This window comes from Lynx canadensis, chromosome D2, assembly GCF_007474595.2.
Source record: "Lynx canadensis isolate LIC74 chromosome D2, mLynCan4.pri.v2, whole genome shotgun sequence".
Classification (NCBI taxonomy): Eukaryota; Metazoa; Chordata; class Mammalia; order Carnivora; family Felidae; genus Lynx; species Lynx canadensis.
Genome location: NC_044313.2, coordinates 7,282,120 through 7,515,850, shown reverse-complemented (window position 1 = coordinate 7,515,850; position 233,731 = coordinate 7,282,120). Strand labels below are relative to the sequence as shown.

At 51.0% G+C, this 233,731-nt stretch overlaps 3 protein-coding genes and 1 pseudogene across 6 annotated transcripts; 2 read left to right on the top strand and 2 right to left on the bottom strand.

Annotated features, from left to right (window-relative positions):
* Positions 1-3,159: 3,159 nt before the first annotated feature.
* On the bottom strand, positions 3,160-77,758 carry FAM53B (family with sequence similarity 53 member B). Its single transcript, XM_030334167.1, has 4 exons — positions 77,658-77,758; positions 70,096-70,150; positions 56,381-57,159; positions 3,160-6,643 (listed from the first exon to the last, which is right to left on the bottom strand). The coding sequence occupies exons 1-4, from the start codon at positions 77,733-77,735 to the stop codon at positions 6,275-6,277; spliced, it is 1,281 nt and encodes a 426-aa protein (XP_030190027.1). The 5' UTR covers positions 77,736-77,758; the 3' UTR covers positions 3,160-6,274.
* An 82-nt stretch (positions 77,759-77,840) lies between these two features.
* Positions 77,841-148,310, bottom strand: EEF1AKMT2 (EEF1A lysine methyltransferase 2). Of its 4 annotated transcripts, XR_003972776.1 has the most exons (7): positions 148,171-148,310; positions 147,037-147,102; positions 145,679-145,793; positions 135,866-135,973; positions 133,198-133,414; positions 129,061-129,248; positions 77,841-77,923 (listed from the first exon to the last, which is right to left on the bottom strand). XR_003972776.1 is itself a non-coding variant. In XM_030334174.1 (6 exons), exons 1-6 carry the CDS (start codon positions 148,287-148,289, stop codon positions 77,916-77,918), a joined length of 633 nt encoding a protein of 210 aa, XP_030190034.1. In that variant the 5' UTR covers positions 148,290-148,310; the 3' UTR covers positions 77,841-77,915. The 4 variants fall into 4 exon arrangements, 3 of the variants coding, with proteins under 3 accessions (XP_030190034.1, XP_030190033.1, XP_030190032.1); XM_030334174.1 differs by lacking the exon at positions 129,061-129,248; XM_030334173.1 differs by lacking the exons at positions 77,841-77,923; positions 129,061-129,248 and adding an exon at positions 118,391-119,352.
* Positions 142,934-143,289, top strand: LOC115526846 (annotated as a pseudogene).
* Positions 148,311-156,730: 8,420 nt separating the features above from the next.
* Positions 156,731-187,888, top strand: ABRAXAS2 (abraxas 2, BRISC complex subunit). Its single transcript, XM_030334511.1, is given in 12 exon segments — positions 156,731-156,829; positions 161,724-161,814; positions 166,545-166,581; positions 169,295-169,361; positions 178,190-178,312; positions 178,314-178,381; positions 179,888-179,948; positions 179,951-180,020; positions 180,529-180,614; positions 182,171-182,283; positions 182,442-182,443; positions 185,684-187,888. Coding segments are annotated over 12 exon segments (1,287 nt in total). The 3' UTR covers positions 186,154-187,888.
* The last annotated feature ends 45,843 nt before the right edge of the window (positions 187,889-233,731 follow it).

Below are 233,731 nucleotides of genomic sequence, written 5' to 3'. Positions count from 1 at the left end.
TGAGGTGCATTCAGCCCTACGCCAGGGGGACCATTCAGAGCCTCGGCTGCCCGATCTGTAAAGGGGTGGCTTCCTTTCCTTAACGGGCACCCCGAGCCTGCGGGGGACCAGGCCCCTCCAGGACGCCCTGTCACCCGGCTGGGGGTGATGGCCCCTGTCCTGCTGCCACTCAGGGCGATGGTCCTCACCCCCGGGGCCTCCCGGCTGCCCACTGTAGCCCCTCCTTCCCAGCAGGGTTGGGGGACAGTTCTCAAGCCATAGACTGACAAAGCCATCGGCTATGGGGCGGGGCTGGGGTTCAGGGCCGGCAGTGGCCTAAAAACCCTTCGGTCAGGAGTCCACCCCAGAGCTGCCGAGAAATGGACCCCCCAAACCCAAGGAACGCGCCAGGCTGGCCCCCCGTGCCCTTCCGGCCGAGCCCCGGAGTGAGGCAGTGGTCTGGGCCCCACCACACTGCCCGGCAGGACGTTCCAGGTTCTGGGGGCGACCAGAACCCCTTCCGGGAGGGGGAGGGGCGGACGGGGCGGAGAGGAGGACAGTCTGTGCAGTATCACCTCTTCGGGGGCAAAGGGCTTCACCCGCCCCCAGACCTTCCAACACGCGCGCCACGTGGGACCGGCCCTGGCTGCACCTGGCGCCTGGGAAAACCGGATTCAGACGGGGTTCATCACCTAGCAGGAGGGTTTCTGTCTCACATCGTCTCCAAGTCCAGGGCCGGCTGGACCCGGACGCCAGAAATTCCCAGGCGACGCTGAGGTGGGGCAAGGGTGCCCCCCCCCCACCCCAAGCTCCCCCAGGAGAGAAAGGAGGCCGCGTGGCAGCGGGAGGGCCAAGGAGGATGTGACCTGAGCTGGGAACTGGGCCAGGAGTCTGAGGCCTCAGCACGAGGCCTGGGCCTCCTGTGGGGCCAGCGCTGCCCCTCTCGGGCAGACAGGGGCACAGAGGTGGGGACGCGGGGAGGAACACGCGTGCGCCTCCTGGAGGCTCACGGTGCCAGCTCCCGCCTCAGCATGACTATCCGGTGGGCTTACCTTTTCTCTCCCTCAGGAACATCCCGTTTAGACGACATACTGGTCTAAAAAGAAACCAGAGTCGCTCAGAGTCTGACCACAGTGACCGTCGAGGGGTGTTTCCTTTCGGCCGTCCTCCATGAGAAGAAGGTTTCTGATACGCCCTGGATCGTCCTGCACGTCTGCTTTGGTGCTGGGGAGCTTGGGGCTCTGATCCTCTCCGTTGCCTGACATCAGAGGCAAGGGGTGAGCTGGCCCGGTGCGAGGGAGGGCACCGTAGGGGGCCCTCAGCCTGGACCTGACGGCAGGGCGGAGGAGGGCAGAGTGCCACCCGGCGAGCCCAGCGCCCTGCCACCGGGGGCGGCACAGGGTGAGCAGCGGGGTGGCCATCGCCGGGCAAGCCGAGCTGGAGAGCGGGTGCCCCCGGAGCGAGGCCGGCGTGAGGCGGGGCCCAGCCAGGGACACATAAGGGGACGCGAGGGGCTGGGGTCTGTCTAGGGCCGCTCTGTGCCCTCCTGCGGGGGTGGGGGGACGCACACGAGGCAGGGTCCCTGGGCCTTCCCCCTTCCCCCAGCTGCAGCCACAGCAGCCATGCCTCCCCTGACGCGGAGGGCGAGGCGCAGGGACTGTGTGCCCCGGAGCCCGCTGTGGCTCAAGCCGCGCAGCGCGCTGGCCTCTCCCTGGCTGGCGGGGTGCTGCCCTCGGACCGGCCACGGAGGAGGCGCCCCTGCACCACCGCCTGGCCTAGCTGGGAGGCAGCTGAGCCGCGGGGCTGCGGGCCAGGCCTCCCACAGCAGCGTGACCCGGAGCAAACCACTGGGCTGCTGAGGGCAAAGCCGACTCAACGACGCAGGCTCCGTGACGGGCAGGTCCCTCTACCAGCCCGGGCTTGGAGGTCGCACAGGGGGGGCGTCTCCGCTCGGCCGTCCTAGGGCCCCTGGCTCCCGGCTGCAGTGAGGGGCCGGGCCCCTCTACCTCCAAACACGTGCGCATACACATCACCCGGGCTGCCTGCACGTTGCCTCTAGGAGGGCTCCCTCGTGCCCGCAGCCGCGACCGTGGCCAGCCCTCCTGCTCCCAGGAGCTTACTCGACCCTTTGCATCGGAGCCTCCCGACAGCTCAGAGATGTCTGCTGTCCCCATCATACAGACCCGGCCCCGAGACCCAGAGGAGACAGAAGGGTCCAGGCTCTGCCCCTGCCAACCTGGACCTAACGCTCCCGTGGACCGAGGGGGGACCCACCGAGTTCCCCAGAGCTGACAAACCACACAGCAGGCTCCCAGCAGCTGGGGACTGAACCAGGAAGCTTTATTTACACAGTAAGAGTAACAAGCAGATTCCTGAGAGACTAGAGCGGTGCTAGTGCAAGACGGTCGCGGCCTGCGTGGGAGGATGGGCGGCCGGGGCGGAGGGCGGCACACAGACGGCTCTGTCCCGGGCAGGGCCCGGCCCGGTGCCACCCGCTCCGGCCGCCACACTTCCTGAAGCTCTGCGGCCCCGACGACGGTCGGTTCGGGGAAGCACGGTACAGCCCCCGAGTCGGCCCGCGAGCCGTCACCGAGCCCCCGGGACATCCCCCCCACGCGCTGAACACACAATTTATTTGCCAAAGAGACTATGCTAGAAGATCAGACTATCCTACCTAGGCTACGAGATCTCTGCTGTGGTCTGGGTTCTTTTTCTCTTTTATCATTACCGTCTTTTTCTCTTCTTTTCTCTTTAACAATTAGGCAGTGTTTTCTCGGGCTGGAGCCAACGGGAGGGGTTTGACCAACTACGTGGACGTGGCAAGGTGCGGTGTCACGGCCCGTACGGGGAGCACAGCGCCCTGGACCGCCCCAGCCTCGGCCCTGGCCGAGCCCCGGTGCCTGGGGCACTGCTCAAGCCCAGGCCCGAAGCGGTCATTGGTCAGGGGACAGCCCTGAGGCCACAGAGTGCACGTGACTTGAGCCTCCTGGGCAGACACGGAGGCGCGGCCCACACCGTGGCAGAGCCTCCGGGGCTGTGATTTAAATCCCATGGAAGCTCGCTCAGACACGCAGCGCCCCCCCCCCCCGAATACCCCCCACCCCCCACCCCTGCCCGGCAGCATCAGCCAGAGCAGGGAAATCGCACACCGCCCCCTGCACTAGGAGACCCATTTGAGCATTTGGGTTCGTTTTCTTTTTAATGCGGACTTTTCCTTTATTTAAATTTTCTTCCAGCGTACAAATTCACAAAACTTTCCTGCTACAAAAATTTTGATGAGAAGTAAGGCTTTCTGAGAACGAAGATCTACGTATGATCAGAACAAGCACCCCTGTGGCCTGGATGTTGTGTTTGCCCGCGGGCCCGGGGCCAGGCCCCGGCCTCCGCCGCGAGTAAGGCAAGAGGGTCTGCGGTCATGTAAACGGTGAGGCTTCGGCCCTAACCCCGGCCCGGGCCTGCGAGCAGCCGGCAGCTCCTGTCGGTCGGGCGGCTGTAGAAGATGCTCCTTCTGGAACAGGTGGGGATGCCTCTCCTCTCCTCCCAGCCCTCCCGGAGCCACCACCCTGCTTTTGTCCTTTCGGGCCCCCGAGCGGGCAGGCGGACAGGCACAGCCCTCCCTCCTGGCTCTGAACTTCCCCCATCTCCCTGCAGGGGCAGGAGGTCGCGGCACCCACCAGGAGGGGCAGGGCCTGGACAACAGCGGGGAGCCTGTCAGCACACCCGCTGCCCCATGGGGACGGCCACACGCAGAGGGAGCCTCCCGGGCAAGCCTCCCTCCAAGCGCCTCAAGACCGAAGTCCTGGGGTCGGCAGGGTGGGCATACACTTGGCTCCCTGCACGGTGGGGCTGCGCCTCCTGCAGGGGGCCAGCTCTCTCCCAACACGAAATAACTGACGGGCCTTTCTTTCTCTGGGCAGAGGGGACAGTGGCCATTGTCTCCCCCCCCCCCCCCCCCCCCCGCCCACTGCACCGCCGCTGTTGGAGGCTTGGGGCTAGGAGCTTCGGTGGGAGTGGGACAGCAAAGAGGAGCCGGTGGAGGCCGGAGGGCCAGATCTTGCCTGGGCTGCGGTACCTTCTGCCCAAAAGCGCCCTGGGACTGGATCTATGGGTCGACGGGACCAGCCTGGGAGGAGGCGGGAAGGATGGGGCCGTTTCGCAAGCTCACAGCTCCTTCCTCGCCACCAGGCCCGAGAAGGGAGGAGGGGGCCGGCAGGCTCTGAAGGCAGGTCACCCACCCCACGGCGCTGTGACACCCCCACTGCCATGTGCTCCCCGCCTGAGCCTGAGGAAAGGCAGCTGGGGGTCACCACTCAGGCCTACCCGGCTCAGTTCTCGGTCCCTCACCGTGGTGTAGACCAGGGGTCGGGCCCTGCCTCTCCTTCCACAGGAAGGACAGCTCCCCCCGCGGCCACTCGGTGGGGGCAGGGTGCCAGTGCCACCCCCCCCCAGGCTCTCCGAGGACACGAGACACCAGCGTGTGCTCTCTAAATTCACAGGCTGCCAGGCTCCTCCGGGTTTGCTCTAAGACGTGGCCTCCGGGACCCACTGGGTGGGCATCAGGGGAGACGGCGTGTGCACCCAGAGCCACCGGCTCCCGGCTTTGGCTCTCCAGGGTCCCCGGGGGACGGGGCTTTGGTGGGGGCCACCGAAGCGTAGCCGGCTCTGGCCCCGGGGCCTGCCCGGAGCCCGCACAACCACCATGCCGTCCACCCTGAGGCCTTTCAACACAACCTCGGAGGGCCACTGAGGGGGGGTTTTCTCTACGAGCACCTTAGGGCCGGTTTTTAAGAAACACCACCTAGAAACCAGAACCTGAGCGCCAAGCTTCTGATCTAGCGAAGGAGTGAGTCAAGCTGCCCGAAGAAGGCCTTTCGCGAGAACCGTGTGCACTCACGCCGTGGAAGCGAGGCGCTCGCTGTCCACAAGAGACTACGGACGTGCCTTTGTCACATGTCCGCAAACCCAAGAGAACGCGCCAGTTGTCTTCAGCCCTACGGGGAAAGGAGCCACTTGCCACTGGCTGCGGAAGATGCCAGGTTGGCTACGAGCCAGACTCCGAGAGAGCAGGGCCCACGTGGGGCGTCTGACGGCCAGGCTGCCCGAGAGCAAAACCTCAGGGGGTCGGGGTTCCCCGGGAGCGGGGAGTCCGCGGGGGTGCGGGGAGCTGGGGACAGCGCTCTGGGCCTGCGGCAGGGCGGGCGGCAGGGGACGCTCCGCGCACTGCTCCCCCCGCTGGCCAGCAGGGGCGCTCGCCGCGGAGGTGGCTGGCGTGCCTGACTGAAGCCGGCAGCAGTCCCCACCAGACAGCGACAGTGTGCTTAGAATTCCGCGGAGGGCCTTGCAGGCCCCCAGCCCAGGCCCCCCCCCCCACCCCCCGAGCAGCCAACAGGCATCCTCCACCCCCGAAACGTGCACAGGGCCTGGCTCCTGCCTCCTGAGGACGTTTTCGAGAGGTTTCCCGTTACCGGTGACCTCTCTGCACTCACCTGAATCAGCTAAGCTAATCACGCAGTGGCCATTTCGCCACAGAGAATGGCTGCCGCGTGCCAACCTGCCCAAGCGGCCCCCGGAGTGGCACAGAGCCACGGGGTCAGGCTCTCCGCGCCGCGGGAGAGGCAAGGAGGTCTATCTTCTCGGCCAACGTAGCCACCCATGTCCACCCGACGCAGACGCCTCGGACGAGCAGCCCGAGCCGTCCCCCAGGCCCCCAGGGTTCCGGCGTGGAGAGCCCCCTCCCGGCACCCCAGGGGCCTCCGTCTCCACCCTTGGAATTAAGGCCAAACGGTTCCGGTGTTACTACAGAGGGAAGCGTCTCCCGAACCTTCCCAAGTCGGGAGCAGGGATACCTGGGGGAGAAGGCACGGAATAAACGGAGTGAAAAGAAGCTGTGGGGCCGACCCCCCCCAAAATGAACCTGAGCAGGAGGCCGGGAAGGGCCTGACGCCACCGTATGGCCCTGAGCACAAGCCCCGCAACCAGCCCCCCTGGGAGTCGCACGTGCAGAGCGTCCAGCCCTGCGGGAGATGCGCGAGGCGCCCGGTGGGGTGGCCGGCGAGGAACGGGGGTGGGGAGGGAAGGGGCCCAGACCAAGAAGCTGCTCTCGGGCTCCGGTGGCCCGGTGGACGCGGCCGCCGTGCTGGGAGGAGCCGGGGCGGTCGGCCGCGCGGCGGGGCCGGGCCCACGGGCAGGACAGCCTCTCCGGAGCCAGAGCGCACGCTCCCCGGGACCCGACGCCCCTGGGGAGCTCCCCGGGTGGGGCTCCCCGCTTCAAGTGCCGCCCGGTGCCCGCTGCCCCTCAGTTGTTCTCTATCTGTTCGATGTCCAACTCGCCGTCCAGGGAGCAGGGGCTGTTCCCGGCCACCCCGCGGTCCCGCCAGGCCGTGGCCGGCCCCCAGCCCCTGCCACAGCCCTCACCCGGGGCACAGCCGCCTGACTCCTCGCAGCACTGCTCCTCCTTGCAGGCGAGCTGGTCGTCCAAGGCCGGGGGCAGAGGCTCAGGGACCGGGGTCCCGGCGGGGGTCCTGCCCCCCAGGCTGGAGGCCGAGGCCGAGAGCAAGGCGGTCCAGGACCTGGTGCTGCTGACGTGGAGGGCGAAGGGGCTGTGCGGGCCGCAGTCGTCCATCCCCGCACTCAGGCAGCTGAGGCTGCTGAAGGTCTGACAGTTCTGTGGGGAGACAGACACACAGGTCACTAAGGATCACGTGCCTGTCCCATAACCCAAGGACCGCACGCCCCAGACAGCCAGGCCGCAGCTCCCAGCGCTACCTGGCGATGGATCCTCCGGGCGGGGGGAGCCCACCAAAACCTAGACGCCCCCATCACCTGGACAAGGAAGACGGGCCATCGGCAGGTCGGTACGAACACTCGTTAACAGAGACACCGAATCCGGTCATTCGCCCACAAATTAGGAAAGAGTCTGAGCTTGGACCACCCAGTCCTAGGGCAGGCCGAGACCCCTGCGAGGACCACCTTTCTGAAAGGTGGTCTGATAAAAGTGTACCCCATTCCTCAGCAGGCAATTTCGCTTCTGGGATTTCTATCTTCAGAAAACAATTTAGGATGCATGCAAAATTTACCAAAATGATTTTCCTTGTCACACTGTTGGGTTGAAAAGAAGAGAGTACCTCAAATACCCCACGATAAAACGTTCCGTAAAGCATGTCTCTGCAGACAAGGGGAGGCTAAGGCTCTTCGGCCTTAGAAGGAACGCCTCCAGAGTGAATTTCCAGACCGAGTAAGAACCTCGTCAGGCTGCAGGACCACACAGAGGGCTCTACTGCTCACCCCCCGACTCAACCATGATCGGGAGTGGGAGACGGGGCCAGGAAGGTGGAGCCGAGGTCCCAGCCCGGTGCACATCCCAGCCATCCGGGGACCTGGTTTCCACGGGAGCCTGAGCCCTGTCTGGAGATGTAGATTCTCCAGCGGGGGTTGGGCCCCCGTGCCCTTGACAAGCACTCGATGGCAGATGCCACAGCTCTTCTGGAGGGGAGGCTGGGGGGCCTCAAGCAGACCCTTCAGCCTCCCTGGCCTCACCTGTTAAGAGGCACTGGTCCATACCTGTCCTACAGGGCTCTTGGAAGGGCCCAGAAAGCGTGGCTGCCAAGAGCTCCCTCTGTGTGGGGCCAGCCTGGCGCCTCCCCGAGTGGCAGGTGCAGCTTAAACAGGATCCAAGGTGCTTGGGGACACTTGTTCTCCAGACGGGGCAGGCCCAGCCCTGTGCACAAGTGGGTTAGGCTAACTGCCCGCTTTCACGACAGAGCAAAAATCAGGGCAGAGGGCTGTGATGGATAGAGGTGCCCACAGTCTAGCCCTGGGGACCCCCCCCCCCCACAGGACCAGCAGCAATGCGGTCTCTTTTCAGAGGGGACTCGAGAGAAGAGATGTGCTGGAGGGCGGGAGAGAGGGCCCTGCATGCTTCGGGGCACAGGGGAATGAGGGCAGGGTTCTGGAACACCAAGATCACAGGGTGCAGTGTTCGTAGGTCACTCTGAAATACAGATGACCACCGGCTGTCACGGTGCACAAGCTACTGAAACGGGCTCAGCAAAAGGAAAAGAAAAGCTCTCTCTGGAGGAAGGTGGCTGTGCCTGTCGCGTGCACACTCATTGTTCCTGAACGCTCCAGAGCAAACCATTCTGATGGGTTTGCTTTTCTTGGAATCTTTTGATTAACTGAGAAAGGTGAAGGCTGGGGTGCTGGGGGTAGGGGAGGCCTCCGGGTAAGAGGGCTAGGATTGAGGAGAGAGGGGCCGGGCCACCGATCAGACCCGTGATGCTGGCCCAGGCCGTGGTGGAAACACCCTTCACCCCATCCGCCCCAGTCACGACCCCGCCCCAGACTGGCCCCGGGCCTGGGCCGCCATGGGGTTCAACGAGGCCTCAGTCTGCACAGTGCACATTCCCTATCCCGTCACAGTGCAGGGCTGGAGACACATGCTCCCAGATCACAACACAGCCTGACTCTTGGCGGGTGGGGGCCCCAAATGCCTGCAACGGGAGGGTCTCTGGGGCCCGTGCTGCCTCCCAGCCACTCTCCTGTCCTGTCTGGACCTGAGCCAGGACAAGAGAACTGGGTAGGGGGCATGAGACAGAAGGCAGATGGCCTTGCCCGGACAGGGGTGTCCACCTTCCCCCTCAGCCTGTGTCCCCAGCTGCCCTGGGCAAAGGAGGCACAGGAACACAGTGAGGACAGGTCAGGGAGCCCTGGCACCTGGGGAGCCAGACCCAGCGCCCCACCCCACTGAGCAGTCTGTTTCTTTATCCTACAGGAGGTGCAGCACATAAGAATCGGGACACCTGGGTGGCTCAGTCGGTTGAGCATCCGACTTCGGCTCAGGTCGTGATCTCACGGTTTGTGGGTTCAAGCCCCACGTCGGGCTCTGTGCTGACAGCTCGGAGCCTGGAGCCTGCTTCCGATTCTGTGTCTCCCTCTCTCTCTGCCCCTCCCCCGTTCATGCTCTGTCTCTCTCTCTCAAAATAAGTAATGTTGGGGGCGCCTGGATGGCGCAGTCGGTTAAGCGTCCGACTTCAGCCAGGTCACGATCTCGCGGTCCGTGAGTTCGAGCCCCGCGTCGGGCTCTGGGCTGATGGCTCAGAGCCTGGAGCCTGTTTCCGATTCTGTGTCTCCCTCTCTCTCTGCCCTCCCCCGTTCATGCTCTGTCTCTCTCTGTCCCAAAAATAAATAAACGTTGAAAAAAAAAAAATTTAAAAAAAAAAAAAAATAAGTAAATGTTAAAAAAAAAAAATTAAAAAAAAAAAGTACCCCGTGCACAGCGACGGGACTCCTGTTACAAAATAACAATGTCTGCTCACCCCAGTGTGCGGAACACCTGAACAGGTGGTGCTGTCTCCTGGGAGCTGTAACCTGGAAACGGTGGGAAGCGCTGGCATAAACCTGGACAGGAAACGTTCACCTTCCCAAGCTGCTCGGCCACCCCGCCTGACCCGGTGGATTAAAGGTGCAGGCGGGGAAGGGTGCAGGGCTCTGCACCTGACTTTACGGCAAATGTCTCGGGGTGTGTCTGGGCACTAATCATGTTAAACATTAGCCACATCGCCAGCAGGGTGCTGGGGACCCCGGTTTGCTGGGACCTTTCAGCTTTTGCCTCAAGTATTCCCTAGAGAGAGCTGAGGTCAGACAGACTGCGAGAGTCCTGGGCTCTGCCCCGAATCCCAAGACTTCAGACAAGACGCTCCAACCCGTGGACCTCGGCGCGCCTGCTCTGTCAAGGGCGGCCAAGGGCACCTGGGTCTACCCTGCTCCAGTGTCTGGAATAACTGGGCCCCTTCTGCTTTGAAACAGGGCAAGAAGCCGCCAGGTTTGATTGGTGAATATCATCCCAAGCAAAGCCCAGGTTGTCACTGAACCCCACCGAATAGTCCCCAAAGGCACCTGCCCCTTGGCTGCAAAGCCAGTGTCACCTTGAAAGCTTTGTTGACTCAAACTCAGCCATCTGAGCCACAGTAAAAGCCAAGACCAGCCCGCTGAATGCCACAGCTGGTGGCACGCCCCACCCGCCAAGGAAGAATGTGACCGACACAACGAGGCAGTGTGTGTCCTGCCCAGACTCCCTCCCTGGGTGAGCCGACCCAATGCCTGCAGACACCCAGGGCGTACGGCTCCCTTGTGCCCACCATGCCCTGGGGGCGGAGTCCCGCCCAGCCTCTCTCCTGGCAGCTCACGCGACAGGACGCTGCACGGGCCTGTTGGAGGCCTGGAGGCCTGTGTGCCCTCAAAAATGTCTGCCCCAAACTCTGTTCTCTTCAGGCCCAGCCCTGGCCCAGGAACTGGCCACCGACTTGGGCACAAGCCTGCTCAGGTCGCAAAGATCAGGAAGAGTGATCAGTGTGGCCTCAGGCCAGTGGCCGGGAACAGTGCTCAGCACCCCAGTGCTAGAGTCTGGGGCGACTTCAGAAAGGAGCCCCTAAATGTCAAGATGTTCCCATCAGACCTGCCAGACCTCAGCTCTAGCCAGCCACATTCCAGCCTGCCCCCGCCCGTCTTCCCAGGGCTTCCCAGCCAGGAACAGTGCCCCCCACCCCCACCCCCATGCCCTTTCTGTGCAGATACTCACTCCTACACCCTCCTGTGTGGGAGCCCCCCGGCCCAGCTCTGGGGACAGAGACAAAGGTCCTCGCCCTCTGCGGTGCACCCCTGGCACAACTCTGCGTGATCCTCACAGACGGAGACCCATCAGACCCCGGGCGGCGGCAGCCTCTCCACGCCCAGGCCCCTACCCCCAACCCACGCTGTGACGAGTCCGGCGAAGGCACAGCCCCTCCAGCTGACAGCATCTCAGGCTGGAGCTCCAAGCTGAAGCCCACATCCCCACACTTTATTAAGAACAGCCCAGGGCATAAGGCTGGTGGCGGGACAACAGACTTCTCCTGAGAACGGGAGGAGGCTGGAGGTTGCGGACGAGGACGGGGCCCAGGTAGGCTGTCGGAGTGCCGTGTCCCCATTCTCCTGTCTCACCCCGAGGGGGCCAGGTGGGCTTTCTCATTCCCGCCTCCCTGGGCCCCTGAACGTAGAAGGCCTGACGGAGGAGCTCGGACAGAGCTGCTGGACCTGGAAGAACCGGGCCCAAGTCTAGGTCCCCCACTGCTGACCCTCCAGGACAGGAACCCGGGTCCCGCTCAGAGGCTGACCCCAGAGTCCCGACAGTGGAGCTGGCCTCCCGGGCGTTTGCTGGGGAGGAGCAGTTGCCGGGGCCCCTCTCCTCGGACGTTCGGTGTCCTGAGCACAGCGCCCACGGGAAGCCGCCCTGAGCATCGAGCCGGGGCAAACCCGCCTCCCGGAGGCGCACCCCTGTCCAGAGGGAAGGAGGCAGAGCCCCTCCGCTCCTACCGCTGCCCGTGTCCTTCCAGATGGACTTCTGCTTCTCCTCCCGCTAATTCTGCCTTCCTCTTTTGAATCCAATTTTACAGACCTCTTTGTGTGACACATTTTTAGGGCGCCACCTCAAATCCCTCCAGAAAGAGGGACATAAACAGCTCCAACCAACGAGTCAGGATGATCAGACCCGGTCCCCGTCCTGGCCCGAGTTTCCAGGAGCCCGGCGGCCGTTCTGAAGTTCTGGGCTCAAGGCTCTGCCTAAGCAGAGGCATTTCCTCCCCCAGAGAGACATTTTCATGGGAACAGAACTCTCTGAGTATCAAGAAAACACCAGGCCACGAGAATGGCGAGCGGCCTAGAAATTTTCTAAGTCTCATTTATGCTGGAAGTTGGCACAGAAACAACCAAGAAGGCAAGACGTGAGGTTTCCTGGGGTGTTTGGGTTTTCGGTCATCGTCGTTTTTAACTATCTCACAGAAGAGAAAAAGGTACCAGCATCCGTCGGGCCCAACTTGAAGCCATGTTTGACAAATCTGAATCTTGCACGTACACGTACAAGAAGCCCCGGGGCCCGAGGAAGCAGGTTGGGTCTGGCGACAGGGACTGGAGATGGCTGAGCACGGGGGGCGCGAGCCGGCCCGCGCTGAAGGCGGCCGCACGGGACCCCGGGAAGTCCAGCCGTTCGCTCCGGACACCTCATCGTCATGCCCCCGCCACGGCCCAGCCCCGCTTCCTGCGGAGGGCGGGCCAGCTGCTCGCCCAGGCCTGTGTCAAGGCCCAGCCCAATTCTGTGAAATGCTTCTCTTTGGACTCCACAAGAGGCAGCCTTTTTGAGCCTGGACTGCTTCTCTACCCACAGGAATCAGGGAAACCCAGATAAGCCTGGGTTGCTGAAGCCTGAAAATAGGAAATAAAGTTGCCCCCAAGGGGAGCCTCTGGGGCCCCGGAGCGCTGCTGACTTGGCTGGCACTGGCTCCTCGGGGCTCTTCCCAGACCACAGGTTCTAGAACCAAACAGCCCAGCGGGCCAGGGAGTATCTGTGGGACAGAAGGATGGCCCTGGGCACTTACTAGGAAGTCCCTGCCTTCCTGTGCCTCGGTTTCCCCAACTCACTTCTGTAGAGGCCGCGAATGTTGACTGAACACCTCTTCGCCGGCCAGGCTCCCATTTACCCACCGAAGCTCAGCCTTGCGTTGTCCCTTCTGGAAGCCAGCCGCGAGCCTGTGTGTGCTCCGCCTGGTCCCACACAGCCTGGACCCTACACCCCACTGCCTGGCTGAGCGGCTGCCTCACGGTAGGTGCTCAGTGCAGCCTGGGGGGACGAGAAGGAGGGACCCAGCTGGTTAGCCCCACCTGGCTTGGCTTGTAGGTATCTGCGCAGCCCTGAGGTCCCCAGGGTGCTGTGGGCAAGGACAGGACTTGGTGGCCCAGAGCCCTGCGAGCCCGCTGAATGGCGCCCCTCCTCCCCCAGGCCACACTGGCAGACATTGTTTCTGCACCAGGCCCCCAGGGGGCAGATGGCCTGCCCGGACACAGAAGGTGTAGAAGCCCATGCCAAAGAGCCTTCCAGCACTCTGGCAATCGGAAAATAAACATTTTGTTTCTGCGGCACACAGCCCAGCCAGCCACTCAGGACGGGACTTGCGAAGCCACCTCGATCTCGGCTTTTGGCGTGAGAATTCCTTGCCTAACAAAAGTCGAGGGACCTTTCCAAAGCACACAGGGCTCTGGCGGGCGGCCAAGGCTAACGTGCTGCCAGGATGCACATAGTATGTGTGTGTGGGGGGTGGGGGGGCCATACAGCTTCTACAGCAGCAAGACTGGGGGCACAGAAGGCGGGTCCTCAGAGGGCATGGTGGGCACTGGTTTCTGCACAGCTACCTGGAGCTGGGTGCTCTGAGGGCCATGTCAGGGCACAGGGAGCCAAGACTACAGAGTAGGGGGCCCTCGCAGCTCTAGGTCTCAGTTCCAGAAAAAGAGGATCCTTTCTGCAAAAGTGAGCAACTATCAACCAGTCTACCACGTGCACTTTGCAGACCGGCAGACTGAGGTCCAGACCCAGGATGAGACCCACCCCAAGCGGCACAGCTAGCTGATGGGCAACCAGACCTCTGACTTCCGGGCTGTGCTCAGGAGAACGTCTGATCATCAGGTAGGACGGGCAGCCCAGAAAAGACTGGACAAGCCCGGGCTGGAATCCCAGCTCCCACATGCCCTCTGTGGGACCTTGGCCAATCATTACACTTCTGAGCCTCAGTTTCTCATTTGGACCATGGGGCTAATTAAGAGCCCCCCAAAAAAGTCACAGCATTGTTTGGAGAATTAACTGCAGTGACAGCACCAAAGAGGCCAACGAAGGTGGCTTGGCAAGCTTGAGCTCCTCCTGCCCACACTCTGCCCCCCTCTGCACTGTGCTCAGGGGCACAGGGTGTGCCCCGGGGCACTCTGGAGACACAGCACTGCCCGGCGAAGGGGTCATGGGGCTCGGCTTTTGGAACAAAATCTATAGACTACTGGTGGTCAAATCCAACTGCCCTTTTTACCCAAACCTGCTCGCAAGAGCAGACACCGTAGCAACACAGAAGGTAGAATCTCTAGGAATAAAAACATAAGAACTGGGAAAAATGATCTGAAGAAAACTGTAAAGAACACAAACGCAGGCCTGCACAGACAGAGAATAACATGGTATGTTGCAGACTTAACCTCAGAAAAAGTATAAATTCTCCCCAAGTTAATTCCTAGAATATCAATAGCACCTCCCCCACCATCTGAAAACAAAAATGATTCTCAAGTGTTTACTGGAAAGATAAACAGGAGAGAGCAATCAGGAAAACTGTACAGAACACTGAGGAGAGACTCTCCCTATCAGATGCTAAAACATCTAACAAAGCCTGAACAACTAAGAGTATACGGGCCGTGTGAGGACACACAGAGACTAAGGGGATGTTACGAAACAGATCCAGTGCTCATAAAGGGGGAATCTCAAAGTAGAGAGGAAAAAGATGGAATTTTCAATGGAAAATTCAGCGAATTTTCAATTTCAATTTTTATGACAATACTTTGTCACCAATGGAGAGCCATTAACAACAACAACAACATAGAGGGCTCCACCTTTATGCCACATACACACACTCCACCCACACTGACCAAAGATTGTGATATAAATCATAGAAACACAGAATTCCTCTAGAATCTTGGGATAAAGGGACCTTTCTAAAACTCAAAATCTAAAGCCATAAAATAATGAATAAATGTGATTAAGAACTTATATGTGTCAAAAAAAATGCCAAAAGCACTGGTGGGAATGTAATACCGTACAGTCGCTTTGGAAAACAATCTGGCAGTTTCTCAAAGGGTTACCATGTGACCCAGCAACTCCACCCCTAGGTACACACCCAGCAGAGATGAAGACACGTCTACACAAAAATGTGCACACGAGATCTCACAGCAGTATCCTTCCTCCTGCCCCCAAAGCGGAAACAACTCCACTGTCCATCAACCAGCGAATGGGTAAGTGAAATGTGGTCTGGGAACGACGGAATATTATCTGGCCACGAAAAGGAGAATCACGGACACCTGTTACAACAGAGGTGAACTTGGGAAACATGATGCTGAGTGGAAGCAGCCACGTGACAGACCACGTGCTGCAGGATCCCACCTACGTGAAAAGTCCAGAACAGACAAATCCATACGCAAAGTCATTATAGGTTACCTGGGGCTGGGGGCGGCTGAGGGCACTGGGAAGTGACTGCCAGGGGCCCGGGGCTTCTTTCTGGGGCAATGAAAGGTTTTCAAATGGACTGTGGTGATCCACAGGCACACCAATAGGAACATACAGACTGGGGAATGTAAGAAAACCACTAAACTAAACCTTTTATTTTGTTTTAAAGATTTTAATTTTTTTAATGCATTAAGATTTTATTTTTAAGTAATCTCTGCACCCAACGTGTGACTGTAACTATCAAAAAAGAAAATACATATACGTGTGTGTGTGTGTGTGTGTGTGTGTGTGTGTGTGTGTAAGAGGAGGATATATACCAAGTTAGAAATGAAGTAAAAGGATGACCCTCGGGCAAAACCTTATTCAAATGGTCACTGACATTTTCACAAAAAGAAGACCCCCCGTTTCCATATTAAGTCACGTTGATATTTGGGGGCGCCTGAGTGGCTCGGTTGGTTGAGTGCCCGACTCTTGATTTCAGCTCAGGTCGTGATCTCAGGGTTCGAGGGATTGAGCCCCACATCGGGCTCTGTGCTGACAGCGTGGAGTCTGTCTGGGATTCTCTCTCTGCCCCTCCCCCGACCCTCTTCATCTATCTATAAATAATACTTGTAACTAATTATTTATAAATAATATCTATAATATTTGTATGACTTATGAAAAAATAAACTTAAAAACTTTTTAAAATCATTTTGTTGTTTCTTCATCAAAGTTCTTTTTGATTTTCTTTCTTCCCTTATTGGCAGGAGCGAGGCTTATGCATTTTTTTAAAACGGCACTTTGCAAAACCGTGTAGCCCTCCCAGCCCTGAGTTCCTGCACTTAATAATCACCAAATTAAATGTGAGGTTCTTACAAGCACAGGATGTGAAAACATCAGGAAGTGCCAACCCCGAACCGGCAAATGGGCCACACATGCGCCAGACGTGTGTGTGTGGGCGGCCAGCGTGCGGGCCTGCCCACGCGGCCGGTGGGCGCTTTCACAGAACACGGTTGGGGGGAAATCCCTGGGAAACATCTCGCCGCGGCAGAGGTTCGCGTGGCTCCCCGCCCACCCACCCGGCAGAAGCTGGTGAGGGGCTTCGGGCTCCGTGACAGAATACTGCCAGGCTCTGCGGGCGCCCAAGGTGGGGCCGGGGGCCGCTCTGTGCCCAAACCCCGGCTCTCCCAGAACGAGGCCCCTCGCTCGGATGGTGCGCCAGCCTTGTCCACACGGGCCCGTGTCAGCCATTCGGAGCAGCTGTCCAGCCCTGCCTGACGGTGGCACCATCACGAGGGGCCTTTAGGACACACGCCAAAGACGGACCTCAGGGCCAGTCTTCCACGACCACCGTGGGTGGGTCGGAGCCCCCTGTCTACCTGCCATCGTATTTCTACATCTGGCAAAGAGATGAGAAGCAGAGATTAAGTTCCAAGTGTCAGACTCGGCTGTACTTCCTTTCAGTTTGGCACGTGGCGGGTAGGACCTCTTCTCTCTTCCCCAACACCAAAATCTAAATCAGGAAGAAAGGTAGGTAAATGCTGCAGGAACACACCTGCCTGATTTATCTGCTCGAACAGGCCTCAGCACGGAGAAGGGCAGAAGTCCAGAAGCCCCTCACAGGCCGCCCCTTTCAGATGACAACGTGCCCCCCACCTTAGGATGAGCCTGGCTCCCCGGTGGGTACACACACCCGTCGTCACTCCTGGGGGCCAGCGTCCTGCGTGGTTACAGACAGTGCTGGCTCTCCTCAGTGCTCGGCACCTGTCGACGTGGTCAGAGTGGGAGGGCAGTCTCGGGGAGCAGGGATGTGCCAGGCCCCCACCACACACGGGGTACCCTGTTCTGTCAAGGTCCTCTGAGAAGAGGCCCCAGAGGACCAGTACAAAACGTCCAACTGCCCTCACCCCTGCAGCGTCAAGGTAGGCTCCCTCCCCACACCTGGAGAGGCTCCTCATTGGCTAGGAAGCTGGCCAGGCAGGTGACATCGGCCCCTGCCCTGCTCTGTGACTTGGTCAAGGACAGGAGTCCGAGGATGACGGCTCCCCTGGGAAGGTGCTGCAGGTAGGAGAATGGTCCCTGGCGGGGGCATCAGAAGCAAGGTCTCGGCGCCATTTAGGAGGGCCTCGGGCAAACCCTGCTCCCCTCTGGGCCTCCATCTGTCCTCTGTTCTGAGAAGAGGTGGTTCCCAAGGGTCACCCTTGCTGGCTCTGGGCCTCACGGCAGGCTGTAGGAGGTAAGAGATGACGAATATGCTCCAAGGGCAGTGTTATCCAGGATGTGCCTGATGGGGATGTGGGCACCTGGCTTCTGGCCCCAGCCTGCCACACAACGGGCGTGTCCTGGGAAAGTCCTGCCGGCTCCGGGCCCATCTGCACAATGAGACAGTCGTCCTGCATGAGCCCAGCGTGTCCCCACCCTGCCCTGAGAGGCTGCTGTGCCTCACCAGCTTTGACTCGACTTGAGGCCTGGCACCAAATCCAAATCAGAACTATTCCTCTGCCCCGTGGTCCCAAACGGCCCCCTTGAGGCCAGACCCTGTTCCAACCTCCAGACGTAGCGGGCCCCATGAATGTCTCGAGGGTCTCTCAGCTCAACGTGGCTCAAACCTGACCCAGCGTTTTCCTCCTTGAGGCTTCACGAAGAGCAAACGTCTCACTCCAGGGCCACAGGCCTGGCTGGCCGCTCATAGCGGCCCCAGCAGCTCTGCTCATTCCGGCCTCGCCCGCGGCCTCCCTGCCCACTCAGCTCCTCCAGGGGGTGCTCTCCCCCAGCCAGGATCACCCCTTTCCAAAACCTCTTTCTCCGTAGCCCAACTACAACGCCATCCCCTGCCCCCACATCCATGGGTGGGCTGGCGGGCTCTGGAGGGCCCAGCCAGGGAACGGGTCTGCTCACCGCACCCCTGAGGTCTAGAGGAATGGGGTCGGGTACTGAGTAACAGGTTGAAATGGGACCCGTCTGGGGCAGAACCCCCCCACCCCACCTCCGCTACCAGGACGGTGCCTCCTCGAGCCCCTTAGGCAACTTCGGTTTCTCTTTCCCCCTCTGTAAAATGGGGAAATAAAACCACTCTCGTGGGGGCTCTGGCGGCGACGAGATGAGACCACACACAGGGCCCGACTCAGCGGGATTTCAACACCGCTTTATGGCGCCCAGCTGCGCCAAGATGGAGGCAGAGAGGCCTGAGCGGCAGCAGGAGAGCCGTTCACCCATCCGTGTCTCACCGCGAGGGCAGAATTCCAGGCATGCTGGGGAAAGGTGCGGGCCCGCACTGGCCACCAGAGCCCCGTGGGGGCGAGGAGTGGCAGCGGCCCGGCCGGGCCATGCCCCAGCTTGCCCGAGCAGGGCAGGTGGCCATGGACAGGCTTGCCGGCACCGGGCGTGGCAGGACATTCCTGGGCACATTCCGCTTCTCTGGGCAGGGCCGAGGTGAGTGGCAGTGACGGGGTGCATGGGGTCCCGGTGCCCCTAAGCCCCGGGGGCCCCATCAGAGGACCGCCTCACCTGGGGGCTTCGGTTCCCCTGGAGGCAGGCGGGACACTTGCTCAGCCATGGGGTGGGGCTGGGGGACTCGCCCTGGGCTCTTGCCCACCAGGCACCCTTCCTGGGATGACCCACCTTCTCGTCCATCTCCCCAACCAGATCCAAAGCTGTGGCAGGGCGCGGACCTCAGGGCGTCTGGATCAGGAGACGTGGCTCGGAGTCCCAGCTCTGCCCAGCGCAGCCACAGGGAGGAACGATGGGGGGCAACCGGACAACCATGGACAAGGAGTGCCCCGATCTGCGAGGCTGGGCTGTGCTCACTCGACTTCCAGACACTCGTGGCCCCCAGCCCAAGGCACTCCTCGGTCCCTGCTACCCAGGAGCACCCGGGCAGGGAACCCCTAGTGCAGGGGCTCCTGGGCTCCACGGACGGGGCAGCATGGCAGGGGGTTCAGTGCTCTCCACCAGGACCGGCAGGAAACCCAGGTTGTGGGCCAGGAGCAGGCAGCCAGGAGACGTTTCTATAAGGGGCCCTGGAGGTGCCAGGAGGTCCACAAGGGGCTGTGAAAGAGCCCTATCTTCAGTAGAATAGGTGTGGCCCTGAACACGCGACCGAACAGATAGGGGTGTCTGTGCTCTCTAGCCCGGCAACCCTGACGGGTCCTTTCCACTCCCGTGATGGGAATCGCCACACTGACCTCGGGTGGAAGGGAGCGTGTGGCTGGATGGCCCGGCTCGAGGCATCAGCCTGCTGACAGAGTGTGGCTCCCACTTGAGGCCTGACCGCGGGCTCCGGAAGGGTTGGCCAGGGCGGGTCTCTGTTTCTTTGACTTTCCCAGGGACACACCTCAACGTAACTGTTAATTTCCTGATAGGCTTATTTTTTCCCTTTCTATTTTTTCTCCTTTGTTCGCTGCTGTTTAAATTGTTTGGCAGGATATGCGAACACAGCACCCGCCACTCGAGAGGCACCTAGAAGGCCCCAGAAGCCCTCACGGTCCGAGTTAATACACCTGAGACGGATGCGCAGGACCAGCACCGGGGGAACCTCCAGGCTCCACCACATGAGCCTCCGATGCCAAGAGACAGGCTCTGTCAGCACCCCACGCACATGCAGACAGCTGAAGGTTGACTCGGCCAACTCCCAGAGGGCAGCGGTGGGGCCAGGCTCGACCCTGGCTCTGTCTGTTCAAAGCCCGTGCCCTCACCCATCAACACTGCCGAAATTCAGAACGGAAACCCAACCTAATTTCCACCACCAAGCCACCAGCGCAATCCTCACCTGCTACTTGGTAAAAATCCCAAGAGCCAAAGGCTCTGGGGACAACGAAGGCTCCGAGATGGCCCCCAAGACGGCCCCCGAGGAATGTGCAAGGCTTGTAGCAGCCCTAAATCACGCTTAAATCCAGACATTTCTTCACGTATAGAAAACTGACTCACAGGGTCGAGCTACTGTAAATTCCACCCGTCATCCCCTGGAATCTTGTCTCGTTTGGGAACAAAGTCGGCATTTCTGGGGGTTCGTTCTCGTGTCCTAGCAGCTGTGGGGCCTCTGACGACAGCAGAGCTAACGTTTACTGGGCACTCACAGCGAGCTTCACAGGGACCATCCCGCTGAACGCTCACGACAAGCCCAGGAAGGGGTAGTACGGCACCATCAGCAGACGGTCAGGAACGTGCCAAGGCCACATGGGGGGAAAGCGGGGACGATCTGAACCCCAGCAGTCTGTCTGCGGGACCAAGTGTCACAGTGTAGGAAGGAGAGAAAGAGGGAAAGGACGGGGCCCCCCTGATCTGGGACACCAGCAAGGCAACAGCCAGGCAAGAGGCCGGGCGGGAGGGTGTGCTCAGGCTGACCCCACGCAGGGCCAGGCCCCTGGCCAGATAGAAGGAAGGGGCAAAGGCCGTGAGTATATGACTTTCCCCTGGAGCCCACCCCCAGGTGATGAATGATGTGTCAGGGGGAAAAGGCTAAAAGCACCGAGGAGGAGGCAAACCAACAAGACAAAACAAAGGAACCCAGCAGGGTGGCATTTACAACACCCTCGATGTGCAGAGAATCCCAGGCATCTTCCTGAGGGTCCCAGGTTGGCCCCTGCTCCTTCTTCCTGTTGGACGTAAATGTATGCATATGCACGTGCACATGCACATTTCTCTCACCCTCTCTCTCTCTCTCTCTCTCTCTCTCACACACACACACACACACACACACACACAACACACACACACACAGCTCTGCCATATTGTAATTGCTTCAAGATGCTGTAATTCCCACAGTGACTGATGACACGGTCAATTTGACTCTGACCCCCTCAGTGGTTCTCCTGGTCCAGAAGGGTAAGGCGAGCTGTAGTGGGGCCAAAGGAGGTGCCCGCCACCAGGAGACCAGCTTCCAGGCCTGCAGCCTCAGCCTCTGGCCTCAGACCATCACTGGCTGGGCCCGAGTCAGGAAATGAGCCCACTTCTCTCTTGCAAAAATAAAAATGTATGACAGTTTGGAAAAAGCACAGAACCCATGGGGAAGTCCCTCATTTCCCATCTGCAAGCAGCTACCACAAAAAGGAGCCGCCAGGCACCGTGTGTCATTGGCAGAGGCCTGGGTTCCCTTGGAATGGGGAGCCAGAGCCACAGCGGCCTCGAGGGATAAGGCTCTCAAACCCCTGTGGGAGCTGCCGCCATAGCCTTAGAAAACAAGCAGACCGAGAGGCCGGCCCACCCCCAAGAGAGGTCCCTGCCCCTCGGCCCCTCCTCTACCCTCTCTTCCAAGCAGAGAGGCGGGCCTTAAGACACTGAGAGCCTCGGACACTCGTGCTCCCTTGAAACGGGTGTCTACTAAGTGCAGGCAAGAATCTCGGTGCCCGTGGCCTCGCCCATCCCTCTGGGACCCCTAGGAGGCAAATGTCAGTCTCCTACTTTACAGATGAGGCAGCTGAGGCCTACAGCGGCTGAGGAGCCTGTGAGGTCACCCAGCGAGAACAGCCCGTCTCCATCTGAGCAAAATGGCATATGCACATATCACCCTGCAGACCTCGAGGGAGAATGAGTCACGGGGGCCCTAACCGGCAGGTCACTGCAGCCGCATGCAGCCAGTCGTGGGGCTGCAGCACTTGGGACACACAGCCCTTGGCTAGTTTGTCCCTCTCCAGGACGCTGGCTGTGTCGAGGCTTATCAGCAATCTGCCCAGCAAGCAGGTCAGGGATCTTAACGAGGCTGGGGCCCCAGGCAAGAGGGGGGGAAAGCCAGAGCCACGCACATGGACAGACCCGTAGCGACAGGCCTCTCTCTCACACCACAAGCTCTCCTGGAGCAAAGCAGGAGAGGCCGGCTTCAAGGTCGAGGCAGAGGGGGCCAGAGTGATTCTGCTGTGACAGACGGGCCTGGCAGAGCCCAGACAGCCCCAGATGCCACTTCTCAAGCCTGGCACCTCCCCTGCCTAGGAGGACTGGCCTGGGGCGGGCTGGGGGGAAGGGTGAGCCCTGCCCTGGCGGCCCTGACAGACAGACGGCGCTCAGGCTGGCTTGCAGGCATCCCGCTCGGCCACAACAGCAGCCAGGCTGACGTCCTGGCAGCAATGTCCCCGAGTGAACAAGGAACCTGAGACCCCGTGGGTCAGTACCCGACACAGACACACATACACATACACGCACAGTTTATGTTCGCAGAAACGCCATGACTGACTCCTGAGACGAAGGGGGGCCTTCTCTCTCTTCTGCGCTTAAAACTGGTTCTCATTGCAAAATTAGGTATAAACCAAGAGGTTTCAGCCAATCCTTCCGGCAGGGCGGGGGCGAGTCCAGGATAAACCCCTTTAAATGGCAGCATAAAGCTCCCGGGCGGTCGGGTTGAACTGCCTTCCTACTTCCCGCTTTCTCTCGTGCTCCCTCCCTCTTTAATCTCGCCATTGTCCCCGGCAAGAGAGACCTCATAGTGTTTCCATGAAAGCAAGAAAAATGGACGTTCCTGAAGGTATTGTGGGACCTGCCCAGGCGGAATGGCTCACATGCCTTTTTTCTCACTATTAGCTTGAGATGATCTTAAGAGAAAGAAAAAGAGAAAGGCAGAGAGACCCACACACAAAACACAAACAAAAAAGTCCCGTCCTCGGTGGCTGGTGAGAACTAAAGCCGCGCTCCGTCTCTCGAGAGGAACATCAATTGCCAGAGCGCCCAGGTTAGCGGAGACGCACAGAATCAAGCGTCCCACTCACCCGGCTGAAAACAAGAAAGCAACCTCCCGATTGATTGGGGGAAAAAAATTAATTGCGGCTTTAGAAAGATCTTTTCTCTCCGGCAGGGCCTGGGGCCCATTGAAGGCCAGGCTGCTCGGCGGGGCTCTCAGCGGTTATCACCATTCACCACGCGCAGGTGGCTGATAAATTTCCCAGGGTTCAACGGCACGGAGACCGCGCCGGGCCTTTCAGCGGGGGCTGCCGGGATCTATACAGGGCCACTTAAATCAGTCTGAGGCCGTGAAAGGCTCCGCCGCTCGCAGCCTGGGCCCGGCCGCCCCAAACAGAGCCCCGGGAGGGCCGGCAGGCGGGCGCAGGGCCGGGAGGACAGTGCCAATTAAAAACCCCAGCCTGGGGGTCTTTCTCTTCTTCATTTTCATTCCTACAGCTACATTGTGTCCACTGGCAGCCGATTCCAAAAGCGAGGCGGCCGCATTCACCTCCAGGGGCTTTGGAGCCCGCCGTCCCCAAACCAGGCTAATTAAAAGTGTGATCCCGCCCAGGGCGCTCCTGGGGAGGGGCCCAGACCGAAGGTTCAGGCGCAGCTGTGAATGTTGGGCTCTTCCGGGGGCGACTGGCAGGCGAGGAGCAGGGGCCTCTGGAAGGAGTAGGGCCCGCCTGGGCATCGGCCGCTGGGGTCTGCGGAACATTTTCGAGCCTGGGTGGGAGTGGGCCCTGCTCCAGGGCTGACACGCCTCGGGGGCGAATCCACCACCCCCCGCCGGCCCCCGAGACGCCCGGAGGACAGCAGGCCAGCAAGCTGCAAGCCAGCAAGCGACTGTTGAGACAGTCATGGTTGGCAAGAAGGAAGGACCCAGGCCTGGCCACATTCTAGCTGTTTCCCCAATGCCCAGCCACTCTGGCCCTCTGGGCCTGTTTCAACTGGAAAGCGGCAGTGAGGACGCTACCTTGCGGAATGGCCGGGCCAGCACGTGTGGGGCACACACGGCCTCGCCCGGTGACGGCCAACGCCATGACCGCTGAGCACCGCACGGCCCAGCGGCCACCACGCTCAGAAGCTCTGCTAGCAAACCAAAGAGCTTGGGCTCCACCAGGGCCAATCACACCCCCCAGAAACGGACGAGGGGCTCTTGCTGCCCTGCCGCCTCCCTTCCTGGCGCCCTTTAGAATTCCGGGACAGCGCCTAGCCCGGCAATGGACGAAGATGTGGGGGGCGACTCTGTTTTTCAGCAAAATGCACGTTAATTCCGGCTGACCTGCGCGGCATCGGCAGCTCTGCTCCAAATTACCAGGGTATCTGAGCAGCATGAGGTCCTCCCCCAGGCACGTCTCAGAAGCGCACTGCTCAAAACTTTCTGCCACAGGAGGAAGCCAGAGGACACTTCCCTGGGTTGCTCGCAAAGGCTGGGGATGTCTGTTTCCGAGATGGCGCCTGGAGGGGGCCTCTAGAGAGAGGAGCAAAGCCCGAAAGCTTGACCAGGGAAGGCGGGCGGGTCCTGGGGGTGGCGGTGACAATGCAAATGGGGGAAGGACGCAGAGGCGGATAGCAGAGCCTCCTCTGGTCAGGAGACTGGGAGACAGAAGGGATGGGGTCTCTCGGGTCTCGACTATGGGCCCAGCACTGCTGGAGCACCTGCCCCCGAGCGGGAATCTGAGGGGGCCTGCGTCCTCCCCCGAATAAGATGAAATGCAGGGGAGAAACCAGACCCTCAAGGCGAAGACCCCAGCAGTGGTCACCTCTCTCGGGGGTGGCAGCAGCAGAGCCGTGACTAAGCTCAGGCTCGATGGGGGAGTCCGAGGGTGCCCTGGTGGCCCCGCAAAGAGGTGGATGGGCCCTCAGCACAGGAAGGGGCAGCCAGGGCCCCCCCAGAGGCTTTGCCATCACGGTGCTCTCTGAGCAGAGCCGGCCCCTGCCCCCTCCTCCTCGTCCTCAAAAGAAGGCCTGGGACCATGGGTCCGGCTTCGCTTTTCTAAGCTTTTACGCTGAAAACAGAGAGCCCTAACAAAAACAACACTGGTCCTAACGGAGCGCTTTCTGGGGCCCCGCTGAGAGGCGCAGTCTCGGCCCCTGAAACAGGCTCTGGGGACGGGCCCGGTTGGTGGCGGCACCCTCCCTCCTCCGGTCTCCCAGGAGAGGCCCGCTCTCACGGCAGACAGGTGACGGCAAATCGAGTAGGGCTGGTGCCAAGCAGTTGCTAAGACGGCCCCAAGAATCCTGAAGTCCTGATTAATGAGCAAGATGGCTCTCTGCCGTGGCAGTGGGACTCCGGCGCCTTTTCTCATGAGAAGCCGTGGTGCACACCGCCGGCAGCGGTCTGGCAAACGCCTGCTGGCCTGCTCCCCCTGGAGAGGGTCGGGGCCACCCCAGCATCGCCTGGGAAGCCATCAGACAGCGTCCCCATCCTTCCCAGCTCTGGGGACATGAACTCAGAGATGGAGAGAACAGAAAACGTGGGGCTGGCAAAGCCAACACACCCATCGGAGGGGCAGCAGGCCCTGTACTGCCCGTGTCCGCAGGTAACGGGACGCCCCACCGCCCAGCTCCACCCACCCTGCATGGCACTCGAGCCGAGCGGGCACGGAGAAGGCACCTGTCCTTTGCCACTGCCCGGTTCAGAAGGATCAGGTTTCTTGTCTGAGACCAAACACGTAACAGAGCCCCAGAGTCAGTGGCCACCAGGGAGGCCAAGGTCTTTCACTCCACCTGTGGTTCTCCATCGCACAATGTCACTGCAGGGACTGTCGTGACGTGGGGAGGCGCAGGGACCGTGGGCATCTGGTGGGGAGAGGCAGGGGTCCCACGACATGGGACAGTGGGACAGCCCCTCCCCCTCCAACGAAGAGTCATCGAGCCGGAGACGCCAATGGTGCCGAGGCTAAGAAACTCTGGTCTTAAGATGGCAGCATTCCGTCTCCCCCCCTCCCCCCACCCACGTCCCCGATCTGCACCTGCAGCTTGCTTGCTCGCAGGCATTTGCTGGGTGCAGTAAAATGTTCCCCCTGCAGCTTTGATGCAGACTATGTTTGCTCCGGACCCTGGGCGGGCTCAAACACCTTCCCTGAGCCTGTTTTTTTGGGTTTTTTTTAATGTTTATTTATTTATTTTGAGAGAGCGAGCGAGAACAAGTGGGGGAGGGGCAGAGAGAGGCGAGAGAGAATCCCAAGCAGGCTGCAGTGCCGGCTGGGAGAGGGAGGGGAAACGCGCCCACTGTCATGGTTCCACCTGCCATTTCCTCCCTCGGTCCTTTCGCTCTCAGCTCTGGGCCTTTGGGATGTTAAGCCATGGGCTGAAGACACAAGGTCAGACTCTCAGTGGACGTGACTCAGTGTCCCTGCCCTCCCGGCGCAAGCGGCAAAGGTCGCTCTCTGTGGCTCTTCCCCCACCCCCCCTTACGTGAGCCCTGCCTTCCCTTGTTAGACTGCAAAACTGGGATTGTTACTTTAGGGGAGGCTAGAAGCAGGCATGACACATGCCCAGGAGTTCTGGGAGAGCTGCTGACACCCCTCTCCCCCTGCAGAAGTGCCTATGGCAAGCCGAGGCAGTCTGAACGCATGGCCACTGTTCCCTCCAGGTCTAAAGTGAGGTTCCATCCATCCGAGGTGTCCAGGGATCGCCACGGCGGGGTGACGTAGTCAACCGCCCGGCAGGGCCATCGCTTGGCACGAAGCCCTAGCCGGGAACCCCGAGCAGGGGATGCATGGCCACCTCTGAGGAGTTCACAGTCTGAGAAGGGATGAGGTCAGCAAGGGGTGCTCAGAGTGAGGTTATCAGGGCCAGTGTTTTCTGACCACTTGGACTGTACTGAAATATCATCTCATTTAATTTCCACCACTCTCCTGAGAGCCTCTACTTTATTATCAGTCCCATCTCATAGACGGGGGATTTGAGCCTCGGGAACTTGAGTGAATGGCTGGCAGAAAGCCCTGGAAGCCTCCCCACATCCATGGAGATGCCCAAGCCCCCCGCCCTCAGCTCACTCCCCTGCTCCTAAGCCCCACACGGTGACAATCAGATGCTTCGGGGCCTCAGACTGGATAATGATTTGTGTATTGCGAGGCCCCAAATGAACTGTAGGCATCGTTCAGACGGTCAGGCAAGAGCAGGAAAGGAAGGCAGCCTGCTGAGGACCCACTGTGGGCTGGATCCTTCAGAGCAGCGTGATTAAGTCTGCACAACGGCCGTCGGGGGAGAGGAGAGATGAATGTCACCGACACACTGATGTGGAAGCCGAGAGTTCATGCCCAATGTCACAGCTAGGGCGCAGCAGAGCGCGAGGAAGTCCTGTGCTCTTTCCGCCTCACCTGTGGTGGGACCCAGATCTCCTCTGGGGTCGCCCCCGCTAGCACCTGGCTGGAGGTGTTGAGGGCGGACCCAAGACGAGCCGAGGAAACATCTCTGGCTCCACGAGGCCCACAGAGGAGGACCTTCGGGACTCACGTGACGGCACGGGACTGGGGTCGTGCTTCCCGGCAGCGCCCAGGACAGCAGGAGGGGCACGGGGTGCACGCTGGCGGCTGCGTGGAGCTAAGGTGGCAGGGCCACCAGGGTGGGGCGAGGGATGGGAAAGGAAGTGGGTGTGGGTGAGGAGGGAGTCAACAGGAAATGCGCGCGGAACGTGCCCGTGAAGCAGGTCGAGGCCGAGCTGCCCCCACCCCCAGACTTCTGCTTTCTCAGTTCTCCCTCGGATGTTGCAAGTCGGCTTGTTTCTGCAGGGCAAAATGGCACGCTCTTCCCCCTTGAGAAAGCCCTCTTTCAGGGAGCGCTGGGGATGCCCAAGCTTCTGGGAGGAAACGGAGATCCTAAGGTGCCCCAGCTCTGAGAACATCTGTGAGAAACCCCAAGTGTGCAACCACAGGCCAGGGCACAGCAAAGGGCCAAGCCTGGGGCGGGAAGCCTCCAAAAAGGAGAGAAAGGGTGCACGGGCAGTGGCTGCCTCCACACCAGTGAGCCCAGCACCCACGAGCCCCGTGTCCGTGCAGGGAAAAGCCCGGCGAGGCGCAGGGGTACAGGGATGAGCTCCTGCCTGCCGCGTCCCCGCCTGCCTCGACACCACCTCTCCTTCCGCCTCGGGGCCTCCACCTCCCCTCTGGCCAGCTCAGCTCAGAGGACTGCTGGGAGACCTCAAGAACAGTGTCGTGAGGCTTCAGAAGGGAGAACCCCCTACCACAGTAGCATCAGAGCCCTGGAGACTGTGCTCCCACCAACCGCCCCCGAGAGGCGCTCTTATCTTCACCGTGCAGAAGAGCACATGGGCTGGCGGAGACTGAGTAACTTGCCCGAGGCCCCGTAGCTGAAGGTCGCAGCACGGCGGGAACCTGGGGGAACCTGGGCGCAGCCCCCTGCCCCTCCTGCTCGGGGCTCCTCCTCCCACGGAGAGGCCAGGCTGGGATTAGCCATGGCGCAAAGCTGCCCGGGGAAGACGAAGCACCAGCCCAGCCCAGGGCAGTGCCACTGGAGAGACCGGCGGAAAGTGCTCGCCACACCAAGAGAGGCGCTTGGAGGCTCAGGGCAAGGGCCCAGAGGACAGCCGCATCCCACCAGCTCGCAGGAACAGCTGCGGGCCCGCGGGGCAGGGTGTCCAGGTGGGAAGGGCAGGCCACAACGGCGACGGAAGACCGGAGACAGGTCGCCGTCCCGTCATCAGCTGCTTCACTACGTGACCCTGGGCAGAGGGCCTCTCTTCACTTTCCCCAGATGCACACTGACAGGACAGGATTAAGGTCCCTTAGAGCTCTGAGACTTCCAGCTTCCAGCTAGAACCTTCTGTACCTCACTCACCCTCAAAACTGGGAGCATGGAAACCATCCTCGATTACTGAAGTTTTCACCTGGTCTTCCCAGGGGACGATACCGTTGTCTCAGGAGACACCAGCACACCAACGTTGGTGGAGGCCCCCGTGTTGTTCTGGGACTAACGTGTCAACCTCCGACCAGCCTCCTGGCCGACCGGGATTGCAGGGGGAGGGTGGAGAGGGTGCCGCCTGGCATGCTGGCCCAGGCGTCAGAGGCTGTCCACGCGAGCCAGCCGCTGCTTCTCCCAACATATTTCTCCTCCACCGCGTACCACAGGGTATTGCAACCTCCCAACTACTGCACAGGTTCGAACAATGCCGGTTCTGACAAACCTCCAGATGAGCCCGAGTCCGCATTCGCTTCACCGTATGAAGGATCCGTGCCACGAACGGTATCCAATCGGAAGACGGCAAAATTCACGACCCGACAGCTGCCCTCCCCGCAACTCGGTCTGATGGCACCAGGGTCCCCCTGGCATGCACTGGGAAGGGTCACTTCATTCTCTCTCTTCCCCCACCGGCTCCCAAAGCACTAATATCCACCGGACGCACGTTTGTCCTGGGAACCACGCCACCCCATCCGCCAGTGCTCACAGCGCCTCTACAAGGCAAGTACTGTCAACCCTGTTTTTCAGAACAAAACAGGCTGAGGCCCAGAGAAGTCGCTTGCCCAGGATCCTTTAGCAAGTGAACAGAGGCGGGAGCCACCCCCAGGGGCCTGCTCGCCCCCAGGCGAGCTCCTGTTCCACGGTGCACTCAGACCTCTAGTTACCTACCGAGACATTTACAGCAATAAGAGCTAAAGTCATAAAAAGATGACTTTGTGACATATACAGACAACATAATTATCTACTAGACAACTTTTCTCCCTAATGGAAGCCAGAATATTTTATTCTTAGTATTCATAATTGAGTAGAGGGTAATTTTAAGATCCTGTAGGCTCTGCTTCTACTCTGAGCACTAAGGAGACAGCGGCTAACGCTGGGACCTCTTCCGAGAAGGAAAACTCGCTACCAGTCGGAAGAGGCCAACGGAAAAGCCCTCTTACGGGGGCAGAAGCCCGGGTCACTGAGTACCTGTGAGGTGACCGCTATCTTCCACTGTGATTCAGAGAGTCGGGCACGAGGCCAAGTCTTCAAGGGGTTCTGGTTGCACGCTCTACAGTAGAGGATGGCGAATGGTGATCACGGTAGCAGTAATGGCGATGGCGACGAGGAAGGTGGTGACGATGGCGAAGGTGACGATGGCGAAGGTGACGGTGGTCGGGACTGTGACGACAGCAGCTACCCTCTGCTGAGCACCCGCGGTGTGGCCAGGGGTGACTGGTGCTTTACGCCCTTTGGCTTATGTGATCATCAGACCAACTCTCTGAGGTAAGCTATTATTGTCCCCATTTTCCAAACGAGAAAACTGAGGCTCGGAGTGGTTACCTGGGTAGAGAGTGAGGAGGCTGAGACTCAAACCCTGGCTGACTGGACTCTGAGGCGCTGCTCCTCCTCTACCTCATGCTCCCCATGACCCACCACAGATGGCAGACAACTCCCGCTGAGGGTCAATCTCCCGTCTCTGCTTCCCCAGTGCAAATGTATCAAGCCAACCTCCCGCGGCCATTGGCCTTTGTTTTAAGAGGTGCAGACTCATCTGAAAGGAAAAGGGTTCGTCCTACAGCAGACCTTGCGTCTTCCAGCCTCTGACTTCTCTCCTGCCTTCATCAGCGACAGTAAAACCCAACTTCTTCACACAACGAACGAGGAACGGTAGGGGCTGACGGGCGCTGGGAGGACGAGGGGCGCAGCTGGGTTCCACGCACCTCCCTTTACCGACAGCTCCCCAGCCTCCCTTCAGGGGCTGCTTCCTGCCCAAACCACTCCAAAACCAAAGGCACAGCAGCAAGGGTGCCAGTGAGGCAGGGCGGCAGAGAGGGCCAGAGCAAACCTTCCGTCCCTGTATTCCTTGGTTTCTGCCTCGGCACTGTGGGGAAGGGGGACACGGTCACCCCTCCCCCCCCCCGGGGCCCGTGATGGCCCCGCCGCCAGGCTCCTACCGGCAGTCGAGGCCTCAAGGACCCTAATTCAGCTCCCCACGTTCCATTTCCACCTGGTGCAGAAGGGCAGAAGGCGGGGAGGGACACAGCGGGGTGGAAGGTGCTGCCTGCTGTCTGCCCGGGCCTGCTCTGGCCCCTAAGCTGCACAGAACAGGCAAAGACAGAGCTGAGGAGGGCCACGAAGGAGGGAAGTACAAGGGCGTGGCCGTGGCCAGTCTCACTCCTGACCCACAGGCACCACAACCGGAAGCGGAGCTTCTGGACACAAATTCAAGCCAACAGATGCCAGGGGCCCAGGCTGAGCACCCCACTCTCCCGCCTCCTCCTCTGCCCTGCCTCCCCAGCGATGGCTAATCCCAATCCAGTGGCCTCCCTGCTTCCTCCAGTGCCGTGCAGACAGTCACCTGACGTCCTGCCCTGGGGCCTGACCACTCTGTGGGAGGACAGGACACAAAGAAGGCTGGTGAACCCTCCCCGCAGACACCTGGCCCCCGCCCCGGGTTGGCAGACCTGAGCACCGATGCACGACACGGACTGCCATGTCCCTCAGGCAGCCCCTGCTGACAGAGCCCAGAATGTTCAAGCAGACCTGAGGCTGAGGGCCCAGAGGGCCTGCACTCTCAGGTTCCTTTACTCAACCCCACCTGCAAAGCCCCCACTGTGCAGCAGGTGCTGCCCTGAACTCCAAGGAATCAGGGGTGGGGAAGACAGGCCCCTGCCTTCTAGCAGCCCCCTCCCAAAGGACGTGCCCGGAGAACGTCAAATCCAGCCCGATTCCAACTCATCCAAGTGCGGTAAGAGTTCTTCTGAGGTTCAAGTGATCTCCCAAGGTTCTTCATTTCCAGCCCTCTTTTCCACTTGGGCCCCAAGACCTGCCCAAGTGTGTCCCTGCAGAGTGGAAAATTACCCATTCTCCAAATGGTTCCACTCAGTCGGTCAGAACCACAAGTGTGCTCGGGCTTCCTGGGGTTCGATCACGTGCACGGCACATCCACACCCAGTCCTGGGCGCAAGAAGAGCAAGCGACTCTGGCCCAAAGCACAGATCAGGAAACGGGCCCTGGGCAGCACCAGGATATGCCAGGGCACACTGCCGCCACGTGGCCGAGGAGGCTGTGGCCGTGGCCTCTCTGGTGTGGGCTCTGGGGAATTCTGAGAAGGAGCCTGGCCTGAAGCCGCCCTAGAATCTGGTCCCAGCCTGCGATCCCTGGTGACAAGCTCCGGAGTGACTGCAGCACAGCCACCTTCCCTCCTCCGGGCCTCAGAGGCTTCACCTACAGAGTCAAGGAGTTGAAGGAGGCGAGTGACGTTAGGTATTTCTGGGTCACCAGGAACACCGTGCCAGGACAAGGGTGGCGTGCAGTCACACGGTTACAGCGAAGCATCGTGGCCAAGAGCCTGACACCGCAGTGTCCCCTGCCCCACCTGGCTCCCAGCTCGGGGCCCCAGTCCCTTCAGTCTGGGGAACAGCAGGAGCCCCGCTGCAAGGAGACACGCGCTCTCCAGCAGAAACCCTCAGGTGCATCCCCAGGACACAGGGGATACACCCGGGCTCCAAGCCCTCTCTGCAGCCCCTTCCGCGCTACGGACCTTGGGCGGGTCCCTCCACCTGAGCCTTGCTTTCCCCGTCTACGAGCTGGATAAGCACAACCCGTGTCAGAGGGGCCCCACAAGGACGGAAGGAAAGAAGGCACACAAACGTACTTCGTGAATCTAACGCACTGGATGGACGGGAGGGGGGGTGGGGGGGGTGGTCCATGCCACACCAAGCCTAAAAGACCCGTCATCCGGATCAGGGCTGGATTCTCTACTTTCTGTTTGCTTGTTTTTAATGTTTATTTATTTATTTTGAGAGAGAAAGAGAGAGCAGGCGCAGGGAAGGGGCAGAGGGGGAGAGAGGGGAATCCCAAGCAGGCTCTGTGCTGTTAGCGCAGAGCCCGACGTGGAGCTCAATCCCAAGAACCGTGAGATCATGGCCTGAGGCGAAATCAAGGGACTCCTAACCGACTGAGCCCCCCAGGCGCCCCTCCAGCTTATGTTTCTGACACTGACCGGCACTGGTCCACCACAGGTGCCCGGTGGCACTTGGCCGACTTCTGGTGGCTCCAGTTAGCTTCTTCCCAGGTCAGCCTGGACACGGGAAAACTGGACACTCAGAGCCATTAAGGAACCCACAGCAGCCATGAGCTAAGCTGCCACCATCTACCCTCGTTTGGAAAGAGTATGGTTCTCCAGACGTTTGGGTATATTCTTTAAAAAAGGCTCATACAGGGGCACCTGGGTGGCGCAGTCGGTTAAGCGTCCGACTTCAGCCAGGTCACGACCTCGCGGTCCGTGAGTTCGAGCCCCGCGTCGGGCTCTGGGCTGATGGCTCAGAGCCTGGAGCCTGTTTCCGATTCTGTGTCTCCCTCTCTCTCTGCCCCTCCCCCGTTCATGCTCTGTCTCTCTCTGTCCCAAAAATAAATAAACGTTGAAAAAAAAATTAAAAAAAAAAAAAAGGCTCATACATAACATTACCAAAGGAAATAATGACAGCATTAAATGAGAAAAACACGTCATGCTGTGGTTGGCACATGCTAAGTATGACTGTCATCTTCATCCAGCATTAAGGTGCTCAGAGAAAGCCCTTAGGACAAAGGACCCAAAGCCCTGAACCTGGCTGGCCCTCCCCACCCCTGGGTGTGAGTGGTGATGTCCTCTCCACACGGGGACTCAAAGGGGACCGTGCTGGAACACGACCTCTCAGAAAGGGGCACTTCCGGTCGGTTGTCATGCAGGGGCCCATGGGAAAGAAGGGGGGCTCCCAGGGACGGGACTCGTGGTCCCGAGGTCTGCAGGCGTGAGGATGGCAGTGGGGGGTGGCGGGACAGGGGGGCTTAGCTTCCACTCGTAGCAGAACAAGCAGAAGGGAGGGACTGGAGGACAGAACGTGCCTCTGACTCCACCACGGCCCTCCCTTCCGGGACCGGCCGTGGGCACACAGTGGGTGGCCGGGGGTGGCAAGCCCGAGTTCCGCGATGCAGGGAAGCCATTTCCTTCCCAGCCCCGCACAGGGGCAGCGGCAGGAACGCGCTCCCTTCCACGACCAGAACGGCCAGGGCCGTTTTGGTTCGGGCCGCAGGTAGCCCAGCCTTCCTGAGGCCGCTGACTTGACCCTCTGTGGCTCGAGTCTGCAAGCCAGTCGCTTTTGAGAAGGAGCCCTCCCGTGACAGTTCAAGGAGCCCCGAGGGCAGGTTCACGCCAGGCCATCGTGGCTTCCTCGAAAAGCAACAGACGCAGGAAGGGCACGGAGGTCACCTGCCAACACTGTGAAGACTCAAATGAGCCACAGGTCCCCAAACGGGGCCCAGGTTATGTGAGCCCAGGCGCACATGTCACAGGCTTCTGGGAAGTCCCATTTTCACTGACGGTGACACAGAATACGAGTTCTGGCGGCCGACACCCCCCCCACCCCCCCGCCCCGAGGCCCGCAGGCTCTCAGCTCACTCATAACTTCATGGCCATACCAGACGCCCTCAGCCAGAGAGAGCGGACTGTCCACGATGACGTGCCATGTTCAGGTGACAAGGCTGCTAAGGATCTCCAGGGCAGGCATCCCCCGTGTCATGCTCACAGCCCAGGAACGCCCCTTTGCCGACGCGACGCCCCCTCTTGTGGGGCAGGCAGCCCATTCTGAGGCTTACAGTTTCCACGTAGGTTAGGAGTTTGTGCCAGGACCCACTGGGCTGGTAAGGGGCCCAAAAGCCACAGCCCTCGTGGGCGTCGGTAGGAAAACAAGGGGCTCCGTGAACTTGACACCTCCTCGCCTTTCCCCACAGACTTGTTTGGGCTAATACGAGACACCTCCGATGCTAAGGAGAGGGGAATGGGAAGACCCACCCAGCACTGGGACTCTGGACGACGGTCCCTCCGTGAAGAGGGCTTTACCCTCCGGGTGATGCACCGTCACCATTCGGGGCACTGCTCAGTGGGAACGCCGGGGCTGGGCCGGGTGCAGTCCCAGCCTCTGGGGCCGCTCAGGCCAACCCTCCCCGTGGAAGGTCACTCTGCTTCTCTACCCGCCATCTTTCCTGGTCGCCCATACTCCAGGTCTTCATAGCACTGACTCTGTCCGACGCGATCCTCTTTGCTCCCGCTTATCGTCTACGGACCCACCCAAGGGGGAGGCTTCTGGAGACCAGTGCCTGTGGCCATCCTACTCCACACTGTCTCCTCGGCAGTGACAGCAGCGTCTGCAACACAGCAGGGACACCCCCGACAGCACCAGCCCCAGAATGCACAGAATCCGTCCAGAGGGAGGGAACGGGATCTTGCTTCTAGTTTTCCCGCCTTGCAGTGCTCAGCACACCGTAGGAACCCAGAGAGAGGTTCTGGACGGAAGGTAAGAGAGACAGACCGGACACGGGTCCTACACGGGTATGGAAAGAACTAGACGGTAGCCCAGATTCTGCCCCTGGCGTGGAACAAGGCCCGAGAGTCTGGGAAGCAGACACTACGTAGGCGCATTCTGGGTTTCTGCACGCAAAACGCACGCCCCGGCCACGCACGGGCACTGTGGACACGCAGCAGGCCCCATGACTAAGCGTGTCTTGAATGAGCACGGGGGCTTTGGGCTCCGGGAGCATGTGGTGGCAGGCAGGCAGGCCCTCTGGGCACCGCTGCCCTGAAACAGAATGGTCTGCTTAGAGAAAACTACAGTCAAGCGAGCTCCTCAAACTCACAGGCAAACTCCTCAGAAAGAACAAAACCAAGGCACAGGCAGGGCCGTGCCCAGTCGCCGCCCCTGCTCCAATCTGTGGGACGGGGCTGACGCTGGGAAAGGCGCCTGTGCTCACACCGTCTGGAAACATCCGGTCAAGCCGTGTTGGGTGCGGCCGCCGGGCCAGCGAGCCTCTGGATGGGAAGCGGGTTGAAAGAGTCACGTGAGGCCTGTCGTCGGGCCAGCAGAGCGTGTTCTGTGATGCCGAGGGGAACCGCATTAGTAGAGACTCAGGGTACGAGAGAATCGACACGTCTCTACAGAGCTTGCACCGAACAGCCTAAAAGAATTCAATTCTATTTTGCGCTGGGCCAAGAATTTTGTGGTGACTTTTTTTTTTTTCTTTGAAACTATGTGTCTGCTTTTTTTTTTTTTTTTATTGGATACAGTGAGAAATTGGTGCTAAGCTCATGTATTTTAATAAGGACTGGTTTTTGGTTTTTTTTTTTTCATTTCTGTTAAAGGAATAAATTCTAGGCGCACCTGGGTGGCTCAGTTGGTTGAGTGTCCAACAACTTTTTTTTTTTTTTTAATGTTTATTTATTTTTGAGAGAGAGACAAGGCGCAAACCGGGGAGGGGCAGAGAGAGAGGGAGACACACAATCCGAAGCAGGCTCCAGGTTCCGAGCTGTCAGCACAGAGCCCGACGCGGGGCTCGAGCTCACCAACTGTGAGATCGTGACCTGAGGTGAAGTCGGGATGCCCAACAGACTGAGCCATCCAGGCGTCCCTGTCCAACTCTTGATTTTGGCTCAGGTCATGATCCCAGGGTTGTGGGATCGAGCCCCTCGTGGGGCTCCACACTGAGCGTGGGGCCTGCTTGACGTTCTCTCTCTCTCTTCCTCTGCCCTTCTCCCCGACTCGTGCGTGCTCACTTTCTCTCTCTCTCTCATAAAAAGAAATAAAAGACAAGGGAAGACGTTCTTATTTCTTGTCATAGCACTCTACTCACAGTATATTTGAACCTGCAGAATCAGCAGGCTCAGGGGGCTGAGTCTCCACTGAGGGTCATAGCTATTTAGAGAAAGGACTGAGGACCACACCACTTAGTGATGGCTACTTCTGGGCTGGATTCCAGAAGGATTTCACTTTCTGTGTTTTTACGTTTCTGAACCGTAACGTCCTTTACCTTCTAAACTCTGAATTTTTTACATGTACGCACGGACGCTGTAAGCAGAAGAAACGACACGTAAATGGATTGAGAAATCATTTAAGTTCTTACATAAGTGTTTGCCCCTATTCGACAAGAACATTGTTATGTGCCAAGAACTAAGCCTTCTGTGCCATTACGCTCTCCGTGGGAGAGACACATCGCCTCTTTTTAACTCCCTATTACCATACCCATTTTACAGATGCAGCAACGGAGGCTTGGGCTCCCACGGCTAGATCTGCTCCCAGCTCTGTCTGCTTCCAAAGGCCTTTTGCTCACAGCCACCTGGCTCCAAGCCTCCCAGCAGACTTGAGGGCTCCTTTCTATCTGTCCCTTTCCCTACCCGGCAACTGAAAGTAGCTGTCGTACTAACCACAAACAGCACAGAGGCCGTGAATTTGGGGGTGTCTGGGTCGTGACCGGTGACTTGTCTCCCACAAAGACCCAGGTCAGGTCCTGGCCTCCCCCGGCGGGCTGTCCAGTGCGGGGGAAGGGGCAGGCCAGCAGGAGCCTGGGGACAGGGCTCGGCGAGCGGTTAAACTGAAGAAGTCCCTGGAGTGTCTGGGACCGGGGGCCCTACCAGGCAAACGTGGGGGCCTGGCCGTCTCCGGCCCTGCTCTATGCGGTGCCACCCGGGAGGTTTCAGGACCAGAAGTTCCCGGCCACCTCTGAGGGGGCCCCAGCCCACGGACCCCAGCACAGCCGTCAAGCAGGTCTCCCCCTCCCCCCCGACTTGCTGCCACATGCCCGGTCCCGGTAGCATGTTAACAGTGTGTCTCAGGCTGCTGGGCGAGCGGGATCGGCCCCCATACGTGCACGCGAGACGCCATGCTCCCCACTCCGCTCAGAGACACAGCATGTTCCGGCTCAGAGAAGCGTCGCCTGACTGAGACCCGTTCGTTGGGTCAGACCTTTGAGAACCTTCTGTACGAGCCCAGCAGGGTGAGAGCCCACAAAGCTCACGTCAGGAGAGGGGCACACGGGTGCACACGAGTTCCTGGCAACGGGCAGGCACTCTGCGCAACTTACCTTCACCTCGCCCAGCACCCGGGGGTGGAGCTGAGGCACGGGTGGGGAGGGGAGGGCACGGGCCGCCGGTGGCAGGGCCCCCGGGCTGCGCTCCTCCCCTACACCTACGCTTCCAGTCTCCGCCTGTGAGATCTCCTCCAGCCTTCCTTCCTGGGACCCGGCCTCCCGGGCCTCCTGAGCCTGTGCCGGGCACCGGCTTGGCTTCAAGTCCCGCACCTGCCGGGGACTGGTTTTGTGGCTGCGGGCAACTTACTCACCAAGTCTCTGCTGCCGGGTCCTCAGTGGTCACCAGCGTGACGCAGACAGGATCTGTCTCCCGGGGCTGAGGGAGCATTAAGAGAGCTCACGCCGACGGGCGGCAGTGAGGGTTGGAGAAGTGCCCACAGGCTCGCGACGGGGCTTTCTCGGGGTCCCGGGATGCTGCTGGGAGGGGCTCAGTGTCGTGCGGGCCTCACTCGCCCTCATTCCGGCTAACCGCTCACACGACTCGCTCTCTCAGGCAGAGACTAGGGCTGGTGCACACTCGCCCCGGCATCAAGTACACAGTAGGCGCTTAGCTCGGCTGATAGCACTTGCCAGAACTTGGATAGCCTGGTGAATATGAAGCTAAAGGCCCCCTGGGAGGACCGTGACCCTAACCCGGTCTTCCTGCTGCTCTGCTTACAGATACCCTTGAAGTCTGTGCGGATTTGCCCACCGCGTGGCCGCCCCACAGCCCGAGGCGGGGAGGAGAGGGCGCACAGGGGGCAGCCTCGTCTGGCAGGGAGATGGCACCCACGTCCCTGCAGCCTCTCCTCCCCACCCGTCTTTCCTCATCATCCACCCCGCAGCGGGGCCTGAGCCAGCAGCGATGCCAGAAGTGGTTCTTGGTTGCTCTGAGAACTTTCCAGCCACATTCCTGGGTCCCCAAAGAGGCTCCGGCCCAGGCCACAGCCTCCTGGCTCTGTGCTGGCCGCTGCGGGTTTCCCAGGCGCAGGGCGGCGGCGGCCCTGGAACAGGCCAGCCTCTGTTGACTGAGTCTGAGGTGGAGCACAGGATAAAACCTCGGCCAACTGACGCCTTTAAATGTCAGAGCGGCCATCCCTCCCTTATTTCACAATGCTGCTCCAAAACCAGCTCGCTGGGCCAAGTTCTGTTACCGCAAAGCTAATATCCTCTAGCAACTTCCGAGCTGGTTGTCTGCCTCTGGGGCCAGAACACATCTGGCCGGCAGAGAGACTTCTGGATTCCCCAGCCAGGGTGAACTTTCTAGGGGTTTGCCTTGAATGACGAGAACCCCAGGGCCACCCCCACTATTTGCGTCTGAGTTTTGTTCCACCGGACGGAGAGGAACGGCCTCACCAAAATTCTTCGAGGCACGGGAGAAAATCGAGGCAGTGAGTGAAAGCAGAAGGAAATGAATAATCCTCACTTTGGCCCACGCGTCGCAAGCGTGGCAGCAAGAGCAGCCTGCAAGAGACGTTAGCGTCGGGACTGGACAGGCAACCCAGCAAGCGGTTCCAGAGCAACGCCGCTGTGGGAACGCGGTTTTCATTAAAAAAAAAAAAAAAAAAAAAAAAAAATCACACTTTTGTGCACTGAGATACGCCGAACCACTTGTCCTGACGCCAGGAGCCCCCTTCGCCAAAACTCACAGGCTCCGGCAGCTCCTTTTCCGCTGCCCCCTCTCCAGCGCCGTGTTCTCATTTGCCACTTGAGGAGCACAGGAAAAGGCCGCGCAGGGGCCAAGTTTCGGCTCGGCACAGCTTTAGACAATCGGGTGGGCCGCGTTACATCACCCCCACATTCCTGACCGCCAGGGTAACGGTCCTGAGGCCCTTTCTACGATGAGCTTCCACGGAGAAATTAACAAACAAATTCCAGTGGTTTTCCAAAGGGGGAAACTAAGGCACGGGGCCATCCAGATCAGGAGCTGGTGTGATTCTCTTAAAGGGCCGGACGGTAAATATTTTAGGCTTTGTGGCCCATCTGGTTTCTGTTTTAACAGGAGAGCAGCCATGGGCAGTTTTATACACAAGCAGGCATGGCTACGTGCCAATAAAACTTTATTTGCAAAAACAGGCAACAGCTTCTGGGCTGCGGTGTGCCAATCCCTGATCTAGATGGTCTGAGGTGACAACTGTCACACCTTTCCTGGAAGACGCTGGCCGTAAGCATAGGGTACCACTGAACCCTCCCCCCGACACACTTGGGAGGCCCCAGGGGTCCAGCTGGCAGAGCTCTAACGAGAACAGCGGATCTATCATAAAATATTAAGTCACGCCCCATATAGAACTCAGCAGACACTGGACCTTGGTCCTCCGAGGTCCTGCTCTGTGACGAGGGCTGTCCCCAGGCCTCTCCCAGCACAGGCTCGAGGGCTGAGGGGCTCGTGGTCCCCCTCCGCTCCACCTAAAACCCCACAGGGAGAAGAGAAGGCACCGGCGACTGAAACAAAGGCAAGGCCAGCTTCCTGGGCGCCCGGCCTCCGGAGAGCCCCACCGGGGTCCCAGAACGTGGGATGAGGACCGTCCTCTGCCCTGCCTTCTTCCTTCTCCGGGCTGCCAGGCTCTGCAGCCAGCCTCACGGCCACCACCCTGCACTGCGGTTCCCCCTGGGGCCTGGGGCTGAGGCCGCAGGGAAGGTCCACGGAGGGGAGAGGCCCTACGTCTCCACATCCCATCTCGTGCGGAAGCCTCAGGCATCGCCTCGGAAGCGCGGGACTCCTCACGCAGCTTCCTGAGCGCCATGGAGGCCACCGCTCGTGCCCCTATTTGGGCAATGCTCATTGTCACTGCTTCGAAACGGTCTCCAATTTCAGTAATAATCCAGGTTTGGCCTGCTTCATCCCCAACGGTGACAACTGTCACCTCAGATTGTCTAGACGGTTCCAGCAGCTGGTGGAGCAGGGGCCAGATCAGGCTCCCCTGGCGACGTCATGTGACATCCCGGCGGCGCGCCAGAACAGGGCGCTGCCCTCTGGCCGAGCCACTTCACGGTCCGCAAACCAGAGAGCCCTACACGTCCAGGGCCGACCTGTCCCATCAAGGGCCCGCCACAGCGGAGGAGGGAAGGCCTGCTCTGCTCCCAGCCGATCCTCAGCCTCCCTGTGTGCAGACACACGAGATGGGAAGGCCTAGGGCCCCGAATGGGGATGGCAACCGGAACAAGCATGGACTCTGCGGGCACGCCAGGCCGGGTGAGCTCGAGTGCCACTCCGAACCCCTGTACGATGAGGTCAGCACTCGCCACTTCCCGGGGCCGTCACGAAGACCACGTGGCCCAACACAAATGTGAATCTTGTCCCGGGCCCACGAGCACAGCGGGGACGGGGACACGCAGGCACCACGGGCACGCTTCCTCACGTGCGAGCACCGCCAGTGCAGCGTCTGTGTGTTCGCCAGACTTTCGTGGGCTGGGGCCCCGGCCACCGGGGGTGCGGGTCTCCGGCTAAAAGTTCCCGACACGAACTACGCTGTCCTCATTCCCAGGGACAAGGGACAGTGTGGGCAGCGGGCGGACCAGGCAGGCGGCCCAAACCAATGCAGAAGGCCCCAGGGTCTCATTGCTCTGGCTTTCTTGGTTCCCGAGAGGAAAAGGAAGCCATTTCGGACTTAGCTCGTCTCCCCAGGGACAAACTTGGTCATCCTCTTTGCCCTGACGAACTTCCCTGTCTGGTGAGGAAGAGGAAGAGCGGACCCGAGCAGCCTCGCAGAAGTCAACTCAGCCAGCAGGCACCCCATCCGGTCTGCACCCTCGGGCCTGTAGGAACCGGGCGAGGGACCCCCGAAGGCTCTGGGCCCATGCAAGGTGAACTGCCAGAGCTCCCACTGCCCCCTTCTCCGCTGACAGGCCCCAAATTCACGGGCACAGCCTTCTCTCTCTCTGCCCTGGGATGCTCAAACCTGCCCACAGCCAGAACGAAGCCCGGTCTCCCTGCTCAAAGTTGTCCCTGGCTTCCCGCTACACTCAGAATCAGCCTCCAGCTCATTCTCCCGGCCCTCCGTTCTCCATCCCAAGCACAGGGGCAGCCAGGTGGGTTAGTTCCTGGACTTGGGGACATCCCTGTGCCCTGTCTCTCCTCTCCACCCTGGCTGAGACGCAGTCTGGACTGCGGCTGGGGAGCTCTGCCTGGGCCACCAGAGAGCCGCTGTGCTCCCCTGCACGGGAAATGAGCCCTGCGTATGACAGCAAGAACCCAGCAAGTGCCCCTGTCCCTACTGCCGGATTCCTGGAACGCTCTGGCAAGTGTGCTAAGCGCCAAATGAGCGCCCGGCATTCGTCATCTTCTTTAATCCTACCGATGGCCACTACAGACCCTGCTGAACAGGGGAGGAGACCGAGGCTCAGAGGGCAGAGCTGTGAGCGGTGCTCACCCTCTCCGAGTTCCCCAGGGATGACGTGTCAGAGCCGTGGCCTCCAGGAGGTGGCGGCGGACCATCCTGTCTACTGGAGCCCACAGAGGGACCTGACACAGCGGGAGCTTGGGGAACGGTGGCTGAGCAAAGAGAGGAGTCCAGAATTGGAGTCGAGATCACTGGAGGACGCAACTACCTCTTCTGGCTCCACCCCAGCCTGCGGCTGCCACACAGACACGGCTGCCCCCGCCCACCCTCGGCGGCCTGCACGCTCCCTGAAGGTAAGGACAGCATGTCATGTGTGCTGATCTCCCCTCAGCCCCTGCGCGGGCACTGGCACACAGCCAGTCTCAGGGAACGCGTGCCGATGGGAACCCGCTCACAGGGTCGCCGCTGCCTGGGGTCTAGGGGCCCAGAAGGTCCCCGTGGCGGGCAGGGCTGTGTTTGAAGCTACAGGCTGCACATTCCTACAAGGCTGTCCTGACAGGGGGCACAAATGGAGTTTTCCTGCAAAACCGGTCAGGAGGCTGCTAAGCCCCGAGGACAGGCCTGCTCTGGGACCTTCTGCTCGGTCCCGAGCTTCCCCGGCCACATTCCACACCAGCCCCTGCGCCCCTCCATGCTCACACTTTCCAGAGTGCTGGTGGGTGTGGGGCCCAGAGCCCAGAACAGCTGTGTGGAGTCTGGCTCAGACCGCCTGCTCAGGGGTGGGTGGAGACAAATGCACAACCTCGTCGTTAGAGACCAAGACCACAGCCTAGAGAAGTGGCCCAGCGCTCGTGAGGCCGCAAAGCGCATCTCGGCATCCCCACCTGGCGGGCCCCGTGAGGTGCGCGAGCCTCCCTGTCTTCCGTGGCTCTCCTCTCCTCTCCTCTCCCCTGCCCTGGCCGCACACCAGGGACATCACACTGAGCGGGGCCGCACAGCCCCAGTCGCTTCACCCGAAATGAGCCCAGATGTGAAGGCAGGGTCTCAGAACGATGGCACCGCCCAACCACCCCCGCCCCCACCTCGGCCTCCCACGGCGGGAGGGGACCCGGGACACGATGGAGCAGTCCCGCCAGCTGCTCAGGCTCCCAGGGCTCACTCTCCCCTGACGTTGGTCCCCCTGGTAGACACAGTGCAGCCCAGAGAACCCAGCACGTCTGCACAGGCGCCTGTGGCCAGCCCCTCCCTCGGTGGCCGGCACGGGGGCCACCGAAGGAAAGGGTCCGAGTGCGGGGCCAAGTCGCTTAACCCAAGGCTGATTCCCAGCACCCTCTCTCACGCCCACACCCCAAGGCCTCCTCCCCACCTGCTTGTGCCGTGAGCTCCAGGGTCTGACGGTGGCTCGGCCCCTTAGAGCAGTGTGACCTTGGCTAAATGATCTGACCCCGCATCGTCCGCTGCGGGAGCCACCGGCCACGTGTGGCCATCAAGCACTGGAAATGTGTGGCCAGTCCAACTGCGATGGGCAATCAGTGTCATACACACCCCGGATCTTGGTACCAAATCCCACCATCCGAGACTATTCCAGACGAAAGTGACATAGGATTTCTCTAGGTGGGTTATGCCCATTTAAAGCTGGTCCCGACTGCCAAGGGGCTAGTGGTCACTGGGCCATGGCACAGAGTCCCAGGCAGGCTCTGTCCTTCCACAGGGGCCAGGATGGCATGACAAGATAAAAAGGCCAGGGCCACCCGGCCTCACTATCTCCTCAGGGTTCCCACATGAGAAAGAGGAAGACCAGAAGTGGGGCCACAGGGTGAGAAGAGAAACCCTCGGGGAGGCAGGGCTGTGAGGGCTATGCCTGCTGTGAGTGTCAGCACAGCCCAGGGCAAAGCCTCAAGGCCACCGTTCACTGTGTCAAGTCAGCTCGGCTTGCTAGAAATTTCCTTCTGGGACACAAAGCCCATTGCTCCCACCTCTTGTCCCCACACCCCCCAGTGCCAGTCACTTCACAGGCACCCCTTGGGGAGAAAGAGCAGGGCCTGGGAGGGAAGGGAGAGCAGTGCCCAGGTGCTAGGTCAGAACAGCCTGGCTGGGGGTCAGAGGGGAGGCCAGCCAGGCCCAGGGCTTGGGCAAGTGCAGGACTGGCTGGGACCCCTTCCTCCATCTGTCAGGACGAGCCACTCCGGGGACGAGGGGGGATGGCAGTGATCAAGGGCTCAGAGATCTCCCAGAAAGGCACAAAGATGGGTGGCCAAGGTTCTGCTTTGGGCACTACGAGGGTTACTCCAGATTGTGGCTATTCCATCAGAGGACATCACCAGCATTTTCTGGGGTCCTCTCCTCAGCAGAGCACAGCCAGACTGCCAGCCATTCTCCCTCGGGCCCTGGCCTGGTACAGTGAAAGGACCTGGAACAGAGCAGCCGAACTGCATTGCCTGGGCGGAGCTGAAGGGCCCCCCAGAGGGGCCCGGAGGGGCCATACCACCGGGGCCTCTCTAAGCCCCCAGCACCCCGACTTTACCAACTCGAAGGCTCACAGATCAAGAGTTGCAAAGTCCGCCCAAGGGCTGGGAGGATGGGAATGGGTGACGGGGTCCGGACGGTCTGATCCCAGAATGCTGAGAACACTTACGGCCTGGCAGAGACACTTCCTGAATGTCCTACAACAGCAGGCCTCGAGCCACAGGCTGCGAGCGGCTCCGTGGTGAGGATGTGACACCATCTCCACCCCACCATCAGGGACCCCGGAGCATAGAGTAGGTACCAGACTCGCCTGAGCCTGTGGTTCTCGAGTGGTGGCAGCACTCTACTCAGGAAGGGGCCCTTCGGTAAGGTGAGAGCGCACGGGCCATGGGGGCCAAAGAGTGAGGGGGGCTCCAGTCACCACTCTGCCCCTTGGCACGTGAGCAGACAGCGAATATTCAATCTTCTTCCCTAATCAGGGAGGAGAGGTGCCCTTCCCAGGGTCAGGAGAAGACCACAACCCCAGGGCAACAAGAGGGCCCCCAGGGCCACAGGGCAACCCAGCTGCCTGCAAATGCAGGCCAGCGTTGTTAGAAGTTAGGACCCTGCTTCCCGGAGCCAGACTGGTGTGTGCAGATACGGACAGGGGATGAGCCAAGGGCCACTCACTGCCACTGACCAGCAGCAGGGCTGGGAGGTGGTACCGTGAGAGGTACATGGCAGGAAGCACCAGACTTAACCCTCTGCAGCCCCCCACCAGCCTCCCAAAGCTAGGGCACCTGCCTGAGAGCTTCTGTCAGGTGGTTTCCCCCTTACCCGCCTTCTCGCCCTGACCTGTCTGCACTATGGTCTCCCGGGTGCACTCTGAGACCAAATCCCCAAGGCAGCTGATTCAGAGGGTCCCAGACCCAGCAAATCACATCGGATCCCTTGTGGGAAACCTGATGGCGTTCCCCGGGGCCCAGCACAAAGACCCACTCCTTACCACAGCCCACAAGGCCCACCCGAGCCAGCCCTGCTGCTGCCTTGCAGCCCCTCCTGCCCAGCCCCCTCGCACAGGACCCCCATCACACCAGCTTGCTCTGCCCTGAACTTGCTGAGCCCTCCCACCTCCCAACGTTTGTGCTTCCTCTTCCCTCCACTCAGTATGCTCTCCCTCCCCACCCGTGCGTGGCCGAGGGCGTCTCGGCATCTCGTCACCTCCCGACGGCTGCCCTGCCACTCTAACCTGAAGCTAACCTAACATCCGTCTCCCCTCTACCCACCTGACATCCGAATCGCACCAGCCTTTGTTTTCTTTATAGCACCCATCGCCGCCCGAAATCATCCTGCCTGGGGTTTGCTTATTATCTACTCCTCTTCCTAGAAGTAGCTTCTATGAAAATGGTAATCATGTGTGGCTTACAGAGGTATCCTCAGGGCCCAGCTAAGTGCCAAACACTCAACGACACCAGGTAAGACACGGAGGGAAGGAGCGGAAAAGAGGGAAAACAACCCCCCGCCCCGCAGCGTGGGATGCTAGATGGCACTGAGAGGACACGCTTGCCCAGAGCCGCGTGGTGGGCAGAGGGCAGACGTTCCCACAGCAGCAGCGTCAGATCCCAGAGCCCGGGGCTCAGCTCCAGGCCCCGCTGCACCCCTGAGCCCGGCGCCCAGTGGCCCTGCCATCTGCCCCCTCGAGGCTCTGCGCACGGGAGCGCCGGAGGAGGGAGGAGGGCCGTGCATCTTCCTGCCTGTTTCCCGCGGCTGTCACTGTCACCCGGTCTGATTTCTGACCCGGCAGCGCACTGTGTCCTGTTCACGGCGGCTGCTGCGCAGGACCGGCTCCTTCGCGTTTCCTGTCCTCAGCTCGGGCGGGCCCCGGGGCTGTGGCCGCCCAGCTCCGAAGCCCGCAGAACCGCAGCCTCCTCCCTCTGACGCCCTCGCCGGGGCGGGAGCGGCTTCCTGCAGTTGCTTCCTCCATGAGACCTGCTGCTCATGTCTTGGCTTCTCAGGCCTCCAGAAACCCAATTAACAAGTGCTCCCAGTGACCTCTCGGTGGACATACGGGTGGTTTCTGTCCCCCGATTGGGCCCTGGCTGCTGCAGGCAAGGCTTCCGCACGCTCTCCGTGCTCCGAGCTCTGGGAGGAAACAGCTGCAGCCCCCACCACCGCTGCCGCCCGCCCCGCGAAGATTAACTGCATTATAGGACCCTGCACTATCTCAGGGAAAGGGCTGGCGCCTGGTGGCCTTCAGTGACATATTACTGATGTGAGCTCAGTGCTACTGCTCACAAATGGAACTTTTGGCGGTTGCGTTATTATTTTGGAACCAAGCGTTTCTTTTGTTTTCCAAGACAGAAAAAAAAAAAAAAGCAAGCCCAAGCTCCCCCCCCCTCCCCCCACCAAAAGGAATTATCCGAGAGTCCTACTGTGTCCAACTTTCAAAGGAGGCCTTGCTAATCACTTGGCCGTGAACAGGCAATCGCCACCCATTCCAACCGAGTCCGCTCAGACCAAGTTCCCACCGACGCGGGGGCTGCAGCAAAGGGTCTGCCCTCCGATGCGGCGTTTGCTTTCCTTACTTCTCAAACTGTGGCCTTGAAGCTGGGAGAAGGAGCAGTCGTTCAGGGCACCGATACTGCAGAAACGTCATAAATAAACAAACGGCCCGCGTCCACAGGGGAGGGTCTACGTCGCTGGAGTGCTTGGGACAACGGAGGGGTGTGTTGCAAAAGACAAAAGGGGCGAACGTAAGCTTCCGTCCTGGGCCAACCCCACAAAGCCAGTGGCGTGCACCAGGCAAAAGCACAGGCAGGTGTCAGATGTGTTAGCTCTGGGCCTGGCTCCTCATGAAGCACACGTCCATCTCAGTGACACCTCGTCGCGCCTCGGTCACCAGCCCTCCCCGGGGCTCTCTCAGCCGCCCAGGCTCGCTGAGGGCTTGGAGCCCCTTCCCAGGAGGTGTTACCGCAACGTCCCCAATAAGGAAGCAGGAATAGGGCAGGGAATGTCAAAATCCCTCCAGGTCCGTCAAGCGCCCCCTTCCGCCGCATCCTTCTGGGCTGGGCTGGGACTACAGGCTCTGTTGATAGATTCTCAGAGGCCATGGCAGGCCCCACATTTTCCAAAGCTGCTGCCCCAGCCGCTGTAAACAGTGCAGATGTGGCCCAGTTGAGCGAGATCCAGCGTGACAGGCACTCGAGACTGTACGAGAACCCTCCCGTGGCCCCGAGCTGCCCCCGGCCTTCTCCAGCCCAAGTCCAGACGGCACCCGCTGTCAAGTGGACAAGGACTGAGAAACTTTGGCACAGGAGTCAGGGGTCTGGGGACAGGGGTAGCTGGAAAGGGGTGGGACTGAATTTCCATAGCAGGGAAGGACGGTCTGGGCTGGCAAAGCACTGATACGCAGGATTTGGGGGTGGGATGGTTCCAAGGATGCTTGTGAAAACTAAATGAATCACGGTGATCGACCAGACTTCACTTTTACTGAGAACAGGTGATGCCGGCTAAGTGAGGGCTGAAGGTTAGATAATAGGAAGGACTTAGAACCAGCACCCACTGAACACAGTAGTTTAAAGGAAGCAGTCTTTGAGCGTTGAGGCAATGGATTCTCTACCTGGTGAGGTCTCGGACTTGGGACTTGGACGCTAATGACAAGATTAACCCATTGGCCAGTCCTGTTGTACCATCTCCAAAACATTTTGAGCCTCTGACATAAATCAGTACGTCCACTGCCCCCGCCCACGGCCTCTTATCTCCCCATAGCTCTCAGTTTTTGCTGCCCACCCCAGCCAGAAGGAGCTTTCCCCGGGGTACTGTCTCCCCTGCTTAAAACTCTCTGATGCTCCCCCTGCACTCAGAATAAAAGCCAGATGACTTCAGAGTTGGGGCCCCCTATGCTGGGCCTCCTCCCTGTCCCTTCCTAACTCCGACCTTTGCACCCGTGCTTCTCCCGGGGGCCTCCCAACCCCATGTCACTCCTGAGCTCTTCCAGGGCTGCCTTGTGGCTTATTTCTGCCAGGAGGCTGATTCTGATGGGCTGTGAGAACACTCTGGAAGCCCAGCCTCTTTCAAGGGCTACCATGGTCCAGAGACACCAGACACATGCGGCATCTGGACAAGGCATAAACAGTCACACTTGGTTCCTGGTCATTCACTCTGGAATGGTGAGCAGGGACTCAGAACCCACCTTTAAGAATCCACACGTAAGGATCTGCTTACAAATGTCCAGTGCTAGGGGCACCCGGGTGGCTTGGTCGGTTGAGCTTCCGACTTCGGCTCAGGTCATGATCTCACACAGGGTTCGTGGGTTTGAACCCCGTGGCGGGCTCTGTGCTGACAGCTCAGAGCCTGGAGCCTGCTTCAGATTCTGGGTCTCCCTCTCTCTCTGACCCTCCCCCGTTCATGCTCTGTCTGTCTCAAAAATAAACATTAAAAAACAATTTTTTTTAAACACAAAAACAAAACAAAACAAAAAACAAATGTCCGGTGCTACACGTTAGATGTTTTTCCCATCAGTTCCAAGGCAGCTATGTCCCCAGCTTAGCATAAGTCAACCCCAAGCCCTCTTTGGTGCTCAGGAAGGTCGACTGTCAGGTAGGGATGCCACTCTTCTGCTGGCACAGGGACTCAGCAGGGGCCCAGCCGATGACTTGGAAGTCAGAAAACCAGGCTCTCGAATCCCTTCTCCAGGTCACCCCTTTCCCAACCCAGGCCAACCCAGTATCTCCTGACTGAGGGGCCTTGACTCCCAGTGCTGTCTCCACCTGAGATGAGCCCACTCCTGGCCTCTGCAGAGACTGCAGAGACTGCACCAGGCTGGACCTGAGCCCACCTCCACTGCTCCCAAACCCCACTTACTTGGGGAGCTTCTGAAACACTCTGGCACCGGGGCCCTGGCCCGGACCCACCATTCAGACTCTGGGGAGAGGCCCAGGAAGCTGCAGTCCATGCAGACCATGCTTGGGCAGAGGTGAACGTGGTCTGAAACCCGGGGCTCAGAGAAGCAGGACAGCTGGCTCCCGGCCACAACATAGCCAGGTGCAGGACTGGGTCTCAACTCACGTCTTCTGACCCCAAACGCAGCTACGTTCCAATGACAGGGCACACTCGGTCGCCCCTGTGATATGGGAAGCATCTACCATGTGGCAGCAGGGCGAAACCCTGGCACTGGAGTCACAGAACCCTAGGTCCAAACCCCAACGAGGCAACTCAACAACTCAACTCAGGCCCTCAGACAAGCCACATGAGCCTCCGGGCTCCAGGCCCTCTTCTGGGGAGCAGAGATACGGCTGAGGACCTCAGAACTGCAGAAACAAAGAATCTCCCCAGAGACGACAGCTCACGTTCAATGAACGGGGCAGTTCCTTCCTTCTGACCAATCTCTCTCTCTCCTCCTAAAATGTGACCACCAATAGCAGCGATGACGACCGACTCTTACTAAGGGCTGACCCCGGGCACACAGGAGCATTTCATGCTAACGAACTCATTCAGTGCTGCCAGTGCACAATGACCGAAGGGGCTGCTACCCCAACCTTGACGATGGGGACCAGGTGTCAAGGGGTCAAGTAAATTTAAGTTGCCAGGATGAGGCTTGAGCCCACCTCACAGGAAAGGCCAAGGCTCTGCTCTCCACCAGCCCTCTGTCTCCCCATGTCTCGGCCCACGGTCTGCGTCTTCTTCAGCAGGCTGGGGCAACACGAGGTTTCTCTAAACCCTCCTCTGTGGGCCCTTGGAGTTGAACCAGAGAGGCAAGGGTCACCCAGCCCGCAGACCCTTCCCACTCTGGCTTCCACGAAGCGGGACTCAGGCATGCTGGCCTCCGGCGGGCCGGGCCCCCAGCTCACAGGTCCCTGAGCCCGGGACCAGAGCAGGGCCTGGCACCTGAGGGTGCTCTGAGCACATCGGGGGGGGCTCGAAGGGCTCAGAGGCCCAACTGGCTTCCAAAGCAGAGGCCTTCCAGAACACCCTGGGCACCCCAGAACTGTGTTGCCTCACATCTTCTAAGACACCTCCCGGCTCAGAGAGGCTCACAATGAAAGCATGGAAAATCACCAAGTGCCACTAAAAGCTGCCTCCCTGGCATGTCCCCAGCTGAACTCCTTCTATTTTTCTTTTCCCGGGAGATCAAAGCTATTGTGTCAACACTCGGCCCCGATCCGAGTGACCTTAAGCGGGTTGCTTATGCAACCTGGTGGTGGCAGCCGGGGACGGCAAGGAGCGATCCGAGAGTCTGAACGGGGGTTTCCTTGAAGCATGAGAACCCCCGTCAGGGGTGCTGCGCTATTGCTGACGTGCCCGTTTTTGACAGGGAAGAAACCCCAGAGAGAGCTCCAACTAGCCTCTGGCTCGGCCCTCCCTGCTCTCCCGCTGGCAGGACCCTGGCCTCCCGTTGACGCCCTCCCCCGGGAGCGGCTGACTGCCCAGAACCAGAGCGGCAGGAGATGGGCCGCAGGGTGCGGCTCTGACGTTCCTCCGAGGGCCAGCCGCTGGCGGGACCCACGCCACGGGACGCCGCCCCACCCCGGGGAGAAACAGGAAGTGCTGTTCCCATTTTACAGACAAGGAAATGGAGGCTACGGAGGGGTGACCTGCCCAAGGGCGCACAGCTCAAAAGTGGCAGCGAGGGAAACTGAGCCCCTTTCTGACTCTGTCCGCGCCCTCTAGGTCTCACCAGGGTCGGCTACCTGGAAAGGCCAGCCGGGCTGTCCGTGTGTCGGATGAATCTCAGCAGCAGGAAGAGCACAGAACACAGAGTCAGGAGGCCCCGGTTCCAGCCTTCCCAGTGTCCTAAGGAACCACGCGGCTCTGGGCAAGTGGCTGACTCTCCCCGGACTCTGGAGGCCTCGCCCTCAGGTGAGGGGATGGACAGAGGGCAGTCAATTAGCAGCGGCTGCCAGGATCCCGGAGGGGAGGAGTCTAAGACCTCCTCAAAGTTCAAACAGAAAAAATGCTACTGCTTAGCAGTGTCCATCAAGAGCACAGAATCGACGTGCTGGATCCGTGCCCCCTGCCGCCACCCCGTGCCATCCACCCCTCTGATGGTCCAAGTCTTAAAGACTCTCTTCCTTTGTTCGAGCCCGTCCTGACTGGTTCCTCATCACAGGCAAGTACTCCCATGCACCCACAGTGTGTTTTGCCTTTACTTTTATTTAGCATTTATTTCATGCCAATTAGAAATCCCGGGCTTTCTGTTGACTGCCCTTCATCAGATCCTCATGCCTGTCTGCGTTCTGTGTTGTAAAGGGCGATGCATCTCTGAATTCCCCTATTTGCCATCCGCACGGTTCCCCACGCCAGCAGGAGAGGTCTAAGGGTGCAAGACTGCAGGCAACTAAACCCAGCAGAGTGGCCAGCCGGGGGCAGTGCAGGCAGGAGGCGGCCACAAAGGCTCGGACGAGCCAGGCCTGAGCCCAGGGACTTTGCCAAGGAAAAGCACGGCTGGCTGTGGCTGCCAGGGCTGCCTGAGCGGGAAGGTCACGTAGCCAGTAGTGCGAAGGGCCACCCCACACAGGGGCTGAGGAGGGCCGCTCCCCTGCTAAAGGCAACCCCTGCTGGTAAGCGGCGTGGACCGTGGAAGGCTGACCCAGGGACACCGTGCCAACAAAGAGCCAAGAGTTACTGATGAGCATCTGTGATACCCCTCCGGCGGCTTCGGGCCACAGCCCCCTGCCCTTCGGAGCCCCCAGGGCCCCAGCCAACCCCGCTCTCCTGGACTCGACTCCCAGACTTGTCCTGGATCAGTGCTCGGCACAGTTGCTACGTCGTGCTTCTCCCCTGCCCCACGCTGCCCCCGGCCAGCTTTCTGGGCCCCTCAAACATCTGCTGACACAACAGTTGCTGCCTGTTCTGGGGCTTGCTCCAGGAGGTTTGAGGACTCAGTGTGTGGGCAGCTGCGATCAATCAAACCTCTGTTTCAGCATCCCGACCCCTCCTCACAAATGCCTCGCTTCTGTTTGAAGCACTGTTGAGAAATACAATTTGTTGCTCCTGCAGGCTGACCAGCTTGGAGTCAAAAATACAGCAAGGACTGGGACACCCAGGGGCACGGCATTCGGCGGGTACCTCTTTTTAATTGTTGCTTTTTTTTTTTTTCCCCCGAAACCTTGGCTCCCACGCATGCGATCTGGGCCTAAATGGCCACGCACGGCGCAGGTCTCGCTGGGAGTCAACCGACGCTTGCTAGTCACGCCAAGTCTCCAAGAAGCAATAACTAATAAACACGTCAGCAAAAGTCCCGCTGATAAACAACTCCGATGCTCAGGCCGGGCCCTGCTCTCAATGGCACATATTCACACAAAACACCGGGCAGAAGGGGTCACGTGGGGAAAGCCGAGCGGGAGGTCAGCACCATGTGACCCGGGCAGGGGCGGGCGCGACTGACCCTCCGGGCCGCCTTCGGGCAGCTGCTCTGGGAGCTGCGTGGCTACGATGCCAATTCCGGGGCGGGGCCTCCCTGGGCTGGGTCCTCAAGCCAGTTCTCCCAGCGGGGACCCTCCTCGCTGCAGCCTCCCCCCTCCCGCTGCAGGAGCCGCCTGCAGCCTCGCTCGGCATCCCCGTCCGTGCGCTGGGCGCTGAGGTTTTACCAAGACGTGAGCAAAGGCGGACAGGTCTGAAGGCAATTGCTGACCCCCCGACCCACCGCGGTCCGGCCTCACTGCCCAAGAGGCATCGGCCACTGCCGGCCAGCTGTGCCCAGGGGTGCTGGCCAGGGGCAGGGCGGGGCATCCGGTGAGCTCCCAAGACCACGTCTACCTAGTCCCACGGGCTGCGGACGTGACACAAAACGCTCACACGTGGCCAACCTCCTCTGGCAGAGGTGGTTCCGAATCCGACACCGCTTCACGACCCTCGGCTCTGAGCATGGAGCTCACCGCAGGCCGAGCTAAGTGGCAGGGCAGGCCTCCTCCCCGTTCTCAAAAGGAAAGGACGAGGCAGGAAGAGGAACAAAGAAGGAGAAGTAAATGGCAAGGGCAGAAAAGGGAAGGGAAACACAGAAGGAAAGAGATGGGCAAATAGAGAAAAAAGGGAGTCCTCACAAGGGACTGAGTGTGCCTCCTGGGACCATCACCCCCCTCCCAGTTCTGCCTCTGGAGTCGCCCAGAACGAGCCCACACCTTCCCTCTCAACATGTGCAACAGCAACGCCAGGGGCACCCATCTGCACTCCCTGTGCGCCAGCCAGGGCGCTAGGTGGTGTGTGTACACACAGGCAAGGATACAGACACACACGTACGTTCACACGTACATATATCTGCATGTCACAGACACACACGTACAGGTTGACACATTATACGCAAGCGCACACGTGCATTATTTCCCTTATTCTTCCGGCAGAAGCCACAGCAGCTGTGGGGACGATGTGCTTTGCTGCACAGAGATGTCAAGTAATTTGCCCAAGGCTGCTAGCCTTCTGCCCCTCATCTAGACGCCTTCTGATTTGTCGCTGTGCCCCCAGGCCCCAACTGCAGATCCAAAAGTGGACACCATGTTCTAGAAGGACAGCAGCGTCCGCAGGAGGGGCTGGATGGACAAGGCTTCAGGGGCTCTGGGTACCCCCCACCCTTGCTCCGGGCACCCTGACTGATGGCCAGAGAAAAGCTCCTGCATGCTCACCCACACCCCAGGAGGTGTGCCCTGGGCCCCGAAGGCTCCAGCCCCAGTCAGCGCCTCAGGAAGCCGGGGTTTCTCACAACTCCCCGTACTCCGAGGGTCTAACCGGAAAGGCACTCTGCACCTTTGATGTGACAATCTCATACACCTGGTCCCAGATCTACGCACACAAAGGGGCTCCTTCACAAAAATGCTCAGTTAGAACCCCCTGCCCCCAGAAAAGTGAGTATTTACAAACCAAGATCACAAGACCTACAAAAAAGGTCCAAGATCTAGGTTGGAGAAACAGAGCAGTGCCGACCCTGGCTACAGGCCTGTCTTTCCATAGATGCGCAGCCCCTGCTCCTGCCCCAGCAGTTACAAATGCTGAGAAAGCCACAGCCCACGGGGGCTGGTATCTGGGCGGTCCTGTGTCAGCTGTCACCTGGCCATGGGCAGGTGTCTGTATACCAGTGACATGCTCAGCTCCTGGGCTTCCTAGGCAGAGGACCCTACACGTTCCAGGCTGGATTCAGGGCTCTCTGCAAAGGCACTGGAGTTGCCCTAGGCCTGGCTTTTAAAAAGGCTCCTGGAAAAGCAAGGCCCACCTGGCGAGGCCATAAATTATACAATGGGGGAGCCAAAGCAGGCAGAGCTCCGTGGAGACAGGACTGGCCGGGGCTCTAGAGGCTTGGTCGGGGTGGCTCAGGGTCCAACCCCAGGGCTCCAGTCGCCCCCTTCTGGCACATACACTTCCCAGGGGCCCCTTCTGCACTTGCCCCGGACTCTGCCCTACCCAGGCCTTGGCTAGAGAAAGGCGAGAGGAATCAGGGCGGCCTCACCGGGATCTTGGAGGCCTGCCTGGAGCCAATGAAGCAATCTACACATCTGGGCACAGTCCCACTGAGCAATAGATTTTCAAACAGTTTCTACCCGAGTGAGGACGGGAAACGTCTCCAGTGACGCCAGTGGTGTTACTCCGACTTGTGGCTAGTAAAATATAATAACACGTGTAAGTTGTTTTTATTACCTATCTAGCTTATTAGGTAATAAAATAAGCTCAACATTAAAAATTTAACTGAAGCCATTTATCGCACCCAGAACTCAGGGCTCCGGGTTTCCTTCAGAAGTCACCCAAATCTGTCACCTTTCCAGCCTCTTTACCTATTTAAATTTCTCCAGAGAAGGAAAATTCCACTCGTGTGTCCAACACAAATGAATGTGTTCGGCCGTTGTCTAGCTAGTAAAGCAAAACATGTCCACAACTTAGGAAAAAGAAAGGGACACACCTGGGGAGAGCGATGGAAGAAATGGAAACTGGAAAATGAGGGCAGAGGATGGAGGTTTCTTCCCCAACATGGGGGAGGCAGAGTCTGTCACGAGCCCGTCCTCCAGCTGCCCCGGGCCATGGCCCGGCTCTGGAGCAAACAGCCAGACAGTCTGGACTCTGGGGCAAGGTGCCTGCTCAAGACTTGAGACACCTGCCCCTCTTCTTTCTGTGGGCCGGGGGAGGGGAGGGCAGGTACCTCTAGGCTGGGAGGGGGTCTAGAGAAGAAAAGGAAATGCCACCGACAGAAGCGGCATTTTCACTCTAAAGCAAAAGGAGGTCCGGCTGAAAAAGCAGCCCTGGGCACTGAAGGAAGGCCGTCAGGTCCAAGAGGAGTCGACACGAGGCTGCCTGCCCAGAAGTGGCCACGGGCTGCATGAGCGAGGCCAGCCGGTCTTGGTCCCCTCACACCCAGCGGTGACCGATGCTTCCACAACAACACAAGAGGAAGGGGAAACCATGGCACGGAGCGCAGGACCTCCCGGACACAGGACACAGACTGCATCCCACCCCCCACCCATCCTTCCCTGGGCCTCACTGTCAAACTCACAACCTCAGGCTTCCTCGGGAAGAACCAAACGCAGGGGGCACTCAGGCTCAGAGACTGCCCTAAAGACAGAATATTAACTCCCAAGTTCATCTCGTTCGAATCAACACCCGCGATCAGTGTTAGCACGAGGCAGGGCTCCAAGACACAGAGGATAAAGTGCGCGGGAGGGCGCGTGTGGCCGGAGGCCTCGCCTACGGTGAACGGCGAGGCGGACGGAGGTGGCACAGAGGACAGCAATCACAGCGTCTTGGTGGTCTCACGTTGTTGACAGTTTAATCCAATGGCTAAGTGCTGCTCCGATCCCTCACCCTCTAAAACCATTACCCACAGTCCTGATCTCAGGACCAGCCTAATCCGAAGGACAAGGAGTCCTGGCCTGTGCCACAGGGACGGGGTTTCAGGCACAGAGGCTCCAGCGAGGTGCCGGAAGGGGATCACCAGTGCTGGGTGACAACGGCCTGCCCCCGTAACGCCTCGCCTCCCGCCATCTGCCTGCCCCTGTACCGCCAGCACTGTGTTCACAGGGAAAGAGCATTTCTGACTTTTCTGATTTTAAAGACACTAAAATTAAAAAACGAACTTGGTACCATCTTTCTTCGAAGAGGATTTTAAAAAACGGGGGAAGAACCCACTGCTGGGCCCCACGCATCTGCCTGGGATGGGCCAGGACCAGCAGAGGCTCCCACGAGCACCCAGGTGCTCCCGCGGGGCCTCCCGTGTGGCCGGGGCTCTTACCTGTGCCATCTTAGCAAGGTCTAGGGAAGGCCTCTGCTCCTGCACCTCTTCTGGGCGCCGCCGCTTAATGCCGACCTTCTTGTCGTTAAGGACACACGGCTGGGAGCGGCTTCGGGACAGCCCGCTGGAGCGCCTGGCCAGCTCTGGTGTTGAGGCAGGTGTGCTGTTGGCTGAGGGTGGACAGTACTCCGCAAAGGAAAACTGCTCGTGCGAGCAGGAGAAGGACCGCTGCATGTCGAGCCGGCCGCCTCCCACGGGGGTCGGGTCAGGGCTCCAGATGTCGCCTGCCTGTCCACAGGTGGCCGAGCCTGGCGCCCCTTGGCAGGGCTGACCTCCAAAGCGGTGGTGGAACCCTGCCTGGTCATAGGGCGAGGAGAGCGCATTGGCCCGGGAGGGGAGGCTGAAACTAGAGCTTCTCTGCATGGTGCTGAAGCCGTTGGAATAGCGCTGGACGCTGCCCCCGCTGTAACAGCGTCTCTTCTCCACCGGAGTCCAGACTTTGGAGCCCAAGGGCCTCCACGATGTCCGGCAGCTGGACATTTCATCGGAGAAGGACAGTGACCGGCACTGGCGTTTGCTGGGGGGTGCTGAGGGGTTCCCGTTGTGGTCGCTGAGGCTGAGGTCTTTGATCAGGTTGGTCACCGCGCAGGCGGTCGCTGCCTCCCGGTGCCACAGAGCGCCGTCCTGACACTTCTCGGGCAAGCACTCCCAGATGCTGGCGCTCGGCTGCTCGATCTGAAGAGGGCATTTCCTGTCCAGGTCTCGCCATCTGTCATTTTCTGGTTCAGAAATGACAAAGAGAAAACAGGATTTGAGAAGGCCTCCATGCCAGCCCTCTGCCTCCTCACCAAGAGTTCACCTTAAACAGGATTCTAGAGCCAGGAAGGCTCTAACTGTGTAGACGAGAAACTGAGGCTCAGAGAGGGGACGGGAATCCCAGAGTTTTGCATCAGGAGCAGAGCAAGCCTGAGATGCATGTACCACACTCCCCACCGCCCGCCGGCCTCCTGGTATAGCTTCCTTCCCAAAAGTCTGTACTGCCTCCCAGGAAAGTCCAAAACAACAGTTTTCACCCAAACGCTTTCCCATTTTATAGATGGGAAATCGACCTGCCCCACCCCTCCCCTGGCCTGCAGCGTCAGGGCAGTATGTTTGTTACGGTCTCTCTCAGTGCTTGGCTGCTCTGGGGCTGGGACTCAATGCCCTGGCAGAAGACCAAAGAGGAGTCTTTTGGTATGCGGGAGGGTCAAGGTCGAATTGGAGGGCGGGGGGGGGGGTACTGCCAGGTTAGTTCATCTGAATTCCATCTTGAGAATACTTGCTGACGACAGAAACTGGAAATTGATTTATGCCTCCACCACCACACTCTTCAACATCAATGTCATCACCAATAGCCGCCAACCATAGAGCACTCTTCTTGTGTTCACCTGATTTCTCACGGCATCGAGGACACTTAAATCCGTTAAAATCTGGGGGCACCTGGGTGGCTCAGTTGGTTAAGCACTGACTTCAGCTCGGGTCATGATCTCACGGTTCATGAGTTCCAGCCCCGCGTCAGGCTCTGTGGTGACAGCTCAGAGCCTGGAACCTGCTTCGGATTCTGTCTCTCTCTGTCTCTTAGCCCCTCCCCCACTCATGCTCTGTCTCTCAAAAATAAATAAACGTTAAAAAATTTTTTTTTTAAACCGTCAAAATCTGTAGCAGCATGTCTTGGGCTGCACAGACTTAAGGGTACAATTGAAACTTACATATTCAGGCCTCTGCTTGAACACATGAATAAAGAAGCTACCTCCCCGCCCCCCCCCCCCACTAGGAAATGCTGACTTTGCACTTGAACCTTTATTTTAGTGAAATATTCAGGACCTATTTGTTGTTTTTCTACTACAGAATCAGGCACTGTGCTGAGAATTTTAGGAGGGCAGGCACAAATACACCTGATACAGTTCTGGTGTTCAAGTTTATGACACAAAAGCAGAGTTAAGAAATACGTTGTGCTTCCAGGGATCAACATATTGGCAAGGTTCTGGCTTTCTTAAGTGACACACATTTATAAACTGTACACACAGGAATATACAGAAAACTACGGCTTGAGTCATTCAGCCTGTAGAAGGACGGACGTAAAGCCTGAAATGACATTCAGCTAGGGGTTCGATGCACACCGATTCTCACAGCACTGCAGTCAGTTACTCCCACGGGGGAGCAGATATCCCCCTGGCCGCTGTAACCCACAAGGCTCCCTGTGCACCATCACTGCCCAAGTGGGGAGACAGAGGCTGGAGGAAGTTGAGTGAGTGGCCCGGGCCACACAAATGACCGCAGCCTGGCCCAACCCAGAGCCCTGTTCTTTTCACTACACTGCAGCGCTGAGGGGAAGGAACCACAGGGAGCCCGACATCGGCCCTGCCCTCCACGAGTTTAGGAGTCGTACAGGGCGGACCATCCACTCAGAAAACCATGGTGAAACCCACAAGAGTGCACCAGTCTGCAAGGACCACACAGGGTCCAACTCCTAGGCCCAGATCCCCACCACTTAGGCCACTTCTCAAAGGACACAGAGAGACATCAAAGGATAGACCCTGGGCTGAGTGTCAGCAGCTACTGGACAGGCTCAAAGGGAATTGACCAGTGAGGCCCAAAAGGAGGCTCATGAGCCAAAGATAAGCCAAATTAGGGCTAAATGTGACACTGTCATCTAGGGTGCCCTGCCACAGTTATGAGACACGTCTAAGGGGTTGGGACCCTGTGCAGGGGACGTGGGAGGAACCGGCCAGAGGCTATTCCCACAAGGGGGCCTCAGAAGCTGGAGATGCGGGGGAGAGATTTTCCAGAAGCCCAGACCAGTTGGGACCAAACCAGGCCAGTCACCAAATGTTCAATTCCCGTCCCTCTCCGAATCCTCCTGGGCCCTGGTGCACGACAAGTCTCCATACGTGGCCCGTTCACTAAATTTGACAAATTATCACCATGAATCAATCGCCTTTGTGCAAGTAGCATTTATGTTGTTTGAAATAAGTCCTCACTGCCCATTGTCCCTGGAGCAGCCACTATTCTTTTTTTTTTTTTTTTTTTTTTTTTTTTTTTTGGGACAGAGAGAGACAGAGCATGAATTGGGGAGGGGCAGAGAGAGAGGGAGACACAGAATCGGAAACAGGCTCCAGGCTCCAAGCCATCAGCCCAGAGCCTGACGCGGGGCTCGAACTCACAGACCGCAAGATCGTGACCTGGCTGAAGTCGGACGCTTAACCGACTGCGCCACCCGGGCGCCCCCAGCCACTATTCTTTTAAACCAGTTTCGATTTGACATTTGTTAGCAGTTGAAAGATCAGTAAAATAATAAAGTAAAATTATCTGTTATCTGCTTTGCAAAAAGAAGAGTTATCCTCAGAACCAAGTGAAGATTTGCGTGTCATGATGTTCTGCAAAGTGACACGAGTGACAGCGGAATGGGAGCCACAACTGAAATGCCCTCCAGGCGGGGCTGGTGACATAAATGACCAGGGAGGAAGACAGAGCATGAAAACAGGACCGTTCCAGAGAACGTTAATGATGTAATTCCAAACCTGAAACAACAGGGCAGAAAAACCGTATGGATATAGCAGGATTCCTATTTTGTCAAATATGTATGTTATCTGTGAAGATGAAGAGAAAATAAACCAAAATGTTCACAGTCGAATGAGAGACAGCTGGCTGATTTATATGTTTTCCTTTTTGTTCTCCTGTGGTTTCTACATTCTCTATAAGGACAAATCTATTTCCAAACGTGTGGGGGATGTGGCCACCAAGCCCACTGGTGCAGGCCCGGGGTCACGGCCAGGGCCGATGATCCCAGCCTCCTCTGGGTTTGCTCCTTCGGTCTTTTAGGGAGTTCTCTTACGATAACACTGGCCACCAACTTCTCTTTGGAGACAGGGCCCTGAGGCATCAGGTGGGTCAGGAATGCGACCAACTGAGGAAGGACCCAGGGAGCCCAGCCACAGAGCAGCAGGGGCCCCAACATGGAGCCACAGTAGCCCTGCTTAAGGAACCCAAGGCTCAACACAGACTGCCTCTGTTCGAGGCCTTGGGAAACCCGTGAAATTAAAAAGAATTGATCCCATTCTCAGAGGAAACTGCTTTCTATTCCATTTTAATTTCACTGCGCTGGAACTTTCCCATCTCCAGGGAAGTCATGAGAAGTAAGTGGACTTGGGAGTCAATTAAGCAGAACATTCGGTCCCTCTCATCTGACAGCACCATCCCTCCCCCATGGCCACCTCGTGATCTTGGTGCATCCTGACAGGATGCGCAGGCCTCCCCATTCCAGGCTCACCTCCTCACTGCCTCCAGAGAACTTCTCGGGGCCCATGCCTAGCATGGTCTGACCCCAGGCAGTTGCCCATGGCCTTGCAGAAAGGAGGCAAACGTTTTAGCCTGGCATCCTGACCCCATCTCCCCAGTTCACCCTGCTCTAGACACCCTGAACTTCCTGTGACATCAGACATCAGACAAGAAGCAGGCAGAGTCGAAACCATCTTCAAGGACCCCTGAAAGAGCCCGTAAAGCACCCTCCCCCTGGTTTGTGGACACAGCCCAGAGAGTAGTTCTTACGTACCAGCTACCCTTAATAAAGCGGGAGTTTAGTGAAGCAGCCTCAGGAATGGGCACAGGGAACTTCTGTGAGAGGAGGTAGGTGCCCCAACTGCGTTCAGGGTCCCTCTCGAATCCCCGGCGGGGACCGGGTTGGATGGCTAGCGCTGGCGTGCTCCTGTTTGCCTGGGGGAACCACTCCGCTCCATTTCAAGAGTAACCCTCTGTGACCCTAACGGTAAGATTTCCTCGTTGAAATGATTAAGACTCGGTTCTTAACTGGGTCCACCGGTCAAACGTGAGCACGATGTGTCTGCAATGAATCTACCGTTTCCCCCCCAAACATCAGCTCTTTCACGCCCTTGCGCCTTGGCAAAGGCCTGGACTCTTCTCCTCCTGCCTTCACCCTTCCAGCAAGGGGCTCTTTCTAGTCCAGAAGAGCCAACTCCACATCACCTTCTCTGTAGATATGCCTTCTCCGTATTAGCCACTAGGCGCCCACAGCTCTCTGTCTGACTTTCGATCTTCCGGCCCAGACGTTGACTGAACCCTAATTATCTGTTTACGTGTCTGCTTCCACTGAGCCACAAGCTGTCAAGCACAGACCCAGCATGGCCACCCAGTGCCCGGCACGGAGCCCGGCACACCGCAGACCTCAGCCGGTGGCGGCGGGCGGAGGAAGGAACGGACAGTGTGCCGGAAAGCGGCAGAGCCGGCTGTGGGGGTTCGCTTGGCCTCAGTGGTCTTTCATCCTTGGTCAGGGAGGTACAGGCTGGGCTCCGCGTTCAACTTCCCACTTTACCGAGGCCGCGGATAGCTGCATGGGAAGCGGCCGGGAGTCTGGTTAGCGCTACGATGTCTGGGATTCTCTGGAAACACCACGCACTGCCCAACGTGGAGCGCTGCTTCTGTGTCTCAACAGCAGCCAGGGGGCCACCTGGCCTGTCTGAGGGACAGATAGTATTTTAACGGTTGCTATCTTTATCGCTTGAAGAAGTACAACATAAGAAAAGTAAAGACAATGGAGGCTATGTTTAGCCTTGGTGTTTTCCCCCTTCACTCAAGGAACATAAAGCGATTTGCTGGGTCAGGTCATCAGACAAAAGAAACAGGAATAGAAGCCACTTTTTAATGGCAAACCGCCCTGAGCTTCTGGCCCTGACGTCACACTGTACAAAAAGGACCTCAGGAGGGCTCTGAGGAGAGGACGCCGGATGCCCCCGCCCCTCCATTCAATATCACTCTGCACAAACAATTGTAACTCTTTCAAAAGTGACCAGGGCCACGGACCTGGGGAGTCCACTGAGCAGGGGTCACTTGGGAGGGTGGGAAGGGTACGGACACGGGTTTGAGTCTCAGCTCTGCAGAGTACTTAATCTCTCAGGGCCTCAGTTTCCTCATGTGTAAAATGAGAGTGACAGACAGTGATGCCCTCGCAGAGCTATTTTGAGAACCAAACAGTTGCTTGGAACAAGGCCCGCGAGGGCACTGCGGGCTCTGCTCCTACCGCTGAGGCTCAGCTCTCCGGCAACTGGGCACCAAGCACTGCTGGGAGTGCTGGAGTGGCAACCCGTAGGCTCTATGGCAGGATTTCCTCCGTGTGGCTTGGGACCCCCTGCAGGAGCATCCCTTGGGGTGTTACAATGCAATTCCTAGGCCCAGTCCCTTTCTCAGGAAACAATCTCTAGAGGGGAGGAGTCTGCATTTAAGCAAGCTCCTCTACGTCCGGCTTCGGCTCAGGTCATGATCTCACGGTTGGTGGGCTCGAGCCCCGCGTCGGGCTCTGTGCTGACAGCTCAGAGCCTGGAGCCGCTTCGGATTCTGTGTCTCCCTCTCTCTTGGCCCATCCCCTGCTCGCTCTGTCTGTCTCTGTCTCTCTCTCTCTCTCAAAAATACATAAACATTAAAAAAATTTTAAATAAGTTCCTCAGGTTATTTTGTGGCAAAATTGCTGAGAACTGCTCCTACAGGCTACTCGGGGACCTGGGTTCTCAAACACCTTTGTCAGAGTGGCAGCCACACCCAGGAAGCTTCTAGAGGGTTGACCAGTCCAGCCTCTACAAATCTGAATTCAGAACACCATTAAAAGTTGGTGTTCTGCTGTTTGTTTTCAGACAGGAAGTCGAACTACAGACAAGGAAAACTTTTACCCTTCAAGTACTTAGAGGGCCCTTTCCCGCAGGAGGGGGTGGGGGCCCCAAGTTGCACAGCAGGTCCTGGATGGAGATGGAGAGCCGCTGGAAGAGGCCTGGGAAACCAGGGGAAGAGTCTGAGGCCTCTCACCTTCTCCCTGGGACACGCTGACGCCAGGCCTCTGGTGGATGTGGGCACAGCACAAAGGCACCAGCCACATACGCTCTATGCAGTCCTCATTACGTCAACCTTCAGCAGCATCTAAAGCTCCTCTGTGCCCTGGTGAGCCATCTTCACAAGTTGGGGATGACTCACAGGGGAGTGTGTGTGTGTAAGGTAAATGCACACCAGGCTCTACCTCGAGACGGGAGGACAAACCACACAAACTTACACAAAAGCATACAAACCATCTGGTTCTCTCACTGCGACCTCCACGGGGTCTTTCAGAGCCGAGGCTTGATGCCCGAGCCTGAGGTTTCTGGAAGACTACCACCACCTCAGCCGATGCTCACACACATGGGAACAAAACCCCAGGTCCCCCAGCCCCACTCACAAGGCCCCAGTCCAACCACGCCCGGACTAAGGAGGGCAGAAGGCTGCTGGGTACGCAGATCTAGAGCTCAAAGAAAGAAAACACTTGGAGGAACACAAATAGCATTTGACCTCAAATGTTCTTGTTTCCATTTCTACCCTTGAACTTGAAGGGAAATTCCCAAGGGCCCAGATTCTTAGGGGCCTATGGCCTTCTTAGGTTCAAGAGATAGAGGAGATTTACGGCCCTGGGTATCTGTGTGCTGTGTTTTATAGGCTGCCTTAAGGTGACATAACCACAGCAGAATGTGGTTTCTAGAAAAGGTTAAGCACCTGAAGCAGAGACCCAAGATATAAGATTCTTGTAGCCTCCCAGGCCTGGGTAACAGGCCTCCAGCCAGATCAAGACTGGCTGACTCATTCTTGGATTTCACACCTATCTGCTTGTGCTGACGATGTGCTGATGTGCTGTCTCCCCAGCCCTGTGGGTTGGGTTGTGCTAACTTAGCCTCGGGGCTGCAAGGACTCTACCCTTGATTTCGGGGTAGAAGCTCTCACCGACCCTTTCAATGGGAAACTGGAGAGGTGTCCTTCCGAAGGCAGCGTTACTAAGTCCGTCCCACAAAAAGAACACAGGGGGAAGACATGCCCCAATGAGACGTGCACGGTCCCACAATGGGATCGCTGATTTTCAAACGAACTTGTAGAGCCCCCTGCCAACTGGAGTGCCTCTTTCTCCGTGTCATCAGGATGGAGACAGATTTAATTCAAGGCTGTGTCAGGAAGAAAACGTTCTTGGGCTTTGCCTGACTGGGCCCCATCCTCTGGATGTGCCCTCTTGAGTGCGATGAATCATAAAATGTCAGCTGTATCTTGGGTTCAGGCACACTGACACAGGACACCAAGCTCCTCGGCCAAGGCATGAGGACAGGGATTAGGACAGCTGGAGAGAACACTCCAGCAGCTCCATCAAGGGAAGCAAGAAGGCTGGCCTGAGGGGCTCTAGGAGAAGCGAGGCAGCTGGTAACCTTCAGAGTGGCAACCAGGGCCCTGCCCTCCCCAGCTGGGTAGGACGGCCCATGGCGGCCACCGCAGCTTCTGGGAAGCCTCTGCTCTTACAAAAAGAGGCTTGGTGGGATCCCCAAACAAGACAGTGTAGAGAGGTAAAAACCATACCAGACTGAGCACCCGTCTGTATGGGGCAGGGAGAACTGAGGCCCTGTAATGGCCCGTTCAGCTCTGACCCAGACCTCCAGCCCCCACCCCTGGCCTCCAGGGGCATTCAGAAATGTGCACGGAGCCAGGATTCCCAATGGCAACAAAAACTGTGAAGGGACAGAAAGGTCACTTTTAACCATCATCTCCTTTAGATCCCCATCCTGGTTGTGGGTACATAAACAGCCTGGGACATGGGCACCTGCTTGCGATTCATCTCTAAATTGATGCGCCGGCAAAGCTGAGAGCCACTACACAGGGGAGAACTATTCGGAGAACTCAACAAATTGCATATTAATTGTTAACTAACATCCCCCTGGGACCTTTGCTGAGGCAGAGAGAGCGCGTAAGCATACATCCCAAGCACACAGCTCAACCATGAGGCACCACGGCATTCCCAGGCTTGCGGGTGGAGAAACGGAGCTTCAGAAGAGCGTCACGCCTCAACCACGGACGCACAGCGAGCCAACGGCAGGGTCTGCAATCCCAAGGCCGTGCTCTTGCAGTTGGGCCAGGCTGCCCCAAACTTGACCACCTTCCTACCTGGCAATGCACCGTGGTGGGTGGTGCCCAGTGAGCCTGGCAGTTGTCTTCCCCTGTCCTCTGGCACCACTGTGGGCCCCCTCCCGGCCCCAAGGCAGGCCAGCCTGGGCGAGAAGGCAGCCCGGGAGGCTCCCTTCTCACTGGTCACCGTGAACAGCTGTCATGTGCCAACCACACTTTGCACCCACTTCCAGTCTGTACTTTATTCCGGAAACACCGTCTGAAACCAATAAATGGTGCGAGGAAACATTCAAAGCACTCTGCACGGACAAACCTGAAGCTATTTGAGGGAGTGAAAACTCACACATGTACCGATGATAAATAAAAACGAATAACAAAGAAAAAGCAAACTTCAGAAAAACCATACGTCTGCATAGTCATATATGGATGTGCTTTTAAAAATGAAAACGAAGCTCTCTCTAGCTGATTTTGGTTGATCATCTGTTTCTTATGGGAGGCTCTGGTCCAATGATCGGATTCCAAATGGCTACCTCTGAGAGAGACAGAAGCAGCGGCAGAGACCAGAAACGGGCCTGAGCCACTCAGGTGCCATTACCGTTGTCCATTTCGTCTCAGTCCTCTGCCGGTTCTAGGAAATCTAAAATGCCCCACCTCCGAGTGCCGGCTTTTGCACCCGAGGTGCAATCCCACTCCACTTCCAGCAATGAACAGTGGTGGAGTGAAAAGACCAAAAGCTATCAAATCTCAACGTGGAATCTTCCAGTCCCACGCGGCTCAGCACAGCCAACTGGTTTACCCCGTAGAAATTAACACGGAGAGTGCCCCCGGGAACAACCCTTTCATGTACAGAGTAGACTTTAACAGCCAAGTAATTAAACACAGAAAGTAAGGGCTTATAATTAAAATGCTGACAAACCTGAACCAGAGTGGCACAAGTAAGGGCTGCTATCATATTTTTACAATTCCCTTTTATACATAATGCATGATCCTTCTGCTCGTTTCTCTATGTTCTCTGCCTGTGAAATAATTTACATTAATAAATAATTTATTACCATAACTCCTAAAGTAATTATGGGTTTCCTTGCAATTTTTTTTTTTTTTTAAGCATACGAATTGTTTTGTTCTCTGTTCGTTGACTTGTATTTACACGACTTTTCCTAGTGGCCTTTTTGCAATAATTGGTATTGCGTTCGCTTTCTCACCTATTATTTGATTTCCAGGCCTCTCCTCGCCTGAGTGGTGAGGAAAAGGGAATATGCAGTGTCCATTGTCCCTGCAATACAGGATTCAGTTAATGGGTGCAATTAGCCAAGGGTGGTGAATGGAGGCTGCTCTCACCCCACTTGCCCTGTTTCACCAAAAGATTAAACTGATACACGCGTGCCCCTGGGTCAGCGTGAAGAAGCATCTCCCACGGCGAACGACAGAGGACCTGGGGGGGAGCCGTGTTGGAAGGATTCGCGTAGAGTCCCTGCCTCTCCAAGCACACGGCGATCCTCTCAGGGGCGGCCGAGCCCCTTTCTCCACCCGCTGGAAGTCATGGCCGGCAGCAAGGGCTGGCCCGCCTGCCAGGCCAGCTGACCAGCAGGCGGCCCACACCCACGAAGCTGCCACCTGACCAAGGTTTCCTGTGTTGAGAACACAATAACTGGGCACGTACACAGCTCTTCCCCACAGAAGCCGCCTGCAGAGGAAATTCCAGTTCAGCAAAGAAAGTGTCCTCGGGACGGTACGGGAGGTGAGAAGGGAAGCCACGGGGCAAAACACAGTCTCTGCTAGGAGGAGCCCTTCCGGGACCAGGCGGGGCTCACAACCTAGTAAGGAGCACGGGGCCCTGGTGCAGAGCAGGCCGGGCGGTGGCCTGGCTCCACTCTGCCCTGCTCTTCTCTCTCCCCCGCTTTGGACAAGCACAAAACCACTTCTTTGTACCAAGGTCCCAAACTTGGTGTGGGGGGGTGGGGGTGGGGGGAGCGAAAGCTGGGGAGGGGCCCATAAGCCAGCTCACAACAACATAAAGTACTTAAAAAAGAACACATACTGTTGCGAGCACTTGATCATATTAGTGAGGCATTTTATCTAAGTGGGTGCAGAGGAGGCTGAGCAACTTGAAAGGGTGGTTTTTTAAGAGGAAGCAAAAAGGCCACTGCACTCCCCACCCTAATGCCCTTGCCTGGGTTTTCTTAAGAATGCTTAGGAAACTCAAACTCGCACTGGCTTCCAGCTAGGACCCTTGCATGGCTCAGGAGGAGGGAAATGCCCTGAGTCACAGGGCCAAGCTGTCCCCAGCAATCACAGGAGAAGTCCACCGATCAGGGCCAGACAGGGGGTTCGGTGATTAGAGTAACAGGACATTTTGTCTTGGCTGAGTATTGTCCAGCCCTGGAAAGGCTCAAAACCCTCTTGAGAAGTCCGGCTGGACCCAGAGTGCTATTAAAAAGCAGGCAGGCCTAAAGTGAAATCTCACTCCCTGGGATGCTCCCCTGCCACCAAGTTCACGTCGCAGGGTGAGGCCACGCCTCGATTCGCCGGTTAAAGCGGGCAGGAGCGGTCACCTGAGCTTGCAGCTGCACACAGGCATGGGAGGCCTCAGACTGCTGACACTCCACCTGCACGAGTGCCCGGAAATGGGATGAGGGCGGGAGGGACTGAGCCGGCACCTCCTGTGTGCCGCTGTCCCTTTAAATCTCACCAAGAACTGCAATCTGCAAGATGAGGGGACCGAGGCTCAGGAAGATGGGCTGAATTCCCTGTTCCTCCAGACTGCACTGGACAGAACCCCCCTTCCCCCGCCCAGGGCAGGGGCAGACTTACTGTATCTCTGTGCCAAGTGCCTGACACTTAGTAGGTACTCGATAAACATCTAACAGAACACGTCCCTGAAATGTACCGTGAATGCACGCTTCAGATGGGTCAGGGTCTCCCCAAATCGAGGAGGAGTGGTCAACAGAAAGATGGGCACGCGGGAGAGAGAGGAGCCGAGGAGAAGGCCAGGAGGACTCTGGAGACCCCCGCGCCTGGCTGTTCCTCTGCTGCCTGGCAGTGCCCTGGAACCAGCCTAGGTCAGGTACGAGTGGCCTCGAAATAAAGACCCACGTCTGCACAGCCCCGTGTACTAGCCTGGCCCAGTTGACAGCTGAAATCCAGGCGGGGCTGAGCGCCCAGGTGCCTCTCTCTCCTTCCTGGCAGGACAAAGGCAGGCAGTTCAACCACAGCACAACTGAGTCCAGCCCACGAAGCAGGCGGTGAGGCAAGCTTCCGAGCCACGTGGCTAAGTGACTGAGGGTTTGTTGAAAGCCGTTAACCACCAACGAGGTGCTCAATCAAGCCCCATGTGGGGGACAGGTTTCAGAAGTGTGTCACATGGGTACACCGAGGCCAGGTGATCTCCCTGTTTCCATTTCCTCCGGGTGGCAGCATGAAGAGGGCCACCTGGGCTCTCCCACAGGGCTGTGGCTTATGACTGAGGGAAAAAAAAAAACAAAAACAATCTTCCTTCTCCCCCAGCCTGGGTCCAGCTCTGCCAAGGGAGCTTGGTCACCTCACTAGGCCTTGGTTTCCCCAGGTGTGAACTGAGCATCCCCACCCACCCCACACCGAGGCTGCTGCAGAATCCCGGAGACCCTGCAAAGTCAGGAGCCTGGGGCTCCCTGTGACTCTCCAGCCTCGTCACCCCACCTACGGGACGGAGCCTAAAGAAGAAAAAGAAAACCCTGTGCACAGAGTCAAAGGCTGAAGGCCTGAAGTGGTCGCCTATCTCGGAGGCTTGGTTTCTGCCTCAATGCAAACCTCACAGAAATTCATGTGGCAAGGTGTCCCCACGGGGGGCAGGAGTCACGGAGACACGGTGAAAGGAGGGATCGTGCTCGGTCATTGGGAGCACAGAAAAAAATCAATATGATCAATGCAGTCATCCCCTCTGCCCCCTTGTAAAAAAAAACAGTAATTCACACTCGCACGGGCACAGGGGACTGAGACAACCTTTCTGGAAAGCAAGCCAACAATATGAAGCAAGACCCTTAAAAACGTTCCTGCCTTCTGGCCTCTCTATTCCACTCCTGGGAACTCCTAAGGAATAATCCTGAAGGCAGACAGAAGACAATGACTTTGACGCTTAGTCACTGTTAATTAATCACACCGGCAAACAAAACAGCCACGCCACCCAACAGCCAAGAAACAGTCACAACGTTAAATACATATTGATACACAATTCAGTACTTCAGCCTCCTTAAACCAGCGTGTAAACCAACAAATGTAATGCGATGCGGGAATGATGGTAACTGTGACTCAGTGAAACAAAGAAAAGCAAAACTTCTTCGTATCTAATTCTATGTAATCCAGTGTTCATCGTGGCTACGTAAAAAAAACTCACAGGACATAAAAACACACCAAAATATTAATAGGAGTTATCACTGGGTTTTGGGGGGCTAGGAGAGATTTTCATCTTATACTTTACACCGGGGTACGTTTTCCGAATTAAAAAAAAAAAAAAAAAATGAACGTGGTTACCTTAAAAACCAGACAGAAACACTCAACGTTACGGTTGGAGACATTTGCAAAGCACGCACCAGCGCCCGTCCGCTCACTCGGCCCCGCAGCCCGGGCGCCACTCCGGCACCACTGGGGTCGGAACGGGGTGGCAGAGTCCCCACTCTGCTCTCTGTGCCCGTGTCCGTGTCCGGAAAGGGCTTCCAACGTCTCACCTGGAGGACTCAGGCCCTGGCGGAAGGACTAGAGAAGCACTCTTCACGGCCACCTTGGTTACTCACCCATAATTCCACAAGAGAAAAGTGTCGGTCCTTGACTCATCTTCTTTGGCGTGTGCTGAAAACAACCAGAAAAGCTATTCACTCTTCGCGTCATAAGAAGCACGTTTGCACATGACCCTGCACTGATCCCTTGCTAAAGTCACAGTTAAAGGGGTAACTGCCTCTTGCCAACGTCAGATTAGGGGACGGAGACAAAAGTGTTACGAGAGGCAACATCGGCCCGTAATCAGACCCGGACTCCGCGTCCAAAGTCTCCAGTGAGTTACGGAGGCCGTCAAGTTAATGGCTTCAAAAACACACAAGAAAGCCCCGTGGCTTCTGACGCTCGGGGACTGGGCCGTGTGAGTGACACGGACGAGGTGTGATATACATGGTTCCCCAAGCCGGGCTGCAGAGAGACCTCCCCACAGCCCAGGCTGGGAGAAGAGGGGGCCTCTCGATGACAGGAAGAGCCCCCAGTGAGGAGTACAGGCCCATCTGTCACCCTCGGCTCCTTCCCTCCACCCCCCCCTCCCCACCCCGAGACACCAGAAGAACAGCTCTTCCTCCTCTACACAGAAGCATCAGGTAAACCTCAGGAGGGTGGCCCTTCACCATGCAAGCTGCTTTGCTGCAACAAGGAGGCCACCCCCGGGCACCCTCTCTGAACTGAAACAGAAACTCGAAGGTGTTATTTGGTCACAGCAAAGAGCTATGCCTTTCAGACTCCTTGGCACGGTATTCCGACGGCTTCCCTTTCCACTGGGAGCATCGTGCGTCTCCCCTCACACCGCACACCCACCCTCAACAAAATGCTACGGCCGCTGGGAGAGAAACGGGCCACTGGGGCCTCCACGAGAACCCCAAGACGGGACACTGCTCCGCGGCTACACGGTAACCTGAGCACGGAACGTTCCGGGCTCCCCTGTGCCGGCTGCGGCGGGGGTCAGGCGGCCTATTCTGACCTCTGGTGAGGAGGAGACCGTGCCCACCGGGGCCCCAGAAAGAAGGCCCCGCCTCAAGCGTTCCTACGACTCCTTCCCTCCTCCTTCCGCCAGTCACCCACTCGTAAGTACTGGAAATTATTCACATGCAGGCTGCACGAGGGGACTGACCACGTGATGGGGAAAGAAGCTCTCGGCCCCAGAGGAGTCGGCCCGTCCAAGAGAACTCCATCTTCTGGGAGGAGCCCCAAGCAACAGGGACACGCAGGCTTCCAGGCTGAGAAGAGGGCGGGAACCCAGGCCCTGGTGCCTTAAGGGCCACAAGGCTGAGGGGGAGCTGACTAGGAAAGACCTGGCCCCACCCAGATAAGGGGCGCCAAGTGCCTGCCCCCAGCTCCCCAGTTCAAAGCCCTCTGCGCTCAGTCAGCTACGTGTTCATCCATTCAGGTCACTAAGGGGCCATCCCGGCCAGCCTGGGACACAGAGGTGAAGGACGCCCGCCCTGGTCCTCAGGAAGCTCACGTTTCGTGGAGGACGGAGTCACACAGACGAAACATCGCACGACAGGGAGCGTGGGAGCGGAGGGGAGAGGACCCAGGCCAAGGGTGCCGGGGTGCGCGAGGTCGGGGCCGGCGTCCTGCGGGGAACACCGGAGCCGGTGCTCAAGGACCAGAAGGCAAAGGGGGCGGGGCAGGGCTTCTCCGGTGCCCACTCCTCGGTTGAGAGCAAGAATCCTATTTTCAGGACAGGTTGCCCTCCTGGATCCCACAGTGACTTTAACCATCCAGTCTACAGCCAACCAGGAAACAGCTGGAAAAAGTCAGATGGCCGTGTCTGCCTGTCTTCCAAATGACTTGGCTCCCACAGCAGGACGCGCACTGAAAACCCACACCGAAGTCACCAAAGGGGAGTGGGTGACAAAGACCCAAGAGCCCGGCCTCTGGGCAGTGCCGCCCCCGACACCCAAGCGTGCAGCCCATGGACACCAGGCAGGCTCCGCTCCCGGGGGGGGGGAGGGTTCACAGAGGGAAGTCGGGTTTGGCCGTGCCAGGGGCCTCGCCTGCCGAGGGAGAAAACTCCAACACTACAGGGGCACCCTGGCACAAAGCAAACACCTGCTGGGGAACCACAGCCCCCGCCCCGTGGCCGGGTTGGGGAGGCAGGTGGCAAAGCGAGCCGGGCGGGCGGCGCACAGAAAACCAAACTGGGATGGGGCCGGGGAAAGCAGAAGAGAGCAAGGACCCTCGAGCAGCCCGCCTGCTGCATTGCCGCACAGACGCCACTGAGGACGGCTTGGGGTTTCCAGACGACAGGAAGCGAGCGAGCCGGTGAGCCAGCCCGCTGACCTGTCAGCGGAGCACGGCTCACGGGGCTTTTCCTCCCACTCGGCCGGCGTGGCCAGCCCACAGACGCAGAGGGAAACCACTGCACCAGCACACGGGGGCTCCCGGGCCCTCGCTCACCCGTTCATTCGCTCAGCAAGGATTCATCCCCATTGGCTACGGCCGCTCATTGGCCAGGCCGGGGAGCACACACGTGGAACGGGAGCGTGGAACCGCCACCGCTGCCCTCCGCTGTTAGACCGAACCAGCCTCCTAACCCGTCCCCAGCCTGTGCCGTGGGCCCATCGTCCGCTCTCCACCCAGAACCCACAGAGGCCAAGCGATGCTGCTCCTCTGCTTACAAACCTCCAATGACTTCTCACGGCAACCGGAATGAAACCCGCCACCCCTCTCCCTGCAGCCACCAGGCCCACACGAGCCAAGCCCGTGGGACACTGGCCCTCCCAATGCCACCTCGAGTCTTTCCACGACAGGCTCCCCGCCTCACTCCTGCCACACGGCCTCCTCGGCCACCCTCCCTGACCGCCCCAGGCAAAGGGCACCCTCCCCACCCGTGCTTTTCTCCACAAGGCCTTGCAGGCAGTACGGACACTCAGCAGAGGCTCCTCGCGGGGCACAGGGCACAGGTGGGCAGCGATCGGTCGCACCCAGATCTCACACCACTTGAAGGAACATCGCCACGTCCCCTGTTCTTAGCGAGCCCCACTCCTGCTCGCTCACCGAGCACGTGAAAATGCACGACCTGGTAACGCAGCCCCCCCTTCTTCTGCTTCCAGCACCCCACTTTTGCACTGGGACCCCTCCCTCCACACAGCAGTGTCTCGGTGGGACTGTGTCTCCATCTCCCCTGACACGGGACGGGCACAGGACGTGGGTGCGGCCCTCTCTGCTCTGCGGCCCGGCTCCTGGACTGAGCAAGCGCTGGGAGTCGGCAGGGAGGCCCTGAGCCTGCCATGAGCACCTGCTTCCAAAAGCCTCCGAGCCGCCCTGTCCCTGCCCTCTCTGGGACCTCATTCACCGCTCTCCCGACAGCCTCCCGGGACGTCAGGCCCAGGCATACCCTGACCAGGATCAGGTTTCCCTGAGCCCAACACCAAGCTCCCGTCTGGGCTCCAGGTGGCCAGAGCCGATTTATCCCAAGTACACCTGGTACATGATGAAATTCCTGCTGGTACATGCCACTCTGCAGCCAGCCTTCCCACTCCGTCAAACCCTCTGCACCACTGCAGGAAGGATGGGCCAGCCAGTCACCATGTGGCGAGGCCCGCCAGGCCCTGGGGACTCCTAGCCTCAAGGTCCATACGACACTCAGTGTGCACACTGAAGCCAAGGCCTTGGCTGGTGTTTGCAGAAAATACTCTATTTCTCCGTGACGCCTCTACTCCTAAGCCTACCCCAGGGCAGGGCCTGGTCTCTGTGATATTCCTTGGGTCACAAGACAAGGTTTTGGCACCAGATCCTCCGTAGAGAAGGCAAAAGCTGGAAATCAAACTGGGGCTTCAGGGGCCCATCTGAATAAAAAGACAATTCAGGTCTTTACTTAATGAGGAACTTGCTCAGACAGAAAATGGCAGAGCTCATCTCTGGCCATAATCCTGCTTCCTCAGAACGTTCTTCTGCAGAGTAGTGACTAAAGCAATCACATCACTCCTTCTCCATGACAGTGTGATGGGGAACCACAACGTGACACAGTCGGGCTCACACCCACGCACTTGAGCAGGACAAGCAGGGCACCCCAGCCTGCTGAAAGGAACACAGTGAGACTATGGCTGTGGGAAGAAGACGGAGCCACGCCTGACAAGGAAAACAGAAGCCAAAGAGGGACGAGTGCCCCTGTGTGGACGCTCTCAAAGATGCCAACACAGACGGAGTGGTGACCCTGCCCCCCACCCAGGCGTCAGGGTTGGCCAAGGCGTGGGTAGTGGCTAAGGGTAGGTGGGAGAAAGGCACCGGACTGCCGCGGACCGCACGTGCACCCCTGGGTTCTAACTCGGGCCAGCCTGGGGCCTGCCAGCGATCCCGGCTGGGGCTGCTGCGCCCAATGCCAACTCAGGGTGGCTGTGGGTATGAAGGCTCTCCGTGCCCAGGCAGCTGCGTGCAAGGCCTGGACGGCCAGGCTCTTCCCAAGAGGCAAATCACAGCCTCGGCATCCTGATCCGACAAGAACAAAGGCAAGTACTTGCTCCCAAAACCAGTGTCGGCTGTTGTGGGAAACACCTCGAGGCTGGGGAAACAGAGGCAGCCGCTCTCCACCCTCTACCCTGGGACAGTCTCCAGACTCGAGAGAGAGGGCTGTCGCTGGCCGGGGGGGGGGGGGGGGGGGGGGGGGGGGGTGGAGGCAGGCTGAGCCAGGGAAGATGGTCACTCGGGCCAGGGAGAACGGGCCATGGCCTGAGTGTGGGCGTGCAGGGAGGGGCCGGAGAACGCCACTCCCGAGGTCAACCGTCCGGGCTGCCTTCCAGCAGCAGTAGCTAATGTTAGAACACGAGGAGGAAGAGCCCACTCTGCAGAGGAAAGCGACCAGCAGAGTGGGGGAAAGGGGAACCGAGCATAGTCCTCACTGCTGTGCAGTGTGCAAGCCGGACCGGGGCCGGGGCCGGGTGGGGCCCTCAGCCCTCTCTCCCCAGGGCCAGGCAGCTGAGCACTCCTCGGCCCTTTTTTCTATTTCCTACATCTCTCTCGGGAACAAGGCCGGTCACTTGTCCCCCGCATTTCTTTTTTAGAAAAAGAACAAGAGACCTCAGAGGGCAGGGAGGGAGGGTCTACAGGCCAACTTGCCCCGTGTCCCCAAGGCCGCTGGGTGGCCCCCAGGTGACTTTCACCCACAGTTTCAGACTTTCTCACTGCTGTGTGTCCGGGGCCTGCTCCCCTAATTCCAAAGCGGCCTGTGACTCATGTTTTCTTTTTTAATCTGAAGCCCCCCCCACCCCCACCCCCCGCCCCCTGCTTTCTGTTATCTTCTCAGCCTGCTTAGAAAACAAAGGAGAAACACTTTTCCATGTTCCCGTTGTTATCTTGATGGTATTTACAGGAGGCTGGTGTTGCCAGTTTAGGAAGCCGAAGCAAAGCCCCCGTCTGCTTCCTCCCAGCACCGCCGGCCGGGGGAGGGAGCGCACTCGACCATCACCGTACTCTCTCTTCCGTCTCACGGACGTCAACACCAGGCCGAGGCGATGCGGGGTCCTCCTTCGGTTGCTGGCTGTGCAGGCCTGGACGTCAAGTCCGCTTCCCTCAACCTTCCTTTGCTTTCCTGAGAAGATGAGTCTCCCTTCCCAGGCTAGGGCTGGGAGGCCACGCTCTTGCTGGCAGGCACTCAGGCCCTGCCTCCTCGAAGAGCAGCTCAGCTGACCTGGGGCCCACGTGCCCCGGGACCGGCTCCACAGCCAGCCCCGGCCAGGCCGGCCCTGAGACGGGACCAAGTTCAGCAGCAGCTGCTGAGGCCAGCAGCACAGCTGGAACCGGGCAGGGACCCTCCCTGGGGACCTCCAGATGGCCCTCACCCCGGAGGTCGTTCCTTTTTGGTCAGAGCTACTCCAGATGTGTTCTTCAGATTTCGGCAGGAAAACACCCCACCCCCACCCCCCACCAGCAGAAAGCAGAGCGGCTCGTACCCGCACCTCGGCTGTGAACCTAAGCAGCAGCCAGAGAGGAACCAGAGCAAACCCGAGCTGAGCAGCAGCTGGGGTGCAGGAACCCACATTCACTCACTCTACAAATGTCCCTGAGCACCGCCCAGGCCCTGGTCTCAGGCACTGGGTACTCAGCAACAAGCAAAAGAAACCAAATTCCTTGCCTTCATGAAGCTCACATTTCAGCGAAGTCTTTCAACAAACGAGATCAAAATGTGGGATAGGCACTCCGAGGGAAGACAGACAGGGAGAGGGGCAGCAAGCATGGGAGAGGGGGTGAAGGTGGCAGAGTTCAATGTTAGGTTAAGTGAGCAAAAAAGAAAGGGAGGGAGGGAAGGAGCCCTGCTAAGCGGCAGTGTTCTGGGCCACACAGGAAGTGCAAAGGCCCCGAGGCAGGCTCCTGCTTGACACGTTGAGCGAGGAGGCCAGCGTGGCTTGAGCAGAGTGGAGGGAGCAGGGGGAGAGCAGAGAAAAAGCAGCATGGTCACAGAGAGCCAGAGGACGTGGGCCTCATGCCTCCCGGCCAGGTCTTTGGCATTTGCTCAACCTGAGGTGGGAAGCCCGTGGAAGGCTGGAGCAGGGGAGGGATGCATCTGCCTTGTAGTCCCTGTGGCTGCTGGGTGCGTAACAGGCTAACGAGCCAGAAGCAAATCTGTTACGACAAACTTCCAGACGAGACAGGACGGCAGGTGGGACCAGAGTGGCAGCAGTGGGGATGGCGAGAGAGAATTAGTTAGAGATACTCAATGCAAAGTGGAAAGGAAGCCGTGATGGGCGGAGAGACCCGGCCCACCTTCGCTTGCGGAATGCTTCCAGTCCAGTGCCCGGCACACCCACGGCGGCCCGTAAAGGCCTCGGGTCTCGGCGGCCTTCCCACACTCCTTCAAGGGCTGGAGACCCGGCCTGTCCTGTCTGCTCTAGGCCTGGCTGTCGGTGCGAGCCTGGGGAGGGAGCCCACGAGGGTGCCAGGGTGGGCTCACCCGAGGGGCTGTGAAGGGCACCGGGATGGGTGCCTGCTGACCACAGAAGCGGCAGAGTGCTGGGGATGTAGCTATCTGCAAAACTCCTCCCCGAGTGTATTCAAGCCGGAGCGGGACCTCTTCTCGGCCCCTCTGCGGGGAAGCGGCCCCGCTCACTTCTGAGGAGCTGGGGCTGGAAGGGGGTTAGGAGGCTACTCTGTTCTCAGTCGGAGAAGGCCGGGCCGTCTGCCTCTCTGGCCCAGCCCATCAGGCCGCTTGGTCAGAGGACAGCTTGGGCAGAAGGCGGCGGAGAGCGGCTGTCACCACAGCCCACCATCTTGGCCGCCAGACCGCGCCTTCTTTCCCCCTCCTCTCCCACCCCCGACATTCCCCAGGCGGCCGCCACCTCCCTTCCGGAAACCCCCTCCCCTCCCCGGGTGGAGACCAGAAGGAGCTGCAGGGACGGCAGAACCACGCTTGGTCCTATTTAGCAGGGCGCTGGCCGGACCTCGCCAGCTACTTCCTGAAAGTACTTGGCCAGGCTCCGGGTGACTGTGCCCACTGCCCTGGCCTGCAGCATCTCCCAGAGTTCTGCTCCCGGGCACTCTGGATTCGGTCTGCTAAGCCTGCATGTTCGGTCCACAGCCCCAGCCGGACACCAGGCCTCAAGAAAGGTCATCTGAGACACGAGGCCCACTGAGTCCTTACCAGCTCAGGGTTGAAGGTCCTGCATGCTACGGAGTCAGCTCCCTGGTTGTCGAGGCTTTTACTCAGGATCATCACCATGGTAACGACCTCAGGCACCGGGCTCCATCCCAGGGTGGGCACGAGCCATCTTCGGTTGGGCAGACTTGGGCAGAGGGTGACCTCCTGGGCACGTCCCAGGTGACTGGCATCAGCAGTAACAGCTCCCCATCGGCCGCTTGCCCTCAGGCTGGGGCTCTTCCAGGAAACGGCCAAGTGCAGTCAACTCCCTGGAAAGACAACAGAAAGGCAAAGGGATTCAGGTCTTGGGAAGACCAGGGCCCTGAGAGAGCTGCCCACGCCCCCGCCAACCCCATGCCGGGACCCTGCTTGGAATGGAACTGCCTCCCTGCCGAAGGAGAGGCATTCCGGCCACAAAGTCCAGAATCACCTTCTCAGAGTCCCCACCCCACCTCATGCCAGCCTTGAGGCGTCCCTAAAGCCAACGCACTGGTGGGTCCAGCGACGTGTCTCAGTTTAGCCACATGGCACCTTTAAGACCTATCTCAGGGTCTGGGTCGGTCACAATCTGCTGTCCCCCAGACTCTGCTCAAGTCACGCGACACCTTCCACCCAGCTGGCTTTACAGACAGCTTCGGTATATGTCCAGGGCTGAGGGTCAGATACAGACCAGCCCCACAGTCAAAACTGAAGGGGTCAGCCCTCAGGCAGCCTCAGTCAGCAAGGAGGCTACTACCCTCCTCCCGGTTATGAACAGAAGCTACTGGAAGAATCTGGAGGGTTTGTTTATTTGGAGAACTTACTTTACTTACTTACTTACTTATTTATTTTGAGAGAGAGAGAGAGAGGCAGAGAGAGAGGAAGAGAAAGAGAATCCCAAGCAGGCTGCAAGCAGTCGTGGCAGACCCCAACGCGGGGCTCTGACTCACGAACGGGGAGATCATGACCTGAGCCAAAATCAAAGAGTCAGGCACCCTGGCCACTGAGAGGCACATATCTAGGGGCACCTGGGTGGCTCAGTCTGTTAAGCGTCCGACTCTTTGATTTTGGCCCAGGTCATGATCTCACGGTTTGTGAGCTGGAGCCCCATGTGGGGCTCTGCACTAACAGGACAGAGCCTGCTTGAGATTTTCTTTCTCTCTCTCTCTCTCTCTCTCTCTCTCTCTCTCTCTGCCCCCCCCCCCATTCATGCTCTTTCTCTGTCTCTCAAAATAAATACACTTAAAAAAAAATTTTAAAGGCGCACTATTTCTCATCCCTAGAAGGACATCTCAACAACGACACATTTGCAATACTGGGGACTTTGTAGCCTGAGACCTCTCAGGCCGCCATGCCACACGGCCCACCAGGACCTCCTCCCGCGTCACCCCCCAAACAAATGCTGAAAGAACACAGCCCTTGGCTCAGGTTTGAAAACACGCTCCTTACAAATCAGTTTCTCTGATCCTGTTTCGCCATCCCACCCTTCTGTGGTTACACCGACAAAGGAAGTCACATCAGATGCAAGGACCTGAAGACCACCATCACAAAGTAAAAAAAATCACGACGATAATAGTAGAAAAGGCCAGCTCCTAATCTGTAATTAAAAACAAACTGCTCGGTGCAGGAAAATGTTTTAGAATCTGTTGCTCTGTGTAAAAATTAATTGCACCCTGGTATTTACTTGCTATCCAGATTGTAAATCATATTTTCCTGTTTACTTCGATTAGACTTTACAGTGGGTGTTATTGAAATTGCTCAATTACGGGCCAGCTGGCAAGCACAGGAAAATTACCTTCTACTGTTCTTCGAAAACAAGGTTCATCCAAAGTGCAAAAGCAAGGAAGGGAGGGGGGGAAATCAATACATTTTCAAAGGACTGGCTGTTCAGGAAGAGGCCTGGTGAAGGGTAGGCTCCCAGGTCGCACCGGGTGACCTGATGCGCACTTCAACACCACATCGGCCTAGAAGCAACACATTCTGACCAAGAGTGAGCTGCTCAAGGAAAGAATTTCAGACCACTCCTCCAAGCTCCGGCCAGAAAGCTGAGCCAGAAATGCCCGCCAGCCCCCTGGATGCTTGGCTGGGGAGCGGGGCTGGGAGGCGGGGTGCCACGGACTCTCCCTTCAAAGGGACCCTTTGTGCCGCCTCAATGGCGGAGTCGAGGCCCGCCGGCGGCCATCTTCTCTCTGGGTACGACCTCATGCAGTTCTGGGGCAGCCAGCCATTGGCCCAAGGCCCAGAGGTAACCTGCCCTGGCAACACCCCGCCCCGCCTCTCACTTCCGTCTTCCCTAAAAGGCAGGCGGGCTCGGAAGGTACCAGCTCACGTCCTCCTCGGTCAAGGACACCTGGGGCGGAATCCCAGCTCTTGAAACGCACCGTCTGAGTGACCTTTACCAAGTTCAGTCTCTTTCTCTCTCCATAAAATACGGACGACAGTGCCTGCCTCAGAAGACTGCTGTACCATCTGACAACAGAGTTCAAACTCTTTGCTCAGTGAGAAGTCCTAGCTCATGTGCTCCTGTGAGGAAGCGCTCGATGAACGGCAGCTACCGTCACAACTTTCGTCGGGGAGGCTGCGGGTCCCGATCCTTTCTCGGCAACGGACGCCCGAGCAGCGAGGTGTCCTCTCGGACTTTTTGAAAGAGAAAGTCCGTTAAATTGTTTTAAGGCCAAATTCGATCAGGATGGCACTGGTCATATGATGGCCCATCTCTCTGGTGAAACAGTAGGTGGTCATTAAGAATGATGCTGTGGGACTCCATTGCCATGGAAACACATTAGGCCACCAGGATGCCGCCGATAGGCACCAAACATGAAGCCGGACCGAGGCAGCGGTGCGGGCGTCCCTGCTCTTGGGGCTCTGCCCCCGCTGGAGCCCCGACGAGACGCGGGACTCATGGCGGCAGCACGAGGGGCGAATACCAGAGCCCCACATGCTTCTGGAAACGGATGGTCGGCAAACACAGCAGGCGCCCAGTGGAGAAGGGAAGTCGAGCGCGATGCCTGTCCTCAAAGGCACCGGAGCGCAGTGATAAACCGCCCCCCACCCCCGGACGTGTGCCGACAACATGCAGCATGACCCGGAAGGGCCCAGGAGTGGGGACAGCCAAGAAGCCACCACCCGGGGACTGGTCACACACATCGCGGTGGAGCCACGTGAAGGAACGCCGTGCCGCTTTAGCCACGGATGGAACGAGGCAACTCTGATGGTACAGATGTGAAACCCTCCCCAAGACACCCCGTGAAATGAACGGAGAGAGAACGGCGCAGTCCCAAAAGCATGGCCGCCTTATGGAAGGGCCTGCAGTTCCAGAGTACGAGGCGCTTTGGTCGTGCGGCCTTGCGTGCTCCTTAAATCCTTCATCCAGGGCATAGGATACTTTTTTGGTTAAAAAGAAAATAGGCAAGATTTCACCAGGAAGGGAAGGCACACTAGCGGAAGTAAGACCGTAGGCAAAGCACAGTGGCCTGCCCTGTGCACGGGACGCGGTGAGCACACTGGTGGCAGGAGCACAGGGTGTGTGGCAAGGAGAGGCGGCCGCCAGAACAAGGAGCTGGGACGGCCAGTTCAAGCCAGAAGAGCTCTGCATGCCCACTGAACACACTTTTTTTTCTTTTTTTTTAATGTTTTTTTCAGAGAGAGAGAGAGTGCACGCAAGGAGGGGAGGAGTAGAGAGAGAGGGAGACACAGAATCAGAAGCAGGCTCCAGGCGCTGAGCTGTCAGCACAGAGCCCAACGCGGGGCTCGAACTCACGGACCACGAGATCGTGACCTGAGCTGAAGTCTGTCACTTAACCAAATGAGCCACCCAGCCGCCCCATGAACGCAGACTTTATCATGTGGCCACAGGGGGCTCCCCAAGGGGCTCGTCTGCTTTGATCTGTTGAAAAAGAGTGATTTTTTTTTTTTCTGGGCCCTTTGCAACACCTAGCACAGTGCCCCGAATACAGTAAGAGCTCAAACACATTTTGAAAGAGACTAAATTGTAGCAACATCTGAAAGGATCCAGGCACATTCTTAGACTTTGTGAGGCAAATCCAGACCAGCAGAGCCTGGCACAATCTGGAATTCCCTGGGATTCCTTTGATCCCTGGCATGGGCCTGGCCAAGTTCACTGGGGAATGCCAGTGCCCGTCCAGAAACTCACAGCCCAGTCTGAGAACGGGGCCAGGGGCTTCTCAGGGAAAAGCTGGGGGCGGGAGAGAGGGGGGCGGTTGAGGCTCAGCCTTTGAAGGGACAACTGGTAAACTGGTAATGTGGCTCTGCCCAAGGCAGAAGGGGGTGCCTCAGAGTCACAAGTGGCAAGGTAAAGGCCTCCTGGAGGCCACCTCTGGGGCACAGACCCTGCTCTGGCCTGGCGGGTTTTCTTTTAACCCATATTAAGAACAGCTTCTAGGGGCACCTGGGTGGCTCAATCGGTTAAGGGTCCGATTCTTGATTTCAGCTCAGGTCATGATTCCAGGGTCATGAGCACGGAGCCTGCTTAAGATTCTCGACACCCCCCCCCCCCGTCCCTCTCCCACGCTCACGTTCTCTCAAAAGCAAAGAACAAAAAAACAGCTTCTATCTATTGAGAACCTACTGCATCCCAAGTACTTTATACACATCAGCTATACAACAGGCTCACTTTACCCCCATTTTACAGATGGATAAAGCTCACCAAGGCGGAGAGGCTGATCTTGCATCTGAACCCAAGTGGCCCAGCTCCCAGGCATATGCTTCCCACCGATGTCCACCTGCAACATGGCCCCACTCCTCAGCTGCCCCCCCCATCCCAAGTGCATCCTTCAAAAGCCCACTCAAGCAACTACCATAGACCCCAGCAAGCGGTCTCCTTGGCATTTATCCCAGAGGAACGCAAACTTACGTTCACACAAAAACCTGCACATGACTGTTCACAGCAGCTATATTCCTGACAGCCCAGACCAAGAAACAACCCAGATGTCCTTCAAGGGGCGAATGGAGAAACACACTGTGATACAGGCACACCGGGGAATACTACTCAGCGTTAAAAAGGAATGGACTGTTGAAACCTACTGGAATGACTCTCCAGAGAATTATGTGCGGTGAAAACACCCAATCCCCACACGTTAATTATGGCATGATTCCATTCACGTAGCATTCCTGAAATGACAAAGCGCCAGAAATGAGGCATAGATTAGTGCGGACCTGGGGTCTGAGATGAGGGTTTGGGCTGGGGGTGTGGGAGGGCGAGGCAGGTGGGGGATGAAAAGGCCACAGAAGGCATCCTTCTGGTGATGAGAATGTCCCATGCCTTGACTGCCTCTGTGTCGATTTCCTGCTTGTGATACTGAATGACAGTTGTGCAAGATGTCACTACTGGGGGGAACCGAGTAAACGACAAATAGGATTTCTACAACTTAACAATACATGTAAATTTACGACGATCTCAAAATTTTAGAAACCTACTCAATCTATGCATTTATCAAAACCAATAGAACTATCTGGGGTGCCTGGGTGGCCCAGTCGGTTCAGCGTCCGACTCGATTTCAGTTCAGGGCATGATCTCATGGCTCATGGGTCCAAACCCCACATCGGGCTTTGCACTGTCAGCGCAGAGCCTGCTCGGGATTCCCTTCCCCCCACCCCCTCTGCTCTACCCTCCCTCACTCACGTGCACATGCTCTCTCTCAATAATAAACTTAAAAAAAAAAAAAACTCATAGAAATATCAAAAACATGAATTGCACTGTAAGTAAATACAAAGCTTAAAAGTAAAAAGCAGAAGTCCACATGGCTGCCACTGCCTGTACCAAGGAAACCACGTGCAAGGTAGGGCAAGGACCCGTGCTGTGGGCTCTAACAGCCCCCGCCTTCGCTTTGAGCATATCACCTGACTTCAGTGTCCTCCTCTTTAAAACGAAAGCAGTGACACCTTTGCTCTGGGGGCTGCGGGGAGATCGAATAAGAAAATATGTATGGAAGAGTGGGGCACAGAGAAGGCCCCGGACATCAGTGCCTGGCCCCCTCGGCACAAGTAGCCACTGTCGGTCTCTCAACATCTTCCCGGTACATCTCCTACTGATTCCCTGCCTTTGTTTACATCTTGTACTGTCACTTCCCTGTGCCCTTATTTAGGTAGTAAATCAGACTCCCTGCACAGTGCTCATGGCAGACAGAGGGACCTCGCACCCTGCCTCCACATCCATCTGAGGTGCCACTGTGCACGGGAAGGAGGGGTCGCCCCCACCCCCGCAGGTGCCTGCTATTCAGGGGCACGTACACTCTCAGGCTCTGACCCCAGGAGCCCCCCACTCAGTGATTCACCTTCTCCAGCATTTCCATCGAAAGAGCAGAAAGCAAAGTCAGACTTTCTACTGATCTGTGATCCCACTTCCCTGACCACCCTCCTGTTCCCTGGGCATAGATGGGGTGGCAGAGGGCTCTGCCCACCCCCCCAAGTCCTGCCCCAAGGGTGCATCTACCTAAAGACAGCCCGGACTCCCCGACACTGTGCCCAGAACCAGGCTTGCAGGTTGGGAAGGGCACCAGGCGACACCGCCCACCCTCAGAGAGAGGCCCTGGATCCCGCACCACGGCACCTCAGTCCCAGAAACAACCCCCATCTCCCTTCACAGCCCCTCCCCCCATACGGCCATACCCCTGGCCTCCACCTCCCTGAGCACCAACCATGGGCCAGGCTCTTCTCATTTAACCTCTCACATTCCTGTGAATAGGCATCTGTTAGCAGAACTCCCATTTTCCAGATGAGAAGGTTGAGGCTCCAGGAAAATAACTCCAGCATTTGCCCAAGATCCTACAGCTAGCAGGGGGTGAGGTCAAGATGTGAATCCAGGCCTGCCTTTTCGGCCACTCTCTCCCTGATGCCACAGGGAACAGGGGACGGCCTCGATCCCTCACACAAGTCCTTCCTAACATGAGACGTCCTTGCTTTTGTTCGGGATCTTCAATCCAGAACATCCATTTGCAACCCTTGAATCCAGCTCTCTGATACCACTGTGGTCAGGGACTCTCAGCTTCTGGCAAACGGGAACCCTGCCGGGTGCATGCGAAATGAATTTATAGAATGCTAAAAAGTTTTGTAAACTCTAAACCTCTATAGAACTCTCAAGTAGATTAAAGGAGTTTACCAAATGCTTCTGTAATGCACTTTGAAGGGTTATCCCTTAATAAGAAACTGACCACACTGGAGATCGTCAAGACAAACTCTGCCTTCTTTTAAAGAGTATCTATATCCTGTGTTTACTACTTGCACAAGTTAGTTTTACAGCAGGAGAATATCTCACCGCCCTAAACACAGCGCTCAGAGCAAAAGCTAAACAGGACCTTGGCCACAGACAGTGACTCTCCTGATGGCTCAAGCAAGCCATTTCTCGGTGCGTCCACCTCCCCTTCCATTAAGCAAAGGAAATGGGAGGAAAACAGCCATCCTACAAGGTCTTCGGGAAGGCCGCATGCATTTTTAGACCTTTGAAACTTCAGCCGTCGGCAGGACAAAAGCAGTCTGGGGATAGGACTTAGAAGCAAATTCGTGAACACGTGGAGAAGTGCGTCTTTCGGTGGGTCGTGCCTTCTGCCAGACCCTGCGACAAGCCGATGGAGGGGCGGAGGGGGGAGCTGCAAGCCTGTGGTGGCATCGAGGCTCCCCTCTGCCGAAGGAAGGAAGGGAACGTGCCCAGGGTCACCTCTGGCTTGCTGCCTCTGCACCTCAGTCCCCCCAGAGCTCACAGGGTGAAAGTTAAAAGCTGCAGGAGCGTCCCCACAGCCCATCCTCTCGCGGACCCCGTCAGTGCCAGGAAGAGGGCCCGGAGGCTCAGTAAGAGGACGTGGGTCTGGACAGGGCACGCTTCCCAGGCCTTCGAGTCCTCCCGAAAGAGAACTGATGAGAGACAGCTATGCCTCCGGCACCTTCAACACACAGACAGAAAACCGGAGACGAGCAGGGCCCCTCTAGTCGATATGGTGACACCTCAGACGTGCTCAACACCCAACACTGCTAATTTAAGCGAATTTCAGAGTCCAGAAAAAAAAAAAAGTTTGTTTTTTTTACCATTTTCCCAGCATCTTCTGGGTCTGTATCTCAGGAAGTCAGAGGTGACACAGAGCCTACCTTTCATCAGAGCACGAATACCATAAGAGTAGCCATGGCAACCATACCACATTCTATGCTTACTGCTTCCTCAAGGTGTCCCTACAAACGGGCACTGTGGCTGTTCCATTTTACGGAGCGACAAACTGAGGCATGGGCCCAAGGTCACCCAGGCATGAAGGATAAAACAAGGACTCAAGCCACATCGGCCAAACTCCAAAGTCTTTGTCTTAATCATGGAGTCTTCTAGCAGAAATGTGTAAATTTCCCGGATCTGTACATTTCCCCGTAGTGATCCTTTAAGCATTTGATTTCTCAGTTAAACTGACCGGATGCTGAAGCAAATGCCGGGTTTGCAGTACACCCTTGCCCACACAGCTCACCCTGAGGTATCCCAGGCTGAACACCCACCTTCTGGAACCTAGTGCTGAAACACAGCACTAGGGGTTCCAAGGCAGGCAGGGACCGGGGGCGCGAGAGGGCAGCTCAGAGAAGGTGAAAAGAACATGAAGTCATCACTTTCTATCCTTAACTGCATGGATGGGCAGCTGAACCGGGTGCCATGCAGAAGGTGAAGTGCTCCCCAGGAAAGCCGGGGTGCTCCCAGCCCCGGGGGGAGTCCTGCTACGCCAGCCAGAATCTAGTCCATCTGTCCCCATCTCGCTGGGCCTCTGCCTCCGACCACCCCTCCGCCACAGCCCACCTTTCTCCCCGAGTCCACTCCCAGGGTGCTCCTGGCGGGGAGCGGGGGGGGGGGGCGCCCCTCCACCTGCACAGTCCGGCTGTGGACCTGCCTCAGTCACCCTCCGGTCTCAGCACAGAGCCTGCCCCAGCAGGAACCTGATACCAACGTCTTCAGTGGCGTCCACAAAGCTGGGGAAGGGTGCCGGATTCCCGTCCAGAAGCCACCCTTCCACCCAGCTCGGTCCCGGAGGAGCTGTGGAGCCCTGGGCGAGCTACGCAATTTTGCTAAGCTCACTCTCATCCTCTGTAATCTGTAAGAAGGGATCCTGGTCCTGCCCACCTCAGGTGGAAGGTTAAGGAGGGAAGACTCTGGAAGGTGGGGGCCCTTAGAGAATGTCCCTACAGGCACGCAAGGCCACAGGTGAGCACAATTCTGAGCAGAGTGTAGGCCCTTCCTAGATGCTTATAAACTATCTAACAAAGATCGCGTCCTCAACGGCCACGGCACGAGCTGCTGGGAGCAGGAAATAGGAATCCCCCCAGCCCCTCGCTCCTGGGATGGGGCTGCTGGACCTCCAAGTCCGCTACTGATTTTTATGCTCACGCAGGGTTCCATTTGCATGTGACAGGTGAGGAAAGTAGGCCCCCAGAGGCAAAATGGCCTGAAGCCTCACAGGTGGCACAGGCCTGCATCACACTCTCAGGGGAGAAGAGATACTTTGTTGCCGCAAAACTCAAGCACCTGCTCCTCACAGAGGGCGTGCTCACCCCACCCCAGCCCTCACCCCAAAGCAAGGCGTGTCCCTGGAGGTTATTTTTCTTCCCAACTGAGATGAACACACCTTCCCTGGCCTAGTCCTTCAGGTAATCAGAGGCCACCAAGGGTCCACGTTTGGAGAAGGACTGGCAGTCACATTACCTGGCTAGAAAGGAACCCACCCTGTGCCCTTGGCAGAAGAGACCCACCCGAGCTCCCTTAAGAGACCATCTTACTCAAGGGGAGAAAACCAAACCGCACAATGAGCCCCTGAACCAAATCGGGACTCTGTTCTCTGGGACTTTACACAGTCATTCTCAGTGTCGTAGGGATTTTCTGGGGTTTTAAGCAAATAACATTTCGAGGTGGGGGCGGGGGGGAGAGTGACATTATTCGGGGACGTGAAAGCGTCGAGACCCAGAGCCAAAACAAAGCTGAACATGGGAACGACACAGCCGGTGTTGCTTCTTGAAACCAAAGCCAACTGCATGCATAACTTGTCAGGAGCTCGTTTATCAATGAGAACCGACAGACACGTTTCCTACGAGCTCTCGGGCAACGCTCACTACCGTTCCTGCCACGTTAACCCACCAGACGCCGCGAGAGAAGAGCGTGCTTCGGGCTAGAACTTGCTGAGCAAACTCAAAAGGAAGGGAACGAAGGCCGGGGAGAGGACCGGTACTTACTGAGCACGGAAGCAGACACCAGCTTCGCCTGCAAGCCAGGGTGAAGGAGAGGAAGGCAGAGAGCAGGGGACAGGGAGACACAGCAAGGGCCCCAAAGATAATCTACTGAAATGTTAAGCCACTTAGCCTAAGACGACCATGACCTGTTCTTCAGTCAGACCTGTTTACGAGTACAGCGAATTTAATCAAACCATGATTAAAAACCAAAAGACGTGAAGAGTTTAAAAAAAAAAAAAAATCAAAAGTCTATATAGAGAAGCCCATATAAGAGGCAGTGTGCTCTGGGCGGAGCCAGCAGGGCTCAGAGGAAACATGGATTCTGGCGTCGGCTCCGCCCCTGAGCCGCTCTGCCTGCTGGCCAAGCCACATTCCCTCTCTGGGCCTCAGTTCCCTCCCCTGTCAAACGGGAGTCATTATTTCTGACTAGCGAGCGTGTGCGTGCAAGCCACCTGCCAGGTCATTCTACCTCTCTGAGCCTCAGTTTCCTCGCCTGTGACATGCAAATGGGAACTGAGTGTGTCTGAGTCTCAACCACGGATCTGAGGGGGTGTGAGCTGTGAGAAAGGATGGTAAGAGCGGAAGGAGCAACCGCTGTGGGGGGCTGTGTGCAGGCCGCCTTCCTGGTCCCGCTCGGAGCTAACCTGTCCTGTTCAAGGTCCCGGGACACTGGACAGCAGCAAAGGCCAAACCCTCACTCGCTGCGCAGCCTCAACTATCACCTCCCACACGGCAAAGCAGGAAGCAGGAAGCCACCCTGACGTTCCGATGCGTTAGCAATCCCAGGGGCAGGTAATGCCAGGTAACTGGAGGCTGGGGGAGGTGGGGTTGCAGAGCCCGCCCCTCTCTCTTACATCCTGAAGGAGCAGAGACAGGACTGTCGTACAAGTGCATGTTCCAAGCTCAGTCCCGAAGCACACAGGGGCGGCCTGGTGTCTTTCAGTGACACTGACAACATTCTGAATTAGGAGTTTCTTGATGGCCCAGGAAGTCAGTCGGTCACCAGCTTCCACACCTTCATCCCCCACCTCCGCTACGAGAACACCCTCTTCCTTTCTAAAACATTTATGGAGACTTTCGGGGTCCAAAGACGGCTACGTTCTCCTGCTCCCGCAAGATGAGCCGCCCCCCAGCCTGGGCTACAAGCATGGTCTTCATGCTTGTGTGGCTCCAGAAGGTCCATGGGCAGGAACAAGGACTCCAGCCCCAACCCCGGCCGCACCCCAGTGCTGCTCCCACAGGACTGCCACGCCCCCGCGCAGAGGGATCACGGGACACAGCTGGGAGGGCAGCGACCTCTTTATCTCGGGGGCCCGGGGCCCCCTAACAGTATCACAAGTATCACAGTGAAACACTGGAGAAGACGCAGGAGGCTCGAGGAGGACTGGTAGGGACACGAGAACCACCAGGGTCCCCACCTGCCACCCACTCAGAGGTCACACCCTGACCTCATCTTACAGGCAGGACTTCACCCGCCCGATCCCACCGAGTCATATCACCAACCTACTTTACAGGGTCTGGTGGAGAAATTAATGGACAGGCTGACAATCCACGCCAAGCCTTCCGCCTCCTCCCCTCTACCCGCTTCCTCCTGCAGAGTCCCACCACACGTTCTACAACGGCGTCATCTGCCAAAACCAAACTCTTCCAGAGACTCAGCTGCCTGATGGGTCTGTTAGAACGACACGTACGCCTGAACTCCAAGGCATCTCGGGTCAAATCCCCGAAGGCATCTCTCTGGTACCTCCCTGGGGGCTTCCAAAGGGTGAAACGGTGGGACAAACTCTACTAAGCTCACCCTGGCCGTGGGCTACAGCCCCGATGGGGGCGGGGGGCACTATCTGTGTAGCAACAGCCATCCGTCTACACAAGGGCCAAACCCGCACCGGACCGTCGACTGTCTGGACAGAGAAAGAGACTCCTGTCACAAGGGCTTCCCGGAGGTCTGGATGCAAGGCAAAACCCAGGCATTCTGCCCCAAGCCACTTGGAACTGGCCGCAGGATGGGTCTAAGGAGCTTGGGGAGCAGCTGCTTCCTGGGTCTGGAGCCCCATTTTTATCTTCTGGCGGGGCGTGGGTGCAGGAGAAGGGAGGGGCACCTCATCTGTAACCGGCCTCCACTTCCTTCCAAACACCCTGGATGGGACACCGGGGCCTCCTTGCACTCAGGGCAAAGGCCTTGGGGCGCTGAAAAGGAAATGATGTAGCCAACCAGATTCACCTGGCTTACAGGGAAGGTGCTTTAGAAGCCCCGCTGAGCTGTTCCAGAATGCTCCACCCAGATCTTGATGGCTCTAAGTGAGGCTCAAAGGGCCTTGAGACAGTTAACCCCATTTCCAGAGCTGAGCAGATCATGCTCCCCATCAGAAACGGCTCCAGAAGAAACTGATTCACTCCCCCGCTTGTCCCCAAAGTGCCTGAGAACCTGCCAAATGCACCCAGCTCCGGCTCTGGTTGTGTTATCGTCATTGTCCCCCTCCTGGAACCACCGGGACCTGTTATTGTCATTGTCCCTGTCCTGGAACCACCGGAACCGGGTTTTGAGCTGACTTGCCTTGCTCTCAGGAAGCCCATTTCATCAAGTCAGCAGCAAAACTCCACAGCCAGGCCTGGCCTTGGAGCACCTCCCAAAACCTGGCCCCAGGGGCCTTCGGATCATATGGAAGGGCCTGGCCCTGGTCAGGAGCCTCGTCTGGAGGAGATACCAGACGTGCAGGGCTCCCAGCCAGGGGCGACACGAGGGGAGGTGGGTAGAGATTAGCAACGTCCTCAGAGTCAGAACTAATAAGAAAGAAAACGAAGCTGTCAGGTTACATTAGGGGATGGGATCAGAATGGGTGAAACCTAACAGGTACCGGTCAGAGGCCAGCATCCGGGCACCAAAACAAGTTTCAGGCGCTCTCAGGGAAGACTTAACAGCAGGTTATCATCTCTGAAAAACTGTATTTCATCGTTCAACAAGCCCGCGCTGAGCGACTGGTGCTGCATGCGTGATGGGAGGGGCTTTGAAGGCGCAGCAAAGCCACAGGCCCTCCTCCCAAGGAGGTGAAAACTATTAGCAACTGATGCATGAGTGAAGTAAAAAGCAAAATAAAATACACTAGGAAGCAGAGCACATTCTAAAAAACAAGTCACAGGATAACATAATCGGGCCTTCTGAAGTTCAGAAACTGGCATCACAACTTTCCGGGCTAAGAACAAAGCAATGCTGGGGTCCCTCCCTCCTGCACCTAGGCGGGTTCTCTGCCTGGGCAGACTTTTGCTCACTTCTCTTACTAATGAACCAACAAAACATTGGCTATGGCCGTGATATGCACAAAGGCTAGAAAGCGCCCAGAAGCGGCCTCCACGTCCACGAGACCCCAGCAGACAAGGCTGGCAAAGCTGCTCGGTGGCCTGCTGCCCGGCCTGGCCACTGTGGGTGGCAGGAGGGTCTAAGCCTGGCACAGGTGCCCAAGAGGCAGTCTCTCTGAATGCTGCTGACGTCAGCCTTGTGCCAGCCTCACTTCACGAGCCCAGGTGAAGCCTCTACCACAGAGGGGTCATTGATAGATAGCAGGCAGCAAAGGGATAAAAGTTTCTCTCCCAAACTCTCAGTAGAACCCAACTTAAAAGTGACTTGCCTTCCGCAAAGAGGAAGGAGACAACCTCGAGGGAGATGAACCCGACACATGTCACGGGCAAAGTCCCCGTGCCATCCCATCACCCTTGAGCTGCGGGAGCGTGTAGTACCAAACTCACCTCCCCTACAGCTGGTCCTGCTTGTGCGCCGAAATTCATGCACCCGCTGCCGCAGCCAAGGTGGGCAGCAACCGAGCAGCCCAACAGTAGGGGCAGGTAAACAAATGCCACAGCACCCATGCAAAGGACAAAATGCAGCTTTTCAAAGGCCGAGAGCCCTCAATACATACTGGAAGGAAACCATCATCCAGTCTACCTAACGGGAAAAAACAAAGACCAGCAGTGCCCGGGGGTGCTCAGTCAGTTGAGCATCCAACCTCAGCTCAAGTCATGATCTCACAGTTCGTGAGTTCAAGCCCTGCATCTGGCTCTGCGCGGACAGCGTAGAGCCCTGCTTGGGATTCTCTCTCCTTCTCTCTGCCCCTCCCCTGCTTTCATATGCGCTCTCGCTCTCTCTGTCTCTCAAAATAAAAAAAAAAACTTAAAAAAAAGACCAGAACGGTGAGCATCGTCAGCTCCCATTTAGGTAAAACTAAACAAATAATTCTAATGATATGGAAGTCTCTGGAAGAATACCAAAGACAGCGGTGTCTGCCTGGTTCAGTCGGTTAAGCACCTGACTTTGGCTCAGGTCATGATCTTGCGGTTCACAAGTTCAAGCCCCATGTCGGGCTCTGTGTGTGCTGACAGCTCAGAGCCTGGAGCCTGCTTCAGATTGTGTCTCCCTCTCTTTCTCCGCCCCTCCCCCACTTGCACTCTCTCTCTCAAAAATAATAAACATAAAAAAAAAAAAAGAATACCAAAGACACTTAACATCAGTGATCTTTGAGGAGGGAAAGCAGGTAGCTGGGAACAGAAGCGAGAGGAGACTCTTCAAGGAAAGCCACTCTATTTGTTTTAAATCTTGAGCCACACATAGGATAGATAACCTATGCAAAAATATGTAATTTTTTTTTAACCTAAACTACATATACACATTATCTGTATACACTTGCACATGGAGGGAAGATCTCTAGGAAGATACACAAGAAAAGGACGACAGGAGTTCCTCCAGCGAGGGAAGGAGACGTGTGGCTGGGCGACAGGGACAGGGGACAGTTACTGTCACTGCTTTAAAAATTAAACACACAGGGGCGCCTGGGGCACACAGGGGCTCAGTCGGTTGGGCATCCGACTCCAGCTCAGGTCATGATCTCACAGTCCATGAGTTCGAGACCCGCATCGGGCTCTGGGCTGACAGCTCAGGGCCTGGGGCCTGCTTCAGATTCTGTGTCTCCCTCTCTCTCTGCTCTTCCCCCACTCACGCTCTGTCTCTGTCTCTCAAAGATGAATAAATTAAAAACAATTTTTTTTAATTGAACACATACAAAATGCTTACAAGTCCCCAGACACACCAGGCTATTCCGTGCGTCCGGACCCTTGTTCATGCAGGTCTCTCTGGCTAAAATTTGCTCCCTGCCCCCTTCAGGCTCCACAGCCTGACCAGCCTCCCCAGGCTAACCACTCTCATCTCAGACTCAGCACCTCCTCCAGGAAGTGTTCACCCTGAATCGTAGAAGCAAGAAGCAAACAGCGCTGTGTGCCTCCCCCAAGGGCTGTGAGCTTCTGGAGGGCACGTGCCCAGCCTTAGCCCCCCGAGTCCCCAGTACCCGGCACGAGGAGCAACTCAGGAAATGTTTGCTGCACCAGAAAACACATTTGCCACGTTAAGTCAAGTCGCAACTTTCCCGGCGCCAAGAGCTATCAAGACCTCTCTAGCTTGCAGGGTTTCCCACAGCTATCAAAATTGTGTTGTTAACACTAATTCGAAGCATGACACCTCCCGGTCCGCAGAGGGGCCGCGCTCAAAGCGGTGTGGGTTCCACAGCAGCAGAGTGTGGGCAGAATCCGGCCGGTGCAAAATCCCTGTAGCTGACAACGCTCACGCCTCCTCGGGGCCCCACGGACACTCATCAGAGCCTCCTCCCCCAGAGCCTCTGTGCGGGCAGCGGCCCTTCTCATGGAGGATTCTCAGAAACGTGGGCCCAAGATCCTTCCCGAGGCTCTGTCCTCCGCGTTCTGCTTGTAGGAGAGAGAGCTGGCCACCCTCAGGGCCTGCTGGGAGGCAGCATTTCCAGGGCACCCCCGTGGGCCAGCGTCTTCCGGGCACAAGGAGGCCCGAGGTCTTGGGAGCCTGCATGGTGAGCAAAGGAGGGTCAAGGGGCAGGATCGCCTAAGAGAAGCTGAATGTGTGTGCGAGGCTATGCTCCGAAACACAAGGTGTTTTCTAGGGGACTTTAGTTTAACAGGCAAATCCCACACACACCCTGCGCTGTCCCTCTCTTTTGTCACTATTCCCTCACGGTGTCAGTCTCGGCCCAAGTCCAACGCTCCCCGGACCAGCTGTGCCAGGGACTGAAGGAGGAAGATGGATGTACCCAGCCGGGTTCACACAACCCACCAAAAGTTCACACAGGTGTACCACGAGGCATAATACATGCCGGAATATGACAAACGCCACAGAACAGAGGAGGGGGCTGTAATCCCAAGTGGGGAGGGATAGCCCGGGCAGGTGTCCTAGAGGAGGTGGCCTGAGCGCCAGGCCTCAATGGACGCAGAGGAGTTCAACAGCCAAAAAGACAGGGCGAGGCCATCCCAAGAGGAAGCCAGTAAGCACATGTCTAACACCCCCAGCAAGCTGGGGTGCTGGGAGTTGAGAGGCCCTTCCCAGCTTCTGGAGGAAGGAGCCCCATGCGGCCCAAATGGGCACACGTCCAGCTGATGCCGGTGCCCCTCTTACATAAGGCCCAGGAGGCTCTGCCACGGAGGGTGGCCTCGGGCCAACGCCCCCCACCCCCACCCCCGTCTGGCCCGCACCTCGCTCTCAGGGGTCTGCCCTACCATTCCGGTCCCTCTTCTCTCCCTTTTGCCGGCGAGAACACCAGGCCGAGACGCGCAGACCCACACGGGACACCGGCTGGTGGTCTGCTTAGCTGAACAAAGTCAGGGGACCCCGGGGGATATTGACAAGGTATCCCAAACCTCCCGCTTTGGTAAAAAAAACGGCAGCGTAAAGATACAAAGCGGCAAAACAGTTCTTTCCATCTGCCAGGACACCAGCGGCCCCTGCACTGACCCACGCAGCTAACCCAGAAGGCCGCCACACAATGCGAGAATTGTGCTCTCCCTTGGGAAGGGGGAGTGGCCACGCACAACCCCACATGAGAATGTCACGATCGGCTCGGACTCCAGAGTTACAAATATGTGCTCAAGGCATGTGCTGAGCACGCGCTCACCACGTGTTTGCGCGGCTATGAAAGCACAAAAGCACAAGGGCCCGTGGGCCTCAGCGGCTGGGGACTGGCCTGGGGACGGCGGCGGACCTGGGGCCGCGGGAAAGGCCTCAGAGAAACCCCACAGAAAACACTGCATTCAAAACCATGACTGCTTTATTGTCCCTGAGGTTTTAAACTCAGGGGCAGAAGCAGGGACAACTCCTTTGCACAACAGAACTGCCAGGAAAACCGCAAAGCTCAGCCGAACCGGTGACCAACGCAACACCCCCTCCCCAGGTGGTCCAACGTGAGCTAAAAACAGGCCACGAGCAGCGATCTCAGGCTCACTCTGGAACCAAAAATGAGATAAAATCAGTCCTTGCGGGCAGCCAACAACCAGACAACCCAGAGTCTGGCTGGCTCTGCACAGACACAGGCGTGCTCCCTCCTAGCTCTGGGCCTCGGTTTCCCCACCTGCAACAACCTTTCTGCACCTCGGGCGGCCCAGGCGGCCCCTCCGTTGTCAGGGAAGAAGGGGGAGGGAAAAGAGCGGCTGCTCCCGGGGAATGTCAGTGGACCGGCCGCGCCAGTCCCTGGGGACACTGATTTCAGGGCACCTGAGACAAAGGCACCTCTGCCTGAGCGCGGACCCCTGGGAAGTCTGCAGAAGCATCCAGAGAGCATGAGCATCATGAGGGACGCAAGCTTCCCAACAGGATGAGCGCCACTGAGGCAGGGTTAGCTCAACCCAATGGGGGGGGGGGGGTCCTTCTCCGGTGAGAACGGGTAAAACGAACCTGAGAAACCAAAGCTCAGAACTCAAAACCACCAATGTTGCCTCCTTTGGTATCAGGGGTCCGGATAAGGAAGGGAGGGACGGCCGGGGTGGACGGCGGGTGGTGTTCGAGGAGAGAAAGAATCAACTACACGTAGGGAGTAAGTGTCCCTCCAACTGTTACCATGCAAGTCTGGAGATGAACAGCCTCCATGAAAATGGTCCTTGTCCTCGTCTGCTCAGTGAAGCTGTCACACAGCGCCATGAACCGGGTGGCTTGTAAACAACAGACCCTGCTTTCTCACAGTTCTGGAAACTGGGAGGTCCAAGATCATGCTGCCAGCTGATTCAGTGTCTGATGAGAACCGCCTTCTCGCTGTGTCCTCACGCGGCGGAAGGGACGACGGCACTTTGCGGACTCCTTCATCAGGGCACTAATCCCGTTCACGAGGACTCCACCATCGTGGCCCAGTCAAACCCCCCAAAGGCCCCACCTCCTAACACCACCACCTCGGGCACTAGGTTTCGACATACAGATTTTTGAGGGGGGACACAAACATTCGGTCCACAGCAGCTGGAAACGAAACCTTTTTGGGCGCCGAGGGTCAAGTCTCCCAGAAAATAAGATGCAAAGTTTTGTTAAATGTGCACCTCTGCACAGGGCAAAGATGAAAAGGAAGATCGGACCCACAAGTTGCCCAGAGCAGGCATTCAAGTCGCTAGCTGGGACCTGCACAGGCTGACCCACCCCCTTGCTGAGGTAAACACTAAAGCTTTTGACACCCGCTTCAACCATGTGGTTTTCGTGCGGTGGTTCTCAAAAGTGCGGTCCCGGGACCGCCAGCGGCACCCTCACCTGGGACCTTGTTAGAAATGAAGTTTCAGTCCCCTCCCCCACCCCCCAAATGACTGGATCAGACGCTCTGTGAATGGGGTCCAACAATCAGGTTGTAACAAGCCCTCCGGAAGCTTCCGGTCCTCCCAAAAGTTTGAAAACCAGTGCGTTGGTGCATTTGGTACCTAAAACTCTAGGAACGGGGAGGACAGCACTGTAGATGAAAAACCCGGGACCCATGGAGGAGGCTGAGTCTCTTGCAAAAGGCCGTGAGGTCAAGAAAGAGTGGGAGGCCTGGGCCCTGCCACAGTCACTTCTTCTGAGCCAGGACCTAGGGATCCAGATACAGTTGACCTAGTGCTTGTCCGTAAGGGGCAAGATATCTGGAATGATACTACGAAACCCAAAGGTTGACCGTCTAGGGAAATGCGTCAGAAACAAATGGAGAAAAAAAATTGCTTGCACGATACTTGCCACAAGAGGAGAGAAAAATGGGGTTGAGCAAAAAAAAGGTAAATGAAAGAGGTAACTGATATTAAATATTTGGGGGAACAGGAGAAGAAAAACTCAATTTCTGGGGGAATACAAATTGCCACCTGGGGAATCTTCCCCTCACTTGCACTCGCTTCACGGGGTCTCTGTCAAAGACGCTAAGCTAGAAGAATCTGAGGAGCGTGTTTTCATTTATTCGAAGAAATCTTTCCTCTCTACCACGAGCAGAAGCTATCTACTTCGTATGTGGCAGCTCGACTGCCTGTCAAGATAATTTAAAGATTAAATCTTTGTTTTAAAAAAAAAAAAAAAAATTCCTGCAGCCGCTGTTAAAATCATGGAAGCATTTTAGACTAGAAAGATTACTCAGTACCTGAGTGACTGTACAGGGCTGGGGGGTGGGGAGAGACATAGAAAAAGGATCCCCGGGGGCGCCTGGGTGGCTCAGTCGGTTAAGCGTCCAACTTCGGCTCAGGTCACAATCTCGCGGTCTGTGGGTTCGAGCCCCGCGTCGGGCTCTGTGCTGACCGCTCAGAGCCTGGAGCCTGTTTCAGATTCTGTATCTCCCTCTCTCTCTGACCCTCCCCTGTTCATGCTCTGTCTCTCTCTGTCTCAAAAATAAATAAACGTTAAAAAAAATTAAAAAGAAAAGAAAAAGGATCCCCGGGTCGCTGGGCATCACAGGGCACCCTGGAGTGAACGCTGGGTGGGAGAGCCCTGTTTGTGGGGCCGTCCTCCCGGCGGGGTGAGTGCTCCACTGAGGGGAAGGCAGCAGGTCCCCTGGGCTCCGTGCTGGCTCATCTGTCGGTTCACCTGAGGGCGGAACACCTAGTGGGATCATGGCGAGGACCCCGAGCACTGCACAGGGCCATTCACCGCTGCTCACCCTGCACCAAGTGACCCGGAGAGCCGGAAAACCTCAACCTGTCCTCAGAGTGTCTGGTCTACTCCAGGGGTCTCACACTCAAGTGCCTTCCAGAGCCAAGCAGGGAACATACATGGGTGAAGAGTGCCAGGTGGGAACTGGCCGGTGCACAGAGGGCGTGTCCCGGGGAGCAGACAGCCACTCTGACGGCCACGGCCGTGGCTGCGGCTAGCACTGTGCAGGTGTGCGGGAAAGAGGGCCCAGGGTGACGTCACTAATCTCCTGACTTGTCAGGAAGGGCTGAAAAGCAGACTTCTTTGTACAGTCCCAGCTTTGAAATGCTGTCAAGAAATGCAAAAATTCATAAAGCATCATGGGGGCCTGGGGCACCTGGATGGCTCAGTCAGTTGGGCATCTGACTCTTGGTTTCAACTCAGGTCGTGATCTCCCGGTTTCGTGAGTCTGAGCCCCGCATGAGGCTCTGTGCTGACGACGGGGAGCCTGCTTGGGAGTCTCTCTCCCTCTCTGTCTGCCCCTCCCCCACTGTCTCTGTCTCTCTCAAAATAAATAAACTTAAAAAAAAAAAAAAAAGGCATCATGGGGGCCAAACAAATCATGCCTGAGGACCACATCAGGCCCCCAGACCACAAGGGTGCAGACTGTGGCCTAGCAGATGCTGACTGCTCAGACAGAAACTACCTGTATGGTCATCTCATCTCGGTCCACAGAGCCGAGCGGCCTGGCCGGGCCTCAGTGCCCCCACCGTCGTGCATGCCCGTCTACATCACTCCTGGCTCACTCTGAGTTAGCTGAAGGCCCAAAAAATGACCAGAAAGCACAGACTGTCTGAACTCCTGAGCACATCAGAGTAGTGCCACGAAACTCCCAATCCCCAACAGTGCCCTCCCACTTGGGGAGGTGCCCGACCTGGGTTGTGTCCCTGCCTGGCATCCATTCTACAGGGCGAGCTGCGGCTTCACTGGGAGCAGAGAAGGGCCTGGAGCCTGCCCCTGCCCTCAGTAGAAGGGCTCCCTTCTGGGCTCTCTCACAACGTGGGGAACGAAAGAGATTCCATGCCAAATACTTTAAACAAATGCAAGTACGCCCAGCAGATGGAACAGACAATTCTGGATCCCTGACGCCTACAGATGGCTGGCTTCGGCCGGGTCACCGTGAACAGAACAGCTGCTTCCGCAATCACAAGTCCTGCACAGAACACAGGATTCTGTTTTGATGACTTCTGCGCAAGATATAGAAATGAGAGGGGGGTTTCCTGCCTTTTATTTCAAAATAGCCCGGGACAAATGAAGACTTCTTGTACCATAACAACACGTTAAAAGGGAAAGCTCGATGAAGTGGGTTTGCTTAAATGTCAACCCACAGAGCAACCTATTTGTCCGCCTACAGGCCCTGATAAAAATGTTGACTGCGGAGCCTTAGCCAGAGGAGCAAGAGATTTCTTTCAAATGGTAGCACAGTCCATGACTGAGGATAACACCGGCTGTTGAGGACACAGGCTCTGGAAAAGACGAACCAGGGTCAGGACCCACGCTCTCAAGGATATGGCTGGAGCTCAGCTCCTTTCCTGTAGAGAGGGGCTAATTACCAACAGCTGATGTGGGACAATCAGAGGAGAACGTACACACAGTGCTTGGCACATAGTAGGTGCTCAACAAAAACTAACCCTCTAAGTAGAAAAACCACTGTAAACTGACTTGCAACAGCATTTTTTTTTTTTTTTTTTTTTGCACACATGTAAGATCTCCCCCCACCCCCACTTGTGGGTGTTGGGAGGGCAGTGAGCAATTCTGGGCCCAGCCCAACCCGCGGTGCTCTCAGCCCTCCGCTGGCTACGGAAGGAAGGCGCAGGAGACCATTTGGGGAGTGGCTGGCTACAGGCAAGCAGTGTCAGAGGCGGGCATGCAGTCAAGCCTGGCCTTCCGGGGCTATTCTTTTCCTTTTTAAAGCAAGAGACAAAACCTCTCTGTGTGCATTCTCTTAACCCCAACTTCCTCCTTACCGAGTGCTTTGGTCGTGCACCTACTCCACAGCTAAATCCACCAGGCTGGTCTGTTTTTCCCCTTTCTTCACACTTGCCCAAGCTTCAGAAAGCTCTTCCCTGTATCTTATTCTTGCATTTTATCAGTTTCCATTCTGGCTACGAAGGGAGCGGGCACCGTCCAAGCTGGGGAGACTCGTGCAGACTCATACACTGACACCCCCAGCTGCTCCCAGGAGAGGACCAGACTCCCGACAACACACAGCATTAGAAACCCCAGAGCAGTCATCCTTGGACCCGGGGCAGCCCAGCAGGAAACCAGCACACAGCTCTCCTCTACACCCAAGAGTCCGGTGGCGTGCACGAAGGCGAGGGAGGGGGCCCTGGCACGGATACGTTATGACTGAGTCCAATGAACTGGAAACCCAGGTTCCCCATATTTGCTTTCCCGTCTCAAAAGGCCTCTGGCCCCGAATTAGCTTCTGAAGAGATTCTTACTCAGAGACTGTCGGCACCAAGCAGGACAAGGGCTACGGTTCAGCCTCGCTCCACATCAGTCAACGAACTGCCTCGGTGTGGCCGCTAACTGCATTTTAAGGAGAAAGCCGCATGCCACCAGCTAGCTGAGGGAGCCGGGACGCCTCTTCCTTCCTCGAGCTGCACGGTACGCCATTCTGAGTGCGCAAAGTGGTTCCTTATCTGTGTCCGTGGAAAACATGGCCATTCCGTCTCAGTGTGGTGGGGGCAGGGGTGGGTGGGTGACGGAGACAGGGACGGGCCAGGCACCCAAGAGCTGATGAGGCCACCAGCCCAGGTGAGCCTGGGAGTGGAGAAAGGAGCTGGGGTCACAGGCTAGAGAGGGGCAGGGCTGAGGGGGATCCTCAGACAGCAGCTGGTCACTGATGCCCAGGCTCTGTGGCCTGGGCAGTCTGGGCGGCTTGCCCGTGGTCAGACAGCAGTCTGGGGGGGTGGGGGGACAGCTTCTTCTGAACCCAGGTTCCCTCCGTCCATATCACACACTTCTCTGCCACCTCTGAGTCTGCGAACTCACTTTCAATTCTGTGTTTTGGGGGCCAGGAAAGGCCAGTGGTTCTCTCTCTCCCTGGGACGCCTCCTCTACACCTTTGATTCTCTCAGGTTTGGCTTTTCCACACACCAGGGAACGGTGCGGCGCACGTCCATCCGATGGAATTTTCTGTGATGGTGGCAGGGGTCCACACCTGCCCTGTCCAATAGGACACTAAACAGGTGCACGCAGCCTCTGAGCACTTGACGTGTGGCCAGTGTGGCTGAAGTTCTGAATTTTTCGTTCCACTGAGGCTCAATTAATCTCAATAACCGTATAATTCTGTCAATTATACCGCAACGAAGCTGAAAAACATTGAAATAGCTGTATGTGGCTACTGGCTACTACAGAGGACAGCGTATACAGCATCCATACAGAGAAGAGCCAGCCCGCTGTTCCTGTAAAAGGCAGGTAGTAAATACTTAAGCCTTTGTAGACTGTATGGTCTCTGTCGCCACCACCCAACTCTGCTGTCGGAGCGTGAAGGCAGCCATCGACACTACAAACACAAACGGGCATGACTGTGTGCCAGTAAAATTTTACTTACAAAAGCAGGCAGCGGGCCAGATGTGGCCCGTGGGCTTAGTTTGCCAACCTCTAATAAAGATTAGAGAGCCGGGCGTTCAAACCCCAGGGCTACTGCCCACCAGCAGAATGAACGTGGGCATCTGTACCGGGTGAAACCTCGATTTCTTCGTCTATAAAGAGGGAACCATCATGGCGCCCACTTCTGAAGATGGACGTGAGGACCAAGTGAGGTGCCCGTAACGCGCTTAGCACCATGCCTGCAAGGAGGGGGCGTTCGAAAAGGACTTGCGAGGGGCGCCTGGGTGGCTCCGTCGGCTGGGCGTCCGACTTCGGCTCAGGTCGTGATCTCGCAGCTCACGAGTTCGAGCCCCACGTCGGGCTCTGTGCTGCCAGCTCGGAGCCTGGAGCCTGCTTCCGATTCTGCGTTTCCCTCTCTCTCACTGCCCCTCCCCCGCTCATGCTCTGTCTCTCTGTCTCTCTCTGAGAAATAAACATTTAAAATAAAAGTAAAAAAAAAAAAAAAAAAAAGTACTCGCGAGGTGAAGAGAAGCTGGATACGAACCGGGGGCTCTGACTTCAGCCTCCTATGTATCCCTCCCCACCCTGTGAAATAGACACAGCTAGTCCCAGTCCACAGGGAAGTTAAGTGGCTGGTTCCAAGTCAAGTGCAATAAAACGGCAGGACTGGAATCCAGGGCTCCCATATCCTTGTTCCGTGTCCTCGTCTCTCCTCCACGGAGGCTTTTCTAGCATCAGCCTGCCTGGGCTCCTGGGTACCGGCCTGCCCGGTAAGAGGCTCACTCCTCTCTGAAGGAAATCCTCAAGAAAAAACAAAGTAGACAATTGCTTAAGGGCTTTCAGATGCTGTTCTCACCTGGTTCCTGTCCTGTCCACCACTCTGGAGCCCTGGTCACCTCTAGTGACCAGGGACCCCTCACCTAAGGCTGTCGATCACTGGCACCCCACAAGACACGCTCCCAGGGCGGCCCCTCTTTGCTGTGCATTGGGGCGGAGTGGGGCTGCGGGTGCCGCACGCGACAATCCCTGTCACCCTTCACAGCGCTGCCTCCCTACGAGTTCTCCAAAACGGCAAGACACTCCCCCAGCTCTGCTGGGCCACAAAGAGACGCCCTTCTGCGCTCCCTTGCGGGGCTGCAAGAGCTCCACGTGAGCAGGGCGCAGGGCGCAGGTGAACACAGCGACATACCCTTCCTCCTGCCTTCGGGATGAAGCCCCGCCCCTGACGTCTTCTCCCCCATCTCCTTAGTGGGGTGCGCCAGGGTCATTCCCAAGTAGAGGGCACTCGGGATCACGGTCTTCTCCTCCAGGGCCCTAAGACACCACCGGCCGCGACCCCCACACTGGTGGTTGGGACGAAACCTGAGCAGAGGCCAAATGAGCAACGGGCCCAACCTGATGGGGGTTCAAGCCCCTGGGCCCCCAGCTCTCTCCTTCTGCCACAGCTAGGAGCTGGAAATTAGGCCCTGGTGCCCCCCCTCCAGGAGCACCCAAAGCCCGGCCGTGCCACTCACTGCCTTCCATGAGGGGCGTCACCGGGTCTCCCCGAGGCCCCACAGATCACCCAGAAACAGACAGAAGCAGCTTGCTAGGTCATTCTCTCACAAGCGCAGGGGAAGGGCTGGCCCAAGCATCTTCACGTGGGTTCAAAGCCCAGGAGGACACCTGCAAGCCTCAGTCACCGCTCAGGCACCCGTGGAGCAGCCACGAGGCCGACCGTGCTCTGACGTGGCACCGTGGCCGCTGGGGACTCGGGCTGCATCTCAGAGCACCAATGCCCTGGGAGTCTTTTCTGTAATGCTCAGGGACGTGCCTGAACCTCACACAAGTTTAGAAAACAGACTGGCTTTTAAGGCAAGTCAGAAACGGTTCACCAGCAGACCATCGCCCCCTCGGCAGCCGGGGAGTTGGACCCACCAGGCGGGACCCCTATTCCCAGCACGTGGCTCTTCTGCTCCAGGTCACAGGTCACCTTGCGGCCTACTTGGCCTCGGCCGGGCCCGACCTCTCGTCTACTTTTCTTTCTAATAGGTGCGGGTGTCTGCTAACCTCCCCGGGCACGAGAAGAAGAACAGGGGGGTTTGCTGCCAAAATTAAGGTTTATTTAAAGCTAACTTCTCTTCTCAGGACTGAACGCTGATGAGCAAAAACCCTACGGGGCTTAGAAGAGACACCCCAAAAGCCGAGATGGGCTGCTGGCCTGCCTGCCCTCGCCGGCTCATTATTTTCCTTAATTCTCCTCCTCTGGGTCTGAGTCACGTGCCGCACAGTCAACGGGGCCTGGAATCCGGGCTGGCATCTGAGGGTGTGGAGGCCACAGGAGCACCGGGCGCCAGAAGTCAGGTGACCCAGGCAGAACATTCTCGCGTGTTTGTGTCAGCAACTCCCCCACCCTGGACAACGCCGGAGAGCACGTGCCATGACAGAGCCCAAAGGGCACTGAAGCTCCTTTTTCAAATCGCACCGACATGGTTACTTGTTTCCATCAAGGTGGGGGGTGGGGGGGGGGGCGGACAAAGATAGTTTTACACTGAATCGGATGTTTTCAACTCCGCCAACGCCAAAGGCTTTTGTCCGTTTTGATTTCTTTAGTTCCAGTGCAGGCACAGGTAAGAAACGTTGAAAGTTCTTGGGAATCTCAAGGGTCCCCGCTGAAAGCGAGAGCTCACACTAAAACTAAACAAAGCCCACATCCCTCTGGCCATCAAGAAGGCACTCGATGAAAGTTCCACGTATCGGGGGCTCATCTTGTGCCCTCCAAGGAGGTCACTCCAAGTCAAAAGGACTAGGCCCCAGGGTAGTCTCCCTGGAAGGCTGTACTTCCCCCAAGTGAGGACTGTTGAAGGCTGTTCTCCCCTTTCCAGGTGGTGACCGACCAACAGCTATGCCCTCTGGCCTTCGCCCCGCCCTGGTTCAACATCCCTCTCGCAGCTCAGTCAGCTGGCTCCCAGTTGTCTGCTCCAACCCAACCTGCGCCCCCAAACGCTGAGCCTCCAGAAGTACAGCATCGATATATGGCTCCCTGCTCCCAGCCCTCGAGATAAAGGCGGGACTCCTTTGCTTTGCACCTGCTGCCATCCCGACCTTGACCAGTTTAAGCCAACAAGTTCTTCTCGCCCAGGCACCCAGGTCCGGGTGACTGTCCACCACCTGCCGTTCCCCCCAAGTGCCCCACAGGCGGCATCATGCTTCCATGCCTCCACACTCACCTCTCCCTGCTCTGGAACATCTCCTGTCCCCCATCCTTCACCTGTCTCAACTCCTGCTCATTCTTCAAGACTCAGGGAGCCCTTCTACCCTCCTCCCCTTGGCTTGGTTTAAATGACCTTCCTGTGACTCCCACGGAACTGTGGTTCCCCGGTACCCTCCATCACACTCAGTACCCTCTGCCCGGCACGTAGTAGGAACTCAGTCAAGACAACTGCTGTCTGTGGGGGTGCCCGGCTGTCCGAGTCGGAAGAGTTTGTGACTCTTGATCTCAGGGTCATGAGTTCAAGCCCCACGTTGAGGGTAGAGATTACTCAAAATAAAATAATTAGAAAACAACAACTGCCGTCTCACTGTCCGTTACACAAGCCCGTGAGCTCTGCTAAAACAGGAACACGCTTTACTCATCTCTGAATTCTTCAGGGCCTGACACACACAGTGGGCGTTTACTAAATACTGACTGACTGTGTTGTGCCTGGGGGACCACCAGGATGGCAGAGAGTTCTGTGGTCACGGCAGGAACGATGACACATCTGAAGGGGCAAAGAGGGTAAGGAAATGAGTTCTGTCACATCCACCAAGACCAGAGGCCTTAGTTATTGCCTCCCTCACACAGAGCCCCACAGTCACAAAGCTCCACGATGCCAAGAAGAGGGTCTGTGTCAAGGCCAGCTGAGCCCAGTCACTTTGGCGGGTCCTCTGCAGGGGGCTCTCCAAGGCCACCCCCAACTACCCATGCCGGCCTCTGAGGGGAAGGGGCTGCTGCAGCTTGGAGTCAGGGCCCCTGCCCAGAACCCCGTAAATAATACCAAGCCTTCCCACTCCAGTACCAACGGGGTCTCCCTCAAAGCTGCCCAAAGTCCAGTAGGCAATCTCACATGCCAAGACGGTCCCCCCCGTTCACCCTGCAGGATGCCAGGCTGGGGCTGACGAGGCGTAATGCTCAGAAGACACGCGGGCGGAGACCGTCAGGAATCACCGGCTTGCGCCAAGAGAAGCCCAGTGACCACTGAAGAGGGTAAAGGCTGTTCTCTCTGTCAGCTGGGTCAAGGGCTTGGTTCAAAAACTTGGGACGAGCTTAGATGAGCTCTCGCTCCTGGAGGGATGGCCGGTCGTGTTCAGGCGGCGCAGGGGTCCAGAGTCAAATGGAATCACACGCCAGGGGTCGGCAAGAGGCGGCCCGGCTGGGGGGCGAACACCCCCAGCAGCGACACTATGCCCCGCACCATGCTGCAGGCAGCTTGTGGACGCGAAAGAGGGGACAAGACCAAATAACGACATCAGCTGCAAAGAATCCAGAGCGGATCTAAGAAGGGGGTAAAGGCGCCTCCCACTCAGTCCAGAGGTGAGCAACCCTGGAGGCCCGCAAGGGGCACCCTCACACTCAGAGGCTGGCGAGAACACAGCCCCGGTCCTGAGGCCGCACTGCAACGCTCACGCCAATTTACTTTTCCAGGTTTAGGACCAAAGTCGGTCACTTTTGGTAAACAGAGATTTTGTCTCCTAAAGAGAAAGCTTAAGAGGTTTCACCAGTCTCAACTCTTGTTCAGAAACACACTGCAGACTAAATTATAACACACGCCTTCAACCCTTCCTCCTGAAAAACTCCCAAGACACCTCAAGAATGGAGAATGCTGGGTGACGAAAGCCTCTACCCACCCCCATCTGGCCCCTCCAGCCGAGCTCAGCTCTGTGCTTCGTCCCGTCACCCACTGAGACCATGAGGACAACTGTCCTTGTCTTCCCCTTGCCCTCCCAGCCCTCCACCTGCCCTCCCAACAGCACGCGCCTGCCACAGGCCGCACAGGACGCTCACTAACACGTGCTGGGCTCTACGGGTCTCCACCCATGGTCTCACTCAGTGTCCCCCACCCGCAGGTCGGGTGCTGTCGGCATGGCCATCGTCCAGATGAGGGAACCCAGGCTGGGAGACACAGTCACGGGCCCAAGGGCAGATGGTCAACAAAGGGCAGACGTGGGATCTGAACCCCGGCACCGATTCCAGAGTGCAGCGCTGCCCTTGCCCCAAGTGACACAGACCTGGGTGCCACCCTCGCTCTGCCCGAAGCTCCTCTGCGGTTCGTCCCCGGCTGCAAGGCGGCCTGCCCCGGACTCTGCCTGGAAGAACTTGTGCCCTGTGGGCCGATGTGCATCTGCTACCTTGTGTCCCTCCACGCGGCACCACGCCCTTCGAGGGGGCTTCTCAGACAGGCTCTTAACGGCTCCTTAAAAGGCTGGGAGGCAGGGCCAGCAAGATGAGAAATCCGGGCCCAGAGGGTCACATCGCAAACCAGTCCAGCGAGCAAAGAGCCTTCGCAGGAGGGTGCCCCCCTCCCCGGACTATACCACGGGGGCCCCCACATCCCACCCCCTCTCTGGAGCCTCAGAACCACAGACACGCCCCCCCCCGCCCCCCATCCCCGGACACGACCCCTTCTCCTCACCCAGAGCGTGGAGGTGGCCGGCTATGGAGGACTCGGTCCTTCCACCTCCAAGCATGCAGACAGGCTGCTCCCAGCCGGCAGATGGCACCTCCCTCCGCTCCCAGGCCCCCGGCCAACGTGAATGCCAGAGCGAGGGGAATTCCAGGCGCGGCCGAGGCCTCTCCCAGCTGGGCCTTGTCCGTCAGGGCACTTCAGCCAGAGGGCCGCTGGGAGGAGGGTGGCCTCCCCAAGCAGGAGCACTGGACCCACACGAAGCCACCTCCTCTATCCAGGGCACTGCCGGAACCACCGGGATGCAGAGAGGCCCCGGCCGGGCCCTGCTGTCCAGAAAGGAGCCCCTGGGCCACCCGAGCCCCTCCTGGAAGTAGCAGCACAGTGCCCAGGCAGTAACGGCCCGGGAACAGCCCCCAGGACGACGCGCCGGGCTTACGGCAGGGACCGCACCGCCTTTCCACCGAGGCAGGCGCTGGACGAAGAGCGAACGCGGCATGGTGGCGAGAATGCGGGACTGGAGCCAGCCAGGATGAGCTGAGATCCCACTGCCCCTCTGGCTCCGGGGGGGATAGGGTCTCCAGCAAGGGACAGAGCAAGCACCTCGGCCGCAGGCTGCCCGGAGGATCAAATGAACTCACGAAGTGGAGTGCCCAGCGCCCCGTCGGGACGCTCAGCACGTGCCCGGTCAGCACCGGCTACGTGAACGCAGGCGTCACGGGCTCCCTCTTCCCACCTCATTAGGCCCAAACCCAACTGCTAGCACTGGAGAAAGGGCCCTTATTTACCACCATTACCAGGGCCCAGAAGAGAAGGTGGACAAACCTCGGCCAAAGCAACCAAAACCCTTTTCATCAAGTTCAAGGTTTTAGGACTTTTCCGTCGGGACTCAGTTTCCCCCACTAGGGGTTTATATACTGAGCCTACCCTTTGAGCAACCTAAGGGATCCCTGCTGAGTAGGCACCAGGGAAGGAAATTACAAATGGGACGGACTGTTGAAGTGGGCCATGGGCCACGGATGGCCTGTTTCACTGGCCTGAACTCTGAACCAGGACTCCTCTGTCTGCCGGTCTGTGCTACACACAGCACGCCATCCCGCAAGCAAGGCTGTGCTTCAAAGTCTCTCAGCAGAGAACACAGCCCTGGAGCAGGGGACCCAGAAGCCAAAGGTTCCCGTTCCTCTGTGCGCCAGCTGCATGACCTGGGGAAAGTCACCGCACCTGTTGGGGGGGGGGGGGGGGCTGGATTTCTCCTCCGTAAGGTAACAAGCAGGTGAGAGAAGTCCGTGCTCTCTTCAGCCCCTGGTCACTCTAGACATAATTCTACGACACCTGATTCCAAGTATGCCTGCAAGAGGACAGGTTCTGAGCAGTCAGGTACAACCAGGCGGCCGGAGAGCGTGACAGTCGCGGCCAACGCAGGTGGAAAGGACCAGCTCCTCATCGAGAATCAACCACGAGGCGCACGGGACCCAAACTGCGTCTTCCCTCCCCTGTACCCCGGCGGGACACCATGTGTCAAACCTGCAGAAGGGACAAGAAGCTGAAAAGACCAGCAAAGATGGCGGGGAGGCAGGGCCCGCCTGAGAACTGCTCCGAGGCAGCCAGCTGAACACAACCTGCCCTCTTCCTTCCACAAAGAAGGCAGGTCAGAGGGGTTGTGGCTGAATCCTGCTCGCGGGGAGGCGTGCCCAAGGCTTGGCCCAACAGAAATGGGAACTAACCCGATGATGTCTACAGCAGGCGCTTCGCCCAGACATGGGTACCTTTCAGATCCTCCTTCACTGAGATATGGCAGCAACAGAAAATTCCAGTAGGTTTATTCCACTCCCGAAGAGGAAGGTCCCTGAGGGAAGCGTGGGGTCTATCCCACCCCACATCCCTCCTTCGGGTTGCACAGCAGGATCAACTCACAAGTTTCAAAAACACCAATGTGGAGGGCACCTGGGTGGCTCAGTTGGCTAAACGTCCAACGTCAGCGCAGGTCATGATCGCACAGTTCGAGCCCCGCATCGGGCTCTGTGCTGAGGGCTCAGAGCCTGGAGCCTGCTTCAGATTGTGTCTCCCTCCCTCTCTCTCTGCTCCTCCCCCACTCGTGCTCTGTCTCCCACTCTCTCTCTCTCTCAAAAATAAATAAACACTAAAAAAAAAATTTTTTTAACACCAACGCTGAGCCTTCTCTCCAAGATTCTGATGTGACTGGTCCTGGATAGAGCGTGGGCACTGGGATTTTTTTTTCTTTTGTAAATCGCTCTCCAGGTGATTCTACTGTGCAGCTAAGGTGGAGACTGACGGCTCTAGAGTCTAGAAACTCTGCACAGAGGCCCCAGCCATTTCCCACAAACTTTTTAGGGCAGGAGATCCAGCCAGGCAGGTCTTGCTGGAGACAGGATGCTCACACCATCCCCCAGCCCCCAACCCAGGATCAACCTGTGAAGAGCCATGTGTCTGAGACAGAACACAGGGCCTCTGCCCAGCCCCGGCTGGGATGTACCAAGTTCCCACACGCTGAAGGCCGCACAATTGGGTTCAGTTATTTGATTACTTTAGGCATGTAAACAAAACGTGATATTATACAAATCTGGGGTGGCAAGCACCACAAAATGGTTTACTTTGCGAGATCTGAATTACAAACGCAGAGGGAAAAAAAAATGCCGAAATCCCTTTTAAACAATCTCTTTGAATAGAAAACAGAATCCGAATAAATGGTGATACCTCTTCTGGGCTGACAGATTTATTTCCCATTTCCCCTAGAAGGTCACTGGGAATAATTACATTTTCTTGTGAATCTGTCTTTTGTAAGGATGAAGCAAAATATTTCAATCTTCCCAATTGAGGCACTGCCATTGGTCCTGTGGTAGAACTAGAATCCAAGCCCCCCCCCTTTAAAATTTTTTTAAAAGCTGTAGGAAAAGGAGGGGCACGGCAAAGAGGGGGTCAGAATTGCTAAGTTTCCCTGTGGTGTTAACAACACTAAGCAAAATTTATGCTTTGAGATAAAACAGAACTGATGCCTCTATCTTAGGAAGGCACCAACCAACAGCACGCGTGTGGAAAACAACCAGGCTCTGAAGAGAGACAGACCCCGACAGAACTACGACCCTCTCCGGCCTAGAAGCTGTGCGGCCTTCGGCCAGTTACTTGGCCTCTCTGAGCCTCAATTCCTTCAGCTGTAACTGCAGGAATGCTTTGAAAACTGGAGAGCGCACGCAACGCCTCTGGCCCAGGGTAGGCCTTCAATACCCAGTGGGCACTGCTATTATTCTTGGAACAATCCACACCCATTTCGGCTGAAGCCTGCTGCGCCCAACTTTTCATGGTCCGGAATCCTGGGAACTAGGGAACCATATTACACCAGTGCAGGAGGAGAATCTGTTTCTTTGTTCCACGAGCCTTAAGGAAAAGAGCGAGAGCAGTCAGGAGTTGGCCTGCCCCCCCCCCCCGCCCCCATTCTGGGGTCAAATGGGCTCTTTAGCGACAGAATTTGCTTTCACCTCCTGAGAGTGGCCCCGTGGAAAAAGTGCCCCCAGGAACTACAGATGCCTAAGGGGCACCGTTGTTTCTTTCCTAGATATCCCGGCACGGTCTGGCCAAACTGCCCCCGTCGCACCCCCACCCCCTGCAAAAGACAGCTTCCCGTGCAGCCCCCCGCAGCAGGAGAGGAGGAGAACCGTTAAAGAAGCTGGGGGTGCCTGTCACACTTCTCCATAACCCCTGACGTGATGTGAAATTCTACAAGGTGGACCCTTTGAAATGCAAAATCTTCCAGAGTCCTTCAAATGTGTTTTTATTTTCTCGGGTTCCTAAGGCTGCTTTCAGACCCACCCATCAGTATTCCCCCCTCCCCTCCATCACCCACATTTAACAAAAAAAGAAGAAGAAGAAGAAAAGGAGAAGGTGGTGGTGGCTGCGGCAAAGACGTCTCTGTTTTGTTGTTGTTTTTTTTTTTTTTTTTTAAAGCTCAAGTATCTCCAGTCGATGCAAGGAAGAAAAAAAAAAAAAAAAAAAGAAAGAAAGAAATCTTGTCCTCAGCTCCAGCCTCCTCACTTCCCTTCTCCAAGACACCCTGAAGCCAAGTTTCCCCCTGGAAGATTTCCTCCCGTCCGTCCGAACCAGCTCCGCACGAACTCTGCTGCTGCTTCGGATCCCAGAGAGCTTTCTTGGATCAAGAATCCCGGTGCCCTCCGACCCGAGTTCGGGAAGGTTAAGGCAGGCACCACCAGACCACAACCCACAATTTTTGGAGCCCTAGCCTTGATCCAAAACCGTGTGCACAGGAGGTTTGGATTAAACATCAAAGAAGAAATTACCTTAAAACAAAGTTGTTTGGCAAAGAAAATTGCTTCGCCATAAGAAGAACCCTAGGGAATGGTAAATTGCTTTTGAATATAGACTTTTCAGTGGCGCGGTCATTAATCATGTTAATGTAAACTGCGCTAAAACAAAAATTTTCTAAGCAAGTCTCCGGGCACATCAGTGTATCTAAGCCTCGGGGGTTTGTTTCCAAAGCTCACATCCCAGCACGCAATGAAACTGCTGTTAATGGGGTCAGCTATTACAGTGCAGTCCCCGACCCTGGGCCATAATAAAGGTGACTCAGCCATGTAGAAAGAACCCTCATAAAGTTAGGCAGGAAACAAACACAGAAATTAATCAGAGGAGGAGAGGCAATGATTTTGGAAAGTGTATTCACGGGGCAAGTTTAAACAGCGACTCTCCCTGGATGATCAGACATTTCAGAGAGGAGTTGAGGGAGGCCAGTCAACATTCCTTGCAGCGCTCAAGTCCCCCGGCCAGGCCCTGTTTTGTAGGGTGCAGGGCAGGGCAGCAGCTGGACAAGACAAGGAGGAGTGTGGAGCCCAGCAGAGTTAAGCTGCGCGGAGCCCAGCCAGAACGGGCCATGTGCTTCGTGTTGGCAACAAACTGGTTCTTTCAAGAGAGGAAGGGTCTGACAAAAACGACAGCTGCAGCAAAGCAAGCAGCTCAGAGGCAAAAGCCTCGAAAAAAGCCCCAGGTTTAGGAGTCTCCCCTCAAGACAAAAAACAAACAAACAAACAAAAAAATCATCTTTGGGGTTTTGCAAGGGCTAGTTAATCTCTTAACGTGTCCCCCTTGCTGGATCAATTAAAGAGAGCCCCTCCACATCTGGTTTCCATCTAAAACCGAAACTTGTATTATCAGCATATTACATAACAAATTATGCCTGCAGGTTTCTTTTATTACACATCAGAGAGGTGTGTGTGGTACGGCTAATGATGGCAGTGGTGCTGACCTGCGTGTTTGCTTATATCAGGTTTGGTTTTGTTTTTGTCTTTTTTTTTTTTTTAAGGGCAAGGACGAAAAGTTTCCGTGCAGTATGCAATTCAAAAAAAGTCGCACGGCCGGGACACAACATCGGCTGAACAGTCCGCCAGTGGGTCCGGCTCTCGGTCTCCGGGACCCACCACCGCACCAAGCAGTGGGTGAGAAGGGCGTACTGTTTAAAGAGCACGGCAGACATACCAGCCTGCTCCGAGGCGTCCCCTGCTGCCAGCTCCCAGAGTGTACCGGGGTGCCTGGTCTCCAGTCTCCAGCAGGGGAAGAGAGCTGGCTAGCCCTTCCCAACCCTTCCACCATTGGTCAGGCGCCTGCCCGCTGAACCCGCTTAAAGGACACGCAGCCCATCAGGCTTCCACAGAACTGGGGGGGGGGGGGGAGGGAATGGAGGCCAGGTGACAGTGAAGTCATCAACATGGGGACAGAGAGAGGTGACAGGTGTGGAGAGAAAGAGCCTAAGAAATAACAACGGGGCTTCCCGTAGGATGTCAACGAAGGAGAGCCACCACGACCCCTCTAAGGTATCTTAACACAAAGGTCTTCCTAAAAGAACTTTAAGAACTTCCAAAACACTTACTACGTGTGCGACCTATCCTAAATTGAAAACAGAAGGGAGAAACTGACTGAAAACATTATCAATCACAATCGTGGAGCACTCGTGCTGCCAGCCTTAGGAATTCAAGTCCACTTCTGCAGCAGACAATACTAACTTTTATTTAAAACTGGTCTTCAACGTTAAAAGGGTCACGTTATCAACATCACATTCTCAGGGGAAAATAAGAAGTCCTTGGGCAAAATGATCTGAACCGGTCTTAAAACCACCTTCTTCTCTAGAGGGGCATTTGGGGAAAAAACAGACCTGCCCCAAGCCTCTCCTTAGTTTCCTAGACTGGAACAGCGCCCTGGGAGCTGGGTCGCCGCACGCTCCTGGGTCTGCAGAACCGCTGGCAGCATGCAGACCCTAGCCAAGTGCAGACCCTGGGTCGAGGGCCGCAAGTCCTGCACTTAGAACACAAACCTCCTCCCACTAACAGGGGCCTGTCAACGGGAGGTAGCTGTTTCTGGTTTTTTATCTAGCGGTCGCCAGTTAAGGGATGGGGTTGGGGGCGGGGAAACAAAACCCCACAGATCTGCAATTCAGTATCAAAACTGTAACTGAGACAAGTCACTGCTAAGTGGATAAATTAAAATGAAACCAAAACCTGGCCAAGTCCGGAACAGTGAGTTTCACCAGGTCTACTAACTCCATTCCCTCCCAAGTCCTCAGACCAGGTGACATCTTTCAACGGAGTCTAGGATCTGGAGCAAGGAGGGATCCCCTTCCAGCCTGTGGGAAGTGCTGGGAACACATATGCTAGTATGTCATTTGGAAGTCTGCTAATGCGTTGTAGGCAGCACAAGACGCTTGCCTGGCTTCCCAGGCCAATAAACAATGCCATTCCAACTCCTGCAGCAGTCAATAGAAAACACTCCCTTGTCTCCGCCATCCAACAATTCAACAAACATTTGTTCCTGTGGAACAACCGTCAGCCTGGCTCCATCTGCACCCGCTCCGGCAAGACAAGCGCGGCGGCGGAGGCGGCGGCGGCGGCGGCACCAATGCCCTGCCCCAGGGTCCCGGCCCCTGAAGCAGCCCTCCGCAGGGGCCACTCACCCAACACCACCGAGTCCGGAGACTGTAACGTATGGAAGACTCGGAGTGTGGCCTATAGGAGGCAGAATCCCATTCATCAAATGCTGCAAAGAGCCGTTCTTTGTTCACCATCGTACGAAGTACAGTACGTGTTAATGAACCCGGGCGGTCAGATGGAGGGAGCCCGGCTTCGGGGGGCTTCCGGGGGCGAAGGACCCGTGCAAGCTAGCTCGCACGACTCGCCCGTGCTCCGCCGCTCTGTCCCGCGCCTCGAGCATTGTTCCCCAAGTCTACAGGCGGGGGTGGGGAGCTGGGGGTGCCCGAGAAGCCCCTTGGGGCAATGCACACCGAGGGCCCTCCCCGGATTCTAGGTGTCCTCGCCTCCTACGTCCCTGCCCCACCAAGAGAAACTCCCAGCGGGAAAGCTGACTCCCACAGGCTTGCAAATCAAGGACTGGCAAAAATGTGACTCGACCAGTGTGCCCGTGCCGGACGGCCCTTCTCGCCATGTGCAAAGCCACGCCGGCGCCCCCCGCTCCGCAAACCCCCGCCGCGGCCACCCCGCGGGCTTCCCCAGCCGGGAGCAGAACGCCCCCTCACCCCCCACTGCGACCGCCCCGGCCGGTCCAGCAGCCACGGAGCCCGCCGCGGAGCGTCCGCATCCCGGGGGTGGCGGACGCAAACTTCCGCGAACAAAAGAGTTGTCTGCAAACGGTGCGGGAACTTCGGGGTTAGCAGGGGCGCTCGGGTCCCGGGTCCCGGCGCCTTCGCCGCTGGCGCCAGCCAGGGCTCAACTTGAGACGCGGAGAGGAGCACACCCCCGGGCGCAGCCGGCCCCGCACCCGCCCCGGGGAAGCGCAGACTTTTCCGCAGGGGCCGGGCTGGCTCGTTCCCCTGGCGGCGCTCTGACAAGTCTCACGCCTGCACCAGAGGCGACACTCAGCACCCCGAGAAACCGCCCGAACCAACCCGAAGACAAGGCGGAAAAAAGGAAACCAGCAACATTAAAAAAAAAAAAAAAAAAAAAAAGAGTAACAATTTAAAAATCTTAAAAGGGCAAGCCCAGCACACGCGAGAGCAGGGTCCCTCCAGCCGCCGGCTGCGGCGCACACGGCAGGGACCTCCGCTCGGGACCGGCCCCTCGGCCGCCACCGCCGCCGCGCGGCCCGGGGTCGCTTACTGTGCGCGGCGGGGCGCTCCGAGCGCGGGCCCCGCGCCGTCGCCGCCGGCGCTCGCCAAGTCGTCCCGGCTGCCCGCCGCGCGTCCGCCGCGCGCACGCTCTCCTGCCGGCGCCGAGCGCTTTGTACCGAGCGGCTCCCAGGGAGGAGGAAATCGACTTGTCACTTCCTGAACTGTTTGCAACTCGTCCCTTTAACCGGCCCCGGCCAGGCCGCCCGCGCCCGCCGCGCCCGCCGCGCCCGCCGCCGCCGAGGGGCCGCCCGACCTCGGCTGCGTGTCGCTGGGTCGGGCGCTCTGGCGGCGGCGTCGCGGGCCCGGGCGCTCGGCGCGGCGGCGGCGGCGGCGTGCAGGAGCCGGGCGGCGTGCGGCGGCAGCGGCGGCGGCGGCGGGCGAGTGTGCAGTGCGCGCAGCCGCCGGTGGGCGGGGAGTGGGGGGGTCGCGGCGCGCCGCCGGCGGGGCTAGAGGGCGTCCTGCGAGCCGAGCCGCGCGCCGAGCTCGCGCTTGCGAGGCCCCGGGACGCGGGAAGTGGCCCCGGGCCCGGGCCGCGCCGCCACCACCACCCCCCTCCTCCGCGGCTGCCCGGGGCCAGAGGTCCCGCGGGCGTCTCTCCCGCCACCCCACCGCCCCCCCCCCCCCGCCCCAGCCCGAACCGGGGCAAAAAAATCCTGGGCCGCGTGGACTTCAGACGTCCAGCTTCCGGGTTGTTGGGTTTTGAGGTTTCAAAGAAACGATCATTACGGTGGCGTGCTGGGCGGCGGGGGGCGGGGGACGGGGGGGGGGGCGTGTTAGTGTTGTTACACTTTGGGAAAATAAAGCGCTAGTTTCCTAACTCGGGGCGCTGATCGAAATAAAGGAATGTGTACTTCAGAAGCCACATGCAAAATATATGCAACTGGTGAAGGAAGGATTTGTGGTTGCTAAGCAGAGGCAGAGCATGTTTCGTTCTGTAACTTAGGATGTTGACTTAAGTTCAGGAATGTAACCCTGATAGAATAAGCAGAGCATTTTCATTGTACTGCTCACCTGGGGGAGGGGGATTGTTTTCCTTGTGAAGTGAACCCCTAGATTTCCCATTACTCCGTCCTACTAGTGTATTTTATTGACCTTGTATCCAAAGAGATTTTTAAGGAGGAGGTTTTTGTTTTTTTTTTTTTAAAAGAACTCCCCTATGCCTGTTTTGTGTTCTCCTTTGCCAAAAAAACAAAACACCTCATTACTTTACATGGATTGTGTCTGCGCCATTTGAATGGTTCTATTCATAAATCAGGAAACTTTTTCTGTTGCTTCTAGGAACATTTAATTGGTTTTAATCCAATGTTTCAATCCCAGTATCAAACATAAATGAACAATTAACTTCTTGAGCACTTGGGAAACTCTTATATTTCATGGCTATTGCTGAAATATTTCAGTTTCTCTCACACTGGACCCATTCTTTTTCAGAAAATCATGAGCTAACATCTTTCACACGAGCTACAGCTCACTCCAGTGGTTTCTTCTGATTAGGATGACCTACAGTCAGAAGGACGTGAGTCTACTCATTCAAGTAGATGATGTGGGATATGACCCATTCATCCCACAAAAGCCAAAATGAGCTAACAGGGAGAATGCTAAGATTCTGATATCCTTATCCATAAACATTGCTTTAAAAGAATTTATCAAGGGCCAATTTTGAAAGGAGCAAGAACTAAGTCTTCCTAAGTGAAACAAAGAAAGGTATAAGGGATAATTTGAGAATACTGCTACACTTCCCTAATGCCATTTTATCACAGTGTCACCTCGGCCTTTGAGAGCTTTAAGAATATAGTTTAATTTACTTTTTATTAGGAAGCCTAGAGTGACTCCTGCTGGCAAACATTCAGCTTATTCCTACAATTACTAGTTCATCAGGTCAACACAGAAAATAAAATGCAGGGGTCCAGAGCCTGGAGACAATTATTGCAACCATGATTCTTGTTTCTTTCGGGATGATTTTAGTCTCAGAAAATTCCAAGGATTGTGGTCATGGCAAGCCCGTTTACTGCAACGCCTCCTTTCCAACCTAAAGCAGCCTGTTTTTCTGGTTCTGAGGCTTTCTTGCAAATGCACAAACTAAAATACCTGCTCAAGGACTTGTGCTACTAACCAATGAATGGCTATTTCTCATGTACTTAATTTGAATCTCCAAAAGCTAACCGGTATATACATTAAGGCCTGGATCGCTTTACCTTCCAGATACTATGTGGCTCTTTCCACATTATGCAGTTAAGTCCTATACATCTAAAACACCCCCACTCTTTAAGGCTGTATACTACATAGTTGTTTATTACTTAAAAAGTCCTACCCAAAGGTTGTATATTAGAGTTTTGCTCAATTCAGAAGCGCAAATATAAATGCAGCTGAACTCTGGATGTAAAACAATGTAAGCTGTATTGGGGGGGGGGGGTGTCTACCTTTGTTCGATCCTTAAAGGTCAAAACCAAATCAAAACCAGATTTAGAGCACTACCAGGCAACTAAACACAAATTCGTAAGTCAATTTAGGAATAAACCCATAAATAATCCGAAATGATCACTTGTAACTTTTCCATTATCATTGACCAACACTAACCGGGGTAAGCCACGAACACCTGGGAACTATAAAATGCAGGGATCCCATACGGTCTCCCTCCAAGACCGATCAATGAAACAGGGATAACGCACAGCAATATTGCCTCTCCTGGCCCCTCTCAAAGCAGAACTACCAAAGGGAGGAACGCCTGTGCGTACAGCACGCATCCATCATGTCTCCTCAAAACTGGGAGAATTTAAACTGAATTAAATTCTACACTACAGAGTTGCCCTATTCCAAGTGTAAAGCTCTTAAGCAATAGGAGACAGTAAGGGTGTATTTTATTAAGAAAGGGTGTAACCAACTATAACTTGTATCAACAAGCTAATAAAGTATTCACCTAAGCACATTTGTGCAGAGGAGGGTAAAGGTTGGATTCTGATAGGCACTAAGGAGTGTCCTAGGTAGTTAGTGGGTGTTTTATTTTTGTGCCTTCAGAAGCAGATGAATGTGATATTCAAGCAACAAGGAGCTAAGCTTTGAAGTCTGATCAAGTACGAGCCAATGTTGTTCAGTTTAACCCATCAAATCTATGTGTGCCTATAGCTGTAAAAAGAGCTCACCACTAAAAAGTCATAAACTAGTTTATCTCTGAGAATAACACAGTATATTCTTTTTTAGAATAAAGTGAATGAAACAAACATCAAACTTGTTATACATTGGACCCAACAGCACAGTACACAGATGCGTGTGTATTAACCCCTTTATTCGGCTTCCAAAAGCCACTGCCTCTTTGTCACAACTGTTGTATTAAAAGCCAGTCATTCACATTTCACACTGTCCTTTCTAAATCTGAAAAGATCTTTTCTAAAGCAGAACCTTTTAAAGTTGCTTATAATAGATGATGGGAAGACAAACACCACCAAGTCCACCTGAAGCATTTTCAAAAAGACTGGCTACGGAAAACAAGTTAGCAAAATACATTTCTTTGGAAAATATGGCAAGTTTTTGGTTACAGATAAAAGCCAAAAATCTGAATCTACTATGGGGACAATTTTCTAATGTAGATTTTATTCATCTATGAGCCAGCTACAACTAACAGCCCTACCTACACATGCATGTTAGGACACACTAATCCTTCCATTCTTCCCTTTCTGATCTTTTATATTGTGTTCTGAAACTTTTCCACTGAGGAAAAGGAATTATAGCTCTGGCTGGAATCTCTCTCATATCCATAGACAGACAGACAGGTAGGAAGGTAGGTAAGTAGAAATATCTACACATAGAGCGAGAGGTATCTCCCCTATCTATATACACACCTTTTTTAAGAGGCACTTCGATTCTTGAAGACAAAGTTACTTTTTGATTCAAGAACTAAATAAAACAAATGTATTTTCATTGAAAAATAACCATGGCAGTGAATTTAATGATACCAATCTAACTCCTTTGATACAAAATGAGAGTTGAAAGCAGCTTGAAGCGGAATGCCTATTGAAATCAGCGCATGTGAATCCGCACAGCTTTGTAACCAAACGTCTAGCACCATTGAGGTACGAAGCATGCCAGCTGGGACAGCATTGTGCACCACAAAGTGTGGGTTGTAAGCCTAAGTCCTGAGCACAAACCCCGGTTTCCAAGTTGGCAGGTGCTGAAAACACAGCAAATGTCACGCTTGCAACTCACTGGATGAAGAGCTCTGGGTAATGCAAGCTAAAAAGAACAGAGCAACAGTTAAAACTTATTTAACTTTGAGATATATATATATATATATATATATATATATATATATATATTTTTTTTTTTTTTTTTTTTTTTTTTTTTTTTTTTTTGGCAATAGTAGCTATTGGTGTTATGTGCTACCAGAAAACACCAGCATGAAAAAGGAAGACAGTGAAAAGTTTCTGCATGGTAAATAAACAAAAGGAATACAATGAAGGCTCTTCACAATTTACATTCAAAGTTACTGGTGTATGTAAAACTTATCAAACCTGTGTTACTATTTTAATAGTAACAATGAAAAGCATAATTCATTCCTGACCTTTCCCTGATCTATTTATGATCTGAGCTGAAGGAGACTCTAATTGATATCACTGTTAACATGGTTACTCACCCATAACCTAGCTTGACCTCAGACCCTCCACCAAAAACACAGCTAAAAACAAGTGACAGTATCTTCATATTGTTATACACTGAGTTTTATCTAGAAAATATTTCAACAGCACAGCCAGACTAAATGTTTCTGCTATCATCTTCAAATGAAAATCTTTTCCATTTTTTTCTTATACAGACTTTAGTGGAATTCAGATTTGGTATTGATGATACAAGCCCAAAATCTGCCTTAATTTTTCTCTCCTGTCAACTGTCTACCATATAATGTCACTGCCTCAAGAAAAATCTATTTTTAACTCATCCCTAGTGATATGCTCAAAGCCACTGCTATCCTGCCTATCCCCATAAAAATGAAACCGAGTGAATTTCATTTTCATTATGTAGAAAGGAAACTGTGAAACGACATACAGTTTGTGATTTCACAGAGTTTAAATACCCAATCTAAAGACTGAATCCTTTGGGTTTAAAATATCAAGGAAAATAATCAGTCTCCGGCTCCAAAGGGTAGAACATCCTTGGGAGCAGTATGAAAAGAACATGTGCCCCACATAGTATATTAGCCTGTGAATTTCTTAACTCTCCTCAGCAGTTTGTCAACCTTCTGTTTTAACCAAAAGCAAAGATGTTTTGTTTTATTGTATCCATTATAAGAGGGACTGGCCTTGCCTATTTTGTATGCACATACCCTGCCCCTGACCTGAAACGAAGAAGAAGTGATGTGAGAAGTTAGCTTGCTTTTTAACTACTACTTTACAGCTTCTCTTAACTTTCACAAAAAAACCCTCCCCAAAAAACAAAAGTCGTGATCAAATCCAGGTTACTTAACCACCATAGCACTAAACTCCCTAACTCAGGGAAGCTTTTATTACGTCCATCCTAGGGACATACCTCCTTAACGTATTGATCTCCTCTCTATAGAGTTTTTAAAAAATAGTTCAGGGGCGCCTGGGTGGCACAGTCGGTTGAGCGTCCGACTTCAGCCAGGTCACGATCTCGCGGTCCGTGAGTTCGAGCCCCGCATCGGGCTCTGGGCTGATGGCTCAGAGCCTGGAGCCTGCTTCCGATTCTGTGTCTCCCTCTCTCTCTGCCCCTCCCCCGTTCATGCTCTGTCTCTCTCTGTCCCAAAAAATAAAAAAATAAAAAATAAAAAAAAAAAAATAGTTCAAAGACTTCAGCTCTTTGAGGATGACTAGAGATAGTGACACTATTCTGGCCAGTATTTCTCTAGTCACACTAAGCCGGGTCCAGGCACTGGGATATTCACTTACCCACCAATAAAAAAGGTTAAGTATACAAATCTGAAAACCAAATGTTTTCTAGACTAGGTAGGATAAACAACTGATTCGATGTACACAACATACTACACTGTCAGTTCCACTATAAACTAAGGTCAAATCAGATAAACTATTTAAAGTATTAACCAACCTCAAACTTTGAAATGTCACTGTGAATGGCACCGTTAACTCAACATAAAACGAGGAAACAAAATACAACTCACTGATCAAAGAAATTCAATCTAGATGATGCAAGGTGGAAATCAATGATAAAACCCTGCCCCACTGCTTCCTCAATGCCAGGTAAGACCCAAATCCAACTCAACCTTCATTGAACCTGATGCATGGTTAGTCGAAGGACCTGCTCTCGGTTCCCTTGTTGGAAATAACACCTTAGCATTCAGACCTAATGATGGAAGGTGCATCATGTCCTTGGCCATTTGTTTTTCAATTCAAATGCACCCAAATGAACATTTTCCCCATCATACCTACATTTATTACTAAATAATTACCACTTAAACAGATAACGACCTTAAATGTGAGTATCCTTAGAGTTTGCTAAAACACATCATAAAGATCATTTGTTGAAAATGACTAAAGAAGCAGCAGCTACACAGAACGGTTTTTTAAGAAATTCTGGAAGGCCCACCTGTTCCAAATTTTCACTCTTACTCACCTATCCACCACTTGGCCTCTCCCGGCCATCAAAACACTCTTGGAATACAGTGGACCTGAAGACATAACTCAGTGGCACTGAGGGGTAAAATCTCAAACAAGTCAATCTATCAGCCCCAATGGGAAGACGGATTCTTGGAGGAGAGAACATTTACCTGGCACTGGCGTTTGCTAGGAATCATGCTAAGTGGCTTCACGTTGATTTTTCTTACTCAATACTCATTCACACCCCTATTACGTGGAGTCTACACAACTGTTTCTGTCTCCGTTTCTCAAACCTGCTCCAAAGAAATGTTCTGAAGGGAAACCAAGTTTAAGTAAGTGTATGCTATCCACTAGGCACTTTCCCAGCACCGTTAACATACTTCGGTGTCACTGAGGGGAAAAGCAGGTACAGGACAGGAAGGCAGTAGCCCAGAGAGGTACAAGGCCTAAGAAGGGCACACTCACACACTGCACCCGAGCGAGGGTCTCTGTGCGGCATGAGAAGGTAGAAGCCTCAGCGCCCTGGGGCTGCAGGGTGCTAAATTAGGTCACCTGTCAGTGTGAGTCCTGTGTGCCTACTCAGGCCCAATCTTGATCTCGATCTTTCTATACATACAATCCAAGCAGACTAAACAATCAGATGTAAACTTCTAAGTTTCTTGGATAAAATATACTATGGTCAAACGAATACAAACTAAATTATCAAATATATCACCAGGGACAAACAATACTCAAATCTGAAGTTTACCAATGAATGTACAAAGATGTTTTATAGATGGAAAAATACATGATTTTATGCTCCAAATGTTTTATTATACGTACATATATTTTTTCACATACATAGATACCGTTGTTTAAAAGAACTGTAAAATGACCTAATAACTGATTCTTAGCTAATGGGAGTATTTAAACTTCCCATATATAGCAGAAACCTGGGGCACCTGGGTGGCTCAGTTGGTTAAGCATCTGACTCTTCAGCTCGGGTCATGATGTCACGGTTCATGAGACTGAGCCCCTCATTGGGCTCTGTGCCGACAGCACGGAGAGGCTGCTTTGGATTCTCTCTCAAAATAAATATTAAACATTTATTGTGGAGACCTATTTTGCAGACCCATCTCTAAACCTTAGATCAACTTCAGCAGGTATTATGGACTGAATGTTTGTGTCAACCCCCTCCCAAATTCACAAGTTGAAGCCCTAACCCTCAATGTGATAGTGTTTGGAAATGGGGCCTCTGGGAGGTAATCAGGGTTAGGTGAAGTCAGGCAGGCGGGGCTCTCATGACGGAATCGGCACCCTTATGAGACACACAAGAGAACCTGCTCTCGTGCTCTCTCTCTCTCCCTTGTAGGCATGCACAAGGGGCTCGTGTGAACATACAGGGGGATGGCAGCTGCCTACATGCCAAGAGCAGAGGCTTCAAAATGAAGCCTGCCTTGCTGGCACCTTGATCTTGGACTTCCCGGTCTCCAGACTGTGAAAAGTAAATTCCTGTTGTTTAAGCTACCCAGCCAACGGCAGCCCAAGCTGACCAGCACCGGGGTGGAGAACTTTAAATATCACCTACTGACCACCCTCATTTTACAGAGACGAAACCTGAACCCCAGAAAAGGAAAGCGACCTGCCTATATTGCAATCGTTTTTTCCTCCCAAATTGAATATTTCAAAATAATCATTTCTCTTTCATATTTATTCTACTACTTACCAGATTTTAAACACTCTGTTACTTTAGAATGAAAGGAACCAAAACAAATCAAATTTCAAGGCCAGAAAATAATCTGACACTGCATTTGTCATAAATTAAATCATTAATCAAAGGACTTAGTAATAATAAGATGATCCCTCTGACTTCTGGTTACGTTAGCACCTTCACCATACAGAGATTACAGGAGGAAACCTCAGAGCACTAAATGAACAAACTTCTCCAAGAGACGGGCTTATTTCACAGTGAGGTCCAGTATGTGGAATCCCCCTCATAGTTTAATCCAGTTAATTACTTTTTAATTAAACAATAACCACACTAGTCGGCACTTCCAACCTACGAGGCTATATGGAATTCAATCCTCTCTCTTGAGCAAACTATAGTATCAATTTTTTTTTTTTTTTGACCCAACTGGTTCTCTTCACAAAATCAGAGCTTTCCTGCTAGACATGTTAGGGCTCCCACACGGAATAAACAGCTCTGACTCGTGCGCCTCGTTTAGGATTGCTTCTCAAAAGTCAGCAAGTATTATTCCCATTCAAAACAACAGCAGAGAAGCCCTTTCGCTGAGTCACAACTGGGCCTCAAAGGTTACATTTTATAAATAAGACAACGCGCTGTGTGTTTCATTCACAACTTCAGGCCTGTCTTCCAAAACTTGCATACAGCTCTTTAATTCAGCCCAGTATGTTTTATTAAATGCCATATTATGATTTTCCCCATTCACACTCCAGCTAGGCTTCTTGTTGAGGACATGGAAGGAAAACTTAATTATTGCTGCTTCAGTGCATCTAAATTTATTTCATTACCAAAATCAACAGAGTAAGGGCGAGATGCTGTAGCAGAAAGGCAGCCGGACATGGAATGTAAACTGCTCCTTCCTCTACCCTTCCCCCGCCCACCCCACCCTCAAAGTTCCATGGTTGGAAAGCATCCTAACGTGGGCTTTTTTTTTTTTTTTTTTTTTTTTTTTGCCAGGATGTACTAAAATTAGATGGGAACAAAGGACTGACATTTTCATACACGAGGAGGGGTTAGGAGAAAAACGTGCACTGGCAGCACCCACTCTCTTCTACATTTAGCTTCTCCCCCTGCCCCCCCCCACAACTGCGTCCATCCTTGACAAGAGGCAGGGAGGGCATGGCAGGAGCGCTGCGGGGAGCACTGCGCCCAGTGCCGCGGAGAATCCCAGAGAATGCTAACCTGCCTGTCTGTAAGTATGTTAATGAAGAATGAGAAATACAGTTCACGGTGCCCTTATTCAACTGGAGTATTTTCACACTTCTTTCAAGGCTCCTCATACGATGTCCATGATATGCTCATCGCTGGTTCATGTATAAATTTGTAGGTATTTGGGAAAACAAATACGGTACATTTGCTTTCCTTACAAAGCTTCCGAGTAGCATGCACACAAAAAAGATGACTCACTAAAGTACTTATTTTCTGATGCGGTAATAACAATACATATTTTAAAACATAAAAGAATTTATCATTTCTTCCAAATGGGCCACTTAAAAATGAAAAAAAGTAGATTTGGGGTTTTTTTATTATCTTCCTCTTAGAAACTGGACAAGTAATTTGCAAATACTCTAAGGCACAATTGATCTCTTAGTTGTAAGTCTTTCTTACAATGGTATCAGCATGACAAAAGTACATTCTGCCAGCCTCTACATCCAGTTTTTGAAGTTCTACTTCATAAAAGCAGGATATTGATACATTCATGTCTTGTGAATTATTCCTATCTTTTTAATTTGGTTTCCCTGGGCCTAAACCACAGGTCTACACAGTGACCGCTCAAAATTCAGTTCGAGAAGCCCTTTAATGATTAGTCTAATGCACTGAGTTGTAAAGATTTTTAAAACTCAGTAAGTACCGACTCAAGCTCTCTTTTTTTCCTGGTTACTGGAGCCCATCTTGACATCTAAGCTGGAAATGAATGATCTTTCAACAACACGCCAGGGATTTTGCTAAGGTCATATTCAATCATTCATTAGGCTTCTTCCCCCTCGCTTTTCAGAGTTCTATTGTGAAGCTGGTTTTATTCAGCATTTATGTAGCCTGTGGGCTTGGGTGTTTGTCTGCTTAATGTTGAGTTTCATTTCTATGCCCCTAACATAGGAATCCATCAATTGACCAAAGAATTTCAAACTATTCTTTTACTTTTCTAACAAATTGCATGGTGTGTATGACGAATAAATTAGCATTAATTTTCTTCCATTAACTGTTAATAAAACATGCTCCTGTGCTCCCCCTTCTTCTAAGGACATCTCTGTTTCCTGCCTAACAGAGAAATGACAAGGGTTTCCTAATTTTTTCCCACTAAGCAATTGTCCTTCAACCTAGCATGCTTCTCGTCTCCCACAATCAAGCTCTAGGTCATGGGCAGCCTCCTTCCAGTGAAGTGTACTAGACAAGACTCCTTTCAGAGCCCATCAACACCCCCCCCCCCCCCCGCACACACACACACACAAATAGCTAAAGAGGTTTTACTACTGTGGAACACAAGACACTCGGTCCCTTGCTTTCAAAGCAGAAAGCTGTCTCTGGAGCACGTACACTCTAGTTCACAGTGCCAAAAACAGGAAATCAAACCCAGGTCTCCCCACAGCAGAATGCCGGCCTGGAGAGCAACGGATTTTTCACATTTGTAGAGATTTTCATCAGGGGCTACCAGACACATACACACGTGTGTAAATATATAAAATAAAATTATTTAAGAAAACATACATCAAAGTCTATTGACACAGGCAGGGATACTCTCTTTGCATATCAATTTAAGGAAAATTATTTCAAAGGCTATAGGCTAATATAGGTTTCTTAAAAATTAAAGCTTCTATTATACTCGGGATGAACGTAAATTAACATATACATATATATATATATACACTACATTACTACATCACAGTATCACAGAAAATTTAAAATAATAGTAGTGAACTGAAAACATATCATTCATTGCAAACACTAAACGCTTTTTGTATAGGTTTACCTCCCTTCTTTCCCCCAAATAACAGAAAATCGCATCCATACCGCAGACGAAGAAGAAAGGAAAATTTGCTGCTAGTACAATGAGGAGGGGGGAGGGGGATCATTCAGGGACAGTTGTACTATTTTAAAATGGCTTCAGTCGAGCTGCCAAGAGTAGTGTCAGGTTTGATTCTCATCTGCATAAACGCCAGTCCCAAAAAGCAACTCTAACTCGTGCACCTGGCTTAAAGCAAAACGTTCTGAAAACTTTCGACTTGTTCATCGGTGTAACCGGCCCATTCGGCCTCAAACCCCTTCGGACCGGCCTGCGCGCCTCCCGAGCACAGAAGCGCCGGCTACTGAGGCTGTGACGTCCTAATGAGAAGCAACGAAGCTGTGCAGGCTCCAGAGAGAAGCTTCGTTTGCACTTCAAACAAGTTTCCTCAAAATTAGAGCATCTTTTGATGAAATAAAGTGGCAATTCCAACTTCTCATCCAGAGAAACCAGCGCTCACCACAGAACTGACCGCTCCCTTTCGAAACCGCTTTTCTTCCGGGTCCCCACACGGTCACGTGACATAACAGACCGAAGTGCAAGAGTTACATATTTGCGGCCGGTTTTGGTAACTTGGGGGGCACCTGCGGGTCTGGTTTTTGAAGTGTGGTGTTATTTGGAAACACGAATTGACTGTTAGCATTCTGGTACCTTCCATTTGTTCTCACTGCAATCTCTGGGGGGCTGGCTTCCGGCATGATTCGCTGACAGGGAGAGACGACAAATCCCTTCTCCTAACCTTAGCAACAGCTCCAAGGTCCCCCCCAAATGCTTCATCTTTGCAAATGGGAGCAAATGGGTGGTACCACCACCACCGCCGCCCCCAACCGAGGGTGACTCGAGGAGCTTTTCAACGGAGACCCGCTCGGTGGGTTTGATCAGTGAATCAAACCCCATGTCTCCGTCTGGCGGCACGGAGAGCCCAGTCTGTCAGAGCAGTGCTTTAAAACAGCACACGTAGCCACGCAAAATTCTGAAAAAGTGCTTCCGTCCTATTGTCACATCTGACATCAAGAAAGAGTAATACGAAAACACAACAAAGACCAAACCTCCTTGGTAAATGATAAACCACGTTTCCGTGGGTTAAGATCCCATGCCTGGTTTGTAAAATCAAGACGAGTTTTTCACAAGTTTAAATCACATACATTTTGAAGGAACTTCTCAGCCACTCTGGCTAAAAATGAGAGCTTTTCAAACAATCGGATTTGTGTTGAAAGCTTATGTAAATGTCTGCGGTTATCTCGTGCCAGGCAGGTAGCAACCTTAATGGCTGGTGAACGTGGATCTAAACCAAACCCCTCTGCCCTCCACCCCGCCCCCGCCCCACTCAGGGACAAAATAGAGAGAGACAGGGTTGTGATGCCAGACTCGCTCGTTACCGGATGAACATGCGCCAAACAAACAAAAACCCCACAGACCCAAATAGCTGAAAATCATCAAAAACTGTGTCGCTTTCAAATTTGTGTAGCGGCTCCCGTATTAAAGTATTAGCCCAAATGCAACGATGGCGTCACGTGGTCACGTTATCTTCTCAAAAAACGTTAATAAATACACTGTTTCTCTTGCTAACCGGCCCTAACGGGAACATCTTTGTCCCCGCGTCCCCGGGGGCTTCTAGGTACACATCCAGCTCACACCCCCCTTCCCTTCGCAGAAGAGTCTGTCACGACAAAAGGGAGGTGGGGGAAAGTGACGAAGGACGGACGGCTCGCCGGCTCCGGCCCACAGACCAACACGGGCACCAGAAGGAGGGGCAGAGCTCCTGAAAATCCTACTTAACTTCCCTGGCAGCGTCTTCTCCAGACCAGTCCTGGTTCCCTCACTGAACCGCAACTGCCATTAAGGCAGAGCCTTACTTAGCACCTGGGAAGCAGAATATGCCGGGGGAACGGCCAGGGGAACAGTCAGACCCAAAGAATCCCGGCTCCACCCTGTACTCGTCCTTCCAGCGGAGACAGGCGTAGGTTACACACACCTTCACAAGGTATCGGGAGGATTCGCTGATTTAATATGATAATGTAACTTAACGTAACGTAACTTAACACGGAGCCAGCAGATAACAGTATCTGTTAGTTGTCTTTTCTACGTCTGTTTTTCCCTCAAAGCGGGTAAAAAAAATAAATAAATAAACAAAAGCAAAGCCCATTGGCGGCAACAAACAAGCTCAATAAATATTTCCTGATCAACTCACACATTTATCTGACTTTAATTGTATACACGAAAACTAGGGGACTTTCCCGGGTATTAAATAATTTTTTTTTTAAATAACCACCATTCAACCCCAAACAGTAAGTATACCTATGATGTTTCACAAACAGTCTAATAAAACACGAAGAAGGCTGGTGTTTATGACCCGGGCCCTGGAGTCGTTTCACCCAATCTGAACAAGCAGTTCCATTCGATTCGACTTCACCAAGGCACAAAAACCAAGAGCACGTGCTTTCTGGAAATTCATTTACTGCTTTAAAGTTTTTAACTGTTCAGCAGTTACAGAAAAGTTTTAATCGAAGAGAAAAAGATTTACATTCCAAGTACAAAAGAAAACCTGACATGATTCTCGGTTGGTCTCTAAAACTCAACCACCCCCGTGAGCGCGTATCTTTACCGACCCTTCGTATCCATTCAACACGTGCACATCCTGCGGTACTTACTAAGCACGTATTTGCACGTGCATTTTCTGTGTCAGGGCTACTTTGACGTGGAGCTTCTTAACAAAGCTAACTGAATTTGTCCAGTGAAAAGTCTCGCGTTTTTTGGAAAACCAAAGCTGTTACACTGTTTCCAGATCTGCCTCCAAAGCTGAACGTGGGTGTTGGCAGCTCTTCAAAAAGTTCAAACCCTGTCAGACAAGATTAAAATATTTTTAATAGGGGCTGAGTCCCACAGCGAAGGGAAGTCTGTATTAACGAGGTACCTGCGAACCTTTCGCGAAACTCTGATTCCAGACTCCAAGTCGTGACTGAATTTCACGTGGTAAATTTTCAATTCCCCTGCGTGCGTCCCCACTGACGCTTTAAACTGAGCAAGCAGCAGACAAGACCGAAGTCAACCGGCAGGAAAGAGGCTTTCCCTCCTCCCTCCCTTCCCCCACTTCTGGTCTCTTCTCTCTCAGACTCTGTATCTCCCTCGGTCTACCGCGGCACCTCGCAGGAAGGAGCCACCGTGTGCGGAGACGATCCCAGGTAGCGGGGAACGGTTCTGGGAGCTTCCTCTGTAGCGACTTAGCCCACACCACACACGCCGAAGTATTTAACACCGAAGGGTCAAACAACATGGAAGTGAAAAGGCGTTTGTAGACGATGAAAAAGTTCTGGAGGTGGAGGGCGGTGATGGCTGAACAACAATGGCAACGTACTCACTCAATGTCACAGAGCAGTACACTTCAAAAGGGTTAAATGGCGAATCTTACCTTCTACGCGTTTTACCACAACAAAAAGAGTGTGTAACCAAAGATCAAGACCCAAACTGAACTAAGAATCTGGGAAGAAAAGGAAGTAGGAATTTTCAAGGAAGCACCGTGTGGTTTTTAAATTAACATGGATTCAAAAGTCAGGGGTTCAAGTCCCAGCTCGACCACTTTACGAGGTGAAAGATAGGCTACCAGGATCCTCCTTTTCAAAGCAAGGAGGTTACACATGCCAGTGCCCCTACCTACCTCATAGTGATTTTGTAAAGATCAAAATGAGGTAACGTGGCATTTTCCTGAACTACAAAATAAAATGGAAATTTAACATTTGGGGGCGCCTGGGTGGCTCAGTTGGTTAAGGCCTGACTTCGGCTCAGGTCTCATGGTCTGTAAGTTCGAGCCCCGTTCGGGCTCTGTGCTGACAGCTCAGAGCCCGTAGCCTGCTTTGGATTCTGTGTCTCCCTCGCTCTCTGCCCCTCCCCTGCTCATGCTCTCTCTCTCTCTCTCTCTCTCTCTCTCAAAAATAAACATTTTTAAAAAATGGAAATTTAACATTTTATTATTTTAAACCAGGACAAACAAGGCTGGGAAGTTAAACCAGGGTTTTCCTTCAGTGATAGGTCTATTAGTTTGGAGGGTCGATTTTTTTTTCCCTAGGAAAGGGCGGTGTCCGCATTTTCAAACTGCAGCTGAAATAGCTCTGATAAACAGAAAAAATATAACAGGATATATATTATTGCATCAACTGGCCTCTTGTACTTGGTTTCATTGTGCATTCTAACTCACATTCTTAATCAAACTGCACCAAATTTTAACAAATGACCATATATTAAAATGCTCATTAAAACTGATCATAAGAAAGCTTTTCCAAAGAAGGACAGGCCTCTAAATGGAGCCACTGTGCTGGATATACAGGCACAAAATCTATCTGTTTTCTGAAATTTTACACAGGCTTAAAATACTTCATAATAAAAATTTGGAGAAAATGGAGAGGTCTGTGTGAATTTTCCAGGACTAATCTTTTAACTCCTTAAACTAACTATACAGAATTGAAGTGATTACATTTTAATAGATACTACACCAAAATCTTAAAAAGTGGTTGTATTCCAGTGATAGGTAACAAATGCTTTTAGTTTTGTTGTTGTTGTTTTGTTTTTGTTTTTAATTTAGGAGAGAGAGCACGCGTGAGTGCACGTGGCGGGGAGGGGGGGAGGCAGAGGGAAAGAATCTTAAGCAGGCTTCGCTCTCAATGTGGAGCCCGACGTGGGCCTCGGGATCGTGACCCGAGCCAAAATCAAGAGTCAGAAGCTCAACCGACTGAGCCACCCAGGCACCCCACTTTTAGTTATTTTAATCTATATGCTTATGTGTTGGGGTTACTGACATTTTTCAATCTTTCTCATGACGAATTTAGATTACTTTCATGGTAAAATAGGTTTTCGGGAATGTTTTTAATTCAGTAGTTTTAAGAAAGTCCAGTTCCTTGGACATCAAATTAGAACACCCCAATATCTGGCAAATGATTCCGGTAATCCTCACCAAAACAAATGACAACATAAAATGTTTATATAGATATGGCTGTAAAGGAAAAGTACAAGATTTCAACAGTTTTATGGACATTTATGTTTCAGATAAGGAAAGATTAGCAAAAAGTCTTTAAAGACCAGTAAAGCAAGCTTCGTTCTACGCAAAAGGGACCATGGGAGCCAATCTTGAGAAGCTACTGCCAAGACCCTCAGCAGTGATACACGTATTCTGTGAGTGTTCGGTGCCCAACTCCAAACACCATATTCTCAGAGACACATGGCTAAAAACGTCTTCAATTGTACATATTTAACATTTCCTGTTGTAACATTTTGCTTATTTAAATTCTGTATTAAGCTCTAAAACTGAACCTAAGTTAAAGTGGTTCTCAGACACAGACACGATTTTAAGGACCCTTTACCAGGCTCAAGTCTGTTCCTCATTATCAGAGACAGACAAATATGTTTTTGTCTGGTGGTTCCAGGGGTAAAAGAGAACACCTGTATTTAAGAACCGGGAAAGAAACTTGCCCTACACGGTGTTAACTTCGAGCATTTATTAAAACTGTCAAGCTTCTGGAACTGGGAAAGACTATGGAGACGGGGCCTCAACAGTTCTAAAGGAAACAAATTTAACATGGAAGATAGTAAAATTAATGGCACGAAGTACAGGACAATAAATCACATATAATTCTTGTTTTCCAGAGGCAGTAGTCATGAAACCACAAGCTCACATTTCAAGCCTCAAACACTTCAGGTCTTACATTATATAACGTGCCAAAGTCACTGAATGCGCACAAAAAGACATGTGTTAACCGTGCTCCCTCCCACCGCCTATTCCCTTACTACCAAAAAAGAAAACAAACTCTAAGATAAAGTGCATGCAAAACAGTTATAAATTCATTTCCCATTAGCTTGGGACAACCGAGGTTCAAATTTAAGAAAAATTTAGTAGCGTAGCATTTATTATTAATATTCCATCCTAAAAGTTCCTCTCATTTCTTTAAAAAACTCCATACTAATCTGAAAAAGGGACTGTGAAAAAAACAAACAGGCAAACACTAATTCTGGATTCTCAAGGTACTTTCCCAGAAGCACCTGTGCGCTGCATGAATAAATTGGCAGGTAATATATTCCTTAAGATATGCAAGGAACAGTCTGCCAAAGCTCTCAAAATATTTGTGTATAGGTTATAGATTCTCGATTCTCACAAGATCCCCACTTGGTAGACACGGTACTAATTATACCTCCCTAATGGGGCGAAAAAGGTTCCTGTCTGGGAACCAAAACCATGAGAAAGGAAGGGATTTCCCCAAGAGTTAACAGGTCATATTTCTACTACAAAGTGCCTACCTTTTGTTTCTGTGCCACGTTGAAAATAATTGTTCTACGTAAGCTGAAAAGAAGATAAATCCTAAATACCTGAATGACCATTAGCAAGACAAAGAAAGTATCGACAGAGTGAAAACTCTCACCACGTAAGATGTTTACAAAATACTACTTGCATTTGTGCACCACCGGGCTCCCAGAACACGAGCACAATGGAGCCGGGCACGGTACGCTGCTCTCTGTCCGAGTCTCTAAGTAAGAGAGTACGCAGCTTAATCAAGGAACTGAGGATTCACAGGCTCATGTCAGCACAGCACCCAACTGCCAGGATTGCTTGGAAAATTTCGGAAAGGACTCTGGGTCTCTGGGTATTATTTCTTTGTCCTTTGCGTACACAGTTAAAAGAGAAGAGAAGCAGGCAATTCCCACAAATGGAAAAGTAAAGCCCTCAAACGCCAAGCGAAAGAAAACCTATTTAAGTACGTTAAACCTGAGGTAAGCACGCGTTTAAACAACAGGTGACCATTTACCTTCACTGAATTCGTTTAGCAACTCTTCCTTGGTCCAATTACATGAGGTTATTAGGAAAAAGCCTTTGACGTTCAACACCCTGGAGAGGGATTTCACATATTGCTTCCTCTTCTCGATTGCACTGTCAGGATTAAGGCTTATGGCATCAAAAGTCCCCTTGTCAACACAAACATGAAATCCAGACAGCTCTGTGCAAAGATGCAAAAAGTCTTCTACCTATATTAAAAATCAACGTCTTTGTGAGAACGATTAACATACAGTTTTTACTGAATCTAAGTGACAATCTGTAAAAGGTCACAGCTAAAAGGACCAATTAATTATGATGGCGTTTTACATACAATAAGCATACTTCCGACTTTATAGCTAACTTTTATGCGCGTCATTCCAAGACCATTAAAGCGAAGATTGGTAAGAGAGACTGACAAGTGTTTCCTGGACATTCCAAATCTCTACAAATTTGGAAACAAATCAAAGCCAGGTGTACTGCCTAATAACACCAGCACATAACGAAGCTCGCAAGCCCGGCTGATGAAAAAGTTATTTCTGTCAAAAAGCAGAATACTGGGGGGCACCTGGGTGGCTCCGTCGGTGAAGCATCCGACTCTTGATTTCGGCTCAGGTCATGATCTCACAGTTCGTGAGTTCGAGCCCTGCACTGTCAGTGCAGAGCCCGCTTGGGATTCTCTCTCTCTCCCTCTCTCTCTCCCTCTCTCTCTCTCTCTCTGCCCTTTCCCCCTTCCCCTCACGTGCAGGCACATGAGTGCGTTCTCGCGTGCTCTCTCTCTCTCTCAAAATAAATAAACGTAAAAAAAAAAATATTTGACACATTCTTAAAGATGACTGAAAGTATATGGCACTCAAACGGGTCATTAGAAGGAAGATGCCTTTTGGCTGATATTACTAGCTGTGTGATGTAAACTTGGTAAATCAGAAGTTCTGTGGCTCTGACTCAGCAGCTCACAAAGGAAAGAACGGACGTAAGGAACGGCTTGAAGCTTAAGGAACGAAGTGACTCTTTACACTGCAGTGACTTCACTTGATAAGCGTGCGTTTTGGGTTGTGAAAGTCCTACACGAGCACAGCACACTCATTCGCCATCGCCTCTGAACACGTGAGGAGCGTCTGACGTGGTGACCTGCCTCGGCTTCACTGAATAGTCACAATAATTGGCCAGCGGACTTAATTCTGAAAAGCTGCTTTGAAAAAGTAATCACCTCATGATTATTCACACAAACTTAATGCAGGAACCATAAATAGCATGTTACCGAAAACACTCCGATTTAAAAATGTGGATTTTGTTTCCTTGCGTCTGAACGTGGGTTTTTTCCCCTCCTCCCTCACACCAAAGTATTCGGGATCCCTGAAGCAAAAAATGACTACCATTCCTACGAGCTAAGTTTAGAGAAGCTCCTATCCGAAATGTCTGTATAAAAGTACTCATTTATTCAGTAAGTATTTCGTGAACACCTGTCCTCTTCGGGGACTTTCCAGTCACTGGGAACATAACAGTAAACGAAAAAGAAAAGGGACCCTGGATGAGAACACACCTTACGTTCTCTACATCCAATCTTAGCCAAAAGGCCGAGAAGCGATATCTTATGTTCTCTAAAGAAACAGACAAGTAAATGAACTGAACAAATAATTCTAGATAAAGTGGCATGAAGACAATAAAAACAGAATGATGAAGACAGTGAGCGACTAGGAAGAGAAATGGTTTGGAAAACGCAGTAAAGAAAGACCCAAGAAGGTGATATTGGAGCACAGATCTGACTGATGAGAATGAGCCACGTAAGCTAAGATCTGAGACAAGAATATTCTAGGCAGAGAGCAGAAGGTGTAAAGACCGGAAAAGAACAGACTAGACATGTTTCAGGAGCAGAGAGCAAGCCAGCATGACTGGAACACAGGTGATGAAAAGGAAAAGAGGTAAGAAACGAGGGGCTTCGCGAGGCGCGGTGGGGGGTTCAGATTCCACTCTCAATGCGATGGGGAAGCCCTTAGAGACTTGTGAGCAAAGCAGCGACACGAGCTGGTATTTTAAAAGATCACTCCGCTTGACCTGTGGTCGTGGACGGTGGCGTGGCAAGAGCGGCAACGGAGAGGCCAAGTAAGAGGCCACTGTAGCCACACAGGCAAGAAACAATGGAGCCTGAACTCAGGAGAGAACGCTGGAGATAGCAAGGAATGGTCACCTGCCTGATAGACTCTGAAGATAAAACCAAGAGAATTAGAAGCCACACTTAAAGGAGAGAGAAGAATCAAGGATAACTCCTCGGGTTTGGGGTTAGTACAAGAGGTGAATGGTAGTAGCAGTAATAGAAATGGAAACTCAGAGTTTCGTTTCAGACTAAATGAAGGACTATTAGCTATCCAGGCAAAAGCATAAAATAGGCAAAATCAAATTTTTTGATCTAGGTAATCCAAAGTTAGCTATGATTTGCGTTTGCAGACATGAAAGAACACACTTGCACACAAGAAAGAAGAGAAAATCACTTCCCCAAGCTGACTAGACTCAAAATTTTAATAGTTACTTAAAAATGTTTCAATTTGGATTTATAACGAACCCTCAATTTATGAGTTCAAAAGATATTGTCAACAAATATATTTTAGAAATGTTTAAACTTTGTAACTTTTATTACAAATAAGTTATAGTAATATAATAGTTACCTTCAACTTAATGTTAGATAAACCTTCTTTCTCTATAATACTTCCAGAAAGCTGTATTGCAGAAGGAGAGTAATCAATTCCAGTAATATTAGAAAATCCAAATTTTGCCTAGAGACAGAGAAACAATTTTATACTTTAGTTTAAAATGAAGTTTTAACATACTGCTTTGCTTATGAATTATAATATTCCTTTAGGACCGGGACTGTTTTAATAGATCAAGTGACATATACTATCCAATAATCTACACTGTTTAAATTTTATTGTAGATCTAAATAGAAACTAAGAGTCTGAATTTACATCAAATGACAATTCATCTGTTTTTACAGTATTTGATTTCAATTTCAAAAGAAAATTCATTCTCTCAAACATCATGAGAATGTACATATGATATTTTTACCATTAAGCAGAAAAATGTAACATTAACTTCTGATGTGGATATGCTCTAATTCACACATAAATCTGTCATTAATTTTACTGAACACAATTAAGTTATACAAATAAATAAAATGCACATGTAGTAAATTCTTGAAAAATTTTCCTTCGAGTGTGATTATAAATTATGCAATTCTACATCCAGCCATGTGATTATTCAACACCTTACACATGTACTTTTTTGTTTTTGAAATGTTTACAAAACACATGTGAGGGCAGGTATTAATATTCTCAAAGAATGAAGGCTCACTGGATCTGAGAGTTTTGAGCCTAAAGCTGTAGTCCCACTGCTTCCTAGCCATATGAATCCACCTAGGGTGTGTGAGCTTGTGGGAAAAGTATGATGGCGTCTGTTCCTCACCCCCACCCCTAACACTATGCTGAACATTTTTAGAACAATCAGACTCAAGGTCATTTCAAAGGAAACTTGGAGAAAAGCAGCTGAAAAGTACAGTGTAGTCTAAAATTCTCTTCCTGCTCTTCAATATTTACACAATTTCTTTCCTTCAAAACTTAACATATGCCAACACCATCAAGATTCCCTAGACTTTTCAACACTAAGTGACTGATTCCTAAACTCTAGTAACATGTTGATTGTTTTGCACAGAATTTTGCAACCTTTGACTATTTTTCTTTTTAATCTAAAGGTCTTTGATGCCAACCTCCTACTCTTTTTGTTTGTTTTGTTTTTGTTTTGGGTTTTTTTTTTTTCAGTCTTTATTTAGTTTTTTGATTTACATCCAAGTTAGTTAGCATATAGTGCAACAATGATTTCAGGAGTAGATTCCTTAATGCCCCTTACCCACCCAGTTAGCCCATCCCCCCTCCCAAATCCTCTCCAGTAACCCTCTGTTTGTTCTCCATATTTAAGTCTCTTATGTTTTGCCCCCTCCCTGTTTTTATATTATTTTTGCTCCCCTTTTCTTATGTTCACCTGTTTTGTATCTTAAAGTCCTCATATGAGTGAAGTCATTTGACATTTGTCTTTCTCTGACTAATGGCATAATACCCTCTAGTTCCATCTACGTTGTTGCAAATGACACCAATCTTCTACTCTTAAAGCTGTCTCACTCCATACTCTTCGAGATCTTCATTTTCTCCCAGTTTCCCTCAATTCCTTCCCCATCAGGAACCCAGGATAATTCTATTAATAATTGACTCCTACCAGTTCCCTCTTCTCCCATATCTGTTTGTTCTTATAACAGCACTTATAAAAATATCATATATAAACGTTTTAGGTTTTCAGAACAGTCATCCAAAACCTCAAACTATCTCCAACATTTTTCACATTTGGTTTCTGGTACTCAGAAGAAAATAGGCAGACATTCAAGGAAATAACAAATGACCAGAAACCAAGGGGGAAAAACTGATATTAGAAAAAGACCCACAGGAGGGGCGCCTGGGTGGCTTAGTCGGTTAAACGTTAAACGTCCGACTTCAATCGGGGCGCCTGGGTGGCGCAGTCGGTTAAGCGTCCGACTTCAGCCAGGTCACGATCTCGCGGTCCGTGAGTTCGAGCCCCGCGTCGGGCTCTGGGCTGATGGCTCGGAGCCTGGGGCCTGTTTCCGATTCTGTGTCTCCCTCTCTCTCTGCCCCTCCCCCGTTCATGCTCTGTCTCTCTCTGTCCCAAAAATAAATAAAAAACGTTGAAAAAAAAAAAATTAAAAAAAAAAAAAAATGAACAATCCCCAAAATTATTTCAATAAAAATGTCAAAAAAAATAAAGACACCGTCTCCCCCAAATCAATCAACTCAACATTAACAGAATCAAGAAGAAAAATCCTCTAATAATCACAGTGGATATCAAAGAAAGCAGCTGATCAAATTCAACCCCCATTCATGATTAAAAACCAGGAATATAAAGGAACACCCTCAATCTGATAAAGACCATCTATAAAAACCTATAGCTGACATCATATTTAATAGTGAAAAATAGAAGCTTTTCTCTTATACTAGGCAGTGTTAACAAGGCTACCTGCCTTCATTCTATTCATTTCTATTCAACAATGTATTCAAGAGCACACAGCATTTCAGGGTGCCTCAGTGGCTCAGTCGGTTAAGTGTCCGACCCTTGATTTCAGCTCAGGTCATGATCTCATGGTTCACGTGATCGAGCCCCCCCATTAGGCTCTCCGCTGGCAGTGCAGAGCCTGCTTGGGATTCTCTCTCCCTCTCTCTCTCTGCCACTCCCCCACTTGAGTGCGCGCCCTCTCAAATAAAGAAATAAACAGACTACATAGCATTTCAATAAACAAGACATCAAAGTTGGAATTAAAGAAATAAAACTATATTACTATATTTGAGAAAATCAAAAAGAATCTATAAATAAACTATTAGAATTAATTTCTGAATTACTGGATACAAAATTAATAGAAAAACCTGTCGTTTTGTTTCTATTTCCTAGCAATGAACTATTAGAAAATACATTTTACAAGCATAACAATAACAACTGCAACAACAAACATCTAAGGATCAACCCAAGAAAAGATATGGAAGACCCCTACAGAGAAAACTACAAAATATTACTGGTAGAATATAAACAGCTAAATAAATGGAGGAACATATCATGCTTGTGGATTCAGAGATTCAATACTGTTAAGGTCTAAATCCTCCCCAAATTCAATGCAATCCTAATCAAAATCCTAGGATTTTTTTTTCCCCCAAAAGGTAATGAATTTAAACTTTAAATAAATATGCATCCTCCCTGAATTAATCTGTAAATTCAGTGCAACCCTAATCAAAATGCCAGGTGTTCTTTTTTTTTTCCTGAAAAGTGACAAGATTATTCTAAAATTTAAATGAATATGGAAAAAGCTAACTAACAACAGCCAAGACAACAATGGAAAAGAGATCAGTGTTGGAGAATTGACATCAACCAAACATGAAATCAGGACAGCAAGGCACTAGCATATAAGCAAACAGTCTCAAAGGAATAAAACAGAGGCTCCAGCAACAGACCCAAGCACACACCACTATATGGCTTATAACAGAACTGCCGGGGGAAAGAATGGACATTTCAATACATGGTGCTGGGTTACCTGGATAATCACGAGCAAAAAAATAAACCTCAACCTTTACCTCACAACATATACAACAATTGATCAGAACCTAAATGTGAAGAAAACAATAAAGCTTTTAGAAGAACACACAGGAAAATATCTTTATGACGCTGGGTAGGCAAGGTTTAACACACAATATTCAAAAACACTAACAATTTATTAAATTATATATTAAACTAGAGGCACTAGATGAAGATATTGGCAATACAACGATCACATGCCCAAAATATATAAAGAACTCCTACAAATCAATAAGAAAATCACAGGCACCTCAATTTTAACATAAGCCAAAAACTTCAACAGGCATGTCACCAGAATAGCCAAATGGCCAAAACGCGTATGAAAAGATGCTCAACATCTCTAGTCACCAGGAAATAATAAAACAATGAGATACCACTACACAGCCCGAGAATCACTGAAATCGTATAATTTCATAATCACTGTTATGTCATAATCATAATTGTATAATCACTGACAAGACCAGGTGCTCGCAAGAATGGACTTCTCACACACTCCAGTAGGAGCATAAACTAGTACAACCATTTTGGAAAACCGTTTAGCAGTATTGGTAATAATCCAGTACGAGAAACAGCCCAAATGTTTCTCCATCTACGGGAGAACGAATGTATAAATGAATGAATGACTAAATAATTAAATTGTGGTATTTTCATAGAGTACAATGAAATGAACAGTGAAATACCGAAAGCCATGTCTGAAAAGAGGAACCTCACAAATCCAAGTTCAGCAGAAGCCAGATCAAAAAAAAATAAAGCGCATAACTGTATTACCATTTACACCACGCCAAAAACAGGTAAAACTCAATGTAATGGACAAAGGACAATTTTTTCAAAAACTGATGGATGAAACAATTCAACAATCATATGCCAGAGAAAAAGAACCTCAACCAGTATCTCAAGCCTTACAGAAAAATTAACTCCAAAAGAATCACAGATCTAAACATAAGAGGTAAAACTTTAAACTTTTAGAAGACAACATAGGAGAATATCTGTGTGACCCTGGGTTAGGCAAAAAGTTCTTTATTATGACAACAAAAGCAATCCATGAGAAAAAAGTTAATAAACTTTTTTTTTAAGCTTCATCAAAATCAAGAACTCCTACCCTTCAGAAGATACTATTAAGAGAATAAAAAAAAAAGGGGGCGCCTGGGTGACTCAGTCAGCTGAGCATCCGTCTTCGGCTCAGGTCATGATCTCGCATTCATGGGTTCGAGTCCTACATCGGGCTCTGAGCTGACAGCCCAGAACTTGGAGCCTGCTTCAGATTCTGTGTCTCCCTCTCTCTCTCTGCCTCTATCCGTCTCTCTCTCTCTCTCTCTCTCTCAAAAAAAAATCAAAACGTTAAAAAAAGAATAAAGAAAGAAGCCAAAGAATGGGAGAAAACACTTAGAAACCACCTACCTGGCAAAGAACGTATATCCAGATTACATAAAGAATCCTCAAATCTTAACAGTAAGTAAACAAACAACCCAATTTAAAAATAGGCCAAAAATGTGGCACCCATTTCACCAAAGATACGCGAATGGCAAGTAAGTATGTGAAAAGGTGCTCAATATCCTTAGTTATTAGGGAAATGCTAATTCAAACCACAATGAGAAACCAGTACAGCTAATCTCAAAAGCAGCCTAACATATGATGATAGACATCAAAATAGTGGTTAACTTTAGAAGGGAATGGGGGTAAGGGGGGGGGGGGCAGTGCACAAAGGGGCTACTTCTATGGAGCTAACAATGTTTTATTTCTTGATCAGGTTGGTGAGTTACACAAAGGGTTCATCTTGTAAAACCTATATACTTAATGAGCACTTTTCTACATAAATACATTTAATAAGTTCACATTAAAAAAGAAAGTAACTTCCCTTAAAAGACTACCTATCTAGGTGGCTTCACCAGTGAATTCTACCGTTTTTTAATTCTTTTTTTAAAGTTTTAACTTATTTATTTTGAGAGAGACAGAGAGAGAGAAAGAGAGAGAGAATGAATCAGGAAGGGGCTGAGAGAGATGGTAAGAGAGAAAATCCCAAGCAGGCTCTGTGCTGTCATTGCAGAGCCCGACACAGGGCTCGAACCAATGAACCGTGAGATCATGACTCAAGCCAAAGTCAGACACTTAACCAACTGAGCCACCCAGGCACCACTCTACCAAACATTTAAGGGGAAAAAGAGCACTAATCATTAATAAACTCCTTCAATAAATACATTTTTATTCAGTGACGCTGGCATAACTGATACTAAAACTTAACAAGAACACTACAAAAAAGGAAAATTACCAAGACAATCTTTCTCATGGACAGAGTTGCAAAAATCCTAAACAAAATATTAACAAACTGAATCCAATAATATATATAAGTTGGGTTTCTTCCAGAGATGCACTTAACATTTGAAAATGATCAGTGTAATTCACCAACACGAATAGCCTAAAGAAGAAAACTCATATGATTATCTCAAAGAGATAAAGGAAAAACATTTGACAAATTACAAGATTCATGAGAAACACACACACACACACTCTCTCTCACACTCACTCTCTTTTAGCAAAGGAGGAATAGGAGGAAACTTCTTTAATCTGGTACTAACTGATCTACAAAACAAATAACAAATTTACAAGCTAACATCATACCTAACAGTGAAATATTCAAAGTAATCTCTGAAAGGGGGAAAAAAAGACAAGGAAGTCTTCTATTATCACATCTTTTCAACATTCTACTAGAGGTCATAGACAGTGTAATAAGAGGAAAAAAGTTATAAAGGCTTGGAAAGGAAGAAATAAAACTGCCATTATTCACAGTCTGCATAATTATATAGTTAACCACTGAACAACACAGGGGTTAGGAGTGCTGACACCCCTCACAGTCAAAAATTCGCATTTAACTTTTGACTCCCACAAAACTTTACTAACAGCCTACTGTTGACCGGAAGCCTTACAGATAACATAACAGTCAACACATATTTTGTACGTGTATCACGCACTGTATTCTTACAATAAAGTAGGCTAAAGAAAAGAAAACGTTATTAAGAAAATCATAAGGAGGGGCATCTGGGTGGCTCAGTCAGTTAAGCATCCAGCTCTTGATTTCAGCTCAGGTCATGATCTCATGGTTCATGAGTTCGAGCCCCTCATCGGGCTCCACGATGACAGCACGGAGCCTGCTCTCTCCCCCTCTCTCTCTGCCCCTCCCATGTTTGCACTCACTCGCTCTCTCAAAATAAATAAATAAACTTCAAAAAAAAAGAAAATTATAAGGAAAATACATTTACAGTACTGTATATATATTTATTAAAAAAAAACACACAAATGAGTGGGCCTACATAGTTCAAACCCATGTCGTTCAAGAGTCAACTGTATATGTGAAAAAATCTAAAAGAATCTACTTAAACTACTAGTTTCAAAGGATAAATCATTAGCCTTTACAAATAAACCATTAAAATCCAAAAGAATCTACAGGTAAACAAGAGAATGAATAAATAAAACTGCAATATAATTAAATATACAGCCCTTTCTTTCCGCCATCTTGGAACCTGCGGAGGCCTGCTGGGAGCAGGACTCCTAAAATGACAAATATGTCTGGAAGGCTGTGGTCCAAGGGTATTTTTGCTGGCTATAGGCAGGGTGTCCAGAACCACAGGGAGAACACAGCTCTTCTTAAAATTGAAGGTGTTTATGCTCGAAATGAAACTGAATTCTATCTAGGCAAGAGATGTGCTTATGTGTACAAAGCCAAGAACAACACAGTGACTCCTGGTGGCAAACCAAACAAAAGCAGAGCAACCTGGGGGAAAGTAACGTGCTCATGGAAACAGTGGCATGATTCGTGCCAAATTCCGAAGGAACCTTCCTGCTAAAGCCACTGGCCACAGACTCCGTGCGATGCTGTACCCCTCCAGGATCTAAACTAACTGAAAAGTAAATAAACAAAGGTGTAGGTTTGTAACATCTTGTAAAAACAAACAAAAAAACTTTACACAGCAGTGAAAATGAATGTGCTATTCCTACACACAACTTGAGTGACTCTCACAGAACGTGTAGAAGACACTAGAAAGAATATATACCCGAGTCTTCCATTCATACATTCAGAAACAGGCAAACTGATCTTCTGATGTTAAAATTCTTTGTGATTAATGGCTACTTCTAGAAAGGAAGGAGGGAGTAATTTAGAAAGGACTGCCGGGGAGTTCAGGGGAGTTTCTAGAGTCTGTAACACATTACCTCTTGACCAGGGTGATAGTTCATAGTTGACCATAGGTGTGTTCACTTTGTGATAATTCACTGAGCCACACACTTTTGATTTGTGCACTTTAACACATATATGCTACACCCTGATGTTTCAAAAACATTTACTATAAATTTTTCTAATCATAGTCCACTGCTTAAAACATTTTAATGGTGGGGGAAAACAAAAAACAAACAAAAAACCATTTTAATGGTGGGGCACCTGAGTAGCTCAGTTAAGCGTTCAATTCCTGATTTCGGCACAGGTCACAATCTCACAGTTTGTGGGATCCAGCCCCATGTCAGACTCTACACTGACAGTGTAGAGCCTGCTTGGGACTCTCTCTCTCCCTCCCTCTCTGCCCCTTCCCCACTAGCACTCCTTCTCCCAAAGTACATAAATATTTAAAAATTAAAATGTTGGGTTGGGGCGCCTGGGTGGCGCAGTCGGTTAAGCGTCCGACTTCAACCAGGTCACGATCTCGCGGTCCGGGAGTTCGAGCCCCGCGTCAGGCTCTGGGCTGATGGCTCAGAGCCTGGAGCCTGTTTCCGATTCTGTGTCTCCCTCTCTCTCTGCCCCTCTCCCGTTCATGCTCTGTCTCTCTCTGTCCCAAAAATAAATAAACGTTGAAAAAAAAAATTAAAATGTTGGGGTGCCTGGGAGGCTCAGTTGGTTAAGCATCCGGCTTCAGCTCAGGTCATGATCTCACGGTTTGTGAGTTCAAGCCCCGTGTCAGGCTCTGTGCTGACAGCTTGCTCAGAGCCAGGAGCCTGCTCCAGATTCTGTCTCCCTTTCTCTCTGCCCTTCCCCTGCTCGCTCGCTCTCTCTCTCTCTCTCTCTCTCTCTCTCTCAAAAATAAACATTAAAAAAAACTGCTAATAAAAAAAAAAAGTAAAATGTTAGTGGCTCCCCATAGCCTAAAAGTAAAATCTAACCTATGAAGCATGACATGTATGGCTCCTACCTTTAACTTAATCCTCAACTCTGTCCATCTTGAACATACACTTTATATTCTAATGTACCAATTTATTTACAGTCCCAGTACATGCTATGCTGCTTCAAACATTCACGTCTTCTTTTTTTGAGATTTTTTTATTTTTTTTTTTTAAGCAATCTCCATACCCAACATGGGGCTCAAACTCCCAACCCCAAGATCAAGAGTTCTCATGCTCCACCAACTGAGCCACCCACGCACCCTCAAACCTTCATGCCTTTAAACATTGTTTCCATTGCTTGAAATTTTCTCTCTTACAGCCCACCCACACTCACTACACTCTGCCTGTGCAATTTCCATCCAGCTTGGGTATTAGCTCCTCCAAGACCCTTCCTACCCCTTTTCCCCAAAGCTAATCACTCTTTTCTACACACAGTTATCTAATATCGCACACGTCAAGCTACAGTGTTAAGGGTTTCTGTGTCCACCCATCCTCTACTAAACTAGAACAACTCAAGCACAAGGTCTACATTTTCAGGCTGCCAGTGCCCAGCACAAGCCTTGGCCCATGGAAGTCATTCAACAAATTTCACCATTGTGTGTACACCCATACAAATTAAGACAGTAGAGCCATCTAAGAGGGAGTGTATTATCATTTCCACCACAGTACATGCCACAGCACTGAGCACACTACAGGCACACAACGATCGTTCAGTTAGTAGTAGAACCTGTGCCCAAACTCAGTTCCACGGACAGAAGACTCTTTTCAAACCATACGCTCACCTAAGATAAAGTATTTATGTCCTACCAGAAATTTAAAAAGGCTTCTTTCTTTCATACACACAGATCTCCAGAGTTTTGAGCTAGAAGAAACCAATTAAGATCACCTAGTCAAAAGTTTTCGGAAAGAACCTACACCCAGAGAAATTAAGTGGCTTGCTGAAGCTCAAGGTTAAGGCCAGAAGGGTCAAGACGAGCGCTCAGATGCCCTGCTTTCTCACAATCCACGCAGCCTCCTTCCGTACCATGTGACTCCTCAAAGAAGGTGCTACGACTGCTCTGCTACTTTAGACTCACATGGTTAATATCCTCATTCGCAAGATTTGTTTTTAATTTCATTTTAAAATTTGGCTTTAACACATGAATACTAAAAGTACCAACAAGTTCAACCAAGAAAACACCATTTCCAGTTCCAATATCAAGCACTGAAGCGTCCAATGGAATCTCGCGTTTTTGCATCCACCTTATTAGCCGATTCATACTCTCTTCTCCAAACCTATTAGAAACAGAGAATCCGTTACTCAGATACCAGAGGAATACAGAGCAAAGTTTACAACTAGATTCCATTTAAGCAGCTTATTCAATACGCTCAAGTAAGTCTTTGTTGAAAGTAAGAAGTAGCATCTGTGACTACTTAAACTTCACCTCTACTAGTACTTAGGAGAAAACACCCCCAATGGAATAGAATAGAATAGATAAAGTCAATATGCTACTTATTAATGTTTCTCTACATCAGCACTAACACTCGTGTATGGCTCAAAATTTCATCGCTTATTGAACAAGGACAATCACAGGATGACAGTAACTTCCTAATGCAGGTTTCCCCCCTCTAACCGCAAGTAGAACATTGCTATGAAATCTTCCTGTGGCAAAATGGCACAAAGCAAAGAAGCAATTACCAGTAATTTATACGGTAAAATTTTGTGAGCATTCCCAGACTCCAAAAATAACCTCTCTTAGGCCTAATACCTTAAGACACATCTTGCTAACAGATGCACAAAATAAATCAAGAAAAAGCACAGACGCTCACAGACACTGTTCAAAGCTATGGCGGCTTGATGCTGGGATGCTGAGTATAGTTCCCGGGGAAGGAGCTTGGCAGCACAACTCTTGCTGCTAGGGGTGTGCACTGCCTCTCTAAGGGCTCACTGCAAGACAAACGGTGAATGCTAGTTTTGTTCTTCAACTTTTTGTGCAAAAGTAAAAAGCTTCAGGCACCTGGGTGGCTCAGTCGGTTAAGTGGCCAACTTCAGTTCAGGTCATGATCACATGGTTCGTGAGTTCAACCCGACATCGGGCTCCGTGCTGACAGCTCAGAGCCCGGAGCCTGCTTCAGCCTCTGTGTCTCCCTCTCTCTCTGCCCCTCTCCCACTCATGTTGTCTCTTTCTCAAAAATAAATAAACATTTAAAAAAAATTTTTTTTTTAAGTAAAAATCTTCAGATTTCTTTCACGTACTTACAGGTACTAATGTAAGTCTTTCATAAAAGCCGAGGGGCATAATGTGCATTTTCAAAAAGCTGGGGGATACCTGCATAGTCATCCAATTTAAGTCTGGACCATTAAAAGTGGGAGAAGAGATTCTTTAAATCTATCCACTAAAGCTAGAATCAGTCCAAAGTTCCCAAGAACTTTAGGCTGTTTTCCTTTGGGATAAACACTTAAAAGACACACACACACACACACACACACACACACTCACTCTTCTGAATCATAATTCCACTATTTTTTCTAACTCACCAGATTTCTCCTGTATCTCCATATTCTTGGAAAGTTTGCAGTTCTCTCTCATAGACAGCATCCCAACTATATAATCAAATGCAAAGCAAGATTCTTGAATTAAACTGCATTACGAATTAAATATGTTTCTAATACATCCTAAGTATGACAGAAGGTTAAAACATTATTGTGTTATCAGGAAGTGCACATAGATCAACCCCTTAACATCCTCGTGTTAAAAGAACGAAAGAAACAGACAAGCAGTGTAAGTTTACACTACAATACCTGACGTATTAAAAACTACTCATAGGTTTTACCTTTAAAAAGTATAAGCAAGTATTTGTTCCAGGATCCCTAAGTCCCAAACACAAGTCCAAAACTTGACTGTACAAAGTGTCATTACAGCACATTGCAGTCTAAAACATGCAGACACAAAGGTCTTCCATCAATACGCTGGTGACTCAAGAAGGAAATCACCAAACATAAGCTCTGCCTAAAAGTTACTTGTAAGTTTAAGATTTACTCCTTTTAAGTACAATTCCCCGTCCTCATCACTTGCCTTCTCTTGCTACTTCATCTCCCTACAATCGCCGCTCCCTCTTACCCCTTCAACTCAGCCTATCCTTACCTTCCTCTGTCATTCGTTCATCCATCTATTAATTCGTTCAGAGTTACTGAACATCGATTTGGTCAGACCACTTTCTTCCACCCCAAGATGCCCCACCATCTCCTCGCTCTCTCCTCCGGTCACCCTTCACTCCCACCCTTTCCAGCTCCGACATCCCTACCCCATCCCCTAAGCCTTAACCGTGCCCCCCTTACCCTTCCCTATCCCCACTACCGTCGACCCCGCCTCCTCGCTCTTTTCCCAAGCCTGCCCCTCGGGTTCGAGACCCTTACGAGGCCTCCCCGAAAGCTTCGGAGAGCATTCCGCACCCACGATCCCTTTACACAATGACCCCTTGAAATGCCCCTTAACCACCTACAGGGTGGCCCCTCGGGATTCCAGCCCATCAATCCCCCCGCCTTACCTTCCACGCGCCACGCCCCCAAGGTCCTCCCCATCTTCCGGGGCCCCATATCCCTCCCGGTCCCTTTCCCGGGGCCCAGCCCTGGCGGTGCCGCTCACGCTCCCCCGCGGTACGCCACACTCACTGCTCTCGAGTCCCCAGCGCCGACGGGGCAAAGCCATCCCCTCCGGGACTGCCCCCTCGGGACCGCGCCGCGGCCCCAGCGCAGCCGCCGCCGCTGCCGCCGCCCGCGCCAGAGTTCATCCCGCTCCGCGACCCAGAGGGCCGTGGGGGCCGCCATAGAGACGAAGCACGGACAGAGCGGACTTGTGGACGGCGCCTCTAGGCGGCGGGAGGCCACCCACTCTACTGCTCCCGGCTCGGCTTCTTCAGTTCGGTTCTGGTCTTGGGTGCGGGTTCCCACGACCAGGCGTGGAGAGACTGGGCCTCGCCTCCCTCTCTGCCCCCTCCAGCCAGAGTCAGATGCACCCCCTTTCTGAAGTGCCCGCCTAAGCGCCACCACATTTGGGGACTGCTGTTTGCAAGGGACTGTGAAAAAGAAACATCCAAAGTGGAGTCGGTTTTGCTAACCTTCACCGACGCTTAACTAACCCAACTTAACTGCAGCTTCAGCCTCTCCTAGAGTGGAATTTTTTTTTTTTTTTTTAAGATTTTATTTTTGAGTAACCTCTAGACCCAAAGTGGGGCTCAAACAACCCAGAGATCAAGAGTGGCCTGCTCTTCCGACTGAGCCAGCCAGGCACCCCTCCCAGGAGGGGAATTTTAAACCAATCAGTCTGGAATTTTCTGGTGGGCACTAGTGAGGTAATCCACCTGATAAGACCCCCTGCCTTCCCTTGAGGGAAGGTGACCTTGCCTGAAATAATGCACTTTTTAAATTATTATTATTTTATTGAAGTATAGTTGACAGTCAATGTTACATTAGTTTGAGAGGTTGAAATAATCCATTCTTAATTTACTAGTCCCACCTTCGGCCTGTAAAAACGTTCCATTTTGTACAACTCCGAGCTCCCTTCTACTTGCTACATGGGATGTTGCCTGATTCATGAATCATTGAATAAAGGCAATTAGATATTTAAAGTTACTCAGCTGTTTTTGGTTTTTTTTGTTTGTTTGTTTGTTTTAAACAGGACTATTCAAGGTATTGCATTTTGGAAAAAGGCTGCCAGTGGGAAAACCCCACTAAATAGGTGAGGCCAACATTGCTCACTGCAAAGGCACAAATCACCTCATGCATCCACATCGTGGTCAGATGTGGAAAGTGGGTGGACAGTCCACTGCATTATTTGGCTTCCTAGTCAGAAAGCTAATTTAATTTGTAGCTGGGATTCTGCCTTAAAAATAGCATTCTGCCCTCTTGGGACTTGATATCACTGGTGGACACGGGAATTTATGCCCAGAGAAATGAATGCCTTATGACACCCCCCCCCCCGAACAAAAATATTCCAAAAACGAGGGTCGGATTGGAGTGTTGTGGAAGAAGGTGCAAGGGAGTCAAGATGCATGGATGCCTGTCTTCGCTGTGCCCCGAGCCAGGCACCTGATCTTGTCTGAGACTCCTAACCTTTGTGTGTCTCAACCTCCTCACCTGCACCACGCCGGAAATAGGGACTCGTTACACCAGGTTGCTCCCAACCAATGAACCTGAGATCCATCCGCCTCTTGGTCTGACTACCATTGGGATTTCTGCAGTATAATGTGAGAAATCTTGTGGGCCAAAGGTCTGGGGGTGTTTTCTGTAGCAGCCATGAACTACTGACAGTCGAATGTCCTAGGTAGGCCAGGCTCTCGAAGGCTTCTAATAAGGCTGCCTTCCAACCAGATGGAATGTTTCCTAGGCTACGTTTCTGTTGACTCAGCAGACAGAAGTCCAATAAGTCCCTAGAGGTAAACAGCATCAACAGTTGCCTCTCCAGTTCACAGAAACCCCAATTAGGACCAAAGTGCATCTCCTCCGATACAAGATGTTCCAAGATCTTCAAGCAACTGCTGGCGATAGACTACAGTAAAACACAAATGGGGATCCATGTGTGTAGTGATTAAAGAACTCTAGGAAGAACGTAAGTAACCTTATTACAGTGCAATAAAACCACCAAATGCCACGGCCATTTAGTGCTGCCCTGGGCAAATGGTTGTTTTGATCTTTTGTAGACTCTAGATGCTAGAGAAAGCAAGCTTGAATATGACTAAGTCTCAAAAAGTTTTAGGTTCTAATTACGAGGGATCCTTGAAAGATAAGGCCGTCTTCAATCTGGTGTCTTGCCAACACTTAAGATGTTTTTGCTGTGTGTGATGAATGCTATAAACAGTTGTTGGTATGGAACCCTGGAAAAACCCTCTGTTTACACAGAGTTCCTTCTGTGGCTCCAGGATTATTCTGGCTGTTTAGTCCTGACGGCTGTGTGGGGCACCACCTCTGATCACCCGGGGCAACGGGATTCTCAGTGGAGGGTAGAGAAGCCCAATCCGAGTGGAGCTGCCCATCACCAGGGAGAAGGTGGAATGTGCCAAGGAACACAGTGTCTCTCACCAGGTGCCCGTTACATAGGCAGGGGGAGGCTCTTTGAGTACTCTGGGTTGCCTCGTCTCCCTCTAATGCTGCCGATCACTGCAGCCTGGAACCCTGCTTACCTCCAACTTCTCTGAAACTGTGCTTTTAAGAGTTCTCAAACACTTCCTAATTGGCAAACCAAGGGTCAAGTTCCAAGCTTTACCTTCTTCGCTCCTCTGTAGTGGTCAACACCGCTTAGGACACCCTTCTTGAAAACCCCTCCTTGTTTTCCCAGCACCACCTGCTCTTAAGTGAGCTTTTTAAACATTTTTACTTAATGTTTATTTAATTTTGAAGGAGAGAGAGGCACAGCGTGGGCAGGGGAGGGGCAGAGAGAGAGGGAGACACAGAATTCGAAGCGGGCTCCAGGCTCTGAGGTGTCAGCACAGAGCCCGACGCCGGGCTGGAACTCACGAACCGCAAGATCATGACCTGAGCCAAAGTCAGACATTAACCGACTGAGTCACCCGGGGACCCCTTGAGTGAGCCTTTTAAAAAGGGAGGTAGGCAAGCAGCTCTGGAGTTGGACTCAGGTTTTGAGCCCTGACCCTATCATGTGTGACTGTAGGCAAGTTCTTTAACTTCTCGGGGCCTCAGTTTGCCCATCCTCATATAATAATAATAATAATAATAATAATAATAATAATAGGGCCCGTGGCATTAAATGAGGTAATTCCTGGGGTGCCTGGGTGGCTCAGTCAGTTAAGCGTCTGACTCTTGCTTTCAGCTCAGGTCATGATTTCATGGCTTGTGAGTTCGAGCCCCACATTTGGCTCTGCACTGACAGTGTGGAGCCTGCTTGGGATTCTCTCTCTCTCTCTCTCTCTCTCTCTCTCTCTCTCTCTCTCAAAATAAATAAATAAAGCTTAAAAAAGTAGATAGAGGCGCCTGGGTGGCCTCAGTTGGTCAAGTGTCCAACTTCAGGTTAGATCATGATCTGCCGTTTAAGAGTTTGAGCCCCACATCGGGCTCTCTGCTGTCAGCAAAGATCCTCTGTCTCCCCTCTCTCTTCCCCTTCCCCACTAGCTCTCTCTCTCTCTCTCTCTCTCTCAAAAGAAATAAACTTTAATTTTTTTTTTTTTAATTTTTTTTTTTCAACGTTTATTTATTTTTGGGACAGAGAGAGACAGAGCATGAACGGGGGAGGGGCAGAGAGAGAGGGAGACACAGAATGGGAAACAGGCTCCAGGCTCTGAGCCATCAGCCCAGAGCCTGACGCGGGGCTCGAACTCCCGGACCGCGAGATCGTGACCTGGCTGAAGTCGGACGCTTAACCGACTGCGCCACCCAGGCGCCCCACTGAAGTAATTTTTTTTAATGTTTATTTATTTTTGACAGAGAGAGAGAGACGGACCATGAGCAGAGGAGGGGCAGGGAGAGAGGGAGACACAGAATCCGAAGCAGGCTCCAGACTCCGAGCTGTCAGCCCAGAGCCTGACACGGGGCTCGAACTCACAAACCGCAAGACCATGACCAGAGTCAAAGTCGGACGCTCAGCCGACGGAGCCACCCAGGCACCCCAAAAGGAAATAAACTTTAAAATAAGTAAATAAGGTAATTCCTGTGACATCCTACATGCCTGACACACGGCAAATTCTCATTAAATGCTAGCTCAAGTTCTTCGGTTATAAATGGAGTTCAAAATGGACCTATTTCAGAACATTGTTAGGAAGATTACATAATAGACCGTGCAAGTGACGCGCTCAGAACAGAGCCTGACAGACAGTGAGCGTTCAGTAAATGTTAGCTATTGTTCTTACTGTTAGTGACTTCCAAGTTCATCCTCTACCCCCAGCTCCGGGCTTTTCCTGCAGCTGCCTAGACGTCCCTTGTTATGTTCAACTCAACCTGTCAACCTGTCGAAAACCCAAACTTCCTTGCACTGCTTCCTCCCCCAACCCCAGTACCTCCAAACCCTCTCTTCCCTGTGTTCTCCATTCGCGTGGCCCCTGACCAGCCAAAGCAGAGCGTCATCCTTGTTTTGTTCTTCCCTCACCCTCCGCACACGGCTCCTCCTGGCCTCCCCTGGCCTGGGCTCAGGGCCATTTTTTCCAGCCTGTCGCCACTGCTCTGCCTTCCTTTGGGCCACTCGGGCTCACAGCTCACTGGGGCCACTGCAACCCCTTTCGAGTAGACCTCCCTCGAGCCGCTCAGCTCCAGGCCCCTTCCCTGGTCCCAGCTATCCTCTGCTCCCCTCTGTTCCCCTCTCTTCCTCCACAGAGGCCTCCAGGACTCAGCCAGGTTTTCTCTCCTTCCATGCCTGATACCACTCATCCCTTTCCTTTGCATTTTCTTGCCTGATCACGGACTACGGAGTCAAGCCATCCTGAACTTCAGTCTCGACTTAGTCTATACCAGGTGTGACCTTGGGCAAGTCACTTGATTTAAACCTTTTAAGTCTCAGTTTCTTCGACTACCTAGAGGGCATAGTGAAATGGACTTTCTTGTTTCCTCTTTCAGATCCATCATAGCAGAGTGTGGCGTTTGCCTGCATACAGGCACCTGCTGAAATGCATGGGTTTTGTTTTTTTGATAAATATATAGAAATGGAATCTTACCATTTGCATTGTTTGCCAGTTGCATTTTCACTTAAGAGTATTGTGGTGAGGGGCACCTGGGTGGCTCAGTCGGTTAAGCATCGACTTCGGCTCAGGTCACGATCTCACCATTAAGAGTTCGAGCCCCGTGTCAGGCTCTGTGCCCACTGCTCAGAGTCTGGAGCCTGTTTCAGATTCTGTGTGTGTGTCTCTGTCTGCTTCTCCCCCACTCATTCTCTTTCTCTCAAAAATAAATAAATATTAAAAAAAAAACCAATATTGTAGTGATAGGGGTGCCTGGGTGGCTCAGTCAGTCAAGCATCTGATTTTGATCTTGACTCAGGTCATGATCTCACGATTCGTGGGATCAAGCCCTGCATCGGGCTCTGCGCTAACAGCATGGAGCCTGCTTGGGAATCTCTCTCTCTTTCTCTCTCTCTCTCTGCCCCTTTCCAGCTGGTTCTGCTTCTCTGTCTCTCTCTCAAAATGAATCAAACTTGAAAAAAAAAAGAATATTGTGGTGATATACTGGGAGGTCTTTTCTTATCAGAGCCTATAGATTTCTTTTATCTTCTAAACTACTTCATGACAATGGAAGTGATGGCTAACAGTCAGCAGGCTGTCATTGTGTGCCAAGGACTGGGTGAAACATCCAATATGCTATCTCATTCACTCCTTAAGATTGCCACAGCAGGCAGGTACCTCATTTTACACAAGAGCAAACCAAGGTGCAGAGAAGTTGCTCCGGATCACACAGTGAGTGCTCACCTGACACCGGAACCCAAGCGGTCCACTCTAAAACCTGCCTCGCAATCGCTACATGGGTGTGTTCGATCACTGTAGAAGTTTTGCTGAAGGTTTTCCTAAGAAGGCAGTCAAGAGGAATTCCGTCATACGATACGCAACACTACATTCTAAAAATTCCTTATTCTCATCTTTCCCCAAGTTTCAGAATCTCACTGCAGCTACTCATCTCCCTTTCTCTTTCTCTTTCTCCTTCTCCCCCAAAATGCTGTTGCTCCATCTGGCTCTTTCCTCTCTCATCTTCTCCTGCGTCTCAAATCTTTTCCTCGGGGGCACCACCCAGGGCACCTTGTTAGTAATGAACTTATTCCTTTTACTAGCTTCTTTGGTCTCCGTTCCCCTCTAGCACCTGCTGATAAAATACAACCATTTTCTGTGGGACCCTCCCACTTTTTATGCAACTTTCACTCAACAGTCATTGGGGGGGGGGCATGCAGTCACGTGCTGGGTAATATCTACATGCCAGACATTATCCAAATGCTGGACTACAGCAGTAAGCAAATCAAAGATGAATCCCTGTCCGCATGCAGTTCAGAATGTGCCAGCGGAGAGACAAAGACAATATGCTGAGAAATGAATAAAATAGGGAAGATGTTAGATGGTGATGAGTAGGAAAGGGGAAGGGAAAGCAGGGAAGGAATATTGAGAAGGTCAGGCTGGGGCTGCAGTCTGGTTAGGTTGATAAGAGAAGGATTCTCTGACCAGGTGGCCCTAAGTGAAAATCTGCAACAGGTTGTCATACGTTATATCCCCAGGGAAGCAGAGGCTAAGACTGAGATGAACACGAAAGACGATTACTAGGGAGTGCTCTCAGGATCACCGCCTACTGGGGAAGGGAAAGAAACAGAGCTGGATGGAGGAAGTTGGTGGACTGGGGTACCATTACAACAGCACCTCAGCTAACACCTCTTTCCCCTACAGGGCACTCTGGAGCTGGGATGACCCTTTGGGATTACCCCAGGTTGGAAGGAAGGAGGTGAGCCTTTATCCATCTATATTGATGAGGCATTGAATGTGGGTCACCCAGAAAATGAGGAATGATCTCAGGCAATGACACTATACTGAAGGCAAGTCCATGAGAAAGCTGACAATTTCCCCAGCTGGGGAAGAAGCTGGGTATGGTAGAATAGTAAGTCCTGCAAGGGTGGATATGGGTCACACATCAGAGCATCTAGAGCAGAGATAAAGGAGTAAACCTTGCAACTATCTGTGAGAAGAGCACTCTAGGCAAAGGGAACAGCAAGTGCAAAGGCCCTGAGGTAGGATGAGATAGAGATACCCAGGAAGGAAGCAGAAAGACTAGTGTGGCCGAAGCCGAGTGAACAAAGGGGGCAGGAGCAAGAAAGGAAGTCAGATGAGTGACAGGAACCAAGTCATTACAAGGTTTAGGTTTAGACCAAGAAGCAACATGCTTTAAATTAAAAAAATTTTTTTTTTATGTTTATTTAAACATAAAGAGAGAGACACACACAGAGTGTGAGCAGGGGAGGGCAGAGAGAGAGGGAGGGAGACACAGAATCTGAAGCTGGCTCCAGGCTCTGAGCTGTCAGCGCAGAGCCCAATGTAGGACTCGAACCGATGAACCGTGAGATCATGACCTGAGCTGAGGTCGGACGCTTCACCGACTGAGCCACTCAGGCGCCCCTAAATTTTAAGTTTTAGCATGACCAATTTAGTTGCTGTGTTGAGATTAGATTTGGCAGGGAAGGTGTTGAGGACAAGATGGAACCCAGGGTTTCTCAACCTCATCCCGTGGGGGAGGTGGGGGTCCTATGCATTGTAGGATATTTGGCTGCCCTCTAACCACTATTACCAGCGGCACCCTCCGCCAAGTTGTGACATCCAAAAATGCCTCCAGACACTGCCAAATGTCCCCTGAGGGGTAAAATTGCCCCCAGTTCAGGGCTCTTGAGTCAGAGACTGTTATAAGGACCCAGGAAAGAATTGATGATTTAGACCACCATGATAGGTGATAGGTGTGCTGGTGGTGAGTTGTAGGATTCTCGATATATTTTTAAGACTGTGCTGACTGATCAAAGGTGGGGGAGGTCAACCATGATTCCAAGGTTTTGGGCCTGTGCAACAGTCAGAAAACAGTCCTTCTCCTGAACTTTTGGAGAGCGTGGTACAAGGAGACTTGTGGGAGATCAGAAGTCCAGTTTCGAACCTGAAAGATCGGACAAAGAGAAAAATGGTGATTCCTGAGCTTCTTTACCTAACTTTGCGAGATTTAATTTTTGCTGTTTTTTTTTTTAATTTGTTGTTCCAATCTTCTTTCCATGATTTTTCGTTAAATTCGTGTCCTTTTGTTACAGAATCCAATCCCTTACCACCTTCACTGCTACCACCATTTCACTTCCAACCACCCCCAAAGTCACCTCCCTCCTGCGGATTACAGTACCACCCTTCCCCCTCTGCCACATTATAGCCTCCACGCCGCAGCCAGAGTGGTCCTACGAAAATGGAAATAACAGCATTTTCTTTCTATGTCAAACGCAAACCGCGCACTTGCTTGAATCATCTCCCTCCTTTCATTCTTGAGTTGGATTTTATTAGTTTCATTTGCAAAGAGAAAAAATGATTTGGGGAACTCTCGAGGGCTATGCAGAAGAGGCGGTATCTGAGATGTGCAGGGCCCGAGACGGAGGACACTTCGCGGGGGTTGGGTTCCAATAGGGCAAATCTGCGTCTCTGCGGGCGCTCCGGCCCCTTGGCCTCACCCACCAAAAACTTCATTTCCCAGGATGCCAAGGGGCGGGGCCGGCCGGAAGGCTGCGTGCCCTCCGCGGGGCATGATGGGGGAGTTGGAGATTTCCATCATGGCGGCTTCCATTTCGGGCTACACCTTCAGCGCTGTGTGTTTCCACAGCGCCAACAGCAACGCTGACCACGTAGGTGCCGGGCCCCCCGCCGCGGCCGCTGGAGCCTCCAGCCTCCGTCCCGGGCCGGCGCCTGCGGCCAAGCTGGAACCGCTCGCGGCTCACCCCCTGGGCTCCCGGGCTGGCCCGAGGGGCAGGTGACCCGGGCGGCTCCCGCCCCCGGCGAGCTCCTGCTACCCTGGGCTCCTTCGCCCCTGGGATGGGCCCCCTCATTCGGTGCCTGCCACCTCCTGGCCCTCTCAGGACAGCCGTCTTGTTTTTAGCAAAGCTGTCTCGGTTGGCAGCCAGCAGTGTCTGGAGTCGCTTAGTGGAAACCGAGCTCCTGCCCCTCCCTGAGAGGCTTCTAGACTTGCGAGGGGCTCCCGGGGTCGGCAGAGAGCGGAGAGACCGAGCTTTAGTCTGGGAACCGAGGCACCCTGCCCCGCCCGCCGGTCTCACAGGTTGTTGTGGGGTGCGACGAGGGAAAGAAACCATGGCTGTCACTATTCATACTCGTTAGATACGTTCGTGTGTTTTCTTCGCCTCGATGGAAAATGGAGAATGTAAACAGGAGTGTTTAGGTGTAGGGTCTGTTTGCCTTGAAGTTGCATATTTAGTTCCTTGGCGAATGTTCTAAAACCACGGCGCTCGTCGCAGCGAAATAGGGAAATGACAGGCCTACGTATGAGTGATCGGAAATGCATAGGCTTCGGAGCTCCCAGAGAGCAAAGCTTGTCTGCTTCAATGTCTTTATTTCGCGAATTGTCTTTTTAATGTCATTCGCCTGGATGGAAGTTTCTTTGTGAAACTAGGTAACTTTTATCTTTACATATGTAATCTGTCCACCAAATTGAGGGGTTATTTGAAAAGATGTCAATAGTGAATTATTCAAATTTATTTAATAAGTGTGGGGGGGGGGTTGTGGTTGTCATTACAAAGCAAAATGATACACTGCAGAATAAGGAACTGGGTTTGGTTTCATGTCTGCAATCTTAGCCTCCATTAGTAAAAACTGATCACACAGAGAGGTGATTCTGTTAGTAAGTTGGGTATCATGAAATTATTGTACTTTTCATCTCTTTGATGTTGATAGTGGAGATAGGAATACACATGGGTGTTTCCAGAGTTAGCTCACGTCTCTGGACACTAAGGCCTGTGATACTATAGGCAGCTATTTGATAATGTAATGAAGTTCCATATATAGGTGGTTTGTGATACTCCTGATGTCCTTAGAAGTATAAAATATGGTTTCAACAATGCTTCTTAACATCTGTAGTTCTTGGACTACCTAGTAATATCACAGTTTTTGCAGAAGGCAAGACTATTGTTAAGAATAAGTTACCTCTTGGATAGATGTTCTACAAACAGCAGTGACATGGCCATGTTACTTAGATTGTTATTAATTTAATTAGAGAAATATTCCTTTATATCTGTGCTTTGCCAGACATGGTGCTAGACTTTGTGGAAGTCTTTGCCATGATATGGAAGTATGTCTCCAAATAGTTTGCAACTTTATTTCACATGGCCATAGCTGTTTATGTTAACCTTGCCACGATTATATATGCAGACTACTTTAATTTCGATTTTATACATTTTAAAGTTGAGGAATCAAAAACTTGCTTTTGTAGCGCATTCTTGTTTTGTCCAGGAAATAAATTAGTTTAAAATCACTCATTCTGTAGAGCTGAGGTGAGCAAGCATTTTCCGTAAAGGGCCAAATAGTAAATGTTTTAGGTTTTGTGAGCCAGTCTCTGTAGCAACTACTCAATTCTGCTGTTGGATGAAGACAGCAGCCAAAGACAATAAATAAATTAGGGTGAATGTTTCCAATAAAACTTTAGTTATGGACTCTGAAATTTGAATTTCATACAATTTTCACATCATGAACTATTCCTATTTTTTATTTTTTTCAACCATTTAAAAGTAGAACCTATTCTTTCTTTTTTTAATTTTTTTTTCAACGTTTATTTATTTTTGGGACAGAGAGAGACAGAGCATGAACGGGGGAGGGGCAGAGAGAGAGGGAGACACAGAATCGGAAACAGGCTCCAGGCTCTGAGCCATCAGCCTAGAGCCTGACGCGGGGCTCGAACCCACGGACCGCGAGATCGTGACCCGGCTGAAGTCGGACGCTTAACCGACTGCGCCACCCAGGCGCCCCAAAAGTAGAACCTATTCTTAACTTGTCAGCTGTACGCTAACAGGCATGAAGCTAGATTGAACCCACATACCACAGTTTGCCTCCTTCCGCTATAAAGTAACAGTGGCTCAGATAATCCTGACCAGTAGATAATAAACATTCATTTTATACTTGGCTTTGGAATGTCTTGATGTCACTGTTGACTTTTTCAATCTGAGGACTATGATAGAGTTTCCAGGTAAAATACAGGGTACTCAATTACATGTGAATTTCAGATAAATGGGAAGTAATTTTTTAGTGTCAGTATATCCTAAATATTACATAAAAAATTGTTCATTGTTTATCTGAAATTCACACTTAACTGAGTAGCCTGTATTTTTATTTTCTAAATCTGGCAGTCCTAGACTGTGGAACACTAAGGATCTGTAGATACATTCTTAAGTGTGAAGTTCTATAGAAATTTAAACTTTTCTTCATTTTAATTTTTATTAATTTGTTACAAAGAGCTTCTCTTTTGTAGCGAGAGCTCATAACTGAAAGACTTATATGGAATAAAAGTCACTGTTTCTCAAACTAGTAGTCATGAACACTCCTTTAGGTTTGAGAGAAAAAATTTTTTTAATGTTTTAATTTATTTTGAGTGAGAGCACATGTGCATGCATCCATTGTGGGAGGGGGGCAGAGAGAGAGAGGGAGAGAGAGAATCCCAAGCAGGCTCCTCACTGTCAGTGCAGAGAGCCATGCGGTGCTCTGTCCCACGAACTATGAGATCATGACCTGAGCCAAAATCAAGAATCGGATGCTCAACCCACTGAGCCACCCAGGTGCTTGAGAGAAAATTTTTTAGAGGGGATCTGTATATTACTTAAGTTTGAGAAATACCCTGTACATGATGATTTGGGATTTTAGGACACTCCCCTAATTCAACACAAAAACTATGCTGTAAAGCATCTATCTCTCCCTCCTCACCTCCACAGATTCCAACTGGAAATATATATTTTTTAATGTTTATTTTTGAGAGGGAGAGAGAGAGAGTGAGTGGTGGGGAAGGGCAGAGAGGGGAGATAGAATCCCAAGCAGGTTCCGTGCTGTCAGCCCACAGCCCAACGCAGGGTTCGAACCCACAAATCATGAGATCATGCATGATCTGAGCTGAAATCCAGAATCAGATGCTCAACTGGTTGAGCCATCCAGGCTCCCCTCAACTGGGAATATTTTTAAACTAGGAAATTCCTTTAATTGACTTGAAGGGTTAGCCTAGAATAGAAAGGTATGTAGTACAAGGGCATTGTTTTGGAGCACCTGGGTGGCTCAGTCGGTTAAGCGTCTGACTTCAGCTCAGGTCATTATCTCATGGTTCGTGGGTTCGAACCCCACATCGGGCTCTTTGCTATCAGCTCAGAGCCCGTGTCAGATCCTCTGTCTCTCTCTCTCTACCCCGTGCTCTCTTTCTCTTTCTGCCCCTCCCCTGCTCTCTCTCTAAATAAATACATAAAACATTTGAAAAGGGGGGGGGCATTGTTTCAACAAATATCCTCAACCAGTATTTATTGAGCACCTCCAATGTGTTAGGCTGGGCACTGTGCTGGGTGCTGAGATATAGCAGTGAGCAAACACAGAGTCCCTGCTCTCATGGAGCTTACATTTTAGTAGGTGTAGGCATTTCTTTGTTAATACAAGGATGTACTATGGCGGATAGTGAGAAGACTGAGAAGAAAAAGAATGCAGGGGACAGGAGACAGAGTGTGTGACAGTCCCTGTTTCCATTACATTGGCCATCTAATAAGGTGCCATCTGAGTAAAGAGCCAAACGGACCGGGGCGCCTGGGTGGCTCAGTCGGTTAAGTGTCCAACTCTCGATTTCGGCTCAGGTCGTGATCTCATGTTTGGTGAGTTCAAGCCCCATGTCGGCTCCATGCTAACAGTGCGGAGCCTGTTAGGGATTCTCTCTCTCTCCCCGCACCCTTTCTGCCCCTCCCATACATCCTCCCTCTCTCTCTCTCTCACAAAATAAATATACTTTAAAAAAAAAAAAAAAAGCAAAATGGAGGAAGGAGTAAGCACATGGCTCTCCCGGAAGGGCGATTGCAGAACAGCCTATTAGTTCACCCTCTTAGGAAAGTTACTGTGACAGCCAGTGAATGTTCTCCAACTGTGCCTGTGCTGAGCATGGCAGCAAGTACACAGTAGGTTATGTGCCGAGTGACCCAGGATTTACCGTTCTCCCAAGGTGTAAAGAAACAAACCTCCGTGTTTATTAAGGAAAAATATTCGTGCGAATGATAAATTTATTTGCTGAAATCCTCATTTCCCACAGCCCGTACAAGAGCAATTCGTTGTGCTTTATGTTAAACTTCTTTATCCTTTTATCATTAACAGTGCTTTTAAAACAGTGAAATAAATTGTATGCTGTTTCCAGAAAACAACCTTGGAATATTTCTGCTTCCTGAGCTTTTTTGATATTGGTTATTACACTCAGTAGGATTTAAGAAATGAATTCACTCTACTTATTTTTGTTTCAAAAAAAAAGCAGTTTTTTTTTTTTTCTTAAGGGATTAAAGTATTTCATCGTGTATGGAATCCTTTTTTCAAACAATCCAGTTAATCGATATATCTCAGATTGCTTTAGTCTTCCTTGTGGGTTTATAGAAGAGTAGTTTCTTTGGCAAGCTTTTTGGATTATTGTTAAAAATTGTTATAAAATTATAATGCCCTCCGTTCCTTTTAATTCCAGTAAAAAATCATCTTTATTTTTAGTCTGCGACTATTTTCTCTTATTACTTTTAGGAAGGATTTCTGCTGGGAGAGGTAAGACAAGAGGAAACCTTTAGCATCAGTGACTCACAAATCAGCAACACAGAATTTCTGCAAGTAATCGGTAAGTGAGTTTATCACTGAGCTTAGAGATACTTTTTCTGTATCAGTGCTGTTTGTTTCGTTCTTTGGCCCTTTCCCGATTTTAATCTGAAAGATTAAAGGCACAGGGAAGACCATTAAAATCACAACGCAAATCACTTGCACCGATAACCGGTAGGGAATGTTTTATAAGTCAGTGTGGACTCGCAGCGTGTGACTCTATGTGTAGGAAGCCTTGCAAAGCTGTCTCTTACTAACTGGTCTTTTACTGAAGTGCTGTGTGCTATTTCGCTTGATTGTCTCTTTGAAACCACAGCGAATCCCAAGTTTGCGGCTCGGGCTATTCCCCATTGTCAGCCTCCCCGCCTACTGGAACCAATGGCTCTGTTGGGCTGGTGCTTCCTGGAAGGATCTGGCAACAATGTTCACACTTGTTTACACGAGCAGTTTGCTGAATGGAAGCAGCTTTCTTTCTTTTCTTTTTTTTTTTTAAAACTTTTAAAATGTTTATATTTGAGAGACGAGCAGGCAGAGGCAGAGAGAGAGGGAAACAGAGAATCCGGAACAGGCTCCAGGTCCGAGCTGTCAGCACAGAGCCCAACGCGGGGCTTGAACTCATGAACAGTGAGATTGTGACCTGAGCCAAAGTTGGACGCTTATCCGACTGAACCACCCAGGTGCCCCTCGAAACAGCTTTCTGAAGAACAACCCAGTCGATTTGGGGGCGATTGCTGAGGAAGTTGAAGAGCATTTATAGATGCGCCCACCCTCTTTGCATCAGCCCCCCTTTTTTAAAAAATTTTTTTAATGTTTATTTATTTCTGAGACAGAGACAGAGCATGAGTGGGGGAGGGGCAGAGAGAGAGAGAGAGGGGGACACAGAATCAGAAGCGGGCTCCAGGCTCCGAGCTGTCAGCACAGAGCCCGACGTGGGGCTCAAGCTCACAAACCATGAGATCATGACCCGAGCCAAAGTCGGTCACTCAACCGACTGAGCCACCCAGGCGCCCCAAGCCCCTTTTTGATAACTAGGGATCAAACTGCACCTCAAGCATGTCACCAAACAGCATGTCCTGATGCTCAGAACCCAGCAGGGGACATTTCACTTCTGCGGCCAACATCTGTTGACTATTGCGTGTGAGGCATGTGCCACACAGCGAGGGGGATATCCAGATGCATCGCTTGCTGCCAGGAGTGTGGGGAGGAGAAGACAAGTAAGCAGAGATACCAGACAAAGCACAAGATGGGTACTGTAAGAAAGGAACAGAGACGAGCCCCTAAGTGGAAAAGGAAAACCTGCTAGTCGGGAAAATCAGTAATGGTGACATGAAGGAGGTGAACTCAGGGCTAGTGGGCAGTGCATTCAGGGGAACCCAGAGCAAGGAGTGCATAAAATATACAGGGAATTTGGCCTGTTTCTACACAATTAAAATACAGAATGTGTGAAGGGGACCGGTTGCTGGTTTGAAATCTTGCTGGAAGGTTAGGTTATGTTGGGGCCACATCAGCAATTTCAAGCCTGTTCTGAAAGCCTTCTAGTACATGGGTTGGGAGGCCGGGATGAGGACTGGAGGAGGGGGGTTGGGGGGGGGGGGTTAGGATTGTGGGGGCGGGGACAAGAAATAGTTAATTTCCTAAAGGACCAAACCTATAAAACCTACTCCCCACAACAATGACTTACTAGAAATTTTTTTTTTTTTTTTTAACGCTTATTCATTTTTGAGAGACAGAGACAGAATGCAAGCGGGAGGGGCAGAGAGAGAGGGAGACACAGAATCCCAAGCAGGCTCCAGGCTCCAAGCTGTCAGCACAGAGCCTGACGCAGGGCTCAAACCCACAAACTGTGAGATAATGAGCTGAGCCAAAGCCAGACGCTTAACCGACGGAGCCACCCAGGTGCCCCAATAATGACTTATTATAAAGACTTGATATACGGGATGTAGCCCTTCTTTCACTGAGATTTTGTTTTTGTTTTGCTTAACGCTTTAAAATTCTGCGATAGAGACTTTGGTTTCATTGGACATGTGTGCAGTTTTATTGTTTGCACTTGGATTTTCAAAAACGAATTTGGTATTTGAAGGTTAAAATGCCAGAGTTAACTGACAGCAAACCATGCAAGAAAGAGCTCTCTTACCTGGCGTGCCCACCAAAGCAGCATTTCTGATGAATATTCTGGCTATTTATTTATTTTTAAAGAAATAGAATGGGAAAATAATTCCAATTCTACAGTTTAATGCGGTGTATCTGCTTTATAAGCCTTCGGGTTCTCGCAGTAAGTACGTTTCCATGGTATTGTAAATACGGAGAAGTACCGATTGATAGAGTGTCCCAGTTAATACAGCACCATGACAACCATCTTTTGCTGTACAACGTTTAGCTTATTAGCTGTATTCATTTCATTGTTTGAAACAGATTATGGATCTTGTGGGCAAAGCGTTTGCTGGTATTATCTTAAAAGTATTGTTATCATTGGAATAGTTTTCTTTTAAAAATGAATACATGTTAGAAATATAAACCGGGGACTCTGGAAAATCTGGGTGGGAAGGGCAAACGTTAGCTGAAGTGCCAAGAGTAGTGTTTCAGACCAGTGGTGTAAAGAAACTTCCTGGCACAGCTTAACCTCCAGAACGAGATGTTCTAAATAAAATGAAGTGACCAAAGTTGGTATTTGCTGCACATGTCTGAATCCACGTACAGATCCCTTTATCTTTCCCTCTATAATAAGGACTTCATAAAGAATGCTACGTTCAGAACACGAAGTGTCATGTTTTGTGTTGATTACATATTAATTTTAAAGGCTGTGCTAATTCGCTTTAAAATCTTTATTTTTGGGAGAGACACACACACACACACACACACACACACACACACACACAGCATGAGTGGGGGAGGGGCAGAGAGAGAGGGAGACACAGAATCCGAAGCAGGCTCCAGGCGTTGAGCTGTCAGCACAGAGCCTGACACGGGGCTCGAACTCACCGACTGCAAGATCATGACCTGAACCGAACTCGGACACCCAACCGGCCGAGCCACCCAGGCGCCCCTGTGCTAACTCACTTTAAATAGAGCTGTCCACCCTTTGTTCTAGGAAGGGGAGGGAGCAGACCACCACCCAAGGGCTTCCTTGGTTAATGAAGTGATGCCACTGCAGTTACTGGAAAGGTTGGGAGTAGTGGAACTGAGTCACCCCCAGAAGGAGAAGCAGAGAGTAGGACGATTGATTGGCAGGAACAGCCGAAGGTCCGGGGGTAGCGAACTTCTAAGGAAATGAGTGAAGAGACGCCCTGCACGTGTAAAGAGGAGTCTTGACCACACGGATGAGCTTAGAGGCACGGCAGACTCTGGGACCGCAAGCGAGGCTGCCCTGCTTCTGCCTGTTTTCAGAGGCCTACCTATCAGCCAGCGTGCCAGCCAGCTTCCGGGTCATCTGCGGCTTTATCACGTTTCAGGCTTTCACCTAGTCTTCTCCATGGAGCGCTTAGGCCTTGCAAAAAATCTTCTAAGAGAAAGATTCAGCTTCCTTTAGCAAATGCCACACGATATCTAGGACATAATCTTTAGTGTGCTTCTAATCCCAGTTGTAAACCATGACAAGTCTGCTGGGCAGTTGATGACAACAATGTGTATTTGGGGTTCAGAACTGACTCGAGGGGGTTTCTGAAAATACCCTTTAAAGTAGAAGGTGAGTTTTTTCTCTTTCTCCTGAACTCTTTTTAAAGTTTTTGCTACAAATGTTCCACGTTCTAATTGCTTTACCAATAGTATCTGAAATAACGTAAGATGGTGTAATGTATTATGCTCGGTGATGAAAGAGAACAATTTCTAGATGAAGGTTTCTTATTTGCACCACTTCGTCAACAGCTACGCGAGGCGACGAACTCATCTTCCCAGTGGGGGAACTGCATTCGTGCGCATGTTCTGGCAGCGTTAACATTAGGACAGAAGCTAATGGACACAGTCCCATGTCCTCCAGGGTCATGGTTTCATTTTAATTGCGTTAAAATTGTAGCCTGGAACTCTGTGCCTGTGGCTTTTTAAACAACAGGTGATTAGCCTCTGTCCAGAAGAATGTTATTAATAGAATTGAATGGTTAATTAGTCTCACGGTCTTGTAAAGCAACCCAGACCCCAAGCCCCCTGATGAGCTTGAAGAAATTGTTCACTCTGGTTAATCCCAGCAATAGTTCCAGAAGCCATTAGGATCTGCCTTCTAAATGACTGTTTCCCTTGGTGCTGACCGTCTTTGAAAGGGTTAACAGGCCTCCAGAGTCTCCTCCTCCCTTCCCCCTCAAAACACCTGGCCCAAGTTGTCCTGAGCCCATTAGTGGGTTATTGATGGTGGGGTGGTTAGGCCCTCCTCTCCCCAAGCTGTCCTCACTGTGCTCATACACTTTGATTAAATGCTTCCAGTCAGTTGTTACTTTTTCCTCTTATGCTTTGTTTAACTAGGTGAGATTGAATGAGGGCACACAATAGCTGCGTGTTCTGAATAAAAGCTTTCAGATGTGTGCTTCTCGTATGTGGACAGATGGAAACAGAACTTGTTCTCCAGTTGACTTTGTACTGAGAATGTGTCCCTGAGTTGAAGTGTTAAGAAGGCACACTGCCTTCACTAGTACCTACTAGGGAGAGGAAAGCTGTCTTTTTATTCAAGATTTTAGTTAAGAAAACAAAGAAAAATCCTGGGCTATTTGATACTTGCCTGTATCTTACCAGATTAACTGAGATGTGTTTTTTTCTTTCTAATTACAGAAATCCATAATCATCAGCCTTGTTCAAAACTTTTTAGGTAAGCCACATTCTTTGTCACTTTTAGTCCTCATTAAAATATTAATTGATAAAAACTAGTGAATTTCGGGGCGCCCGGGTGGCTCAGTTGGTGAAGCACCCAACTCTTGATTTCGGCTCAGGTCATGATCTCACAGTTTGAGAGACTGAGCTCCTCATCAGGCTCTGCGATGACAGCATGGAGCCTGCTTGGGATTCTCTCTCTCCCTCTCTCTGCATATGTGTCTCTCTCTCAAAAATAAATTAAAAAAAAAAAAAAAGAACTGGAATTAAAAAAAAAAAACTAATGAATTTATGTCTGTAGCTGATTGTGACTATAAAGTCACACGTAAAACTGAGGGCATCCAAATTCACTTGTTTGTGAACAAACACCTATGTGTTTGGGGCACTGTGTTAGGTTAGGGAAAGGGGAGGGATGGTATAAATCTTGGCCTCAGTGGTTTACAATGAAAGCCTGCTCCGGCACCCTCCCAAGGACTGTTCGGCCCCAGAGCAGGAAGTTAAGGATCACATATGGATAAAATAATTTAAGGGGTGTTTTTAAGAAGAATAAAAAATGTTCAGTGTTCAACTTTATGAGGAAAGGAAAGGAAACATGGAACCTTCCATTTTGTGTGTATATAAGTTAATATACACCGGTTGCATACTAAGACCAACTAAAGGACAGAAAGGAAGAAATGGGAGGGCACCGTTCAGAAGGGAGGGAGCAAATGACAGGGGTGGAGGGCAAGAGAGAAGAGTACCAGTGTCCTCTATGCACCACGCTTCTCCCCAGACTCCCATCGGGCCTCTGCCTGCTCTCTCAGCCCCAGACCCCTCCACCCGATGGTTGCCGTGATGGCTCCAACTCAGTGTTTCTTAACCCCCACCCCTGAGGGTGTGTTCTACCTTCCCAGAAGCCAGTACCTCCCTTCTGTATAAAGAGTAAATTGCCCACGCTAGTGCAATTCAGCGTTCTCGATCAGCGCTCCCTTCTCTAACACCTGCCCACCCCTCGTGCCTAGCCGTTCTTGCTGTAGGTCCCCCGCTCTCACCCTGACCCCTGTCTCGTTCTCAGCTGGCCCAAACACCCAGCCCCTTGCACCCAAGAACTCCTGGGGACCCCTCCCTCTGCCCCCCACCACACACACACACCTACCCATTGAGTATTTCAGAGGCATGCCCTCATGCAAGATGGCTACCTGTGGACAAAGCCTGAAAGCAGCCAAAAACCTCATCACTTTTAGATTTACACGTAATTGGAAGAGGAGTGGGAAGCAAGACAAGCAATTCATCTGAGGAGAATCTCAGAGCACACGACGTGATTCAGGCCCTGGCCCTCACATTCCCTGTGTTTGGTCCATGAAAGTATCCGATTTGGCCCTGATTCTGCAAAGCTCTGCTAGCCTTTCTGAGGAGTTCCTTAAAATGCTGTCAGTAAGATTGTACCAGAACAAGGATTTAACTTAAGTTTGCTTTAAAATGTTATTTATTTATTTATTTTATGTAGTCTACACCCGACGTGGGTGAGAACAACAGACTCACACTCCTCCAACTGAGCCAGCCAGGCACCCCAGGATTTAAGTTTAAATCATAGACCTATAATTCTTGGAGCTGAAAGAAACCTTAGAAATCTATGTCTACTCCCTGTGTCCGGAAAGGGAAATGGAGACCACATGGGTTAAGTGACTCACCCGAGATCATAAAGTGAGAAGCAGCATGGCAGGAGCTGGTTTCTCCTGACTTCCAGTTCCGTGGCTTTGTTTTTGTTTTTACTCTTTTTTTTTTTTTTTAAATTTTTAAAATGTTTTATTTATTTTTGAGAGAGAGAGAGAGACAGAGAGACAGAAAGACAGAGTACGAGTGGGGGAGGGGCAGAGAGAGAGGGAGACAGAATCCATGAAGCAGGCTCCGGTCTCTGAGCTGTCAGCACAGACCGCTCAGGTGGGGCTCGAACCTGTGAACCACAAGATCATGACCTGAGCGGGCCAGCCACTTAACCGACTGACCCACCCAAGCGCCCCTGTTTTTACTCTTTCTTGAACTTCTCACTGCTTTATAAGGCCTGGGCTTGTGGTGGTGGGAGGAAGGCGGAGGGACGGCATTCCTGAAAGCAAAGCCAGTGGTGGAAAGGCCCACGCATCATCGTGCCTGGCCTGCTCCTACTTGAGGGTCGGACCTGGCTTCAAATCTCAGTTCTTCCATCTGCCAGCTCTACGGTTGGAGGCAAATCGCTTACCCTGAGTCTCTCTATCTACAAAAATGGGAATAGAACTCGGAACACGTTGGGCTGTGCTAATACCTACCTACTCACCAGTATTGAGGCAAGAATGAAATGAAATAACACGAGAAATCAGCCAAACATTTAACAGATGTCCGTCTCCCTTCTGCATTTCTCAGAAAAGGAGCTCTTGTGTCCCCCTCCCCCCCCAAGTAATTGATACTTAGAAACAAGGAAACCACACGTTTCATAATTACTTGCTATCAGTACCTCCCACGTGTGGAAGTAATACAATTTCATCAGTCTCTTGAGTATTCTTTGATGCAAAAGATACCTTCTATCATCAGTAAAGCATTGAGATAGATTTCTCTGTATATCTGTTGAAGACAAGCAGTTCCATCTCTATTACCAACTTTTGGGATTCAGTGACCCATAGTCGCACGAGGCTAAGCGTATTCATGTCAAAATACTACACAGTTTTAATAAAATATATTTTCTCTTTAAAAAAAAACAGTTTTTATGACTATGCAAGCAAAGTTAATGAAGAGAGTTTGGACAGGATTCTTAAAGATCGGAGAAAGGTATGTTCTATTTCTTGCTTAGTCTGATTCGGAAATCCCTCTTTATCTTATCATCTAAACTTAAAACCAGAAAGGAATGTAAAATGAGACAATGTGATTTGTTATTAATGTATGAGAGTTCTGTTGACTTAAGTAGATTTTAAAGGTAAATCGCAGATGTGAGATAATGTTTATAACCTATCAATAGAAAAAAATTGAGATATTTATAGTATGATTCTATTATGTAAAACTCCAAAGGGGGGGAAAAATTATACTTCAGAGAGTTAAAAATAGTTGAGTTGATTCTGGATGGTTCTAATTTTCCATTTTGTAATTTTTGAAATAATTTTGCAAATATCTTCTATACATGCATTAATTTTATAATCAGGAAAAATGTTTCTAAAAAATGTAAGTCATAATTAAACGTCTTTGGGTATATTATTCTTTCAAGTTCAGTTAACATTGAACATAGATGTTTTTCCAAAAGGTCATGTGTTTATTATTTCTGTCAACATATGCATATCGTGTTCTGATTATATGGTAAGCAAGCCTGAATAGAATTAAAACTGGGGGGCACTTGGGTGTCTCGGTCGGTTGAGCTTCTGACTCTTGATTTTGGCTCAGATCGTGTTCCCAGGGTCGTGGGATCGAGCCCCATGTAAGACTCCACACTCAGCTGCTTAAGATTCATTCTCTTCCTCCCTCCCTCTGCTGCTCTCCCCTGCTTGTGCACTCTCTCTCTAAAAAAAAAAAAAAAAAAAAAAAAGATGGGGTACGTGGGTGGCTCAGTGGGTTAAGTGTCTGACTTCAGCTCAGGTCATGATCTCACGGTTCATGAGTTTGAGCCCCGCATCGGTATCTCTCCTGTCAGCACAGACCCCGCTTTGGATCCTCTGTCTCCCTCTCTTTCTGCCCCTCCCCCACTTGCTCTCTGTCTCTCTCCAAATAAACTTGAAAAAAAAAAAATTGAAAATGAGCCAGTTTTATTGCTGCAGCGTTGTCTGATAATCTCATTTCTAATTTACTCTGTTGTACCATGTGTAGGTTTTACTTTTTTCCCTTGACATTTTTTATTCCAGGAAAATAGATTTTTTTTATTAAACTATCACTTGAGGGAAAAAAGTTAATAAAAGTTCCAATTTGTCAAACAGAAACAAAATGCCTTTGTCTAGAAGCATGTATCACAAAAAAGCTTTCAAAAGCTCACTCCTGGTTACAAAGAGCCAGCACTGTGGGGACTTGGCCCCCGAGGTGTCTAACGAAGGGCATCGGGGGTAAGAGTGCAGGCAGAGTAGGTCAGCAGCCTACCCATCTACTGCCCGCCTCAGTAGCACTGCCAGTTGGAAAGGCAGAAAGAAAAGCAGGTAAGATAAATGAAGACTGGGAAGGCTGGAAGAAAGGACGGACAGCTTCGTGGACGATGGCGAGCTCAGGAGGTGCTCAGTCTTGGTGGAGTCTGACCCCATCGTCCGTCCACCTGGGAAGGGAGTTAGAGCAGCCGTAGACATCACGGTCCTGCTCTCTTGTCTTCAGTGACCTGCCCAAGAGCACGTATGCCGGAATCTCTCGGCAGCCCATCCTTTCCTCTCCTGACTACCAACCTACCTCCTCATTCCATTTATTTTCGTATTTTAGACACCGAACTTTTATTTTTTTTTATTTTATTTTTTTGTTTTTATTTATTTTTGAGACAGAGAAAGACAGAGCATGAGCAGGGGAGGGGCAGAGAGGGAGACACAGAATCCGAAGCAGGCTCCAGGCTCCGAGCTGTCAGCACAGAGCCCGACGTGGGGCTCAACCCCATGAACCGTGAGATCATGACCTGAGGCCAAGTCAGATGCTTAACTGACTGAGCCACCCAGGTGCCCCTCCTGCTTATTTTTTAAGTAATCTCTACACCCAGTGTGGGGCTCAAACTCATGACCCTGAGGTCAAGAGTTGCACGCTCCACCGACGGAGCCAGCTGGGCGCCCCAGTGACAGACTTTTAAATATGCAGTTTCACCTGTATGAATCTGGCCCAAGTAAACATTTGCATCCAGGCACAAAGATACGAAAAGCTGGCATTATTGAACATTTAACTCTGTGTCAGGCCGTGTTGTAAGCGCTTTGCCTGTACTGGAACAGTCTCAGGAGGTACATTGCTATTGTTCTCATCCCCACTGTACAATTGAGGCAACTAAGGGTAACTTGCTGAAGGTTGCCAGCAAGTAATGCCAGAGCCAAGGCTTGAACTGAGCAGTCTGGCCTCTGAATCCACATACGAGGATGTTTGTTGCACCTTTACTTAATAGTGAGGGCTTTGAAAGCAATCCAACCAGTGGGAACTGGTTAAGTATATTGTGCCAGCACCTCTGTACTGTGGGATATGAAGCAGCCATTCGAAAGAATGAGGGAAGTTCTCATGTCATGACCTAGAAAGATCTTCAAGTTGTGTTATGTGAAAAAAGTAGCGTTCTAATTTGAGCCTATTTAATATAGAGACAAAAATCTGAACAAGTAGTTGGATGTACAGAAAACAATCTGGAAGAAAGGCAACCAAACTTAAAAGTATTTACTTCGGGAAGGGAGAGTGGGGTGATGCTGCTGCTGGGGGGTACTTTGTAAGATACATGTGTATGTATATATATGCCTATTTTTAAATTTATTTTGAGAAAGAGAGAGCATGTGGGTGCACATGTAATGCTGGTGCATGAGCAGGGGGAGGGGCAGAGAGAGAGGGAGACACAGAATCCGAAGCAGGCTCCAGGCTCTGAGCCGTCAGCACAGAGCCCAACACGGGGCTCGAACTCACGAACAGTGAGATCGTGACCTGAGTCGAAGTCGGACGCTCAACCGACTGAGCCACCCAGGTGCCCCTAAAAAAAAGTTTTTGTTTTTTTAGAGAGAGAGAATGTGCAAGTGGGGAGAGGGGCAGAGGGAGAGAGAGAATCTTAAGCAGGCTCCACACTCAGCATGGACCCTGACATAAGGCTCAATCCCACGACCCTGGGATCATTACCTGAGCCAAAATCCAGAGTCAGAGGCTCAACCAGCTGAGCCACCCAGGCACCTCATACTATAAACTCTTTAAGAATTCTTTTAAAAAATGGGGCCCCTGGGTGGCTCAGTCAGTTGAGCATCCGACTTCGGCTCAGGTCATGATCTCATAGTTTGTGGGTTCAAGCCCCACATCCAGCTCTGTGCTGACAGCTGAGACCCTGGAGCCTGCTTCAGATTCTGTCACTGTCTTTCTCTGCCCCTCCCCTGCTCACTCACTGTCTCTCTCTCTCCTTCTCTCTCTCTCAAATATAAATAAACATTAAAAAATAAAAAAATTCCTTTCAAAAATCCAAATTTCTAGTGCAAAAGCAAAGATGACATACAATATTTGATGACTGAAAACTTTATAGTTGATTCTAGTTTGAGCCTCACCCCCCCGGAAAGGTACAAAATTGCATTGCCACCTCGAAACAGTTATTGTACTACCTACAAAAGTACATCTAAAACATTAGGCTTGGGGTGCCTGGGTGGCTCAGTCGGTTAAGCGTCCGACTTCGGCTCAGGTCACGATCTCGCGGTCCGTGAGTTCGAGCCCCGCGTCAGGCTCTGGGCTGATGGCTCAGAGCCTGGAGCCTGCTTCCGATTCTGTCTCCCTCTCTCTCTGACCCTCCCCCGTTCACGCTCTGTCTCTCTCTGTCTCAAAAATAAATAAACGTTAAAAAAAAAAAAAATTAAAAAAAAAAAAAAAACATTAGGCTTGGGGGCGCCTGGATGGCTCAGTCAGCTAAGCATCTGACTTCGGCTCAGGTCATAATCTCGCAGTTCACGGTGCATGAGTTCGAGCCCCGTGTCGGGCTCTGTGCTGACAGTTCAGAGCCTGGAGCCTGCTTCAGATTCTGTGTCTCCACCTCTCTCTGCCCCTCCCTCTCTCGTGCTCTGTCTTTCTCTGTCTCTCAAAAATAAATACATGTTTAAAAAAATTTTTTAAAGAACCATTAGGCTTAAAAATACATGTGTACTTTAAACAGTGTCTAACGTAGAAAATATTTTTCTATCTAATAATAACTCTTTAAGAAAATGCTGATAGAATCTCTTCAAAAATTGCCTCTTTGGTAGACAGGCTTCAGGTCTAATATTTAATTGAAAAATTCTAAGAATTGAACAAAAGTTTAGTAAGTTGAAATCACATAAAATAAACATACAGTAATTTTAAAAGTTCTCAGGTTCCTAGAATTTTCCATTAAAAAATACAAGCCAATAGGGGCGCCTGGGTGGCTCAGTCGGTTGAGCGTCTAACTTCGGCTCAGGTCATGATCTCGCGGTCTGTGAGTTCGAGCCCCACGTCGGGCTCTGGGCTGACGGCTCGGAGCCCGGAGCCTGCTTCGGATTCTGTGTCTCCCTCTCTCTCTGACCCTCCCCTGTTCATGCTCTGTCTCTCTCTGTCTCAAAAATAAATAAGCGTTAAAAAAAAATTTTTTTTTTAAATACAAGCCAGTAAAGATTTTTGTCACAACAGAAACTAATACGTGAAATATATTAGGAATGTGTTTACAAAAGAGTATGCAGCTCTCAAGTATAGGAAGTCCACAACATTGCTGAAACGTGTTTTGGTGGTAGGCTTGAGATAGAGGCTGAGGTTTGTGCTGTGAGAATCCCCCAGCGGGTGCAGTGTGGACATCCGTGGCAGCGTGCGGAATCACTGTCCTGGCAGAATCCATCTCATGTTTACAAAGTTCGCACGAGCCTCAGGGTTTTGGCTAAGGTCAAAACAGCAAGCGAGAGGAGGGTTCCTCCCTTCTGGACTATCTGCCCTGCAGTAGATAACGATAAACATAACTGCCACCTTAGTATCATCGTAAGGCCAAAAGGCGCATGGCGTGAAAGTGACAAGTGTGCCCAGGACTGGGGATGATAGCTTTGGCTCCAAAAAATGTAAGTGAATGTCTAGTTGAGAGCAGAGCGGGAAGTCTTTGTGAAAAGTTGTCTATAAAACTTCAGAAATAAGGTTGTAGGGAAAGATGTCCACACTTTTTCCTCACGGCCCAAACATAATTGTCAAAAAATGGGCTTTTTAGTATCAGTGAAGTAGTTTCTCAGTAGTCTTGCAGCTAGCTTGTTAAGCTCTAAAAGGTAGAATCCTAAATGTCACCAGTGTGGATTAATTGGGCATCTCATCTTTCATTGACCAGAATGACGGGTCATCTTTTTAGCAAATATCAAATGAATAAGCATATTACTATCAGTTGAAATCCAAAATAAATGTGTAAAGCTCCCCCGCTTCTCAGAAAATACAAATGGAGGGGCGCCTGGGTGGCTCGGTCAGTTGAGCATCCGACTTTGGCTTAGGTCACGATCTCGAGTTCATGAGTTTGAGCCCCGCGTCAGGCTCTGTGCTGACAGCTCAGAACCTGGGGCTTGCTTCAGATTCTGTGTCTCCCTCTCTCTGACCCTCCCCCGTTCATGCTCTTTCTCTATCTCGAAAATAAATAAAAATTAAAAAAAAAATTGAAAACAAAACCCAAATGGAATAAAACAATTGGAATCATTAGTGAAAAGCATTAGTGCTCACCCAGTAGCCCTTTGCAAGATTCTGTTCGTCAGTGAGTGTTTCTTGGGAGCCACCAATGTGCTGGCACCACTCAGGTCTTTGCAGGGGTGCGGGGGGAGTAGAGACCCCCAGAGGCGCTAACTCTAGTATTACTCGTCATACTCCTGAAGCTCGCGGTGCAATATGGCGTGTTCTCAGGCACCAGTAGCTCCAGAAAGGTGATGATTTTTCTTACCCACTTTTTTTTTAACTGCTTTTTACTTTGTAATGACCACTGTCATGTGACCAGTTTGGAACTGTACAGTTACCATTATACAGTGGAGAAGACAGGCAGACAGGCTCCCCATCTTAGGTGCTCACTCCTTAGCTCCGCGACTTTGGACAAACGTATTTATAAGATGTAACGTTGTCAGAAAATGTTTGGGTTTTATTTTCGTTTAAAGAACATCAGAATTGGGGCGCCTGGGTGACTCAGTTAAGCGTCTGACTCTTGATTTTAACTTGGGTCATCATCTCGCAGTTTGTGAGATTGAGCCCCACGTTGGGCTCTGTGCTGACATTGTGGAGCCTGCTTGGGATTCTCTCTCTGTCTCTGTCTCTGCCCCTCTCCCACTTGTGTGCACTCTCTCTTTCTCTCAAAATAATAAATAAGCATTTTTTAAAAAAAGAGTATCAGGGGACACCTGGGCGTTCAGTCGGTTAAGCGTCCGACTTTGGCTCAGGCCATGACGTCACAGTTCGTGGGTTCGAGCCCTGTGTCGGTCTCTGTGCTGATAGCTCAGAGCCTGGGGCCTGCTTTGGTTTCTGTGTGTCTCTCTCTGTCCCTCCTCCACTCAAGCTCTCTGTCTCTCTCTCAAAATAAATAATCATTAAAAAAAAAAAAAAGAAAATATTTCTTTAAAAAAAAAGCAGAATGAATTGCTTTATTGGAAGTTGTGCTTTATATAGTCAGTAATAACTCCATGAGGGCAGGAACTATTTCTTTGTTCCCTGTAGTTCCTTGCATGTGATATAAACCCAGTGGAGAAAACATTACTCACCTGCCAGAGTTGTGATAGTTAGTGAAAATATTTATAATACAGCTATCTGGGGGCTGGGCACAGGGGTTCGGCAAAGATTGGTTCATTTCCTTCCTACATGAAAGTTCCAAAACATATCGAAATTTACTATTAATTTTAAAATGACACTAACAAGGGCATCTGGGTGGCTCAGCTGGTTGAACCTCTGACTTCAGCTCAGGTCGTGATCTCATGGTTGTGGGTTCAAACCCCGCATTGGGCTTACTACTGTCAGCAGGGAGCCTGCTTTGGATCCTCTGTCTGCCTCTCTCTCTGCCCCTCCCACACTCGTGCTTTCTCTGCCTCAAAAATAAACAAACATTAGAAAAAAGTGATGCGACAATAAATTTCATATTAAAAATAAATAAATAATAATAAACATTAAAAAAGAAAATGTTAAAAAAAGAAAAAAGTGATGCTAACAATTTTTAATTACCTTTACTTCTTAAATCAGGATTTTCACTTAAATTGTATGTTTCAAAGAAAGAGGCTATATGAAGGTTATTTTTCTGATAGAGTTAAGTATTCCACAACAGAGATTTTCAAACTTTAGTGTGTATAAGAAAAAACTCAAGGAATTGTTTTAAATTTATATTCCTGGTTCTACCCTGGGATGTTCTGATTCTGCAGGTTTGGTAGGGTCCAGGAGCAGTTGATTAGCTCCGGGTGTCTAGGAGATCATATTACAAGAAATATTCTTCCAGAGAGCATAACAGTCTAATTTGCTTAGACAGTTGAGTTATCCCATAGTTAGAGCTGACGAAGCTAAACTTCGTTAAATCATTGTATTGAGGTATAATTGACATACAGTGAGCTGCACATATTTAGAGTACACACTTAAATAAGTTTTGAAATATTCATACACCCATGAAACCTTCAGCATAACATAATGAACATATCCCTGCAAAATCTCCTTCTGTCCCTTTTTTAAAAAGTTTATATATATGTATATTTATAATCTTTAATTCAAGTATAATTAATAATAGTATTGTATTTGTTTCAGGTTTACAAATGATTCAACAATTCTGTACGTTACTCAGTGCTCCTCATGATAAACATACTCTTAATCCTTCGTCTGTTTCACTCATTTCCCCACCTACCTCCCTCTGGCAACCACCAGTTCTCTGTAGTTAAGAGTCTGTTTTCGTTTTTGTTGATCGCTTTTTTGCTTTGTTCATTTGTTTCCTAAATTCCACGTATGAGGAAAACGTACAATATTTGTCTTTCTCTGACTGACCTATTTCACGTAGCATTAAATCCTCTAGATCCATCATGTTGGTGCAAATGGTAAGATTTCATTCTTTCTATACCTAATACTCCATCGTGTATATTACCATATCTTCTTTGTCCATTCTTCTATGGATGGACACTTGAGCTGCTTCCATATCTTGGTTATTGTAATTAATGCTGCAATAAACACAGGGGTGTGTACATCTTTTCAAATTAGTGTTTTTGTTTTCTTTGAGTAAATGCCCAGTAGCAGAATTACTGGATCATATGGTAATTTTATTTTAATTCTTTGAGGAACCTCCGTACTGTTTCCCACCACGGCTGTACCAGTTGCATTCCCACCAGCAGTGCACGAGAGTTCCTTTCTATGCACATCCTCACCAACATTTGTTGTTTCTTGTGGGTTTTTTGTTTTTTGTTTTTTAGCTGTTCTGACAGGTGTGAGTCGATATCTCCTTGTGGTTTGATTTGCATTTCCCTGATGATTAGTGATGTTGAGCATCTTTTCATGTGTCTGTTAGCCATCTGTATGCCTTCGTTACAAAAAAAATGTCTGTTCATGTCCTCTGCCCATTTTTAAATTGGATTATTTGGTTTTTTGGTGTTGAGTTGTAGGAGTTCTTTATATATTTTGGATATTAACCCCATATTGAATACATCATTTGCAAATATCTTCTCCCAGTCAGTAGGTTGTCTTTTAGTTTTGTTGATTATTTCCCTTGCTGCACAGAAGCTTTTTATTTGATGTAGTCCCAATAGTTTATTGTTGCTTTCGTTTCCCTTGCCAGAGGAGGCATATCTAGAAAAATGTTTCTGACGTCAAAAGATTGCTGCCTGTGTTTTTCTTCTAGGAATCTTGTTTGTTTATTCATTCACCTATTGATGAACAATTGGGTTATTTCTGGTTTTGAGCTATTGCACATAAAGCTGCTATGAACGTGTTTACAGGTGTTTGTATCGATACGTTCAGAATTAAATTCATAAGATTTCATGCAAGTTTTAATACCTTTCTTCCTTTTGTTTTCATTGCAGAAAGTTATTGGATGGTACAGATTCCGGCGAAACACACAGCAGCAGATGTCATACAGAGAGCAGGTGATCCATAAGCAGCTCACCCGCATCCTTGGGGTGCCCGACCTCGTCTTCCTTCTCTTCAGGCTTCATCTCTACCGCCAACAATTCCACTCATGCCTTTAGATATGTTCTCTTTAGGCCAAATCGACGGTAAAGAAAGAATTCCCACCAGCTCATGTAAACAGTAAAGATGTTGTGCAAAATGATTGAGATTTATGACTTTGAAAATGTGCATATTATTGCATCTTTAAAGAAAAGCTTTTGGGGCGCCTGGGGGGCTCAGTCCAGTTAAGCCTCCGACTTCGGCTCAGGTCAGGATCTCACAGGTTCATGGGTTCGAGCCCACGTTGGGCTCTGCATTGACAGCTCAGAGCTGGAGCCTGCTCAGACTCTGTGTCTCCCTCTCTGTCTCTCTGCCCCTCCTATGCTCATGCTCTGCCTCTGTCTCTTACAAAAAAATAAATAAACATTAAAAAAAAAAAAAGCTTTTATAATTCTCTTTCAGCTAGCTTTCTTTGTAATGAGAGAAGGTATTTTCCTGTCAGTTGTATAATTAAAATTGCTTTTGAATCAAGAAGCATTAGCAAGATATGTTAATTATGCATAAATTCTTATAGGAATAATAGCTGGAAATCATCATTTGCTTCTCCATAATCCATTATGTAGAAATACAGTTTTACTGCTCTGGTAGCCTGTAATTTTAAAACCAATTTCAAAGAGAAAATTGTAAATTGATCCACCTACTGGTTAATGAGGGTTTTGCATTGTGAACTTATGAAAGCAAAAAAAAAAAAAAAAAAAAAAAAAAAAAAAAAAAAAATCATGATTATGATCTCTATCTGTAAATAACAGAAAGGTTCTTTCTGGAAATTCACTTGTAAACTATATTACATCAACATTAGTGAAAATAATTGTTATTAATAAAAAAAAATTTTTTTTTACTGTTTTTATTTATATTTGAGAGAGAGACCGAGCTGAGCGGGGGAGGGGCAGAGAGACGGAGACAGAATCTGAAGCAGGCTCCAGGCTCTGAGCTGTCAGCACAGAGCCGGACGTGGGGCTCGAACCCACAAGCAGTGGGATCATGACCTGAGCCGAAGTCGGATACTTAACCAACTGAGCCACCCAGGCGCCCCTAAATGTTTTATTTATTTTTGAGAGAGAGAGCACATGCAGGGAAGGGCAGAAAGAGGGAAACAGAGGATCCAAAGCCGACTCCTTACTGACAGCAGGGAGCCCAGTGTAGGGCTCGAACTCACGATCGTGAGCTCATGACTTGAGCCAAAATCGGATGCTTGATCCGACTGAGCTACTTACCCAGGTGCCCTTTGTGAAAACAATTATTAATTGTTAAATAGCCGTTTTGCAGATTTCCATTAAGTAATCAGTGGGTATTTCCTGAGCTCTTAACAGCAACCTCAGCGCTCTGCCAGTTGCTGTGGGGATGCAAAAGGAGGTATGAGACGGGACCTCTGCTCTCAAGGAGTTTACAGTCGAGTTTCTACCAGTTCATATGTCCTTGGGTTGTAAAAATAGGTGCTCCTGTGAGACCTTCTGGTAGTTCATCCGTGCCGAGACTCCCAACTCCTACTGCCAGGACCCATGGTTCAAGCAGAGCAGCGCCTTTGACATGGTCCTTTCTCCATGCTTCCGCAGGTATAATCAAAGGATATCCCTTGCTATCCCCAATCTAGGCATACTAGACCAGCAAGAGTACAAAAGTTTCTTCAGTTGCCAAATACTTCTCAGAGTTACGCCAAAGTTATCAAAGAGCATGGGTAAGTTGAAAGTAAAATGGAAGTGTTTTCCTTTCTTCCGTGAACAGTGTTTAACAGATTCATGGAAGACAAGCGAGATCAAGCTTGATGTGATTGAAGTGGAAAAATGCAGCTGGGTCATCCTCTAGCCCACCCACCGCACATGTCAGAATTTCATGCTTATCGAAAAGATAGTTTACCTTCACCAGTACTTTTGTTTTAAACATTTGCCCCAGTTTTTTTGTTGTGTTTTTTTTTTGCAATCGATATAAAAGTTTTGAAAGAGTATGCATATTTCTGAGGTTCCAAAGCTAAATGTGGTCACTGCTAAATGGGTAGCGTTTTATTACTTTCAAGTTGTCTTGGTAACGTGGGTTCTTTTTTTGTTCTCTTCCGTGATGTCTAGTGGCATGGGCATTGCTGCTGAGACAGTCACTTGGAACTGTAGCATTTACGTAATGAATTGAGGCGGGAAGAGTGATAGGAGAATGCCCTTTCTGGTCGTGATAATTTGTGTGACGTCTTTTTCCTGTCTTCTAGGTACTGACTTTTTTGACAAGGATGGAGTCATGAAAGACATCAGGGCGATTTATCAGGTGTATAATGCACTTCAGGAGAAAGTGCAGGTAACTCTCTATTTACTAGTTTTTTATCTTATTCATAATGCCCAAGTGCTTTTAATTCTACTTTAATTTTTAATCATCTCCCAACTGACAAATGAATCATGGTCCAAAAGTCAGAATGTGCTTTCCCCAAATAGTATCAGATGTGTGGGGTAGTTACTCACGTCAGCCTACAAAAGGCCTGTCTCATTATGCGCCTGATGAAAGTAGAGAGTCTGAAGTACAGTATTAGTATTACTAGTTTAAATACTTCTGACCCCGTTATAACAGTGTTTTCTTTGGGGAAATACATTCCACGTTTAAAGGATCGCTGAGAACACAGCTGTCTTCATCAGGACACTCGGAGTTGGGGACCCGCATCAAAGGGCGCCCGTGACCGGTACAGCCCTGCTCCTTCGCTCCGGTTCACTCGCTTTGCCCCCAGCTGCCTCCATCGAGTGGGAGGATCTCCCTGGAGCCTGTTCATTCCTAGTCATTCATGCAACAAGTATTTATGGAAACATCTCCTACAAGCCAGTGATTGAGCTAGGTGCTAACAGTACTTTCCCACGATCTTTGCATCATCCCCAGTGTGTTCCTATGAGTAATTTGCTCTGAACCCTAAGGACAAAAGAGGCTCTGAGAACAAGAGGGGAAGTGGTTGTGGCTGAAGAAGCTCTCCCAGACCTGGAGAAAGCCTAGCTTTGAGGAAGAAAGCCCCAAGGAATAGCGAGGGGAGTGCAGGCAGCTACCGAAAAAGAGGGAAGCACACTGATCGGCTTGGGGCCAAAGCAGAAAGCACGCACGACGCAGTTTCCAGCGTTAGTGTTCCAGAGTAGGGTCCCGGCCCACCTAGCAGCACAGGGAGCTTTATACAGGCTCGCTGGTGACCGGCCTACTTTCTGCAGTTTCTGGTATTTCTGCTATGGAAGGAACGTGCAGTGAAAAACAGCTTTTTGTCCTAAATTCATGACCGTGCTCTTTGCAGGCTGTCAGCACTGTCCTAGCCGACCTCAGAGTGGCTGTTCTCATTTCACTGCCGACTGCATAAGGCCTGCTGTGCAGCCGCCAGTAACGCATCGAGTGCCTTGATGGGAGTAGCCAGGTGGCATAGGGTGTAGACTCCCTGGCTGTCTTATTAAGTCCTCGACTTGAAACTTTGCCTCCCCGCTCTCCCCAATGATAATCTTTTTCTGTGAAATAAGTTTATTTGTGACATCTGATTTTTGATTGTTGGTTATAAATTAAAGTTGAAAGCCTCTCATTCCTGTCCTATCTGTTGTTCATCCTTTGGATGTAGACTGGTATGCAAGGAAGAATCAAATCTTTCCCATCTTACCCTATTTTCAAGAGTCCAGAGACTCAGTAGCATCATCATCTTCACAGAATTAAGAAGCAAGTCAGTGGATAACAGGACCTGTCCCTTGGGCCCTCCTGATCCTGCTCTGCCTCCCACATCTGCTTTGTGACTCGAGGCAGCGTCTGAGCTCTTCCTAGGGCTCCAGTCAGTGCTGTCTCCGTGGAACACCTCGTGCTTGAATTTGAAACGGACTGTTTCCTGTTGTCATTTTTTCCCTCAGGCAGTGTGTGCAGATGTGGAAAAGAGCGAGCGCGTTGTTGCGTCTTGTCAGGCAGAAGTGAACAAATTGAGAAGACAAATCACTCAGAGGAAACATGAAAGGAGCAAGAAGAAGTGAGTTTCCATTACTTTCACCATTTGGTATCAGGGAAACGTCTCGTTTCAAAACGTCGAACCACACGATAAATCACAGGAACCCTTCTACACTCGTCCAGCCCCGCGTGGGCTGATGGCGAGAGAGCGTTTGCTTGTCTCTAAGCTTTCCAGAAGAGAAGTACTGTTTCCCATGGTGTCCTTCCCAAGTCTCTGAAACCAAAAGAGGAGATTAAAAGGAGAAAGGTGTGAAGCAAGTGAGAATAAATCCCAGGAAAGGGTTGCCGCAGACTTGTGTGCCTTGACCGCTACGGTCTGTTCATAGCAGACGTGAAGTTCTGACTGAATTTTAATAACCCCGAACGCCTCCCGGGTGGGGATCATGTCCGTGTTCATCATACCGACCATAAAGGAGCGACCCAATATTCTCTTTTTTTTTTTAATTTATTTTTTAAATTTACGTCCAAATTAGCGTGTAGTGCAACAAGATTTCGGGAGTAGTAGATTCCTTACTGCCCCTTACCCCCTGTAGCCCATCCCCCTCCCACAACCCCTCCAGCAATCCTCAGTTTGTTCTCCATATTTATGAGTCTCTTTTGTTTTGTCCCTCCCTGTTTTTATATTATTTTTGTTTCCCTTCCCTTACGTTCATCTGTTTTGTCTCTTAAAGTCCCTCATAGGAGTGAAGTCCTATGATTTTTGTCTTTCTCTGAGTGACTAATTTCATCTTAGCGTAATACCTTCCACGTGGGTTCCCATCCATGTAGTGCCTAGTGGCACATTTCCTTCTTTTTGATTGCCGAGTGATACTCATTGTAGATATATACCACATCTTCTTTATCCATTCGTCCCTCGATGGACATTTGGGCCATTTCCATCTTTGGCTATTGTCGATAGTACCACTCTAAACTGGGGGTACATGTGCCCCTTGAAACAGCACACCTGTATCCCTTGGATAAATGCCTAGTAGTGCAATTGCTGGGTCGTTAGGGTAGTTCTGTTTTCAGTTTTTGAGGAACCTCCATACTGTTTTCCAGAGTGGCTGCACCAGCTTGCCTTCCCAGATCCAATATTCTTTTACATTCACTTGATTCTAGGATCCACAGCAAAGGCTGTGTAATGTCTGTTTTTTTGGTAGCTGTGGATGAATGGATACAATTAGGCTAAGGGAACCAGCTGTTGAATGAGAATTAGGCCCAAGAATCTATTGATTCCAGCATGGGAAGAGACATGTTTGCTATAGCATCACCACATTTAACCTGTGTACATTAAATGTATAATCTTTTCTGATTTAAGAAGAACTACTTGCAAACCGGGACATCTGGGTGGCTCAGTCGGTTAAGCGTCCGACTCTTGATTTCGGTTTAAGAGATCGAATCCCACATCAGGCTCTGCACTGACAGAGCAGAGCCTGCTTGGGATTCTCTCTCTCTCTCTCTCTCTCTCTCTCTCTCTTTCTCTCTCTCTGTGTCCCTCCCCCGCTTGGATGCACATTCTCCCAAAATAAGCAAATAAACTTTAAAAAAGTAACTTAAAAAAAATATTTGTAAACCAATTAAAAGGTAATTTATATTTCCAGGTAAGTGATACCTGATTCACATTTAGTGTTAACATTTTTTGAGAGATAATCAGGAATGCAGACAAGGATTTCTACACAAGAATAATAATCACAACTTTGTAACTCTAAAATCTTAGAAACAACCTATTGGAGTAGTCAAATAAATAGCAGTAGAATAATTGAATAAATTATGGCATATATATGGTGGAAATTGTACAGCCATTAAGGTGAATTTTTAATGACCTGGGATAATACCCACTATATTACCAGCATATTACCAGATAATACCCAGTAATGACCTGAGATAGTACCCAGAAAGCACTAGGATGTAAAATGACATAAACACACAATGTCAGCTATGTTTAAAATACACACACACACACACGCACACACACACCAGGCTGGATAATGAGACTGGAATTCAGAAACGGGGGGAAGGGTTGACATCTAAAATCTTTATCTTTTTTTTTTTAACTTTTAATATTTATTTATTTATTTATTTTTATTTATTTAACATTTATTCAGTTTTGAGAGACAGAGCATGAGCAGGGGAGGGGCAGAGAGAGAGGGAGACACAGAATCTGAAGCAGGCTCCAGGCTCTGATCTGTCAGCACAGAGCACGACTGGGGTTTGAACTCACAAACCGTGAGATCATGACCTGAGCCGAAGTTGAACACTCAACCAACTGAGCCATTCAGATGCCCCTAAAATGTTTATGTTTTAACTCCAACAAATCCTGTACTCTTTTCACCAAAAGTCTAATAGTATTATCTAGGCGATAGAATTATGGGTGATTTTATTTTCTCTGTTCTATTCTAAATTTTGTATGAGTGTTTTTCAAGGCTGTGGACTCCTAGTTGTGGTATTATTCCAGAGCATACACAAAAATGCACTATATTGGGGTGCCCGGCTGGCTCAATCGATGGAGAGTGCAGCTCTTGATCTCAGGGTGGTGAGTTTGAGCCCAACGTTGGGGTAGAGCTTACCTTAAAGAAAAAAAAGAAAAAAAATGTGCTGTATTTATGGCCTAGAACCTGGAAAATTGGCCACCTAATATAGGGCTTTTAAACTTGGAAGGAGAAAATGGTATACGAGTGTATTGTGATGAGTAGTTGTAAAGAGAAATGCTTTTTGATGTCTATCAAAGAAGAAAGTCACATTCAAATGACTGCCACGGGTGGTAAGGACTGTTTATTCCCGTCCCCACAGTCTGTAAGCACAGTAAGCAAGGGGAGGGAAACAGCACAGGATTTGGAATGAGAAGATCTGCCTTTTGAGTATCAGGGCCTCACTTCTAGTTGCTCCCTTAGTGAAGTCACTTAGCCTTTCTGAACTCTGGTCCCTTGGTTAATCATTTGGCGAACAGTGATATTAATAATGACGACTTCAGAAGGTTTTTATTAAAACCTTCTGAATAATAATAATAATAATAATAATAATAATAAAACCTTCTGAAAACCTTATTATTTTGTTAAATGATTATTTATTTTTGAGAGAGAGAGAGCACATGAGCCGGGGAGGGACAGAGAGAGGGCGACAGGATCCGAAGTGGGCTCTACACTGATAGCAGAGAGTTCGAGCTCACAAACTGCAAGATCATGCCCTGAGCTATAAAGCCGGACGCTCAACCAACTGAGCCACCCAGGCGCCCCCCGCAGAAGTTTTTTTTGAGGCTTAAAAAATTATAGGAACATGTTTTGTAAATTATGAAGTACCGTGCACATGTAAGATAATTAAGAGTAGTAATCAGTTTCACTGCTTTGTTGCCATTCTCTGGAACATTCAGGCTGACTGCTTAGTGCGTTGAGATGCAAAGCTGCCAAAATGGAGAAAGTGTTACAGTTTTCTTTGTTTTGGTCCAGGACTGCAGCAGGCGATGATCAGCAGGCAGGTGCCATCCGAAAGTTCGGGACCGGCCTTCAGCCCCCGGATGCCCTACGCTGGGCTTGCAGCCGAAGGTAGAAGTACGCTTGGAGACGCAGAGGCCTCCGATCCTCCTCCCCCTTATTCTGATTTTCACCCAAACAATCAAGAAAGTACTTTGAGCCATTCTCGCATGGAAACTAGTGTCTTTATGCCTCGGCCGCAGGCCGTGGGTTCTTCCAGTTACGCTTCCAGCAGTGCCGGACTGCAGTGTCCCGGGAGCGACACAGACCTTCCTCCTTCCCAAAGAGCAGCTGGAGACAGTGTCGAGGAGTCTGATGACAGCGATTACGAAAATTTGATTGACCCCACAGAACCCTCTAACAGCGAATACTCCCATTCGAGGGATTCTCGGGCCCTGACACATCCCGACGGGGGCTCCAGGAACACTCAGACCTCCCAGATTTAGCTGAACAAGAAACTCTCCACTTAGCATGGTTTTTCTTCATTGCTTACTGAGAGAGGTTTTTGAGGACTTAATCTGGGGGAGGGGGGAGAACTGCTTTCTCAGAGCCCCGGACACCCAACAGGAGGGTCCCCGGGCACAGAACTAACTGGTAGGAGCCTCACGTCCGCCGGTTCCCACCTGCAGTCGCAGTGCGCAGGTTTCGCGACCGAATCATTAAGATAATCAAATTGTCCTAATTCTGGTGCGATTCATGGATGTACTGGTAATTAGGCAGAGTGAAACTTATCAACATAGTTTCTGTTCTTTCAAATAATTGGAAAAAATTAGAGACTAAGCACAATTAGTCTATAAATGTTCTATAAATCAAAAACTTACCTCTTGCACTATCATGCTTGAAATTTACTTTTTCAAAGGGAAACGAGTTTAGCAGCAGCCTTCAAAGAACCTTCTTTCTATGATGAGCCAAATTCATCTTTGCCAGAAAGAAATTTTGATAATTCCAAGAAGCCTGATTGGAACAAATCGGATGGACCTTCTCTTGTCTGCATGACTTTGTGAGATCAAAGAGAGGGCTTTGTTTCAACTCTTTTCTACTAGCCTGATATTTGTTGTCACTTAAAATGGTTGCCTTTCAAAGAAAAAAAAAAAAAATGTAGAGATACTAATTACCAGTAAGTAATCATCCAAATAAGTATGTCATAAAATAAATTACTTATTTTTCTTTCGGGGTATGACAGTGACTGCTTTGTTGCACTAGCCACATTTATGGTCTCTGTTCTGGAGTCTTCCAACCGAAGGACACACAGCAGCAGATAACAGAAAGGAGTTCTGCTCCAGACCTGCGCTTCATGCGGAACAGACTCCAGACGCAGTGGAGTTAGCCGAGTTCGTACGTAAGGGATAGAACGCATTTAGCAATTCTGACCAATCCTAGTGTTAGTTTTATTTGTGGAGGAAAGATGTTTGATAAACCATTTGGGAATCTTGGTGACTAGAGATTCATTTTAAACCTGAATAACCATACTTATTATTTTTTAAATTGCTACTTGGAGGATAGTTGCGGAATGTGTAGAGACTTTCTGTTGGGATGCACTTATATTTTTATTTAATTACCGCTTGTTTCTAGTTTTGCCCAGAATGTGTGAAACCACTAAAGACATTCATGAGCGCGCTAGGTTCCTGGTTTGGAAATGACAAGACCCAGCGTTTGTGATGAGGTCAGCCCGCCGAAGTTAACGCTTTGGGATGTGACTGACCTTTCCCGTGAACTAGTTAAACCTGTGAGGATAAGAAAGGTTTTAAAGAGGCTTAAATCCGGGGTTCTGGAAAAGTAGTTTTATTTCGTTGGAGAGAAGTCGACTCCCTTGAGCTTCGGTTCCAATACTAAATGACACCGTGTAGACCGAAAAATGAATGCTAAAAGTGCCGTTCTTCCGAAGATCCACTCTGGGGTCTGTACTTTCTGCTGTCACTGTTTTGTTGGCCTTACACCACTGCCATTCGATTTGAGATGGTTGCAGACCTCTTCATCTGCACATGTGTTCTGGTTATCGGCTCCTTTCTAGCAGCTTCAGCACCAGTGTGAATTTCATTTTTTTAAGTGCCATAGCCATCTCCTCTGTTCAGATTCTGACATTCAGGAAAATACCTTTATTTTTATGCCATACTGAAACCTACAATGTGTATCTGACAAAGCAGTTAAATGTGACAATAAAAACTTATTTAATCATGGTACCACCGTTGTGACGTCTGTCTCAGCACCCACCAAGGTCCTTGCCTCAGTTCACTCAGGCCATTCTTAGGAGACTTAATACCAGTGTTCTATCTTTTAAATGTTCGTTTGTTTGTTTGTTTTTTTGAGATAGAGCGCACGTGCAAGCGGGGGAAGGCAGAAAGAGAGGGACAGAGAGAACCCTAAGCAGGCTCCATACTGTCAGTGCAGAGCCCCACACAGGGCTCAAGCTCACGAACCATAGATCATGGCCTGAGTCGAAATCAAGAGTCGGACGCTTAACCAACTGAGCCATCCAGGGGCCTTTTAATACGGTTCCTAAAGGTCACGAAAACTTACCGGCGTTCAGACTTTGGGTTAAGGCTGTTCGGGAAAATCCGAGAACGCTTTACTAATATGTTCCTGTTGATTCAAGGAGCATGTGTTGAGTACCAAGAGAACGGAGTATCCATTGAGTGCAACACTGAATCTTAGAAAGTCCCCCAAAGGCACCTTTCCCATAAGAACTGGTCTTGTTTGAAGAGATTCCTGCCTGAATCAAGCTAACCATGTTTAGATGTTTAGACGTTATAGACCTGGGCTCCTAGGTCATAGGGATTACAGAACTGCCTCTGAGAGGATCTGCTGGCTAGCGCAGCACTTCTGGGCTTCTGTGTGAGCCGTTCCCGGGAGCAATGCATCTCTTCCAAAATCCAAGGCGAGAGGCTGTTCAGTGAGATTTTAAATTTTTTTTTTTTTTTAACGTTTATTTATTTTTGGGACAGAGAGAGACAGAGCATGAACGGGGGAGGGGCAGAGCAGAGAGAGAGGGAGACACAGAATCGGAAGCAGGCTCCAGGCTCTGAGCCATCAGCCCAGAGCCTGACACGGGGCCTCGAACTCACGGACCGCGAGATCATGACCTGAGCTGAAGTCGGCCACTTAACCGACTGAGCCCCCAGGCGCCCCTCAGTGAGATTTTAAATGGGGGCTCTAGCCCTTCAAGATTCTACTCTGTGTCTCCTCCAACTATTTAGAAAAAAGAAGACAGGATTCTTTTTAACTTACTTAGAAGTCTGGCCTATGCTTAGTTACATGTTGGAATTGGCTTTTCTGGGGAAGGACCAAAACATAAAAACAGAAATTTCATCCCCAAATTCAGACTCTAAGGATTTATGTTTTAAATTCCAAAGTGGAGCAGTGACAATAACTGCTTTAATAAAAAGACTTTTTTTTGAAGTTTATTTATAATCTCTACACCCAGTGTGGGGCTTGAACTCTTGACCCTGAGATCCAGAGTTGCACGTTCCACTGACTGAGCCAGCCAGGTGCTCCCAAAAAGATTTAAATGTACCATCTTGTGACTCCATATCTTTTTTTTTGGAGCGAGAGAGGGCGTGAGTGAGTGAGGGGCCAGAGAGAGAAGGAGAATCCCATGCAGGCTCCACACTGTTTAGCATGGAGCCCAAAGTGGGGCTCGAGCTCACCCGATGCAGGGCTCGAACTCACGAACCGTGGGATCATGACCTGAGCCGAAGTCTATACGTAACCAACTGAGCCACTCAGGCGCCCCCATATCTTTTTCTTTTTTTTAAGTGTTTATTTTTGAGAGAGCATGAGTGGGGGAGAGGGGCAGAGAGACAGAATCCCAAGCAGCCTCCATGCTGTCAGCACAGAGCCCCATGCGGGACTCAATGACAAGATCTGTGAGATCGTGACCTGGGCTGAAATCAAGAGTCCAACACTTAACCGACTGAGCCACCCAGGCATCCTGTGAATCCATATCTTACGCAGCTAAAAAAAGGAGGTCTGGGGAATGCAAATAAAAATACAGTAGAAAAAACAGTTATTACCTTGTTCTGGGTCAGTACAGGTTTCATTCAGTTGCTAGAAGATCATCTACAAGGCTCTGCTTCCTTCTGTCTCACAGCAAAACCTTAATTCTGTCAGACAGGAAGACTGAAAGGAAACTGGTTCTGCAAAGGTGGTGCTAATAAATAGTGGAAAATGTTTACTTTTCGACCTCATGGCAAACAGATTCAGGGAAAGTTCTGGCATTTCACTTACACTTGTCTTCCCTTTTACAGTGATTTTCATGATGTCCTAAATAAAGCAGGAGAGTCAGGACATCGGGTACATCCAATGGGTTGCTCTGGGTTTCTCTGACCCCTGGAGATTGGGGAGGGGTGCCTCTCTCTAGCAGTGAGGCCTTAGAACCTCAACAGGGAGAGGTCCTCTTGAATGCCAGGTGCCACGCATGATCCAGAATGTAGTACTGAGAAGTGGCTTTCTATGTGCACAAAGATTTAGCAAAAAGGTCTTTCACTGTAGCTTTTTTCTAACAGTAAAAAACTGGAAGTCAATGCTAATGATAGCAGAATGGTTCAATTTGGTACACCCATAGAAGAAGCAGTCTGTAGCCATTAAAAATACTGAGATAAAGTAAAAAGATGTCTTGATGTGGGAAGATAGGTTCTAGGTACATGAAGAAAGCAGGTTTCCAAGTAGTATGTAAGTTATGGTCTGATTTAAGAAAAAAAATTTTTTTTAATGCTTATTTTTGAGAGAGAAAGAGAGTGCAAGCAGGGGATGAGCAGAGAGAAAGGGAGACAGAATCCGAAGCAGGCTCCAGCTCCGAGCTGTCAGCACAGAGCCCAATGTGGGGCTCGACTCACAAACCGTGAGATCATGACATGAGCTGAAGTTAGCCACTTAACCGACTGAGCCACCCAGGTGCCCCAGTATGGTCTGATTTTTAAGGGGAAAAATATATAATACTGCTGTTGATAGAAAACAATCTGGAAGGATCTTCGCCACAGTATTAACAGTGTTGTCCCTAGGTCATGGCAATACAGGTGATTTTTTTTTTCCATCCTTATTTGTATTTTTTTTAATGTCTATTTTTGAGAGAGAGAGAGAGAGGTGGGGTGAGGGAGGGGCAGAGAGAGAGGGAGACTAGAGGATCCAAAGCAGGTTCTGGGACAGCAGAGAGCCCGATGCGGGGTTTGAACCCACGAACTACAAGATCATAACCTGAGTCGAAGTCGGATGCTCAATGGACTGAGCCACCCAGGTGTCACCGTCCTTATCTGTGTTGTCTAATATCTCTGCAGTAAGTATTTGTATAATAAAAGACCTCGGAAATGGTGGGTCATTGGTTACATGAATTATTTCACGCACACCACCCTAGAAATGATTCTGTAAACATTCTTGATTCCCTGGGTCTCTTCACCACCTCACTGCAGTTTTTTAGACTTGTGGCCGATGTAGATCAGCCTTCTGAATGCTGCTAACTTCTCTGCATTCAACTTTTACCTGATTTCCAGATGAAATCACATACAGTAAAACCTTGGTTTACGAGCTAATTCCTTTCAGAAACATGCTTGTAATCTAAAGCATTTGTATATCAAAGCAAATTTCAAGAACCATTGGCTCAGTTGTGGTCATGTGACATTCGGCATCAGGTACCACTTGTATGGCAAGGCATCACTCGTCTGTCAAGTTAAAGTTTATTAGAAATGTTTGCTCAGGGGCACCTGGGTGGCTCAGTCAGTTAGCATTGGACTCTTAGTTTCGGCTCAGGTCATGGTCTCACGGTTCATGGGTTCAAGCCCCACATTGGGCTCCACGCTGTGGAGCCTACTTGGGATCTCTCTCCCTCTCTCTCTCTCTGCCCTTCCTCTCTCTCTCCAAAATAATAATATATAAACTTAAAAAAAGTTTGCTCGTCTTGCAAAACACAGAACAAGTTACTCACAATCCAAGGTTTTACTGTACTTACATTCTGTTTGACATTGGCCCTGATTTTTTTTCTAATAAATCTGGGGCCAGTTCTACTTTTCTTCATTTAGAATCCACTTCCTAAATTTCCAAAAGGCACATAAGAAATGCCTTCTGAGGTTGAAAGTGATGAAAAACTGAAGCAGTTATTTTGATATTTTTCTAAGGTAAACGTGCTTGCGTTTACGAATGGACTTTGGAGGGTTAAGCTGTAAGAATGATTTCCTTGATCTTGTAGAGAACTAAATTCTTGTGTCCTGCTTGCTATTCGTCTGGAGCATGGTACCTTTCCTGCTCGGGGGAACCCTGCATTGTGTTAAGTATTAGCAGTCATATAGACCCTGATGATTCATCGCACATGCAAACAGGTCTGGGAGGTGTTGATTCCAAAGCAAATATATGCTTGCTTGGGACGTTTGCTGTGACCAATCAGCTGTGGGCACTGCTTGATAGAGCTTGGGGCCACTAGTCATTAGTCTTTTTAATTTTTTTAAAATGTTTTATTATTTTTGAGAGACAGCATACGAGCGGGGGAGGGACAGCGGAAGAGGGAGACACAGAATCCGAACAGGCTCCACGCTCTGAGCCGTCAGCACAGAGCCGGACTCGGGGCTCGAACCTGTGAACCGCGAGATCGTGACCTGAGCCAAAGTCAGAGGCTTAACCGACTGAGCCACCCAGGTGCCCCCAGTCATTAGTCTTGATTGATTAGAAACAGACGTGGTTTAGCTGCACTGAAATGTGGACCCTCCAAAAGAACTTCCAGACGGTTTCAGGGTGTGGAGCACGGGAGGACTTTGGAGGCCGTTAACTAAGCTCTCTCTAGAAACAGTAAGTCCGAGGTAGATGCCTGGCCCACAGGTGAGGTGGGAAGTTAAGAGAGATTTTATGCCACTTGAATCCTCAAGAGTTCGTCATCTTCTCAATGTGTCACAATCTTACTCACTGTTTAAGGTCCAGATCAAATGTCGCCTCCTTCAGGAAACCTTTCTGACTCCCCCGGGAGGCTGGTGCTGAGTACTCGTTCAGACGTCTGTTGGGCGCCGGGCATGCGTGTTGTTGGAGCATCGGCACTATGTTCTCTGGAGTTACAGCGAGTACGTCTAACTGCCCTGTAGGACACGAAGCCCTCGAGAGCAGGAAATTCTGAGGCATCTCTGACTGAATCCTTGGCACGAAACCAAGCTTGGCAGAGAGAGGGGTGTCCACAAGTATCTGTCGCCTGACCGTTGAAGGAAGATTGGGGACCCAAATAAAACTGCCACTGCTCCTGAAGAATTAAGCAATATACTTGCTCCTGAAGAATTAAGCAATATACTTGCTCCTGAAGAATTAAGCAGTAAGTAAAGGGTCATCTGAGGAGGTTACTAGTGTAATGTTGACTTCTTTAAACTGCATGCATGCTGAAAACACTTTTTTTTTTTTTAATGTTACTTATTTATTTTGAGAGAGAGGATTCCAGGCAGGCTCCACACCATCAGCCCAGAGCCCAGCACGGGGCTCAATCTCATGAACCTCGGCCGAGATCGTGAGCTGAGTTGAAATCAAAAATCGGATGCTTTAACCGACTGAGCCACCCAAGCACCCCTGAAAATACTCTTGATAAGTTTCCTACCTAAGCCTGTTGGGGCCCATCATGCAGTGCACAAGGGCAGGCACAGACTGACCTAGTGTCAAGGCTAGGCAGAGGATGAAGAGATTTCCATCCAGGGGCCCAGCTGCCGCCTGTATCAGCTATGTGGTCTCAGAAGTCTCCTAGCCACTCGGGACCTCTATTATCTTATCTGGAAATGGGCTTGAGGATAGTTGAGGGAATTGCTGAAAACATAAACATGCCTTGGCAAACCGTAAGGCACCACAGAAGCAATTACCTTAGAGCTGGCCGGTTTTCCTAGGTAAGGTGCCCTAGGAAGCCGGGGCCCATCTCTGAAGAGAGTTGCAACCGTCCCTGGAGAAACCTGGAAGGGCCAGGAAAGCAATCTTGTGAGTCTCATTTCTTTCATGGGTTGGGTTTCCTCCAGGGTCAGAATGGGTTCCTGCCTGAGTGGATCAGTCATTCAGGCGTCCGGCTCTTGATTTTGGCTCAGGTCATGATCTCTCAGTTCATGGGTTCGAGTCAGGCTCTGCACTGCTTGGGATTCTGTGTCCCCCCCCCCACCCCTTTTTTTTTCCTCCCCTCCACCATCTGCGTACTTTCTCTCTTTCTCAAAAATAAATACATACAACTTTTTTTTTTTTTTTTTTTTTTTTTTTAAAGGGAAGAATGGGTTTCTGTCACCCGCGCTCAAACACAAGTCCTGGTTGGCTCCCAGATCAGCCTCCTTAGTAGAACCAGAAATGTGCTCAAGGGATCTGTACCATTCCTCCGAGAACAAAACGTGCCCTTAGGAAGGGCTATCGTTTTCAACTTCACCCTTTGGCCATTTTGGAAACTAACTGTGACCTTTTGTTAAGCAAACAAGTGCGAGTGGATCTTCCAAAGTTAAGGCTGACAAAAGGTATTTTGCCCTTTGGAACAGTGCTGACAAGTTCCACCGTGCTTTACAGAGCCGGCCGTGCTGGCACTAGCTCAGGACGCTGCCCGAGCAAGGAAAGTCCTGATGACCAGGGCGCAATCGGGAAGCTGGGGGATCTGGGTTTGACTCTGTTGCGCTTCACCATCGCGAAATCACTCGCTCTCTTTCTCTCTAATATGAACATTTTCAAAGGTAGGTATGTAGAGAGGGGTAGTACGAAGAACCGTGACTCTTCCGTTTCAAGGATTGTCACCCAGGGGACACCCTTGCTTAATTCTTCCTCTTTTCCTTTAAAAATTCTTGCTCTTGTCCATCGACGGATGGATGGATAAGAAGACGTGGTATGTACATGTAGACAAAGGAGTATTACTCGGCGATCAAAAAGACGAAATCTTGCCATTTGCAACAACGTGGATGGAACTGGAGGGGATTATGCTAAGCAAAATAGAGAAAGACAAATATCATATTGATTTCACTCATATGTGGAATTTAAGAGACAAAACGGATGAACCTAAGGGAAGGGAAGCAAAAAGAACATACAAACAGGGAGGGGGACAAAACAGAAGAGACTCTTAAATTTAGAGAACAAACTGAGGGTCGCTGGAGGGTTGTGGGTGGGGGATGGGCTACATGGGGGAAGGGCTTTAGGGAGGACGCTTGCTGGGATGAGCACTGGGTGTTGTATATAGGGATGAATCACTGGAATCTACTCCTGAAATCATTGCACTTTAGGCTGACTACATGGAGTAAATAAAAATAATATATAATATATGCTCTGTTCTTTCTTTCTTTCTTTTCTGTCTTTCTGTTTTTTTCTCCCAGCCCCATTTTGCTCTGTTCCTTAAAGCATGTCCACACATCTTATCCATCTACAAACTCCGAAACACGTCCGTGTGTCTAAGAAATAAGGACATTTCCTTACACAACCACACCATCATCACCCCAATGAAATGAATAATTCCTTACTGTTATCTAGTGCTTTGTGCATGCTCCGGGGGCCTCGGTGGTCTCAAAATTGTCTGTTTCCAGTGGAGAGATCTCACTCAGCAAGCGATCAGTGTTACTCACGGGAACTCCATGACATCCCGGGCCTCCTGACATGATGGGACTATCACCTGTGACGTGATGTACTTCACCTGTGGAGTATTCCGACTTCCCAACCTGAATCAGCCATGTCTTTGGGTCTAACGTCCCGTTAACAAGAAACACACAGGGACAAAGTCAACAGTGTCTCAAGGAAACCATCGAAGCCAGAACATGGGACACTGTGACATGAATGGCCTAAGTTCTTCAAAAGTCAGTGTCATGCGGGGAAGAAAGGGTGGGAAGACTAAAAGAGATTCTAAAAACACAACAATCTGGATTGGCTTCGACTTTGAAAAAACTACACACTCGGGGGAAATTTGAATGAAGACTGGGTTAGATGATATTAGGAAATTGTGGAGTTTTCTCGGCTGCCATAATGATGCTATGATTATGTGAGAAAAATCTCCTGATTTTTAGGAAATACAGGCTGAATGTTTAGGGGTGAAAAGTCATGATGTCTGCAGCGCACATCCAAATGATTTGAAAGCCACATATACCGAGAAAGAAAATACGGCAAAGGTCAGCAACCTTTGCTGAATCTAGGTGATAGGTATATATATGAGTGCTTGTTGTACAATTCCTTCTACTGTTTCGTATGTTTGAAAATGTACATAATAAAGAATCGGGGACAAATAAAAATAAAATGTGGCTGATGACAATTCCTACTCCACTATTCCACAGGCAGTATGATATTAAAAATATTCAATGGCTGATATGGAGTTTAAATTAATACAGAAATAATAAAAGTAATGTATTTTCTTTCATTCTTGAAAGAACCTAAGATAGATAAAGATATTTCATAGAGAGAGAGAGAAAATGAAGGGGTATATATTGTAATAGATCACATTATTCTAATAATTTCCGGGTCATTGTTTGAAGTTTAGAAGTTGTTAGTGTGTTGGGGCGCCTGGGTGGCTCAGTCGGTTAAGCGGCCGACTTCGGCTCAGGTCGTGATCTCGCAGTCTGTGAGTTCGAGCCCCGCGTCGGGCTCTGTGCTGACAGCTCAGAGCCTGGAGCCTGTTTCAGATTCTGTGTCTCCCTCTCTCTGACCCTCCCCCGTTCATGCTCTGTCTCTGTCTCAAAAATAAATAAACGTTAAAAAAAAAATTTTTTTTTTAAAAAAGAAGTTGTTAGTGTGAGTTTGTGTCCTGTGCATCCGTCACTGGCTAAATGGCACCCCTGTCTGGGCCACGATCTGACTTAGGATGCCATCAAATCTTTCCAATGACTTTGTCGTTAAAGCAATAGCATCGAGTGACACATAGTTTCAAGAAGTAGAGAACCACTTATATCCTCAACAATCTTTGGACACTGGACTCTCTTCTCTGAACACTGGACTCTCTTGGTTTCTACTAAACCCGTGAATGCATCTGCACTTGTAATTTTTCAAGCCTTTATCATAGTTTTTTTATACAGCCAACTTACAAATACGTTGTTAGGATGCCAGATGAGTTGGCTAAATTTTATTAATTTTTGTTTACTTAAAATCCACAAAGCTTTGCCAACACCGATTGGCCACGTTTCAGGATGAAATCAATTAAAACACATCAGAGTTTACTATGCTTATTTATTTTTATGGTAAAGTATGGTTTCGTGTAATTTATTGGACAATTTAATAGTTTCTTTGTCCCCCTAGGAACTGCCACTTTATTGTTGTTGGGTTTTTTTATGTTTATTTATTTATTTTTGAGAGAGAAGGAGAGAGCACGAGCAGGGAAAGAGCAGGTTGAATCTCAAGCAGACTCCTTGCTGTCAGCGCAGAGCCCGATGCGGGTCTCGAACTCACGGACCTCGAGATCATGACCTGAGCCGAAGTCAGACGCTCAACCAATGGAGCCACCCAGGTGTCCCCACTTTCTGCTTATTTAGATGAATGCCATGCTAGCTTATGTCTCTTCCGGTCAAAACCCCAGCAGGTTCCCTTCCAGACAGGAGAGAAGGAACATCCTCCACTCACCAGGGGAGACTGGGAACACCTTCTTCTGCCTGAGGGTTTCATCCTTGTCCTTGTTCCAGCTGAGGCCTGTGTATTTCCTGAAGCCTCTCAGCACAGGTGCTCAGCGAGGGTTCCATCTCAGGACACATGGCCCACCATCCGCATGCCAGCCCCTCAGGCTCAGCGGTGGCCAACCCACCCTGTTTCTCCTGTTTCAGCAACTGTGCTGGGAGGTTTCCGGCACTCAAGCGTGTGCGCATTTCGTGTGTGTGTTCACCGCATGGGTTTTTTCTGGCATGAACGGCCCATATGCCAAGCCAAGGCTCCCATCATCACCCTCTGCTTGAAAGTTCTCAAAGCGCCTTCAGGTGGCGAAGCCTCATGGGACCAGCAGCCTTCCGAAAACACAGGTGAGTTTCCTGGAGAGAAGGCACTTACGAGGGTTACCAACTCATCCTGGTTTGCCAGGGACCTCCTGGTTTTAGTGCTGAAATTCCCATATCCTGGAAACTCTTTGACGTGGCCGATCACCCTACCCCTAGTCTCAACTCAAGGATTCGAAGGGCGTTTGTGGGATCCTACAGGATCACCACCCCTACAAATTGCACTGGCTTCCGCAGCCTGTTTGACAGCCTGTTCTTCCCTGGGAGAAACTGGCAAGCCTGGTAGCATCCTGGACCAATCAGGGTAGTGAAAGTCTTCTCTCGCTTTTTTTTTTATTTTGAGAGACAGAGAGAGAGAGAGAGAGCATGGGCATGTGAGCAGGGGAGGGCAGAGATATAGAGGAAGCGAGAGACTCCCAAGCAGGCTCTGCTTTGTCAGCACGGAGCCTGACGAGTGGGCTAGACCTCATGAACCATGAGATCATGACCTAAGTGATAAGGGTCATAGGCTTAATGGACTAAGCCACCCAGATGCCCCAAAATTCTTCTCTTTTGAATGTATTCACTTGTAGGCTGTATAAGCAAGAAGAAATGAGCATGCCCGGAATGAACAGTGACCTTGGGTTAAAGAAAAGCCACAGGTAAGAAATTCACTAGGGGGGGCAGGAGGAAGGAGAGGAAATAGACAAGTCCTGGCCTACATGGGGTGCCTTAATTGGAGTCCTCCGGTCAGGTCTGCGGGCATGCTGTTCTGTGTGAATGACCTTTGCACTGTCAATACTTTTTGAGCGAGGCACTGTCTCTCCCCACCCCACCCCACCCCACCCCACCCTGCCCGTCCAGGCCATCAACTCTGGTCCGGCAGCAAGGCCATCGGCCCTGTCCATCCAGCCCTGGCTTCTCTCCTGAACCCCTCCCAAGCCCACCCTCCCTTCCAGCTGTCCCAGGGAACCAATAAGGCTTTCGGCACAAACTCACTCCCTGTCCAGTAGTGATAGAGCCCTACACTGTGGAGCTGGGAAATCTGGGGTCTCCTGCCACCTCTTCCAGACCTGGGGAGTAGGTTAAAACAGCACTGTAAAGCGGCCTTCGGAATCAGAATCAGCTCGGACTTGAAATCCTTAACTGTGTGCTGTGGGGCAAGATTCTCAACCTCTCTGATCCCCCTCTGTGGGCAGAGATGGGCGGTATTACCTTCCTCCTGAGGCTACTGTAAGGATTGACTGAGACAGAACGTGTGAAGTCCCGAAAACAAAGCCTAGAAGAAACAAGCGCTGATACTTTGGGCTGCTGTTGTCTCAGACTAGGTCTTCATCCCGGACACACAGTTGTACAGGTCATAGATCAGCAAGCACGGAATCTGGAAGCTTTTCCACGCACCGGGTCTTGTGGGACAGCCTGAGGGCCACTGTGGGATATAAAGAACCACCAGAACCCCAGTCACCACCCACCCGCCTCATTTTATGTCTTGACTACAATGGGCTTTGGGTAATAGAAACGGTCTTGAAACCACAGATTGGTCTAGACCAGCCCCGATGAAAATGTTCTACGTCTGTGTTGTCCACGACAGAAGCCGCCAGCCATGTGCAGCTATGGAGCACTTAAATACGGGCTAGCACAATGGAAGAACCAAGGTTTTATTTTTATTCATTTTTTTTAATTTTTATTTTTAATTTATTCTTAAATGTCTGTTTCTTATTTTCGAGAAAGAGAGAGAGAGAGTGGGCAAGCGGGGGAGGGGCAGAGAGAGAGGGAGACAGAGGATCTGAAGCGGGCTCCGTGCTGACAACAGTGACCCCCACACGGGGCTCCAACTCACAAACCGTTGAGATCGATCGTGACCTGAGCTGAAGTCGGATGCTTAACCCGACTGAGCCACCCAGGCGCCCCTATTTTCATTCATTTTTAACTAATCGGAACCTAGATTTAAATGGCCACACACCATGTGACCCATGGCGACCACACTGCACAGCACAGGATGCTAACCTCTTATGGCACAAAGAGGGCAGCATGGTGAATGTGCCCCAGGTCACCAAGCCAGTGAAAGATCCAGAGCCCAGGCCGCCTGCCTTTTTCAGCTGCGTCTGCTCCGGACCATCACAGACTCAGAATGTTAGCCCAGCAGAGACCATCTCGGCCGCATTTGTCCCAGATTGAGGTAAACAAAGAACAGGCTGCAGAGTTCTCTGTGGAGCCCCCACGGGTTGGCCACCCTGCTCAGGAAGCTTGGCTGTCCTCAGCTCAGCCTGCGATGCCCTTTTCGGTTGTCCTGGCCCGCAGAGGCAGGCAGGCCGGCCAGAGCCGGGCAGGGGTCAGGGGACCTCGCCTGAACAGCTGCAGTCCCGGCGACCCCTTCCTGACCAGCACGCTCCTTTCCCCTGACCCAGCTTGGACAAGAAGAGCTGGATCGAGGTGGAGGTCAGCCACATCTCTGCAAGCTCCGCACACAGTCCACCTGCTCATTCCCCAGGCCTGCCCGCTCAGAGGTACCCAGGTGCAGGATCAAATTAATCCCCATTCTCTATCCGGAGGCTGGCACGAAAATGTTCACCCACCCGGGGAGAGCGGGCACGGAGTTGGGAGCGAGGCTGAGTGACATCCAAGCCCTCAGGAGAAGGGGGATGGCGGTAGAGAGCGCTGGTGCCTTCCTCCAGCCATCTGTCCCAACCAAACCCTGCCTGCATGCACTTTGCTGAGGCCGATGCTGGGAAATCGTTGCCTCCGGGCACCTGGAGACCTGGTGGGACCAATTGTCAGCCCCGTTTCCATAGCTGGAAGATGTGGCACCTTCTCTCCCTTCCTTCCTCTCTCTTTTTCTATTCCCCACCCCCTCCCACTTTCCCCGTCTCTTCTCTTTCGTTGGAGCAAATTTTTGTGAGAAGTGTAACATACACAGAGAAAAGGACACAAATGATAAATTCACGGCTTGTTGAACGTTTACAAAGCACACATACCTGTGAAACGAGCACAAAGATCAAGAACTACACTTCCCGCGGCAATCATTTTACAACGTATATAGTGAATCATTATGTACACCTGAAACTAATGTTACATGTCAATTACACCTCAATTGGAAAAATAGGGACACACCTGTGCCTTAGAACGCCCCCTTTATGTCCCCCTGTCAACCATCCCTCCTGCTTCCTGACTTCTCTCCCTGTTGTGGACAATATTCATGTCCTTCCCAAATGCATGCATTGAGTCTCTGTCCCCCCAGTGGGATGGCATTTGGAGGTGGAGCCTTTAGGAGGTGATAGGGTTAGATTGAGGTCCTGAGGGTGCGGCTCTCAGGTTGGGATCAGGGCCTTTACAAGAGAAAGAGTTTCCAAGCCAGGAAGAGGACCTTCCTTCACTGGAACCCACCTGCTCCAGCACCTTCAGACCTCCCGAACTGTGAGTGATTCCTTTCCGTTTATAGCCCCCCGGTCTATGGTTACCGCAGCCCCAAGCGAAGCCATTTACCATCCGTTAGTTTTGTCTGTTTATAAGCTTGCCTACTTCGTGCGCTCAACGTTATGTTTGTTGGATTCATCCGTGTGGCTGAATACGGCAATTGGTCAACCCTGGGTGGACTTGGAGACTTTTCGGGGACGGGGGCACAAAGAATGCAGGGTGGAACATTCTCGTCCTGTGTTTTGGTAAACCTACGTCCTCGTTTCTTTTGGGTAGAGATCTCAGCGTCGATTGCTGGCCATGGGCACTTAACTGGTTAGCTTTAGCAGACACGGCCAGCGGTTTGCCGTGTGGTCACCCCAATTTTTGCCCCCAACAGCCGAGTATGAGGGTTCCAGGAGCTCCAGTCTCGCTCGCACTTGGTATTGTTAGCTTAAAACACGTTCGCCGTTGCTGTCGGTGTGAGTGGCCACCAGTGTAATCTGCAGTGTGCTTGATGGGATCTAAGGAGGTGGAACACCTTCCTGTGTGTTTTCTGGCCGTTCGATAACTTCTTTTGCGACAGCTCCTCTTTGGGCTCATTTTTCTGTTACGTGGTCTGCCTTTTCTTACCGATTTGTAAGAGTTCTTGATTGATTTGTAAGAGACCTGTTTTCAATTCCAGGTATGTTTTTCAAATATGTGTATGTGCACATATTGTACGTGTGGGTGTTACCTATATACATACATGCCACATATGTAACTAAATATCTTCTTTCTCCCACTCAGTGACTTACCTTTTTACTCTCTCCAAGGTGTTTTTGCTGAACAGAAATTTTAAATTTTAATGTAACCCAATTTACCAACTGTTTTCCTTTATAGTTAAGAGTTTTTGCGTCTTATTTAAGAAATCTCGGTGTTGGGGGCACCTGGGTGGCTCAGGTCGGTTAAGCGTTCCGACTTCAGCTCAGGTCATGATCTCATGGTTCATGGTTTGAGCCCCACCTCGGGCTCTGTGCTGACAGCTCAGAACCTGCTTCAGCTTCAGATACTGTGTCTCCCTCTCTATCTTGCTATCTCCTCCCCCGCTTGCTCACACTCGTGCACGTTCTCTCTCTCAAAAATGAATAACATTTAAAAAAAAATTAAAAAAAAAGAAATCTCGGGGTGCATGACTGGCTCAGTCAGAGCACGTGACTCTTAATCTTGGGTTCGAGCCCCACGTTGGGTATAGAGATTACTTAAGATGAAATCTTAAAAAAAAAAAAAAGGAAGAAATCCTTACCTATTCCAAGGTCATGAAAATTTCTTGCTGAGTGTTTTTCTTTATTGTTTTGCTTTTCACATTTTGATTTTTGCATATTGTATAACATCAGGGTCAAAATTTTTATATGGTACGTGATCTGAGGGTTAAAACTTATTCCTCCCCCCCCCCCCCCCCCCCCCCGCCGTGAATACCCAGGGGGCTCAGCACCAGTTAGTAAAAATAATCCTTTCCCTATAGCACCCTGCTGTCACAATTGTCGAATCAAATGCAGGTTTATTTCTAAACTCTCTGTTGTCCTAGTGGCCTGTTCATCACAGTGTTGGTTTATGGTAACTGTTGATGTCTGGTAGGAGAAATCCTGGAGTTTTATTCGTCTTTGCTTTTCTCAGCTCTTTGCATTTCCACGTAAACTTTAGGATCAGCCCATCAGCTGCTACAAGCCCCAAATAGGCTTGCTGTGATTTCAATGGCAATAGATCAATTGGGAGTAATTGGCCTGTTTAGAATAGTGAGGCCTCTAATCCACAAAACACTATATCTACCCATTTTTTTAGGTCTTTATGAAGTTCTTGCAATACTGACTGTGTTCTGCGTAGGCATCTTGCCTCTCTGTCATTAGTTTTATTCCAATAATAAAAGTTTCATTCAAATAAGCATTTGTGCGTATGTGTATGTGTGTGTGCGCGCACGCGTGTGGGTACGAGGCACACATATAACACTATAAATAGTAATATTGAAAAACTCCATTTCCTACCTGTTGTTACTAATATGTTGAAATACAATTGATACTTGTTCATATTGACCTTGTATTCAGCAAACTCTAAATTATTCAAGGGTTTATCGACCGATTTCTTGATTTTCCTATACGTGCAATCATGTTTTCAAGAATGACAGTCTTACAGGGGCGCCTGGGTGGCTCGGCCGGGTAAGCGTCTGACTTCAGCTCAGGTCATGATATCACAGTTCATGAGCTCGAGCCCCACATCAGGCTCTGTGCTGACAGCTCAGAGCCTGGAGCCTGCTTCAGATTCTGTGTCTCCCTCTCTCTCTGCCCCTCCCCTGCTCACACTCTGTCTCTCCCTCTCTCTTAAAAACAAATAACATTAAAACTTAAAAAAAAAGAATGACAGTCTTATTTCTTCCATTCTTTATACCTTTTACTTCCCTTTTTACCTTTTTGCTCTTGCTCGGACATCCATATAATGTTTTTTTGTTAAAAAAATATTTTTTAACATTTATTCATTTTTATGACAGAGATACAGCATGAGCAGGGGAGGGGCAGAGAGAGAGAGAGAAAGACAAAAAATCTGAAGAGGCTTCAGGCTCTGAACTGTCAGCACAGAGCCTGGCACGGGGCTCAAACCCACAAACCCTGAGATCATGACCTGAAGGGAAATCAAGAGTCAGATGCTTAACTGACTCAGCCACCCAGGTGCCCTCTATGATCTTCTATTCCTAGTTTTCCGAAAGTTTTATTACTATGAATGATGATTGGATTTTATCAAAAGCATGTGATTCTTCCCTTGATTTGGTTAAATAGACTACATTGATTTTTAAATGTTAAAACAATCTTTAATTTGTAAATTTTTACGGGACACGGGACATTATCCTTTCCATATGCTAATATTTTGCTAAGGGATTTTGCGTTATTGTTCATGAAAGACATTCACTTGTAATTTTCTTTTCTTGTAATGTCTTTATCAAGTTTTGAAGTCAAGGTTATGTTGGCTTTACAAAATCAGTTACAAAATCTGCTCCACTGTTTTGATCCTCTGGAAGAGTTTGTGTAACATTGGAGTAATTTCTTCCTAAATTGTTCAGAAAGAATTCTCAGGTGAAGCATTATGTACCCGGAATGTTTGTGTGTATATTGTGTTGAAAGTTTTTATTTATTTAATTTACTTAAAGTGTGTTTATTTTGAGAGAGCGTGTGCAAGTGGGGGAGAAGCAGAGAGAAGTAGAGAGAGAATCCCAAGCAGTCTCCACACCACCAGCACAGAGCCCGACGCGGGGCTCGAGCTCACGAACCGCAAGATCATGACCTGAGCCAAAGTCTGATGCTTATCCGACCGAGCCACCCAGGCGCCCTGTATTGAAAGTTTTTAACTCAAAATTCAATTTACTCAGTAGATACAGGACTGTTCACATTTTCTCTTTTTTTTTTGTGTCAGTTTTGGTAAATTACTTTTTCAAGCAATTTGTCCATTTCATCTCACTTTTATTTTATTTTGTGTATTTAATTTTTAACGCTTATTCATTTTTGAGAGAGAGACAGAGAGAGACAGAGAGAGAGAGAGACAGAGCATGAGCAGGGGAGAGGCAGAAAGAGAGGGAGACACAGAATCTGAAGCAGGTTTCAGGCTCTGAGCTGGTAGCACAGAGCCCGACACGGGGCTCGAACTCACGAACTGTGAGAACTGTGAGATCAGGCTCACGAACCTGAGCCACCCAGGTGCCCATCATCTAAATTTTAAATTACTGACATAAAGTTTGTGATATTATCATTACACTATGGCTTTTTGTATAATTTCGTACTAACAGAGTTGTATGTTTAGTACAGATAACTCCTGCCTACTCTTTACCCAGAGTTCACCGGTGTTTACGCTTTGTCCCATTTGCTGCTTTGTATGTTTTTTTCTGAATCGTTGAGAGGAAGTTGGAGACATAATGCTAATTTGTCCTTAAATACTTCAGTGGGTATTTATTTCCTTAGGACAAGGCTCTTTTTACCTTTTTAATATCTGTTGCATGAGTAGTTATATCTTCTTTGTCGACATTGGTAGCAGGTGCTATTTGTATTTTTTGATCATTCTTCGCGTAAGTCTGCTTTGAAAAACAACTTTTTGACTGGGGATTCTAAAAAATGATACATTCATTTATTTCATTTTTTGCTCTCATCGGTTATTTGCTTTCTTCCACCTGCTTATATTTCACATATTCCTGACCTTTTTTTGATTGCTGTGAAGGACAGAGTGGTATTTGTTTTCTAAGACACACATTTAAGACTACTAGTTTCCCTTTAAATACAGCTGTATCTGAGTTCCACAAATTTTGCTATTCACTGTATCTGGCACTCTTCATTCCTTTTGTGGAGATCCAGCTTTCCATCTGGTATCATTTTCTTTCTGCCTGAAAAACTGCCTTTAACATTCCTCCTAGATCTGCTAGCAATAAATTCTCTTGGCTTTTTTCCCCTGTCTGAAAAAAGTCTTTATGTTGCTTTCATTTTTTAAATGATCTTTCCACTATGTATACAAATCTATGTTGATGGCTTTTTTCTTTTCTTCCTTGAGAGCAATTTTTCTATTATCTTCTGACCTAAATAGTTTCTGGTAGCAATCTACAGTTGTTGTTGTCTTTGTTCTTCTTTTCCTAATGTGCCTTTTTTTTTTTCCTTTTTAAACTCTATCGCTGTTTTTAAGATCTCCTTTTTTTATCACTGGTTTTCATCGAGTTGATTATAATGTGCTTTTGGTGTCACTGTCTTTGTGTTTATCTTGCTGAGGAGTTGAAATTTCTGGGTTTATGGTTTTTCATCAAATTTGAGAAATGTTCAGTTATGTCTTCAGACAGTTGTTCCGGCCTCTCCCTTCCCCTTCTGGAACTCCAGTGACACAAACCTCCAATTTCTGGCTACTGTCCCATAGGTCACTTGATTCAGTTTTCCTTTTACAGTCTTTTTTTTTTTCTTTGTGTCTTTCATTTTAGATAGTTTCTGAGCTGTGGCTAGTTCCTGATCTTTTCTCATGCAGTATTCTATTTGCTCTCTATTTTATCCAGTTAAAATTTTATCTCAGATACTGTAATTTTCATCTCTAGAAGTACCATCTTGGGTCTTTTTAAAATATCTTCAGTTTCTCTCCCATTGGGTTCCTCTTGCCTTTAAATCTTCGAGCATATTGAGCACATTTATGATAGCTGTTTAAATATCCTTGCCTGGTTTCATCATCCCTCTCACTGTTAGGGACCGAATATTTGTGTCCTCCTAAAAATGTGTATGTTGAAACCCTAGCCCTTAATGTGATGGTATTAGCAGGTGGGGTCTTTGGGAGACAATTAAGACAAGATGGGATCATAAATGTGGAGCCCTCGTGAATGAGATTAATGCCCTTATTTTTTTTTTTTTAATTTTCGAAGTTTATTTATCCCGAGAGAGACAGAGACAATGCGAGTGGAGGAGGGGCAGAGAGAGAGGGAGACAGAGAATCCCAAGCAGGTTCTGCACTGCCAGCACACAGCCCAATGTGGGGCTCGAACTCATGAACCGTGAGATCACGTCCCGAGCCAAAACCAGAAGAGTAGGACGCTTAAACGACTGAGCCACCCAGGCGCCCTGAGTGGACTCTCATAAGAATCACAGGAGAGGAATACCTGGGTGGCTCAGTCGGTTCAGTGTCTGACTCCGTTTCGGCTCGGGACATGATCTCATGGTTCATGAGTTCAACCCCAAGTCAGGCTCTACGCTGATAGCAAGGAGCCTGCTTGGGATTCTCTCTCTCTGTCTCTCTCTCTCTCTCTCTTTGCCCCTACCCCCCACCCTCAAAATAAATACACATTAAAGAGTCAGGGGAGAGCTTGCTAACCCTCTCTGCTCTCTACCAAGTGAAGACACAGCAAGAAAATGTCAATCGGCCAGGAAGAGGGTCCTCCCTAGAACTCAGCCATGATGGCACCCTGATCTCAGACTTCCAGCCTCCAGAACCGTGAGAGATCCATCTGCGTTGTGTATAAGCCACGCAGTGTTCTGTTACAACGACCCGAGCTCACTACTAAGACAGTCGCTTTTGGGTCTGCCTCCAACAATTTCTCTCCCGTTTGTAGGTCACGCGTTCATACTTTCCCACATGTCTCGTAATTTTTTATTAGATACTAGACATTGTAAACTTTAGGTTTTTGACTGCTAGATTTTGTGGTATTTCCTTAAAGAGTGTTATTCTTTGATCTGGTAGGCAGGGAAGTTACTGGTGGGTCACTTTTGATCTTTTGAGAGTTGTTCTTAAGCTTGTTAAGGGCGTCGTGTTTAGCATTTAAACAGAGAGAAATTAAGCTTGAGGAACATTTTTAAAAATCTGAGTGCATACTCTTCAAAGCTGCCCGCAAAAGTAGGAAAAAATATGAAAGTCTGTTCATTTGGTGAAAGACTAAGGAAATTTTATGCTCCGCTGTGAGGAAACTTCATAGTTGCTGGTAGGATGAACCTGTTTGAGTGTTTATTTTTATTGCTCTCAAATAGCAGCTCTGAAACTTTTTGGTCCTAAGACCCCTTAGACTCTTAAAATTAATGAGGACCCTAAAGAGCTTTGTTATGTGGATGATATTTATTAATAAGATCCCAGGGTGCCCGGGTGGCTTAGTCAGTTCAGCATCCGGCTTCCGCTCAGGTCATGATCTCATGGTTTGTGGGTTCGAGCCCCACGTCGGGCTCTGCGCGGACAGCTCGGAGCCTGGACCCTGCTTCGGACTCTGTGTCTTCCTCGCTCTCTGCCCCTCCCCTGCTCATGCTCTGTCTCTGTGTCTCAAAAATAAACATTAAAAAATTTTAAGATCCCTATAAAAATAAAAACTGAGAAAATCTGAAAATATTCACCAATTCATGGGGTGTCTGGCTGGCTCAGCTGGTGGGGCATGCAACTCTCGATCTCAGGGTTGTGTGTGCAAGCCCCACGTTAGGTATAGAGCTTATTTTAAGAAATAAAAAATAAAGGGGCGCCTGGGTGGCGCAGTCGGTTAAGCGTCCGACTTCAGCCAGGTCACGATCTCGCGGTCCGTGAGTTCGAGCCCCGCGTCAGGCTCTGGGCTGATGGCTCGGAGCCTGGAGCCTGTTTCCGATTCTGTGTCTCCCTCTCTCTCTGCCCCTCCCCCGTTCATGCTCTGTCTCTCTCTGTCCCAAAAATAAACGTTGAAAAAAAAATTTTTAAAAAAATAAAAAAAAATAAAAAATAAAAATAAATTCACCAATTCATCTTAAAATTACACTAAACCCATGAATATGGACACAGCATATCTTTTTACAAAAAAAACCTTGTCTAGAACAAAAAGTTCAGTGAGAGTAACACTATTGTACATTTTTGTAAATCTTCCTTAATGTATAGCTTTATAGAAGACAGAAGAATCCTCTTGCCGGGTTCTACATTCCGTCTGTTGCAATATCACACATCACGTTGTCTCTAGAAAATCCCCACGGTTCCCCATAGAAGGAACTGGAGTGCAAGAGGCAAATATCATGAAAATAATTTGGACAAAAAAATAGTTTGGACACGTGGGGCCCCGGAAGAGTCTCCAAACTACACTTGAGAATCACTGTGCTAGGAAAGCGATGTCCTTTATAACAGCCCCCAGATTATCATGAAAACTCATTTCTGGAAGGAAGCTCCCATGGAAGGCCAGGCAGAGTAGCTGGCGGTACAGCTCAGACCTGGAAGGAGAGGTTTCCTGGAGCAGCTCAGGGGCCCGCCTAGGAGTGCTTCGCTGACGACTCCTGACAGCACCTGATTCTTTGTGCTGAGATCACACTCTTCCCCCAAACATACATCCTTCAGGAGTTTCTTCAGTGAGGCTTTGGTGGTAGTTTGTATGCCTGATGCCTTTTTTTTTTTTTTTCGTTTTCATCTTTGAAAAATACTTTCGGTGGGTTTACAATTCTGGGTGTACAGTTTCCCCTCCCCTCCTCCCCACCCTTCAGGAAGGTATTAGCCTGCCGCCTTCTGTCTCCATCAGTCTGCTGTCAGTCTGATTATTTTGGGAGCGCGATCTGCCCATTGTCTCTGGCTGCTTCCGTGATTTTCTCCTTGCCTCTGGTGCGTCTCTGCTGTCTGAGCTTGAGACGGCTTTCAACCTCAAACGTCTGCCATCTCTACATGTCCTTTTTTGGACTTATTTCATTATTTTTTTTTAACGTTGACTTTTGAGAGAGCAAGAGACAGAGCACGAGCGGGGAAGGGGCAGAGATACAGAATCCAAAGCAGGCTCCAGGCTCTGAGCCGTCGGCACAGAGCCCGACGTGGGGCTCAAACTCAAGAACTGTAAGATCATGACCTGAGCCGAAGTCAGACGCTTAACTGACTGAGCCACCCAGGCACCCCTGGACCTATTTCATTACTGTCCGGAATAGTTAATATCTTTCAAAGTCTCTTACTCTTCATTAATAACAAAACAAAACAGTGCATTCTTAGATGGGAGAGCATTACGGACATCAGTCCTAAGAATGCCCCATTCTACCTCAAACCTCTAAAAATAGAGGTTCTAGGGGCGCCTGGGTGGCTCAGTCGGTTAAGCGTCCGACTTCAGCTCAGGTCACGATCTCACGGTCCATGAGTTCGAGCCCCGCATGGGACTCGGCTGATGGCTCAGAGCCTGGAGCCTGCTTCCGATTCTGTGTCTCCCTCTCTCTCTCTGCCCCTCCCCCGTTCATGCTCTGTCTCTCTCTGTCTCAAAAATAAATAAACGTTAAAAAAAATTTAAAAAAAAATAATAAAATAAAAAAACAAATATAGAGGTTCTGGGGGCACCTGGGTGGTTCAGTCGGTTAAGCGTCTGACTTCGGCTCAGATCGTGAACTCACAGTTCCTGAGTTCAAGCCCCATGCCAGGTTCTCTGCTATCAGCACGGAGCCCGCTTCGGATCCTCTGTCCCCGTCTCTCTCTCTGTCCCTCCCCTGCTTGCACTCTCTCTACCTCTCTCTCAAAATAAATAAAAACATAAAACAAATTTATTAAAAATAAAGATTCTTTTCAAAGTTTGAAAAAAAAAACCCTGTTATTTATTTTTGAGAAAGAGAGAGTGTGAGCAAGGGAGGGGCAGAGAGAGAGGGAGAATCTCAAGCAGGCTCTGTGCTGTCAGCAGACCCTGACGGGGCTTGAACTCACAAACCGTGAGACCATGACATAAGCCCAAATCAAGAATTGGATGCTTACTCGACTGAGCCACCCAGGCGTCCCAAAATAAAGGTTCTTTTAATGGAGCCTTTAGTCTATTCGCATTTATATAATGATATATTAGGTTTTAAATCTGCCATTTAATATTTATTTTCCATTTATCCTACCGATTTTGTTTTTCTCTCCCTTTTTTCTTTCTTTGGATTAATTATTAACATTCTTTTAAGTCGTGGCTGTCTCAGGAGCTCTCAGATGCCCTCAAATAGAGAGAGAGAGAGAGAGAGAGAGAGAGAGAGAGAGAGAGAGAGAGAGAGAGAGAGCATGCATGAGTTGCTCAGTTTTTCTAGTTTTCACTGGGAAACTTGATCTTCTAGAAGCTGTAGCATCCTAGCTGGAGGCAGAATTCCCTTGTAGTCTCAAGCTGAGCTTTGTTGCAGTGGGTCACAGCTGAAATAACTGTCCGTAAAGAGCTGTACCCAGCTTCCCATGCACCGACAGACGCAAGTCTGGACAGTGGGCTCCCGTAACTGGCAGCCTCAGGCCCACCTGGGGAGCCAGGGGGCAGGGTGGTTTGGCAGAAAGATCTGGGCCAACTGGACCCCTTCCGCGAGGGAGTGAATTCTGGCTTAGCAACTTTACTCTTGATGAGAACGTGAGCTCGTTACCGAGCTTATTTCTTTATCTATAAAGTTGGGACCATACCCGCTGTCTCGTTTGAGGCAGTTAGAATTGCTATGGGAGTTAGAATTTGTTATTTTTTTATTTAAAAAAAATTTTTGGAGGGGGGGCCTCTGGGTGCCTCAGTTGGTTAAGCACCCAACTTCAGCTCAGGTCATGATCTCGCGGTTCATGAGTTCGAGCCCCGCATCAATCAGGCTCTATGCTGATAGCTCGGAAACGGGAATCTGCCTGGGATTCTGTGTTTCCCTCTCTCTCTGCCCCCTCCCCCCATGCTTGTACTCTGTTTCTCTCTCAAAAATAAATAAACACACATATATATTTTTATTTATTTTTGAGCACAAGCAAGGGAGCAGGGAGGGGCAGAGAGAGGAAGAGAGAGAGAATCCCAAGCAGGCTCTGTGCCGTCGGCACAGAGCCCGACACGGAGCTCTAACTCACAAACCGTGAGATCATGACCCGAGCCGAAACCGAGAATCGGAGGCTTAACCGGCTGAGCTTAACCGACCGGGCACCCTTTATGGGAGTCAGAATTTGGCTAATGCATGTGAAGGAGGCAGTACTCAGCAGATACGGAGCCAGCCGTCAACAAATGGCTGGTTACGAAGTGGCTGTTACAATCTTTGGACCCGTCCTTAGCACTTTGCCGACCATCGAAGATCTGAAGGGGTGGGAGCCCGCGGCTGGCTGACCCGGCAGGCTGACCCAGCTGTCAGAGAGAGGCTGGACCCATCCTACAGCAGGCTGCCCTCCCCGGCCCACGGGTGGGTGTACTATTGAACCAGGACCCTGTTAGGCAAAGCCCGTGGGCGTGTGCAGAACTGCCCCACCAGGCTCACAGCCCAGGTTAGCCTTGACCCCTGACCCCAAAGACTCTCGGACAAATCTGCGGCTTCCGGACTAGGGCAGTAGAGCAGGCCCCGCCGACTGAGCTTTGAAACCCTGCCTTTGTATGGCAGCCTGGAACTCGGCCAGGACGGGGCAGTTAACCCAGCTGTCCCAAGTTCATACCTGAACACCAGTGGCCTTGGATCTGTGAGGCTAGACTATCGATTCCACGCGAGGACATCTCTCTCGTCAGTGCTTGTCCGCCCTGACTGTACTCTAGAACCCCCCCCCCCCGCCCCCAGGGGAGCATTCGTAAGATACCAGCACCCAGGCCCCACCACTGGGCTCCCATTTAACTGGCCCCTGGAATGGTGAAAGAGGGTGATGGGCCCTCTCAACGCTGCCTGCCCGTTACAATCTGAGTCTGCACGGTCACTTGAGGGCACGGCCTGTTGAGGCGGGAGGGGCCCCAGGGCACCTCGGTCTATAGCCCTTTCCACGTGAGGGGAGACTGAGGCCTGGGAGGAGCTCTTAGGCCAGTAATGACAGGGTGGCAGGCAGGCTCCGTTTCCTGCCACTCTGCGGCTGTGGCCCGACACGTTCCCTTTTTAGAGCCCAGCATGGCAGCGAGCCAGCATCTCCGCCCAAAACCAGGTCAGGCCGGCGGGCGGAGCCCAGGCCCTGGTGGCCATAGCTGCTGTCCCTCACGGCACACCCACTGCCCGTCAGGCTCTGGGCACGTTACGTGTATCCTACAGGTGACATCATCTACACTCCGTGGTGATGCCAGTGAGTGTCTTGGCCAAGGCCACGTGGGAGGAATCATCTGGACTCAGAGGCCCATGGTCTCTTTACCCTCTCTCCCAGGGGAGGCCCGTGAGCTAGAAGTTGGCCCAAAGGGCTCCTCCCTGGGGCTGCCCACCTCCCCCCACCGCCCCCCTGCCTCCCCGAGGGCGGGGAGGGAGAAGCAGAGACCTGTTCCTCCAAGCTTCAGTCTCTGGCAACCCAAACGCCATCTGGTGCAGAGAGTATTTCAAAGAAATCCTGCCCAGCAACAGCCGAGCTTCGCCAGACTCACCTCTGGACATTTACATATTCATTAACACATGTCTGCCATTAAAAGAGAGTGATGGTCATCTGATGCCCATATGTTCCCTTTCAAAACGACAGACTGATATTTGTCCTCCTGAAAAGCATGAATTCTAGAACGGAGCTGAGCACACATCCTCCTGCGTTGCAGGGAAATAATCCTCTAAATTAAAAAGGTCTCAACAAAGCCCACCAACCAGTGGATTCTCTGCCCGTGCGGCGCGTTAAGCTCCTGTTTGGATCCACTCACATCTAAAACCATGAGGTTTGCTTTCTTTTAAAGGAAAGTAAGTATGTTGGCAGAAAATGCACCCTTCTATCTTTGGGGTTTTAAAAAAAGTACTTCAAAGGACATGAGGAATCTGCCTTGATTTTTCTCAAGTGGCCCACTGGCTGCGGGGGGGCCCCCTGGGGGGAGCGGAAAGACCAAGGGGCCCCGAGGACCAGAAAGTGGGGGCCAGCCCGGCTCGGCCACCCACTGCCCGCAGGCCCTTGGACAGGCCCCTCTCGGCCCCCCCGCCTCTGTTCCCTGACCTGTCCAGGGAGCGATTTCCACCAGCTCGGTCATCCGTGAGCCCGGCCACCTGTCGGGATCACCTGGGGATCTTGGTCTGTGGGGTTTGGAAGCTCTTTAGTCTCTCCTGAGGTGCAGCCAGCCAGAGTCAGGGACTCGGCCCGGCTCGGACCTTCTGCGTCGCGAGAAAACGTAGCCAAGCCCCTGGCTGTATGGCACGTCCGACCTGAGACGTCTGCCTGCTTCGATTGCTGGTGTATTGTAATTACAGCAGGTCTAGCTAGTCCCTGGGTGGTGTGCTTGGGGATAATAACCGTGGCTAACATCCGTCAAGTCCGCAGGGAGGTCGGGCACGTGCGTCCCGCGGTTCTTCTAACCCTCGGAACGACTAGGACCCGCTGCCATTGGCTCTAGCGTGCCATGAAGGACAGCAAAAGATAAAGCAACCAGCATGAATTTAGGCCGTAGGACTCGTACGGGCCGGAGCCAGGACCAGAACTCGGCAGCTTGGCCACGGCCCTAGCCGCTCCGTCGTTCAGTCGTGGGGCCGCTTCGAGATGCAAGGTGAACCCAGCTAGAAAATGGCCTCTCCCTTCACCGAGTCTGGGCACCCCCTGACCCGGATGGTTCACGGCCTTCCGGAAAGGTGGCAGGGGTGGGGGTGCTGCACAGTCTTGGGTGTTGTGGCCAGAGGTGACAAATTCCCTGAACATCCGGTTCCTTCTGGAATGGGCCGGCCACCCACGTGTTATCCTTCCCCTCTGTGACTCTGGAAGGGATTGCTCTGGAAGACGCCCACTGTGTGGATGGGAAATCCAAGAGGTAGGAGTCTGGCTACGCTGTGCACGTGGACGCGTGCGGATGCGTGGCTGGCATCTACTCACCGAGCTCCATCCCTACCCTTGGCCCTGCCCATGGGCTTAGCAGGGCACCTGTCTCATGCTGGCCACATAGGGGACTTTGTCTGATAGGCCAACACCTCTTCAGCTTTTCTACCAGTTCCAGAAAGTTCAAGGAGTCTTTGATGTGCATGTTATTCCTTTTTTTCTTTTTCTTTCTTTCTTTCTGTCTTTCTGTCTTTCTGTCTTTCTTTCTGTCTTTCTGTCTTTCTTTCTTTCTTTCCTTCTTTCTTTCAAGTTTATTCATTTTGAGGGAGAGAGAGACAGAGTGCGAGCAGGGGAGGGGCAGAGAGAGAGAGGGAGACACAGAATCCAAAGCAGGCTCCAGGCTCTGAGCAGTCAGCACAGAGCCCCACGCGGGGCTCGAACCCACGAACCGTGAGCTCATGACCTGAGCCGAAGTCGGACGCTTAACCGACCGAGCCACCCAAGCGCCCCTATTCCTTTTTCTTATTTGATCTTTCCAAACTCTAATCAATGCAGTCTGGGTAGAGGAGTGGCCCCAAATTCAAACGTGGGTGGATACATGTGCCTTTAAGGAAGAGAAGGAGAACTATTTAGCTCAGGAAACAGACTTCAGATTGCTGCTTCTGGGGGTGGTAGAGAATCAGCCTGAACAACAAAGAAGACAAAGGACGGACAACATCACATGCCAGTGATTTGCCCTTTTGAACAAGAGGAGGCCGCATTCCAAAAAAGATTGTTACTCATGTGCTGGAGGCTTGAACAATTTTAGGCACACCCAGGCCCAGCTGGATTTTTCTTCCCATCCAATTTGTCATGAACTTGCAAAATACAAGTGTACGTTGGGACTGACCGAGGTGCTGCTCCCCGGGCTTGCTGCAAGGGCCTTGGCCGCGTGGGAAGGCAGGACATTGAGAAAGAAAAACCCTTTGACATACATAGGTGATCTTTTTCTTTCTTGCCAACTTATTTCCGAAATGTCGCGCTAAATTGGGAGCCGATCTCAAGGTCCTGCAAAAGATGGCATGTCACTGAAATAGACAAGGCTGGGCTTGACGAAGTCAAGGGGTGCTGAGGTAGACAGGGAACGGGTCTTGTTCAGGTGGGTTTAAAAACAAAAGCCTCGGGGCGCCTGGGTGGCGCAGTCGGTTAAGCGTCCGACTTCAGCCAGGTCACGATCTCGCGGTCCGTGAGTTCGAGCCCCGCGTCGGGCTCTGGGCTGATGGCTCAGAGCCTGGAGCCTGTTTCCGATTCTGTGTCTCCCTCTCTCTCTGCCCCTCCCCCCATTCATGCTCTGTCTCTCTCTGTCCCAAAAATAAATAAACGTTGAAAAAAAAATTAAAAAAAATAAAAACAAAAGCCTCGATGGCGTATTTCAGAGCGGTTACCCTTCGGCATGTGGTGTGGGATTGCACAGAGTGACAATAGAGCATCTATTTCAGCAGAATGTCCTTCAGCCAGCAGAGGTTAAATCAGTTATGGTATCTCCAAGGTACGGAATGTGATCCGGCCTTTCTACGGAACCAGACATATCTGCATATTTACATATATATACTGATATGTAACAAGATATATTATTAAGGAAGATGCCCTTTCTTCTGTGTGGCCTTTTGCACCTTTCGAAGCTTGACTTTTAAATCTTGTAACTATATATTTGAATATGCCTATAACCAATTGAAAAAGTAACCAACAAATAGAATCAACTGAAAACCGAGTTTGTGCAAACCAGAAGTAATCCCCAAAGTGATCACTGAGGTTCTCTGTGGGTGTGGAATTTTGGATCATTGCCACGTTCTTCTTGGTATGTTTATTTATGATAGACATGTCATTTTGATAAATGAAGCTTTTAAAGATGACTAAATCAAGGCTAAGGACTTGGAGAACATTTCCTTAAGAATGTTAGCAAATGAAACAAGTGTGCTTTGACTTACTGGGTAATAAGTACATCAACTTTACGGTGGTGGAATAGAGAAATATTAGGAGACGGGTTGAAAAGTCATATTTCTAATGTCCTACAGATAATAGGATTGCTTTTTCTTCATTGTCCTTTTTTTTTTTTTTTTTCAATGCGTACATATTAGGAAAATTTTCAAAGACAGAAAAAAAATCCCTTCTGGATCCCGCCCCAACACAACCGTTGTTAATATGCTCACACATTTCCATGTAGTCTTGTATCATAGCCCTGGGGATCGTTGCTGTCAGATGGTCCCGGCATAACCCCACGACCACGATTAGTCAGCTACCAAAACAGCAAAAGGATTCCCTTCTTCATTCGTCGTGAGCCCCCAGTTAACGCGGTTGAAGTCAGCGTTTAGTGATCCACCCTGAAGCTCACAACACGGGGACACCACCTCCAAGGGTGGTGAGGACGCCGGCCGGCTAGGGACCGCACCCTCACGTGGAACGTTTCTGCTCCGTGATCACAGACCACCAAGCCTGAGCGGGGATTCTAGCTGGAAAAGTTGTGGCTCCTTTGTCCCCCTGTCCTTCCCGGGAGGGTTGGCACCTGCTTTAGGCCTAAGACCTCTGGTGCCAACTTCCAACACACACGATGGGCGGGTTGGGGCTCAGGGACTCAGAGCTAGAGGAAACTGGACGTGAGGGTCCTTCAGCAATGTCTATTAATCCCCTCCCACTCACCCCAGAGGCTGAGGCAGCAATCTCTCTGTGGGAGAGGGGATGAGGAGGGGAGGAGAATGGCAACAAGGCTTCAGAAAAGTAAGTCTCGGGAATGTCGAACGGCACAGCCGTTACGGAGAATATTAGGGTACTTCTGCAAAAAGCTGAACACGAAATACGATGCGGTTGCGTAGTAACTCCACTTCTGGGTGCGTACCCCAAAGAACTGAAATCAGAGTCTCAGAGGGGCGCCTGGGGGGCTCAGTCGGTTGAGCGCCCGACTTCGGCTCTGGTCACGATCTCACAGTTGGTGGGTTCGAGCCCCGCGTCGGGCTCTGGGCTGACGGCTCGGAGCCCGGAGCCTGCTTCGGATTCTGTGTCTCCCTCTCTCTCTCGGCCCCTCCTCTGCTCGTGCCATCTCTCTCTCTCTCAAAAAATGAATAAACATTTTTTTAAAAAGTTAAAAAAAATTGGGGCGCCTGGGTGGCGGAGTCGGTTAAGCGTCCGACTTCAGCCAGGTCACGATCTCGCGGTCCGTGAGTTCGAGCCCCGCGTCAGGCTCTGGGCTGATGGCTCAGAGCCTGGAGCCTGTTTCCGATTCTGTGTCTCCCTCTCTCTCTGCCCCTCGCCCGTTCATGCTCTGTCTCTCTCTGTCCCAAAAATAAATAAACGTTGAAAAAAAAAATTAAAAAAAAAAAAAGTTAAAAAAAAAAAGCAGGGTCTCAGATTTGCACATCTGTGTTCATAGCAGCATTATTCACAATAGCTAAAAGGGACAAGCACCCTGAGTGTCTATCGACAGATGAAGGAGTAAACAAAATATGGTAAGGCCAAACACTGGGATATGCTTCAGCCTTGGAAAGAAAGAAATTCTTTTTAAAAAATGTTTTTAATGCTTATTTATTTGAGAGAGAGAGATTGAGAGAGAGAGAGAGAGAGAGAGACAGAGAGAGACAGCACAAACGGGGAAGGGGCAGAGAAGGAGACACAGAACCCAAAGCAGGCTCCAGGCTCCAACCGGTCAGCACGGAGCCCGACGCGGGCCTCGAACTCCCGAGCCGAGAGATCATGACCTGAGCCGAAGTCGGACGCTTCACCGACCGCGCCACCCAGGTGCCCTGGAAAACCAAAGAAGTTCTGATGCGTGCTACAACACAGGTGAACCTCGAAAGCGTTACGCTAAGGGAAATAAAACAGTCACAAAAGGACAAATACCAGATGATTCCATTTTTACGAGCTTCTTGGAGTGGTCGGATCTGGAGGTAGAAAGAAGAAAAGGCGGCTGCCAGGGTGTAGGAAGTGGGGGGTGTGCAGCTAGTGTTTCCTGGGGACAGAATTCCAGCTCTGAAAACGTTCTGGAGACCGGTGGTGCTGCAGATTGTACGACTGTGTGGGCACTGAGTGCCAGAGAACCGTGGGCGCGCTTAAAAATGGGTAAAACGATACCTTTTATCATCTGTTACAAGAAGAAAAGAAAGCCAATCTCTTGAATAGAAAGCCCTTCTTGCACCCCCCCACCCTGCTGCCCCTCTGAGTAGACAGGGCGGCTGGGTGGGTATAGGGCTGGCTGCATATTCATGGGGCTTGGGTTCCTAGGCCCTGGACACCAGGGTCACCCACGGGGGGCTGGAAGACGAGAGGAAACCCTGCTCTCTCTTGAAAACTCCTCAGTGGTGGCCATTGCGTTTCAAGGGCATTGGGGCCGGCCCAGGACGTGAGAATGTTGGTCATCTATTTATGCATTTATGTATTTATTTATTCACTTATAATGTTCATTTATTTTTGAGAGAGAGAGAGAGAGAGAGAGAGAGAGAGAGAGAGAGTAAACGGGAAAGGGGCAGAAAGAGGGAGACACAGAATCCAAAGCAGGCTCCGGGCTCCGAGCCGTCAGCACAGAGACTGACGCGGGGCTCGAACTCACGAACGGTGAGATCACGACATGGCCGAAGTCGGACGCTTAATTGAATGAGCCACCCAAGTGCCCCGGGACGTGAGAAGTCTGGAGCAAAGCCAACAGACGTGCATGGCGAGGACCAGGGGCTCCCGACAAGCCCACCACGGTGAGCCAAGGCAGCTTGGTGGGGGCGGCGGTGGTGACGGAGGCCGGGCTAGAAACCGGACGGGCCTGAGCGGTAGCCGGTGGTCTGACAGGTTGCTGAACCTCCTCCTCTCAGAGCCTCCGTCTTCTCACCTGTTAAATGGGAATAACTACCTGCCTTCTTCATGGGCTGCTTATGAGATCAAAAAGCTAATGTGTGGGAAAGTGTTTTATAACCCACAGAGAGCACGATGGCTTGTCGGTGTTTAACTCCCTCCCTCCCTCCCTCCTTTCTCTCTCCCACTGAAGCCTTCAGACCTCGCCCCTCCGGCCACCGACCACATCCTTGTGCTCTCTTACTCTGACCCCGTAAGCCCCTCCTTCTTCACCTTTCTCTGGGTGGTGGTGGCAGCGGCTCAGAAAAGCCCTGGACGGGCCTCACAGCGTCTGCAAACCATCATCCACGCCGTCCCCTTCCTGCGTGGGGACCAGCCGCCCACGCCCTTGCAGCCACGGCAAACAGGTGGGCTGGGATCTAGAGGGGCAGTGGCAGCGCGGCTGGGGGCCAGAGTCCCCCCTCCCTGCTACAGGCAACCATGACTCAGTCCCTGTAATCCACGAGCTCCGAGTCTACTAAACAAATTGGCAGAATTACAAGCAGCTTTATCATTGTTTTGAGGTTTTTTTTTTTTAAATGTTTATTTATTTGTTTTCGAGAGAGAGATTTTTGAGAGAGAACACACGCAGAGCAGGGGCAGAGGTAGAGGGAGGCACAGAATCCGAAGCAGGCTCCAGGCTCCGAGCTGTCAGCACAGAGCCCCACGTGAGGCTCGAACCCACGGACTGAGATCCTGATCTGAGCTGAAGTCAAAGGCTTAACCGACTGAGACACCAGGCGCCCCACAGGATTACCAGTAGCTTTAAAACGCACTTTCATACCTGGTTGGGTTAGTTCTGCCCTCATCTTACTTCCTTCTCTGAATCTCCCTGGCTTTTTTTTTTTTTAATATTTACTTACAGAAACCTCAGAAGCAGTTTAATTTAAAAAAAAGAAAATCATTATAGGGGCTCCTGGTTGGCTCAGTTGGTAGAACATGTGACTCTTGATCTTGGGGTCGTGAGTTTGAGCCCCCTGTTGGGCACAGAGATTACTTAATTTTAAAAGTTTTTTTCTTATTAAAAATGAAAGATCGGTAAATAATATAGGTGGGCTTTAAGACCACTGGGAGAAAGATGGATACTTCAGTGGACAAATTGAACAAAACCTAGGTAGTGTTTTTGAAAAAATACCGCATGACGAATTCCAGGAGGAAGAAAGGTTTACGTGTGGGAAAGGAAAGCATAAAAATACTAGAAGAAAAGTTTCCAGGTGGGGAATAAACTTTCTGGATATGACACAGAAAGGGAAAGCTAATCAACTTGCCCGAGTAAAAATGAAAGCAGCGTTTGTCTTAAAAGTTGTCAGAAACAGAATTCGAGACACATAACAGGAAGAATGTTTGCCGCATGTGTGACAAAGCCCGTTGTCCCTAACGTAAGAAAGAATTCCTGGAAATCCTTATGTAAAAGACAGAAAACAAAATTTTAAAATGAGTGTGTGTGAGCAGAAAAGGGAAAACAAATACCTTAAAAAAGAAACTTATTTTGAGGGGCAGGCGCCTGGGTGGCCCAGTCAGTTAAGCTCCTGAGTTCGGGTCAGGTCATGATCTCACAGTTCGCGGGTTTGAGCCTTGCATCGGGCGCTGTGCTGACAGCTCAGAGCCTGGAGCTGCTTCAGATTCTGTGTCTCCCTCTCTCTGCCCTCCCTCCACCTCCCTCGCAAAAATAAAGATTAAAAAAAATTTTTTTTAATTTATTAAAAAACCCAAATCAAACCTTATTTTGAGATCACTGTCCACCTACAGAAAAGTTGCAAAGATAATACCGTTTCCGTGTACCGTTCTTCCAGCTTCCCTTCATATCAACATCTTGCTTGCATAACTAGAGCCCAATTATCAAAACTAAGAGATTAAATTGGATACAATGCTATTAACTACAGCACAGAATTCATTTGCATTTTATCAGTTTTTCCACTAATGTCCTTTCTCTGGTCCAGGATCCAATTCGGAACCGCTCGCTGCATTTCATTGTCTTTTGAGTTTCGTCTCTTCCCATCTGTGGTGGGTCTTCTGTCTTTCCTTGTCTTTCATGCCTTGGCACTTTTGAGATACTGATCAGATGTTCTGGAGCATGTCCCTCCGTGTGGATTTGCCTGGGGCGTTCTCGTGATGAGACTGAGGTTGTGCTTTGTTGAGAAGGACGCATGGGGTAAGGCACCCTTCTCAGTGCATCATCAAGAATACATGATGTTGGCATGTCAACCCTGATCACTTGGTTGAAGTGGCATTGGCTGGGTTTCTCTGCTGGAAAGTTATGATTTTTTCCTTTGAAATGCTGAGATTTTTTAGCGCGATATTTTAGAGACTATGCAAATATCCTGTTTGTTTCTAAACATTTACCCCATTAATTTTAGCATTCATCAGTGATTTTGCCTGTAGCGGTCATTATTGTGATGTTTTAATGGTGATCTGATTTTGGCTCAGGACATGATCTCACGGTTTGTGAGGCTGAGCCCCGCGTCATGCTCTGTGCTGATAGCACGGAGCCTGCTTGGGATCCTCTCTCTCCCCCTCTCTCCACCCTTCTCTCTCTCTCAAAATAAATAAGCATTAACAAAACAAAACAAAAAAGGAGAATAAGGGATGGGGCACCAGGGTGGCTCAGTTGGTTGAGGGTCTGACTTCGGGTCAAGTCATGATCTTGAGGTTCCTGAGTCTGAGCCCCACCTCGGGCTCTCTGCTGTCAGCCTGTCAGCACAGAGACCGCTTCAGATCCTCTGTCCCCAGCTCTCTCTGCCCCTCCCCCACTTGCACTCTCCCAAAAATATTTAAAAAAAAAATTTTTTTTTAACGTTTATTTATTTTTGAGACACAGAGAGACAGAGCATGAACGGGGAGGGTCAGAGAGAGGGAGACACAGAATCTGAAATAGGCTCCAGGCTCCGAGCTGTCAGCACAGAGCCCGACGCAGGGCTCGAACTCACAGACCATGAGATCATGACCTGAGCCGAAGTCGGCCGCTTAACCGACTGAGCCACCCAGGCGCCCCATCCCAAAAATAAATATTAAAAAAAAAAAAAGAATAAGAGAAATGGAACTCATGTCAGGACGGGATGATAACGGTTCCAGCTCTACAGAGGGGAGTCTGGCAAAATTAAATTAAAACTCAAATGCCCATTTCCTTGGACTGAGCCATTTAACCTCTAGGAATTTTTCCTAGAGATATACTCTCACATGGAAAATGATGACTATGCAAGTGTGATATTGGCCATATTACTTAAAATGTCAAAAAATCAGAAGCTGCATAAATGTCAGCCATTAGGGGACCGGTTAAGTAATTATGAGCTACCCCATAAGGGAATATCTTGTGGTTACAGTGAGGCAGCCTTTACCCACTGACATCAGGAATGATCCCCAAACAGTGGAATTTAAGTGAAAAGTCAAGATTTACAATGTGTGCATAGAATGCTTTCTGGGGAATTTTCTAAGATTATTTGATGATCCCACCTCCTTTATCATTTTGGTTCTCCTTTAATTGGGGGGGGGGGGATTCATGTTACTTATATGTAGGGCCCCCTCTGGATGGGATTTTCTAATCCTTTTTTTGACTAATTTTAAATTTGTCTTTCTACTTTCTGGAAAATTTCTTCAATTTTATCTTCTAAATTTTCTGTTAAGCTTCTTTAATGTATATGGAAGTATAATTTACATAAAAGAAAATGCATAGATTAAAAATATACAGCTTCAGCAAGGGAAACAATGGCAAAAATAAACTACTGGGACTACATCAAAACAAAAATCTTCTGCACAGTGAAAGAAATAATCAACTAAACTAAAAGGCAACCTACAGAATGGGAGGTGATATTTGTGAATGACATATCCGATAAAGGGCTAGCATCCAAAGTCTATAAAGAACTTACAAAACTCAACACCCATAAAGCAAATAACCCAATTAAAAAATGGGCAGAAGAGGGGTGCCTGGGTGGCTCAGTAGGTTAAGCCCCCAGCTTCAACTCAGGTCATGATCTCCTGGTTCGTGGGTTCGAGCCCCGCGTCAGGCTCTGTGCTGACAGTTCAGAGCCTGGAGCCTGCTTCAGATTCTGTCTCTCTCTCTCTCTCTCTCTCTCTCTCTCTTTCTGCCCCTCCCCTGCTTGTGCTCTGTCTCTCAAAAATAACAAACGTTAAAAAAAAAAATTTAATAAGAAAAAAGGGCAGAAGACTTGAACAGACACTTTTCCAAAGATGATGAACGGGTGGCCAATAGACACATGAAAAGTTGGTCATCATCACATTGCACTACCAGGTACTTACCCAACGAATACAAAAATATTAATTAATTCAAAGGGATACATGCATCCTTATATTTATAGCAGCAATGTAGCCAAGATATGGAAGCAGCCCAAGTGTCCATGGACTGATGAATGGATTAAAGAAGATGTGGGGTATACATACACGATGGAATATTACTCAGCCACAAACATAGCATGAAATCTTGCCATTTGCAATGGGCTACATGGAGCTAGAGAATCTAATGCTAAGCGAAATAAGTCACGCAGAGAAAGACAAATACCATATGATTTCACTTTTATGTGGAACTTAAGAAACAAAACAAACAAGCAGAAGCAAGAAATAAGAGAGAGAGAGAGAGAGAGAGTCAAAGCAAGAAACACTTTTCATTATAGAGAACAATCTGATGGTTACCAGAGGGGAGGCGGGTGGGGGGATGGGGACTAAGGAGGGCACTTGTGATGAGCCCTGGGTGACGTATGTTAACTCTTTTGTTTTTTTAATTTTTTTCATGTTTATTCGTTTTTGAGAGACAGACACAGAGCATGAGCGGGGAAGGGGCAGAGAGAGGGAGACACAGAATCCTAAGCAGGCTCCAGGCTCCGAGCCAATAGCACAGAGCCCGATGCGGGGCTCGAACTCACGAACTGTGAGATCATGACCTGAGCCGAAGTCGGACGCTCGACCGACTGAGCCACCCAGGCTCCCCATGTATGTTAACTCTCGAATCACTATATTGTACACCTGAAACTAATATAACATTGTATGTTAACTAACTGGAATTAAAATAAAAAATAAAAACTTAAACACAGGAGTGCATATGTCTTTTAAAAAATGTATGGCTTGATAAACTTCAGCAAAGGTATATATCCATGTTACCACCACCCAATAAGATGGCTTTATTCTGTCATCCCAGTAAATTCCCTCCTGCCCTTTTCTAGCCCATCTCCTGCCCCCTCCCCTCTCCCCTAACAGAATCACTGTTCTGATTTCTATTAACCCAAATAAATTCCTGAAGGATAAAGATGTGAAAATCGAAACCATAAAAACGTTAGAAGAGAACATTCTAAGTGGGAAAAGGATTCCCTAAACAGAACACATGTTTTTTTGTTTTGTTTTGTTTAGACTATTTTTTAGAACAGCCTTAGGTTCGCAGAAAAATTGAGCACAAAGCACAGAGAGATTCCTGTACACCTGCTTCCCATCCCCTCCTCCCCACCCCTCCCAGCCTTTCTCACCATCACCATCGCCATCCCTGCATCGGTGTGGTACATTTGTTGCAATCAATGAACCCACATCGACACACTATCAACCAAGTTCATGTTTTATGTTAGGGTTCACTCTTGGGGTTGTGCAATCTATGGGTTGGTACAAATGTAGAATTACATATATCCACCATCATAGTATCATCAGAGTCGTTTCACTGTCGCCAAAATCCCCTGTGTGCCCCCTATTCAACTTTACCCACCCCCCAACCCTTGGCAAGCACTGATCTTTCTGTCTCCATAGTTTACCTTTTCCAGGATGTGCCATAGTTGGAATCGTACGCTATGTGGCCTTGTCCGATTGGCTTCCTTCACTGAGTAATGTGCATTTAAGGTTCCTCTGTGTCTTTTCGTGGCTTGATAGCCCCTTTCTTTTTAGCACTGATTAATATTCATTGTCTGATGGGCCACTGTTTATTCGTTTACCTACTGAAGGATATCTTGGTTGCTTGCAAGTTTGGGCAATTATGAAGAAAGATGCTATAGCTCTGTGTGCAAGTTTTTTGGGGGACACACATTTTCAACTCCTCTGGGTAAATATCAAGGAACATGAGTGCAGGACCACGTGGTAAAAGCATGTTCAGTTTGGTCAGAAATTGCCAAACTGTTTTCCCAAGTGACTGTACCATTTTGCTTTCCCACCAACAATGAAGGAGAGTCCCTCTTGCTCTGTGTGCTCACCAGAATTTGGTGGTGTTCACCTTCTGGATTTCGGCCATTCTAGCAGACGTGTCGTGGTAACCCATCATTTGAATTTGCAATTCCCGAATGAGGTACAAGGTTGAGCCTCTTTTCACTTGCTTATGTGCCATCTGTGTATCATCCTTGGTGAAGCGTCTATGGGGATATTTTGCCCTTTTCTTTGTATCAAAATATCTAAAACCTTATTTGTTACTAGTGTAAAGAAATACAATTATTTCTGGGAATGCAGGCTGGTGCAGTCACTCTGGAAAACAGTATGGAGGTTCCTCAAAAAACTAAAAATAGAACTACCCTACAACGCGGCGATTGCACTACTAGGCATTGATCCAAGGGATACAGGTGCGCTGTTTCGAAGGGACACATGCAGCCCCATGTTGAGAGCAGCACTATCAACAATAGCCAAAGGATGGAAAGAGCCCAAATGGGTCCATCGATGGATGAATGGATAAAGAAGATGTGGTACATATATGCAATGGAGTATCACTCGACAATCAAAAGGAATGAAATCTTGCCATTTGCAACTACGTGGATGGAACTGGAGGGTATTATGCTAAGTGAAATTAGTCAGAGAAAGACAAAAATCATATATAACTTCACTCCTATGAGGACTTGAAGAGACAAAACACATGAACATAAGGGAAGGGAAACAAAAAATATATAAAACCAGGGAAGGGGACAAAACAGAAGAGACTCGTAAATATGGAGAACAAATTGAGGGTTACTGGAGGGGGTGTGGGAGGGAGGATGGGCTACATGGGTCAGGGGCACTAAGGAATCTACTCCTGAAATCATTGTTGCATGATATGCTAACTAATTTGGATGTCAATTTTAAAAAATAAAAAAGAAAATTAAAAAAAAAAAGGAAAACAAAAAAAACAACAAAAAAAGAAATACAATTATTTCTGTATGCTGACCCTGGATTCTTTTCTTAAGGTCATAATAAATAACCTTAAATTCATTTGTTATAATATATTTATAGATTCCTTGTGATTTTCCATATAAATAACCATTTTGTCTACAAATATAGTTTTACTTCCTCCTTTTTGATCTTTATGCCTTTCTATTTTTCTTGGCTTAATGCAGTGCTAGAACTCTGTTGAGTTTGTTTTTTTTTTTTTTAAATTGCTGCACTCCCGTTTTCCAGAGATGTTGTCTCTGGATATAACTTTTTCATGGTGCCTTATTCTTGTTTCACGATGTTATGGCTTCTGTTATCTCTCACTGATGGTTTTTTTCTTTTAATTTAACTTTCTTTCTCTCTACACACTTTTTGTTTCCCCCTAATTCTTTTTTTCTGTTTCTTTTGGTTTCCTTCGATCAAAGGTTTTCTCAGACGTTTTATATCCTTGATATGAAACAGGAACTCAAAAACGGATTGGACACTCTGTATACATAAGCAGGATTTGTCTTCATGCTCCTCTATAGGGTGATCAGGTGGACGACTTCCTGGGGGCGACTCCTGTCGCCTATAACCTGAGACACTTTCTCATAGCTAGCCAGATTCCCCAGGACACAGTCTTTCCGTAGAGAGGAACAGCTTGGCTACCAGCCATCTAAGAGTTCAGGAGGAGGCAAGGGCTCTTAGTGTCCAACGTTCATAGGTGTTTGGTATGGCGCCCACACCCTCAACCGTGCCTGCCATCCCCTGCTTTAGATCCTATTTTACCAAGATGGCTCTGGGGGTGGGACTGTCATGCGGCCACATAGATTAGGGCCTCTAGGAATCCAGGTGACTACCAAATAGCTTCCACCCAGCTCTCGTTTTAGCACATTCCCTTCCACTTCCATTTCTGGAAGTCCCTGGTATTATCCACTCCGGCACCTTTTCAAGGTTCTGCAGTATAAACCAAGGGCTCTCTAAAAACATAAAATAAAATTTTAAAAAACTGAAAGAAAAAAAAAGCCGAATGGCTCTCAGCTGCCCTCACAGTTGGGTAGGAACTGGGTTTCTTGGGTCTCCTAAGTCAGTGACAGCTTGATGTACAGCTTCCAAAATGTGGTCGCTGTTTCCCTCTCCTGTTCCCTCTGTCCTTATTGGTTTCTATTTTTATGTTTGTTTCCTTGTTTGTTTAATCCCTTTACTGGAGATTTCAGGGGGAAGTGAAGTTAGATGCATGTGTTTAATCCACCATTTCAACCCAGAATTCCTCCTAAATAATGAACTAAATAAAATTACATCCTGACTGTTCTCCCGTTCTTATACGGCGAATCTAGCAGAGTTTTGAAATATAAAGTTGGCCCTCTGAGCCGAAAAATATTATTCCCAACGTTGCTGGCTTTCTCATGTGCTTACTTCAAAATTCATTTTAAGAGTGTTGGAAAAACGTCCTGTTTTGCCTTCGTCGTGATTGTATGAAATTTCTTGGAAGCAACATATGGTACCGAAATTTCTCTTGTGTGAATGTTAACATCAATGCGGGACTCAAAACATCCTTGAGCACATGCTGTGCCCCGGGCCTGAGCCGTGATTGCTCGGTGAGGCTTCCGTGCAGACGCAGCACCTCCACCTGCCTTCTCAGTCCTGCCTCCAGAAAGTCCTGGCACAAAGCTCCTTGGTCACTTGCAGCCAGCCGTCCTCGTCCAGCTGGACCTGTGGTTTGGGTCTCCTGCTCTGCTCGGCCCACTTGGCTGCTTCTACTGCCCGGCTGCTGAGAACAGAGTTCTGGGGCTGGTGACCACCTAGTTGCAGAAACTTACGTGAAATCTCCACTGTGGGTCACTTTCCTCTGGGTTTAATTTATACGGCCATGAAAACAAAAGCCTCTTTCTGCAATGAGGGCACACAAGTGATTCCCAACAGCTGATTGAAATGTGGTCTCATTTGCTTATGTAACTTTTCCTCTTTTGTTTTTTTTAAGTTGATTTTTATTTATTTTGAGAGAGAGAGATAGAGAGCAAGTGGGGGAGGGGCAGAGAGAGAGAGAGAGAGGGAGAGACAGAAGCCCAAGCAGGTTCCACACTGACAGTGCTGAGCCCCACTCGGGGCTCCAAAATGAACCGTGAGATCATGAGCGGAAGTCAAGAGTCCGACGCTTAACTGACTGAGGCACCCGGGTGCCCCTGTAACTTTTTCTGCCTAGGAAGAGAGGTCAGTGAGTGATAAGGGTCCTCGTTGCAGAGAAAGGAACGGGACCCATCACAGCAGCAGCAGCAAAGGGGGAGAGAAGGCCAGACTGGTTCTGCAGAAGGTTCTGCAGCAGGCAGACTGGTTCTGCAGGCTGGCAGCCTGTGGGCAGTGGGTGCTGTGGTCTCCCCACCCCCTTCCCTTTCCAAACGAGGGGAGGAGGCACTGACAGGACCACACCAGGCAGTGGGATGCTCGCCATAAGGGAGACTGCCCCCTCAGCCGTCAGTCTGATGCCTGCAGAATTGCACAGACGCCCCAGTGGCGTCCTAGTGATGAACTCAGGAAAGCTCTTGGGAGGGGCAGGACGCGCCAGCTTCACCCCCGAAGGAGGGGGCAGTGGATGGGGGCAGGGGCATTGGAAGAGGCCAGCCTGACCGTGCCTCACCTGCATCCAGCAGCTGTGCCATATCGAGGATAGTGTCGGGGGTGTGGGTGGGTCTCTAACCCCTCCCCCCTTGCCCCCCTCTCCCAGTGCATCGCCAGGAACAAGGAGTCCACGTGTGGACATCTGCTGGGAGGGAGGGCATCGACCTGCTGAATGAGAATAACACATAAGTAACAATACATTCTCGCTCCTTTACTGTCCTTCCCTTCTCCCTGCCCCGAGGCTGGGGGACCCACAGGCAGCGGTTAGCGAAGCTGGGGACAGGATGGAATGGGAAGGGGATGGAGTAGATGACAGATCCCTCTTCAGGCTCACGTTGGGAGAAGAGGGGAGGCCTGGCAGGTCCGGGTACAGGCTCCTCTAAAGATAAGTTCTGCTAAAACAGCAAATGGCTGTTGTCTCTGCCTTTTGTCTGAGGGAAACACTTCCAGCTGAATTTGGAAAGTAATTCTTTGTTGAATAAGACTTGCGATTGCAAACCTAGAGTCATTTCTAAAGCACTTGTGTGTGCGTGTGTGTGTGTGTGTGTGTGTGTGTGTGTGTGTGTGTTGCAAAGCCATCAAAGTAGCTTTGCTGGAAGAAGGAAAGACCCCTCCAGCCCCCAAGGCCATTTGGCTACAAGAGTAAGAGTCTTTCTCTAAGTTTTCATTTGTAAAATGCATGGGATATACATTGCTAAATAGCCTGTTATTAATTGTAGGTCAAAGTCAGGACACAGGAGGCAAAGTGATGTATCAGGAAATGGGGACTTGAGCAAGAATGGCCAAGGTCAGAGAAGCGAATGAGAAGTTTAGGAAGACGAAGGGCTTTCCAAATCCGTCCCTAAATTGCTGATTAAGTATCTTCGTATGTAAATAAGCAGTCCCAAATATCCCGTGGGTTAAAGGATAGCCCATGGAAGAATTCTCCATCTCGGCTTCTTGGACCTCTTTTCTGTGTGTTGACTCATCTTGCACTTTTCCAAGAGACCAAAGTTCTGAGCAGCAAGAGAGAAAAACGTGTGCGATGCTGTTTCCAAGCATAGCAACGCCTCCCCAGCCTCCCACGTCTGCGATCGCGTGAGGTGTGGGAGGCTTGCAGATGTTGTCACTACTTTAACTTAAATCTTCCAGATGAGGACACTGAAGCTCAGAGAGGGTGAGTGGTTGGCCCCCCGTCACCGGAAGTAGGCGGCGATGCGGCCAAACCATTTAAGGAATCCTCCCAGATTTTGTGTTGATTTCCACAACTCCCTGCTGCCAGTCGGGATGTCCAGAGGGCAGGAGGCGGGAAGATCGGCAGAGCGGATCGGTCAATGCAATGTTTGTATGTTCATAAAGTATGTTTAGAATAGAGATCTAGAGAAAGATTTTGGCACAAAGATGTTCACTGTAGCGTTGTCGATGACGGTGGTAAGCACGTGTGTTTATATATATTGCCTATTTTATTCATATCATTTCCCTATAAAATTACACGTAGACGTGTGTGTACGTGCGTGTGTATAAGTTCTTTGAAAACATTTTGTTAGACCACTCTAGGCAATCCGCTTACAGCCCCAGAGCAGAGCCTCCTGTTGATGGCTGGCCCGGAGACCTCTCCAGGACCTGGGGCTGAAGGAGGTCTCTTCCCTCTCATGCCTAATCTGGATTCGGGCTCTGCACGGTCAAGTGCACTGTGACACAGGACACGGTAGAAAGGACTTCGTCTCCGCTCCTCCCAACAACTGCACGAATGACAGTCCCAGGTGTCTTTACGCTGGGGGCGGGGTGGAGTAGTACGTAGTGATGACTGCCATGAACGAGAAATGACATGGCGCCCGCTTCTGAGGCCCAGGAGCCCTGATCACTGGTAAAATGTTGATCCCAATTAGGGTCCACCTCTAGGCAAGGGGATTAGCTACTCCCTCTCTCTCGAGGAGGAACTGGGAACAGAGACAGTGCTATGGAAGCACCTTTTCGTGTATGTTGAAACAAGAGCGTTGGAGACCTGACGTGTTCTTTCCTCCTACGAAGAGTGAAATTCGGAAGCAACCTAAATGTCCAGCGGTAGGGGAGTGGCTAGCTTCTGGTATACTCGTAAAACAGAACCTCGCGTAGTTGTTTAAACGTTTTCAAAGAATTTGTGGTGCCTGGCTGACTCAGTCAGTAGAGGATGCAACTCTTGATCTTGGGGCTGTGAGTTCAAGCCCCACATTGGGCATAGAGCTTACTTTTAAAAAAAGATTTACACACACACACACACACACACACACACGTAAATGTGAGTTAAAAACCCCAGAATATATACATAAATATACACACACCAAGTCTAATAATGGTATATTCAAGTAATACATCTCTGGAAATTCCTTACAATGTCATCTGTGATTATCTCTCTTGGTTTGAGGTGTATTTATTTGAGGTAATTTTTATTCTGTTTTTTTTGTTTTGTTTTGTTTTGTTTTTGTTTTTGTTTTTTGGAGAGAGAGAAAGAGAAAGCATGAGCAGGGGAAGGGACAGAGAGAGAGGGAGACACAGAATCCAAATCAGGATCCGGGCTCTGGCCTGTCAGCACAGAGCCCGATACAGGGGCTCGAACTCACCAACCGTGAGATCGTGACCTGAGCTGAAGTCAGACACCTGACCGACTGAGCCACCCACATGCCCTGGTAATTTTTATTCTTCATCTTCTCCTAGATTTTCCAGATCTTCTGTAAGAAATAAGTACTGCTTCTGTTTCTTTTTCTCCTCGAGAAGCCAGGATTGGGTGGGCTATGGGAGAATGTCACAGCAGAAAGCCAGAAAAACTGTCCCATGTGTCGTCAGCTGCAAGGGGCTCACGAGAGAGATAATCCAGGGGCAAACTCAAGAACCAGATGAAGTCCAAAGGTCAGTGGTGGAGGGTGTAACACTGAGCAGACAAGAGAGAAGTGTCGGGGCGGTTTCACCAGACAGGAGAGGAGTCATTCGTTTCACCAGACAGGAGAGGAGTCATTCGTTAGTGTGCCAATCGCAAGGGGACGACCTTTATGATCACAGAAATACTGGAAAGCATAATCATGGGGTAGTAAACCTTCTGTAACCTTTGGGACCCTCAACAGTGATAACAGCAGGACTTGGAGCCTCAAGAGCCACAGCCCAGAGGGTTCAGGAGACACAGGCTCAAGGTATAGCGGAGACCACGAAGGTGACAGCAGCAGCGGCAGCTTCCGGGGAAAGACAGGAGCCACCCAGGGCCAAGGAAGGGAGACGGTCTGGGGAGTGTGGCATCTTCCAGCTGGGAGCTCGGTGTCAGATCGCTGTAGTTTGGTCCCCAGGCTGCTGCGGCCTGGCACACGGAGCTTTGGCATAGCCCCTCTGACCTCCCGTGTCCCCTTCCTGCGGGCAGCCTCTGTCCCCACCAAGTCCTTGTGTGGCCTCGCTGCTTTCAGACCCCACCATTCTTCACGAGAATGATGGGGGAGCTGAGCCAGGGTTCACCCAGGCCCTTGAGACACACGCAGCTCTTCTCTGCATTTTTTTGCGAGCTGCTTTCTTAAAAGTCTGGGATAAACGTCTGGCACAGGCATCGTGTCTTTGGTCACTCCGCGGCGACCCTCTCTTGCAGTGGCCCTGCTTCTTCTCTGCCACTGACCAGTCACTCCTGTTGGTCGGGATGAGACCAGGGACACAGCTTTGCTTCCTCTCCTATTACGTGACGAAAAATTGTCATCAAGTCAAGAACGTATCAAGCCTTCGTGTCTTAAATTCTTCATCTTCATTCCTTCCGTGAACGAGCTCGTTGCCTAAACGCTGCAGCTCTTTCTTCTGTTTCTTTGGGCCCCAGGCTTATGGTTTTGAATCTCCAGATGCTGTTATGCGTTCTGTATGGGTTGCCATGGTGCTGGAAATGGCCTGTAAACGCGGACCTGCTGTGATTTCCCGGTGCCTCTCGGAGAGGACGGTGTGTTACGTGTGGGCTTGGGGTAGGTGCAGATTAAGCCGCTCAGTGACATCTGAGGTGTGATTTCGGGGTTCTCATCAACTTCAGAGCCCAATCTGATCGGCCTCTTGACTCCGACAGTCGACTGAGTTACAATCCTCTGTGAAAACAGCCACATGACCCATTCGATAAAAGGATGCTGAACTCAAAGCTCCCGGAGGACGCGGCACTCACTACAGTCTCGGTGGCCGTTGGGAAGTCCCTCTGGATTTGGGGCTGGTGACTCTAAATCTCTGAAGAGCTGTTGCCACCTGCTTTGCTCATTGTCTCCCATTCCTTGCCTCCCCTGGGCAGCGGCCTCTCGACCCCACTGTCAGCCACGCTCAGAGCTTTTCCCCTCTGTCGGGGGAGAGAACCTACCCCTAGTCTGGGGAGAGGTATGTAGCCTCAGGAAAGGAGCCTTGGAGTTCCCGGTTTTCCACCCTGATCCTTCACCCCTAAGCCTCTGGGCAACCATCTGTCACCGACACATCGGGTGTAGACACATATGTCAGGGACACGCCGGGGAACCCTCATGCTCTGGACATGAAGGGGTAGGAGCTAGGCCGCCATGTTTGCATCAGGCCATCTCACCCCTGGCCCAAGGTGATTGGATGCGCCCCCTGACCTGTGCTGAGCGGAGCCGATTCTCTAGGATTCCATCCGGAGATGCGGTGCCAGAGTCAGGTGGCCCCAGTACCGTGTCAGATGTTGCCCTGGAGCCTCTGCACTTAGATCCGCTCTTAGACCCACACACCCCCACCGGCCACCCCCAGTACAGCCCTACTCACCTTCCGAGGGCTTGGAGGGAACAGCAGGTCCTCCTAGCGTCTGCTTTGGGCAGCTCCACAAACACGCTCACGTGGACTCACCCCATTTTAGCTCCCCCGGTATTGGACCGCCCTCCCCCACTCCAGGAGCTCATCCTAGCTCTGGCCAGCCGCCCATTGGCCACCTCCCGGTCCTACCCTTTCTTTCTTTCCTTCTTTGAAAAATTTTTTAAGTGTTTATTCATTTCCGAAGGAGAAGAGAGAGACAGAGCATGAGCAGGGGAGGGGCAGAGAGAGAGGGAGACACAGAATCCAAAGCAGGCTCCAGGCTCCGAGCCATCAGCACAGAGCCCGATGCGGGGCTCGAACCCACAAACCGCGAGATCATGACCTGAGCCGAAGTCGGACGCCCAACCGACTGAGCCACCCAGGCGCCTGTGGTCCTACCCTTTCTTAAGGCTCAGAGCCCATC

Bases quoted from the DNA above. Each gene is read 5' to 3' on its own strand.
- FAM53B (XM_030334167.1), bottom strand. From the start codon at position 77,735: ATGGTGATGATCCTGAGTAAAAGCCTCGACAACCAGGGAGCTGACTCC. The intron at 57,160-70,095 runs GTGAGTAACCAA...TTTCTGAACCAG, and splicing joins TTTCTCTTGTGGAATTATGG to AAAATGACAGATGGCGAGAC. The intron at 6,644-56,380 runs GTAAGAGCCCCG...GTCTCCCCACAG, and splicing joins ACCTTGCTAAGATGGCACAG to AACTGTCAGACCTTCAGCAG.
- EEF1AKMT2 (XM_030334172.1), bottom strand. From the start codon at position 148,289: ATGAACTCTGGCGCGGGCGGCGGCAGCGGCGGCGGCTGCGCTGGGGCC. The intron at 145,794-147,036 runs GTGAGTTAGAAA...TGTTTCTAATAG, and splicing joins GGAGATACAGGAGAAATCTG to GTTTGGAGAAGAGAGTATGA. The intron at 133,415-135,865 runs GTAACTATTATA...TTTTTAATATAG, and splicing joins TATCTAACATTAAGTTGAAG to GTAGAAGACTTTTTGCATCT.